This window comes from Nymphalis io, chromosome 2 (genome assembly GCF_905147045.1).
Source record: "Nymphalis io chromosome 2, ilAglIoxx1.1, whole genome shotgun sequence".
Lineage (NCBI taxonomy): Eukaryota > Metazoa > Arthropoda > Insecta > Lepidoptera > Nymphalidae > Nymphalis > Nymphalis io.
The window spans coordinates 1,218,795-1,487,853 of NC_065889.1; the positions used below are offsets into that span (position 1 = coordinate 1,218,795).

At 34.8% G+C, this 269,059-nt stretch overlaps 27 protein-coding genes across 48 annotated transcripts; 13 read left to right on the plus strand and 14 right to left on the minus strand.

Annotated features, from left to right (window-relative positions):
* Positions 1 to 225: 225 nt before the first annotated feature.
* Positions 226 to 15,348, minus strand: LOC126778248 (uncharacterized). Its single transcript, XM_050501739.1, has 7 exons — positions 15,032 to 15,348; positions 12,029 to 12,182; positions 9,797 to 9,882; positions 4,859 to 4,942; positions 3,692 to 3,819; positions 2,351 to 2,446; positions 226 to 1,204 (listed from the first exon to the last, which is right to left on the minus strand). Exons 2-7 carry the CDS (start codon positions 12,161 to 12,163, stop codon positions 708 to 710), a joined length of 1,026 nt encoding a protein of 341 aa, XP_050357696.1. The 5' UTR covers positions 12,164 to 12,182; positions 15,032 to 15,348; the 3' UTR covers positions 226 to 707.
* A 343-nt stretch (positions 15,349 to 15,691) lies between these two features.
* LOC126777932 (putative RNA polymerase II subunit B1 CTD phosphatase RPAP2) lies at positions 15,692 to 17,535 on the plus strand. The gene has a single exon (XM_050501251.1). It carries the CDS (start codon positions 15,733 to 15,735, stop codon positions 17,509 to 17,511), a length of 1,779 nt encoding a protein of 592 aa, XP_050357208.1. The 5' UTR covers positions 15,692 to 15,732; the 3' UTR covers positions 17,512 to 17,535.
* Positions 17,536 to 18,476: 941 nt separating this feature from the next.
* On the plus strand, positions 18,477 to 24,812 carry LOC126775147 (adenylate kinase 8-like). Its single transcript, XM_050496936.1, has 11 exons — positions 18,477 to 18,569; positions 18,787 to 18,922; positions 20,237 to 20,322; positions 20,395 to 20,500; positions 20,804 to 20,988; positions 21,303 to 21,516; positions 22,124 to 22,248; positions 22,821 to 22,912; positions 23,599 to 23,749; positions 24,365 to 24,452; positions 24,674 to 24,812. Exons 1-11 carry the CDS (start codon positions 18,477 to 18,479, stop codon positions 24,778 to 24,780), a joined length of 1,383 nt encoding a protein of 460 aa, XP_050352893.1. The 3' UTR covers positions 24,781 to 24,812.
* On the minus strand, positions 24,809 to 28,580 carry LOC126775138 (endoplasmic reticulum chaperone BiP). Its single transcript, XM_050496924.1, has 4 exons — positions 28,454 to 28,580; positions 27,791 to 27,933; positions 25,689 to 27,318; positions 24,809 to 25,574 (listed from the first exon to the last, which is right to left on the minus strand). Exons 2-4 carry the CDS (start codon positions 27,919 to 27,921, stop codon positions 25,356 to 25,358), a joined length of 1,980 nt encoding a protein of 659 aa, XP_050352881.1. The 5' UTR covers positions 27,922 to 27,933; positions 28,454 to 28,580; the 3' UTR covers positions 24,809 to 25,355.
* A 1,246-nt stretch (positions 28,581 to 29,826) lies between these two features.
* LOC126775155 (delta-aminolevulinic acid dehydratase) lies at positions 29,827 to 41,115 on the minus strand. Its single transcript, XM_050496948.1, has 9 exons — positions 40,973 to 41,115; positions 40,666 to 40,861; positions 39,530 to 39,677; positions 38,751 to 38,970; positions 37,161 to 37,249; positions 32,908 to 33,051; positions 32,340 to 32,456; positions 31,644 to 31,737; positions 29,827 to 30,060 (listed from the first exon to the last, which is right to left on the minus strand). The coding sequence occupies exons 2-9, from the start codon at positions 40,791 to 40,793 to the stop codon at positions 29,996 to 29,998; spliced, it is 1,005 nt and encodes a 334-aa protein (XP_050352905.1). The 5' UTR covers positions 40,794 to 40,861; positions 40,973 to 41,115; the 3' UTR covers positions 29,827 to 29,995.
* Positions 41,116 to 43,477: 2,362 nt separating this feature from the next.
* Positions 43,478 to 55,880, plus strand: LOC126775123 (histone-lysine N-methyltransferase EHMT1). Of its 2 annotated transcripts, XM_050496904.1 has the most exons (19): positions 43,478 to 44,686; positions 45,830 to 46,003; positions 46,635 to 46,718; positions 47,382 to 47,462; positions 47,577 to 47,704; positions 48,409 to 48,602; positions 48,762 to 48,967; positions 49,149 to 49,360; positions 49,993 to 50,163; positions 50,486 to 50,733; positions 52,145 to 52,308; positions 52,449 to 52,610; positions 52,697 to 52,760; positions 52,832 to 52,965; positions 53,281 to 53,425; positions 53,895 to 54,044; positions 54,262 to 54,495; positions 54,826 to 55,010; positions 55,618 to 55,880. In XM_050496904.1, the coding sequence occupies exons 1-19, from the start codon at positions 43,920 to 43,922 to the stop codon at positions 55,727 to 55,729; spliced, it is 3,615 nt and encodes a 1,204-aa protein (XP_050352861.1). In that variant the 5' UTR covers positions 43,478 to 43,919; the 3' UTR covers positions 55,730 to 55,880. The 2 variants fall into 2 exon arrangements, with proteins under 2 accessions (XP_050352861.1, XP_050352869.1); XM_050496912.1 differs by lacking the exon at positions 45,830 to 46,003.
* A 1,137-nt stretch (positions 55,881 to 57,017) lies between these two features.
* LOC126775276 (dual specificity protein kinase Ttk) lies at positions 57,018 to 61,422 on the plus strand. Its single transcript, XM_050497094.1, has 6 exons — positions 57,018 to 58,030; positions 58,185 to 58,330; positions 58,833 to 58,993; positions 59,142 to 59,344; positions 60,124 to 60,271; positions 60,370 to 61,422. Exons 1-6 carry the CDS (start codon positions 57,134 to 57,136, stop codon positions 60,564 to 60,566), a joined length of 1,752 nt encoding a protein of 583 aa, XP_050353051.1. The 5' UTR covers positions 57,018 to 57,133; the 3' UTR covers positions 60,567 to 61,422.
* Positions 61,423 to 61,539: 117 nt separating this feature from the next.
* On the minus strand, positions 61,540 to 85,716 carry LOC126775247 (spectrin alpha chain). Of its 5 annotated transcripts, none has more exons than XM_050497049.1 (46): positions 85,607 to 85,716; positions 81,043 to 81,137; positions 80,667 to 80,840; positions 80,268 to 80,534; positions 79,776 to 79,964; positions 79,311 to 79,499; positions 78,911 to 79,081; positions 78,658 to 78,825; positions 78,263 to 78,502; positions 78,002 to 78,190; positions 77,805 to 77,913; positions 77,503 to 77,682; positions 77,144 to 77,328; positions 76,812 to 76,964; positions 76,560 to 76,719; positions 76,273 to 76,478; positions 75,968 to 76,195; positions 75,756 to 75,890; positions 72,527 to 72,661; positions 72,117 to 72,242; positions 71,794 to 71,985; positions 71,408 to 71,597; positions 71,041 to 71,251; positions 70,753 to 70,870; positions 70,185 to 70,229; positions 69,023 to 69,171; positions 68,507 to 68,711; positions 68,197 to 68,342; positions 67,943 to 68,045; positions 67,674 to 67,823; positions 67,377 to 67,514; positions 67,178 to 67,295; positions 66,874 to 67,069; positions 66,469 to 66,786; positions 65,871 to 66,075; positions 65,459 to 65,663; positions 65,024 to 65,250; positions 64,829 to 64,942; positions 64,533 to 64,680; positions 64,268 to 64,382; positions 63,716 to 63,739; positions 63,050 to 63,162; positions 62,761 to 62,910; positions 62,263 to 62,433; positions 61,934 to 62,103; positions 61,540 to 61,750 (listed from the first exon to the last, which is right to left on the minus strand). In XM_050497049.1, the coding sequence occupies exons 2-46, from the start codon at positions 81,115 to 81,117 to the stop codon at positions 61,622 to 61,624; spliced, it is 7,329 nt and encodes a 2,442-aa protein (XP_050353006.1). In that variant the 5' UTR covers positions 81,118 to 81,137; positions 85,607 to 85,716; the 3' UTR covers positions 61,540 to 61,621. The 5 variants fall into 5 exon arrangements, with proteins under 5 accessions (XP_050353006.1, XP_050353014.1, XP_050353032.1 ...); XM_050497057.1 differs by lacking the exon at positions 85,607 to 85,716 and adding an exon at positions 85,077 to 85,093; XM_050497075.1 differs by lacking the exon at positions 70,185 to 70,229.
* Positions 85,717 to 86,333: 617 nt separating this feature from the next.
* LOC126777167 (protein vav) lies at positions 86,334 to 104,425 on the plus strand. 3 transcript variants are annotated; one of them, XM_050500120.1, is made up of 16 exons: positions 86,334 to 86,690; positions 87,984 to 88,159; positions 88,237 to 88,296; positions 88,372 to 88,549; positions 92,216 to 92,386; positions 92,546 to 92,761; positions 93,716 to 93,835; positions 94,819 to 94,935; positions 95,436 to 95,612; positions 96,806 to 97,008; positions 97,130 to 97,247; positions 97,335 to 97,477; positions 97,590 to 97,736; positions 98,550 to 98,699; positions 99,121 to 99,289; positions 99,830 to 104,425. In XM_050500120.1, exons 1-16 carry the CDS (start codon positions 86,472 to 86,474, stop codon positions 99,902 to 99,904), a joined length of 2,439 nt encoding a protein of 812 aa, XP_050356077.1. In that variant the 5' UTR covers positions 86,334 to 86,471; the 3' UTR covers positions 99,905 to 104,425. The 3 variants fall into 3 exon arrangements, with proteins under 3 accessions (XP_050356077.1, XP_050356086.1, XP_050356095.1); XM_050500129.1 differs by lacking the exon at positions 88,372 to 88,549 and adding an exon at positions 91,469 to 91,619; XM_050500138.1 differs by lacking the exon at positions 86,334 to 86,690 and adding an exon at positions 91,469 to 91,619 and having other exon boundaries at positions 87,983 to 88,159.
* Positions 104,426 to 104,511: 86 nt separating this feature from the next.
* LOC126777808 (sulfiredoxin-1) lies at positions 104,512 to 106,699 on the minus strand. Its single transcript, XM_050500946.1, has 3 exons — positions 106,541 to 106,699; positions 105,897 to 106,027; positions 104,512 to 104,951 (listed from the first exon to the last, which is right to left on the minus strand). The coding sequence occupies exons 1-3, from the start codon at positions 106,590 to 106,592 to the stop codon at positions 104,742 to 104,744; spliced, it is 393 nt and encodes a 130-aa protein (XP_050356903.1). The 5' UTR covers positions 106,593 to 106,699; the 3' UTR covers positions 104,512 to 104,741.
* Positions 106,700 to 107,712: 1,013 nt separating this feature from the next.
* LOC126777408 (homeobox protein extradenticle) lies at positions 107,713 to 113,765 on the minus strand. 4 transcript variants are annotated; one of them, XM_050500441.1, is made up of 9 exons: positions 113,303 to 113,765; positions 113,040 to 113,192; positions 111,923 to 112,101; positions 111,252 to 111,352; positions 110,923 to 111,073; positions 110,366 to 110,462; positions 109,962 to 110,027; positions 109,404 to 109,595; positions 107,713 to 109,179 (listed from the first exon to the last, which is right to left on the minus strand). In XM_050500441.1, exons 1-8 carry the CDS (start codon positions 113,559 to 113,561, stop codon positions 109,414 to 109,416), a joined length of 1,188 nt encoding a protein of 395 aa, XP_050356398.1. In that variant the 5' UTR covers positions 113,562 to 113,765; the 3' UTR covers positions 107,713 to 109,179; positions 109,404 to 109,413. The 4 variants fall into 4 exon arrangements, with proteins under 4 accessions (XP_050356398.1, XP_050356399.1, XP_050356400.1 ...); XM_050500442.1 differs by having other exon boundaries at positions 111,923 to 112,083; positions 113,303 to 113,763; XM_050500443.1 differs by lacking the exon at positions 109,962 to 110,027 and having other exon boundaries at positions 113,303 to 113,764.
* A 360-nt stretch (positions 113,766 to 114,125) lies between these two features.
* LOC126777191 (glycine--tRNA ligase) lies at positions 114,126 to 116,558 on the plus strand. Its single transcript, XM_050500163.1, has one exon. The coding sequence runs from the start codon at positions 114,234 to 114,236 to the stop codon at positions 116,433 to 116,435; it is 2,202 nt and encodes a 733-aa protein (XP_050356120.1). The 5' UTR covers positions 114,126 to 114,233; the 3' UTR covers positions 116,436 to 116,558.
* Positions 116,559 to 116,835: 277 nt separating this feature from the next.
* On the minus strand, positions 116,836 to 119,686 carry LOC126777535 (pre-mRNA-splicing factor 38B-like). 2 transcript variants are annotated; one of them, XM_050500586.1, is made up of 7 exons: positions 119,514 to 119,686; positions 119,318 to 119,446; positions 119,055 to 119,179; positions 118,761 to 118,896; positions 118,167 to 118,380; positions 117,382 to 117,552; positions 116,836 to 117,137 (listed from the first exon to the last, which is right to left on the minus strand). In XM_050500586.1, exons 1-7 carry the CDS (start codon positions 119,527 to 119,529, stop codon positions 116,924 to 116,926), a joined length of 1,005 nt encoding a protein of 334 aa, XP_050356543.1. In that variant the 5' UTR covers positions 119,530 to 119,686; the 3' UTR covers positions 116,836 to 116,923. The 2 variants fall into 2 exon arrangements, with proteins under 2 accessions (XP_050356543.1, XP_050356552.1); XM_050500595.1 differs by lacking the exon at positions 116,836 to 117,137 and having other exon boundaries at positions 118,163 to 118,380.
* A 1,433-nt stretch (positions 119,687 to 121,119) lies between these two features.
* Positions 121,120 to 122,988, minus strand: LOC126777814 (ubiquitin-like protein 5). Of its 2 annotated transcripts, none has more exons than XM_050500975.1 (3): positions 122,809 to 122,926; positions 122,535 to 122,715; positions 121,120 to 121,261 (listed from the first exon to the last, which is right to left on the minus strand). In XM_050500975.1, the coding sequence occupies exons 2-3, from the start codon at positions 122,710 to 122,712 to the stop codon at positions 121,218 to 121,220; spliced, it is 222 nt and encodes a 73-aa protein (XP_050356932.1). In that variant the 5' UTR covers positions 122,713 to 122,715; positions 122,809 to 122,926; the 3' UTR covers positions 121,120 to 121,217. The 2 variants fall into 2 exon arrangements, with proteins under 2 accessions (XP_050356932.1, XP_050356943.1); XM_050500986.1 differs by having other exon boundaries at positions 121,139 to 121,261; positions 122,842 to 122,988.
* A 425-nt stretch (positions 122,989 to 123,413) lies between these two features.
* On the plus strand, positions 123,414 to 137,218 carry LOC126777629 (surfeit locus protein 4 homolog). Its single transcript, XM_050500738.1, has 6 exons — positions 123,414 to 123,569; positions 124,479 to 124,640; positions 131,827 to 131,928; positions 134,722 to 134,952; positions 135,592 to 135,771; positions 136,017 to 137,218. The coding sequence occupies exons 1-6, from the start codon at positions 123,519 to 123,521 to the stop codon at positions 136,101 to 136,103; spliced, it is 813 nt and encodes a 270-aa protein (XP_050356695.1). The 5' UTR covers positions 123,414 to 123,518; the 3' UTR covers positions 136,104 to 137,218.
* On the minus strand, positions 136,975 to 139,515 carry LOC126777572 (iron-sulfur protein NUBPL). The gene is made up of 5 exons (XM_050500640.1): positions 139,320 to 139,515; positions 138,904 to 139,075; positions 138,658 to 138,823; positions 137,946 to 138,130; positions 136,975 to 137,775 (listed from the first exon to the last, which is right to left on the minus strand). Exons 1-5 carry the CDS (start codon positions 139,374 to 139,376, stop codon positions 137,402 to 137,404), a joined length of 954 nt encoding a protein of 317 aa, XP_050356597.1. The 5' UTR covers positions 139,377 to 139,515; the 3' UTR covers positions 136,975 to 137,401.
* Positions 139,516 to 139,750: 235 nt separating this feature from the next.
* Positions 139,751 to 143,045, plus strand: LOC126777445 (uncharacterized). Its single transcript, XM_050500456.1, has 8 exons — positions 139,751 to 140,003; positions 140,170 to 140,499; positions 140,641 to 140,805; positions 140,977 to 141,065; positions 141,561 to 141,680; positions 142,071 to 142,172; positions 142,351 to 142,420; positions 142,575 to 143,045. The coding sequence occupies exons 1-8, from the start codon at positions 139,881 to 139,883 to the stop codon at positions 142,749 to 142,751; spliced, it is 1,176 nt and encodes a 391-aa protein (XP_050356413.1). The 5' UTR covers positions 139,751 to 139,880; the 3' UTR covers positions 142,752 to 143,045.
* An 859-nt stretch (positions 143,046 to 143,904) lies between these two features.
* Positions 143,905 to 163,319, plus strand: LOC126777518 (uncharacterized). Of its 2 annotated transcripts, XM_050500552.1 has the most exons (7): positions 143,905 to 144,264; positions 147,226 to 147,678; positions 155,289 to 155,493; positions 155,761 to 155,883; positions 158,056 to 158,112; positions 158,859 to 159,225; positions 159,390 to 163,319. In XM_050500552.1, exons 2-7 carry the CDS (start codon positions 147,468 to 147,470, stop codon positions 159,474 to 159,476), a joined length of 1,050 nt encoding a protein of 349 aa, XP_050356509.1. In that variant the 5' UTR covers positions 143,905 to 144,264; positions 147,226 to 147,467; the 3' UTR covers positions 159,477 to 163,319. The 2 variants fall into 2 exon arrangements, with proteins under 2 accessions (XP_050356509.1, XP_050356519.1); XM_050500562.1 differs by lacking the exon at positions 158,056 to 158,112 and having other exon boundaries at positions 143,906 to 144,264.
* A 2,671-nt stretch (positions 163,320 to 165,990) lies between these two features.
* Positions 165,991 to 176,172, minus strand: LOC126777146 (nonsense-mediated mRNA decay factor SMG7-like). 2 transcript variants are annotated; one of them, XM_050500051.1, is made up of 18 exons: positions 176,000 to 176,172; positions 174,975 to 175,074; positions 174,680 to 174,805; positions 174,323 to 174,441; positions 173,385 to 173,616; positions 173,132 to 173,262; positions 172,402 to 172,551; positions 171,956 to 172,049; positions 170,722 to 170,908; positions 170,426 to 170,551; positions 169,593 to 169,737; positions 169,292 to 169,414; positions 169,094 to 169,230; positions 168,684 to 168,778; positions 168,485 to 168,604; positions 167,048 to 168,364; positions 166,806 to 166,886; positions 165,991 to 166,681 (listed from the first exon to the last, which is right to left on the minus strand). In XM_050500051.1, exons 1-18 carry the CDS (start codon positions 176,029 to 176,031, stop codon positions 166,595 to 166,597), a joined length of 3,402 nt encoding a protein of 1,133 aa, XP_050356008.1. In that variant the 5' UTR covers positions 176,032 to 176,172; the 3' UTR covers positions 165,991 to 166,594. The 2 variants fall into 2 exon arrangements, with proteins under 2 accessions (XP_050356008.1, XP_050355996.1); XM_050500039.1 differs by having other exon boundaries at positions 166,806 to 166,889.
* Positions 176,173 to 177,786: 1,614 nt separating this feature from the next.
* On the plus strand, positions 177,787 to 179,254 carry LOC126777784 (TD and POZ domain-containing protein 2-like). Its single transcript, XM_050500893.1, has 3 exons — positions 177,787 to 177,858; positions 177,989 to 178,039; positions 178,127 to 179,254. The coding sequence occupies exons 2-3, from the start codon at positions 178,019 to 178,021 to the stop codon at positions 179,108 to 179,110; spliced, it is 1,005 nt and encodes a 334-aa protein (XP_050356850.1). The 5' UTR covers positions 177,787 to 177,858; positions 177,989 to 178,018; the 3' UTR covers positions 179,111 to 179,254.
* Positions 179,214 to 184,308, minus strand: LOC126777692 (casein kinase II subunit beta). Its single transcript, XM_050500835.1, has 8 exons — positions 184,156 to 184,308; positions 183,843 to 183,918; positions 183,670 to 183,772; positions 183,329 to 183,428; positions 183,092 to 183,183; positions 181,215 to 181,404; positions 180,768 to 180,865; positions 179,214 to 179,405 (listed from the first exon to the last, which is right to left on the minus strand). The coding sequence occupies exons 2-8, from the start codon at positions 183,912 to 183,914 to the stop codon at positions 179,374 to 179,376; spliced, it is 687 nt and encodes a 228-aa protein (XP_050356792.1). The 5' UTR covers positions 183,915 to 183,918; positions 184,156 to 184,308; the 3' UTR covers positions 179,214 to 179,373.
* A 1,385-nt stretch (positions 184,309 to 185,693) lies between these two features.
* LOC126777492 (uncharacterized) lies at positions 185,694 to 188,073 on the minus strand. Its single transcript, XM_050500503.1, has 3 exons — positions 187,854 to 188,073; positions 187,279 to 187,442; positions 185,694 to 186,836 (listed from the first exon to the last, which is right to left on the minus strand). The coding sequence occupies exons 2-3, from the start codon at positions 187,426 to 187,428 to the stop codon at positions 185,844 to 185,846; spliced, it is 1,143 nt and encodes a 380-aa protein (XP_050356460.1). The 5' UTR covers positions 187,429 to 187,442; positions 187,854 to 188,073; the 3' UTR covers positions 185,694 to 185,843.
* Positions 188,074 to 190,187: 2,114 nt separating this feature from the next.
* On the plus strand, positions 190,188 to 208,532 carry LOC126777547 (uncharacterized). The gene is made up of 7 exons (XM_050500608.1): positions 190,188 to 190,406; positions 192,198 to 192,338; positions 193,905 to 193,986; positions 207,128 to 207,277; positions 207,507 to 207,636; positions 207,843 to 207,932; positions 208,230 to 208,532. The coding sequence occupies exons 1-7, from the start codon at positions 190,216 to 190,218 to the stop codon at positions 208,415 to 208,417; spliced, it is 972 nt and encodes a 323-aa protein (XP_050356565.1). The 5' UTR covers positions 190,188 to 190,215; the 3' UTR covers positions 208,418 to 208,532.
* A 4,201-nt stretch (positions 208,533 to 212,733) lies between these two features.
* Positions 212,734 to 213,482, minus strand: LOC126777813 (DNA-directed RNA polymerase II subunit RPB9). The gene has a single exon (XM_050500960.1). It carries the CDS (start codon positions 213,313 to 213,315, stop codon positions 212,941 to 212,943), a length of 375 nt encoding a protein of 124 aa, XP_050356917.1. The 5' UTR covers positions 213,316 to 213,482; the 3' UTR covers positions 212,734 to 212,940.
* Positions 213,483 to 214,229: 747 nt separating this feature from the next.
* Positions 214,230 to 216,757, plus strand: LOC126777799 (40S ribosomal protein S23). The gene is made up of 5 exons (XM_050500936.1): positions 214,230 to 214,361; positions 214,712 to 214,871; positions 215,389 to 215,587; positions 216,035 to 216,123; positions 216,674 to 216,757. Exons 1-4 carry the CDS (start codon positions 214,358 to 214,360, stop codon positions 216,101 to 216,103), a joined length of 432 nt encoding a protein of 143 aa, XP_050356893.1. The 5' UTR covers positions 214,230 to 214,357; the 3' UTR covers positions 216,104 to 216,123; positions 216,674 to 216,757.
* Positions 216,758 to 218,393: 1,636 nt separating this feature from the next.
* Positions 218,394 to 248,435, minus strand: LOC126777036 (receptor-mediated endocytosis protein 6 homolog). Of its 2 annotated transcripts, XM_050499879.1 has the most exons (32): positions 247,878 to 248,435; positions 246,771 to 246,994; positions 238,014 to 238,181; positions 235,967 to 236,179; positions 235,557 to 235,740; positions 234,493 to 234,681; positions 234,306 to 234,409; positions 233,479 to 233,601; positions 232,946 to 233,130; positions 232,554 to 232,665; positions 232,127 to 232,268; positions 231,903 to 232,009; positions 231,716 to 231,824; positions 231,497 to 231,620; positions 231,098 to 231,198; positions 229,906 to 229,989; positions 229,416 to 229,483; positions 229,159 to 229,297; positions 228,367 to 228,455; positions 227,750 to 227,920; positions 226,523 to 226,972; positions 226,285 to 226,418; positions 226,035 to 226,182; positions 225,803 to 225,914; positions 225,358 to 225,566; positions 225,145 to 225,284; positions 224,712 to 224,801; positions 224,528 to 224,642; positions 223,886 to 224,033; positions 223,533 to 223,646; positions 222,984 to 223,163; positions 218,394 to 222,309 (listed from the first exon to the last, which is right to left on the minus strand). In XM_050499879.1, exons 1-31 carry the CDS (start codon positions 248,172 to 248,174, stop codon positions 222,999 to 223,001), a joined length of 4,758 nt encoding a protein of 1,585 aa, XP_050355836.1. In that variant the 5' UTR covers positions 248,175 to 248,435; the 3' UTR covers positions 218,394 to 222,309; positions 222,984 to 222,998. The 2 variants fall into 2 exon arrangements, with proteins under 2 accessions (XP_050355836.1, XP_050355845.1); XM_050499888.1 differs by lacking the exons at positions 218,394 to 222,309; positions 222,984 to 223,163; positions 223,533 to 223,646; positions 223,886 to 224,033; positions 225,358 to 225,566.
* Positions 248,436 to 248,812: 377 nt separating this feature from the next.
* LOC126777207 (dual specificity mitogen-activated protein kinase kinase 7-like) lies at positions 248,813 to 264,212 on the plus strand. 7 transcript variants are annotated; one of them, XR_007670024.1, is made up of 17 exons: positions 248,813 to 249,066; positions 250,253 to 250,344; positions 251,281 to 251,424; positions 251,647 to 251,874; positions 252,276 to 252,455; positions 252,756 to 252,902; positions 253,148 to 253,224; positions 253,443 to 253,667; positions 254,006 to 254,104; positions 254,365 to 254,446; positions 254,870 to 254,970; positions 255,266 to 255,339; positions 255,609 to 255,690; positions 255,850 to 255,956; positions 257,172 to 257,255; positions 259,904 to 260,135; positions 260,562 to 260,585. XR_007670024.1 is itself a non-coding variant. In XM_050500188.1 (17 exons), exons 1-17 carry the CDS (start codon positions 248,931 to 248,933, stop codon positions 260,638 to 260,640), a joined length of 1,992 nt encoding a protein of 663 aa, XP_050356145.1. In that variant the 5' UTR covers positions 248,813 to 248,930; the 3' UTR covers positions 260,641 to 264,212. The 7 variants fall into 7 exon arrangements, 5 of the variants coding, with proteins under 5 accessions (XP_050356145.1, XP_050356153.1, XP_050356161.1 ...); XM_050500188.1 differs by lacking the exon at positions 257,172 to 257,255 and adding an exon at positions 256,335 to 256,361 and having other exon boundaries at positions 260,024 to 260,135; positions 260,562 to 264,212; XM_050500196.1 differs by lacking the exon at positions 257,172 to 257,255 and adding an exon at positions 256,335 to 256,361 and having other exon boundaries at positions 250,256 to 250,344; positions 260,024 to 260,135; positions 260,562 to 264,212.
* Positions 264,213 to 269,059: the final 4,847 nt, after the last annotated feature.

Here is a 269,059-nt window from a genome sequence, read left to right on the forward strand (position 1 = left end):
ACCAACCGTCTAAATTGAAAGCGCCCTAAATGTCTATCGTCTTCAAAAATATCCTATTGCGATACAAACTCAAAAAATTGTCCGAATCTCAGAAATAGTGTTCTCGTGTGATGTAACCGCGCCCGCCGTATGATGTGATTATTTGAAACAAAAATAGTTTTAAGATAGGTTAAGATATTATTTTATTATTCATTAAATGTTCTATTATGAATAAAAAATTACAAAAGTTGTTCATTGTGTTTAATTTAACCTCAAACAGGCGCAAGTTCCAATTTCAGACAAACATATAAAAATATATTTACATGGCATTTTTTAAACATTAATGAATTTATACAAATGAGTAAACCAACCAACGATAAAATAATATTTAACGAACAAATTAAATTGGACGTACGTAATAATAAAGAAATGGCATCCTAACTGAAGACATTAGCATTATATACTTTATTTTTTATTTATAGCTAAAAATCTTATATTTACTGTAACATACATTTATTGCTTTTTATTGCCATTATTTCATTTATTCGCGTTCACATTGAGCAATCCTAACAACGTTAACAATATGATTTGAAATCATTTTTGTTATAAACAAAACTTAAAATATATTTCTATCAACTGTAAAAATATAAAGCTGTACAATAAATTGTAAATATATATCTATGAGCCTCCATACAAAACTAATTATCGTACATTATAACAAATAAACGTCACTTTATTATCTGTTCCTGACTTTCACTTGGCGCTGCTTTCGCATTATGGCAACACGTTATCTGTGGACTGTCTTCTCTACTTTCGAATTCTACTTTCGTTTCTGAACAATCGTCATTACTCTCTGTTTCGTGAATCATAACCGTTGTGTTCTGACTAGATTTGCAACATTTTTCCTCTTTTTGCTCTTGTTTTTTACAACATCCGTGTTCGCTGCGCAAGAGTTGTGTGTCTTCGACACTCGGACTGTCCTCCTTTTCACTTCCACTATTATGGCATTGTCTTGTCCCAGCTAGTAATTTTTTCGCTCTTGCAACTTTTGATGGACACTTTTTGGCGCCATAATGGCATGTACTGTTACTACTTTCTCCTGCATCTTGTGATGTGCTGACTGGGAAATAATGCGATGGCTGTATGCATGTTCTCGTCTGACAAATGAACAAATCAGACTCTGAACTAACGGGTGAGTCTAAAAGCGGTGGAGTTGTGTTTTCAGCTGAAAAAAGAAATACAAATTAATTTAATATAAAATTGAATAATCACGTCATGAATAGTCACTAAGAAGCTTCTTTATGGGTTGATATATCGACAATATGGAAAGACGAAATATACTTGACATATGAAGTAAACGAAATGTGCAACGCAAAATAAAATTGAAATCGTGACGCCATTACCGAAACAATATAAGGACAGCAACATTTTATTGCAATTTCTCACGAGTACAAAAACTATGTGCAGAAAATTCTATAAAATAACTGACACTAATCTACACACGCCTGTACTACGTAATATTTATAAAACATGTAAAGGAACAGGTCATTAGGGAAGAGGATGAGAAACTGAAAATATAGCTAAAATAACAATCTACTGAACGGATGTAAAAAAATGTTGAGTAAGGTTACCAGACAACTATTGAGAAAACACTAACTTTATGATTAATCATTTAAATTACTTTATTATAACGTCAAATGTAATTTTATTCATTTTAATTGCAATGTTTTAATCACAATTATTCTTTATTGATTTATGAAATCTGGCAAACTTAGTCAAAATTAGAGAATTGTCATTTTGGATATCATGTACTTAGGACGGTAGGAGTCATGTCCTAGCGTGGTATCGGCCTGTTGTAGCTCCAGTGCGTCCAGCTGCTTGCACAGCTTGCCTTCGCACACTTCCCAGCTACACTTCTCAGTGTTGCAGCGGTCTGGGAGTAGGGATGGGATCGTAGCTTTTCATTTTAAACGAGGCATTCGTTGATTGTCCGGTAATTATTATCTCAAAAATATTTATTCTAACCTTGACGGTTAACGTAATTAGATTGAATTTTTGGATATATCTTCTCTTGAATATCGGATGAAACAAAATTGAATAATAATTTTTATTTCCTTTATAAAAATATCATTTTTGAGCTGATCCTTATAAAAGTTAGTTTTAGTTTCAGTTCCTATTTTTTTATTAAATGTGTTAGAAATTATTAGTAAAAACTACAAACATTTCCTTAAAGATTTATATTTATATATAAAAAAAATAAAGAAGGTTAGTTTTAGCAAAAGAAATGTGAATAATCAAATGCATGGCAAATGTTATTAGTAATTCAAGCTATTTGACATTAAAGGAGTATCGAAAAATAAGTATATTTTACCTGTGTCGTCACACTCCGGCGTACAAATAACCAACCGCTTGGTGCTGAAGCACTGCATCTGTAATCGAGTTAACTTCGTTCCGAAAAGGAAATACCCTGAAAATAAACAAAATATTTTTATAAATATTGTTTAGAGTATTTTTTATCTGATACGCATTAGGGATATACATTCGTGTATTTGTGTTATATTTTTTCTTTAGTACTTAAAGCTGAATTTTGTTGAAAAAACCTACAAAAGTAGATTGTTGAAAGCTTAAGTTTTACTCTATTTCGTAATGAATTTTAAATTTGGAATTGAGTTTTGAATGATATTTTTCTGTAGAATAAATTTTGTGTATATAATCTATAATAATAATTGAGGAGACGTTTTTTGTTAACTAAAAAATTACTAAACCTTTACATACAAATTATAACAAGGTTTTAGTATATAATATTATTATTTATGTTGATCCGCTTCACAGTTTTCCCGCGTTTGAATTTCATGCCCTTGTTATGTCGAACAATTGAAAGTACTTAAAAGTTTAATGTAAGAAAAATAATAGCATTATCATTAACTGTTTTTCATTAAACATTAGTTCCCAGAATTTTGATCCCTATTTGCCATACTATCGTCTAGTTTGATTATTGGCTTATATGACATAATTTTCATAATGATGCATTTGTACTATTAACTTATTTCATTAAAAAAGTACTCTTATAACTTGGACGCTGAAGGCGCTGGCCTTACAACAATGAACTTGCATCTTAGTTAATAACCGATACTGAAACTAATTTTGCATTCTTTTTTTTCTTTATTTTCTATCTACCCGCACCGTGTAAACGTTAACTAATTATGTTATTGTTTTCATGTAAGTGACTAATGTCATAATGAGAAATAAAGTCATTTAAACCAAAAACGAAAGTTCCAGATTTATTATACCTTGTAGTTCTCAATTATTAAAAATATTCGGTACGATCTAATAATAGCAGTCAAATCAGTTAAAAAAACTTCAAGACTGCTTAACTTATCTTGTCTAAATATTGAAGACCATATTTCTCAATACAATTCAGTCCGTTTATTCGTCAACAATTTTACTGTTCTGATCTTTTCTTGGGGGGTTTCTGGTGAAACAATTTGAAATAGCTACAATTTGATTCTCTACAATTAGTTCTTATAATTTTTATAATTGGGCACATAAGTGTACTGTGCACTAGGTATATTGAATTTAGATTTTGACTTTGGCTTAGTCAATTGTTAAATACCCGATATGAATAATCATGAAAGTTTCAGGTTTATGGCAGTCGCAATAACATTTAAGAATTCGTAAGACAAAAGCGACAGGTGACCAAGTCAAAGCTTACCGAGCATCATTCCGAAGACCACTGCTAAGAGGAGATGCACGTTGTAAATCATGACGGTGAGCATGAGCAGGTAACCGACCACGTTATGCAACACGAACACCGTCGTCTGGTGCGTGTTCACCAACGTTCTGAAAGCTCTGTACACTTAGTACCGCCTGGTAGAGACTTCTCAAAGTCTCCCCAAAGACTGTGAGACGTTTCACAATTATAGTCCGTAAAGACAAAATAAAACGCAGACCATGTGTTCATTTTAATCGAAGGTAAAATATATTATATATTCTTGATATATGCTTTAAATTGTACTTCAATATAAAAAAACCACGAGATTCCACAATAATACTCTAGAAAATCATTCGAAACATGCAGGTTTCCTCACGATGTTCTCTTTCAACGTCGAGCCCAGGATAAAGTATAAAAATAAATTAATTACAAGTGGATACTATGTGAATACTGATACTTGGCTTGATTTGAACATCGATCTTCGGTTACGATCCGTGTATTCTACCCACTGGGCCATTTTACTGGTGGTAGGGCTTTGTGCAAGCTCGTCTGGGTAGGTACCACCCACTCATCAGATATTCTACCGCAAAACAACAATACTTGATATTGTTGTGTTCCGGTTTGAAGGGTGAGTGAGCCAGTGTAATTACAGGCACAAGGGACATAAAATCTTAGTTCCCAAGGTTGGTGGCGCATTGGCTATAAGCGATGGTTGACATTTCTTACAATGCCAATGTCTAAGGGCGTTTGATGACCACTTACAATCAGGTGGCCCATATGCTCGTCCACCTTCCTATTCTATAAAAAAAAATCTCGGCTTTTTATCAGTATATTAACTATATATAAATGTTCTAACATTAAAAGATATCTTAGTTTTTATTAATATCATTAGTTCAGTTATCTCTCACACAGCTGACCTAGCGGCTGGTGTTATCATTGTCATGACTAAGCGCTTCCCAGTATTCGCGATTAAATTCCAGAATGGTTAAATGAATAAAATATTGTGTACGACCAAAAAGTAGAGTATGTAATGCTGTATAACTTTTGCAAATCTTCCGAATGTCGCTAGAGTTTTTTTTTTTTTTTTATTAATTCGGTATTGCGAAATATGTAAGAGACCAAAAAATAATTAAAACGATATTAGACAGCTAAGAAAATGAAGTATACCGGACACGAAATGACGCCCATCTACTGACTTGACCGGAACTGGTGTTGCGGCTAGTCGTTGGCTCCATGGCACTACCTGGATCACTACAAACAAAAAAATATTTTTAAGTAAATAATAATACTGTCAAAAATTGTAAAGTGAAATAATAACAATTATTATTAATTCCCATAAACGTAGCCTAACAATGCAAAATATATATAAATAAGAATTTTATAACAATTTACATTTATTTATTATTATAATTATATTAATATTAAATTACACACACTTCGTGCTCGTAATTTATTCGATTTGGAGCAGATATTAATTTTAAATAGATACTTATTTCTCAAATAAGTAAGTATTTACTTATTGTAAAATATGCCGTGTATCGTCAAATATTGAATCAAAAGTAATAGAAAACTAAATCAGGTTTATTATTTATTTTTTCAAGTAGCGTCATAGTTACAATGTGGTTTTCTAAATTCGTTCACAGATAAATTAAATAAATTAATATCTTGATATAGAACATCTCGCTAATTATTAAGAAAAATATATTTTAAAATGTCGATGGACGACAGTTTTAATTATTTATTAGTTTTCGTTAATTATAATTCTTACCATATCTGCCGGGAAGTCCCTTTTTTTAAGCTAATCGAATCAAAAATGATTGGAATTTGTTTAACAAATTATTACGTTAAATATTAAGCATTACTTAAACCTCATTTCATAAAGCTAATTAAACCTATTTACCCATTCACCGGTTGGTCAACGATACAAGGTCTCACACGTGGGTTAGAATTTAGAACGTTACCAGCTTAACGACTTCTCGAGGTCGACTTTACGACAAATTCGTAATAATTGTTATTATATGTAAATTATTTAGACTTATATATGTAATAATTCATTCAACGGCTTTATACGTTTCACATATTCGAAACGTCAATTTATCCGTTTTTATAGCGAACTAAGTGTCAATAGCGAAATGTTACGTAATTTTCTGTGTGCTGCCTATCGATGTAAATGCAGGTCCTCACGCTTGTCCTGACTATCATCGCCCCCATTTCTTTTTTTATAACGCAATGGAAACCTTCAGAAAGATACCCGGCTCCCTGCCGTCCTCCTCAGGACCGTCTGAAATAGGACACGTGAAGCCCCCACCTCACGCATTCACGGCCCCAGGTTTACGCCCAATTTTTTAAGCCCCGAGCGTCGGAGCTGTATCGCCCTCACTCCTAACCCAAGCTGTACGCTTAATTGAAGGGATAAATAGGAAAATTAGTAATTCCTTAAAGAATATTAATTGCTGTGCCATATATAAACTTTGGTGTGCAATTTTAACATTTATACATCTGTGTATTAAATGAATGTTACTCAAGTTTAGGGAAATATAAATATATCATTGTAATCACAATCTAAGTAAATAACTAAATCCAAAAATGTTGTCCTATGACGTCTATCTATACTCGTATCTACTTGTAGAACTTTGTGTAATTCTTATCACTACCTTACTGCTCATAATTGATTCAATTGCTTATCATAAATGTTGAATGTGGTTAATGGTTCCGGTTAAGGGGTAAATGACCTAAGAGCCCGCGTCACAGGGTCACAGATACATGGAAAATAACATATTTCAATCTTTGCCAATGTCTATGGACGATAGTCGCATCATCGGACGACTGCTCTAAATAAGACATAAAAAATTATCTTAATTAAATATTACAAATATGCCGTTAAACTAGCAGCCTATAAATTGGGTAAAAGCTTTTTTCCTATTGAGAATATTTGGTATTCATTTCACCACGCAGCTCCAATGCGGATTGGTTGATACGATTCGGGAAATTTATCCGACACGTGTCAGTTTCCTTCATCGCCGACCCCGAAATGATCAACACAAATTTAGCTCATGAAAAGTCAGTGTTACTAACTGGGGTTGAAGTTTGAATCATCAATTTTCTATTCAAATGAACGTACCCTAAGCAATGAACCATCTTGACCTGAAAATAAAATATTGTTATCGCTTAATATATTTGTAAATAACATTTAAATCACCAATTATTGCTTTAGATAGTTTAAAAAAACCGTGAGCAATTCATCATATCCGCAAGAGAAACCACGATAGAGGTATGTATCATAATAACACGTTTTAGCAATAAAATACATATGTTTTGATTATTTATATTATCTGACGCTGACAGCGAATACATTGACTGTTTATTGGAGATAAAATTTTATCTCAAATACGTTGCCGTTGCGAAGTATTTGCTTATTGAGTTTTAAGAAGATATTATATCGAGGATGTTAACAAATTACAGAACTTTCGATTAATAATAATTAAGTATCAATGAAATACGTACTTTAAAGTTATATTATAATACTACCGACTGCCTCGTTGGTCTACTGGCTTGATGAAAGGCCGCAGACCGGAGGTCCTGGGTTCAATTCCTAGTTCGGGCCAATAAAAAGTTATTGGGTTTTTGTCAGAATGATTTTCAGTAGCAGCCCGGAGTCTGGAAGTTGGAAGTGTGTACACTCACGTGCCTCGGAAATCACGTAAAGACATTGGTCCTGCGCCTGAACTCTTTCCGATCTTGTCGGGTTGCCGTCCCATCGGATTATGAGAGTTAGGGAATAGAGAGTGCACCTGTGTTTGTGCACACACTTGTGCATTATAATATTTCCAGGTAGTCGGCTAATCTCTCTTGAGATTGGCCGCCATGGCCAAAATCGGATTGGGGTACATTATATTACTATACTTTTCTTGGATAAAAAGTCATTTTGAGTCAGTCGAGTAAAGATTATTTCACAAATATCGTTTAGGATAAAGAACAGTCAAGGTCAGACATAATATTAAAAACAATTTGTATTTCAAAAATAAAATGTGTATAGAAAACTAATAACCTTATCAATTTCAATAAAAAAAAAAGATTGATATCGGTAGATAACTAATATATTTGGTTAGTTCTAGGAGTTGACAACTACATAAAATAATGGTAAAATATGATTGATGACATGTTGAACATTGACCTTAACTTATATTTATAGTTATTTATAGTATAGGAAGGCGGACGAGCACATGGGCCATCTGATGGTAAGTGGTCACCAAACGCCCTTAGACATTGGAATTGTAAGAAATGTCAACCATCGCTTAATAGCCAATGCGCCACCAACCTTGGAAACTAAGATTTTATGTCCCTTGTGCCTGTAATTACACTGGCTCACTCGCCCTTCAAACCGGAACACAACAATAACAAGTACTGCTGTTTTGCGGTAGAATATCTGATGAGTGGGTGGTACCTACCCAGACGAGCTTGTACAAAGCCCTACCACCAGTATATACTAGATAATATGCAGCAGGCGTTGTATTGCCTCTCTAAATTAATCCTAATCTTGGGTAACATATTCACTGTGCTCAAATGTATACGAATATTGTCATGACATCTGTTGAAAGGGAGTTTATGTATTAAATGATTGTTATATGATTTCCAAAAGTGAATAGTATAGAAATTTCTCCATGAAAAAATACATACATATATGTGCCAACTTTTATGGTAATGGGTCAAACAGCGTCGAGGTCTATTCATCTCAAAAATATATAACAACATCCATTTCTGCACGACTGCGCAAAAAAAGAGTGTAATGTTTTGATGGTTCATGTGTGTACGTATGTAAGTTTTTTATTACACCATAACTTTTCAATACCTTGATTTTGATGTATTTTTAGAAATCCTTACATCATTTAGCGTTAGACTGGCGATAAATTTATTTATTCAACGCGGTCGTGTTTTTTAATTAAAAAAAATTGTATGTTAGTAAATAAAAGGCACAGAACTCTTTTTTGAACTTTAATAGGCACATTCAATCAATCTTAGTCCACATAGTAACCTACATAGCAAGATACACAACCTTCAGAACTGGTACACCAGATAAAGCAATTTATCTCAATAAGAATATTTACTTGAGTGAATGCTTATTAAACGCAGAAACGGGACAATATTTTTATGTTTTTTATACATTTCAAATGGATGTTAGAAGGTACTTTATATTATATAATATTGAATTAAAAGTACTTTATATTATATAATATTGAATGAGTTAAAATGGATTTTTTTTATGTTTTGTATTTGAGCGAGCAGGGTAGAGCTTCAGAAATGTAATTTAGGTTGAAGAAGATACGATATGAAGGAGACAAGAGATTTACCAGTCAAGGTCAGGTGTTAACCCTTAACCAAAAAAAACATTAACATATCGTCCGTGTGATTATTATATCAATTGTTTCTCCTGCCGAATATCCTAATTTCAAAGACGGGGCGAATAAATAATTTATTACTCTCAGTAGCAGGCGAGAGTGGTAGTTCGCAGAATTTATGCAACCCTCTCAGAGAGCACATAAAAGGTCGTACGCTCTGGATTTGACGTTCCATCGGATTGTTAGAGTGAATTTATATTTGTAAACACATTTTTGCATTATAATATGACTTGCGTAGATGGCTACTCTCACTGCTCGCATGAGAAAGGTAGCCATGGTCGAAATTAGTCAGGATGACGTAATCATCAACATAATATTTACTGTTGATTTGTATCGCTGGTTTATGTGCCATGTTTTGAATTGATATAAACAAATAAATATCTAATACATATTTATCACGAGACTGCGCTTTCTTTTTTTGAGAAGCGTTTGATCAAAGCCTCGTTTAAATATTATAAGCTACCCATCGCGACATTACATGGGTGAAATAAAAAATATATTGCATTTATATTTGTTAATAAGAAAATATAAATTAAATTCATTACCTATTATAAAATCATCAAAAACAAAAATATATTTCTTTACAAGTGGGGTCTTAGAAGCACATTTTCATCGTCAGTTTTGCAAGTTAAATTAATTTTAAAACCACAACCTACAAAAATTTATATATACATATTTATATAGAGATATTTTATTACAATTTTCTTACCGTTCACATAGCAGATTACGTCTCTCGTCTGAACGATACGGGTACAGTTTCTTGTGAGCTTCCTTCTGAACTCCCGCCAAGTACACCTAAGGACAATATAATGAATATTTTCATAGATTTTCTTCGAAATGGCGATGTGAAAAATTGGAGAATGAATCGAAAACATATCGATGCTTGATCATCCTGAGCCCACCCGTGGCTTCAATAACTCAAATGACAAGGTAGCCTTTTTAAAATATATATAAAAATATCATTAAATATAGTTTTACTTATTGGAATTCAAAATCCTATAAATTACAATGGTAATATATTTTAACTCTATAATGTATTTAAGCTACAAATAAATGGAAAGGAAAGGGTGCAATGCTATTACAAAGTTCATATTGACAATTATTGATGATCACGAACAAAACCCTTTACAGTCCTAACAATAGTTTTGAAAATTGGCAAGTTATAAAAACACAATTTTAATTGATTAAAAAACATTTCTTTTCTAAATCAGTCTACTAAGTAATAAAGGATGTCACTGTTACATTAATAGAAACGTGGGCACAATGTTTAGCCTTTAACGCCAAAAAATGTCACTATAACAATTGCCAACTAAGCTTATGCCAAGAATTGCAGACGAGGATTTCGACGTCAACAAAATTACACATTTTTGATATTTAGCTTAAATAATTGAAATTAAACTACTAAAGTGATAGAATATTTATTTTGTACAGGTCCTAAGATTTACAGGCCTCTTTACTCCCTAAACTAATATTAATTCGATGGGACGGCAATTCCGATACGACTGGATAAGTCTAAGTCAAGACCAACGGTTGTATGTGCCCTCCAATACGCGGAAGTATAAACACTCCAAATTCAAATTTCCTTTTTTAATATAAAAACTATTACTTACGTACTTATTGATTGTCAAATTAAAAACTATTACCGATTCGGCAATAATAATACCTGTGACCTGACCTGAGAAGAACTCTCTAACTCTTTTTTGTGTCCGACTCGGGCTAAATCCTATTTGAACCAAGGACCTCGTGGTCTACGGCTTCATAAGTTAGACCAACGTCGAATCAATGTCATATATCTAATGCTCCGTATACAAATATAAGCTAACCAAAATAAACCGTTTCAAACGGTCTCAAGGCATAGATTCCTATAAACGATTCTTCTAATTTTACTGGACGAATTCTACTAAACGCTACCGATTCTATTTCGATCTAACTTCGACCGAACCGCAACTGAATCCTTGTGTTAATAGAACAGGAACTGATAAATAGCAACGATTACGTTTCGATTAGATTGCGATAAAGTGAAAATAGTTTGTTGACAATTTGTTAGTTGAATTGGCTCTCAGAACTAGCACGCCACGGCAAAGTCCACGGTAGACTTTCATAATATTAATTTTGTTCAAAGTATAATATTACATTTAAACAATAAACGTAAGTATAGTATATTTAATATATTTTGTAATTTACCTACGCTAAATACATGATTGATAGTTTTTATTCTAATTTGATTGAAATTTATTTGATTGAAATTTATTAGAGTCGAATATACTTTGAGTATTTACAATAACAACGACATTAAACGATTGATAGTATATATAAACGATCGATCATTAACTGTACTATGTACTAATATATAAATTTGTAGGGCAGTTTGTTTAATATTTTGTTTTAACTTATTAAACTCAGGATCTACCATTCTAATTTGAAAAAAATATTTCAACGTTAGATAACCCAATTATTGAAACACGTTATAGACTTCGATAGTCTAAGGAGTAGTAAGGATCGATACTTATAAAAAAAGTCGATACTTATAAAAAAAGTCGATCCTTACTTATAAACGTTGCTTAGCGACTGTTTAGTTAAACACTGATTCCTCATTCCTGCCTTTCTGTCATTATTGATTTGACTTTCGAATGAAGTCACGTTATTGTGCAATTAATCACCCGTTAAAACACGTGTATAAGATCGTTTAACATCATGCTAAGACTCACGGGAGCGAAGAAATGACGTTTAAAGCGGGTGAAACTACGCGGAGCAGATATTTTATTGATATTATATAAATGTTAATTATAATTCTAAAATATAATAATTACGGTTCTTTAAACAAAATGATAGAATTACAGTTGAGTACGAACTTATTTTAAAAAAGAAGAAAACATATAGATACTTTTTAGGGGTATTACGATTCTATGAAATTAAAAAACAATAATAAAGTCGTTCCTACCTTTGAGCCTTCAAAGAGTAAAGCAACGAAGAAAAGCACGATCCAAGTTATGGCGAAGGCCCATCGCGTGCTGATCGTGAGCCCGGCGAAGAGGAACTCGCCGAGATCGTAACCGAACCACATCCACATATGCATCTTGGCTTCTTCTCTTCACCTGCACGAAGACAAAACTTGTGAACTTGTTTATTTTTTAATAACCGTATCATTTATTTAATAGGTAAAGAAAATTCCGATACAGCAATCGATATGCACGGAACGATTATTTCTCTTTTCAACTACAGGAACCAAATTTTTTTTATCGATCTAATGCATTAAGAAATTTCACCACGATCATTGTCTTCAGCCAAATGACTAGAATCAATTCCCTTATTGTAAACATTAAGACACAATGGTCGTTTATATTTATAGAATATTAAATGTTAACATAACATTAGAAGACATAAGCACAAATATTTTATAGTGATATAAAAAATTGACAAAACTTAATGGTCATTTCGCTTTGCTTTGCTTTAAAATTATAAATTTTATAATACTAGAATTACTGTCGATAGAAATAATTCGCATTGCTGTGTTCTTGATTTATTTCAGGCTTCTACCAATAGTCAATATCCGTTCTTGATCGTCTTTTGGGTAGGTATCACAAAATAGAAAGTTTTAATACGTAATAATATATTTTTTATTTATAGAATAGGAAGGCGGACGAGCATATGAGCCACCTGATGGTAAGCGGTCACCAACGCCCATAGACATTGTCATTGTAAATGTCCATCGCTTACATAGCCAATACGCCACCAACCTTAGGAACTAAGATGTTATGTCCCTGGTGCCTGTAATTAGACTTGTCCACTCACCCTTCAAACCGAAACACAACAGTACCATGAACTGCTGTTTTGCGAATTTTGATGAGTGGATGGTACGGGGTACCTACCCAGACGAGCTCCCACATAGCCCTACCACCAGTAAAACCACCATAATAAGATACATCACCAGCATAGTGATAAGCTATATATGTATATGTCCTAAATATAGCTTTTTTTTAAATATAACATATTTAAAACAGTGAAGGAGTAATAAATAAAATTTTACGCTACATGTTTGACGCAAAATCAAAGAAAAATGATAATGACTTTAAAGTGTTATTGGAGTGTCATTTTATAACAATACTAAAGTCATTATAAAATCGACTTTATTTCATTAATATGTAATAAAATTGTAAATGATTTTACTGCTTCGATAACAATTAACGGCTGTAATGTACATCAAACATAACTAGCCGCATTTTTTAAAATTTTTATACAAATTTGATTAATCTAATGAGAATAGACAGGATTAATTGTAATTTATTTTTTATTAGGGACTACTCGGGACTTCGCCCGCGTGTCTGCGAGAAGCGCTTTAGGTATAAAAAAGTAACCTATATCATTTTTTGGAGTTAAACCTTGCTTTATTTCATATTTCATCGAATTCTTTTTAGTGGGTTACTTTGGCAAAAAACAAAACTGTCATAATTAAAAGGTATGCTATCGATAATATTAAGCGGATCAAGCATCAATAGTATACGAGACGCCAAGTGACCTTAAAGTCGCAACTCGCGTGGGATGAGCCAGGTCAGAGGGGAAAATAGGCAAATAACTATTCTTCCTTTGCTAGTATTCTTTTTACAAAAAAATTAGATTGATTTGAAAAGACAATACTGCTTGTTATGTTCTAATCTCTTGGAAAAAAAACAAAGCATCTGTAGAAATTGTCAAGTTAATTAATAAGTTTACTTCCTATTATTATGTAACTAGTACCTACCTACTTAGATAAGAAATATATTTTAAAATTAATGATTAACATACATCATTTGTTTTAATCTATATTTATCTATAATAATATTAAGCAAGATTAATAAACATCAATTTGTTACAATGTTTAACAAGTATCTTATCTGAAAGATGTTTATGTCTAATATATTTGCCTTATTATTATACATTTATTTATTTATTGCATCTTTATTTATAAGACAACACTATTTCATTGTCATTTTAGTTTTTTTTTTTAATTAGTAATTGAATTTTAAATATTACAAAATATAATAATTATATCAAGTTATGAATTGACCAAATGGTCTACACTACAGCTTAGATAAATATTATGTTTATAAGTGATAAAGCAAATGCTATTAAAACTTGATAACTATTAATTAAAAATACATTATAATAAAATTATTTTGACAGAGAAATTCACATATAAAACATATCAAATACACTTAATATTTCAGGCTCAAAACAATTGTGTGTAATGAAATGAATGTTATGAAACATAACCATATTTATCTAAGCATCTATTTCTCAACAATAAACCATGCAATTATTAAATCTATGTAATATGAATTTCCTTAATATTCCATAATATATTTTTTTAATAGAGATTTTTGTATATAGAGAAAAAAGAAAACTCTATAGGTATTGATGTGCTTTGATTTCGAAAAATTTTATATATACTACCTCACTGGTAAAGTGAAAAATTCTTACCATAGGCAGATAAATTTATCGATAATTGTATATAATATTTTAAATATATTTATTTATATACACTTACTTTAAAACTATTTTATTGCTAATACTGATAAAAAATATATATCAAATATTTAATTAAGACTTAACGAAAGTAATACTTGTTTCATAGAAATATTTTATTGATTCATTCAAAAATGTAATTTTATATTTAAATGTAATTGTGACAACATTGTGGTATATAGTGCAAGTTTATTTTAATAATAAAATATAAATTTCTTTGCTTTATTTTGCTTGTAAATTTTATTAATTAATTGTAAAAATGAAATTATTTCAATTTCTCTCTTTTCAATAACAGATTAATAAATAAATATTGAACAAAATTAGTTGTTTTTGTATGTATGTATTATTCTTTTGGTTGTTTTGAAACTGTGTTAATATGATACTTAAAAATAATTTATGAAATTATATGTTATATTTTAAAATAAAATTTAATACAACTCACCTATATAGATAACACTTTTAACCATCTGTACTCCATTTCTATTTACAAATTCATGCTTCTACCACTCGATAAATTCGTCGTTATCATATGACGATTTATCTAATAGTAATGTAAATAATATAATATAAATAACCCACTTTTTCTTTAAACTTTTTAATGAAAGGTTCAATGGTTAAACGTTAATCAGCTTAAATTAAGCGATGAGATAAAGCAACTTTAATTTGAAAAACGAAAGCGACAAAGTGCTTTTTTTCTTTTAATTAAAACACAATTGCTGACTACAAGCAACGAACTTCAAATATTTATCAATTTATTATGAGAAAGAGTCCAGTTCACTTATGTCACCTAGTCCATTGACATTTGACACTTGAAAGATTTTTACATTGACATTAGACATTGATTCCAACACAATTCCAATATAGTTAAATATTATATATTGCATATCCAGAAGTGTAACTGATTTTATAAAAACTTGAAGTTGTTCTTATTAAAAATAAAACCCCATATCATATAAATTGATGTAAATTAGTGTAAAAATTAGATGTGAAGTCAAAGAAAGAATAAATAATATTTTTAACTGACAACTTTTATCTGTTAATGTCTTGTCATGTCAATTCAATTGTCATTATGTCATATTATTTATGTCACTAGGTACTCATTGATTCGAAATACATTTTTGTGTTATAAACTTCGACGAAAAAATGGAAACACTAGAAAAAAGACCTTTAAAAAAACCAACTAAAATTGAAGAAATGACGAAAGAACAAATACGCCAAGCTATTATTAAGAAAAGACAATGTAACGCCAAAGCCCAATCTATAGTAGAAAGTCTATTAGAAAAATGTGTTGACGAGGACTTTTTTCTCAATAGTTTGTCTGACATCAATCAAAGCCACTTTGATGATGTGATCGAAGAACGATCTATATTGCATTTATGTGGTTATCCTCTTTGTCAGAGAACACTGTCTGAGAAAGACATACCAAAACAAAAATACCGCATATTGGTGAAAACCAATAAAGTATATGATATTACAGCAAGGAAAAGCTTTTGTAGTAATATTTGTTATAAATCAGCAATGCATGTTAAAAAACAAATGTTAACAAGTCCACTTTGGTTTAGAGACTACGAAGAAATACCCAAATTTTGCCTTTTACCTTTAAATGCAACAGGAAGCCTTGGACAAGAAATAGATTTAAGCTTAACAGAAAAGATTAATTTGAAATCTGAGCCACAAACCTTTACATCTATAAATGATTTCTCAAATGCTACCCTACATGAAATCAATGCTTTCCAAAATAAAAATAATAATAACAAAAATGTACAGGAGAATCCAAATGAAACAGATGTATTAAAAACTGATAGTGACATAACAAAACTTAATCAAAAAGTTCATAAATTAAATCTTAGCAATGAGTTTAACGAAGGCAATAGTAGAATAAAAGAAGACGATAAATTAAATATCAATAAAAACAATATAGCTACAGGCTCGAATTCTACAAAAAATAATGCATCAAATCCTTTAAATATAGTAGGTGAAATAATAGAGAAACCAGAAAAGAAAATTGATCCTATACTACTAAATTCGCCCGCTAATACTTCCAGTGCTCCGCCTAAAAACTTAAATATGTCCATGCAAAAACTGACACAACAGAAGAAACAACCTTCTATAAACATTATAATGATCGAAGTAGAAAAATGTTTGGCTGAATGGTTTACTTTAGACACATTAATATATCTTTTTGGTGAGGATAAGTTGAAACAACTGGTTGCAGACAAGGGGCAGTGCATCAAAGATTACTTAAACAACTACTCAAAAAGCATATTTTACAACTCAAATTCATATGATCAATATCAGATTTTGTGTCGAAAGCTTAATATGTTGGAATTAGAAGATAGACGATATGATGCACAGACATTGTCCAGGGAAACAAAACCATTACCAGATTACTCTATATTAAAAGAAGAAAGTAAGAAAATGCAATTGAAGGTAAAAGCATTTTTCGCTGGAGAGACAGTAATTCCAGAAGTTGGGAATGAGGAGTCAGATCTTACCAATGTAGATGAGAATACAACACAATTACCGTTAGTAGACAAAAATGCACAGAATGCATTACGTCGACGAATTGTATGCCATCATTTGAATAAGGTTTTACCAGATTTGCTTAAGTCTCTCGGACTGCTGACATTAACAATTAGTTCTGATATCCGATTACTTGTAAATACATTCAAATTAAAAGCCAATAACATTATGTTTAAACCAATACAGTGGACATTAATTGCTATTGTTTTCATTCGGTTGTTATCTATCAGAGATAAGAGATTAGAATATTTATTGGAGCAACCAACAGCATTCCGACACATGCAGCTTTTGCTATTGAGTTATAAACAAGATGGTGGCTACTTAGATAGACTAATTTCATGGCTCACGGATATTGACCGATTGTTAGATGTAAATGATACTCAACTTACCATTGAGTAATATATTAATTAATAAAATAATTTATTAAAAATGCTGTTTTTACTTTTAACTTTAATTTTTAAAAGAATAGACTGTTCTAATGAATACTGTGCACCAGACTTTCTGTCAGATGTAAGTCGTGATTGCAGACTCAGAACCATTTTTTCAATTAATTCATTATTTCTTACCCACACAGTATGTACATTGACTCAAAGACAATAATATAATATTAATCACAAGACAATGTTACATCAGCTATCACTATTTACTTACTAAGTTACTGCTATAATTATACATAATGACAGCCTGCACTAAAAATACAATAAGGAAAAAATATATATAAATATCAGAAAGGCCGTTGGTCCTGCACCTGAACTTGGACAGATCTGATTTATCAGTGTAATTAGTGAGTAATAGTCACTCCCGGTACAGATATAAATATTTAAATATTATTTCTAAACGTAAATCTCGCATTACCCTCAATTAGGTGAGAACCCACAGATACAGTCAATTTATTATTTTGCCCCTGTTAAGAATAGATATGGACACAAAACGCCTGATATAAATCCAATAGCACACCGTCGCTTCTGCGCCTGTCTGCTGACGTTCTAATTTCTTTCTGCTTTTGTAATTTCTTGTATACATGAAACAAATCATTTGATATTTCAGTTAAATTTGTAACTTAAGCACAGTGAATATAAATACATATTCTTAGGACAAATGTGTAGTTATGTGTAAACATTACCATAACCGTATTTAATTCGCAATCCTCATAACGCTACAGTTCGAGCTACAAAATACTAATCCTCTTTTAATCTTCCGTATATAAGTTCGGTCAAACGTCGTCTCACCAGTTGTAGCAGGCATTTATGCGATTTCTACTTGAAAAAAAAACAGTCCGTCACTGTATAAATGTCACATTTGCCGTTGCCTTTGAATTTTTACTTTATACCTATTACCTTCTCTGCAATTTTGGGTAATATAAAATGACTGAAACTGATGCAACCAAACGTCCTTTGGAAATGCCAGAAACATTTCTTCCTTATTTGGAAAAATACAGGATATATAAGCTTTTTAAGGTAAGTTTAGTAGTAATAGTGTAGAAAAGTTACGGTGCTATGGGTTGGATGCAACTTTTTCTAAATATAGTTTCAAATTTAATTTAAATTATTAGTTTAATATCAGGATATATAGTATATTAACAAGTGAAGTTAAATAAAATCTTTTTTTCCTTTTGGATATGTTTTGTGTATTTATTTTAATGTGCAATTGTTAATGATGTTTTATTTATTGAAGGATATGGTACAAGACTTGATAATAAATTTACCAAAAGACCACCTCAAGCACATGAAGGTGTTCCTCGGTCGTCATCTGCACAGTTCCAAAGACGTTGATAGAGTCATCTTACTTGTATCGCCAGAGCTTCATATCGGTACTTATAACGTTGATTGTTTTAATAAGAATTTCGAAATAGAAGAAAGAACGTCTTAGTGTCGTCATATAAACGACTACTAGTAAAACTGCTTGCTTATTGATCCATAAAGAATACCTATATATAATATATGTGTAAGCCTTTATTTTCACGTAAAACCCATAATTTATGCCAAGCCGGTTGGCGTGGTTGGTAGATACTTGCCTTTCACGCCGATGGTTGTGGGTTCGATTCCCACCCAGGACAGACATTTGTGTGCATGAACATATCTGTTTGTCCGGATTTTAGGTGTAATTATCTATATAAATATGTATTTACAATAGAAATGTAGTATATATAGTATATCTTTACTGGTGGTAGGGCTTTGTGCAAGCTCGTCTGGGTAGGTACCACCCACTCATCAGATATTCTACCGCAAAACAGCAATACTTGATATTGTTGTGTTCCGGTTTGAAGGGTGAGTGAGCCAGTGTAATTACAGGCACAAGGGACATAAAATCTTAGTTCCCAAGGTTGGTGGCGCATTGGCTATAAGCGATGGTTGACATTTCTTACAATGCCAATGTCTAAGAGCGTTTGGTGACCACTTACCATCAGGTGGCCCATATGCTCGTCCACCTTCCTATTCTATAAAAAAAAAAAAATATCAATTGTCTGGTTTCATAGCACAAGCTCTGCTTAATATGAGATCAGATGGCCGTATGTGAATAATGTCCCAGGATATTATTATTGTTATTATGTATCAAAATTCCTTAGAACGTAACTATAAAATGCGTAATAAAAAAAAATTAAGCAGTCAAATCTTATTTCATTATCTTATATTTATTATATTCTTGCATTATATTACCTTGATGTACCAATTAAAAAAAAAAGGATATTTTGCATAGGTACACATCATATTGTAGTATTCGTTCATTTCCATGTTAGATATAGGTAGATGCTCAAAATTGTATTATTATATGCTCATGCAATGTGATTGATTGGTGAAAGATATAGTAATCCAAACTAGTATAATATTATATGATCCGTGGTACAACGTACAATTAATGAGTTTCGTGCCGGTTCTTCTAGGCGGAATTTACATTATGCAAAGCTATAGTATTATTATTATATTTGATTTATAACTGTGAATATCCCAATGCTGGGCTAAGGCCTCTCCTTATTTTGAGGAGGTTTGGAGTTTATTCCACCACGCTGCTCCAATGCGGGTTGCTGGAAATAACCTGTGATGCATTTCTTATTTCATATTATGTGATTTTATTGAATAAAATTATTTGTCATTTCAAAACCTATATCGTTTTTCAATATTTATAGATATGAAAAGATTGGCAAGAGACATTATAAAAGATCTTGGATACTTCGTTATCACACGACGCTGCGTGATGGATCGCTACGAAAAGGTTTATTTCATCGATAAAATATAAATTAAAATAATATTTAGAATAATCGTTTGAACCTTGTCACGTTTTCAGCATGATAAGTACGTGCCTGGATGCATTTCTCCTGTTCTCTTGTCTGAAGTGACGAAAATGATGACTTCAAGGGATCCTGTTCCGCAGGCAGGGTGGCTTATGTTTGGTACAAGAATTTCTATATAATGAGCCAGTGTAAATACATGCACAAGGGACACAGCATCTTCTTTGATAAAAGATTTAACTGTTATCGGTTTTAGGTTTTGCGATGCAGGTTATTAGGTACCACCTATATAATGTTAAAAATTCCTCTATCAAGCCGATAATACAAAAATCAGGCGATAAATCTATAATCATATACGTGGAATTTAAAATATATTATTTACTTATTTTAATTTCTTTTTTGTTAATTTTTGCTTGAATTAGAATAGTATAATTTCGATTTGATGATTATTATTAACTTTCAAAGACCACCCCTGTACAATACAAGAAGCGCGCTGTTTACAACAAGACGGGATCCTCCCTACTGTAACTTTGGTCCTCACTCCACCGCCATCAGCAGCTTCTAAAGCAGTCGACGCTCGCACCCCTGCAAGATCCTTCTTCCAACAAGACTTTGAAGGGCTAAAGTTGGCTTACAACGCAACACTGAAGGTTTGTATGAAGTACTAATCGAGTTAATATTATATAATAATAATAGCTACAATAACGTCTAAGTAAGTAGTTCATTGTTAAGGATATTATAAAATAAAAAGACTAAATGTACTTATATTAATTTAATTATAATGCTATATCTTCTATATATGTATTTAATGCGTTTTAACTTATATCTCAAGGGCTTAGAATTTTGAGAGCATACGTACCTAGTTCTAATAGCCTTAATGCTTATTGCAATCTATTTAAGCTTATATCTTGCTATTCTGTACATAATAGTTACTAATGCTAAATTTGATTTACTTCCTTAATAGGAGGTTTACATCGAATCAGAAGATAGTGCAGAGAAGATAGTCACGAAATGTTCGAACGCTATCAGCGCGGCCACGGCCGGCGCGCAGGGGCCGGGGCGGGGGCTGCACGTGTGGGGCGCGCCGGGCGTGTACCGCGTCGTGCTCATAGGGCCGCGGGGCTCTGGACGGAAAATACAAGCAAGCGCAGCCGCTAAGCATTTCGATATTGTTTATTGTAAAAAAACTTTATTTTAAATTTCTAATATTAGTATTAAATAACAAATATAGTATTTTAACCGGAGGAGGCTTTTTGCAGACTCGTTTGAGTAGATACAACTCGTATTGGCGTGTTCCGATTGGAATAGAAAGTGAGCCAGTGTAATCACAGGCCCAAGAGACATAACATTTAAGATCCTTGGACGGCTGCGCATCGTCGGTGTTAGAAGAGAATTAAATTTCTCACCTACCCGCTGTTGTATGGAAACATTACCTATTGCTCGTCTGCCTCCCTAAAATAAATAAAAATGTATACATAACGTAATTAATATTTATCTAAGTTTACATATTTAAAAAATAAAAGCTGTAATAAGACCGTGTCTTCTTCTGAAGTACGGATTTGGTAAATTGTGTCCAGTCAAGTACCTAAGTATGTTCTAAATTTCTAAATAAGTTTCATTTTTATAATATTCAAATTAACTCAAATAAATATAAACTCAAATAAATAAATAGAGTAGGGATTCATCGAACGCTGTTTTTCTTTTATAATATATATTACCTAAATATTACAGCAGCATGACTTTAGTTTCATCAAGTAAGTACCTACATATATTGTATTCACATAGTGCACTTTGAAGAACTGTTCAAGCAAGCAGAATTAAGGAACGACGAAATTGGTGAAAAATTACGAAAGTTTGGTGTTAGCGTTCGCCTAAGGTCGGAAATAGTTAAACGCCGTGTAGCTCAAAAGGTAATATTAATGTATTTTCATGTGAAGTAGTTAAATACAAGTAATTCTTATGTTAGTTTCAGAGTGTGCTTAAAACAGAATGATAATTCAAATTAAAAAAGGGATTAAAAGTTGTTAGGAATATGTCAAAACTATAAAAAGTACTAAAAATTGTTTTATCCCGACATCGTTCATCAGATAGTATTGACAGTCCGCCTCAAGGCTGCGCGCGAGCAAGGTCTATGTCAGTTAACTGAGTGACGATTAATACGAGAATAGTATTAGGTGTATAAACAAAGTCTAAAGACAAATAAAAACAATAATACAAAAGAAAAATCTTGATGAGGAGGCCAGAGGTCATCCTACATATGCAGGTTACCTGGCGACGTGTTCCTTCACCGTCGAGCACTAGATGAACAATAAACATATATATAATACAAGGCGATTCGCGCTTGCCCAAGTTTCAACCCGCAAACTTCGGTTAAGGCTTTATTTAAGCCACATCTCAACTCTAAATTCCAAAGAGATATTATCTCCTTAAAAACCAATTCAATATTTCATACAGCCAGTGTATGATAACTTAACGTTTTTAGGATTGTATTGAACACGGCTGGATCTTAACCGGATATCCTGAAACCGGTGAAGATTTCGAACAGTTGGACCGAATGCCCACCCCTCCGAATCGGTATGATCGTTGATGAACATTTGTAAATGTAATATATTAGTTATACTTATTATAATGAATAATAATTGTTCTTTTATATTAATTATAGAAGGTTTATTAAATTTATTATTACTGTTTGTCAAGTGAACTAGACTTTATAAGAATGTTCTCCAGACTGATTTTGGCCACGGCGGCCAATCTCAAGAGAGATTAGCCAACTACGCAGGAGTTATTACAGTGCACAAGTGTGTGCACAAACACAGATGAACTCTATTTCAAAAAACGGCAATCCGACACGACCGGAAAGAATCTTTACTCTTTTAGCTTTCGCCTAAAGTTACTCTACTTAATGCTATCTGAAACGAATCAACTATAATTACTTTCAAAGTGAAAGTCTGTAAATTTCAACAATGAGATTGCATCCAATATTGACCGACAACTATACTTACCTACTTATTCTAAAACTTGTAGACGCCTTTCAAATACTTTACTCAATGTAGTTTTATTATTATATAAATGTAGTCTTAATATCACATATATTTTCACCTTTTCCAACATAACAATCTCGCTCGATAAATAAACACATTTTAAGGATTTTCTTATTATTATATGTTAATTCCGTTTTAGGAAATTAAACCATATGAAACGGAAACATTAAGGGAGGTAGTTATAATTTGCCGATCTAATAATAAGACTTATCCTAACAGCATTATATTTCTGAATACGGACTGGGATGTGTGTAAGAAACGCACATTGTCACGGGGAATGGACTGGTGCACGGGACAGCAGGCACCGCGAGGCTCCGGGCCGAGGGTGTTTGCTCTGCAGCCAGACCTTGAGAAGGTTTTGGATGCTGAGGTGAAATTTGCTGCCATTGTATCTTATTAGAAATTTATCTGTGTGTAATGATAAGTAGCTTATTCTTTTTATTTCTTATATACATACTTTATAATGTACCTCTTTGGACCACCTGATGATTATGTGGGTGGTGACATTGGCGCCGTAAAAAATTAACCGTTGCTTACATCGCCAATGCGCCACGTTCCTTGGGAACTAAGATACTATATTCCTTTTGCCTGAAGTCTCACTGGCTAACCCAACCTTCAAGCATCACTGGATCACAACAATACTGAAAATTACTACTTGTCATTATAATATTTGCTTAGGGCATAATATTTAAAAATACCTCCCAGCATATAAAACAGTATCACGCAATACATACGAGTAAGTAGGTACATATATATTTATTACGAACAATGTTATATATACAATTTACTACGATGTTTCTATTGTCTAGGTATCAGTAAAGGGAATGATTTAAAATGTGCTCAGTGAATTTACGAAGCTAGCTATATTTTGTAAAATAGCTGTTGTCAATGGCGACTGAATGATAATATGAAATGATACCGGAAACAATCCTGATATTATCGAGGAAACGCCTACTTTACTTATTAAGTTTTTTTAAATTTACAGTTAGACGCTTATTTTACGGAAAATCTGGCTGAACTCAGAGCCGCTGCCGGCATTACAGCTGTTGAAATAGATGGCAACAAATCAATTGGTAAATATACTTCCTACATTGTCATAACTTGCATTTAGAAAAATATCTTGAGAAGAATCATTTAAAATTAATTCTTATATTTCTCTTTAATTTATTATATTATAATTAGGAAATTATTAAGTGATTGCCTTCGCTGTGATAATATGTATGAGTGTTTTAACATAATTTTATTGGATTACTATTTTTTTAATTTAATTTGAATTTGTTTTTAACATTAACAGATCAAGTTCAAGTGAAAATGCAAGCAGCCATCATTTCAGCGCCTACTTTTAACATTGAATGTTGCTCACAGCTCCGAAACGTCCGCGCTGACGAGTTAGCTTATTGATTTTTTTGGAAAAAATAAAATACATATCTTCATAGAAATATTTTTTATTAATGTACTCCTTCCGTACTTCGACCGAAAATTATAACTACATAATTATAATATTATCTAATAATTAAGACCTAACAACTCGGCAGTCTCAAAACAATTACATTCAGGAATGAACAATCATCAAACATTGAGGTAGTCTCCGAGTGACCCGAGACTAAATATTCGTCGTGGTCTCAAGCGGTCGTGAAGAATGAACTAAAGATATACAGACTTCACGAGATTCGCGACTGATTTCTTTACAAATAAAAAATGCATCAATTTACACATTAACATACTATTCCAGTCATACACATGCGCGGCGACCAACTACTATTATCGAGCATTCGGCGAGGTCCAGACCTGCCGACCGCCGCACATCCCATGCACTCAACACACTAATAAATATACACAACACCGGCTAAAACACTTTGTATCCGTTTATCTTTACAGGTTATGTACACCATACACATTATTACAATGTACCTAATCTGTAGTGACCTTTACGGAGATCACATTTGGCTACGGTCACTAGTATTCAGTCTGTCATGTTACAACTCGTCCTTGAACTCGTCGTCTTCACCGCCTGCGCCCTGTGGTGGGACGCCGCCTTGCCCTTGGTAGAGTTTCGCTATGATGGGCTGGACAACATCTTCAAGAGACTTCTTTTGTTTTTTGTATTCTTCTGAATCAACGTCTTGGTTGTCTTCTAGCCATTTGATTGCAGCGTCGATAGCTTCCTCCATTTTAGATTTATCATCATCAGAGACCTATAACAAAAAAAAAAAGAAATTATACCTCTTTATTTCATTAAATTAGGATATAAATATGATTGTTTTGCATTTAAGTTATTTCAAAAATTTGCATAATAAAAAAATACCAACCTTGGCACCAAGTTTTTCTTTGTCCTGGAGTTGGTTTTTAATTGAGTATGCATAACTTTCAAGTTCGTTCCTGGACTCAACTCGCTCCTTCAACTTCTTGTCATCATCTGCAAACTTCTCTGCATCTTTGATCATCCTTTCAATATCTTCTGGTGTAAGTCTGTTTTGATCGTTAGTGATGACAATCTTTTCCCTGTTTCCTGTGCCTTTGTCTTCAGCGGATACTTGGAGTATACCATTAGCGTCAATCTCGAATGTGACTTCGATTTGTGGAATGCCTCTAGGTGCTGGTGGAATACCAGTCAAATCAAACTTTCCAAGCAAGTGGTTGTCCTTGGTCATTGGACGTTCACCCTCATAAACTTGGATGGTTACTGTGTGCTGGTTGTCGCTGGCGGTAGAGAAGATCTGGGACTTCTTTGTAGGAATGACAGTGTTACGTGGGATCAATTTAGTCATCACACCTCCAACAGTCTCTATACCCATGGTTAAAGGATTGACATCGAGAAGGACAATAGCATCTGTGTCTTGTTCACCACTGAGGACACCGGCTTGGACTGCCGCACCATAGGCAACGGCTTCATCGGGGTTGATACCTCGGGATGGCTCTTTGCCATTGAAGAACTCCTTGACAAGCTGTTGAACTTTAGGGATACGGGTAGAACCACCAACCAGTACAATTTCATCAACATCCTTCTTGTTCATATCAGCATCTTCCAATACCTTTTGTACAGGCTTAAGGGTGGATCTGAAGAGGTCCATGTTCAGCTCTTCGAACTTAGCTCTGGTAAGAGTTTCAGAGAAATCATCACCCTCGAAGAACGATTCAATTTCGATTTTGACTTGGTGACTGGAAGACAAAGCTCTCTTGGCCTTTTCAACTTCACGACGTAATTTCTGCACAGCACGGTTATCCTTTCTGATATCCTTACCCTTCTTCTTTTTGTACAGTTTAATGAAATGTTCCATAACTCTCTGGTCAAAGTCTTCACCACCCAAATGAGTGTCACCATTAGTAGCGACTACTTCAAATACACCATTGTCAATAGTAAGGAGAGACACATCAAAAGTACCACCACCCAAGTCAAAGACGAGGACATTCTTTTCACCTTCCTTTTTGTCAAGACCATAAGCAATAGCAGCAGCGGTAGGTTCGTTGATAATTCTCATGACATTAAGACCAGCGATAACTCCAGCATCTTTGGTGGCTTGACGCTGAGCGTCGTTGAAGTAGGCGGGGACGGTGACGACGGCGTGGGTAACCTTCTTACCGAGATAAGCTTCAGCAGTTTCCTTCATCTTTACAAGCACCATGGCGGAAACTTCTTCAGGGGCGAAGATCTTATCGCCTTGAGCGGTCTTTACTGAAACATGGGGCTTGCTATTCTTCTCTACAACCTTGAAGGGGAAGAACTTGACATCATGTTGAACAGTTGAATCACTCCATTCACGACCAATAAGACGTTTGGCATCAAAAACCGTGTTCTCTGGGTTGGTGGTGAGCTGATTTTTGGCAGCATCTCCAATAAGACGTTCACCCTCTGCAGTGAATGCTACATAGGATGGAGTGATTCGGTTACCCTGGTCATTTGCAATAATTTCTACTCGTCCATTTTTATATACACCAACACTGTGGACAAACAAACATACATCCTTAAGGTACAATATTCTAATATTTTTATCTAACATTTATTTATTTTTTAATATTTTAGACAAGTTTAGACTATGACTTTATATTCTAATCCTATCAAAACCATGGCTATTAAAAAGTAAAATTTTATATTTAAGAAAAAGTTCAAATGAGCCTTGTGTTTGCCTCTAGTGTAACTAAGCTAGCAACTGCTTTTTATAACATTTAATAGTAATATGCAGATCTTCCAATATGTTAAGCTTCTGAAAGCGACCATAGCCTTTCATATAATCAAAATATATTTCATTCAAATACCTAAATAACCACGGAGTTCGGAATGTATAAATAGAATTGTAATAATAATTAAACAAATTATTATTTATCTTTAGTCTCCTAATTTTAAAAAAATATGTAATCATCTATCTACCTATATCTTTAACTCGAAAAATTATGACTATTTAATTGAACTCACCATGAGTACGTGGTACCCAAGTCGATACCGATGACAGTACCGATGTCCTTATCTTTCTCCTTCTTCTCGTCGGCGCACACCGCCGCGAGCACACACGCCAAAGCTAGCAGACTCCACCGCATTTTCACCATGCAATGTTCAGACTGAAAGATATTTAAAAATGAAAATTTCTCGTATTGGAACGTTTAATCGTTTGTAGTTTACGAATAGACTTATTAGATGTGATCTATTTCGGTTGAGATCCAGAGTTCAATAATCTCGCCAAGGACACGTAATTTGACACTAGACGACACGTCATTGTTAAGGACGTGATGACGATTCGAAATAGGACAGCAGTTATTAGAAAGTGTCAATAGTTATAGGTATAACGGGTTCATCTTAACGGTACGTTCAGTATGTGGGCCACCGCGCCGGCCCACTAAACGTCCGAGTCGAGAATATTCCACGAATGCAAATCGGTATGAACAAAACGCGAATTTGTTTAATTTGACCAAAATTTTTTTTCGGTTTAATAAATGACTTACTATCAATATATATTTCTGTTTAAGATCTTAATAATGAATTGGAAACATACTTAAAAGTCAAACTAGATTCAACTTGAAAGTTAGTTATTTCATGGAAAATAAACTTAACATGAATCGAAACTCATATTTCTATAATTACCTTGAATAATACGAAGATTTGCAATGTAGATGTACTATTCACAGATACGTAAAATCACTCTTGAAAAGACACTTATTAAAATTTTAGTTGTACACAATGCGCTAAGCTGTTCTCTTTTCCAATGTTCGACAGAAACTGAATTTGTCCACGCCGCCGCCGTAATTATTTAGCGCTAGTGTAAATCGTGGGCTTATCCCATTGGCTAGCGGCGTGATGACGTATTTAAAGCTTACACGCGATTGGAACAAGTTTACCGATTTGTCGAAATTTGATTGGCCCACGTTAATCAGTGGCAGAGAAATTCTTACGTTGACGACTCGAAAAACTCGAAAGTACTCGAAAACACACGATCACCCTTTGGCGTAAGATTTAAAATGTTGCAATATAAGCCTATGCAACTTTTCGAAAAATTTCATATACAATGGATATTCTAATATCATTTCATACTCTATTCATATTTCATATTTTTTCAATAAAGAAACATCAACACAAACTATAAAAATAAACTACGATTTAATTATTTTTTTTTACTTCACAACTAGAATACGTAGAATGTTTCGGTTGAGATAGGTGAAGTCCGTAGACATATTAAAATTTAAGGTCCCAAATTATATTTGCAACTATGAACAAAGTTACCTTACTATCAGGACGGCCAATTTTCTTCCGTCCTGGATTAAAAATAAAAAAATAATAATGAATTTACCTTTATTATTTAGTATTCGATAGCGGAAATAATATTGTTAATCTAAATAAAAATATACTTTATTGAAGTAGGTACTTACAAGTATTGAATATGAAGCTAACCACCAGTTTAGTTTAGTTTAGATTCCATCGAAGAGGTCATATATATTATCCGGCCTAAAAATATTTAGATACCATACGAATTACGAATATAGTCACTGACACCACAGCCAACTCAAACTTTATTTTATAAGTTTCTAAAGCCTGTGATCTTGATTTGATTAATATTAATGTTTACAAGCAAATTCATTATTTCTAGAAATAGCTTTAAATCTCAGTTAATATTTTTACACCCTCAATTAAGATGATGCAATAAATTATAACTTGTACAATAAAAATATAAACGTCGAACATACAACCTCCTTTGTTGAAGTCGGCTAAGAAGGCAAAAGGAAGAGTATTGCAATAAATACGCACACTCCAAAAGATTATTCGCAAGGACGCTTACGCTTTCACCTCTTTTTATGTAAGAGGGGGCAAACAAGCAGGAGCCTTCACCTGATGGAAAATGACTACCACCGCCCATGGACATCTGCAATACCTCTCTGAATTGCTAATATCTGCCAAGTCTAATTAAAAAAGTATCTGATTTTTAGGTGATATAATTGTATAAAAAAGGTAAAGGAAACAAATAACATACGACTTTATTTTTATTAAAACCTTAATCAAATTTACAACAGTATATGTACTTATTAAACACCAAATCGTAACAATATATTATATAATTTACTAAATACATAGGCACCATATAATTTATACTACAGTCCACCCACTTATACTTAATTCGGTGACGTTGATATTTTATTGCTTCTTCGATATAAGGTTCAAGATGAGCGGAGCGAAGTAGGTGATGATGCAATCGGCACCTAAAATTAAAACAATTTAGTGAGAATAATTTAGTGAGAAGCCGAGATGGCCTAGTGGTAAGAACGCGTGAATCTTAACCGATGATCGTGGGTTCAAACCCGGGCAAGCACCACTGAATTTTCATGTGCTTAATTTGTGTTTATAATTCATCTCGTGCTTAATGGTGAAGGAAAACATTGTGAGGAAACCTGCATGTGTCTAATTTCATTGAAATTCTGCCACATGTGTATTCTACCAACCCGCATTGGAGCAGCGTGGTGGAATAAGCTCCAAACCTTCTCCTCAAAAGAGGAGAGGAGGCCTTAGCCCAGCAGTGGGACATTAACAGGCTGTTACTGTACTGTACTGAGAATAAGCCAAAATATACTTTATTCAAATAGACTTATACAAGTACTTTTGAATCGTAAAGCGACTAAATAGTATAAAAATTATTAAAATAAATGCATTTAGTCAGACATATATTCAGAAACAGAGTAAATATACTAATAAAATTATTAATATATTTACTGACTATCTAATAATCCCCGGCTTCGCACGGGTAGATATGAAGAGACATGTAATTTGTATAGGACTTGCGTAAAATCCGTTTTTAGTGTCTACGTCGAGGAAGCAGTAACTGTGACAAATTTCAAGTCAATACAATATATAATACCCAACTTTTTCATCATTTACATGAATCTTGTATTGAGTAGTAATCTTTTTGTTTAACATACGACTTCAATTAATTATTCGGAAAAGTGAAAAAAAAACTGCTATATAAATTTATCTGATTTTTTCGAATTTATTGATCGACCATAACTGACATATTAAAACAATATATATTATTATGATACATATTTACTGTTGTAAATATATTGAGACAAGTGTTAGTATTATTAGAATTACTTATTTATATAATATAATCTGTGGTTTAGAAGGCACAACCAATATAAATAATTAAGAATTGAATTGAATTGAAAGGCCCAATTTTTTTTTTTTAGATTAGTAATAACAAAGATGTTATTAATGAGTATTAAAATAACATCGTAAGCAAACATGTTGTACAAATAAAAACTATATAAATAACAGATTTAATGGATTTTTACCAATGCCTATATATGGGCAGACGTCACTACATACTATACACGACGACACCACATATTACTGGTGGTAGAGCTTTGTGCAAGCTCGTCTGGGTAGATACCACCCACTCATCAGATATTCTACCGCAAAATAACAGTACTTGGTATTGTTGTGTTCCGGTTTGAAGGGTGAGTGAGCCGGTGTAATTACAGGCACAAGGGACATAACATCTTAGTTTCCAAAGTTGGTGGCGCATTGATGATGAAAGCGATGGTTAACATTTCTTACAATGCCAATGTATATAGGCGTTAGTGAACACTTACCATCAGGTGGCCCATATGCTGGTCCGCCTTACTATTATATAAAAATAAACATGTGATCCATTACTTTCTAATCTCAACTAAAACAAAATATATTTATATTCAAAGTTTAAAATTCAGGCGGGACTTGAGAACAAATTACACATTTAAATTATGGGAATCATCATGGCTATGTAGTATTAGAAAATAGAATAACACACCAGCTCTTCGCATGCACGTGAGCGTCTCCATAAGGATGGTTTCCATCTCGCTGCTGTCTCCACTACGAGATATCATTGCGTACTCGCCAGATACCTTATATAAAAATAACAACATGATAAAGTCAAATATAAGATCTAGTTAAGTAAAAGATATAGGCCTAAGGCCTCCTCTCCCCTTTGAGAAGGCTTGAAGCCTATTCCAACAAGCTTTATTTAAGCACATGCAGGTTTCCTCACGATGTTTTCCTTTACCGCCAATCTCGAGTTTAAATACAAACACAAATTAAGCACATGAAAATTCAGTGGTACTTGCCGGCTTTGAACCCGCAATCATCAGTTAAGGTTCAAGCGTTCTAACCACTGGGCCATATCAGCTCTTAAATAGTTACCGACTGCAAAGTTCGACTCTTATCAAATGTAAATTAAAAAAAAAAGAAGCTCTTTGATTGTTATCTACAGTAAAAAACATATTAATTGAAATATTTGCAGTTGCATTGCTGGGACTATTATAATTTCTTTTTATTTCCTTGTATTTGTATTTATTTATTAATTGGTGTATCTCAGCTTTAATATCTAACTTGCCATTGCTTCCGAAATATAATATAATATAATATAATCAGAATACTGACTACTCATAGTCTAAGCCAGAACATGTAACACACATTATAATTATGTTATATGTACTTATTTATTTACCTGGTAAATAAATAGAGGATGATTCGGATATTTGTCCTTCGTTTGCCTGACGATGTCCAAGTACGGCAGTCCTGGTTTCACCATGAGGAAGTCGGCGCCTTCCGCTACGTCACGGGCCTGCGATAGAAATATTTAATTTAAATAATATACATGGCAGAATTATTTTGATGCGATAAAATTATGAAGTCTCACAGTGAAATGCCTTCATTTAGTTGTACATAATACACATTCAAATCACTTTTTACATTAACTTTAAACTAACTATGCACAACCGATTACAGGAGAACACACCATTCACAAACACAATTACAAAATATACAAATCAAAAATAGAATAAAAACAGATAATAAAAATATTTAAATAAAGAACAAAAAACAAAAACAGAAACATAAGGTAGTAACTAATTAAATTTTTAAACAAATTAACAGTTTATACTAAAAGAAACATCACATTTTTTCATGAACGATGATTCATACAAAATTCATAGATTTTATTATTTAAAGTGAATAATTGACACATATCAAAATAACCCTTGGAGGTATATGATATAATATGTTCGTAATAATACCGCAGCCCTGGCCGCCAGTCCAGCGCTGCCGGGAGGCAGCTGGTAACACTTGCGGTCGCCGGCCATAGGGCTGCTCTTCATCGTGTCACGGAACGGACCGTACATCGACGACGCGAACTTGCACGAGTATGACAACACTGATACCTGGAAAAAAATCGTAAAGTAACTTTTTGCTTTAAATATAACCTATTTTTTTGAAGTCGGTTAAAAAAGCGTAATGGTTTGCACACCGTCTAGTAATGTGAAAATAACTGGTTTGAATCTCACTCCTTCGGCTATTGTCGTTCCCACTAGGACAAACTTAGAGGGTAAATAGAAATATTAATAATATATACAATTAATTTTATTAATAACAATAGCGGAGCCATAAAATATCAAAATTTTAAAACAATAAAAAGAAAACTCAAATGGCACGGCTCCTAGTCTGTGCGGAAATAAATAAAAAAAATATAAATTGATGTGCCTTCCGGAAAACATACAGCATTGCTGTGAAGAAGCAGTCGTATACTTACTTTAATCTGTGGTCGATTACTACCTTAGACGACTTAGTTCACCTGAATGACACTAGGTGGCGCTAGTTTACCAGCCAGTGCGCGGGAACCGTAGCCATATTCTTACATAGCGTTGTGTACTTTCGCCAAAGGTGGTCGAAATAATTCTAAAGTAATTCAGTTGCAAATAACATTTCTATCTTATGAAGTTTTGTGAAAAATTAATTAACACATTGAATATTTTCGAACATTGAGTTGTTTTTTTTCTATTTGAAATTATGGATCGCGCCCCGAATAAAAACGGCGAAGTTAGTGATTCGCATGTGACTATTTCGGATGGTGTGTATACCGATAATAATCAGTGCCGCGAGGATGAGGATACCTCGAATTCAAGCAGTTCGAGCAACGAAGGTGAAAATGAGGGTACTCCCAGAAAGAAACGTCGGCTGGACTCCCAGAAAAATAGTGTCAATCTATTCAATAAAATGAGCGCTACGTTTGGTGAATCTTCCGCTTCCTACAAAAATGCAAAACGCTCACTACAGATCGTCTGTGGCAAGAGAGCGGAATGTGTGGAGATTAGACGTTCACGACTCATATCAGAAATACATAATAAAAGTATACAAACTGTTTTTCAAAATATTCCACCCAGCGAAGAATTTCTTTTTGACAAAGCAAAGCTACTGTCGCTTATTCAGTCCCTCGGAGGGCCACAATACTGGTTGTCACAAACTCAAACATTCAAGCCAAAAGACAGATCTTTTCTGAAAAGGACACTTAATGATCCCTCAACATCTAGAAGTTATAATCCCACGAGACCCAATTATCGAAGCTCAGATAAGAAACCACAAAATAAACAAACTTACAAATGGAAAGCTGACAACAAGCAAACTAAAAACATTACATTTCGTAACAGAGATAAGAAAATAGTCATTTTTCATCCGACACAATCATTCAGGGGGGGGTCACCTTGTACAATTCAAAGATTATTGACATACTTTGTAGGCAAACAAATTTATAATGATGACAATCACAGGATCCCGAATACCCGTGTTCAAAAAACCCCTCTTTGTTTGGCCTACAAAATCAATAATGGACCAGTATGAAACAAACACTTCTCCTGCCATGACTCAAGTAATTCTCAAACTCCTGAATCAGAATATTCTTCAAGAAGTCAGGGCAAAATCTCCGAGTTTCATCTCCAAACTTTTCTTGCGAAAGAAAAGCGATGGATTGATGCGCCCAATATTCGATCTCCGGGAACTGAACAAATATGTAAAAACGAAACATTTTCGTTTGATCTCTCATATAGATGTGCCGGACTTTTTCCAACCTGGAGACTGGATGACAAAGATCGACATTTCGCAGGCTTACTTTCATGTCCCTATGGCAAAATCTCACAGACCCTTTCTCAGAATCAGTTATCAAAACCGTATTTACGAGATGATGTGCCTGCCTTTCGGTCTAGCTTCTGCACCGCACCTTTTCTCTTCCATCACATGCTGGGTCGCGGAGACCCTGCGTTGCGTCAAAGGTTTGTCGAGTGCTAGTCTACCTAGACGACTTTCTTCTGGTGCATCAAAACCGAACCAAGTTGAGTCTTCAGGCTGCAGAAGCCGTAACACACTTGGAATTATTGGGTTGGAAAGTAAATTTCCCTTTTTTAAGTAAAAAACCCTTTTTTGGCAACGGATGCCTCAGATGCGGGTTGGGGTGCTTAACTGGACGGAAAAGTGATGTCAGTTAACTGGTCACACTACCAGAGAAAATGGCACAGCAACAAGAAAGAACTATTCGCCGTTTTCGCTGCTATCAAAATGAACTCAAAAACGCTAGTAAAGTCACATTTACTGATTCAATCCGACAACCGAACATTGGTAGCGTATATTCGAAAAGAAGGCGGAACCAAGTCTACTAGGCACTAGAGCAACCGCACGAGGTTCAGAATCTCTCAGAAGTTCTTATAGATGTGACAACATCGCAACCTCCTCCACAAGTGCAGACATTAGCTCTGAAAGTCTGGCAAATCGGGGGTGGGGCGAACAAATAAAAGACTGGTCTATAGAGGAAAAAGAAGTATTAAGAAAGAGTTGGCGACAATCAACCCTCACTACCTACTTTCCTGCTATAAGGAGATGGCTAGCTTGGTGCTCCAGCTCACAGGTGAACCCTAAAATTCCTCAGCCTACCGATATAGCTAGATTCCTAATACACCTTTTTCTAAAAGAAAATTTTAGCATACAGTACGATCCTAGTGCACAAATCAGCAGTTATGACATTTTATGGGCCCCACGTAGAACAACAAACATTCTCTGATTTCATTATCAAACATGTCCTTAAAGCGATTGGAACAGCTAAACCTAAAACTATAAAAAGCTCACTTACATGGGACCCTAGACTTGTCCTAAATTGGCTATCAACTAACCCCCCTAAAGACACCTTATTCGACTTGTCACGAAGGACGGCAACAGTTCTATTGCTATCCTCGAGACGGAGAATCCACGATCTGACCCTCTTAAAAATTTCTGCAGAGAGTTTCCAGGATAATGGAGATAGCATCCTCTTGATACCAGCCTTTGGATCTAAAACGGACACTCACAACTATCGTCAATCTGCTTGGAAATTCTATAAGCATGACGATCAAAACATATGCCCAGTCACATTAATTAGAGCACTCATTAAAAGAACACGTGTTAGGAGGTCAACTAGCAATAGCAGTTTAAATAACCTTTTTATCACTGTAAACGGTAATATTAAGGCAGCGTCCCAAGCTTTAATCGGGAATTGGGTGCGTACAGTTCTTCAGGACAGTGGCATTAGGGCTCCTCCGGGAAGCTGTAGGTCAGCGGTAGCTCCCTGGGGTGGTTAGATAACCAACCGATTGATGAGATATTGTCGCGTGGAAATTGGAAATCATCCAGCACATTCTTCAATCATTACTTTCGCATAATAGAAAATCCTAAAAATGATCATAACTCCTTTTTTTAAAACATTTACACCAAATTGATTTTCTATTAAAGTATATCCTTATATAATATACATTATAAAAAAAAAATAAATGAAGGAAAGTAATATATGGTTTTATATATCAATTTAATATTAAATGTCATCGCTATAATCTCGCGAAATTCTATAAAACTGTCTTAAGCCATGATAAGCAGTAAATAAGAACAATGTTATATTATATATTATAGTGTGTATCTTTCAAAAATTTAAAGACATTAAAATGATTGTTACATTTCAATTATTTATAATTTATTCATTTCATTACTTATTAATTTCATCATAGCGTTGTGCTTAAAATTATTCATATTTCACCAGCAGAGATAACAAACACGTCTTCAAAGCAATGCTGTATGTTTTCCGGAAGGCACATCAATATTACGGTTTTACATAAAAATAAAACCGGTATTATATGCCGAGAGGAAAACATACAGCATTGCAGAAAGTACTTCCTGGTGAAGACTATGAAAGAATATGGCTACAGTTCCCGCGCACTTGCTGGTAAACTAGCGCCACCTAGTGTCATTCAAGTGAACTAAGGTAGCAATCGACCACAGATTAAAATAAGTATACGACTGCTTCTTCACAGCGTAATATTAAGTAATTCTTAAAAAATAGGCATTGCTATTATTATTTCCCTTTAGTCCTGGCTGTAACATTTAATCTATCAATAATACATAGATTATAAAAATTAAATATAGAAGAATGAAATTAAAATTGTATATTAATATGTAAAAACTTTGCAATGATAATACAAACTTGATTTTGCAGCCTGTTCGCTATTAATGCATCTTTGATTGCCTTTATCCTGTTGTCCATCATATCCGATGGAGCGACAATGTCAGCTCCTGAAAGTAATTATAATAATAATACACTGGGACATTATTCACACACGGCCATGCTATCCCAAATTAAGTAGAGCTTCTGCTATGGAAACCAGACAACTGTTTACTACATATACTACTTTTCTTTTGTAAATACATACTTATATAGATAATTACACCCAGACTCAAGACAAACAGACACATTCATGCACAAAAATGTCTGTCCTGGGTGGGAATCGAACCCACAACCTTCGGCGTGAAAGGCAAGTATCTACCAACCACGCCAACCGGCTCTATATATATATATATATATATATATATATATATATATATATATATATATATATATATATATGTATATATAAAAATATATATATAATATATATATATATATATATATATATATATATATATATATATATATATATATATATATTTTATAGAATAGGAAGGCGGACGAGCATATGGGCCACCTGATGGTAAGTGGTCACCAACGCTCTTAGACATTGGCATTGTAAGAAATGTCAACCATCGCTTACATATCCAATGCGCCACCAACCTTGGGAACTAAGATTTTATGTCCCTTGTGCCTGTAATTACACTGACTCACTCACCCTTCAAACCGGAACACAACAATATAAAGTATTGCTGTTTTGCGGTAGAATATCTGATGTGTGGGTGGTACCTACCCAGACGAGCTTGCACAAAGCCCTACCACCAGTAAAAAGCCCTACCATTAGTATATATATATATAAATTTATTATTAAACTTCCATTAGAATCTTAAACAGATTGACCAATATTACTTTCTTGTATTATTCTTTTTATTATTGAAACAATATTTCAAAAAACTTTTTTAATATTATTTTTTATAGAATCAGTTGTTCATTCAATTATTATCAATAAATTCGTGCAGGTCACATAAATGTTATTATTATTGGAAATGATAAAAAAAAGAGTAATGTATGTGAAATAATAAAAATATAAATCATTTTTTTATAACTGTTTTAACACGATAACTTGTCTGAAAGTAAATGATAACCTTATCGGAGACAAAATTGCACTTTAGCATTTATCTCTCTCTACTCTCTAACTTTTAATAAAAAGTTATTTTGCTCTCTAAAACATACATGCATGAGCTTCTCACAACTATTTATTTATACTCAATGCCAAGCAAATACTCTGTCATTTTTTTATTATATTATATATGTATATAATAAAACACATAACACCATTTGAATATAAAAATTCCTTATATACAGAGATTGTCTATAAATTTAAAGTCCATCGAAAAGTTTAAGTATCAAATATATTATTTTTATATATAATGGGGAAATATCTCTTCTCTCGTTGACAATACATAGCAATTACGACCATGTACAGAAGGGTCGTCTATTACTTTTTTATACTTAACAATATCATATTATTTAAGTTTATTAAGTTATTGTAATCTGTACATTTATATTTAACTTGGAGCAAATATTTTATATTATATTACTTTATACTATATATTACAGTAATTTTACCAGCTTTAGCATATGCCAATGCCACTTCTGCAATCCTCTTTACCGAAGCAGCATGATCAATAGCACCTGCCTCTGTTAGCACACCACAGTGGCCGTGTGATGTGTATGGACAGAGACATACATCGCATGCTATCGTCAAGTTGGGGAATGCAGATTTGATCTTAGGCAGAGCCTTTACTACTGGGTTATTCACTGAGTCTGCACTTGATCCGGTAGCATCCTAAAATGATTATATATAAAAATAAATGATTCCCAGGTATGAATAATAATTAACAATAGCACATTAGTTTAGGTTACGTATTTAAAAAAAAAGCCAATATGGCCCAGTGGTAAGAACGCGTGAATCTTTACCGATGATCGTGGGTTCAAGCCTCGGGCAAGCACCACTGAATTTTCATGTGCTTAATTTGTGGTTATTATTCATCTCGTGCTTTACGGTGAAGGATAACATCATGAGGAAAGCGGCATGTGCCTAATTTCATGGCATTGGAGCAGCGTGGTGGAATAAGTTCCAAACCTTCTCCTCAAAAAGGAACTCTTCTCCTAAGGCCTCTGCCTTAGCCCAGCCGTGGAACATTCACAGGCTGTTACCTTAAATTACCTTACCTATGTAACTTTAATTATCTTGTAAGATATAAATATTATATACAAATAGAAAACTTGATATTTCTAAAACTTGCAGTACTTGTACATAAGTATAAGAAGTATTAATAAATTGTGTTAATAAATAATTAGTAGTGCAACTTATCGTTAGCGAACCTTAGGTTATTTTAAAATACCTTCGGCAATGTTTCAACGATTCCAAAAATCAGAATAGATGTCAATCCATTGTTAACTAACTCAGTAAGTGCTGGCATTAGTTTGTTGATTCCATATCTGAATACATTAGGCATACTCGACACAGCTTGCATTGCTTCATTGTTTTCCCTATATAATTAAATGTGCTATAGATAAGGTAATCATAAAAATGTGATTTTCAAGGTTAGTTTGTCAGTGCAGGTGAGAGTTTTAGCAATTAAATTGACTGAAAAACATTAAACAACGAATTGTAAGATACCATTTTAAAACATTTATATTTACTACTGAGGTATATTGTCAAAAATGGATATTACTCTTAAATAAAAACAATATTAATAAAAACTGTATCCTTAAATGCAACAAAAACGAAACTAACAAATTTAAAAACATTAAACAATTACCAAAATGATTGTTATTAAGTTTCACATTACGAGGTCACTCGTTACTATACCTCCCATGCTATACAGTTTCTCTTTCAATAAGAAAACATTATTGGTAATTATAAATTTAAATTTAATCATGCAAAAGTAACTCAATTTGATGCAAAGTTCCTGTGTAGGATTTAATAATCTTAGCAAATAGCATGTTTAAAAAATTTATTATCAAATTTAAAAATGTAATATGATTATAGTACAATATTTTTTATGTAATATCACATCTTATTATTGAACATTAAATTAATAATATATATTTGTGGTTTTAGTTGTGCCAAGGAAGAACAGATTACTTTGGAAATATCATGTAGCGTGCAATCAAAGTCTAAATCCAAGCTCTTCAAGGCAAAATTAAAAGTAGCATAGTCTCTCTTAATTATTGCAGAAAACAGCCAGAACTTAACTTGTACTTTATACTACCCATGACATATATATTTATTTAAATATTGCATGATATTTTTTATACATAAAATTATTTTGAAAAGTTTTAAATCAGGATAGAAGATAAAGATGGTATTATCTTATGAATTTGAATATATGAAGTACTAAGATGTTAAGAATAAATTGTAGAAAGAATTGGGATATATTATTTACTGCTATTGACACTTGCTGTTTTTATTATAAATTGCAGTTCAAGAAATATGATATTATCATATCTTATACTGGATGTATTTATTACTTACAGTAAGAAAACCGGATACATTATATTGTGTGGCTCTATACTTGTATTCGGTTCTTGTAGCTTCCGAAGGGTTGCGTTAAAGTAACCTCCCTGAAGGATATGCTCTGGACTCAAAAATAGAGGATTCATATTGAAAAGGTTGATTTCAATTGTATCACTGTTTTAAGTAATAACTTTATATAATTTATAGTCGATCTCTGAAAATATAAAAAACAAAGTTAAAGTAACGTAGACGTATATAAAAAAACACATAAATATAGTGCTTCTAGGGTTGTCCAATATGTATTTATAATTAAAAGTCAGTATACCTTATATGGTGAGTAGATATTAATAATATTTCAATATATTGACCACTTTGTATTGTAGATCAGATATAGTCTATATTGGATCGGATTGGAAGTCGTATTAAAAAAATTTAATAGATAATACACTTTGTATTACTATTGCTGAATATTAAATACCGAATGAAGTTCGAATTGTTATGTCAATTAAAATGACATTGACATCTTGCTGTTTTACGGTTTAGTGCAAAATAGCTAATGCAATAACATAACGTATTAGTGAAATATTTTATTTGCGCAAATTTAATGCACAAAAAAATTGCAATAACAATTATGTAGTCAATTCCATTTATATTCCTATATGTTACCCAATAATAATGAAGTAGGCTATAGCTAGTTTTTAGTTTTCAGTTATTCTATTAAAAAATCGATAGTAATAAAAATATACTCTTGTATAGGGCGTGTATTAAAATTTTATTCACATCTTAAGCCTGTACATTTTATAAAACATTACTATATACAAATATTATGACACACCTTTATTTATAAGTATATAATAAAACTTTCCCTTAAAAATATGTTTACCTCAATTATACTTATAGTAAGTAATAGAGTTTACTTCATGCATAAACAAACGAGACAGTTCTTAAATCCTTTTTTTTTTCATTTTAAAAATATAAATTTTTCTTTTTAAAAATCATTTATAAAATTTAAAAATTTAACAGCAAGTTTCGCATCATATACAAAACGAAATAAATATATGTCTTTTTATATAATAAATAAGTATCACAATTCTTTTACAATATATCACCATAAATAGTAAATTATTATACTTTGTAATTAAAATTGATTACAAATAAACATTTTGTTAAATATTTACCAATTGACTATTTATATTTTGTTGCTGGAAATATAATAATTTCTTTTTATTGCCAAATACTTCAAGCATCTGCTGGAAATCAACAACAGCAGCAGCTAAAAACCTAACAAAGCTAGTGGGCATTATGCCGCATTGCCTCCAATGTGGCCTGTATACCTGCTAACCCAGCAGCTATCGCCTATATAGCCTCACTAGCTCTTGCTGACCTCTCTTCCACTGCAAGTCTTCTTTCTTCTAATTGAAGAACCCAATCAGGAGCAGAAGTAACTTCACTTTCTAAAACACAAAATGAATTGTGATATAACATTTTTTTATAAATATGATGACAAATTTACAAAAAGCGAACAAATTAATTTGAAGATTTAGTCAATAATTACACAAATACACTCTCTCTCTCTCGTATAATCTCAACTGTGTGACAATGCGGAAGGTTTACAGTGATAATTACTAAAACCAAAAATATATATGTTTTTTATAAGGAAAAAATTACATTTTAAGAAATATTGCTTAATTTCTTTTGCTTTTAAGCTTGCTTATCTCAGTTTAATAGTCTCATATAGGATCTTCAAATTTTTCTTCTACTAAATTTCTGATACCACATTTGTTGTTATCAGGTAATATTAATTAGCAAATTTATTTTCTTGTGGCTTCTAGATGGTCACACTTATACTGTACTTTCTCCAAAACTTTTTGAGTATTTTTTGATATGTAATGTAAGTGAAACCAGTCTAGTAGTCCAGTCAACAGCCTGAAATATTAAAAACCAATATATTAAAAATCGATGTTATGATTATGCTAAATATGCCTCTTCTAGTTGTTACATAATTTACCGATGATTTAAAAAAGGTGGCAGGGTCGGGATGGATGCGGACTGCCCAAGATCGTGATGGTTGACGCTCTATGGGGGAGGCTTTCGTCCAGCAGTGGACGGCAAAAGGCAGAAAAAAAAGTTGTTACATGTATTCATCATATACAGCAGCTGTGCTTCAGTTGCTGTATCAGGGTTTGTTTAATAATATTGGCTATTATTATTAAATTATGAAGTTTCACACTTGACAGTTAAAACTTAAATCAAAACTACCTGCCAATAATCAAATCGGATTTCCTGAAAAACTTAGCGTGTAAAACGTCTTATAAACTATAACATTACTTATTGTATCGTGCTATTGTTCCCCGATATATTTATATTATTTAATCAAATGAATATAACATTTTATTGTTTTATGAATTGTTAATTTTATTTAAATGTGCAGCAATGCTAAAAATTCATTCATCAATTTGAATTTTAAAAATTGACAAAAACTATATAGCATAGTGTTCAGTTTCAGACTCATAGACTTTAGGAGCAGGAGAAAAATGATACATTGATATTGATATTACACTCCCTTTAATACATCCATACTTTGTAATTTACCTGCTTTAATTTTTTTTTGTAAATTGCTTGCAATAAAGGCTAAATAAATGAACAAAAATAAACACTGCTTAAATCGCTTCGAAATTAAAGAATATTTTACAAAAATTGATTATATTACTAAAATTGTATTTAGTGTATCTACGAATACAACTATTAATAATTAGCTTTTCTTTAGTTTTCATTCTGTTCTTTATCTTTAATCTGTATAAGTACATAAGATAAAAGTGACAGACGACAGGTACACAACAAGCCCAAAGTATCTGTATTTACTTATATTGTATATTGATATATTCTGACCTGTGGGCTGCGGATAAAATGAAATATTATCAATTATGTACTCCCTAAGTTTCATAGTTACTGTTAGAATTAAAATATATTTATAAAAACTTAACCTAGATACGTAAAAAAAGGACAATTTTCTGTTGTTATTAAAGTCGTCTTTTGCATTGTGACAATTTCACTTCGTCTTTTTTCTATTTTGTACATGATACATGTACAATTTCAATATTTATTTTACAAGAGTTGTTACATTATTTAAAAAAAAAAAACATGGTAACTTCAGTGTATCTTCTGCAAATGTATTTATGAACTTTCCATTTCACATTTCAAAAGCATAAAAGAACGTGTCGAGCAAGGACGCTTTAAAGTTGACTTGGTATAAAAGAAGTGACCTTGGCAACATGCACACTGACGACGAATCCCCCGTCATTAACCCAGAAGAGAGTAACGACACGTCGCTTGATAACGTTAGTGTAAGGCTTGATAAAATTGACACTGGAAAGAAATCCGAGAAAAAAAGTGACACAGAAGATCCGAAGCCGCGAATAGTTCTCACCTTTCGATCGGAAAAATCTGGTGCTAAAACTAGCAACATGAAAATAGTGTCAAACGAAGAAAAACATGATGAAATCTCCCCACGACGGTCTATTCGGACTAGAAACACGAAGAAAGAATCTGATGATGACAATGTAAGCCATTTAGATTCCGAAGATGAAGAGCTTATTGAAAGTTCTAATGCACCGAAACGATCAACCAGACGCCGCAGCAAAGAATTCACAGATGTTATTGCAAATGCTATTGCAAGAAAAGAGAAGTATTATAATGAATCATCATCTGCTCCCACTCAAAGGCTGTCCCGTAGAATAAAGCCAACAGCTAAAATATTAGCCAACGAAGAGTTACGAATGGGTTTAGAGTCACAAAACAATGCTCGCCTCGGAATTTCCACCGATAAATCTACAGAAGAAGGAGTAAGAACAAGACGGTCAGCCCAAGTAAAAAATGTTGATTTCACTTCAGAGAAAAGGTCTTCAAAAAGAAAACATCAAGAAGAAAGTGCAAATGAGAGTTCAGATAAAGAAAGTGATCATTCTTCCAAGAAACTAATACATTTATGTAACCTAGGTCTTAAAGTCAAGGATGATGAATCAAGTGAAGCAGAAAACAGGTAACTTAATCATTTATACAGATATTCTTGATAAATATCCCAGCCTGATGATAAATGGACATAAAATAGTAGAGCCTATGTATATACACTGCTTAATTGTATAACCAATTAAATTATAAAGTCCACTATTAATATTGTCAAAGAAGCATTAAAAAATTCCTAATATGAAAACATTACTTACATTCAATAAGTGTTATATAAAACTACATAAATGATAGATTGTGAAATAAGTTTTTAAAGTAACAGTAATAATTAACTAATACTATTAATATTGTTCTCTGATCAGTAATTCTTAATATTAAGTAGCGTTAAGAGAGACTCTTACAGCTGTTATTATTTATAAAATTAACTGTGTTCACTAAACCACAATAACTATCAGACCAACAATTTGATTTTCCAATAAGTTGATTCTTGATTGACTGCCTCGTTGGTCTAGTGGCTTGATGTAAGGCCGCAGACCTGGAGGTCCTGGGTTCAATTCCCAGATCGTGCCAATAAAAACTTATTGGGTTTTTCTGTCAGAAAATTCTCAGTAGTAGCCCAGAGTCTGGAAGTTGGATGTGTGAACACTCCCGAGCCTCGGAAAGCACGTAAAGTCATTGGTTCTGCGCCTGAACTCTTTCCGGTCTTGTCGGATTGCCGTCTCATTGGATTATGGGAATAGAGAGTACACTTGTGTTTGTGCACACACTTGTGCACTATAATGCCTCCTGCGTAGTTGGCTAATCGGATCGGACATTATTATTATTGATTCTTACTAAGACGAGACACTTATTAGGTTAATCTTTTAGAAAACATAATACAGATTAGAACATATTCATTGAATATATAAAACAATCATAAAATCTTATAATCTTTATAATACTGAATACAGAAATGCAAATAAAAACAATTACAAATAAACCTGTCTCTTATGGGTCTCCTGCATATCATCAATAAAACATAGTCGTAATACTAATAATAATAGTCATAATTTTTATTCATATTTAAACTGTATTCTGCTAGATCTAAAATCCCAAATGCCGTGATCCCTACTAAATATTATTAATAAATGATATAATCATATCATATTCATTGAAGTGTGAGCTAGAAGCCAATGCTATGTAGTTATTTGCTACATTATGGCTATGCGCTTGCTTTTAGAATAACAGAAAGTTCAGCAAATGAGGGGGCTGAAGATGATGAAGATGAAGAAATTGATGATGATACAGAAGTTATAAGCAAACTTCTAGAAGCAGATGAAGAGAGCGCCAGCGATGAAGACTTCTGTCCAGAGACATCTACAAAGAGAAGACGTTCAAGAAGAAACTGCTCACCGTACGCGCAGACAGTTGCTCAAATAGATGTTTTATACATTAGTCCTGTTGACCTTACAAAGATACACATGCTGGGTGCCGTGAAAGTCAATTTTAGATAATTTTTGTATTACTTTTTTATTTATATTGTTTTAGTTAATATATATGAGAGATAATTTAAGTATGGCCTGTTACCCCTTAATTAACTTTTAATGTTAGTATTTTTTTACTTCAACAATATCATATAGAAAATATAATGGAAAATAATTTATTGTAAATGCTAGAAAGTATTTGTATCTTGAGAAGGTTTGAAGATCACTTTGGTATTGAATTGAGATTTCATTAATATAATAAAAAGCTTAATAATATATTTTATTTAAATTACTTGGGAAAAACTGTGACTAATTTTTATAAGATAATTAATTGAAACCGTCCTGTACAATTGTGATCTAGATTTTTATTGATTTCTATTAGACTTCTTTTTCTTATGCTAATTTTTTTTCAGATTCTTATTTTAACCTTTCAGTTATGCCTTATTTATTTATCATTGCATGTTAATTAGATTATTTATAATTTATTTATTTTTTTGGACGTAATTACTTTTTTTTTTATATTAGTCACAGTAAATATTATATATTCGTTTTTGTTTCCAGTGCGCCCCTGCGGCGATCGTCCCGCAGAGCAAATTTAGGACTGTATTATTACGACACGTTTGCATTCGACGACGGAGGCGACAGGTATAAAAACAAATTACTTAATGCTTTATTTTAAGTGTATCATAATACAAAACTCGCATGTTCAGGAATCCACCATCACCATAAAAATCATGATATTTTTTCAATAAAATGGTTCGGTGGATGGTCACCAGTGCCCATAGACATTGGCATTGCAAGAAATATTGATCATTTCTTACATATCCAATGCGCTACCATCCCTGGGAACTAAGATGCTATGTTTCTCGTGCCTGTAATTACACTGACTCTCTTATCCTTCAAACAGGACCACATTCCGTATTGATGTTTAGTGGTAGAACATCTGAAGACTGGGTGGCATTTACTTATATAAATGTATATATATATATTTGTGTATGTATAGTGTATATCTATGTATATATAATGCACTTGCCCGAAGTGTGTCCGACATGTGTGGAAAAGATCACTAATTTGCTTTTACGTATATATTTTTTTCTTTCATTTGAGTGTGCAATAAAGATACTTATTATTACTTAACCAGCAGGCTTGCACAAAGCCATGGGGCACAAAATAAAACGTTAAATTAAAATAACTGGTTTTTTGTGTGTGTCATCATATTAATGTTTAGAATTCAAATTCATTTAAGGAATATTTTTATTATTAAAAGCTCAATAGATCCTCTATTATTATTATTTTTAACTATTTTAGTGACTACGAACCCAAACGTAAAAATACTCGATCTCACGGCGCTGACGAAGCACACTCTGAAGGGGAGACCGATGCAAAAATGTGAGATTTAATATTTTTTTTAAATGTCACTCACAAATATAATTTGTTACTCAATCGATTTTCCATATTTTTTTATCACTCTTTTAAAATGATTATAAATGAATTACACCACAGTGCCTCGGATGCCGCTGGTGCGGAAGAAAACACGGAGGCGGCGTGCCCGGCCGAGGCGTCCACCATCGTGGCCACGTGCCTGTGTGAAGAACCTAGCAACATATACGCCGCTCCCTCGGAATTAAAAGGTACAACAATCACTTCATCATATTCAAAAAGCCGTCTTTAACATCTTACTATTATTTTTAAACCGCCTTACAACAAGAAGGAGGTTTTAAGTGGTTATATATTTTTTGTGCACTATGTTATAGCTTCTTCGGTTTTATACTCAGTTCAGTACATTGCATGAAACCTTTTTTTTTATAGAATAGGAAGGCGGACGAACATATAGGCTACCTGATGGTAACTGGTCTCCAACGCCCATAGACATTGGCATTGTAAGATATGTCAACCATCGCTTACATAGCCAATGCGCCACCAACCTTGGGAACTAAGATTTTATGTCCCTTGTGCCTGTAATTACAGTGGCTCACTCGCCCTTCAAACCGGAACACAACAATATCAAGTACTGCTGTTTTGCGGTGGAATATCTGATGAGTGGGTGGTACCTACCCAGACGAGCTTGCACAAAGCCCTACTAATAATAACGCTGCCCCAACTAATAATAAAATAAATAATAAAAGCGAAAGTGAGTTGAGAGTTGCGTATATTAGGTTTTCACATTTGAAACACTCAACCGATCATCATGATCAATGTCAGATGTACAGAAAAGGGCGTAGTCCAACCTTACAATTCTAATATGACTCGCTCATCTAACCACATCACGTTGCCTGCAACTCAATACAATACACTTAATACTATGAGTTCATGAGCGGGTCGTGCCGGGCCGCAGAGCCCGTGTTCTGCCAGGCCGTGGAGCTGGTGGACGGCGTGCGCGTGGGCTGCTCGCACGCGCTGCCGCCCCGCGCGCCGCGCGCGCTCGCCCGCGCCGGCCTGCGCGCGCCCTACGTGCTCACGTGCCGCCTGCACGCCGCGCAGCTGCGCGCGCACATGTGCTGCCCCACCTGCGGACTGTTCTGCACGCAGGTGCGAATATTACCACCCTACTCGAATGGAAATATACCTTACTTTTATTTAGTCTGTCTTTTGTACACCGCATGCAGAAGTATTATAGGCGAATGCTCATGTGTCGTGTTCGTGATATTTAGTGGAAAACGATAAATTAATATAGGGAATATTTTTCAGGGGATATTCTTCCAATGTTCCAAGAACCACCTCTTTCATTTAGAGTGTGGTATACAAGGCGGGGACTCCAAGCAGAAGCCCGGGTGTCCCCATTGCGGGGTGCACTCGTACCGCTGGCAGCCCGTCAACCGCGAGTACGCGCGCGTGCGGGTCGACATGCACTGCAGCAACAAGCGCGTGTTCCTGCCCGACCAGCGGGAGCAGTGGTGAGGCACGACGCACGCATCGATACGAACTCTTTATAAATAATTCTCCTCTCGCAAAAAAAAGATTTCATATTTTTTTTTATGATGAACTAATTTTTGCCTAATAGAAAGGTTAATTTAATTTTTGACAGATTACAGGAATGAAAATAAATATGTGATGTCATTTGTCTATTGTTTTCAGCACGCCAGCTTTTCTAGGCTTTTCGTCCGTCGACCCTTCACAGTTAGATGAAGTTCCGCCGATTCCAGAGGAGTTACTATCTTCGACGCCCTTAGATATTAAAAAGCTTTTCGAAAGGGACACCGAGGAGGAGCTGACCGACTGTTCGATGCAGGCGTTATACGAGGCGATTATAAACGGGGAGCCCGTCGATCAGCTAATACCGAAAATCAGTAAGTCTTACATTAATTATGAGGCTTTATTTGGACACACCCTAAGCGTGTCGGTGACCTAAAAGCCAGATCTTATCTTAAAAACGCTGATTCGCCTACGAACTGAAGAGCTAATTTGAATATAATAGACATGGGCGTTTTTGATTTTTAACGCAAACTGATATTTATGCGATTTCAAATTTACAAATCGATTTCAAAATCCGATTTTAGATATCCGATTTCGGTAACGTCTAAACTTACCAAATCGCTTGTGCTCAGGCAAATATAGTCTTTAAGTACTTAATAGTAAGGTCGATGATTGTGTAATTGAAATCCGAATCGCAAAATTCGCGCTATCTTTTTTATTCCAATTGGTTAGAAAGAGAAAAAGCAAATTTCATAGTATGTAACAATCAGTTTGCGTTTGGATACCATACACAATTCGTTTGGTGATATCCAGTGATTTTATTTGTCGATTCGAAATATTTGTGGTATCGATCTATAGATCGTTGGCGTTTGGTTCGGCTAGGTCGATTATTGAAATCGGATTTTTGGTTTGTGAAATTGATACGAATCGATTTGTGTTTGAAACCGGATTTTGAATTCGTTTTGATATATCAGACGAATGCCTAGAATATAAATGTCATTTGCAGTTCGCGGCGATCACCTGAACCAGCCGCTGGCCGAGTTCGAGGGCGGCACGTGTGCGCACGCGGCGGCGGCCCGCGGGCGACTGAGCGCGCTGTGCGTGCTGCAGTACGCCGGCGCCGCGCTCGACGTGGCGGACGGCGCCGCGCGCACGCCGCTCATGCGCGCCATACTCGGTCAGCACGGTGACGTAGCCTTACCGAGATATATGTCACTTCACGGTGACGTCACATTTCGATAAAATGAGCACACTATTATACTTATACTAATACCATAACTGCGAAAGTAAAAGACGGCTTACGCTTTCACGGCTGAATCCCAAGTTAATACTTAGGTTTTTTGTACACTAACACCAGCCTACCCCCAACACGCGGGCCAAAGCGTGGGCGAAAACCAGTGAATTATATAAAAAAAATTATATTTTAAAACAATACCTTATTTCTTTGGATATATATATTGAAGGTTTAATTAATTTCGTTTATATTATTTTCGATACAGCATTATTAGACAAGGAGTCAATAGAAGAAGCAGAACATGAGATCCACGACGAAGAAATTAATGATAGTAAGGAGATTAAGCCGGAACAAAATGAAGAAGTCGACGCCGAAGTAAAAAAAGACATAGAAGATGAGAAAACTGATGTGAAGGAAGAAGATAACAACGAGGACCCGAACAAGCCGACTGAAGAAGATCTTTTTAAAGTTATTAAGTATTTGATTGCAGCGGGCTGTGATGTTAATAAACAGGTAGCTATTCAGACATTTTTTATAGAACAGGAAGGCGGAGGAGCATATGGGCCACCTGATGGTAAGTGGTCACCAACGCCCATAGACATTGGCATTGTAAATGTTAACCATCGCTTACATCACCAATGCGCCACCGACCTTGGGAACTAAGATTTTATGTCCCTTGTGCCTGTAATTACAGTGGCTCACTCACCCTTCAAACTTGAACACAACAATACGTAGTAAATAAGTTTTGCTGTAGAATATCTGATGAGTGGGTGGCACCTACCCAGACGAGCTTGCACAAAGCTCTACCACCAGTAAAAGTTATCTTGTCTCTAAATGATTGTTATTGAAATGTTTCAATACATTATAGTTCGTGCCACTTCATTATCATCATGATATTTATTATTTTTACTGGACACAATAAACATCTTGCTGGCAATTCCAAACATTCAACATTTTTCATTCATTAAAATGGACTATACAACCTCAAATGACTTTGTTTAATGCAGAGTAGTAAGGCTTTGTACAGGCCGGTCTGGGTGGGTACCACCCACTTATTAGATATTCTACTGCTAAACAGCAATACTTAGTATTGTTGCGTTTCGGTTTAAAGGGTGAGTGAGTCAGTGTAACTACAGGCACAAGGGACATATCATCTTCGTTTCCAAGGTTGGTGGCGCATTGGCGATGTGAGGAATGGTTATTATTTCTTACATCGCTAATGTCTATAGCGGTGGTGACCACTTACTGTCAGGTGGCCCATTTGCTCGTCCGCCTGCCTATAACATAAAAAAATAATTAAAATAATAATATAGTAAAGTTAGGGTTACATACTATTGTTTATATGTTGTAAAAACATGACTCCTAGAAATTTTCTAGATAAAAAAAAAAACAAATTTTTTTTCGAAATAAAAAATAGCTGTACTTAACGTACACAAATGAAATGTTATATATGAACGAAATGTAGTAGAATATGAGCACTATGTGGTTCAAATCTTAAGAAAAGGTTTTTTACTTGTTGTTAGAAAATAAACAACATGTACGCTCCTTCCTACCGCCCGACTCAATTCATTAGTGCAAAGGGCTTATATTTATACCAACTACGCGTAATTAGTGATGCGATTTCTGCTGTATGAATGGGATATGATCGCGATAAAATAAAATTGCAGCGAAAAGAAAGTGATCGTTTATTAATATATTAAACTTTTATGAATTATCTTGTGTACTACTGTACCTCCCATGTGTTAATATTCAAGATAGTCACTCGCACGGAGCAAGCGAGGCGCTACTGTGCGCCGGTGGGGCGGGGGCTAAATTCCTATTTGACCTGGAGTAGTATAGACTTGAATAAATAGTTGGAGAAATCTCGAAAATATCTGAGTAAGATATTCGTTGAGAGGTTTCTATATATTCGTGTCGCGTCCAGGGCCCGGAAGGCATGACGGCGCTGCACATGGCGGCGCAGCACGGCGGCGCGCCCGTGTGTCGCGAGCTGCTGCGCGCGGGCGGCGCCGCCGTCGACGCGCGCGACCACGGCGGGTGGACGCCGCTCGTGCGCGCCGCCGAGAACAAGCACCCCGACGTCGTCAGGTGGGCCGCTCCGCGAGCGTGTGTACTGTGATATACGAGTCCACAAATAAACGTAGACGAAGACCGCACCGACCGAGGGCTCCAGTCTCTGGAGCTCCGTTAAAATATTGCAAAATCACAATTCGAGTCGTATTCTACAGAATGCTGCTGGAGAGCGGCGCGGACGCGGCGGCCGGCGACGGCGAGGGCAACCTGCCCGTGCACTGGTGCGCGCTGGCCGGCGACGCGCGCTCGCTGGCGCTGCTGCTGCGAGCCGCGCCCGCCGCGCGGGACGCGCCCAACGCGCACACCGACACGCCGCTGTCAGTGACACGCGCGTAGCCGCACACGCGATTATCTGCTCTATTAATTATGTATTATGATCTTTATTACGTTTTTATTTGCTTAGGCACGTGGCGGCGAGGGAGGGTCACTACGCCTGCGTGGTCGTCCTCCTCGCTCATGGAGCTAGGGTTCGTATTTTCAATTGACGTTTCGTTTCACTTTTTTACCATTTTGTATTAGTAATTAATGAACCTTTCAGACGGATCAGGAAAACTCCGCGGGTGAACTACCGGTCGACGTCTGCAGCGGTCCGAGCCACAACGCCATCTTGCTCAACATGCAGATGACGATGGCCGTCAAGGATAAGATACCGCGAACTCGCATCCTTTCCAGGTTAAATAATTCTATGAGTAAACAAAACGTTTTTCATATTTAAATTATTTTGTAAGATCTATAGTCGAAATAATCACCAATATACAAAAAACAAAATACCAGCTCAGTGAAGTGAGGGAAAATAATCTAATCCTATCTTTTTTAATAGAAATCTTGATCTCACCACCGGATAGCCCATTCGGACGTCATCACACACATGAACTTGACGTTCTTGTATTAAAAAGTTCTTAGATTAAATATATAATAGCTTCAATTTCTTCCGATACAAATCACTTTAATATAATGTTAATATATAACAAAGAGCTTTTCACACAGCGACATATCAAACGGTCGTGAACCGTATCCCGTGCCGTGCGTGAACGAGGTGGACGACGCAACCCTGCCCGACGACTTCACGTACGTGTCGCAGCACGTGATGCCGGAGCACGTGCCCCTCGACGACAGCATAGAGACCATGCAGGTAACAATATATAAAGAATTATCTAATATATAATATTAATAATAAATAATATTATAGTATTTTAACCCGAATTTATTTATGGTGGCAAGGCAGTTTACACGTGCCTGATAATAAGTGGTCACCACCACATCACATTGGCACTGTAGTTATATTAATTATTCCTCACTCCGTTAATGTCGCCTTCGCATTCGCTGCGCCGTCGCCATCGCCAACCATGAGACCTAATATCTATCCCTCGTGATTGTAGTGGTTCGCTATCACTCGCTCTAAAATGTAACATTCAGTTTTAGATCAATAGACGAGGAAATGGTACCTATCCAGGTGAGCTCGCACAAAAGTATCACCTGTAACAGTTTTTCTATTGTTATTTAAATGTCTAATACCGCATCAAAATATTATACTAGTCCAGTCAACATAAAAATCAGAAATAGTGAATTGCCTAGACCGTACTAATCCTATCACCCCGCAGGGCTGCACGTGCAAGCAGTGCGGCGCGGAGTGCGCGTGCTGCGTGCTGGGCGTGCGCGGCTGGTACCGCGCCGGCCGCCTGCCCGCCGCCTTCCCGCACCACGACCCGCCCATGCTGTTCGAGTGCAACCAGACCTGCGCCTGCGACGCGGTAATATGCGAAACTAGATTTTGTAGAAAAAATATACTACTATAAAATAATAATACGTCTGGAATATATTCCTTCGAGGAATTAATGAGATCCGAGAGGTAGCAGACGTTAAACGAAACTGAAATACGCACCCACAAATGATCAAATAATCGAGTATTGACTTTAATAAAGGTGTGTTATGTATTTTCTTTTTGTTGATTATTTATTCTGCATTTAGAAACATTGTCCGAACCGCGTCGTGGGCCGCATCGAGAGCGCCGGCTCGCTGGCGACGCCCGTGGAGGTGTACCGCACGGTCCGCTGCGGGTGGGGCCTGCGCACACTGCGGCGGGTGCCGCGCGGCGCGCTCGTGGCGCTCTACCGCGGGGAGCTGCTGCCGCATGAGCGCGCCGACTCGCGGCCCGACGACCAGTACATGTTCGCCCTGGACCTCAAGCCGGATCTCCTGGAGGTAGTGACTAGGGTTAACGAGTTCACAGATTCTTTATGAAAATAGCGGTATTGCACAACTATTCCATAAATCGTAAAGGCTCCACCAGCCAAAAAATCTAAAGTGCCATGGCCCTCATGTCTGTAATGGCAGAGTTCCACTCATCTTTAATATAAGAATGCTGTATATTTGAATGTAGAGAATGAGAGAGAGTTGAGTAGAGTATTTTTGTTGGAAATGTTTAGTGCTAGAGAAACTGATCACACTTATAATAACTCTATATTTTATATTGTAGATAGAGAAGTCAAACTAAATTAATTTTGTAATGAAACATTTGTAATAATTTAACAGCAATGCAGTGACCAGACTCAGCTCTGTGTGGACGCGGCGAGGTTCGGTAGCGCCGCCCGCTTTATGAACCACAGCTGTCGACCCAGCGTGGCGCCCGTGCGAGTGTTTAGTTCCATTCGGGATCTGCGTCTGCCGCACGTAGCTCTTTTTGCTCTACGAGATCTGCCCGCCGGACACCCGCTTACGTAAGAACCAACATAACTAATAAAATAACTTAGCTAAATAGTAATGAAACTCTTTCTAGAATAAACTGTTATGTTGATAAAGGAACTGCATGGAAATGTCCCACTGCTGGGCTAAGTCCTCCTCTCCTTTTGGGGATTAGTAGGTTGATAAAGGAGTACTAAATACAGTACAGTACAGTAACAGCCTGTGAATGTCCCACTGCTGGGCTAAAGACCTCCTCTCCCTTTTTTGAGGAGAAGGTTTGGAGCTTATTCCACCACGCTGCTCCAATGCGGGTTGGTGGAAATAATAATTAGAAATTAATTATCTTCCAATTACATTTTAGTTTATTTGCCAAGACAACCTAGCTAATACAATATAGATTTAAAAAAAATTAATCATTCCTTTTTATGCTTTAACATTTTGGTAGTTTTATGACAATCAGTATGTGTAATGCTTCCATATTGATTAATGTCAGACTTAACAATTAAGAAAAAGATCATAAGAAGACTTGGCATGTGTCAAATAAAATTCTGCCATATGATTATCCACTCGTAGCTAAGCAGCTTTAAACTTTTCTTTTAAGACGAGTACTGACGTTTATGTATATATTTTTTAAATTTTCAGATTTGATTATGGTGATAAATTCTGGTCAGTAAAGTCAAAATGGATGAAGTGTGAGTGTGAGGCTGTCGACTGCAGATACCCAACAAAGACCACCGAAGAAACCGAGTCATAAACTATTTGTAATTATCTATAACAATATTGATAAATTAATAATTATTTTATATAAATCATTATAATTGTATATTATTGTATTATAATATCAATATAATGTAGTAAGCATAACTTTATATATAAGACACAAAAATATGAAATTATTTCTTTAACCTGTGTTTATAATTTAATATACTTATCGAAATCAATAAACCTACATATTAAAATTAAAAAAAAAAAACAAAATAAATCATATATTAAGTAGCGAAGTAGGACTTTAATTAACTGGACTAGATCGATTTATCGACGATCTGAACTTGAATCGTTATCGATATGAAACATGAACAAATAATATATCAAAATACACCCTACATATCATATCTACCTACCTATTTCCTTTCTAGTATATGTTATCAACAACAAATTACTTAAGTCAGTATCGATACGAAAACGTCATTGACGCTTTAAATAATAGGTAAATTACATAAAAACAGCTTACATAAAACAGTAATTAACTAGAATAATAAATTATAATGAAGTTACGCTTAAAAGCTTTTAGCATTTACATAGCAGCATAATCGACAGTGATTATATAGCTTGTCATTGAATAGATGACAGAAAAAATCTGCATATCGGATCCAATTTCCGAGACGTTAAAAAACAAAGTACCAAACCATTCTTGTGCCGTGCACGATTGTGTGTTTGCCAAAACCCTACAGGGTTACATACAGCCACTCAGACTTAGGAAAATGCAATCAGATTAATGATTAACGATTACGACTACAATATGTAATCCATCAACCCTGATCACTTTACAACGAAAGTAATGAAAAATGTAAAGTGAGTGAGTCAAGTAAGTGCCTCAGATCACCCCGCGCGCCCTCTTCCGAATCAATCAAAGTTACTAACTTGGTGTAAACTCGTCTGAATAACACCCATTTATCACATATTGTACCGCGAAATAGCAATACTTATTATTGTTGTATTCCGATTCGAAGGGTGAGAGAGCCAGTATAATCTCAAAGTCGACTATTTATTATTAACAAATTGATTAAATAAAAAAAATATTATCTTTTTCTTAATTTATCTTACATCAAACGGATCGATTTGAGGTTATATTAGAACAGACACACGTTGTATTTTATAACGGGTTAATACAGAGTAATTGATTACTAACTACTTTACTAGACTATAACAGATTATTATCTTTTTTTTTTGGCTGACAACATTAATGAACTGGGCTGTATACTTTAGATATTTGCCTACTTTATTTTATGAATTTTAATGTCAAAATAATTATTTTTAAAAGTTTTACTTTTAACGGAACCTACCTATCTTGTGTTCAAAATAAAAAGTGAATTATATAGCATTGTAAAGTGTAACCCTATGGATTTTTTTGCCTAATGTGTTGAGTTCCATTAAAACCATGAACGGTAATTCTGAATCCACATCTAATAGCATCAAATTTGCGCCGATGCCTATGTCGGCGTTACTCGCTAATTTGATGCCTTTACAACAAAATTCGGATAGTCCTGACTCTAGTTTCACAACAGACGAGAGTGATGTATCCTCGAACGAAGTTTCATTGAAAACTCCTCTTAAAAACAAAACAATAATGTCGTCAACTCCACAGTATAAAACTACAAAAGATTTTCAAAGTAATGCATCCGAAAAGAAAAACATTATAAACGACCATAACAAAGAGAATGCTAACGAAAACGATATTAAGCAATTACATAATTATCATTCTAAGGACAGTATTTTACCTAGTGGTCAGAAATTGGCTAAAGCGTCTTCCGCTTATCCAAATTCAGAAGCAAAAAAACGGAATGTACTCATGCAACATGACTGTAATGTAAAGGTGCCACAGGTACAAAGTAAACTTAATTCAGCTCATAAGAAGACTCCAGATATTAAAGTGCCGAATAGTTGTCAGAAAACGAAAACAGCGACGCCTAAAATTAAATCTGGAATAAGGAAATTCACACCTGGTTCATCAAGACACAATCAAAAGAAAACACCTCAGCAAACCATAATTCAGAACAGAGATAAAGTGCGATGTGAATTGTTTAGACATAATCAACAGAAGGATGAACAGCTACCACCACCCCGAGAGCCTGGACCAGTTCCTATTGTTGTGCCAGTACCAGAAACCCCAATCAATAGAAAACCAATGCCCGCTTCATATGCAGCAACACCATCTTACCCACAGGGCATAGTGGGGAACAATTCAAAGATTTTGTTCAAAACAACATGCATTAAAGATAAAAAATATATGTTCATTAAAAAATTGGGTACCGGGGGATCCAGCGAAGTTTATAAGGTTTATTTTCATAAATATTTCTTAGCTTTTCAACAAAACTATTAATGTTAAAACTAGTATAGCTCAATTAAAAAATAATGCTGTCAGCAAATGCCACATAACCATATATTTCTATCTTTTTAAAAAAGTGTATTAAATTCAGTTGTTATTATAGGTACTAGAAGTAGGAACGTCCTGTGAGTTTGCAGTGAAGTGTGTGTACCTGGCCACAGACCATGACCTCGCTCAAGGCTACATCAATGAAGTGAGGCTGCTGCGAGAACTACAAAATTCTGATCGAGTTATTCGTCTATACGACTAGTTAGTGCTGCCTTTTATTTTTTTTAAAGTAGTAAAAAGAATCATTTTTTTTAATAATTATGTTATTGTCGTATAAGTCGAGATGGCTCAGTGGTAAGAACGCGTGAATCTTAACCAATGAACGTGGGTTCAAACCCGGGCAAGCACCTCTGAATTTACATGTGCTTAATTTCTGTTTATAATTCATCTCGTGCTTTTCGGTGAAGGAAAACATCTTGAGGAAACCTGCATGTGTCTAATTTCATCGAAATTCTGCCACATGTGTATTCTACCAACCCGCACTGGAGCAGCGTGGTGGAATAAGCTCCAAACCTTCTTCTCAAAAAAGGGAGAGGAGGCCTTAGCCCAGCAGTGGGACATTTACAGGCTGTTACTGTACTGTTACATAACAATACACAACATAATTTTACATAACACTCACTTGGTACAGTTAAAGTGTTGATTTATATGATTATAGTTACTGTAATTAAAGTAAACCAATATTAAAAATTTTGCTTTACAGTGAATATGATCGTCAGAATCAATTCCTACGCATGGTGCTAGAGGTGGGCGAGACAGATCTGTCGTCGTTTCTTCGCGCACGTGGTGCTGGTCTGCCTCCCGCGCTTGTGCTACATTATTGGGAAGAAATGCTACACGCTGTTCATTACATACATGAGCATGGTATGAATTACAATTTTTTTGCTAATTAATAGTATTCAATTGAAATTTAATAGTATAAAAATGTTTAGTTTTTGGATGAAAGATTACTTATTTTATACATAATATAAATTCATAGTTTATGCCTCTCATTATAATATTTTATCTTCAGGAGTTATCCATGCAGATTTGAAACCAGCAAACTTCTTATTAGTTTGCGGGCGACTGAAGCTGATCGACTTCGGCATAGCGTCAGCAATAAGTGGTGACGCTACTAGCGTGGTGCGCGCGCAAGCTGCAGGCACCTACTCCTATATAAGCCCTGAAGCCCTTATGGGCGGTGCTGGCGGTTATGGCGGCAGCGCAAATATCAAAGTATGTTCTTGGTTATCCTTACTATTATTATAAATGCGAAAGTGAGTTTATTTGTTACGTTTTCATGACTTAACTACTCAACCTATCATCATAAAATTTTGCATACACATTCTCAGGGTACAAAGGACAAAGACGCAACGAGCAACGCATATAACGCAAGCGAAAACTAATAGTTAAATATAATAATACTTATAACCATTCCTACAGTAATCGTGACAGCTGACAGTGAATGCCCCACTGCTGGGCTAATGTCTCCTCTCATTTTTTGAGGAGGATGATTGGAGCACATTCTACTAATGCGGGTTGGTGCAATACACATGTGGCAGAATTTCAGTGAAATTTGACACATGCAGGTTTCCTCACGATGTTTTCCTTCACCGTTAAGCACGAGATGAATTATAAACACAAATTAAACACATGAAAATTCGGTGGTGTTTTCCCGGATTTGAACCCACGATCATCGGTTAAGATTCACGCGTGTTAGAACGCGTTGTCACTGTTGTCATGATGGTGACAAATATTTTACTCTATTATTTAGTAATTTTTCTACTAATATGCAAAAATATTTATATGGGATATTGAGATTTAAAATTAACGGCCTTACTTAGAGACATTGTTTAGCGGGTGATTAGTTAAACAATGCTGTCTTCTTCTTTCGAATGTCAAATCAATAATGTCAGAAAGAGCAAAATCAAAGTTTAACTGAACATATGCTAAGCAACGTTAGTTCTAAGGTAGTTTATTTTTAAAATAAAATAACATTCTCTTAATATTTTCAGATATCATTTCGCTCTGATGTTTGGTCATTGGGGTGCATCTTATACAGCATGGTGTATGGGCGTACGCCATTTAGTCACATCCCCAACTTAGCCAAGTTGGCCGCCATCCTTGATCCCAACCATCGGATTGACTATCCAGCCGCAGATCGTTAGTATCATTGTAACTTCTATTTTTATAATTTGTAGTAAATTTTGTATGTATATTTTTTAAGAAAGTTAATAAACCCATAATTTTATTTTTGTCAGATCTACCTTCATCTCTGGTCGCAACATTAAAATGGTGTCTAACATACAACGCTCGTTCGAGGCCGTCGGTGCGGGAGTTGCTCGCTGTAAAGCATTTGCAGCCGCCACGCGCATCGTTACCACAACCATTATTAGACAAACTAAAGCAATATGTGTCTGCTGATGAGTTCAGACTCTTGCAGCAGGCACAATTATAAACTTTATTAATGAACATTAGTGTGAAAGAAGCTATTCACTTTAAAACAACTGGCATTTTTATGGTCCGTTTTAAAATAAATTAATGATGTACATAGGTGTTAGAAGCTAGCTTGGTACTAGCAAAGGTGTGTATAATAGTCACTGTATATTTTTTGTAAATATAAAGTAAATAATATTTACTGATGTCTGCATCGCGTAGCATTTCTCTAGTTTCTTTAATGAAAATAGTCTTTAATAACAGTTTTTTTAGCTTATTTAAATTTATAGTCATATTAATAAATTATAATTTTATGAGTGAGACATTAACTCAAAATAATAAGACTTCTGTAACATTTAAATTAGGAACAAGTTCTAGAACTAACTGCAGACAATGTAGTGTGTATGTACATAGATAAAATAAGAATCTTTTATTTATTTTGGGGGGATTAAATATGTTTATTAGAATTTTTATGTGAATACAAAAAATAAATAAAAATGTTAGCGTACCTTGACAAAACACACAGTAAATAATGAAATTTAAGCTTACAATATTATACTTAGCTTGCAAAACTATGTACCGAAATGCAATTATAACCATTGATTAATAATAAATGCTAGACAATCACTAAAAAGATGCGAGTTTTTATTAGAAAACCGTCAAGGGAGCTTCGTATTCCTCTGCTATTCAGAGGAAAGGAATTCATACCCATACTGTAACTCAATACCAGATGGTAGCACTGTTTCACTACACAGCTGTGTAGACACAGTTAGGATATTTATATTAAACGAGCGAGACAAGCTTTGTTATGAAAGCCTCGCGTGTTCTTCAAACCAACAAAAGCGCAACAGCTAACAGATTCTAATAAATTCTGCACATGAGAAATGTTTAAAAACATCAGTCTGACTTTTGGAATTTTAAAAAGCGAATACAATGTGCAAGCTTGTCACAAACGCGGTACCCAACCGCGCAGTTTCAAAGATAAGGAATTGTTAAATTAAAAACATTTTTTTTTGCTTTTTAATAAGTTATAATAATGATAGGCACAACTGCGCGGAAGGGAAAAACAGCGCTGTTTTAGTTCTGGAAGAGCGTGCGCGTGAAGTCAATGTAATCGAGTGCATTGGGAATGGGGCGCTCGGTCTTCGAATCCACGTAGGGCTTCATACGCGCAACGCAATAGTCTGCCATCTCCTTGGTAAGGTTCTGTCGATAAAAGTAAATATAGTAAATAAAATAACATATTATAAATTTTTAATCTATTTTGCTTTTCAAGTTTCAATTAGAGTTGAACTTCAAAGTAGTTACTATACATATCACAGTTAATCTAATAATAATGTAAGTAGTAATTAATTTGTTAGTAGTACTACTACTTTTGCGAATACTTACAGCATATAGTTCGTCCTTCGTGACGTATGCGCGATCCTGGTGTGCAGTGATGGCACGGAATGCATTCTCGATCTCTTCGGAGGACTGCACGTTCTCAGTCTCCTTACTGATCATGAATGCCATGTACTCTTGCAGCGACACTTGTCCGTCGCGGTTCGGATCCACGACATCTATACGCATAAATTATATTAATAGAAAATATATTCTTTAAAAAAAAGGCAATAATGATGATAAGAATCATGACAAATATTTATAAATCTAGGAGTTCTTTAACAATATAGAATCAAGATATTCTGATTCAGATATTTATAATAAGTTAGTAAACTCACTGAGTATAGCCTCAAACTCTGGGTCGGGCTGGCCTTCCTCAACCATAGGCAGGTCGTAGCCGAGCGCGCGCAGACACGACTTGAACTCGTGGTGGTTGAGACGCCCGGAGCGATCCTTGTCGAAGTGTTTGAACATCATAGAGAACTCCTTGAGAGCGTCCTCGCTCACGCCTGTGAAAAGAAACCGTTTACACTTGCAGTTAGACAATCATTTTCATTTGTAGTGGCAGATATGCATGCAGATTGTGTTTAGCAAAAGTGTTTTAATATAAAAAGGTAACTAACTCTCTTAGGATTTTTTCTTTGTGCACAGAATAGAATATATATAAATAATAGTAGTCAGCTAATACGGCAAAAAATGTTTACTTATTAGCGTCGTTTTATTCGATTTCATAAGAATATTGAAGCCATATGTAGATTAGTAAATGGATTATTATTAATTTGTATACGCGTTTCCAATATTTAAAAAATGATTTTTAAATATTGGAGCTCACTTACCAGAGTGGTTCCTGGCTTGAATCTGTTGCTCAAGGTTGTGCTGCATGCGCATGGACAGCTGGTCGAGCTGATCCCACTGTTGCGCCAGACCCACCGTACTGTGTTCCGTGTATCGGTTGTCCAAAATGAGATGTTCTTCGAGCGCCGCTCCTAAAAAACACGTAATTATCATAATTTTTTTTTAATATAAATACAATAATATTTGAGCATAATATATTAAGCACCATATGATCAACTGATTTCTACGGAAATAAAGTAAGTATTAGCATAGCTTAGCATTATTGTTTACCGAGTTCTTCCAAACGACGCAAGTCGCTACGTCGGGCACGCACTTCTGTTGCACGTTGACGCAACGCTGCCAGTTGCGCCTCCAGGGATCCGGTACCCTCCATCATAGATGTGCTGCATGTGCATGAAGAAAAAAAAATTAAATATATTCATTAGCAACGCGATGCTTTGATGGTATAAATTATGTGATGAAAAATCAATGTCTTTTATACAATCTGATTCAAGTGATTAGTAACGAAATATTAATTTACAACAATAAAAACAAAACGAAAAGAACACTTAATACAAACAAGAATAAAATCGATGAATAAAAAAAAAGTTTTTAATAAATCAAAACAATACTTTTTTTTAATTAGTAGAAAAAAAGATAAAATCGAAAAACTAATTGTTAGGTTTTTAATATTTACAGAATCGTCTTTAAGTTTTTATTAAAAGCCAATTATTATATATTGCTAAAAACATCGATGTACGAAATGCGTACAGAAATAAATAGTTTGGCCAAAAAGTTACATAGCATTATAATAATTATTTATAATTAAAAAGGAATGTATAATTTAATATATATTTATGATAATGTGAAGCTTAATAGAAACAATTTCGATTTGACCAAACAAGTAAAGCAAATTGTCATTTTAGTGAAACTACACGCATCATTCAGATACGTTACCCGTCCCAGCCTAGCAGCCGGTACCTGCGCACCAATCTCACATTGTATACATTGAATACATAAACAATACTAAAATATAATAAAAGAAAAACATGAAAACTCCTTAGTCAAATAGACACCAAGTTACGTATAAAATTTATGACACAAACAATGTAAAAGTAAAAAATAATTTAGCGACAGTTTAAAACTTAATGATGTCTTTGTTGACTTGTTTATTTTTTAAAAACCATGTTGTAATTGATGAACCATGGTTGGCTTTATTCATTGTAATTTCAGCAGACAGCTGTGACAGATACAAAACTTAACTTTAGCTTATTATTTTAACCACAAAAGAAGTAAAGACAATTAAACAACTTTCACGTTGAATTGACGCGATAACAATGGTTATCTTGAATAATGTATGATATACATTATAGATTCGTCAAACAATGGCATTTGAATGTCAGCAATGTTGTTATCAGAACTTTGAAAGGAAAGTAAATCTACGGTTTAACCGTAACTTTACGTTGAACTAATTGTGTCACTTATCATAATAATAATTTAAATACATACCGAGTCTCAGTCAGCCATTGATGGAAGGCGTTGGCGTGTTTAGCGAATTCTTTGCGCAGTTTGTCGTTCTCCTCTTGACGTTGAGCCTCCTTCGTGAGCTCCACATCGCGTTCCGCTGAAAACGATAAAAATAATATCTAGTCAGTTAAGTGTTTCTTCAATTGCATCAAATCAAATTGTACCAATATACATTGAATTCGATTTTCTAAGTGTGTATAAGTAGCAGTAGTAAGTAAATAGTTATGGCTTAGTTTTTTTTTATTACCTATAATCTTGCGCAGGTTACGCCAGGTCTCCTCGAGCGCCTCCATTGTGAACCAGGTGTAAGGGTTCGCGCCCACGTTGAACGACTTAATTTGCGCGTCTAGCTCTGCCAGCGCCTCAAAGTCACTTTGCGCTGAAGATAGCGACGCCTATTCAAACATAAATAAATATTTTTTTAATCAATCAAAAAAAGTAATTAATAATTTTTTTAGTGTCATACATTAATGGCAAATATTCTTAAACAACAAACGTTAATCTTTAAAATTTTCATTCATTATTTTTGTGATATTTTCTCACCTGGAATTGTGCATGTGCATCGCGCAGTGCTCTTATTTCTTCGATAGAATTGCAACGAACGGGATCAGTGAGATCTTCCTCTGCGTTCTCAAACCACGAGTTGAATGCTGATGCCTTAAGTAAAATAAAAATTATTAAGTCAACACAGTCATAAAGTTCATAGCTCAAAAATTATATAATCATAAGAGTGTCTACCTTCTTCGCAAACGTGAGATACAGTTCTTCGATTTGTCGGAACTGGTCCTGTAGTTGAAGCAGGCGCTGTTTGCGCGCGGCCGAGTCGGCGAGCAGGCGCTGCCAACGCGCAATGACGTCACCGTGACGGCGCGAAATAGCCGCACTTTGTTCGTGGCCGGCGGCTACAAGCTGCTCCTTCAGAGCTGTTATATTCTGGATACCCTCATGTTCAAACGCGGCAAGTCCTGACGATATAAGACGTGTTTGTAGTATATTGTTACTTATACATACAACTAAACCAATAAAACCAAGTCAAGACCATTTAAAGTATAACAACTTGTAGGAACATTGCAAAACCTTTGTACGATTGATGACTAGCCTTTTTTGCAGTTAATATATATACTAAAAAAAAGTAGCACGTAGTTCTGCAAATATTTCTAAGTTTTTACAAACCTGCATCGAATGTATCCTGCTTGGTGAGCAGGGTCTGCACGGTGGAAAGGTCGCGTCCGAACTCATCAGAGCGGACGTGGGTCTCTTTATCCGCTATCCAGGACTCTACCACGTCCGCCTTCCACAGCAGCTGCAGGTACGCAGAGTTGTCCACGAGCGCGGCCTTGCGACGGGCCGCAAGAGAAGTCAACTTCTCCAGTTTCGACTGAGATAAAGCAATTGTTATAAGTTTTACGCTTACACAAATAAAATAGTCAATGTCATAGTTTCGTTGTAACATTACATCAACTAAATGTTATAATAATGTTTAAAATCATAAATAATAAAAGGTCTTATTTATGACAGCGTCAAATGTTTTATATGATCAGTAAAACACATGCTGTGTGTCATGTAGTTCTGTTTCTAGAAGTACCTGCAGTTGGTCCAGCCGGTGCGCCAACGCCTCCGAGTGCAGGTTCCCGGCGGCCAGCAGTCGCTCTCCCTCCGCCGTCAACTCGCGCACGCGCTCTCCGCGCGACGCCAGCTCCGCCTCCAGAGCCTCGTGCTTCTTCAGCAGCCCTTGCACTGCCGCCATGCTATCACCGCACTCGCTCACTACCACCAGCTGTTGCTTTTCGCTGCGTCGTAAATTATTCACAGTTATAAGAGCAATAGATTTAGTTATATAAGTAAATCATTTACAAAGTAAATAATAAAATGAAATACATATATTAAACTGCGTTGTTGGTATAGTGGCTAGCTTATAAGCCTGCATCTCTTAAGTTAAAACCTCGGGCAGGACGAATAATAAATAGTTATGTCCTGTACAGTTGGTTAATTTCACTTGAGAATGGCAGTCGTGGTGGAATTGGCCAAAAAGACATATCTTTACAAAATATGGTTTTTCCTCTCAATTTCAGTCTCGTTTTTAGATAATAATATTTACACTTATTACTAATACGGTAGGTACTTTAATTAATGTCGGAATAAAAAATAATCAATTGCTATTTATACAATGATTAAGTAATCACCTGATCCACGCCTCTTCTTCGTCCAGTTTGGCCAGGAACTGCTGGTACGCAAGTGACTGCTGCAGTTTGGCTCCTCGTTCGGCCGCCAGCGCTTGCAGGGCATCCCAGGCCTGTGCGAGCGCACGCAGCCGCTGCTCAATCTCGGCCACGCCCACATTGCTCACGTCCTTCAACTTCTCGCCAGCCTCCTGCACAGCCTGGACCGCGGGCTCATGGCTCGCGAGCTCGGCCTCTAGTCGCTTGTGCTTCTTGAGTAGGTTTTGTACGCCGGTCAAGTCACGACCGTAGTCATCCGATGCAACGAGGAGTTTCTTCTCCCTTTATTAAAAAAAAGTGCAATGATATTAAAATTATTTACAACGTCGATTTAGATAAACATGTATGTAAGTCGGAGGGCTCGCTCACTTGATCCAGGACTCCTCGTCGGCGATGTCGCGGAAGAACTGGTGCAGCGTGTTGGCCTCGTGCAGGCGCGCGCGGCGGTGCGCGGCGAGCGCCCGCACGCGCTCGAAGCGCTCGTTGATGGCGGCGCGGCGCGAGCCGATGCCGGCGCTGTCGAACTGCCCCGACGACACCAGCGCGTCGGCCTGCGCGTTCATGTCTGAGGGGCCAAAGAGAACAATATACCTGCGTACCTTATATACTGATCGGTCTACAAATTTTTAGCTTTAAAAGTTAATTAAAAGCTTGAAGTTTTTAAAATACATACCGTTGATTCGATCTTCGTGAGCTTGTATGTCGGCTTCGACGAGTTGATGTTTTTTCATAAGATTTTGCACAGATGCCAAATCCTTGCCAGAATCTTCAGACGTCAAAAGACTTTCAACCTATAAACAAAAAATAGTTATCCATTGTGAAGTAAATTCGTAAAAATTTTAATTGTTGTATTGAGTATATATTTTTTTCACCTCTCCGAGCCAAAAATCGAGGTCCTTAACGGCGGCGATGTATGTGCGTTGTTTGTTAGCCTCCTTTAGCTTGAGCGACTTCTCTGTCGTTTTTTGAGTCAGGAACTCCCATTGATCTGCGATAGACGCGAGGCGAGCCTGCGAGCGGGTAATTTAATGTAATTTACTCCAATGAAAAAATTCAACGATTGATTATCGAATATTGTTACCGTCATTTTACACTATAAACAAAATTATTTATATTGATATAGTATTTTTTACTATAACTTGTTTTATATGTTACAATTTGTACTTTACCTGCACCGCGTCCTCGCTGCCGCTACATTGTCCGCGCTGCACGAGGTTCCCTCCCATCGCCAGCACAGACTGAATGCGCTCTGCGTTAGCAGCCAACTCTGCCTCGAACGCCTGGTGCTTTTGATGTTTGGACTGGATGTTCGCTGGGTCCTAACACATGACACATATTATATTTTTAGTTTAAGTCATTATGTCCCTTGTATCCATTACGGTTATATTTCAGTCATACTCGTACATGTGCTATATGGAATGATTAGTTGTTTTATTACCTTATAGCTTTCCTCGGTAGCGAGCTGCAACTTTTCTGCAATCCAATTCTCCATTTCATCGGCGTCGCGTGAAAATTGTTGCAGAGTTTGTTCATCGCCCAACCTAAGGTAAGTGTGTTTATTTCATATTCAAGAATAACAAACAGTGAAATTTATTCTTAACATATATTTTTACAAAGATATTGATGCCAACTAAGTTCTGACAACGTTTTCAAATCAATAATAGATTTTTTTATTAATAATTGCATTAGTACCTTGATCGTTTCTCGATGAGCGCCTCTTTCAGGTGTCGCCAGCGGTCCAGCACTTGCTTACGTTTCTTGTCGATAGGGTCTGCCGCATAGTGATCAGAAGCGATCAGTTGATCGGCGAGGGTTTGAAGTTGAGCTATCTTTTCCTCCTAAAAATAAAAGATCAATAAACTGAAGAGACCTTCAACGAAGTACATTATCGCAGTAAATCCACAGACCATATGAATTATTCTAATAATAATGAATAATTTTTTAACTCCTGACTAATGTATTAAAACTTTTCGGTATACATTTCGATAGGAAGCGAGCTTACATGCGCATTAATGGCCTTGTCGAAGTCCTCGTGCTTCTTGATGAGCTGCTCGACGTTGTCGGCGGCGTCGGGCGCGTCGGCGGCGGGCGGCGGCGCCAGGAACGCCTCGCGCGCGCCCATCCACGCCTCCGCCTGCTCGCAGTCGCGGTAGAACAGCTGCAGCTCCAGGTTCTGGTCCAGCTTCATGCGTCGCGCGACCCACGCCCTGTGGTAGAAAAATTGGCTATATTAGTCATTATAATATTAAAGATAGTAACAGTGGACCGTTCAACTTTTCTGATAGTCCGCTGCTAACTCAGATGTACGATTAGATGATTTACAGTATCGTACCGACCGACCTGGCGACAGATGCAGCTCTGTCGAAATGACCAAAATATAAAACGAAAAAATATTATAATTGAAGTGTAGTGTTATATAAAATAGAAGCTGAACAGAATATAAGATTTAGTCAAATGTTTTGTTTAGACGTGATTTTTGCTTGTCGTTATTACTCGTCGTTAATGATATCGGACTTACCTCTCGAGATCTTGGCGAGCATCGGCCATAGCGTTGAGCTTGTCTTGTATGTCGACGCTGGCGTAGTGTCCGCCCTGCAGCAGCTGCTGTCCGAACAGCTCCAAGGCCTGGAACGTGCCGGCGCGCGCGTCCATCTCGGTGCGGTGCTCCTATTACCAAAGTATTATATGTATTCCGTTTACGATATATTAGAGTTTAGTATAGAATTAGTGTTATAAATTATGTTGTGAATAAGAATTTGGGTAGTTCATAAAAAGTAAACAATAACTTGATGGCAAAAAAACATTATCAGCTCACAATAAAATATAGCCACGAAAATCAATTTAAAAGAAAAAAAATAGTGTGATTTCCTTTTGTTATTTTTGTTAGGTAAAATAATTTACCAGAAAAAAAATAAAACATCACTGCGCTTGTTTTTTAAAACTAAACATTGTACTGTTTGAAGCAAAGATACAACACAGTGCGACAGAATTATATAATAGATCAATTAAAAATATAACAAAAGTTTATTTCATTAATAATTATTTTATGATTAATAAAATTTAAATTATCTACATCTTGTTTAAATTAGTGGAAGATAAATTATTATTTTCGATATTATTGTCCGAGTTGGACATTGACTGCTAATTCTTAGTATTATTATAAGTATATACTTGTTAGAAGAAACTTTAGAAGATAAGCTCGGATCGTAGATACGAATATTTTAAATAGTATAAGCTTGTGTCACACTAACGAGAAGCACACTTTCACTACTCTTTACAATTTCGTAGTTGCAACAAATATTTTCTAACTATTCCAGCGTATTCCAGTTTAATCCGATGTCTCAGTTTAAATAATGTCATTAATTTATTTGGAAATATTAACATCTTAAATATAATTCGACTTGGCTGAGATTTTATAGGTTAATTAAATAGGATAACTGTATATATGTAAATTTTGTTTTTGAACTAATTGATAAATCACATTAGTTCCATAAATTCATACAATATCTTTATGACATACTTTATTGAATATATTATATTAATTTTATTTTAAAATTATATTCGTTTATATATATTGAACAATATTTGCATTAGTTGACAACAATTTATAATGTTAGTGTGACAGAACTCAAGTGAACACCGCACAGAAGTGTCGTAGGCACACATGCGTGCAATCTAACCTGCGGCAGTATGCCGTATCGCGCATCTATCTCCAATCGCTGGGTCTAGAAACACACCTTCTCTTAACCATATGTATATAATACACCATATATCATAATTTAATTCACACAATTTTATACCTTTATTACTGGTTAATCTATAAAATTGATTTGTGAATTTTAATTCGAAGACATTATATAATATTACACTTAAGCAAAATTTAAGTAACCAACCCGACTAGTTACTGATATAAATTGCTTTTTATATCTTAAGTTGTCACTAAAGTTAACCTTTCCCGATATAATAACAAATACAGTAAAGAACACAATGGCTTTACTCGCGGCTGTTTAGTTAAACACTGATTTCTCTCTTTCTGTCATTATTGATTTGACATTCGAAAGAAAAAGCATTGTTTAACTAATCACCCGCTGAGCAACATATTTAACTAAGGTCGTATTTTTATTTTACAACATACTGATTTGTCTGCTGACGTAGCACAATCGCTTTAACGCCAATTTATCAGTGTGCTAGTTTTAAAGTTTGACTTCATCAAAAAGTTGACTACATAAAGACATATATGACACGAACCTGGTGTCGTTCAAGGAGAGCCTCGGCGCCTGTGACGTCATTGGCAAGTTCTTCCGAGCTCACGAGTGCCATCATGGAGTTAATCCATGCCATCAGGTCACGATAATCAGACAAGAATCTGAAAAGAAAATTAATATTATGAATTGTTAGCACATTAGAAATTCTATTCCTGTTTCCATGTTTTAAATAACACACATTATTAAATGTTAAGATATAAATGACATCATCATACATTTGTAGAAACAATATTATGATATAAAGTACACAAGTCGTGATCATCGAACGTACCTCTGCAAGTCATACGAGTCGAGTAACTTCTCCTTGCGCGCGTTGGCGCGGGCCTGCAGCTGGTGCCAGGCCTCGTTGATTTCGCGCTGCTTGCTGTACGTGGCGTCGGCTGAGTCCCCGTGCGTCGCCATTAACCGATTGGCGGTGTCGTCCAGCTGACGAATCTTGTCTCCCAGTGCCGCCAGGTCACGTTCCAGGCCCTCGTGCTTACCTGTGCGTCACGGTAATTATTATTATCATTTGTACAATAACACATTGTATAATGGAGTTGCCATGATGCCACAGTTATAACTGATAACTTGTTAAAATATTGAGTAATCGAGTTATCTTTGTATACTATGCGGTAGAAAGAGAGGGGTGCACTAACGCTGCAGCGTCTGCACGGAGCGCAGGTCGCGGCCGAGGTCGTCGGTGGCGAGTGCCTGCTCCTTCTCCGCGATCCAGTCCTTGGTCTCGTCGACGTCCCGGTGGAAGCGCTGCACCTCGTGCGCCGAGCCCAGCTGCGCCGCGCGCTCCGCCGTCAGCTGTTGCAGCGACGACCACTTCGAGTTCAGCTCCTGTGGGGACATCGTATTACATATTATGTATTAGCATAGATTTTTCAGATGGTTTTTTGTTAATTATGAGATAATAAAATAATAATCATTTGAAGCACAATGATTTGTTAAAAAAAATAACATAACTTCAATTTATCATTTTAACTGTTTCCTTAGTTACAGCATATACTAGTATGTAAATTATTATAGATCTCACCTGCATCTGGGTCTTGATCTTGAGTGCGGCCTCGGTTTGTCCGACCGTCATGAGCTGCACGGCGATCTCATTCATCTCTGCGAGGCGCACCTCGTTGGCGCGCAGGTCGTTCTGGAAGTCATCGAACTTCTTCTGCATAACCTCCACCTGTTCGAGGTCTTCGCCAACGTCTTGCACTTGCGCGTGCATCTCCTAATAACGAAAAAAATTTGTAAAAGATGATGTACTTACAATATATATTTTATTACTTTTGATACAATTCAGCCCGCAATTATTATTAGTTATATTCCACGCGTCATCTTGATTTTTAGTAACTTTTTCACCTTGTCCTTGATCCATGTTGCGAGCTCCGCCGCTTCTCTCACTAGCACGTACGCCTTTACTGTCTCGTTGAGTTTGTTCTGGCGCTCGCGGGCCAACGCCAGCAGGTTGTCATACTGCGCCTCGATCTAAATAACGTTATATTGCAATTAAATATATTTATTAAATAAGTAAATAAAATACAATTACTAAACATTTATTACAATAAATATACAATTTTGTATCTGTTTGTTTTACCTTTTTTAAAACTAATAAAATATAATTTACGTACAGCCCGGCTCAGCTTAGCACGGGATAAGGGTCTACACAAAAATGTTTATATTGTAGACAATCATTCATTTTCTTTTATTAAAATACTTATATATTTTTATGAGAGAGAGGACGAAAATATATTATTTAGATTTTTATTAACCTGAGTCTGCCTGGCAGCGATAGAGCTGGAGTCAACGAGGTTCTGTTGCGAAGACGAGAGGCCGGCGTCGATTTTCTTAACGTAGGCCGCCGGCACGAAGCCCTGACGGTCGTTGACCTCCACTTTCCACCAATCCTTAAATGCAGAAGAAATTGTTAAATAAAGAAAGAATTGTTAAATAACAAGTCATTTAAATACGGTTTTACTTTATAACTAAAAATTCAACATCTTATATAGTATGCTAATTTAAAAAATCACTATTGGTAAATTGTTTAATAATAATGTTTTAAATCCGAGCTATATTTGAAGAGTATGCAAGTTAAATATAAATAAAAAACTATTCTGTTAAAGTGAATTCACAACGAAACATGATATTATTTAAAAAGATTTAAAATATATCTGCTTTATATCGAAACGGTTGAACTATTGTTATGTCAGATATTGATATGAAACATCGACGTCAAGATTTATAACATTAACGCACGAGTATGTTGGTTTTCAACATTTCAAAAGTGAGATACGTAGTGACTCCTTACGGTATAGCATTGCAGCGCAAAGCCGCGATCATCTCGTGTTCTAACCGCAATTGTAATTGTATTCTTATAACAAAACCGCTATTCGTTTCAAAACCGTCTAATATGTAAGTTATGTTATCTGACGAATAAAATTGAGATCATAAAAACTTTTAAACTTGGAACATCTAGTCACGTATTGAAGATGTAATTTCTAACATTTTTATCTTAAATTTATAATAATTTTCTATCCTTCAAATTTAAAATAGATCAGATGTAATATTTATTCAATAATCCTCGGAACATAAGTTTACATTACAAATCATCACATTCAAATAAGGTGACCGGACCGCTATTTTACATAAGATTGGTTTCTTTTAAATTCAAGAATCTATTATTTTGGGCAAAATAATAATTTTAAATAAAATTTTACATAACCTCTTTCGCTTACTGTTTGAAAAAAGACAAACTGAAATAAATATTAAACTATATTTTTTAATTTTCTTTATTTAAGCGTTAATTATTTTTCAGTTGAAATGTGTAGAAAATATCTCTAATAATGAATTTTAAATTGTTTTTACATTAAACTAGACGTATTTTAATAACAACTTACGTGCGCTAAATGTTTTTCCTTTCTTCTATTATGTATAAATACGTCTTCCAGCAACGCGACACACAACCAACTTAGTACTATCATACTGTACGCTAAATATCACTATCGTATCACAGATCGAGTCGACTGTAGATGAAAGTTAAATCAGAAGTTCACATACTTCAAATGTTCGCAAATAAACTTTATATATATTATTCGTTGCATTTTGATATTCCTTATAAAATCAAGTAAATGAAATTCTAATAAGTTGCTTTTAAAAACGTTACGTATATTTGTAAAACTTTTAATATGAATGTATATTTTGTTGCAATATTAAATTGCGCAAATATTATTTGGAGCCATGCGTGATGTTATATAATAGCGGCCAGTTCGAGGCGGACACGCGACGGAACTAAAGCAGATCGTAATTTGTGAATCAAGTACGTAACGCAGTTACACTCGATAGATGCTATATTTTCTTAAAAGATCCAATCACCGTGAATGTTTACATCGGCTGAACGCTCACAACTTTACCTATTCACGAGACGACGCAGAGACAATCGAGCTCAATCAATTTCAATTTAATATAAACGAGTTATATTCTGCCAATAATATCTTATATGTCAATGTAATGTTACAGTATATATAAATAGGTGAGCGTTAATTTTAGACATAATTTTACATTTTTTCCGGCAGATATTACGATATTTAGAGCACTACATTGTTTTGTCAAAAGCTTCGGTGTGCAAATCTTCAACTCAATCGTTGGATTTGAACAGGTTTTATATTTATTGTTATATTTTATATTTATTTTATTTTGTACAAGATTTGATTCAAACATAAACACAACAAAAAGCTCTACCACCAGTATTTTACTGGTGGTAGAGCTTGCAAGCTCGTCTGGGTAGGTACCACCCACTCATCAGATATTCTACTGCAAAACAGCAGTACTTGGTATTTTTGTGTTCCGGTCTGAAGGGTGAGTGAGCCAGTGTAATTACAAGCACAAGGGACATAACATTTTAGTTCCTAAGGTTGGTGGCGCATTGGTGGTGTAAGCGATGGTTAACATTTACAATGCCAATGTCTATGGGCGTTGGTGACCACTTACCATCAGGTGACCTATATGCTCGTCCGCCTTCCTATTTTATAAAAAAAACAGCAACGGATTGCGTTAAATAATAACATATAAGTACATTCAATCTCGTTATACTCTACCACCGCACCGAACTATATTCGAACCCACAATTTTGGTGTGATTGAGAAACAAACATCGAAACACAATCTTTCGCGTATATTTCGCGTTTTGTGTATTTTACTTAATAGCATATATATTCGATATAAACAGCACACAAATCAAAGATTTATTAGTGACCATATAACAGCGTTTTGAAACACGGATATATTACAAGTGTAATCAAACGACAGTATCTAAAGTGTTTATAGCATCCATGATTATGAAGAACGTGAAAAAAAAAATACTTTTTACATATCAGGACAAATAATTTAATATTTAATTAATTTATTCACGATTCTCACTAAATTGAGTTTTTAACGTACGACGTAATCGTGAGTAACATAAATACTGTAATAATGTTGTGATAATTTATCTGATAACACCAGGAACATTCACACTTTAAAAACATTCAGCTACTTAAATGTTTACTGATATCGTTTTACGATAAGCATACATTAAGCATTTCTGGTACAATGCGTTATTGTATATTAATTATAATTTTTTATTAACTTCTCGACTTCTTAGATTACACGATTACGTAATTGCATAATTATTCAATTCAATCATAATCATCAGTGTAATTACAGACGCAAGGGACATAACATCTTAGTTCCCAAGGTTGGTGGCGCATTGGCGATGTAAGCGATGGTTAACATTTCTTATAATGCCAATGTCTATGGGCGTTGGTGACCACTTAACGTCAATTGTCTCATTGCTTGTTTTGCTTAAAGATATTTCTAGAAGTTTTGTTACACAATTAGTTGATGGAAGAGATGAATGCGTTTACGCAGTTCGTACATGACAAAACGTTTAACAACATTTGTAGGTTCCGAAAAATGGCGATATGTACGAAAAGTGTTCGTGACCACAACCCGTCACACGTCTCACCTTGTTGTTGGAGTTGAGCAGCGTGAGCACGTCGCCGCGCTTCATGGACACCTCGCGCGGAGACTTCTCCGCGTAGTCGTACAGCGCCACCACGCACTCCTTGCCGGACACGTCCACCACCGGCGACTCCTGTTGCTGAGCGTACACAACCAAAGTATGTTACTCACTTGTGTCTCAATACAGAGTCGACTCACTATAGAGTAGCAACTTACCCGACACGAGTTGGCCTGCTCCCGCAACGCCTTGATGGTGTTCCCGAAGGCCTCGAGATCGGAGAGCAGAGCCTCGTGCTTCTTGAGCAGAGCCTCCGACGAGTCCTCGTCCTTGCCGTAGTCCTGCGTGTTCGCCATCGGCTCCTTCTCGCGCATCCACGACTCCGCCTCGTTGGCGTCGGCGAAGTACTGCTGCGCTTGGAGCGAGTCCTCGAGGTCTTGCTTCCGCTACGAAGTGAGCAATACACATTAGAACGAGCGCGCACGGCGGGGAGAGCTCGGAGGGCGTGCGGGGCGGCGCAGACCTGCAGCGCCTTCTCCTGCAGCTGCGTCCAGGTGGTGTGCAGCGCGTGCAGGCGCGCGGCGATGTCTGCGGCGGCGAAGTGCCCCGCGTCGCGCAGCGCCGCGCCCGCCGCGCGCACGGCCTCCACGCGCGCCTCGTGCTGCGCCATCTCGCCCATCACCGCCTGGTGCTTCTTCATCAGGTTCTGCACGCCGATCAGGTCGCGACCTGCCGACCGGTGCATTCGTTAGTAGCGATCGAACCCGGGCAGACGGCGGAGAGACTCGACTCTCCGATCGAAGTGGGTACCTCTGTTGGTCGAGGCGATTATCGGTTCCTTTTCGCGGATCCAGGCGGCCTCGTCGTCGAGGTCCCGGAAGAGCTGCTGCGCCTGCAGTGAATCGAGCAGACGCCGCTTGCGTACCGCCATTGGCTTATCGAGTGCGGCGTAACGGGCCACTAGCGCGTCCTTAGTGGGAAAACAAGAATAGATAGAATGACCCAATGTCCTGTCTAAATGTTATTATTATACGTGACACATTGGATGTCTTTAATGTTTACCCGCTTGGCTTTAATGTTGTCGGCGTCGAAGTGTCCTTTCTCGATGAACTGTTCGGCCTGCGCGCGCAGCGCTTCAATGCGCTCCGCGTGCGAGCTCACGTCTGCCTCCAATAGCGCATGCTTCTTTTGCAGATTCTGCACGCTTGTCAAATCCTAAAGAATAACATATTTAACGATGATTAAACTTCATTTCTGAAATAACGATTTTATAAATTAACTATCATTAAATAAATTAATATGAAAATTGATATTTAGCACGAGCTTCGACATAAGTTTAATTTTCTCAAATATTTTCTATACAACTATATTCAAGGGTTTAGTATTGAACTTACTTTTCCGTAGTCCTCACTGAGCAGTTGCCCCTCGACCTCTGAGAGCCACAGCTCGATGTCCTCGGAGGCTCGGTTGAACTGCTGCTGCGCGGCCGCCTCTTGCAGCTTGCTGCCCTTCGTCTCCGACGCCTGCACGAGTCTCTCCCATATCGTACCCAACTCATCAACTCGTGCCTCGATTTGAGCTGTGACAATTTTTTTTTATTATATAATTATAAAGAAACTGACATTCCGTCATGGCACCTCATGTGTAAATTCACTCATTTATAAATAAGTGAAGTGTGGGACGAAACAGTTACTAAGAAAACAAAAAAAAGAAAATTAAGTATTTGGTTATTACGACCGTGTGTAATACTGACGTTTAGCGAAATGTTCCTGTTCAAGCAGCTTGCTGCCGAGTGCGTTGATCTCCTCCACGCGCGGTTTGTTGGCTTGCAGCTCCTGCTCGAAGTTCTGGTGCTTCTGCACCTTGCCATTGAGGTTTGTGGGGTCGAGGTACGAGTCGTCGGTGGCGAACTTCAGTTTCTCGTTGATCCAACCTAACAATATAGAACTTTACAATAAGGCTTTGTTTGGTTTCTCTGGTAATCATACTGGCACATTCAAAATAATTTTATTACAAATTATGATCGATAAATGAGACATTGTGATTGAAATGTACCCTTGGTTTCATCGCAGTCCCTCTCAAACTGTTGGTATTTGTAGGCGTCCTCTAGCAGTGCACGACGCTGATTAGATTTTTCTAGAAGTGCAGCCCGACGTTCGAGAAGCTGATTTAAAATGATTAATATTATTAAATTTATAACAATATTGGCTACTCAGTGTACATTTTACGTAATTTAAAAGATTAAACCTCACCATCTCTCTACGTTGTGCCACATCGTCAGCAGCGTAGTGCTGACCTTCGATGAGTTTAGTCGCGAACTCGTCCAGAGCCTTAATCTTTTCTTCCTGCGCCGCTAAAGATTTCTCGAAATCCTCGTGTTTCTTGAGTAGAGCTTCCACTGAGTCGAGAGAATCACCGACATCCTCATTGGCGAGGAATGCCTAAACCACAAAAAAAAATTTGGTTAAAAAATATAAAAATGACACGATAACAGATAACGGAACTGTCAGTACCTCCTGCTTGTGCATCCAGGCGTCGGCCTGCTCCGTGTCGCGGTAGAACAGCTGCAGGTCCATGCACTGCAGGTACAGCACGCGGCGCTGCTCCCACAGCGCGTGCAGCGCGGCGCGGTCGCGGTGCAGCGTGTCCAGCGCCACCTGCACGTCGGCGGCGCCGCGGTGGCCGCCCTCCACCAGCGCCTGCCCGCTGCTCACGCACGCGTTCATCACGTCCTCGCGCGCGTCCATCTCGCCCTAAGGACCGCGCTCTCGTTAGCTGACGAGGCCTCGAAACTTAGGCTTTCGGAAGCGCATTATTTTTAACATTCAGTTGGAGTATTAAAAAATTATACTTTAAGCATATATGTGTTTTGGAATAATCTTAAGCTGCATATTTAAATCGAAGTAACCTTGTGCTCCTGGTGTCTCTCGAGCAGCGCCTCCGCTCCGGGCACGTCCTTGGCGAGGTCGTCGGCCGCGATGAGCGCGCGGATGTCGCTCATCCACGAGATGAGGTCGCGGTAGTCGGCCAGGAAACGGTGCAGGGCGTGCGACGACTCCAGTTCCGTGCGACGTTCCTATACAATATGACATCATATATTTATTATATCTATTATAATACACTTCATTCATATTTGAAGAAATAATATCAATATTTATTACCTGAGCTTTCTGTACAAGTCGCTGCCAAGCCTGGGCGATCTCATCGCGTTTGGAATGTATGGCGGGTGCGTGGTCGGCGTGTATGGCGGCCAGGCGCGCAGCCTCACCGTCGAGTGTGGCAACTTTGTCCTCTAATGCAGCCAAGTCCCGTTCCACACCTTCGTGTTTGCGCTGACAAAAGATATAAATTGTAACATTTGTTATAGTACTGTTAAAAAAACAAACAATCAAACAAATACAAAGTGTGAAAAAACTTAACAAAACTTGAAAGTGATTTATACAGGGTATTATTAAGTTCAATATAATCTCATTTAATCTTTTTTAAACAATCAAGCGTGTTGCAATAAATTACAGTACCCGTTTTTATTGGTTATGTAACATACCAACAACAAATACCAACCTGCAGAGTCTGCACTGTAGCCAAATCTCGACCGTAATCGTCTGATCCCAGCACTACGTCCTTCTCCGAGATCCAGGCGATGGTCTCGTCTGCATCGCGATTGAAGCGCTGTATCTCGTGCGCGCCGAACAGTCGCTCCTGACGCATCAGCGCCATTTGACGAAGACGCTGCCACGCCTCATTCAATTCCTATGATAATCATTAACATGTTTTAGCAGAATTCACAAAATATATTTCATATACATCATAGAATACCATAAAAAAAAGTAACAATACTTGATTTCACGAATTACTAACAGTTCCATTATCCTTTCCACTTAAGCATGAAATTTGTGTCAAAAGTACTTGTGACTATAGTCCAAGGGCTTCAGAAAAAACCTTGTTTTGTATACCATTGAGCATTCAACTATTGAACCTCCAAAATAATTATGGTATATGATTATATATTATACTAATTGAACTTACATCTTTCCTCTTGACAATGGTCTCCCTTTCAGGATGTCCCTCTAGCACAAGCCGCTCCGCGAGCTGATTGACCTCAGTGACGCGGTACTCTTGCGCCGCCATGTCCTTTTGGAACTCGTCAAACTTTCGCTGCAGCACTTCGACGTGCTCCAGGTCTGAACCGAACTCGTCCGCACATACGAAGGTTTCCTAAATACGACAAAAGTTGGATTACAATACATAGCCCCTCCGATAGCTTAAAAGTTGAATAAATTTTGTTTATGTGAAATATTGAGTATATCGAGTATACTCAATGCTTAGCAAAACATTTAAAATGTAATAGAAAGGCAATATATATTAAATTATTGATTCATTGCTAAATTAAGACGACCAATAAAAGTTAAAAAAGCTGAACAATTTTCTGTAGCACAGAAGTTGTGATATGGAGAGTAATTTGTTGTAGGATCGAGGGGGGCGGGTGTCGTGCTTCATATATACAGGCTAATGGATTACCTTGTCATGAATCCAGAACATAACTTCGTCGCAATGACGCAGGAACTGCACCAACACGAGCGCCTGCTGCAGCTTCATGCCTTTCTCGGCGAGACGAGACAGCAGAAGCTCCCACAAACGGTGCAACTCATCGAGCCGTTTGCGAATGGTCTCAGATGCAAAATGACCAGCAGATATCATCTCACTGCCGGTGTTGTCCAGAACTACTATGGCGTTAGAGTGCGCGGCAACCTCCGCCTCGAATGCTTGATGCTTTTGTATCTTGGCCTAAATGAAAAATAAATATAACAAATTATTATTTTTATTTATATATGCTAGATGAATTATTTACCAACCAGACATAATATATGTTAATTATTTTCATATTAGAACAATAAACCCTTTATGCAGATATCTTACCTGCAAGTTGGTAGGATCTTTGTAGCTTTCATCACTAGCAGCTTGCAATTTCTCCTGGATCCACGATTCAAGCTCGTCGGCATCGCGCTTGAAGTACTGGAACCGGCGCGAGTCCTCCAACTTCTCGCGCTTCGCTCGAGCCTCTTGTTTGAAATCTTCATAACGATTGAGCACCTGTTTTGGATTAAAGAAAATCGTTTTATAAACACAACACAATAGTTGGATATTTATTTACTTAAACAATATATATGATTACATTTTGTGTGGATTTTTCACTTCCACACTTAAAATTTACATTAATTATTTTTAAATTATTGTAAAAAATCTTAAGATTAATCAATTATGAACTGTAGATTAAAGAGTGTTGTCAAATAACCTGCTCACGACGCTCTTGAATATCCTCTGCTGTCTCTAGGATTTTCACCTCCTTAGGAGGTGGAATCTGCTCCATGTTGGTAGTTATTCAATTATCTGAAAGAAAATACTGTTTTACAAACAACAATGTAAGTTAAAAACTCTAATTCTTTAAGATAAAGGTATCCTGCATGTTGTATATAAATTATAACCATTAAAAAACAAAATTTCAATATTAACCAGATATATAAAAAAATATATATATTTAAACAAGCCACTGATAAAAAAATCGTCCAACAATTCTCATTAATAAAACGATTCCGTCATATATATAGTTATACGAATTGATTAATTGAAATCATTTTAATTATGAACAACTGAAAACGTGCTGTATTCAAAAAATGGAGCAACAAATTGACGCAATTTCGTCGACAAGTCCGCAGAGATAGACTATTTCGACATGTAGACATCTAACTGAACACACGCACTGATTGAATGTAATGCGTCTAGTGGGCGTGGTTTCTTTAAATTAAATGTTACAGACATATAGAGGCCTAATAACAATTTATTCAAGTACATTACTATTTGAAAACTACAATATTATAAAAATTATTTCGTTCTTTGAAAAATCTTTTATATAGACGATTATCAATTCGAAACTCCGGAGCAACAATTATATTAAAAGAATATAAGACATATTTATTTATTAATCCTATTCTTAACTAGGTCAATAAAGCGTGTATATATAATATAATGTGATCAAAATGGCCTCGTGGAATAGTCTAATTCATGACCTAGTATTTATACTAAAAACTTTAATGTTTGTTGTGTTGCAGTGTACACACTTCCAAGTCCACGACTCCGGGTTGATACTGAAGATTTTTCGATAGAAAAACCAAATTAATCTATTTATTGGCCCGACGCAGAATTTAAATCCAGGACTTAAGGATCTGTGGCCTTATACCTAGCCACGAGACCAACAAGGCAGTACACTCTGGTGACTCGGAAAGCACGTAAAGCCGTTCTTCCTGCGACTGAACTCTTTCCGTTCGTGTCGGATTTGCCGTAAGATCGGATTGTAAGAGTATGAGACTAGAGAGTGCACCTTTGCTTTTGCGTACAACATAATATATCCTGCGCAGTAGTCTAGACAAGCCTACTGCGCCGACTACCCTTGAGATTAGCCCCGTGGCCAAAATCGGTCAGGATGTCACTACAATTTATAAAAATATTAAAAGGATTTTACATTCTCATAAAATACATTTTAAAAATAAAAAAAAATAGTATTGTTTCAGTGTCCGTTTGTATTATTTAATTACATTTAATGACATAAAACAATTTTAATGTAGTTTTAATAGATTGTACATGAAACTAGCTTGGAAGGAAAATGTTTCTTTTATCATAATGTGTAACTTATACTATTTCTTTCTTCACCATTAGTAGTTATCACAATTGTGTATTATTTTTATCTATTAAGTAATTTTATCCTTAAATATTTCTCATACATTTTTACTTTTTGAATATCTTACTGGTGGTAGGGCTTTGTGCAAGCTACCCAGACGAGCTTGCAAAATGTATGTAGTTTTATTATTATTTTGTCGTAAAAACTACTCATCCTACTCAACTGGTGGAAGAGCTTTGTGCAAGCTCGCCTGGGTAGGTACCACCCACTCATCAGATATTCTACCGCAAAACAGCAGTACTTGATATTGTTGTGTTCCGGTTTGAAGGGTGAGTGAGCCAGTGTAATTTCAGGCACAAGGGACATAAAATCTTAGTTCCCAAGGTTGGTAGCGCATTGGCTATAAGTGATGGTTGACATTTCTTACAATGCCAATGTCTAAGGGCGTTTGGTGACCACTTACCATCAGGTGGCCCATATGCTCGTCCACCTTCCTACTCTATAAAAAAAAAAAAAATCTAAGTAAAAAAGTTAATTAGTGAAAAGCCTACGGTCAGACATCACTTGACATAACTGCATGATTACATCACATGGCCTTGTGACTCATCACAGCGTAATTCATCGCTGAGTATGATAAAATGACCTTTTGTAACATAAAGCATGCTACCATTACCATTGTATCATGTAACATAGTAATAGTACCCAAAATTTGGCAAGTTCATAATATATATTGTTTGGCTATAATCATACACTTTTTAAAAAGATGAACTTCTGAGTTTCTTGATGATTCTTCTCGGTAAAATTAATATTCCAAACAGGTGGTGGTGTAATTCAAAGGCACTAAGGACATAAAAGTCAATCTGAATTAAAATAATTTAATTTGATACAATTCATTTCAATATACCTAAAATATATATCTATTAAAATATTTATATTTTATCATAACAGATAAAAATTATCAAACATTCACACTGCATGAACCGGATAGTATTTAATTAAACCAATAATGTATACCTGACTTTACTACCAATAGGGTTACTGGTAACAGGGCTGACCTCAATGTCTATATATAGCTAGAGAATGAGTTAAACTGGTGTTTTTTTAATTCCATATAATGTCATTTATTTTATTTATTAATTTTACATACATATTTACTAATGAAATATATTTTACTTTTTAATGTTGTATTAAAATATCATAATAAAAAAAAAACATTTGATAAGTTTTCGAGTTATATGCCATATTATATAAGACTAACACATTATATTTGAAATTGACTGTCTCGTTGGTCTAGTGGCTTGATATAAGGCCGCAGACATGGAGGTTCTGGGTTCAATTCCCAGGTCGGGCCAATAAAAAGTTATTGGGTTTTTCTGTCAGAAAATTCTCACTAGCAGCCCGGAGTCTGGAAGTTGGAAGTGTGTACACTCCCGTGACTCGGAAAGCACGTAAAGGCGTTGGTCCTGCGCCTGAACTCTTTCCGGTCGTGTCGGATTGCCGTCCCATCGGATTATGAAAGTTAGGGAATAGAGAGTGCACCTGCGTTCGCACACACACTTGTGCACTATAATATCCCTGCGTAGTTGGCTAATCTCTCTTGAGATTGGCCGCCGTGGCCAAAATTGGTCTGGAGGACATTATTATTATTATTAAATTTGAAATTAATAAAAAAGAGAATTAATCATTGTTTATATTCAGATATGGCCCAGATGAAACGGAGAAACCGAGATTTCCCAGTGGTAAGAATGCATGATTCTTAACCGATGAGTGTAGGTTCAAACCCGAGCAAGCACCACTGAATTTTCAGTTGCTTAATTTGTGATTATAATTCATCCCATTCTATACGGTGAAGGAAAACATCGTGAGGAAACCTGCATGTGACTCATTTTACTGAAATTCTGCCACATGTGTATTCCACCAACCGGCATTGGAGCAGCATGATGGAATAACCTCCATACCTTCTCCTCAAAAATTGAGAGGAGGCCTTAGCCCAGCAGTGGGACATTCACAGGCTGTTACTGATATATTCAGACAGGATATGTAAAAATAATTGAAGTAAGATAACAAACCTACACAAGTAGTTATATCTTCGATTTGTGGAAGGTATAAAGATTTATTTTAAAAATAGAATTTACAAGTAAGCCTCATCTACTTAGACAGACCTGCAAAAAAGACCTACTTATTATAGATGACTATTTCAAAATGGTCCTAAACTCAATAAAATAAATGGCAATCAATAAAATGGACAGCTAATTTCATTTCATACAATCATTTTTTTTTTAATTAACTATTTATATATTTTTAAAGCCAGAGTAAAAGAAGTTATTATATCCACTTCATTATATCTTTCAAGTGCTCATTGAGTTGGCTATGTGATGTAGGTCACATTCAGTAAATGTACTTACACTTCAATTAAGATACTTATTCATATTTATTATACAGATTACTGTTAATCTTTGAAAAAAATTATGAATACCATGATTTTAAAGACAAAACAAACTATTTATATTAATTTAAACTTATTAGTCATTAGGAAAATACTCAACATATTGGTTGAAAAAATAATTTTATATACAAAAACTTAATTATTAATCTTCCTATTAATAAGTAATAAGTCTATTACTGTAATTAAGGTTAATTAAATTATTTTATACCTCTTTTACTTAGTGCTGGTATGATGTGAATGGGGCCTTAAAAATCAATAAAATAGACAGCAATGCAGTATGTTAAAGTTATTGATATTCACAACACTCACAAAAAAGAAAAGACTGTTAAGGTATAAATCGTAATTGCAGCTTTTCGCTACGGTGTTCTAGATTCCACAGACGGCACGCATCGACGATCGGGGTCCGGTCTTTCGATATAACTATGTACATACACCTATACACTTCCTTATTATATACAATGACGTAATGTTCCAAAATAAACCTAATAAGGATAACGGTATGGACTATAAATATATATCCGTTGTAGAAATAGATTTAAGTATTATCAGTACAAATACCCAATGTAAGTAATCTGAGCTTCAATAAAGTTCAAATATTCGAATATAGAGAAAGATTAAGGAGTATGGAATTAGCCGATACATGGGTGTGTCAGATAAGAAAAAAAAATCATTGAAAATATAAATTAAAATAGATTAAAGCGTAAAAACAAATATGTATAATTATACTTGAGGACTTACCTACTATTGAAATGATACACATAAACTGATTATTGATACTTTTTTAACACTTCAATGGGTTTTCTAAAGAAAAATCGTTCGTTCGACATGCAGGTCGCGTCACTTCACCTACATAAATGTTGCTATTAAAAAAATAGCTGACAATTTGCTGATTTATGTTAAGGTGCTGTCACACGATTAATAAAAGCATGCTTTTTAGCAACTTACATTTTTAGCTATGATTGCTATAAGATAAACTTACAATAAAGTGTAACCATATTTATTACCAACAAAACAAATCACTTACATCCGTACCTGAGGTGCAATGTTCAAAAAGTATTCATCTGATTATATCTGAGTATTATAAACTCGAAATGATTATAAATATATATGATATTTTTATGGTAATATCACGTTTTCACACAAATACTTCTTAATCAATTACCTTTTTTTAATAATAGTATGCTACAATTTATTAAAAGTAATTATGTTCTACCTTCTCTTTATTCTATACCTTAAAATATTCCAAAGCAAGTATGACTATAATTAACTATAAGCTTGTTTTTTATATTATACCATTTCAATGTTCTTATGTTTATGCCTTCTACTTTAAAATAAACAAACTTTATAATATTTTAAAATGTTAAAATAGGACATAGATGACCTTTACGAGTTCATCATATTTCAGTTGTGGGAGTTTTTTATTATATCCACACTGTAAGTCAGTTGTCAGAGATACTTCTTCTGTTATGGCTGTCGCTATGTTTGTTGTATCAATTTGTATGTCAATTATTAATTAACCCTTGTTAATAATGGCCTGTTGATTATTAAAAAGCAGAGCTTGGTGTGACTACTATCGATGTACAGTATAGTGTACGCGTGAATAATGGCTGCCGGCGGCGAAGATCTGTGGCGCGAGTGCGCGTCCTGGCTTACAAGATGTGGCTTATTACGGCCCGATCATAAGTCAAATTGGGACTCGAGTTCCATACACGATCTGGCATATACTTTACGAGATGGTGTACTTCTATGTAATCTTTTAAACGTACTGCATCCTGGATGTGTCGATATGAAAGACGTCAATCAGCGCCCACAGATGGCCCAGGTATTTAAAACATAGCTACGCGACCTTCGCTCTAATTAACACTAAACCGTTATTTTTTTAGTGAAATGATATTTGATTATGATTTCTACACAATCAAAACGTAAATTTTGAATAAAAGGAATAAAATCAATACTTTATTTTCTAGTTATTATCTAGTTGAAATTTAAATATTATTAAATACGACAGGTCAAAAAACTGTTGACACAGCTCTAGAATAATAAAGAGGATGTTCTTTGATAGAGATGTTTTATCAATAAATGCTGTTACACATATACTCATTTACATTAATTATGCATGCTTTGATGAATGGCAAGCGGCCCATTGAGGACTATATCAAATGTATTAAAGCTATGCTAAGTGGTATATATCTCTATCTATATAAGAACTAAAGACTGAATTGATCAGTGCATACATTTATATTTTAAAATTCCTACATTACATTGTCTTGAATACCACATAACATTTTATCATGTATATCAACTTTATTTAGTAATTGCTTTTAATTTAACAAGAAGGTAATTTAACAAGAACATTTGTCTTTGGTTACCCTTTTAATTAATTAGATAAATAGATGATGGTTGTTTTAAATACACACATATATAGTATATATTATATGCTATATATGTATCTATAGTGGTGTATTTGAACTAATCTAACATGACCTCTTATATAATATATAAGTATATAAATTTACTTTTTTGTACTACTATGTAAAGATGTTTATGATGATGTTCTTGCTTTATAATAGAGTATTACAATTATTTTAACTAATGTTTTTCACATTATATTAAAAAGGTCTAAATTAATAATAAAATAAAAACAATATAAAACATTTTTTATTAAAAACAATATTAATCTAATTAGTCTTCACTTATCTAATATAATTATAACGAGTTTCAATTCATATAAAGATTTTTAGTAACTAGTTATGATATAAATTTAAATTTGCAAAAAATAAATTTTGTACTAACTTGACTACAAAATCATCTATTACATCCTAGCCTATACCTATAAATCATTGTTATGACAAAATGAATTATACTGTTTCTTATACACTTATGGATAAAATAGTTTTGTCAGTGATTACTGGAAAAAAAAGCAAGTGAATTATAGTAGTCTCTTTTTCAATAATAAAATGTTCAAAAACGGTTAAAGCTTAGTGAATTAAGATAATTTATATAATAATACTCTGCTTTCCTCGAGGCGTGCAATCTCCAATGTTGAGATATAAACTGATAAGAATATCGGCTAACATAATAAAAATTACAAAACAGATTCTCCATTTGTCCGCAGTTCCTTTGCATGCGAAATATAAAAGTATTTTTACGAACATGCCATGAAGTGTTTGAACTCAGAGAGACAGACTTGTTTGACCCGTCTATGCTATTCGATTTGTCCAACTTTCATAGAGTTTTGTGTACACTTGCGAAGCTTAGTCAGTGCCCAAAGGCAATAGCAAGAAATGTTCAGTAAGTATATTCATGGTTTTCTTTTACTGTATTACAATTTTTACTTACATCTATTTCATTTGGAATGATCTTTACAGACCATTTTCCGCTAGGAGGACACAATCCGAAGAGGATATTTACAGAGATCTACAGGCTGTGTAAGTAGTTGTTATTTATTCAGTACAAAAGATATTAGTGAAGTATTTCTTTTCAAACATATGCAATTGTAATAGCGCAAACCAAGCAACGGATTTACCGCCTCCCTACGAAGTGGTATCATACGAAGAACACTCGAATGCTATGGAGGTACCGTGGATACAGTTCACGATACCGAGCGTCACGTGCGAGGATCGAGTGGAGGAGATATACGAGGACCTCTGCTATGTCAAGTTCACCTCCGACATGCCTGAGGTGGCGTTTGATTGTCATTGACGCTTATCTTTATGTCTGATCGTTCACAAGTCATATTTACAACCTGACCACCTGCTCCTAATTTATTATTATTATATAATTGTAAAAATAATAATAGCAGCGCATCGAAACTGATGGTTTAATGGACTTAGAATATTGAACTATCTTTCAAAGTCGATTTATATTGGGATAAAACATATATTAATAAAATATTCGAAAATATTTTTGTCATGTGAACGCATTACAAATGTAATTTTTGACTGCAAATTTTATTTTTTTGTGAAGATACGATCTTTATCATAAAGTACTTTGTACGTTCGGTGCTTCTTGGGATGTCACTTATGATTGGACGTTATCTATACCCCTACTTTAAGATATCGTCATATAGACACAATCCACTCTCTTTAACTTCCATGTAGATGTATACGACTTTTGAATGATGGTTTTTTATTCCACTGCGTGTTACATTTATTTATTGTTCATGTAGCGTATATAGAAAAATGGCAATAATTTACGTAAAATATAGCTCTACGTAAGATTAGATTAGATCATTATCGCATGCTTTTTAGATGAGTTTATTTTTTTTTCAGCCGACTTTAAAAAGGAGGTTATCATTTCAGACTTAAGTTTTTTTTTTTTTAATATTTAAATTGTTTTATTTGAGAATAAGCGCTCTCAGACAGACTCAACACAACAATGAAAACGTTTGGAATATAATTATCGATTTATTTTTAATGTTTTTAAATTTTATTTTTAAATTAATGTAATGATTTCTTATCAGCGTCAGTCATATTATTGCTTCATTATACCAAGGCTATAGTATTTCATTTAATAGATTCCTTTCCAATACGTTTTAAATTAAGTTTAAAATAAATATGTTGAATCTTATGAAATGCGATATGCCTCGTGTAACGTAAACTTCTTTCATTTTGGTTCCTTACGAAGCGTATTACAAGGTTCTATTCAAATTATCAAATTACTTGGAAAATAACGTTTTAACAACTATGTTATATTATACAATTGCGTCTATTACAGCTAATAAATTGTAAATGATTTGTATACAATATACAGCTGTTACGTTCGAGAAATAAAAATAATTACCAAAGTTATTTTATGCTTTGTATGGAACCATGTGTAATATCCGTTACAAATAGATCGAACGAAAGCGTACGAGTGTTGAATAGTTTGCGAGCGAACGCTGTAAGTAACGCGCGAACGGAACTTATATTCAGATAAAATTCTGTTAACCCAAATTTTTTCATTACCGAATCTCGGATGATAGCGACTCACAATAGAAAGTAACTTAACAAAATTATACGTTTTTTAACTCCTCAAATCGTTGTGATGAACTTATTAAAAAATATAACAAAAAAAAAATTAAAAGATGATAATAGGCGATCAAATGGATACAATAACCGTATTACTATTGCTGGCCAACAGCTTGAACACCTGTGAATGAGAAGGTTGGAAGGTTATTGTAACGTCCCGCGGGTTATGTATACGCAATACACATTTATCAGCATCGAGTTTTTTCGCTTATTCGATAGCGTTGACGTTAAACTACGGTTTGTACGAAATTAACATAACACTTAACATGAACTCTATCAGAAACTCAGTGACAGCCTGTGAATGTCCCACTGCTGGGCTAAGGCTTCCTCTCCTTTTTTGAGTGTAAACATCCATCTCTAGTTTCTTTTATATCAAAACTCTTTCCTATCTCAATTCTCTAAATTTGTACAACTCTATCGAATAAGAAAAAAAAAAAACACGCACACGGACACACGGAATGTCATTTGGCAAATGCAGGGGGCCAATTCTACTAAAAAATTGACGATTTATCGCAATTGAATCGAAACGAAATCGTTGCCATTTAACCTTTTTCCTACTCTACTAACACAACGATCCAGTTACGGTATTTGTACCGAACAAATTAGTAGGATTGGCCCCCCAGGTTGCCTTACGATGTTTACCTTAACCATAAGGCATTATATAAATAAACTTAAATTCTTAGAGTCGTTCTTCGGTTAAGATGTACCTAATCTATCAACTAGGGAGATTTAATGGAAGTATGTCATATTATATTTTTTAATGTGATGAATAACTTGAGACACAAACCTCATCTAAAATCGAGATAGAGAAACCTCTTTTTAATTGTGACAATATAATTTTGATTAATTTATACTCGGTGCCAGCGTGATGGATGAATAAAATTAGTCGCTAATATTATTTCCGGTAATCTAAAATATGAGACATACTTGAAATATTTATTCAGTTTTTGTCTCTCTAACTCAACACCACCCTTCCGAATTGTCCATTATTTCTATTATATTATAATTTAATAATAAGATACAGCATCATCTATAAGAATGAAAATAATAATAATACAGTATTACAAAAAGAGTTCCAGATACCTACCTGTTTTGAAAACTTTGGTATTGACAAAAATATGTATTAAATATTTTATTTTACTTAATTAATACACATTCGTGTGGACAGTCGCTCCGGGTCCCACTTGGCACAGAGGTTGTCCATTGCCATACAGCGCGGAAATGCAGCCTGCATTATGGGCAGCTTTGCGTCGGATGGGAATCGGGGCGGGACTATCTTAAATTTGACTAAAACAATAAAAAAAAAGGAAAAAGACATTGACATTAATCATCAAATAATATTCGTGTGGATTGTAAACCCTTTAGTATTATTGTGTTTTTCCAATCGAGATTTAATTAAAGTACTCGCTATGAATGAATCTATCACTCGTAGGACACATATATAAAGTGATTGAGCGTAAACATTCATGTCTAGATCCTTTAATATCATTACATAATATCAAAGCTCTTCCCTATCTCAATTCTCTTCATTATGTACAAATTCGTCGCTCTCGTTCGATCTGACTCGGTTGTAACTGGGACGCGTGCGCAGCGGCGGCGCGAGTGCGAGCCGCGAGGTGGGGGAATACGCGAGCTACTGCGCGCGCATCCACGACGAGGAGATCTACCACGACCTCTGTGCGGTCAAGGGACCAGCGCGCGAACCGCCCGCCGCCCCGCACCATCCGATCGCTTTCAGCGCAGTACGCGATTTTTTTTTGTTTTTTTTTTTATTTGGCAATGGAATAATGAGTTTATGGCATATCTATTTACGTATTATATGTTGTAAATTCGATACTGGCAACTAAGACTACGCATCTCATTTAACTTATTGTTTTAAAATCGACCAGATTTACTATTCATTTATTTCAACTCATAACATCACTCAGGTCTTATATAAAATTGTATGACTAATTATTTTATTATATTTTACACAAATAAAAAATGACTTTCGTACATCGTCTCGGGGGTATTATTATAATATCCGACGTGATTGGTCGTTTCTACGTCGAGCTCTCACTGGCGGTCCCATTTTCATGCCTCACTTGGAATTTTAAGTGAACGAGTAAAAGTTCCATATTACGTTCCGATCGTCGTTTGAATTATTCATACACTCATTACTTCCGATGCCATTTGATTTTTTGCCGCCATGTAGTTAGTTGTCTATAATGTTGATTGCAGAGAATGGTTAACGCTATTTATATTTAAATGCTTGTCGAACGCTTTTATCAATTCGTAGACATTTTTTTTTTCTTCTTTTAATTATATTTATGTAATTTTATTTTTTTAATATTTCCAGCTAGCGACGTCGTCGCACAGCCTAGAAAAGAGAGACTATGTTATTAGAGAACTGGTCGACACGGAGTGCAATTACGTGGACGTGCTTAGTAAAATAATTAAATACTTCCTGAGGCCGTTGACGCCTTATTTGAAACCCCAGGATATGCAAGTCATATTTTTTGGTGTCAAGGTACGTTATTTATATGATATTAAAACCCACTATGTTTGATAAGCATAGAGGACTGTGATAATTCTATATTTAGGTATATATATAGAGTGTAAAATATTGCTCGTTTCGTTGTAGTATTTTGCCTTACATACTTATAGGTCTAAATGTTAATTTTTTTAGGATTTACACGACATTCACTCAGGATTATTGAGACAGTTACGTCTCGCGACAGAGAATTGTGTGCCGGGGAACGGCGCCCCGAGACTGGCGGACGTGTTCCTAGCGTGGAGGGAGAGATTGCTCCTGTACGGGGATTACTGTTCCAATCTCACAAATGCCCAAGACACGCTCAAGGCACTCGACGCGAGAGACTCTACGTTCAGCAAACAACTCGCAGTAATTATATTATTTTATTAAAGCTGAATAAGAGATCGTTTGCTTATTTATAATAATAAGTCGATTGGTTGGCGTGTCTCGTTGAAACTGCATATGTTAGTATTTGCGGATTATTTCTCGATCGTGATTAACATTTGTTTAAACATATCTTAGCCGTGGTCTGAGTATTTTTATTCGTTTCGTGCGTGTTTACACCTTACCTTTACATCGTTCCCATACCTTCAAGGTTTCGTAGTGGGCCGTTTAGCTTGAAGAGTTCCTATTTGTTCTTAGTTATTTATTTCAATTATAAAATGATAAGATCTAATTGAAATATAATGATCATATTTTTTTTAATTAATAATAAATATATATATACTATTTTATCATGTAATATTTTGTAAACAGTATAATAATAATGGTAGTCTTTTACAGTAAGTATTCACTAGTGTCCCCCTCGGCGTATAAGGCAGTTAGCAGGTGTTAGGTAGGTATTATAAGCAACAATATAAGCAATCTCTATGTTTCTATTTGAAACTTTGGCAATTAAAATATTAATAGATTAATATTACTGGGAAACATTGTAGTTTGTCTGACCGCGCAGTGAAGAGAAGATAGCTCGCTTAGAAATATTCGTTATTTATACACGATATTTAATATAATAAATTCCTTACGCATAAAATATTTCAATAGCATCCGACCAGTTCTTCTACCGCCCAATTCCGTCTTCTTTTTGTTCTTGTACTGGAGAATATCACTACTTTGTATTGTTGTGTGATGGTTCGTAGGGTGAGAGTCAGAGATGGTTGGGTGAGAAGTGAGGTGTGAGGGGGAAATAGTGTTTCAGAGAAAGCCTGATGAGTATATGGGTGGAGTTGACCACTTACCTTCATAAAAAAAAATTGGTGTCATGTTCACATCAACGAAACTTTTAATGTATAATGGTTGTTTTCTCTAAAATCTATTTAATTCTAGAAATGTCAAAAAGAGCACAGCGACGGTCGCATCCAGCTTCGAGACATCCTGTCAGTGCCGATGCAGAGAGTGCTCAAGTACCACCTGCTGTTGGACAAACTCGTACATGAAACACAACCGGTAATGTAGCTTTTTTTATAAAATATAATTAATTTATTATTTAACAAATTAAAAAATATTCAGATATAATTAATAAATAAATCTAAGTGCTCGTTAAAAATAGTTTTTGGAGAAAGATGCTCGATTTTAATTTCAAGTTTCAACGCAACACAGATTGATAATAATAATTGTGAACACTAACCAACCACAATATGAATCTGGTTTATTTTAAAAGACCAAATACGCGATATTTTATCGTTTCTTTACCTAGAGGTTGTTTTCCGTAACGCTCGTAGGGTTAAAATATTGAGGATTCAAAAACGCTTATTGTCGAATTCACTTGAATCAAATGCATTTGATTTGATATAAATAATACGATCATAAAGTTTTACAGGCCAAAGTTAAAAAGACCGTTTAAAAGGAATAATCAACAATTACTTTAAATGAATAATATCTAATTACAAAAACGAAAGATAGCGTATGAGAGTAATTGTATGTCCGCAGCATTTAAGCTTCGCGCCACAAACAAAACCCGAGCATTTGTGAAAGGGATCACGCGTTTTTTTTTTCTTTAAATTTATTACGTCATAAGAAATTGTAGCATTATGTGTTAAGATAGATTATAAATTGATATTTGTATGTGATTGGTGAAAAGAGTACCGAGTTTCTTGGCAGCAGTTGCATAATTTAAATCCGTGGTGTGCAGGTTTCCCGCGTTGTTTTTCTCATAGCCAAGAAACAGATGAATTATAAACACATATTAAGCGCGTAAAAAAGGCGGTGGCCTGGATTTTAAGCTGCAATACAATTCGGCTTTTGGCGTCGAAAAATTCAAGCTGCTTCAAATTTCTGAGCCCGAAATTAAATCAATATTTATAAAAAGTTTATGTAATTCCTAACAATAATAAAAAAAATAATAAGAATTCATTTGTTTTAATTATATATAACTTTCGTCGCTCGATTTCTTCTTGGCGATTTTTTTTAAATTCCGATATATATGTTAGAACCATGAAGAGTTCCGTGGCTTGGAGCGCGCTAAGGAGGCGATGGTGGACGTGGCGCAGTACATCAACGAGGTGAAGAGAGACAGCGAAGTGCTGACGCTGCTGTCTAAGGTTCAGGTAACTACGACGGCCACTAAACGTACCGAAAGTGTTCGCTATATTTATTGTTTATCAAATAAAATAGCTTTGTGTGCAGCCTCCTAGCCTAGCAAAATACGCAGTACAAATTATAGTGCAAAAGTTCTACTCGCCTTCCTTTATTCTCGTAATGGAATACGACTGTAATCCGACACGACCGGACAGAGTTCAGGCGCAGGACGAACTGCCGGAACAGATAGAGTCCAGGGCTCCGAGATCTAGAGCCTTGTATAAAAACTTCAAGGCAGAAAATCTATTAGATATTTTCTAATTGATAATTCCGTCCGAGTGCTATTATTCACTAATAAATTACTTCACCCCCAAATGCTCGAGTGAGCAGCGAGAGACATATTAGATGTCATGGTTGACAAAGAATGAATCTTTTATTCTATTTCATCCATTAGTATCGTAAAGGGTGGGGAGTGGCATTGTTGTTGGGTTACATTCGAGCACTACAGTGACACGCGCGGTGGTCCCAGGAGAGCATCATCGACTGGGAGGCGGGCGCGCTGGGCGCGGGCGGCGCGGGGCTGGCGGCGTACGGGCGCCTGCTGCTGGACGGCGAGCTCAAGGTCAAGGCGCACGAGGACCAGAAGCTGCGCTCGCGATACGTCTTCGTGTTCGACAAGCTCATGCTGCTCTGCAAGCCCGTCAAGGTGATCTACCCGACAGTAAATATCGACACACACTACTAACATAGCTTTGCGTGCAGCCTGCTAGTGCATCGGGTAGCGGGTAGTCCGAGGTAGTCGTAGAGGACGTACATGCGGGAACGGGCTTCGAAACCATGGATCGACTTGGACGTTTACGTACTGAGTCTCGTAACAGAGTGTAAGCGCATATCGAGTATTTAGAAATACTGCTAAGACGTGAATTAAAAAAAAACTTTACTTCTTAAACTTAAAAACGAACTTATTTATAAAAAAAAGTAACTTATCCACTTATTTAAAGTTTCTTTTAAACTTCCTCCAACTTTTTTTTAATTTTCGTTTAAAAATGTTAAAATAATATATCCCTTACTTAAATTAATAAATTAATTAATAATAATAATATATATTGTTAAAAACGTAAATTATTAAATGCTTAACATCAGGCAAGTCAACGGTCAAACGCTGGCCTATTAACAGTAAAAAAAAAATTATGGTTATTACATGATTTAAACTAATTTTGTTTTTTCGATCCGAAACACCTGATAATTTCAATAACCTTTTTTTCTTACTATGCACGCGACTCGACAGAACAATAATATTATTTAATTATTTATATATTGTTAAAAACGTAAATAATTTTCTATTAATAGTACCAAAACTTTAATAATTACGAATACTTCTAAATACTAGTTTTTGGAAATGGTTTTTACATGTACACGTACTCGCACTCGGAAGACTCAGTACGTAATTTACCTAGTACGTCTCATCTAGAGATGAGGCTCAGACTAGAGTCTAAGGTGAGGTAGTGAGTTACTAATGAATGAGTTTGTTTTTAACAGATCAAAATATATGACTGCACGCATGTACATAAGTACTCGAATAAGGTTACACAGCATGATGCGACCGAAAATTTATTAAATTGTCAAGAAATATTTAGTAAATCATAGTCTGTCTATGTAGTATTTTAGTTTCAAACCAATGTTGTTGTCTTTTTTAAATCAAAGGAAATTCTATCAATAATCTGTAAACGACATGTTATTCGTTATATCGATGTTAGAAAGCATGATCGTAGACTTTACATTTTAAAAGTTAATTTTTGAAATGCAAGAATCTGTAGTGACGTTCAATGCGAGTATAAGTAATGCACAAGAGTGTCGAGGGCGGAGTGCGCGAGGTAGTTGACGAGGGTGTGTCGGCAGGACAACCAGTACTCGTACCGCACGGGCATCCGGCTGGCGGAGTACCGCGTGGAGGAGGGCGGCGGGCGGCGCGCGCTGCGGGGCGACGCGCGCTGGACGGCGCACTTCTACCTCGTGCGCCGCTCCAAGGACTCCACCTTCACGCTGTACGCGCGCACCGACGACTGCCGCCGGAAGTGGCTCAAGGCCATCAAGGACGCCATGTACGTCGTGCTCGTTCACGAAAACATCATGACTGAGCGAGAGAAGCACAAAACATAGCTATTCTTTATCTTACTCGTTTTCAACGTGAGTTCTTGAATGTCCTCGTTCCTCCCTACACAGAGACAACTTGGAGCCCCCTGGATGTCGAAGCACGAACCACAAATTCGTCCTGCACACGTTCCAGAAGCCCGCGACGTGTCATCACTGTTCGAAATTTCTCAAGGGCAGAATATTCCAGGTTCGTTGTGACCATTGTCACAAGTCGGAATCGTAACGTCATGTTATTCAAGCGATAACGATATTTAACCCTCGCGCCCGGCGGCAGGGCTACCTGTGCTCGGTGTGCAACGCGTGCGCGCACAAGGACTGCATCGCGCTGTCGGGGCGCTGCGGGGGCGGGCTGGCGCCGGCGCCGCCGCTGCCGCCGCACGCGCACCAGCCCGACACCGCGCTGCACTACTACATGTGGTACGTTAATACGTTAATAGACAACGGAACGTATTCGTTGCACTCACCAGATATAAGTCGTCTGCAGAGTGATGGAATACAAAGTTGTAACCGTGGAGTGTCCGTGGCGCAGGTACGTGGGCGAGATGGGTCGCGAGACGGCGACGGCGCGGCTGGAGCGGCGCGTGGACGGCACGTTCCTGCTGCGCGTGCGGCCGCGCGCCGTGCAGAGCGCGCCGCCGCCCTCGCACAACGACACGCACTACGCGCTCTCGCTCAAGTACGGCCCGCGGCGCCGCGACACCACCCGCGTGCGATTGTTATTGTAGGCGATAATATCGATCGTCGTGCAAAAGATTTAAGGAGATCACGTGACATATCAAATGCCGCTGTCATTTCTCAACTTTACCTTTTTTTTATAGAATAGGAAGGCGGACGAGCATATGGGCCACCTGATGGTAAGTGGTCACCGACGCCCACAGACATTGGCATTGTAAGAAATGTTACCCATCGCTTACATAGCCAATGCGCCACCAACCTTGGGAACTAAGGTTTTATGTCCCTTGTGCCTGTAATTACACTGGCTCACTCACCCTTTAAACCGGAACACAACAATAACAAGTACTGCTGTTTTGCGGTAGAATATCTGATGAGTGGGTGGCACCTACCCAGACGAGCTTGCACAGAGCCCTACCACCAGTACCTTGTAGTAATGTCGATCCGATTTGTTCATCTGAAGCGGATAAAATAAACAAATCTTTGATTTACGTATTCCAAGCGATTTTTAACAGCTTCTCTATATTACACGCTACAACTTTAAAAACACCTTACAACCTATATCCACTTTAATTTTACTTCTTAAATTCCGATAACAACTTCGCCGACATTCGAATTCATTTTAAATATCATATTATAAAAGATCTCGAACAACGACATTGATTTAATTCAACGTCAATATCATTTATTTGTCTTTACTCCTCTTGTTGTTCGAACAGACTATGTTAGGTTACAGGTCGCGCACGCATACACAACCTTCATGGTAATGTAAACAAATATTAATATAATTTTTCACATTTTATTGAACAATAAACAGAACGGACAACACCGTGAAACACATGCGAGTGTGCCGCAAGCCCATCGACCAGGTGCCGCACTACTTCCTCTCCGAGTCGCGGTTCTTCCGCAGCATCGTTGAACTGATCTCCTACTACGAAAAGACCAGCCTCTCTGAGAATTTTGTTGGGTAAGACATACACTTATTATTGTTACAAATACCATTTGAAAAGTTGTCTAAATTAAATACATGTTTGAATGAGAAATATTTTCTTTGCTTGTTGTGTTTCATGTCTTAACTACTAATCATTATAATTATCATTTATCTACACGTTATTAGAATTATAGAAAATCCTTACTAATGTTATAAATGCTAAAGAAAGATTATTTGATAATTTGTTTGTTACGCTTTTATATATTAACTACTCAAACCGATAATTATGAAATTTTGCAAACGCGTTGTCAGAGGACAGAAAAGGACATAGGGCGCACATCCCCTCTCCCTCACGTGCGAGCAGAAACTAGTAGCAACAGAAATTGCATAATTATATAGTACTTTAATTAGTCGACTCCATTAAATATTTAATACGAAATCTATTTTGTGTTTGTAGGCTAAACTCCAACCTACGATGGCCATTCCGGCGAGTAGTGGCAACGGTCATCCATGATTTTCGTCCGCTGGAGGCGTCGCAACTGGCGCTGCGACCCGGGGCCAAGGTGCTCGTGCTCAGCAAGGAGGGGGACAGTCGGGGGTGGTGGAAAGGTCGCACGCTCGACAAGGTGAGATGAGTTTTTTGTCGTTTCTCATGGTAAAATCTGCTTTTCAAACCAGTGGTAAATTTATTTTATTTAATGTAGATTTAACCTTTTAAAATGACGATTCAAAAGTGCGTGTAAGATTCTACTTGAGTAAGATATATTATTATATTTTGTTATAAATTTTCAGTAAGTAAATAAATAAAAGATAGAGCCATATCTAAAATGACAAGTAATCACAATTCTGATGAAGGTATTTTGATTATAAATGTTATTAATTTCCTTTTTTGGCAGAAATTTATTTTTCAATCGGGCAACATCAAAATAAATAACCCGAAACTTTACCAGGGGTTACCCGATATCACTCTTGCTTAGACATTTACTGTGGCATATCTTACTTTAGGAGTTATCTGTTATTGTTATTATTTATTTGCTTTGTCTCTTAATGCCTTTTTTTTAACTTTACTTCTATTATGTTATATAAAAATACAGCGATACTAAGCAATGCAATGTGAAATAACCTGCGAGTACTAACCATACTAACACTGAGCATTGAAATTCCAGGGCGACAACAGATCCGGCTACTTCCCCAAGGAGTGCGTGCGCGAGGAGCCCGAGTGCATCGGCGCGCTGGACTGATGTCAGCTGTGCGTCGCCGAGCGCGAGCGGCCCGCGCCCTCCGCGCCGCCCGCGCCCTGCGACCTCGACGAGCACGACCACGGCGACCTCGTGTGAGCGGCGCCACCGCTGCTTGCAACTTTACCAGTTCTATATTAAACAGAGATCCCAGTTACGGAGAGGCAAAATTCTACATAATCATTATATCACTTAGCGAATGAACAGCACTACGAAATAATTTCCAACATAACAGCTGACAGGATATTTCACAGGAAACTAAAAATTATATTCGACTTCGACTAATTTTGCAAAGTCGACATCTATACGTAGAGGCGTATAGTAAATTAATTTATTGTCTAGATAAATTAATTATGATAATATATTCAAAGTAAACTTAAGGTGAAGTGCGAATCTGTGCTGATTATAAAATTTACGAAGTACGAATCGAACAAAACTATGTATGGAATAAGTGTTACTTGTTGTGCTAATATGATAAAATGTGCTTTAAATACTCGTGCTTTACTATATAGAATTCTATTTCAAATGTACAAGGGACGATTGTCCTTTAATTTATAAAGAAATCTATTAAACATTGCACGTGCAATACAAGAAATTTTATGTAAGAATTGCACGGTGGAGTTTAAGTCTGTATCAAATATATCTTAGCAAGCGACATGTTTGCCGGGGATATATGTTATTGTTGATGTTCTAGAAGCGAGTCAAATGTATATTTATTTTTGTGAACTATGTAAGTTATTTTTTCAAGTCATAGATAATACTTAGATAGATATAAAAAAATGTTACAATCATATCTCGTCAATGCAATTTCAATGCACCTTTCATTGCTTAAGAGTACGAATTCTCTAACTTATCTACTGTAGTTAAATGTTAAAGTCGGAGTACTATGGAATTGTATGTCTAAAATTTATAAAATATAATATTTGACGTATTAGAAAATATACAAAGTGAGTTTACTTGATATGCATAGTTTATGTTTAAACAACATACTATGATACAATCTACTTATTATATGATATAATCATATAGAAATTAAATATGTGTATTGCAAATATATAATATATATGCATAAGTAAATTTACTATCTTAATATTTTCAAGCATTAGCGATTTGATTAATCGCGTATTGGTACGAAAGTGAAGCGTAAAATGAATGCTAGGCTCAAAAGCATATTGGAACTAAACTATTTAATATTAAGAAGAAAAGACTCATTATGTTATTAACAACCATATCATATTTTTTCAGGCCCATTAGAACTAGTTTTTATTCTGGTACGAACATATTAGTCGCAATAATAACAAATAATGCGTCCTATAGCGCAAAATCATTAATTCAAGTATAGAAAACTATCAATAGTTAAATACAAAATTATAAAAATATCTATAAAAAATATCGGTTTACAGTGTACCGCAACAAAACATTTGGTATGAAATCCCAAAGATTGGTTTATAGATCGATCTATTGGTAGAGAGCTCTCTTCTATACGTTTTATTTTTGAAATGACATTATTTTTAACAATTTTTAAACACTTTTTAATTTTCTCTTTGTTAACAGAAATTTAAAATATAATTCTCTCATTGCTCAAAATGATATCTGACATTGAAACACAATATCAAAACAAGATATAACTGCCATTTTATTTTTAAATCATTCTACTTGAACAAATTCATTTTGTATATGATAGTAGTTTTAGTTTTTTAAGACTATTTTTTAATTGAATGGTACCAATAATATTTTATTTAAATTGTTATAAAGTGAGAATGAGTGCCAAACTGTAAAAAGTGAAACATACATTTTATTACACATTCAATTATATAAATATAGTTATATATCTATACGTAAAAAACTAAATTAAAATTGCTATCAATATAACTCCTATTTATTTTAAACTGTCGTTTAAGAAATATATATATATTTTTTACTTTACGATATTTTAGAGAGGTCGCCCATTACAGTATTTTAGCTATACATTCCAAGACAATTAAAAAATAAATATAAAATAATATAAATCCAATTAAATATTTACTGATAATATTCATCTCCTTATATGATATTTGTATTCTTATTGATGAGTTGAGAATGCATTTAACATTGCATAACATATATGAACAAATACAATTTATAAAATATTTGACATAGTCATGACACTTTATTAAGTTAAGCTTTTTTTAAAGATCGCTCGATAATTTTATCAAAGGTGTACTAAGATTATGTTAAAAGTGGCAGTACATTACATTAGGACTTTGCAGTTATAGCTCAGATGTATGTATCGTATTTATTTTAATTAGTCTTCATTGACAGAGTAATCCAAGTATGAATGTCAATCTTTCTTATTTGCAATTTTACCTGCTTATATATTAACAATAAATAAACAGATAAAATAGTAAATAATGTGTTATACAGTTAATTAATATGAATGAAAGTAATAAATGAGCTTACTTTGGAAATATTGTAATATACATACTCATATTATATGTTCGCCTAAGTTCAGCGTAAAATTTGATTTTTATAAATTTAAATAAAATTAAAAGCGCTACTTGATAAAAGTTAATTGGCAATATTTGTAGTATCAAAAAAGAAACATATTTTTTTGGAATTAACTTAAGTTATGTGAAAAAAAAATATATAATTATATACACTTGCAAATGCAATTCTTCTAAATACCACAAACAACTATTTTAGTGTAAACAAACCATTATAATTGACCCACCAATGTCTTATATATTTAAGTTTAATGTTGAACCCAGTTACGATTAAAGAATAATATAATTTAACAATAGCATTTATAATATTATATTGTAAATATTATATGTATAATCAAATGTAAATGGAAATTGCTAAAACCACACTGCTTTGAATGATTCCACGTGAATATTGTTAATAATGATAAGAGTAATACTTACTTTTAGATTAAATGTTTCCAAATGAGACAAAGATCTTGTCTTCGTGTATCAAATATTCTGACTAGTTAGGTAACATTAATGGATTATTTATAACTTTTTGACTAACTTTAATAATGCATAATAAATATTATCTATTTGTGCATTACGAAAGTTAGGAAAGAATATAAAATCTAGTCCGTCTAATATTACTCACTCACTAAGTTACTATAACTATTAAAATATAGGAGAGAATGAAAATTCTATTAAAAAATGCAGTACTTTATAATGAAATAATAAATGAGTAATAATTTGATGTTCTTCTGACTTAGAAATGAAAATCATATTAATAAAATTAAAAAAAAAACATATGTACCTATTAATCAAAACTTGCATCGTGCGAATATTTTATATCTGATAAAATATGAAGCATATATGCATAAACTTGTGTATGTATTCGTGAAGAATTATGTAAATAATAAAAAAATATTATTAATAAATGGACGTGATATCGGATATGTGGTACAGAGTTTGTTATGAAGCGAAATGATATTGGTATAGTCGTAGAAAATATAATGTTGTGTCTATGTATAGATGTATATTTTTAATACACGACTCTTGGTTATTTATCCGGATAGCATGATTTTGTGTAAAAATATAAAATAGTTCAGGATTTTAATTTGCTTTTTATTCAAAACTTTAATATTGAAAATATAATACATTTTATATGTGATTTCAAGCACGTAAAATGTAAGATTTAGTATAATAGAGAATAGACAAATTATGTATACTTTTCTTATAATGGCAATATCTATGATTACCACAATCATCATTTCAATAATTCACCCGCCTGTCTTCCTGTTAATGTGTTATATATAAAATATAAATGCAAAATCAAAATAAACAGTATATTATTATTATATCGTGCCAAATTATAAAAAAAATAATCACTCATGATCTCTTGAATGTGCTAATATAATTTGATAACTATATACTGAATATCAAATTCCATGTACAATTATAGCTTTTGAATACTTATTATATTAAATTAATCTATTTTCCTGTATAATGTATTGTAGTAAATCTTATAATGTACCTAACGTAGATCGTTTTTATGTTTCTATAAAATAAATTAGACTATTCCAAGAGTCTATTTTAAAGTTTACAAATATTTACAATATAAAAATGAAGTTATATAGATGGCAATGGAACAGACTAGGAAAATGTATACTTAAAAATTAATTGTACAAAAATGTTCGTAAATGGTATTTAGAATGACTGTGTGAATTTTAAACAGTCATAGATCACATCGCCGTAATGCAAAACGGTTTATTAGCATTATTTACTATTGTTTGATATTCATGAATTTGAAAGGGTTATTTATAATAATTTTAATTATAATTAAATATATTTGTCTCTCTTCGTACGGACGCAATGCTTGAAATAATTGTTGGTGCTAACATTATTTTGTGTTCAGTACGCTTTTTATTTAGTAGACGAGCCGCACCCGTGAAGCTGCTGTAGTGTAAATGTATTTTGATATTATTTATGTTCACGTTTGTAAATATATTATGTATACAGAAATCGCATATCTCATTGTTCTGTAGTTAAATAAGGTGCCACAATAAATACAAAGTTGGAGAATTTAGAGACTTTCATTTTATATTCCTTTCTAGAAATAAAACAATATTATATATACTTTAAAATAATACTTTATTTTAATCAAATATATCATTGTTTTGTGTTATATATAAAATATAAATCGCTTAATATCTAAGCATATGATTATACAAAATAAATAAAATGTAGTTTTATATTATTTGGTTATTTATTTATTTGTAACCAATTGTTTCTACTTTACAATTAATGTACCCCTTACAACCATCCCCTCACTCTAAAATCAATTCCGTGTTTACCTCATATGTGTTGGATTATTCAGTATTTCTAAGGCAATATCAATGTCACTTAAGCTCCGGTGTACTGCTACCTAAATAGTTTCGTAAGTCTGTGAGTGTAGATTTAACGATCTTAGCTGGTATGGTGGATCGGTTCAGTCTATTGTACGCCGCAAAACGATGGCACCCTCCAAAACTGTAGTAGTAGTCGCCACCCTCTCTGCCCTTAATCCAGAGAACGTCTATTGGAGGAACTACGCCCTGCAATTCGTCTTTCTGTAATGAAATTATTTTGAATAAAATAAAGGATATTTCAATTAAAAGTTTCAAGTAGATTGTTTTTATGAATTGTAAGCCGAGATGGGCCAGTGGTAAGAATGCGTGAATCTTAACTGATGATCCTGGGTTCAAACCCGGGCAAGCACCACTGAATTTTCATGTGCTTAATTTGTGGTTATAATTCATCTCGTGCTTGACGGTAAAGGAAAACACCGTGAGGAAACCTGTATGTGTCTAATTTCACTGAAATTAGGTCACATTTATATTCCACCAACCCGCATTGGAAGCTCCAAACCTTTTCTCAAAAAGGGAGAGGAGGCCTTAGCCCAGCAGTGGGACATGCACAGGCTGTTACTGTACTGTATGAATTGTAATAAAAAATATACATTTTGAAAATAAGCTTCACTAACAACTTCAACTAGGCGTGGATAGCGAAATCCGAATAAATATCTCATATATAAAAATCCGAAAAAACGAAAGAACACATACATGTAATACTTGAGCGCCGCTCAGTCATTATATTCTAATTTCAAATATTTATCTCTTTACGGTTAAAGGCCTGTGGCGAAAAATTACTTAAAAATATGAACCAGTTTATTAAAATTCTACATTTTTTCTTAATTTTGAAATGGTCCACATAATGGTAAATCGTAACGGCCATGATAGAAACTGATATGTTAAGTCCCCACCTATACCCCCCTCTTGTGTCTTTAATTACACTGGTTCAGTGACCCTTCTAAGCGGAATACTGTAATGCAAAATTATTGGTGTTTGTCGTTAGAATAAAGGATGTATAAGGCAAGGGTACTTGCCCAGATGGGCTCGCGCATTGTCCTAACGTTGAACTCTGACGTATGTTTTATGTAAAAAATCGAGTAAAATCAATAAGCTTTTAGATTTCATCATAAAATTCTATGTATAGGTACCTAACTAAACACTTACCTGAATAGTGTCCATAAGAGATTGCACCTTTGCTTCGTCTAACTCAGGAATAAAAGGTCTGATTATAACAGACATTGGCACATCGTGAACGTCCTCTTTATATGCACTGTGTATACTTGTCATTCTCACTACTGAAAAGGTTAATAAATATGAAGTATTTTTATTAATCATTATAGTTTACAAATTTATTTCCGTATAGAATACGTTCTTACGGTGCTTTCACGTGGTTAATTTATGTATAAATTTAATGGATGTGATGGAATTAGATCAAACTAAACCTCGCCGTGACACGAGAGTTGCACTTTGCCCAGCTGTGGGACATTTACGAGTTCTTACAGTATTAGAATTTATTACTAACCATACTGATCTCAGCCAATATATAATTCAAATATATTGTGACAAACATTATCATTCGCATTTTATTTATTCGTGTAATTATTATTTTGTTTATTTTCCGATTCCTATAATTTATTTATACACAAAATAAGTTCCAGTTTAAAAGATTTGTAGCATAAACGAGACTAGTCATTGAAGGCGCTAAAAAATATTGTAAATATTATGCAATTATAATAATTCCCGTGAAATTGTTCTTGCCCTTGTGAGTTCCATATAAGTTGTAAATAATACGAAGTTTTTCTACTTACGATTCTTGTTTACGGCTACTGTATTAGTTAAGGTTGACAGAAACCTTAACATACTTAACTCAAATGCACACAAGTGTCCGGCTCGACTCGTGTGGCAAAACTGATGACTTCATTGTGAATGTAATAGTGACTAACACGATACGGTTTTAGCGGCAAATTCATAATGTATAAAAAACAATTGATTAACTTATCCTTTAGTATTCTAGGTCACATGCACACGCTCGAGGGTGCTGAATAAAACATGTCAATGATAGAATGCCGTACATCAAGCACTAAATATGGACCTTTTTTTTAACGCTGGAAATACGCATTACTCGTTTCCCCCACGGGAATGGTACGTATATGGGGCTCGCCAATGTCTAAAGCGCCGAGTGCACCTCGAACATCAGAATACCCACTAAAAAACCAGCGGTACCCTTACCGTCTTAACAAAAGGGTCACGGGATCGTTTGCGCATGCTACCGTGACGATCACTGAATATGGACCTAATCAACAATATTTTTAGATTAAATAGGACTATTTACATTTAAACAGAAACTGAATGAGCTCCACACCTTTCCTTAAAACGGAGAAGAGGCCTTAGGCCAGCAGTGGGACATAAGAGACGGTTGACTACTACATTATCAAATTACTACATGCGATAATTTGGAATTTTTAAGCAGACGAGCTAAGAGAACTAAATCAGTAGTCAAATATTTAATTAAATTTAAATAGTTCAATAAATATATAAATTTTAGAATATATTTTGTAGTGGTTTTATGGATAAAAAAGATATGGCAGGCTAGAATATTGACATTGACCCATTGCATTGATATTGACCATAATGATATGATTTCAAGGTGGATGGCTTCTTTGCAGTTATAATTTTATCTACATCTTGAGATCTCATATTTTATAAATTTAGGTCACATACGTACATACATACAATACAATATATATTTTAACCCTTGTCAGACTTTGAAGTCATTTTCACTCCCACTAAAATAAATGCACTCACTGAACTACAAATTTCTTTTACAGTACTAATTTAGGTATAGAAAAAACAATTATGAGAAAATTAAACAGATCTTAAACAGTTTTGTGCTTAGATTGGTTTATATTTCGACGAACTGATATAACCTGACGGGTATATTTGGTGGGACAGGAGGCAATATAAAAATAAAAGTCACACATTAACTACACAAAAATGTAATTTAATCAATCTGATGGTCGCAATAACATTGAACTCGTCGTCGTATACATGTGTCCACGCCGCTGGCTCTTATCGTATCACTACATCTATCGAAATCTCATTAAAATCTATTACGAAAATCGTATAAATATTTTCCAATAGTTACATCGTAAGGACGAAGCAGCGGCGTGCTGCAGTTAGTGTTCCACTGACATAACTCCAATTAAATTTATCTTTTTTCGTATACTGTTTCAGATATCTTGATTTAGAACACATAGACTTATTTCTACAATTTTATAACCGAACTATTTCTAAGTGGAACAATCGATTTAATTACACTCGTATAATATATTATCTGCACGCTTCGTTGATAAAGAACGACGAAATAAAATAATAATAGAAACCATTAACATTAACTTATACACTAAATTAAAAAAAAAAAAAAAAAATTAGTGCTAGCAACATCGTTAGCACCGCATAAAAAATACAATATATATCGTTCTGATATTCACACCACTCGAATAGCAATGATAAAATAATACATGATTCTGTGTAAATGGATATAATTTGTATCTGCTGATATATCTTCGCGTGTGTCGGTTTCCAGTAGCGATACTCCGTGTGCGCCGACTATAAATCCTCTAATAAAATATTAAAATTGCACACTATACCGGCACGGCTGAAGAAAACCGACCGACCGTACTACTCACTACTAAAAAGCAAGTTTTTAAAAGAAACATAATTATGTAAGGAATTTCGTTCGTTCACACTCCGTCTTAGATACATAACTTTACAAATCCTCATGTATTGCGAATTAACAAAGTATTACCTTAAATCGCTGATGTTGGTTTCGAAGCAACTGATTATGATCGTAATTATGAATTTTAAGCACTAGTTTTGTATCTGAGCCGAATAATGAACAAGTGTATATAAATAGTATAATTTGTAAAAAGTAATGCTTCGTTTCGCTATCGTGTGCACAGTGAGTTTTACGTCGCCCGACCCTCAGTCTCGCCTACGTCACGAACTACGAACACGAACCAGCAAATACCTGAACACTTACAGATAAACATTACACTACATTGACTTACAACTATCGTATATTTATATTCACCGCAGTGAGGATTATTTAGTGAACTTATGAAAGAGATCCCTCCACTCGCTGTCGTGGTTAATACTGCCAAATAATTACTTTAGAAACCACTGGGCCAAACGAAAATAATACTTTTGAGAGCTGCCTTTACGAATTACATTAAAAATATATTAAATAAATACTGGACAATAAAATAGTTAAAAATGTAAATAATACGATAAAAATTATACATTTTCAATAAAATAATCGCATATATTCTATGAACGGTGTGGGATTAGTATACAACGTCCTACGAGCTAGGGGCGCGGCGTTGCCGCTCTGTGCCGCGTTATAGTAATGGCAATTTTGTGGAAGCTGCACGATTATACGTTGCACCTGGAACAAAATATATTTGTTAAACGGAACTGCAGCAGAAATTATGTTAATTCGTTTTGAGAAACAAAATCTCTTACGTCCGTCACTGTGCTATTAAAATCAAAGGAACACTAAAAACTTAACAATCTTATAATTACGCGCATTATGACGTGACATGACAATGCTTTGTAAACTCATTTCATATAACACGAGGATCGCATCAAGTACCGTTACGAGGTGCGTACCCGAGTCCGCCTAGGGCGACAAGTCCTGGTGCATGGGGTCGTAGGCCATGGACGCGTCGTAGGGCGGCTGCGGCTGGTCGTACGGCGGCGCCGGCAGCGAGTAGCCCATGGAGTCCTGCGTGGGCGCCGGAGACATCATGGGCGTGGCCGTGCCCGACGCCGCCCCCATCGAGTAGGGGGACGCCCCCGCCGCTGCGGAACAAACATCGCTCTGTAGTGTCGGCCCGGGGGACGCCAGGTCGAGAATGCACTAGCGCCTCTTTAACTATTTATTGTTGTCCCCGTATTTTAACTATCATTAGTTATTATAATTTATGACAATTAAAAATAAAAAAAAAAAACAATTATAAATAACGTTACTTTACTTTTAATCCAATACATTTTCATTCAATAATTTAGTCATTTAGGGGTCGATATCCAATTCTATCCCAGCATTCATACAGAGGGACAACGGGTGTGATTTAGAATATTTAAAAGCAAAGAAATTGTAACCAATAATTCAGCTGGAGCGTAATGCTTATCTAGAACGTAGAGTAGAGGGCAATGCAATCTGTTTACTGTTGTACGAGGCGAGGCCGGCCGGAGAGCGCGCATCGCGCCTGCCCGCGCCCGCCCAAGACAGGTCTGTGTGCGGAAACCACGCGTACAACAAACGCTTTACTACACACACCACATGCGGAGCGGCCTACCGCCGGCTATACTGAGCTGCTATGTCTCCTGTGCTGGACAATGTCAATCATTGTCTTTTCATAACAATGAGAAGAATTGTCAATTAGATATTTGATGGAATTCTCGGTACCACCATATATGACTTGTGACCGTTTCGTCGGTTTGACATTAAACCAAATGTTATTAAAATTATAGAATTGCAAGATAAAATCTGTCAAGAGATATTTGATTTCTAATAACTCAATTAGCAAATAATTCCTCGGAGAGGTTTTACGGTATGCGTGTTTATTTACCGGCGGCTTTCTTGGCGGCGTAGAGGTTCGCCTCCTCTTGTGCCTTGCCGATGTTCTTCTTGTAGCGAATGCGCTTGTTGCCAAACCAATTAGATACCTGTAAATTGTACAATCAATTTTATATTTAGTATTTCTATTTTCTATTATTTCTTTCCTGGTATTAATTGATTAATTTAATTATAAAAGATAAAAATGGAATACATAATGTGTAGAATAGTATTATGATGATATCCAGAAGCATTACACCATAACAGACATACAAAATAAATGGAGGGCGCAAGTGTAACATAACTGCTGTCGTGAGCCGGCTCACCCACATCGCGAGGCGCCCGCAACTGACCGACCCTCCCTCCGTGCGTCACCGCGACTATACCTGCGACACGGTGATGCAGCAGCGCCGCGCCAGCTCCGCCTTGACCTCCTCGCTGGGGTAGGGGTTGGCGAGGTGCGAGTAGAAGTAGTCGTTGAGCAGGTCGAGCGCGCGCTTGCTGAAGTTGCGTCGCTTGCGGCGCGCGTCGAGGAAGCTGCGGGCAGGGGGAGCGTTACCGCGGCAGTACCTGGGACACAGTGATGCCGCACTTGCGCGCCAGCTCCTCCTTGGCCTCCTCGCTCGGGTAGGGGTTGGACAGGTGTGAGTAGAAATATTCATTCAGGATCTCGGACGCCTGCTTGCTGAAGTTTCGCCGTTTTCGGCGAGCGTCCAGGAAACTGCAAGCGATCACACATTTTCATTTTTGTCTGAGGCCGAGGTTGAGCTGGACTCTTGATATTTAAACGTAATTTCGAAGGCGGCATTATTATTAGCCAATCGGTTTGATGAAGGTTATTAGGACATTAATATACAATAAAATGTTTTATTTACACTAAGAAAAACAAATATACACACCGTGAACGTAGAATCATAACAGCCTCACAAGTGGACTGCTTCAATTGCATCTGGATGGAGCTGAACTTCTTATGTATGATCTGTACCATGCGCTCTATCTCCTGTTACATCAAAAATATATTTACAAATATAATTTGAGAAAAAGAATATTCATTGAATATTGAACATAAAAGATTGTACTAATTTTTTTAGTATTTATTATAAATGGAAGAGAATGAAAATTATTTAATCAAAAAATATGGAGTGTCTCTAAAGTGTACAATAGGATTTAGAAGGATAGAATTTTGAAGTGACTGTTTTAATACCTACATAATTTTATTTTATTTTTTATATCCTAGGACATTTTTCCACACACGGCCATCTGCTCCCAAATTAAGCTTGTACAGAGCTTGTGCTATGGAAACCAGACAACCGATATACTACATATACTATTTTTCTTTTGTAAATACATACTTATATAGATAATTACAAGCAGACTCAGGACAAACAGATATGTTCATGCACACAAATACCTGTCCTGGGTGGGAATCGAACCCACAACCTTCGGCGTGAAAGGCAAGCATCCACCAACCACGCCAACCGGCTCGTCAAATATACTAGATTAGATTTTCTACAACGACTAATAATACACTGGATTACATTTTCTACAACGACTAATTATGTGCGCTAACCTTAGGCGTAATGGGACGCGTACGACTCTGCTCTCGAAGGAGGTTCATGACATGAGTAGTGAACTCGTTGCAAGCATTCTCGTACTTATCAAGCTCCTGGTGGTAGATTTGACGGATCTGCGCCAGCTTCGCACGGTAGTCGGAATGCTCGATCGCGTTATCTGCTTGGGCCACAGTGCCTTAAGTTGCAGCAAAAGGGACAGAAAGAGAACATGCAAATCTGACCCAATGCCTTGTTAGTTTTTGATCATTAAATCAAGGCAGAGAATGCAGTTTAACTACACAATTCTACTTTAAAGACATTTTTTTTTTCTTATAAGGTTTTGGTTATAGTGTAAGGTGCACTACCTTTTTCTGTTTATGCTTAAATGTCTAGATAAATATTTATTTGCAGTAAATATGGAAGCACCAAAATTATTTAAATTATTTGCATAAGTTACATTATATTATGAAGGAATATTTGAGAATTAATCTGTCTATACTACAATCATACACACTTTACTGGTGGTAGAGCTTTGTGCAAGCTCGTCTGGGTAGGTACCACCCACTCATCAGATATTCTACCGCAAAACAGCAGTACTTGTTATTGTTGTGTTCCGGTTTGAAGGATGAGTGAGCCAGTGTAATTACAGGCACAAGGGACATAAAATCTTAGTTCCCAAGGTTGGTGGTGCATTGGCTATGTAAGCGATGGTTGACATTTCTTACAATGCCAATGTCTAAGGGCGTTTGGTGACCACTTACCATCAGGTGGCCCATATGCTCGTCCGCCTTACTATAATATAATAAAAATTAAAAAAAAATCATACAAATACAATAAAATGTATCTGTACAAGATATTTAAGTACATCTCTATGCTATATAATTTGATATCAAATATCTAAATAATGTAAACAATCAAAATTATCTCACTATTGATATATAATTTATTTATTTATTTATTTATTGGAAATAAAATAATAAATAAATTTATTGGAAATAAATAAATAAATATAATGTATGGGAATAACTAAAATAAGTACTGTACAAATATTAACAACCCTTTATACCAAAACATACGATATTACCTTCACCAGATTACTGTATATTATAGTCAAAAGTATGAATTCATAATCACCCCATTCTCCTGCAGCAGCTGAAGCTGATGCTGCTGCACCAGCCCCACCACCCTTTTCTGGACCTGCAACTCCCTCGGCAATCAGCATGTTATCTAGACGCATCAGTTGAGGGTCTGGAGGCTCCTCCTCTTGGGTATTCCGGAGTGACAGAACTATATGACAAAAAAATGTGTTAAAGAAATACTATCTATTTGATTTATATACGTGCTCCATGAATTTGACATCTATAATATTTTACCCGGAAATAATGTTTACAATTTACCTGTTTTTTCTTTAATTTCACATAAAACTGAAAAAAGCGCAGGCTTCATTCTGTGACAATTAAGCGTGTGTTTCCGTGCTTGTGCCTCATCCAAACTCTGATCGGTGATGTTCATTATTTGTTGCAAGATTTCACCAATATCTTGCTTACGCGCTTCACCATCACCCGTAGCAGGAGCCCCATCACCTCCGGGAAGACCATAGCCTTGAGGTCCCATGAGACCACCGCTATGCGCCATCATTCTGTTCGGATCGTCCATTTTCTAACACTCAATACATAAATTCACTTAAAACTTACACTACATACGTATACTTGTTTGTACGTGGTATAATGCCTGTTTCACAAAATAAAAACAATTCAAAAACTACTTTCAAGCTCTGCTTGGGAAGCCTTGGCTTCTCCCTCCTTTCTTCAGGCAGTAATAAAATGGCCGACTTCTTTGTGCTGTCAAGACTAAAATATTTGCAAAAGAAAACAAATAATTAAACTATTTCCCTCACGCTTCATCTCGTAATCATATAAGCCGTGATTTAAGGAACGAAAGAGATAGTAAGTAAAATGTTACCAACTAAGTTGTATGACCTATATAATATATTACTTTTTTTTAATCGATCGGTATGAGAATTTGTTTTCAATATTCTTTATCGTATAACTTCAATAAAACTCGACGAACAATATTTTTCTCCATTCTCTTCTACAAGGAATTATTGTCATATTTTGAAACAAAAAATATTGTATGAGCTTTGACAGATAAATGTAGATAACATTGGTTTCAAGTTTATGACGTTGTCAGTTATGAGCATATGCCAATGTCAATTTCCAACTTGATTTCGTGGATTTCGTCAGCTCATTAGGTAGGTACCACGCGAGCATCTTTTTTACACCGGGTACCAGATGTATTAATTCAAAGATAACATTAATACTCATTTAAATGAGACACATCTTACCGTTAGTTTATAAGTGTAGTATTATTAGTAAACATCTGCCAGTCCTACTTAACCACCTTAAACTTACACACAATCTTCCGCATTGGGGAAGCAATAAGGTTCATCGGAAGATCAAAATACCAAATCCATACAAAGATCTCATCATGGCTGATCCGAAAATTGAAGAAATTCTTGCTCCGCTTCGCGCCCATGTAAAGGAACAAGGTGATTTAGTGAGAAAACTAAAGGAAGAGAAAGCCCCAGAGATCGATATTAAAAAAGCTGTTGCTGAGTTAAAATCACGAAAGAAGGTTCTAGAAGACAAGGAATTAAGCTTAACGCCAGCCGAAGAATTATTCGACAGGGCAAAAATGGAGGACTTAATTAAAAGAAGATTTTTCTATGATCAGTCTTTTGCTATCTATGGTGGAATAACTGGCCAATTTGACTTCGGACCAATGGGATGCGCACTTAAAAGCAATATGATTCAACTCTGGAGAAAGTACTTCATTCTCCAAGAGCAAATGTTAGAGGTTGACTGCTCAATATTAACTCCTGAACCTGTACTTAAAGCCTCTGGACATGTTGAAAGATTTGCAGATCTAATGACTAAGGATGTGAAATCTGGTGAGTGCTTTAGATTGGATCACCTTATTAAAGCACACTTAGAAAAAATTAAAAGTGAGAAGAATACAAAAGCTGAGCTGAAATCTGAAATAGAAGATATTTTAGTAAAACTTGATGGTATGAATGCTGATGAAATGTCTGCTTTGATGAAAAGGTTTGACATGAAATCACCTATCAGTGGCAATGATTTGACTCCACCTATTGAATTTAACCTTATGTTCAACACACAGATTGGTCCCTCTGGACTAGTTAAAGGTTTTCTTAGACCAGAAACAGCACAAGGTATTTTTGTCAACTTCAAACGTCTCCTAGAATTCAATCTAGGCCGCCTACCATTTGCCGCAGCACAGATTGGAAATTCTTTCAGAAATGAAATCTCACCAAGATCTGGACTCCTAAGAGTTAGAGAGTTCACAATGTGTGAAATAGAACACTTTTGTGATTCAAAAGATCATCCTAAATTTGAATCAATTAAAGATACTCAAATGCTACTATATTCTGCTGATAATCAGGAGCAGGGCAAAGCAGCTGAAATTTTATCCATAGGTGAGGCTGTATCCAAGGGCATTGTCAATAATGAAACACTGGGATACTTCATGGCAAGAATTCACTTATACATGTTAGCAGTTGGTATTGACCCTAAGAAGCTCAGATTCAGACAGCACATGGGTAATGAAATGGCTCATTATGCTTGTGATTGCTGGGATGCGGAATGCTTGTCAAGTTATGGATGGATTGAATGTGTTGGCTGTGCAGACAGGTCGGCCTATGACCTCACCCAGCATACTAAAGCAACCGGTATTAGGTTAGCTGCAGAGAAAAAACTACCTGCACCAAAACAAATAGAAATTGTGCAAGCAGTCCCAAATAAAGCTACAATCGGAAAGGAATTTAAAAAAGATGCTAAACTCATAAATGATGCTCTAGCAGCAATGGAGACTGTTGCCTTGGAACAACTACAATCTGAATTGGAATCTAATGGAGAGTACACACTGACCACTACCAAGGGTGACTTTAAGCTTACTCCAAACCTTGTAAGTGTTAAAAAGAGTCAAAAAACTGTGCATGTGGAAGAAATCATTCCAAGTGTAATCGAACCCTCATTTGGTATTGGAAGAATTTTGTATTGTATTCTTGAGCATAACTTCAAGATGAGGGAGGGTGACGAGCAAAGAACCTATTTCTCCTTACCTGCAGCTGTAGCACCAATGAAATGTGCTGTTCTACCTTTGAGTGGCAATGTTGAGTTCCAACCATTTGTTAAAGAGTTATCGCAAGAATTAACTAATGTGGATGTTTCTCATAAAGTTGATGACTCATCTGGTTCAATTGGTAGAAGATATGCCAGAACAGATGAACTTGGGGTCCCTTATGCTATCACTGTAGATTTTGATACTATGAAAGAACCACATACAGTTACATTGAGAGAACGAGACAGCATGGGCCAAGTCAGATTACCATTAGTTGATGTACCAGCTGTTGTTAGAGATCTGGCAAATAGTAAAATATCTTGGGCTAATATAGAAGATAAGTATCCCAAATTTGAACAACAAGAAAATGTGAAAGGCGCTGTGGCGTAAAACATGACGACACTTCATGTTGGCTCAGCTGCTTTTTTTTAAATATAATGTATTTGATATATAGTGTATTTATTGTCGCTAGTTCTAAGCTTGAATTGCAGAAATAAAATTACTTTATATTTATGTAATTTTTTTTATCAATCAGTACTTTTTCAATACATATTTTTGTTTAAGAAACTTAAAATTAGGTACCCTTTTTCCACTTTTCTCTTCATTATTTGTGTAATAGACGATGAAGTATGTTGTAATAATAAGTTGACTCTGAGTAGAGTGATTTGGGGTTTTGGTTAAACAATATACAACATTAGCATGATAAAAATATGATTAAAATTCATGTTATATAATAATAGATAACATGCTATATATCAAAGAAGTAAGTCCAATTACAATGAAACTACACTTAACATTATTACTAAATTTAATTAATTGTCAAATACACAAATTGTAAACAATTAAATAGGTGTTTTATATAATATTAATTCATAATATTATCTATAACGTCGATCTCTAGAGCGAGATCTCTGACGATGTCGGTCACGTGATTTGTCTTGGTAACGGTCTCTGGAACGTGATCGTTCGCGATGGCGATCACGATTGTGGTCACGTTCACGATCGCGCTTGTCTCGGTCGCGCTCCCGGTCGCGGTCCCTGTCCCGTTCTCTCTCCCTCTCATCGCGCCGGGGAGGTCTGTCTTTAGCATGTCTGAAATAACAAACAATAATTAATAATGATATCCTTTATATTTCATATGTTTTACAGCTATGTATATAGGTGCTAGGTGTTTAATTTTAAATATTGAAACAAATAAAGAGTTTAAGGCATTGAAAGTTTAGGGAAGGGAAAAAGATTAATCTATTTTGAAGGGAAGATTTATAGAAGTTCAATGCGGATGACAAGATACCTCTATAAAAGAAAATTTAATCTCAACTAGATAAAGTAAATTTACCTGTCCCCCTCTCCATAATCACGTCTATCGCGATCATCATGTTCACGGCGATCAGAATCCATTCGTCCCGTGTTGTAATTTGTATTGGCATTGTTACTGCTGTTGCTGTTGCCGCTGCGATAGTTGGCAGCAGGCTTTGCAGCGTTGCTCTGTCTGTTGTGCTCTGCTAATCTTTGTCAGAAATATAATATTTAGATCAAAAATTTACACAACATTTCGGTCTATAATTTTAGTATTGATTGCTTATAATTTCGCCACTCGCCTATAGTGAAAGCATTCAACAAATATAAATTGCTTGTTCATAACACATATAAATTGTTATCATAAGGACAGCGCAAGCATAGATTAAAATTAGTTTTATTTATTAATCAATATATTTTGTTTTATATCAAATTATGTGATGTGAAAAGCATGAGTTTTCACCATAGGACGATTAACAGAACGTGGAACAGATTTAAATTGATGTAGTCATAAAATAAGTTATGTCTCTTGTTATTATAATATTATTGTCAGTTGTTAGGTTACCAATGTAAGCATAACAAAAAACAAAGACAATATAAATAGACAATAATATTTTAATATTATTTAACTCCCTGAAACAATAAAGCAAAAATTAGTTATTGTGAAAACTTTTTTTATAATATGTAAAATAAACTAGTTTTTATACATTAGTAACAGCATTAATTGATTAATTGATTATTAACAATAAAATTGGTAGTTTAATATTTTTATTTTCTATTCAAAGATGATGCAGTGTCAATGTCAAGTATCATTTAAATACCTACTTCTGCTCAATTTGCTTCTGAATAGGCACAGGTATTCTTGGAAACAGTGTGCTGAACCAGTCTAATTTGATGAGCATTTGTCGTACAATGGCACCCATGGTTGTGGAGCCTCCACCACCGGCACGTGGGTCCACTTCTTCTTCATCATCTAAGTAGTCTGCATACCAGTCAAAGAGGTCTGCTGGAGGCTGAGTATACCGAATATACATAAATCCTGATGACAATAACAACAGTTGAAGTGACAGGATTTACATTAAAATTATATATATGAAAATATGTATAGGATAGAGATTTAATAAGAATTACTTTTGTATGATGTATTAAAACACCTGGGACCTTAAGAATAAATGATTATTAAGCTGCAACTGGTTAAAGTCCTTAGGTACTTTTTTTAATTCATTTAATACCTACTAACAGAAATAGTGGGACTGCATTTTATTAAAACTTATCATTGGAATAGATCATGAACATGGTTCAGGCAGGCAGTTTGGACACTAAGCACTACACCAATATCAATGATGTACAATTAAATTCATAGGCATGGTCAAACAACATTAGTAGTGACAATTAAATGTTTTTTCTCATCATACCTACCAAGTGCTCTGATGTATGGAGAATCGGTGTGTTGCAGCAAGCCATTAACCTGTTTTCGTGTCAGCCTCAGAGTATATAGCTTGTACAGCAAGCAAAATGCAGTCGACACAATGCCACCCGCACCAACACCTCTAACCTATAATAAATAGCAAATAATTATAACTATATTTTTTTTAGCTAAAATTGCTACGTTTTCCAGAAGTTACTGATAAATAATTGAAGTTTGTCTATATTAAATTAATTTTTAAAAGAATAGTTTTTTCAAGTTAATCACTGATTTAATAACATACTCACGCCGCCACACATGCCAGTTTGTCCCGCCGTCTTGCGACTTCCGCGCTCCCACGGCTCCAAATGCTTTACTTGATAGTAGATCTCATCAACAACTTCATGATATGTCTTCAACTTGAACAGATGCACTGGAGACAATACCGTACTTTAATTTAATGTCTAACATAATTACAATAACCACGGCGATGTAAAAGGAAAGAAAGGATGTAAATTCAGGAAATGATTGTGATCCATACTCCTTGGTGTTGTTTTGTTTGCTTACCTACCTTTGAAGTAGCTAGAACCTTGAATATTCGCTAATATTAAAGGGTTCAGATTCATAGTTTGTTCATTACCCCATATTGGTAATACGTTATGCTGCTTGCTTGTCTTTACAGGTTTCTGTTGATTGTATTCTGAAAATACAAAATGATAAAAAAAAATTGTCGTCTAACACTAACGAAAGTTCAAGACAAAACATACCTTCGACTTCAGACATTTTAACAATAACTAAATAACTAATACTTATCGTATAAAATAAGAAGAAAACTATGTTATTATTGAAAGCGCTATGGAAAGCTTTATATTGTTTTGCCTCCAAAAGAATCCAACCAAGTTACGTTTAACGTGCAACAAATAGCTATCATGACGTGCATAGTGAATGACGATTTATTATCAGTGTTACCATATTTTTACCAAAAAAATTGCTATTCTACTCAAAACCTACCATTCCATCAATAAATATACATAATAACTCATAAAATATTATGTATGCAACTCATTCTTTGTTATTTTAAATATGATTAATTAATGATCTAATCACGAACTAACGAGTGATCGCCATTTATCCCGATTTGTGATGAACCCATGTAAATGATCAGTCCATCGTATGGGCGTCCTTCCATGTGGTCTGGTGCCTACCTTGCCTTGAACGACAAGGCTTGTATAAATGTAAATATGCGTTTTTTAATCAGCGCCGAAATAAATATCATAGTATTATTATAAGGATTTTTTTGTTTGATTACAATCTAAACAAAATTTATTTAGTAAGATAAGCCATTATGTTAATACAGATTGTTGTATGTTAATATTATAAATTTAATATTTTTCATAAAATTCAAAATAGATTCTATATTTAAAAATTGATCATAGCTAATGAAAAATTTCAGCCTTATCTTATTCAACTTATTCCTTCGACTTATTGTAAAGTCTATAAAGTAAAGGAGGTAATACACTTGCCTGAAAAATGGAGCAGGCGCCTGGATTCAAGTCGTACCATATTTTGCATGCCTATCACGTTCTACTGTTTTTAGTTTTCGCAATAGATAGTCGAAGTGAAATCAATAATATCATATGACATATCTATGTGGCTAAATTATGGAGAAAATAAATATTATCGTATTCTCTTACAAAACTGTTTTGTCATAACACTTTCGTAACATGATGATGAAAATCATTAAAGAAAACAAAAACAACGAAAAACGTGCACTACCGGCAATTGGTTATCTACTGATAATTATTGGTATGCTCGCTATGTTTTGCTTGGTTCTGCAATCAGTTAACATATGCATATAAAAGAAACTGGCACGTACCTTGCATGCAACCTAACAAGCTGCAGGCGTGTGTATTTCCGCATTTAAATTATAAAAAATAATCGTATCGATATTTGTTCACCTACGTTTTTTCAATTTTCTCAGGCTAAACTTTATAGTAAAAAATCAAACTCTGTATTAGGAACATATGAACAAAACAAATGACTGCACATACATTGGAGGCATTGTATTAAGGGGCTTTGATTTCTACAATGAACTGTCATCTACTTCAAAATGTGTGCTATTTCTACAGCAGACGTTGCGTTTGCATCTACTAGAAGTTCAGTGACCCATAATATTTATATTATTAGGCATAACATTCCGAGGGCAGTCAATTCGTTAGAAGTTAGGATTGCTGCACGCAAATAGTACATTAAAGCTGTTGAGAGCTAAAAGGTTTTTAATAAATCTAATATAATACAAAATTGAGCTGAAAGCACATGAAACTTAGAAATATTTAAACAAAAGAAATTATACTTATATATAACTATAATGTAGGTAGTGAGAGACAATTATTTAAACCATATTATTTTTTATTTACATATACTTATCAATACATCAATGTTACTTATAAAGAACCTTACAACTATTTATGTTACTGATAATATAATTCCAAATTCATGCCATCGTGTATTTCATCTGAAAATTGTGCTCAGAAAATTAAAGTCAGCTTTTTATATATAATTAATAGTTTATAAAGAAAAATCTGTTGAAATGTTACTTTGATGGATGGATACTGTTGCATGTTAATAATTATGATTTTTCAGTTGTTTGTTAGTATTTCACCCTTTTGGGGTAATAGTAATGGTGGTCCTGTTATGATTAGTCATGGTTTAGCATTACTGATCATTTAAAATTAAATGAAAAATATTTATTATAACATTCTATTTATGGATATGTAAGTTTTCTATATTGTTTTGACACAAAAAAGGCTTGACTTAACCCAGAATTTCCAGAGATTACATTTTCAACACCAAAAAATAATCACTCCCAATAAGCCCCAATGGTTAAGAACTACTGTGTAAGCGTTGCTAATATTATAAATGTGAAAGTGAGTTGATTTGTTTGTAGCTTTCACCTCTTTAACTACAAACATCATGAACTTTTGCGTACACATTATTCAGGGTATAGAAAACAAAAAAAAGTACTAACCACCTCCTCCATTATAAAATAAAACAGCATTCCCTAAAAATTGTAGATATTGCAGACAAAAACTAATATCTAACACATAAGAATATTACAAAGTATGTTTAAGCCGAGATGGCCCAGTGATAAGAAAGCATGAATCTCAACCAATGATCGCGGGTTCAAACCCAGGCAAGCACCACTGAATTTTCATATGCTTAATCTATGATTATAATTCATCTCAAGCTTTACGGTGAAGGAAAACATCGTAAGGAAACCTGCATGTGTCTAATTTCACTGAAATTCTGCCACATATGTAGGAATAAGCTCAAAACCTTCTCCTCAAAAAAGGAGCGGAGGCCTTAGCCCAGCAGTGGGACATTCACATACTGTTACTGTGTATGTTTAAGTCTATAAAAAATATATATATATTTAGCTTAACTGATAGATTCTTAACCACTGGCATTGTTTTTAACATTCTAAAATATGTCAGTTAATAAAAAAAGGTTTCACTGTAACAATAACAAAAGATTGAGACTGCATGAATTGTTATGGGAGATAAGTAGGTAGCATCTTAATAATTATTGTTTATTTGAATGTCGTAAAATTGCATAGATAAAATATTCTATAGGATCATATTATTTATTTTTCGTTTTCACTTATGTTTCACAATGCATCACTTCCACCAGTATAAAAGTTAGCCTTTAAAATGATAAGTTTTAAAAATTTACATTTAATAAATTATAAAAATAGCATAGCATATAATCATAAAAAATAAAAAGGATACAATCTGAGAGTTTAATGTGGTCCTTGAAAACTGTATACCACTTCTTCAACACAATTTTATCATATCTGGTGCCCGTTTGTGCCGCTATAAGTTTTTTCAAATCGCCTACGGTGTCATCGGGGTTACATTTCACTCTTACTTTTTTGCCTAGACGATCGTTACATGTAACTTCCAACATTTTCTAAAATAAATTTAGGTTATATATATTCAATGCACAATAATATTGTATTTAGGCAATCGTAATGGTTTTAATAAATAAGATATATGATTTTACATATTGAATTATATAAAAAGAACAAATACTAACTTTATAACTGTTTTCAACTATTTATTGTTTTCTTCTTTAATGATTCGATAATAAATAAACTGAACGCCAATGTCACTTCCAAAAAGCTTAAAACTTTATAGTTTATACTTACTTAGTAGGTAGGTACCTACATAGGTATTTCAAATATGAAAACCATAGACCATATTAATAAAGAGGGCAAATGGTGGCTGAAAGTATTAAAATGGGTTGGATTATAGTAAAACCAAAAAAAATGATAAAACAACTATTTCCTCGTATGTCAAAAGCAAAAAAATCAAGCAAAAAAGGAATTCTCTAGTAAATTAATGAGTAAATAATAATTGCTATATAAAAAAAACACAAATTTATCAATGTCATTGTCAATGTGACACAAGTTACGGGATACAGCTTCTTAAATAAAAACATCCGCCTAAAGTTACTTTTTAAATAAAATTTAATATCAAGTTAAGAAATAATACCTTCTTTATTCAATATAAGCTCATTTTTAATTATATATTAAGTAAAACGTTAAAGTTACGTAAATCACTTTGATTTATAAATTTATTGTAAATAATGTTGCTTACACGAACAGGAAGTGTATCCAACTGTCCACACGTCATTCGAAGATCGACGACGAGTACAATACAACGACAGTGAAATTTCTTATTGATGATAGTGTAGTGATTTTGTGGTGAAAAATGCAAATTCCTAATGAATATGTTTCAACTGCTGAGGATGTAGCAGATCAGGTAAATTAATTTTTAGAAATATTTTGTATTCATCGTTTCAATTTAAACTTAAAAATAAATATATACATGTACTTTAGATAGGTTTTGTCACGTCACCGGACTTATACTCTTGTTGGCAAGGCATGTAGTAATAATTATAATTGCTTCTTTTAAAAATAAGAATTCTTCGTATTACTAAAAGATTCATTATAGAGATATACTCTAAGTTTTTCTTCAAGAGTCAATTGTAAGTTTTGAAATCATGGTAATCCTTTAATCAATCACATTAACAAAAATTAAATGAATAAATGTTTCTAAAATTAATACAATTTAAGTTAAGATTATGTTATAAGAAACATATGTACTCACTATTTCACTTAAAATAGATTTTGTATATTTTAAATATAAATATGTATGGTTGGAGCTGATATAGATATTTTGCCATTTACATTTTTCTATTTAATAATTTAAAAAATAGGGCATAGACGCAAACTATGTTCATATTTTCCTTTCACTTTTGTTTTCACTTATATAATTACACTAAGACATTTTCTGGATATTAACAAAATCCTATATGTACTGTGTTTAGTAATTTGAAATATCAAATTACTAAACACAGTACTAACTACTGTCTTTTGTTTGAAGTTAATTTTATATATAAATTTATAACTGATTGTTACATCTTTTCTCTCTTAATAAAAATAAAAGCCATTTAAAAAAGATACATAATTATTATGATAAAATTACTTTTAATTAAAAGTGTTAGTATAACGTGAAACAATTTAGATTACTAAATCAAATCTTGTGTAAATAAATTAAAGTTATTCTACTCCTAAAATAGTCAATGCATTTACTGATAACAAATTCAATTCTATTGTTTAACATATGGTGTGTTCTGTTTATTATTTAATCATCAATATTTTTATACAGGTGATTAGAAAAGGCAAGAATGTGCTGCCGACAGTTGCGAGATTATGTCTCATATCAACATTTCTGGAAGATGGTCTCAGAATGTGGTTCCAGTGGTCCGAACAGAGAGATTACATGGACATGTCCTGGAACTGTGGAAAGTTCCTTGCTACAATATTTGTGGTGAGTTTGTTATAGAATTTTTATATCTTATAATAAGCCTATTTAAAAAAACAAGATTTTATAAAACTGATATATTCTACTGTTTCATTTTAAATAAAATATTAGATGAATTTGAAGTAAGTTACTACTGGTTCAGAATGTAGTGTCTACTGGTTCAGATTACACCGAGAACAACCATCAAGAAACTCATTAGTTAATCTTTTCTACCAATTAAAGTGCATCTCTATCTTTCATATAAGTAGATAATTCAGAATATTGTTACATGATACATTTTATAAGATTAGTTATAAATTTATTACAATACTATTATAAACACAGAATTGTTTTATTAGTTTTTCTCTACATTCATACTGATTATATGGAAGTAGAAAATTCACATCAATGCTTATATTTAACACAATGATATAAGTAATTATGATAATGCAGATGGACAGAAAATCGAGTTTAAATGTTTCAGGCTTAATAGCATATTGTGAAAAGTGTACTTAAACTTTTTATGGAATATTGTTAAATTTCATTTATATCAACAAAAGGTATTTATAAGAATTGTTATTTTAGGTTGTGTATTTACATTATCCAAGCACTTGTGTTACTTGTTTCGGAGCATCTCAGCTTAGAAATGTGCAATTAGTAAACATGACAAGTACAAGACAGCTGATATTGATACCTATTGCATGATTTGTATATATTTTGTTTTTTTTTTTCATAGTAAGTATTTGACACATTACTTTGACATTCGCTACAGAAACTGCCTTCGTTTTACAAAAAGTGCTTTCTGGTCTATTTATAGTCTTGCATGAGACAAACATTTGGGTAGACTCCTTTCGGGTAGTTTTTACGTAGTAGGAGTACTTGCAGTTGTATCCACAATATGTTTATGTACAAAATATAGATAACAATTTAAAAAAAAAATGGACTACGCAAAGTCAAATGAATCTTCCCAACAATACAGAGACAAGGTTTTTGTTACAATGATCTAATTCAGATATTTTTACCTTTGGCTAATAATAATTTGACTCTTATGTTAACAATTATTCATAGATATCAACACAAAGCGAAAGTAATTAGTAATACAGAAAGTAATTAGATATTAATTTTTAATTTAATTGGAGAAAAAGAGTAACCATTAAGCTTAGTGTCTATATTTCTCAATACGATCTAAACAGAACAGGTGTGAGCTATACAGTCACTTTAATCCTGTAATATATGATTTTATAATATTAATATAATTCAATTAAAATCAAAACAAAATTTTAACTATATTCTTCATCTACATTTTAAAATAACAAGTAAGCGATGTTTAATTGTATATATTTTGTAATATAACTGTTTATATAATCATTTACTATGATTTTATTATAAGACTGATTTATTAATTAATTGTATGTAGTTGATATGTTACCACTAGTCTTCTTTATTCGAATTACATTAAGTAATTAAATATTCTTCTAACTTATTCAATAGATTAACATATTATAAAAACTATCGTAACCACTTTTAACAAATAACGAGTTAAAGTATATTTCCTTACCTCAGGAAAACGTTTGAAGTAACTTATTAAATAAGCTTGCTATTATTACAATCGAGGTTTAGGTTGGATATATAAAACGATGCTCGCACGTAATTGCTTGTACTTGCAATATTTTTGCCGTCATAATAATTATCTTCATGATATGCCTAATGATGTTGTACCTAGGATAATATCGCAATTGAATATTTGTTTAGTAGTTGTTGCATAAATCTGGAACATGGTAACAAATAAACATTTATATATTGTTGACGAGCTGGTTGGCGTGGTTGGTAGAACACTTGCCTTTCACGCCGAAGGTTGTGGGTTCGATTCCCACCCAGGACAGACATTTGTGTGCATGAACATGTCTGTTTGTCCTGAGTCTGGGTGTAATTATCTATATAAGTATGTATTTACAAAAGAAAAAGTAGTATATGTAGTATATCAGTTGTCTGGTTTCCATAGCACAAGCTTTATACAAGCTTAATTTGGGATCAGATGGCCGTGTGTGAAAAATGTCCCAGGATATTATAGATAGATAGATAGATAGATAGTCTTTATTTGGATCACACCACACGTAGAAAAAAATAAATAAAAAATAAACTAACTTGCAAAAACATTTACAAAAATATTTACAAAAATATTTACAAAAATATTTACAAAAATATTATAAAAATATTATTATTATATTATTATTATTATTATTTTTACATTAAAATTAAACGCAGAGTCGTGTTATAAAATTTACGATATATTGCATAATAAATATACATTGAAATTTGTCGTGTATTGTTTAAGTATTTATTTATAAATAACAAACAATAAAAATAACTTTATCTTAAAAATGACTCAATATTATAAAAATTATATAACTACCGTGTCGCGGTTTAGCTACCTATCACCAGTTTTCGAAACGCTTACTTTATATTAGGCACTTAAATAATTTGACTACTCAGGATGACTTTCATTTTATTTTATAGAATAGGTAGGCGGACGAGCATATGGGCCACCTGATGGTAAGTGGTCACCAACACCCATAAACATTGGCTTTGTAAGAAATTTTAACCATCGCTTACAACCCTGGGAACTAAGATGTTATGTCCCTCGTGCCTGTAATTACACTGGCTCACTCACCCTTCAAACCGGAACACAACAATACCAAGTACTGCTGTTTTACGGTAGAATATCTAATGAGTGGGTGGTACCTACTCAAACGAGTTTGCACAAAGCCCTACCGCCAGTAAAAAAATTTCAGTAAAAGGTTTCTTCCGCGGTTAATCCCGGATTTTTACTACATACATGTACTGTCCAAAGCGTCATCTCGTATTTATTATTAAATATCTTAATTATTAATGTGAAGGGTATAAAGAAATCTTTTATATTAAAAATCTATAACAGATATATTATAAAATCTAATAAATGATTTGAATTCCTCACCTACTGACCTATTTTATCACTAGCCTGAGTTCACAAATTGCCTTATCTGTGTATTTACACTTTACACAGTTATTCTGTATCAAACAATTCTGCTAATTTATGACGGCTTCTATCAGGCCCGGACTTAGAAATCAATGGCCCATAGACACTTTGACATTTGAGGACCCCCCATTCTGGAGCGGTTAGAGTAAAATTGTATTATTTATAGCTGGACAGGGCTCCTCGGCACCGTCACGGTAGCATGCGAAAACGATCACGTGGCGCTCCTCGTTAAGACGGAAAGGGTGCCGATGGTTTTTTAGTGGGTATTCCGATGTTTGAGGCGCACTCTGCGCCTTGGACACCGGCGAGTCCCACATACCCCCCCCACTGTTCCTGTGGGGGAAACGCGTAACGCGTTTTTCCAGCGTTAAAAAAAAGGCTCCTCGTCAGAGCCCCTAAGCCGGTGCCGTAGACATAAATCGGGGATTGGCTACCATACGTTGCTGATTCTATTCCTCACAAAAATAAATTTCATATGAATCGTAACTGGGGTCTGGGAGTCAATTTTACTTTAGAAAGGTTACGATACTATTCCGATCCAACTTTGCCTGAAACGCAACTAGATCGTTCTGTTGGTAGAAACGGTTAAACGACAACGATTACGTTTCGATTCGTTTGTATGAACATATCTGAAAAGAATAATAATAGTAATACAATTACCATTAAAAAATATTTTCAGAAGTTTTGTTTATACGTGTTAATCATTTAATTTGAGTAAGATTGATGTCACAAATATTTGTAACTTGAGTATTTTAAAAAAAAAGTGAAACCGAAGTTACAAAATTTCTCATGAATTTATCTTGCACCATTGTTTTCACAACGTGTTACTGAAGTAGGCTTTATTCAATCGCAAATGTGATCACACTATTCAAGTTGCTTACAAAATAACTTAACTTTAAATTTGTTATTATATGAATAATATTTCTTTAAATAAATTTCACTAGTTTTGACTCTGGGTTTCCATGAACATAACCAAGAAGAAGCAGTACTGTTTACGGTCCCGACAAGGGAACCCCACTGCCTACCCAAATAAAACAATCTATAATTATTAAAGCGAAAATAAAGATTCTTTTAATTAGTTAATACCCAAATTAACTTAGAAAATATTCTGTTCTTTTACGCGCCTGAGTAATATCCTGGTTATCTTGTGGTAAAAACCCCGTGTCACTTTTATGCCCGTAAACTGATCCCTATGCAAAAAAAAATCATGTCGGTCGGTTTTTCGATCAACAGTTGACCCGACCTTTGCTGCGTGAAAGAATGAGAAATCCACAAAACGTACTTTCATGTATACATGTATATTGTAATGTTGTTTATTATTTAAATACATTTTTAAATAATTTTACCCAAAATTACCGTTTCTAAAATAGAAAATTAAATATGAACAGTCATCGCGCTTACTTACAAATAAATTAAACCAAAAGTAACCAGCGATAGGCACTACAAAACATAATTAATATTATATACTTTGTGAGACCTAGAGTAGAGGTCTCTTAAACTCGCCTACTCAACTGATCTAGAAAGAAGTGAAAGTTTACTGTCCTTTCGATTAAAGAAGTGGGCCACGTCTGGTTGGCACCTTAACGAAACTTAACATTGCAACAATATATATATATATAATCTATATTATTATATAAAACTTGTAATTTTTTTTTTTTTTATAGAATAGGAAGGCGGGACGAGCATATGGGCCACCTGATGGTAAGTGGTCACCAACGCTCTTAGACATTAGCATTGTAAGAAATGTCAACCATCGCTTACATATCCAATGCGCCACCAACCTTGGGAACTAAGATTTTATGTCCCTTGTGCCTGTAATTACACTGGCTCACTCACCCTTCAAACCGGAACACAACAATATCAAGTATTGCTGTTTTGCGGTAGAATATCTGATGAGTGGGTGGTACCTACCCAGACGAGCTTGCACAAAGCCCTACCACCAGTGAATATTATTATATAAAATGCTGCAGCGTTTGCGTCTTCCGAATCGGTCAGAGCAGAGTATTTACGCTTTTTCTTGCTGTGTTTTAACAATACGCCGACTACAAAAAATGTTCTAAAGATATTATGACGTATGAAGATGGTGACGATGACATGTTGATTTCGTATTATCAGTTTACTAATTAGTGCTATATTTATAAGAATTAACGATACGGAACAGTTCTTTAAATTTTATAAACTGATAAATTTGTTAATAAAAATTATAGTCTGACCAGTTTTACTGGTAGGGCTTTATGCAAGCTTATTTGGGTAGGGTGGGTACTCATCAGATATTCTACCGAACAACAACGTTACTTGATATTGTTGTGTTCCGGTTTGAAGTGTGAGTGAGCCAGTGTAATTACAGACACATGGGACGTAACACCTTGGTTCCCAGGGTTGTAAGCGATGGTTACAATGCCAATGCCCATGTGCTCGTCCGCCTTCTTATTCTATGAAATAAAATAAAAGTCATCCTGAGTAATCAAATTATTTAAGTACCTGATATATAATATGTAGATGATAAAAAAGCGAGAAGTGAGTATTCGTTAAGTTTCACACAGGATACATGATATAATTTAATTGTATTTAATTAACATATCTACGTAAACTGGTTAAAACTTTACATTTAATTGAATTGCAACGCTTCGATAAAAAGTTGTTTATTAGAGCCTACTCAAATATGGTATAATCTGTTTTTAATTTTACTTTGTTATTTGAACTTTGAAGAATTATAAATCTAATTGTGCTTCGCGGATGATTATTTAATCAATGCCGTGTCTTTTTTTCCATGACAGAGAGAACGAAATCAGTATTTAACTATACAGCAGCTAAGCAACGTTTATAATTACGGCTATTAGTTATAAAAATTTTTTTTATGTGAAATTTATGTGATACGTAGCCAAAAAAATGTAAATCTGCGTGTCATTCGGTCGTCTAGTTATCCTTGACCTATACTAGCCAGCAGTTATCGAGCGAGGTAAAACGTGTCGTAAGTGATGATTGTCTTTTTGCATAACTATGTATTTTTTTTTTATATGCTACAGTCAAAACTCTTAACCAGTCAAAAGTACTTGTAACTATCGATATCAGACAAAAGCGCCTTTGACCGTAGGCTCTCGACAATAGCAATTCTCACTTAACATTTAACGTTGTTTTATGTGATGAAAATTTGTTTATTTTTTATTGCTCTTTTAATTTCGGAACTGCTGTTTTGTAAAAGTTATTGTCATAACCATACCTAATTTTGCTTGACGATAAGGTAGTCCGAAGTAGATTGATAATAATCAGATAACTTTTTACCTGACTGCCGAAAGAAGGAGTGCAATGTTTTGCAAGGGTTTATGTATGTACATGCCTATGTAACGCGTGTGGTTAAAAATACCCATTTTTTAAAGAAAAAACAATTTTCTAATCACATATCTAGAGTTAAGTATCTTTCTGATGAAATAAACTTACTCTTAGTTTTAATATCTATGAATAGTATGAAATTTCACTGGTGGTAGGGCTTTGTGCAAGCTCGTCTGGGTAGGTACCACCCACTCATCGGATATTCTACCGCAAAACAGCAATACTTGATATTGTTGTGTTTCGGTTTGAAGGGTGAGTGAGCCAGTGTAATTACAGGCACAAGGGACATAAAATCTTAGTTCCCAAGGTTGGTGGCGCATTGGCTATGTAAGCGATGGTTGACATTTCTTACAATGCCAATGTCTAAGAGCGTTGGTGACCACTTACCATCAGGTGGCCCATATGCTCGTCCGCCTTCCTATTCTATAAAAAAAAAAAAAAACAATGCCAATGTCTAAGGGCGTTTGGTGACTACTTACCATCAGGTGGCCCATATGCTCGTCCACCTTCCTATTCTATAAAAAAGAAATAAATGTTTTCTTACGAATCAGTAGTCATTGGTAGATATACATATTTATATGTTTTTTTTTTGTTAATGAGCAAGAGCGATTTATGTGGTTTTTATATTTGCCAATTATTAATTCCAACTGTTTATGTAATATTTCTTAATGCGATGGTGACACATGGCATATAACATCAGTAAGTCTGATTGCTTGTCTGCCTTCCTATTAAGTCCGTGAAACGTGAAAGTTTCTATCTTTGGAAGTTTGTATTCAATCACATAAAAATGGCTTGTAATAAATGAAGATGAAATTTGAATAATGTATATTGCTAATTGATGTAAGTCATGTTAAATTCTGTTTTCAGATAGTAAACTTATTGGGACAGCTGGGCGGTTGCGTTATGGTGCTGGGCAGGTTAAAGGTCGACATTGCGTGTGGGATGCTCTTCTTCATCGTCGTTTTACAGGTGAGGATAGTCGTAGACAAATCGAAAGTCAGTCCGAATCGTAACAAACACACGAACACGTTTTGTGTAAGGTTCGCAGATTTCCAAAACGGCTAAAGAAAATAGTAGTCTTAAAGATAATGCTATATAGATTTAAAAAAAGCGCATAAGAAATGACATTCCGTAAGATATCTTATAATAATAAATGATAATTCTTGAATTTATATATAATATTTTGTATATCTCAGAAACGGCTCTAATGTCCATTTTGTCATATTGATTTTGTGTCTGTCTTTACTCCTACCACAATAACTTAGATAAGTTCATGGTTGAAAGTATTTTGAGTTGAGTCCGTTAGTTATGTGTTTTCCTGTTGTTTCAGATATGTTTGTTCACTTATGTCATAAATTATATTTGCGTAAATACGATTGCATTATGATGCTGGTATTTCGAAGAGCCGGTTAGTCCCTAAAAACAAATTGAATACGTAGCTCTTTTATATCTTTTAACGAGAAGCTATTTAAGTATATTGTATTGTTCAAACTTGGCACACTGTCAATTAATTGTTTAATTATTACTTAAATTCGTAAGTAAATATAAGAACATAGCCAAATGCGCATCAAGTCGACACGCTTTTGAAAAATACAATGACTTGATCTAATTGTATCGTTAGTAAATATTTAAAATTATCTGAGTTTTTCGCGCCAATTTATCTTTTTTTAATGTTAAGTTGGTTGCTGGGTAATGGGCTATCTGGTGGTAAGTGGTCACTGCCACTCATAGACATAGGCACTGTATGAAATATTAACCAACCCTTATATCGTCAATACGCCACTAATTTTATTTTATTAAGTTATGTTTTTTCGTCAGATAATAGACTTATTATGAATTATTAGTTATAATTGAATGAATTTCTAAATCATTAGTTTATCCGATATCTGCGCTTCTGATAACTTCTTACATAATAAAGTTCGTATCACGTTTATTTTTTATCGATTAATTTACAACATAAGTCTCACATCGGAAGCACGTAGATAAATATAATAAGTAAATGACTTTCATAGCACGATAAACTTATCAATTTGTTGTGAAAGAAATTACAATATGCCTATGAATATTAGCCAACTATTTTAGCTTTATGAAGAGGCATTAAAAGAACTTAAAGGTCTAATAATTCTTAATAAATGTAACAAATTTATGCGTTGTAAGTTTATTATAAATAAAAAAAACTTTTTTTTAATTACTATTAAAGTGATATAGTTTGTTACATAAAAAAATATATATTAGGAACGTTTCTTTTTTTGTTTTGTTTGCTATTCCTTTACTTAACGGTTAAGCAAAACAATAGCAATGTCGCTTGTCAAAGTCCTCTCAAAGGAGAAGTTTGATATTTTGAACCAGTTATCATCAATTAAGTTCCATGTGTCCGTATTTCCTGAAAGTTTACTACAATGTTGGTGTCTTCAAATCCAGAGTAAACAGGTTTCTTATAAGCAAGCGTGCTACATCTTAGACCGTGACGATGCTTAACATCAGGCAAGTCAACGGTCAAACGCTGGCCTATTAATTGTAAAAAAAAAACGTGTTTAATCAACTGGGCCATCTCGTTTCTTACTATGATTTTGTATAAGGAACTCTATTTTTATTATTTTTCTTATGTAAGAGTAGACAGGCCAAATAGGTCACTCGATTGCAAGTGTAAACCCCCGATTTATTATTCCTTACCGTACAAATACATTTGTACGGTATGGAATAATAAATATTTACTTGCCACGGGCCGCCAATCATAAGACCTAAGGTATTGTCCATGTAACTACACTAGCTCACCCTTAAGACCGGAACAAGGAAATAAAAAGTATTAATATAAAAATAGACCATAAAGTCATTGATAAGTGATCAGTACCTACCCTGGCGGATAAATTCCGTAATCATTTGCATAGGTACTTAAACAAGTCCCAGGCTACTTCAGTATCAATTATTATTATGATCGGTTCAGTGCCTCGCTGACGTTACAAAATAACAATAAGATAGGTTTGTATCGCATTCATAATATTAGAATAGTTTTTGGCCATTAACCTCAGAAATAACAAACGAGCAAAGGGCCCATATACCAGGATTTTTATACGCCGCGATGTAAGACTTTTTATTATTGTATTGATCTAATCATTAACCTCTATCATTATGAAACAATAAAGCAGAGTGAGCATCGCGTTCAGCGCTTTTAAATATATTTTTTTATTATTATAAAATATAATTTTTCGCCTTTCGATTTGCACTGCTGTATTGCATATCGTATACATGCACTACAAACAGTTCTTGATGAATATAATATATTTATTGATAATGCAACACTATTTTAATCTTATACTTATATCCACTTACAAAGTTGCGATTACAACTTCGCCGACATTTAAAACACCATTTATAAGCGTACTCATAACGAATTTGGTAAAACTCCGTAAAAGTTTAAATAATCTTTAATTTTTATTTGTATTTTTGATTTAATTATTTGTGAAGACTTGATTGGTATATGATTTTCAATGTGATAAATATTTTTGTATATGTTATAACTATTTGTCTTCCTAAGATTAAATAAATAAAAGAATATCATATTTTATTTAAGATCTCGACCAATGATGTCAATCAATTCAATTAAATGTCAAATTTGTTGATTCGTCTTTACTCCTCCTGTGGTCTGAATAGGCTATATTTATTTAAATTACAACTAGTATTCTAGTATATATTCTATGTCCAATTTTAGTTACGAACTGTTTAGGCCATCCAAAATATAATAAAGTTATGAATTCTTTTCAGACATTCGCCTACAGCATACTGTGGGACATGCAGTTCTTGCTGCGTAACTTAGCGCTTATTGGAGCTCTCCTGCTCGTGCTGGCTGAGGCGCGAGCGGAAGGCCGCAGTCTCTTCGCTGGAGTCCCCTCGCTGGGAGAGAACAAGCCGAAGACCTACCTGCAACTCGCCGGTCGTATACTTCTAGCCTTCATGTTTATAACTTTGCTACGATTTGAAGTATCATTCCTACAGGTACGATATGACGGTTATATATAATTTGTACATATGTATTAATATTATAAAACTGAAGAGTTGTTTGTTTGAATGCGCTAATCTCTGGGCTTGCTGATCAGAATTTATTTTTGACCATATATATATTTATTGAGATAGTTTATAGATTTTATAACATCGCGTTACGATATAATATATAAAATATAATAATAAGTTTAAAAATATATATATATATTACCTTGTAAAATCAAAGTTAGTTATGCAAATTTAATCTTGTTGTTCGGTTCATTCAAGTGTAATATAGGTTAGATCAGTCCAGTGGGTGAAGTTGTCTCATTTACATTATATATAGAATAAATTATCCATCAATGAAATAAGTTATTCATAAGCTCGTTTTTTGAAAAAAACCCATATGCTGTAACCTTTTCGGTTATAGCATATGGGTTTTTTTAATATAAACAGTGAACAAAAAATTGAGACTGTACTGAGATCCTATAAGTGATCCACTGCTAGGCACAGGCTTACTGCCTAGTTACAGAACACACTGCGAGTTTCCACTGAGAGATAAGAATCTGCGATCTTCGATTAAGAGCGAAATTCGATTGTGGAGAATTTAGTAAATGACGCAAGTAATTCAATTATCATCTCTTTCATGTCCAGATCGTCCAGGACCTCCTCGGCAGCATCCTCATGATCCTGGTGACAGTGGGCTACCGCACCAAGCTTTCGGCTTTGATGCTGGTGTTAGTACTTACTGTGCTCAACCTTTACCACAACGCCTGGTGGGCCGTGCCAACTTACAAGCCTTTAAGAGACTTCTTGAAATATGACTTCTTCCAGGTAAATATTTTTTATATATCGAATACAAAGTGCTTGTCAATGTTTGATGATTTTGAGGCGAAATTATTTGGTTAAAATTCACCTGTTCTAACCACCCATCTTCTCTTATAGTAATGTACTTAAAACTAATAATGCATATTTTTAACATAATTATATGATGTTAATTTGTCTTAAGACCTTTATAAGATTAATGAAATCATTTAAAACCTTTCAAATATATAATTTATTAAAATCATTATTTTCAGACGCTATCAGTGATCGGCGGTCTCCTGATGATAGTGTACCTCGGGCCCGGAGGCGTCAGTATGGACGAGCACAAGAAGAAGTGGTAGAAGTGACTCGGACCTAGTCCGTTGTGCACAGACTCTTGATATTATTCAATTAAGATTGTTGACGGTGCGTTGAATATATTGTCATGGTGTTTGTATGTAAATATGCAAGTTCCAACATGTGTCGACTATTTCATCACCAGGGGGCATTGAGGAGCTCGATTATATTGTTTTTATAAATTAAAAAAAAAAACGACATTTAGCATGTGTAATTTTTTGCGAATTAAATAATCTTTATGACATAGCAAAAACTTAAAATGGACAGTACATTTTATATCCAACTCTCATATAAACTCTATATGCATTCTTAATGTTCATATAAAATTTTATTATATCAATGTAAAAATTGTGAGTTTTTTTTTAAATCCATTATGTATTGTCTAGCTTACAAAACACTTTGAGTAAGTTAAAAATTGACTGCTCTATAAGCAAATTCAAGCCCATTTCTAGAATACAAAAATGAATAAAAATATTATTAAATTTTATACATTAAGTATTCACATAATTCTTTATAAGTAACCACTATGGACTTTTCAATAATAGATTATAGTATCGAAGATTGTATCTTAAATTTATACATTGTGCACAATTTTTATTATTCTTAAAACCATGTTGTTCTCTTTGATGTATGTCGTTTGGTTATTAATTATATTAATTGGTTGTTAAAATCCATATAAACGTTTTTTGTATAGTTATTATTGTTATTACATTCATTGATAAAATTATGTAAGTCATAATATGAATAAAGTATGGACACAAATTAGCTAAACTTCATGTAGAATCAAATACATCTATTTCATTCCGAATTAATTATCTGACAAATATGTAAATAATATTTGTACTTATCGACTGATGACTTGTAAATTAAAAGAAATTTAATTAAAACATAAAATTTACTTTTAATGTAGCCTGTATCTGCTGTTGTGACAAGTCTTTAGACGCGACTTTACAGTAATTAATCAAATAGCACTTTATTCTTCCTTGTAAACTTAATTTCTACAAAAGTATATTTAAAAAGACAAAAATATTTTTATAGTATTTTTTATTTATTTTTAATGTACGCTCGTGAAGAATAGTCGAATTCATAAATGAAATGTTTTGAATAAATATGACATAATTACACCTTCAACCTTTTTTTTTCGTAACCTATTTCTGTGCGACTATATAAATGTTACGTTTTGCCATATTATATATTATTATTGTGTAAGTAAGACAACATTTTTTTATAACAGATTTATTTGTGAAATGTTTAAATATAATAAACATAATTCAACAACTACGTGTAAATATTTTGTGTGGGTCTACTGCTCGGTCGCCTCAGCTTCCGCCTTATCTTTATTCGAAATATATTTAAAGACTGTGTTTGCTAGCTGTCTATACTTCTCTGCATGTGTGCTGTCTGGAAGTGCATATATGGCTGGTTTCCCACTGTTAATGCATTCAGACATATTTGAATCCACTTCAAAGCTCTGAATAATCTTAAGTCCCATCTGATCAGCTGTCTGCTTAGTTTCATTACCAAATATAAAGTTTTTCGTACCACATTTATGACAGATTGCATGTGACATATTTTCGACCAGTCCAATAATGGGGACTTTGAGTTTTTCAAACATGTTAACACCTCTCTTAGTAACTTGTAAAGCTGCAGATTGAGGTGTTGTCACAACAATTGCTCCTAAAGAAACAAGAAATCTATTAGACAGAATAAATATTATCTTTTGCTTCAATTATTGTATAACAAATTTATAAGAAAAAATATTAAGAGAACTAAAAATAATTTAAATGAACAAATTTTCAAGACACAGTTAATGTAAAAACTACACTAAAAACTCTTCAATCTCTTACCATCGATGGGCAGATTCTGTGCAAGTGACAGATGAGTGTCTCCGGTACCAGGAGGTGTGTCTACTATGAGGCAGTCTAGCGGGCCCCATGCTACATTCCGCGTAAGTCGCTCCAATGCCTGCATCACCATAAGGCCACGCCATACTACAGCATTCTCACCAGAGACCAACAAGCCCATTGACATGCTGTAGATTAACATCATAATGTGAATTGCCACAGTAGTTATTATGGTGAATATAGGCAGTTGAAATTTAGATAATATCTAATGTACAAGTATTATTTTATACACATACATACATAATTTAATATAAATATCTCATTCAAACAAAGGTTATTTCAAATAGATCTTGGTCAATACCTAAGGTATCTCTTGTAATATGAAAAGTCCAACATTGTTTTTAAAATAAAAAATATATATTTGAATAAAATGCATAACTGCTTAAAAAGTGACATTCATGGGCTGTTGAATATTATATCATGAATACCTGATTGAATATTCAAGTAATTATTTATTTTTAAATATGAGGAAAAGAATTTGCAATTTTTTTTAATAGAAACATACAATAAGATATTGTACTTATTAATTTATCTTAATGTTAATTTAAATTTCAGATTAAACAATTTTTAGAATATTTACGTTGTATAGAGTAGTTATGCAATGCAATGAAAACAAATTCTCTAGAAGCACACTTTAAAAAGAACACATATATACCACTTAACACCATAGTTGACATGGGGTTCAATTAGATTGTCATCATTCAGCATGGGCTCCCCGCTGATGTTCATCATTAGAGGAACTGATGGACCAAACACATCAGCGTCTAAGAGTCCTATCTCCTTGTCAGGTTCTATCACTTTCATAGCACATGCGAGATTCACTGTAATATGATAAAACAAATATTTGTTAATGTATGAAACAGCCAAATACATAATGTCCACATTCAAACATAGAACATACCAGCGGTAGTTGTCTTTCCAACGCCTCCTTTTCCAGATGCAACTAATATTATACTTTTAACTTTATGTAAGGGCTTCTTTTCAGGCAAGCCTCGAGCCATGACTTTAGCCCTGTGCTCGTTAACATCACTCTTAGTATGTTGTAGTTTTACCATGGTACAACATGATGCTGACTAGAAGAAGAAATATAAAACAATAACTCTAAGCATTTTTAAGTTTTACTAATTTATATATATCACAAATTCAATTATAAAACCTTATTATTTTGAAGTACTTTATAACTTCATTTATATTTTCACATAAAATTATACAACTTAATTTTTAATTACGTAAGTATCTATATAATAAAATTCGTAAACGAAAATATCAACTCCTTATTTTTCAAATTTTTTGTATTAGAAAACTACTACATATTACCTTTATATTTGAAACAAGCAGTCCATATACTCTTGGTAAGATTTTTTGAATGCTCATTTTTTATTTAATTTCAAAATTTATTGTATTTACAAATATCTTCAAGAAGTTGTTTATAATTATCTTACAGAAAGAATAAACGTCTATAAGACTACCATGTATTTATTTCAAAACGTCAAACACCCTTACCTAGACCATGATAGTAGTCTAATGACTTATGACATTGATAACGAAGATTATTATAATTTGCAGTACAGACAGCAATAACTTTGCTAACTTTATCTGAATATATAGAATTTTTAGAAATTCTTATAAAAAATCGTTGTAATCACTGTTATTTCTTCTGTTTTTTATTAAAACGAGCTTCATCGTTTTTTGTTTAAATATTTTGAGTATAAACTTTTTAAGCTTTTGTAGTATTTCATAAAGCTAACCTTAGTAAAAAATACTAAACGCAAATGTCATATGCGGTGTGAGTGTTAAGCTATGTTTCTCTATTGCGAAAAATTTCGAATTTATTTGTCGAATATCTGAATATAGCAGATAAAAATATTAAATGTGAAAATGGCTATCTGTTTACGTACATTTTCTCATAAAATACTACCGATAAATGGAATAGTTACTACCAAAAATCATTCCAATCGATTCTCTCGGAAAATTCCAGTGCGAACACAGTTTCTGGAAGATGTGAGTATTTTCCTCATAACTTATTTGTATAGCTATATGTTCTATAGTTATAGATAATCAATTACTTATATTATAACCGTAACCATATAATACTATTTACAGATATCGTGCTTGACCTCGAGTCAATTATAGTTAAATAATATGATACTATTGAATATTTTTTCAGTTCCTTAGTAAAAGACGCATATCTAGCTGCCGGGTTGCACCAAAGTGTACGACGGAAAGTAACTTTGATGACGTTTGTGCTCAAGAAGTTACCAATGCCGATAGTTACCTAACCCAAAACTTGAACGAAAAATCAAAACCAACATTCATAGACAACAAAGACGCAAATGCAGCTATCGATAATATAGAAAATTATTTCAATTACTGCACAGATGGAATGAAAACTTTAAGTTTGACGAGTGATGATTATGTAGAACAGAAAAAATCATATAATTTAAATCAAATGCCATCAATAAGTATGAATGATGTTGACTTCTCAAAATGTAATGAGGTACATATATTTATTAGAAATTTTTATTTGCTCTTTCTCTCATTCACATTCAAAACAATAATCAATATCGCTCTTTAAATTGAAAACAATAATCAAACTAAAGTAAGAAAAATAACATTTCAAAATATATATATATTTCAGGACATAGAGCCAACATGCTTATCTGACTTTGAACGTGATGCTATTGCATACTGCAGTGGATCCTCTATTTCTGCACAAATGTCACCATCTAGTACTGAAACTAGTGATCAGGAAAAACCAAATGAAGAGCAGTTAATGAAAATATTTCATACTTTGTCAAATACTGTAAGTATGTTGTGCATGTACTAATAGGATAGAAACTAATAACTATAATAAATAAATTTAAGAACAGTCAACATAAATTATTATACTTTATATTTTAGAGATAAAGTTATTATTTGTGTAAATAGAAACTGGTTAAATGGTACTTTTTTTATAGAAATTATTTTTTTTCAGATGCCAAGTTTATTTGTCAAGCCATTGGACTACTCAATTTATCATCCAAATTTAATTTTTGTTAATAACATTAGAGGTGTGACTACTGTGTAAGTTCATTAATGATATACTACTTTTTGTGTTGATAGGACTTTAACATAATTTAGTAAAACTTGCTTATATTCACTGCACTGTCCCATCTGTATTGTATGTCATATTTAATGTCAAACTTCAGGCTGATGAAATTCAGTTCAAAATTACTTATAAATATTTTTTACCAACAACAAGTTACAAACATGTAACTTATCATTAGATCACATTAAGTGAAGTTAGCTACAAAATATTTTTACTTAGCATTCTCAAGAACTTCTTAATAAAAGCTATGTTGACTAGATAATTTAATGTGTGAACAAACTTGTTTTGTTTTGATTTACTACTGGCGATGAAGGTAGTGTCCCTCATGCATCGCCTCTTCCATTATGCTCCCATCCAACAGTAACAGTTCATTAATCCTATGACATTGGCAAATTTTATTCTACATTAGGTTAAAGAATAAAGTAAACCTTGTAATTTCAATATTAACAAAAGCATGTTGCTGATTTCAGAGGCTTATTCCACTATGTCAAGCAAATAGCCCTTTTGCGGACAGTGGCACACATCAAATTTGCTTATGTGAACTTTGAAATTTTGAAGATTACACCTCATCCAGAAGATTCCTCTATTAGGTAAGTTATGTAATATTTAACTTCTATAAACGTTATGTAAGTTAAAAAAAATCAAATATTTATTACAGGCCAGTAAGATCCTTCTTCCGTGTTTAAAATTTTTGAAATTATCTTAATTTTTAGATTTTTATCTTTACATTCACACTTATAGAATAGAAAATTTATTCTTTGTAGAAGATACCTTAACAGAGATCTACATTAGATTTAACAGTTAAGGAAATAATATATCTATGATAAGAGATGAACTGAATATGGTAGAAGGTGATTTGTACCAAAACAATGTCATTTACTTATTGAGATTATTACACCATACTCCTATTAGATGCTTTTACGTAGTGATACATCTTTAAAGGATCATGGAACATAAATAAAATAATTCGTTAATTGCAGGATGAGATGGAGAATCAGAGGTATTTCCGGTCTTAAAGTATTCTTTATGTTCTGGAAATACAAGCTGTGGAACTTGAAGCAGGTTTTCCAAGATCAGGAGCTGTGAGTATATTGGTCACTAATATAGTATAACCATAAAACAGATAATAAAATTAAAAACCAATGCCTTTAACTTAGCATGACAATATTTTATCTTGACTTATACATGGTTATATTTTATTCTATCTCTACTTAAAAAAAGTATGGTTGCATGTTTAAAATATCTTTATTTGTTTTGCAGGTGGTATGATGGTTTTTCAACATTTTATGTTGGTTCTGATGGTCTCATTCAGAAACATGTAGCAGATAAGGTAAAGAAATTGTAATTTATATTATATACATGTAATTGATTACTTTTTTAATGATTATAAACTTGTAATAATATTGCATTAACTATTAAATAGCTTTAGAAAGTATAAATGAGTTGTTGTACTTTTAGTGTTGTTGAAAGAAATTGTTTTACAGGTGATGCCTGACCAAGATTCAATAGTAGACGATGAAGAAAAAGCACCAATCGCTGCAAAAATAGCTCTACTTATTGGCCTTCTTCCTCGCAACTATCTCTCTGATGTGACACCATACTTTACATCATCATCAGGCACCTCTGATTGCACTTCACAACCATTTAAAGTTTTAGAATAATAATTAATATTATTAAATAAAGATTGTTTGATAATTAATCTGCAAAACCACAATTGTTAAAGTTTTTAGAGCTGGGATAAAATATATAGTTTATATTTATTGCTGTTGAAATGAATTTTTGGACATTATTCTGCAGAACAGCTTCTGCCAACTGCATATAAAAAAATTATAGTAATTTCTAAAATTATGATTTGCAGTATTAACTGTAAACTTAAACGATGTTTTAAAATTAGTAAATGCCTTTTAGCTTAATTAGATGTTATGTTTTTAAATACAATAAATAAATTACATTGTTATAATGTTTCTATAATTTTAGAAGATATGCATTTTACCTTTAGTTGTTACAAATATTAATTGATTAGAAAAAAAACTTCATAACTGAAGATTTGTCTTAAGCTCTTACAAATTTGTTGGATGAAATTGTTATTAATATATATTAGACATGCGAACAGTATTATAATACATAGTGAAAATGCCTAGGTAAATATAATATAGTATGTTGAGCGTAGGATCGGGGGTAGGCCACTATTCAGTGCCAACTGCCGTGCTTTAACAAATTACTGGTTAAAGTAAAAAATAATCAAAATAATTTTCATTGTATGAAAAAGATCAAATTCTACTGCTCTATAGATCTTATGGTAAAATGAAAGATTTTTAGACTAAACTATATCAGTGCAATAAAAACATTATCTTGTACAACAATAATAATTGTATTATGAATTCACTTAAATAAGACACAGTTGGTAATATAATAAATGTGCACTTATAATAACACATGTCTTGATTCGTCTAAAATCGTTCATAAGCCTATGACAGAAATATTTAATTTATTTAAAAGTTCTAGTATAACAGTCAATAAACAAACGTACACCATCAACATATATTTACTAATATTTAAAAATATATATATATGTTTTTAAATAATTATAAAAGTGGTTATTTTTAAGGTGGTGGTAATTATAAGGGTCAAATAGAAAACCAGATTTTTATTCATATGTAACACCGTATAATTAAAATTATAGTAGAATAGTTATAGTAAGTAGTCATATTTTCGTAATAATGTAATAATTAAATTGAGAATATAAAAATAATTTTTTTTTGTAGTTGGCAACATCTTTGTTACAAAACGAAATAAGCGGTGTCAATTTCAATTTTCATTCGAGTTCGAATCTTAGAATCCTCAGTCTCATAACTCATTCCTTACGAACGACGAATCGAAAAAAGGAATGGATATCATGCTTTCGTGTAATCGCTAATCTGTGTTCTTTTGTAGTTTTCTTTCAAGAGAGTATTGTTGTCAAATTTTCATTGATCTGCGAAAAATCATGAAGCAGTAATAAAAGAATCGCCGTTGACCTGAAAAGTGAAATAGTCTTATGTTTTTATAGATCAGGTTACAGATCTAACGACATAAATTTTATATGAAAACCCTCGAACAATAGAATAAAAGAATTAAAACTTCGAATTATAACAAGTGTTGAGTGTTGTTATTGTTCTTGATGTCATGACTACGGTGAGTTTATCATTTATTTCAATAGTTATTATGAATGGTGGGGTCATTGTTCTCGACAAATCGTCAGAGATCACAAATTGATTTTATTAAAATTTAACTGTTACAGAGATTGCATGGCACATAAGTCGTGTAGTAATACGTGGAATTTTGCCAAATCGGTCATCAGTGGCATAACTAATGTTTAATTCTTTAAACATTAATAATTCGTTGCAGCTGTTCACTAACATAATCCAAATTTTTAAATAAAATTATTTAAAATTAGATTATTAAGTAAATTTTATCCATCTGTTAAGAAGAATATTACAGTAGTATTGTTAATATAACCTTCAAAGCTTATTTAGACTCTGTTCCCCAAGACAATTTATATTTACAATTAACTACTCCTAACTTATATAAATATAGTGTAGGTAGAAATCTCATTTCTAAATGATGGCTTTCATGCTTTACATAAGGCTGCTTTAAAGTTACAATTTTTTTTTTGTGAACATGAATCATCAATGATAATTATGAGCACCGGCTCTAACAAAGAAATTGGGTAATTTTTATACTGAAGTTAAAAGATTTCATCAACTAAAAGGCAAATATATTATACTATCAAGAATATATTCAAGAAGTCTACTGATTAATTTATTTTCAATTAATCAATGCAAGAAATATAAAAATTATTTGATATATATTTTCTTGATGAGAAGATATACTTCACATTCATCTATATTGAAAAGTTATGATCTGTGTGATATTCTTCATGCTATATTTCAGGACATAGCAATACAAAGCATTAATGACTAGCAATTGAGAGGTATTTAGTTCAGTATCAAGCATAAGTAGTAGCCCTGTGATCTCTCCCTTGCTTCATTTATGTCATTATTTGAAAGACGAGGACATAGCAATGTTTAACTATTCACCCTCTAGCCATGTTTATAAGTATAATTACTTAGAAGAAATCTCAAAATGACATTATTATTTTACAGTCAGTTAAGTTTGCCACTGAGTGATAAGTTATTTTACTCTATTAAATTATAAATTTGTTGTAATGCAAATTATCTAAAAAGGATGATAACCATTTTAATTGAGTATAATTTTGTTGAAGTTATGTAGAAAAAAAATCATTCTTTTATTGATAACATTAAAACATTAGGTAATTTACAGTTATTGTTTAAAAACATGTTTTAAATCAGTAATAAAGTTATATTTTTAATCAGTTATAATTCAAATATAAGCTAAATTGAAATTTTGCTTTACGTGAAATTAGCTACAATACATATGTTCATATATATGTTCAATATATATGTATATATGAACATATATATAAACATCAGTGCCATCATTTAATTGTTATTTGGTTGTTTATATTGTTAAATAAATAAATTAAAAAAATGTAGTACTTACTAATTTAATGTAAACTCTGTATATAATTGAATTTTAAAAGGTTTTTAAAGAGAACCTTATTCAATGATTAAGACTGGAACCATTGATTTAACCACTGCAGACCATCTATATTTAACTGTTATGTTTTATCTGATAAATAGATTAAGGCAGATAGTTAAAAAGGATGTTGAAGATCCTTTGTGGCTATAATAAAATAGGTTTTTAACTGGAAAAGAGAAATACAAATTATTGCTGTCATCATACTTTGTTGTCTTAAATTATAACTTTAATTGTTTTCTAAAACTCTGTTATTTTTATTGCTGTTTATTGTATCTTGGCATTATATGTAAATCTTGAAAGGGTATTTTCAATCCTACAGAATGTCTAACAACAAATAAACAAATTTGGCTCGTTATCTGTCTCATAATTGTAGTTTACTATATGAATATTTCACAATAGGTAATTGAGCAAGTGTTACTACAAGCACAATATATAACATCTTTGTCTTCAAGGCTTGAGGCATATTGGTAATATAAGGAATGGTCAATATTTCTTACAATGCCAATGTCTATTTGAAGTTGTGACCATTTACGATCAGGTTATTATGCAAAAAAAGTTAAAAATAATATGAAAGTGTATGGACAATCAGCATATGACAGCAACAATGCTAGTGCTTTTTCAGGGTAGAGCGAGATTATGTTTCGAAGCTCCTTGTTTCCTCGCCATATTCCGCGATTATTAGAACCTTGGCCCTGCACACATGCATGCCTGAATCATGTATCCGTATATCATAAAAGTCAACTCGTAAGACTCCAACTATTGTTACTCCAGTCATGCCGCACTTGGGATATCAAAATATGTCTGCAATATTTTATTTTTCGCTTGTATTTGCCACTGGGCTTAATGCGACTGCATCTTTCTTGCTTCCCCAGAGCTGATGCTGCTCCTATTACAGATGTTACCTACACGACATACATTGGTAAAATAAATAATAAAAATCGAGCATAGTCATAAATATGAATTTTTTATTAAACAAGATTTGTGTCCCACAGAGCCTAACAAAGGCATAGCTTTATGAATTTCCGGTGACGATATCCGCGACGTGCACTTAATATTTGTACATTCCTCATGAAATACAAACAACAACACAATCAATATACTTACAAAAGTGCAACACTTCTTGATATGAATGTTCTATAAATCTCATTATTGAATCATATTAACAATAATCTGCTGCTGTTCTAATGTATTTATCATTTCCAACATTTTGTTTTAATAATACTGAGAAAAATTGAGTATAATACAAACAATTTGTAAAGGTTTTTCTATTATTATATATAATTGTTTCTTAAGCGTCTGGCAGTGAATTTAATCATGAATCATATTTTTGTAATTATGCTCAATCGTTTTTATTTTATAAATGTATCTCTTACTTTTATGTTACTTATAATTATTTAACAAGGTACACGATATTAACTTTAATTTAATTCCTGCATAAAACTCATAATAAGGAACTAACTAGTTAGATATACAAAATCAAATTGTAAATTTTGGCCAATATGTATAATTGTAGTATATTTTTATTTGTTACAGGTGCTTCCAAAGTGATAAAGGATATCGTTGTGTAAATTACGCCATAGAGAACTTATACCGATTACTCTGATGACCTAGTGAACGCTGTGCCAACCTTAAATACAAATAATACGCGCCATTCAGACATGCTCTTCGATACAGTGCTTAATAAATGAATCGCGTATGTCTATTAAACCAAACTATAAGTGCTATGTGATGAATTATCAATTAGTGAATATGTTAGTGTTATGATGTAAGTGACGATGTCGAAGGTGCTATCAGCTCTCGGTGGGGCTTTGCCCGACGAGAGACCGTTGCTGTCCCTACAGATAGTGGATAGTTTGGCCAAATGCCCCGCTGGCTATTGGCCCGTCAGCCGCACATACGACGAGGACGCCGATGCAGGTCTGCTGCGTCAATCCGGTCTTTTTGGCAAGAAACCGAGCCACTACATTTGTTTGTCAAAGACTGAGGGTGAGTTTCCCACTATTATGTGATTTATTGCATTATGACGACATGTTCTGTTGATAACGCTTTAAATGTTTTATCTTTTATTTATTTTTTTAATATAAAATAGGTAGTCGGACGGGTTAATGGGCCACCTGATGGTCAAAGATCACCGCCACTCAAAGGTACTGGCAATGAAAGAAATAACAATGCCTTACATTATCAATGCGCCACCAACCTTGGGAACTAAGGTGTAATGTCCCTTACATCTGTAATAGTTACTTTAAACCGGAACACAACAATACCAAGTATTGCTGTTTGACGGTAGAATATCTAACAAGCGGGTGGTATACGGGTATACCACATACAAATTAATTTTAATGAGTAATTTGTAGGTCGAATTTAATTGTAACGTTTCTCTATGTACGTGTAGTAATATTTCTCTTTTGCAATGTGTACTAAGTTGCACGCGTCTAATTGGTTAAGACAAAAGTCTCGTCATTATTTATCTTTCAACAACTATATATGAATACAAGATGCGTACAGTATGGTGCGCTGTTCGTCATTCATTATTATAGACATGTCGAAAGGCCCTTTTCATTCCTGTCGACCTATATTATTATCAGTTACTAAAATAAACTCTTTGCTTCAAACTTTGTGAACGCAGTAATCGTGCCAGCATAATAAAAATGTATGTAGTTTTATTATTATTTTGTCGTAAAAACTACTCATCCTACTCAACTGGTGGTAGAGCTTTGTGCAAGCTCGCCTGGGTAGGTACTACCCACTCATCAGATATTCTACCGCAAAACAGCAGTACTTGGTATTGTTATGTTCCGGTTTGAAGGGTGAGTGAGCCAGTATAATTACAGGCACAATGGACATAACATCTTAGTTTCCAAGGTTGGTGGCGCATTGGTGATGAAAGCGATGGTTAACATTTCTTACAATGCCAATGTCTATGGGCGTTGGTGACCACTTACCATCAGGTGGCCCATACGCTCGTCCGCTTTCCTATTCTATAGAAAAATCTAGTTGAATAGTTTCAATAAGCTACACTTATATGATATGAATATATGTTTTATTGGGATTTCTCTTGGTTTATATATATAAAGATTAAATTAAAATATTTTTAATCATTTGCATTTAGGCTTAAACATTTAACCAATAGACAAAAGATCTATATGTGTATTCTAGATCTACTTTAAACTATTTAGATTTTGCAAGTAGACTAACGCGAACCTGTTTTCATTTTCATTTAGTATCGTTCACTCCAGTGTCCAAGGTTGAAATATAATAACAAGTGCACAAAGATCGTGCAGACGATCAATAAGCTGACGGGAAATCTTTATTGTAGGGCTCATATCCGTTAATGCTAAGTCGACAGTCGACATTATTATACGTACCCACGTAAAATTCGCCCATTATAAGAGAACATTATAACTTTTAAACGCCGAGAGTAACAGTATTTTGTCATCGTATACAATATTCAGGATCTATGTTTCTATTAACATTTCTAGTAATAATGTTGTTTTAGTATTAGTATTAATATACAGACAGGACATTAAACTTTTTTTTTGTAATAATTGTACTAGTGAATGGGTCATTTCAGAATCAATGGCAACCGCCACCCATAGACATTGGCTCTGTAAGAAATATTATCGTCATCATAACATCCCTTTTTGTGTCATTTGTGACTAGTTAAGCTTCTATTATTCATAATGTACATTGCGTTTATAGATATTTAATGCAAACTACATGCGACATCTGATTATTTTATTTAATCACAGTAATTGAAATATTAGTTTTATGAAATATTTTTATAATATTGTGTATGAACACTTTGTTTATGACTTTCTGAAAACTTTTAAGTTAATCGGTTTCAATTCTAGTCTTTTAAGTAGGGACTGAATTATTCAGCGCTACTTGATTTATTATAAACAATTGATATGACAAAGTGTTGACATAGGATGTTACTTGGGTATATCCAATAATGTATGTAAAAACTAGATAGTAATGTAATAGGAAAATCCGTGATAAAAATAAATTGAATGTGGTTTTAAAATGACTCATGACATCGAAATAAATTATTAGTTGGTGCTAACATGCCTATTTACAAAGGTACGAGATGGAATATCCATAAGAAGCGTTTATTGATAAATACTGACCTTTATAATGATCATAATACTATATACATACATAATAACTCAGATAGTGGTTGATTAATATCATCGCCCTTTAAAGTATCATCAAGTATCATTAATAAATCACTTCTGTAGTATTCAAAATTATTATATCTATTTTAATACCGGATGCTTGTAAAATGGTAGCAAATAATTTCTTCAATTTTTTCCTTCGTTCTTCATCGAACGTAGCGACACATATAAAGGACACATATGAAGTCCCGTTAACGGCTTAAGTAATTTAATAAAACATAGATATGCCAAAGCGCGTTTAGGATAAAAGTTACCAATTATCCTTTGGTGGAAACGCAGCTTAATACTTCGTTCGGAGGTAAATATGCATCAAATATACTTTAATGCTCGTTATTTCGGATAAGTGGGAAGCTCGACAGTTGACACGACCCTAACGCGGGTGAGATAAGTTCCGTCATCATAATAACGTCCTCTTTAGTTGGTATGTCTGTCAACATTGATCCGATTTAACGAGGGACGAACCGAAGATTATATCATTAATCGTACTGTATAGTCTATTCCAATACCATTAGCAGTACAGACAAATAAACAATTAATAGGTCATCGATGCTCGAAATTTAACAGTATCTGTGGTAGTACAGTACAGTAACAGCCTACAGTACAGTAATGTCCCACTGCTGGGCTAAGGCCTCCTCTCCCTTTTTGAGGAGAAGGTTGGGAGCTTATTCCACCACGCTGCTCCAATGCGGGTTGGTGGAATACACATGTGGCAGAATTTCAGTGACACATGCAGGTTTCCTCACGATGTTTTCCTTCACAGTCAAGTACGAGATGAATTATAACCACAAATTAAGCACATTAAAATTCAGTGGTGCTTGCCCGGGTTTGAACCCATCGATCATCGGTTAAGATTCACGCGTTCTTACCACTGGGTCATCTCGGTTTTTTCTATCTGTGGTAATAATTATTTAATCGTAAAAAAATGGCGCTTGGAACGTCGTCGTTGATGTTGCTATCGGTACTCGGCAAGTAAGATTAAAGTGTATAATTTATTTATTTATTTATTTGGATCTCCAACAGTTGTACATAACACACATTCAAAACACTTTTTACACCAACTTAAAACTAACTATGCACAACCGATAACAGGAGAACACACCATTCACAAACACAATTACAAAATATACAAATCAAAAATAAAATAAAAACCGAAAATAGAAATATTTAAATAAAGAACAAAAACAGAAACAGAAACAATTTTTTTTTATATAGAATAGGAAAGCGGACGAGCATATGGGCCACCTGATGGTAAGTGATCACCAACGCCCATAGACATTGGCATTGTAAGAAATGTTAATCATCGCTTACATCACCAATACGGCACCAACCTTGGGAACTAAGATGTCATGTCCCTTGTGCCTGTAATTACACTGGCTCACTCACCAAACCGGAACAGAAGATAGTAACTAATTAAATTTTTAAACAAATTAACAGTTTATAGTAAAAGAAACATCACATTATTTCATGAACGTTGAGAGCCCGTTACAACCAATGTCCAGTGTTACTGTGTTTTTTACACAATAATTATATTCTCGCGATATTGGAGCATTCTGTCCAAGTTTCGTTCGAGTGCGGTTAATTTTAAAGAAGTCCGTTCTCTGGGTGCGAGGATGTCTTCTAGGAACATTAATATTAACTTTACTCAACAATCATGTTTAGCAAATCGCATGGAATATTTAAAACAATCAGAATTAAGTTCAATCTTTACTCTTTCGCCATTGGAACGGGCTATATGTCGTTGAGCTGCTCCTTAGTGTGGGCCAGACTAATAAAATTAAGTGTCTTTATTAATGAAGTTAAGTGTCCGACTGTTTTTATTACTCATATTCGTCTAATTGTATATAGAATAGCATCGCCAACTACGAAGTACTTCTTTTTCAGTATAGAGCTGACGTTACGTAAATTCTTTGTAGGAATAATTATCTAGTTAATCGATAAGCTTAAATGGTGATTATTATTTTGTTAGACAATTGTTTTGTAGACAACAATGATCGATTATTACTTTTAAAACGTAACCATTTTATAATTGTAGATAAAAAAATAATGAAAATGAAAGCGAATTTTATATTTATATGTGTGGGTTGAATATTAATTAAGTCTTTTGGCAGATAGTTTTGACGCTGCGTCGTCGAGATGGCCCAGTGGTCAGAACGCGTGAATCTTAACCGATGATCGTGGCTTCAAACCCGGGCAAGCACCACTAAATTTTCATGTGCTTAATTTGTGTTTATAATTCATCTCGTGTTTGACGGTAAAGGAAAACATCGTGAGGAAACCTGCATGTGTCTAATTTCATTGAAATTATTCCAGTAGTAGAATACACTTCTACCAACCCGCATTGGAGCAGCGTGGTGGAATAAGCTCCAAATCTTCTCCTCAAAAGGGAGAGGAGGCTTTAGCCCAACAGTGGGACATTAACAGGCTGTTACTGTACTGTATATAAAATTATATTTCCATAATAGTGAAAAAATTCGCGTGTCGATAAGGATTTTATTTACACTTGAATGGATAATACGTATTAGTTTAAATCGCTAATATTTTTTTAGTATCCCTCCTTGTATAAGGTGTCTAATAAATATCCATTACACTTAGGGTATTTTCCCCTATGTAATCCGATATTGGAGTTTTTTTTAAATGTTTTATTTTAAGGTTGTCTGGTTAGAAGGAAATACAATTAATTTTTATCATATTATCCTATACTCTTTATATATTTTATAATTATACGGTTTCATGTCCAAATAAACCATATCTAAATTAAATTGGTACGACGTCAATCACTTGGTGGTAGGATTATGTGGATGGCCGTCTGGATAGAATCCTTATTCATCTATTATAACGTTTAACAGCAAAAGTAATTATTATTGTGAGTGAGCGTGTGAGCCAGTGTAACCAAAGGAACAAGGGAAATGTTACTTCCCAAAGTCGGTGGTGCATTGGCGTTGTAAGTCATATTTCTTACAGCGCCATCAGGTGGCCCCCATTTGCCTGTCCGCCTACATTATTAATAAAAAACCCTATTTTTTCTTTTCTTAACATATGAATAAATAAAAGCTAAACGTAAATGTCTCAATCCTCCTCTTAATGAAATGGTTAGAAGCTGATTCCATCACTGCGCTACTCCAGTGTGGTCGGATAAATATCAGAAATCGTCGAAGAAATTAGGTCATCACAATGTTTTCTTTAAAAACCGAACAAGACATATAAGCAAATGGAAACCTACTAGTCTTGTGTGGATTTAAGCGTTTACAGCGTTATTGATATCGGTTATAGACGTGTTCTATCCATGGAGCGAATTTAATTCAAATCCAATTCAAAATTATTTACTAAATATAGATTGATTGTCAAATTAACAACAAACAACCGGTTCGGAAAAGAAAATACCGTGATTTGATGAAATCGACAGAATAATGTTTAGAAATTTAAAGTAAAATAAGGAAATATTCAGAAGGCGAGCGTTTCACTTCCAAGGTGTGCTATCAACTATAAACTCACTAGTTGTATAATAATCTTTTGCACACAATAATGTATTACTTTAGATTTAGCTTAAGCCATTATGTTAATTAGCCAATATGTTTATTACTATGGATTTAGCTTAGTTCAGAGATTCTGTACAACAGAATTAACATTAATTAATCACCAGCTTTTTTGTCTTTAAGAACAAGCCGAAGAAATTTTGTTATAACATTTATATAGAACTTACTTATAAACTTTGCGCAGCGTGCGATTTGTTTAACAATGCTGCTTATTTCGAATATCAAAGTAATAATGACGGAAATAGCGAAATCAGCCTATAGTTGTTTGTTTTTAAATGGTCAGCATTGTAAAAGAAGAACAAACAGTCCAAAGAAACTAAATTTCAAATATCGAATATCATAACTTCTATACTAATGCTTAGAAGTATTGTCTTCGTCACTAGTTGTGTTGTAGCGTAGTGTAGTGCGTTTTCATGGTCTTTGAACTCCTCTCACTAATAGCACCGTTAATAATGAAAGTGAATGACGCAATAAAAGGCGGGAACTTTCATTAAGGAGCCGAAGGTTGAACGACTCCTGCTTAGATGGTCGGTTAAATTGACCTTATTTTTATCATCAGAACTTCGCTCACAAATTATTTATGAATTATTCTTTACTTTTAATAAAAAACTCTCTTCTATCTTCAATATACCTAAGGTTGTATTAGATTTAGTTTGTTCGGTTTTTACCTCTTTAAAACATATTTTACTTTATCCGTGGCATCGGCTTATTTGATAAAAAATCTGATCAAATTTTTGTGATAGGAATCAAATTATATTCAAGATAATTAAAATACGCGTCAATAATTTAATTTCGCCATGCAACGCCTCGCATATCATCTGCTCTATTACAATGCCTCGATGTCATTACAATGACGTCGAAGATCTATTTAAAGCGGGTGCTCTGAAAATATTTCTTTAATACAATCCGATATGTGTACTGATTATATAGCTAAATTTATTGCAATATTGGGATAAGTGTAAATTAAAAAAAAATATGTAAATCCGGCCGCTGAGAGAATGCGTCACGCATCACTGATACACTTCAAAAAAGACCTAACCTTGTTACACAGCGTGGTTAATTTAAATAAATAAATATTTAAAAAACAACAACTTATTCATGAAAAGTAATTTGGCGCATAATAGTATCATTTATTGAAAGGTAACAATATACCATTTTGAATGTTAGTATTAGTAGGGCAAATAAACGATACGAGTCAGCCAATACTTGATGATTTTTAAAATTCGTCTGTAAATAATTTACTGCTCGGCAAAATACAGAAATTGTGCGATTGCTCGCACAATTTCTTGCTCAAATTTCTTTCTGTTCTTCTTTCAGCCTTGCGGTTGTCGTCGATTTAGTATTATTTCATTTTTATAATTAATGCTAAATAAATTATTCGAAGGAACTATACAAACGTACGTACGTATAACTGGTGGTAGAGTTTTGTGCAAGCTCGTCTGGATAGGTACCACCCACTCATCAGATATTCTACCGCAAAACAGCAGTACTTGGTTTGAAGGGTGAGTGAGCCAGTGTAATTAAAGGCACAAGGACATAACATCTTAGTTCCCAAGGTTGGTGGCGCATTGGCTATGTAAGCAATGGTTGACATTTCTTACAATGCCAATGTCTAAGGGCGGTGACCACTTACCATTAGGTGGCCACATGCTCGTCCGCCTTCCTATTCAAAAAAATGCGACATATTATTATATTTAATCACGATATAACCCTGTCTCGGATATTGGTAACATGATATATCAACATGATTATGTCAAGCCGTATAGTAGGATTACATTATCGTTTACTAACATTATGTCGAAGTACAATAATGAAAGGAGTTAACCGAAATGAGTGTACACAATGTTACCGGTAAATGGTTATAAAACCTAAACAATACAATTCCCAGGAGTGCCGGGGTACGTGATGGACGGGGTCCTGGTGCTGGGTGAGCGGGAGGCGATTCCCGCGGGATACAGTGTGGCGGGACGCGCGGGCAAGCGGCGACTGTGCACGCATGTATCGAGACAGGCTCCAGCCGCGACCCCGCTCGTTACCGACGTCATCGTCTGCTCGAAGATGCGGGCCGCGCCGCAGGGGTTCTTGCTGGCTGGGTGAGTTCAAAGGTTGACAATTCTTGACAAATTTGTGATATGATGGCATTTGTTTTCAAGCAATTTCATTGGTTCGGTGTACAGGTTATCGAAGTTAAATAACAAAATCTTATAAAAAGATGAACTTAAAGTTACATTGAATTCAACCTAGGAAAGAACCTCTTACAGAAAAAAATATAATTAAAAATATTTGTCTGTATTAAGATTTGAATTCTTAAAAAAAAATCACTAAGTGATTGTAAGTCAACGTTCGCGTGTATTTTCTAGTGAGATTAACGGCAAGGTGGTATGCTACAAAGTGAGCGGCGGTAGCTTAGAGACGTCGCCCACGCACCATCCCAACGACTACGAGAACGTTGTCACCAATCTCACGCCTGAAGCAGCCAGGAGGTGAGTCGAAACAATTTGTAAACATTTCGATCAACTCGTATTCATAAGGAATGAGATAAACGTCTCAAGTACTACTTGAACTCTAGAGTCTCTTGATTGTTATTATTAATTCCGAGATAAGACGGTAACAACGTATGAGAATGTATTAGGTACTTGAATAAGTTTGTTCTGTTTCCTAAGAGATGGCATTACTAGTACTACGTACATGTAATTACAGACGGTAACACATGTGCGCGGAAGTACTGTATAATTCACTTCAGTATATATTGGCTCACCATATTGTATTTTTTTTAATTTTAAATATGTCTAGTTTTGCGCCTAATAAAGTGTATTCGCGGGAAATTTTACTGCACTATTTTTTTCAAAATAAATCTGCCACTAAAGCACACTAAATTCCTGTTGATACTTACGGTGGCAATGCTTCAATTTTGCACTTGAGGATAAAGAACGGCTTGGCCCACCAAAAAAGTTTGAAGACCAAGAATTGAAGGAAATGCTTGATCGAGATCCATGTCAAGCACTAGCTGAACTTGGAAAATCATTACACGTAGATAAGTCAACAGTTTCGAGAGGTGTAAAGGCGTTAGGAATGATACAGAAGCAAGAACATTGGGTCCTGTATGAGTTATATATGTATATATATTTAATTACAAAAAAAGTACGTTTTGGATCAAATTATCACGAAACGAAATTTTTTGCTTAGTTTTTTGTAAGTCTGAATTATAATATTAACAAATCTTCCGCCTTCTCCTCTGACACGAGTATTTTCTTATACTCACTTGTTTCCAGTAGATTCGAAACTTGATTCTCTTTATGTAGGTACTTTAAGTTTTGCTGAAGAATTAACTTTTACTTCATTTTCATTGAATGAATGATCTCATACCTCCTTTTCAAAATAAATAACACTATTTATCTACACAAATGTTGCTTTTGTGTATATTATTTCTGTAGTCTGTGAGGAATCACAGGATGATATGCACTTGCAACATTAAACACCAGCCAAGAAGCAACGCCACGATGAAATCGGAAATGACGCATGTGATGCATTGTACATGAGGACGAGCACAATACATTTTATTTGCTCTTGACGCATGTACGGTAGATTAAGTGTGGCGCACACACAGAGAGCTGATAAACTAGAGTAACTGAAAGAATATGTTCCGAGGTTGCAGGTAATGCGGGGGTTCTTCAGGGATCTATTTTTGGTCCATTTCTCTTCCTTATTTATATGAGTGATTTGTTTTATACTTTATGTAACAAACATGAGATAGTATTGTTTGCTGACAATGAAACTTTTAAATTATTAAATAAAAAGGCGCCAATCTATGATTGAAGATGTAAACAATGCTCTCTCTGAAATACTACATTGGTTTGGTTTTAATAACTTACTGTTAAATAATAAAAAGAATTGTATTAAAAAACAAATTGTCGCTTCACAATAAACATAAGAGTACATAGTGTGTGTTCGTATGTGTAGTATGTTCGTTATTACACGAGTTGTTATCAGACATTTCGATAGTCATATTATTTGTATATGATACTCCAATAGCAGAATGAGTAGAGAGATAAACAAACTTTAGATTGACATATTGAGTGTGATTTAAAACACACTCAGTTACAACACTAGGTAACTTTACTACTTACGAGAATGTCTACTTCAAAGTTATTTCCATGTCTCCAAATATAATTTAAAAAGTCGAGATGGCCTAGTGGTTAGAATGCGAGAATCTTAACCGATGATCGTGGGTTCAAACCCGGGTAAGCACCACTGAATTTTCATCTGCTTAATTTGTGATTATAATTCATCTCGCGCTTGACGGTGAAGGAAAACATCGTGGAGAAACCTGCATGTGCCTAATTTCATTGAAATTATGTCACATGTGTATTCTACCAACCCGCATTGGAGCAACTGGTGGAAAAGGTGGAATAAGCTCTAAACCTTCTCCTCAAAAAGGGAGAGGAGGCCTTAGCCTAGCAGTGGGACATTGACAGGCTGTTGCTGTACTGTGAATATTATTTCGCTGACGTGACTAAGATTATTTTAAATATCGACCAATAAGACATGATCCGTCAACTCGAACTCAAAGTCGTTTATTTATCTTTACTCCTGCTACTGGAACAGACTTTTCTAAGCTTTGTTGATTTGTTTTTAATAATTGTCGTTATTTTCAGTTCGTTGTCCGTAACACTGTACAAACAGTTGAAAATGCGGTGGAGAGGCTGTATGGGGTATTTGAGATTAATGGACGAGCATGTTGTCTTTGTAGTCAATAGTCCAATCATTTCTATACATGTTATAAATATAATATGTCTCATACACATTGTAAATATTGCATCGAGAATTATTGTTGTTGTTATGTCGTTGTGTTGTAATGTTGTAATGGAATACGAATAGTGAAATCATTTCTATTGGGGCTGAGAATCACCCTTCAACAGGCCTTTCGCTTGACATCTCAACGACTCAAGTGTCCATTTTAGTTTTTGCTAGGAATACGCGAAATCATTAAAAAGTACTAAATTGTCGATGGTTTCTGCCTAATATCTCTGATTAGAGCGTCTATGCCGGATAAATAATCATCATTTACATGAATATAGTGGATAATTAAATAAACAAGACAAATAGTAACAATAATACAGTTTTTAACCAGATTCAATTTAAAATATCCATGAGCAGATACTATAGTCGTTAATCAAATTTCCATGACATAATTAATATCGTTAACGGCATCAATTTATACTAAAACGAAAACAACACGGTGATTAAATTCGTTTAAATATTGTATTCAATATCGAACGCTATTTGTGTTTGAAAATATTTCAATTTAAATTTTCCGAGGAAAGAAAAGATTTTATTCTATAGATTGAATTTAAAAGTCAAGATCACTGAACTGTGACTGCACTTCATTCTGTGTGTATGACACATGAACATGGTCTAATTGAATGTAATAATCATTATTCTTCCTTCGTACTTTCAGATTGCGGCCGGTCCCAGAACGGCCTCCGAAGCTGTCGCCTCTCGTATCGGAACTCAACAATCTCAACCTTAAGTCCCCTTCAGGGTACCCGCGCATCGAGGAATTCACTTCCGACCATGACTACGAAGCCCTGAGCCCCTCCTACAACGTGAAGCCCGCGAGACCGGCACCCCGGCCGCCGTCGACAAAGTCCCCGGTCCCGCACGGCAGCCCGGGGCCCACCTCCCCCGCCGCGCTCCACAAGAAAAAGGGGCCCGCGCCCTTGCCCAAGGTCCTCAACTACCAGACTCTGGGCGGATACAACGGCATGGAAGGAGTTCCTTTTGTTCTAAACCCCAAGCTGAGAGGGTTGCCGAGTGATGCCTTGGTGAGTTATGTTTTAGGTATTTTCAGTTTTCAATATACTAGACCTAGAAATCATAACCAAAACTATGATACTTATATTTAAAAACGGTGTTGTAATATTAAAAACATATTACTGTAATATATTCTAGGAAGTCTGCTTGATAAAAATAATCCTTCTCGTTTCAGGCGCAGTTGCCAATGATCAAACAGCGCACTAGCTTCGACCTGGACCGCGACTATTCCTACAACTTCTCGGTGGAGCGACAGACGTGATCCCGCTCAACCGCGCACTCTGTAATAGACTGTTTAACGAAATATTATAACGAAAATTGCATGAAGATTCGAGATGTCAAGCATTATTGATAAACTATGGCTGAAGTAACATTATATGTTAATATATTACAAGCGGAGTGTACAATTGTATACTCGTGTATGTTACCGACGATAATTCCTCGTTAAAAAATTCACATTTTATATATATGACAATTATCAAGTATTGATTAAAAGTAATGGAATCAATATGTAGGTAATTAATATGGAACAAGCATAATTAAGCATAAGAAAATGTAATTATCACTAACTTAAAATAATGAATCGAAACCCATGTTTTATTTATATATATGTATATATATAAAAATAAAAACTTTAATTTAGAGCCTGTAGAAACACAATTATATTTAGTTTATTATATTGAAAGATATACAAATAAATATAAATAAGGTTTTATATAAAATAATTGCCAATTAATAAAATAAATTGGCAGCGTATGATTCTGCTATAGTCGAGCGAAGTAATTTCTTTTAACGTGACAAATAAAAAGCAATCTATAACATATCTTAATTAGGATTCAAAGTGTTGTGAACAAGGAGATTGTAGCGAGGCCTTGACAGCACCATCTGGTGTTTAAGACTGAAGTAATTATTAACGAGGGATCAAGCCGATCTAAGTGTGGATTCAGAGATTAGTTTTATTATAAATAGCGGTGACTAATTATTTCATGAAATATACAAATGGAAAAAACTTAGTTATTCGACTGATTTTTTAAAAGTCATGGCAGTAAGTCAGAAGTTAAAAAATCCAGCATCGAATTATGAAATAAAGGCAATATTTGAATAATAAATAATGACATTGAATAAACCAAAAATGAAACGAATGAGATTTTTCAGTGATAAACTGAAAATGGTTTGATAATATATATTAATGGAAGTTTTAGGCATGGTATTATGTATCTGTACTTATAGATGTATCAATTCCTAACGCACCCGTCTCCATATAATGATGTCATATGACCATTAGAAAGGCATTTTGTATTTGGTTTTTATTCTAGGATATTTTTTTTTTGTAGAATAGGAAGGCGGACGCGCATATGGGCCACCTGATGGTAAGTGGTCACCAACGCCCATAGACATTGCCTTTGTAAGACATGTTAACCATAGCTTACATAGCCAATGCGCCATCAACCTTGGGAACTAAGATGTTATGTCCCTTGTGCCTGTAATTACACTGGCTCACTCACCCTTCAAACCGGAACACAACAATACCAAGTACTGCTGTTTTGCGGTAGAATATTTGATGAGTGGGTGGTACCTACCCAGACGAGCTTGCACAAGCCCTACCACCAGTAAAGATACAACGACGATGTCGATATATCAGAGATGTGCTTCTTATAAGCACAATTTAAAATAATATGCAAATATGTCTAATCAATTTCAAAATAAAAATATTAATAAACATAATTACAATTAGTCAATTGATTCCATTGCATTGCAGATATCCCATATTTAATATAAGCGCTGTTTGTTGATGGTTTATACAAATGGAATTTTATGTATTTTATTTATGTGGTACGAAAATTATGTCTACCCCTGTGCCCGTCACGCGAGCTTACAAAGCTTATAGTCGTTTTCAGTAGCAGGAGAATTATAGATAAATAAAACCAGTTAAATAAAATATATAGCCGAGATGGCCCAATGGTGGTGGAATCTTAACCGATGGTCGTGGGTTCAAACCCGGGCAAGCACCACTGAATTTTCATGTGCTTAATTTTTGGTTATAATTCATCTCGTGCTTAACGGTGAAGGAAAACATCGTGAGGAAACCTACATTTGTATTCCACCAACCCGCATTGGAGCAGCATTGTGGAATAAGCTCCAAACCTCCTCAAAAAGGGAGAGGAGGCCTTAGCCCAGCAGTGGGACATTCACAGGCTGTTACTGTAAAAGCAGTTTGATCTTGAATTCTTTGGTAGAGATCTAAATGAATAAATTATCTTTGGTATAAGCGAATCGTATGGTATATGTAAATCAAAGGTTTTCTTATTTTTAATAATCCTGCTATTTGAATATAGTATACTGTAGCGCCCAGCCTTACTGTGAAGTGATAGTCCAATTTGAAGATGCGAAAAACACCAAGTAAAACAGTTCTAAGCTGCCAGTGAGGATTGTAATATTTAGGATACGTCTAACGATTTAACGACGATGAATTTATCATAACTTTTTGAGCTCTCACCTCCACTTGCTTAATACGTATATAACGTGTGAAAACTCCAAAAACTATTACATCAAATAATTATTACAACACTAAAATTAAAAAACTAAAAATATTTATAGTTTTTGCAACTAACTACTATTTACTTTGTATATTTTACGCTTACTAAAGTAGTAAGTATTGAGTCCAATACAAGTTGTTTCTTGGTTAATCACAAATTGTTATTAACTTTCAATGATTTTTCATTGTTCCATTAGGTGCGCTGTAAGAAGTAATATATTTATATCATTATGTAAGCTATCGCTATTATTGGTTAAGGAATATTATTTTTATTAGATTAATATCTAAGCGTTAATTTTAATAATTCATTGACGTGCAAATTTCTTTTTGTTGAATTTTATATATTTTGAACATTTTTAAATTTAAACATTTCATAAAAGTTTTTTTGTAATGTTAGGACGTAAAATGAATTTATATCGTGCCAAATATACAAAATAAAAAAATAGTATAATTTTTTTAAATCAGGTTACCAAAGCGACGCGTTATGTCGTTTAGCTGAAATTGTAATACTCTATGAGAAGAATAGTGCTTAGTCTAGTCTGGAAAAAGTCCTGACTTTCTGTTTCTTGTATTATATATCTTGGATACTCTAAGATAACGACGTTTTTCTCAAAGCAATTACTTATTAAAAATACTAACATAAGGGTTGTGATCTCCATTACCCAAATCGTTTTTTATCATTTTGATATGCCAATTTTTTATATAATTACATATCTTTCAACGTTATTTTTAAATATTTAATTTTTATCATTAAGTCCAAACACAATTGGAAGATGAACTAATACTTTAAGTTAGGTTTAATACGAATAAGTTGATATTACACAATAAAAAAACTGAATAAAATCTCTTTATGCAAGGGATGTTAGCATTAAAATATTGTGGATTCATATTTCATACGTCCTACGTCTCGAGTATGTTATGTAACGTTGCTTTAAGTGAGATTTCACGAGTTAGTTAAAACTGATCGAGGGTTTGGAGTATTTGATGCACTGTTGCGGCGTGTGAGGCTCGCTTTCGTTTATTATATCCAAATCAATTTCGATTGTTATTTCGTTTTGTTTTCATGCGATTGACGTTGCCAGGTTGTTACTATTCACATAAAGTGGGTAATTAGTTATATATATATTTATGTAAAACTTATGTATATAAAATAGATATGTGGACTGTGATTAATGAACTGTGTTCGTTGTCTAAAATAGAGGACTACGTATAACATACATTTATAATAAATATATGAATTACTAAAGGCTTAAGAGTTCTTGAGCTCGTATTTCGGAAGAATTTGCACGTTCAAATTAGTTTTTTTTTGCTAACGTCGCTTTTTAGTTTTAATTACGAATACAATGATCACAGTCTGTTTTATATAGTATGTTTGAAAATAGCCAATTTACACTGTTAATTTTAATTTTATGCCTATGATATATTTTTTAAACAATACTAATTAGCTATATTGTAAATATCATGTTTTTGATATGATTAGGTTATTAAATACGCTTTTTATAACTAGAAAATGTATTTCAATTTCGTTTAGAATATAATGAAGAACATAAATATAAATTATTGACTCTGTGCCATGTTTTATTTATACAATCAACAGCAAATCGTTGTCCACTGCTGAACATAGGCCTCTCCCAAGGTGCGCCAAAGCTCCCTGTCCTCCGCCTTCCGCATCCAGTTGGTGCCCGCCACCTTCTTAGAGTCCGTTCACACAGACCGGCTCGAAGAGGAGAGCAGATTTTTATCACGTTGGAAACAGTGTTTTGAGTGATTGTAGTAAAGTTTATTTTTGCATTTGCACCTTTTTTGTCATTAAAAATGCCTGAACGCGCTTCGTGTGAAGTAATAAAAGGAGCCGACCGGCTCCGCTTGCGTGCTCTTTCTCGCTCGCACCCGCTTTCAGATCTCTTCCAGCCGGTCGATGTGAAATAGTTGGCGGCTCCGCTCCGGCCAATTCCAAGCGTATACGACCCGGTCTGTGTGAAAAGAAAAAAGCAGGCCGATGCTCTCCGAGCCGGTCTGTGTGAACGGACCCTTAAGGTCGTCGGTCCACCTGGCTGGAGGGCGCCCTACGCTGCGCTTGCCGATTCGCGGTCTCCACTCTAGGACTCGTCTGCTCCAACGGCCATCGGTCCTACGACATACGTGACCAGCCCACTGCCACTTCAGCCTGCTAATTTTGCAAGCTATGTCGGTGACTCCGGTTCTTTTCCGGATAATCTCATTTCTGATCTTATCCTTCAAAGATACTCCGAGCATAGCTCGCTCCATAGCGCGCTGAGCGACTTTGAATTTGTGGACTAGTCCCACAGTTAGTGTCCACGTTTCGGCACCGTATGTCATGGCAGGTAAGACGCATTGGTTGAAGACTTTCGTCTTCAAACATTGCGGTATAGACGACTTGAGGACTTGACGAAGGTTGCCAAATGCTGCCCATCCCAAGCGAATTCTTCGATCGGCTTCCTTCTCGAAGTTGTTCCTACCGACTTGTATTATCTGTCCTAGGTAGGTATATTCACTAACAACTTCGAGAGGTTTCCCCTCGACGTATATCGGTCCCGGCACGACATGCCTATTGAACATGACCTTGGTCTTGTCCAAGTTTATACCGAGACCGACACACCGGGAAGACTCGCTTAGGCTACGCAGCATTTCGGTGAGTTGTTCCAGCGACTCTGCTATGATGGCGATATCGTCGGCAAATCGAAGGTGTGAGATGTACTCGCCGTTTACATTGACTCCATACCCAGTCCAATCCAGCGTCTTGAAAACGTCTTCCAACGCGTTGGTGAACAGTTTCGGGGATATTACATCCCCCTGTCTCACCCCTCTGCGCAGTTGGATCGCCTTCGTCTTACAGCCCTGGATGTGGACAGTCATTGTAGCGGCGTTGTACAGACATCTCAGAACCTTGATATACCTCTAATCGATATGACATCTCTGCAATGAGTCGAGCACTGCCCAGGTTTCGATGGAGTCGAAGGCTTTCTCGTAGTCCACAAATGCCACACACAGCGGCTGATTGTACTCTTCGGTCTTCTGCACAATCTGCCGAACAGTATGGATGTGGACCACGGTGCTGTAGCCTGATCGAAAGCCGGCTTGCTCTGGGGGCTGGAACACGTCAAGTCGTTTGGCGAGACGGTTCGTGACGACTCTTGAGAACAGCTTATACACTTGACTCAGGAGGGAGATTGGTCTGTAGTTTTTCAAGAGGGTTTTATCACCTTTCTTGAAAAACTGTACCACCTCACTCCTGCTCCACGTTTCCGGGGTCTTGCCATGTTGGATGACGAAATTAAAGAGGCTTGCTAGCTCTTTCAGGACCGGAGTCCCGCCTGCCTTAAGCAACTCTGTTGTGATTCCGTCATCTCCCGGAGCTTTGTTGTTTTTAAGCTGTTCTAGAGCCGCCCTAATCTCGCCTTGGTCAACGACCGGGAGCTCCTCGGAGTAATGGCGCGTAAGAGGGGCGCGCTGGTCATCAATACTGATTCCCACGGGTTTATCCGATCTTGAAGAGAACAACTGCCCATAAAACCTCTCTACTTCTCCGACAATCTCAGGCCTAGAGGTAACGACCCCACCGTTTTAAGTTTTCTCAGACGCGGCCTCCCAAACTTGCGAGCGAACACTTTCGATCCCCGATTTTGCTCAATCGCAGCCTTGATGGCACGGGTATTGGAGCGTCGGAGATCGCGTCGCGTCAGCGTTTTTATTGTTCGGTTTAAGGCCTTATCTGACAAAAACGATGGTAGTTCTCGTCGTTTTCTCATGAGCTCGAGTGTCTCAGCAGAGAGTTTTGGTGCGTTGTCTCTTCTCTGTGGCGGAAAACACTTGCGGGATGTGTTTTGCAGTATTTTGACCAGCGTGTCGGTTCTCTCATCAATGCTGCTTATGGTTTCCAACGCGGTGAATTGATTTTGAAGTTCCATTTGGAACTTTTCGGAGCCTTGAGCAGCTTGGAGCATGGTAGGTCGGAGAGTAGACCTCATCATTCTCGATCTTTCGGCTTTTAAGTTGATATTTAGAGTGCCTCGAACCAAGCGGTGATCACTTCCGGTATTAAACCTGTTGATCACTGAAACATCTCTAAATATGTGCCTTTTATTCGAAATGATAAAGTCTATCTCGTTCCTTGTCACGTTATCGGGGCTTCGCCAGGTCCACCTCCTTTGTACTTATACACCTTATTTATACGCACGCACTTAATGTATAGATCCTTGTGAAAATAATACAAATATCATAACAAAAATAACTTTATTACAAAATATCCCACCCACAATGGATATACTGATTTCCACTTAGCACAAAGATACTATTTATTTAGAAACTAGTAAATATATGATCAAACAACTCTAGAGACTGAATTTCCATCGAAATATTAAAACCGATGACAATGAATTATTGTAAAAGAAAATATACTACTAAATAAATTTTTATTTACAAAAACATTGCTATAATATTTTTTGGTTAACGAATGATCGATAATGTTGTAAAGATCAATATTCACTAGTAATAAAAAGTAACCTAACACTTGCAGCCTAAATAGGATAATTATACCTTTTTTGATTTGGCGACACGCATGGGCAGTCTTTGATATATACTTTTTTGTAAAAGTTACCGTGTTTTTTTTACAAGTAATAGAATTTTTTGTATATGACCTTATAATACTTCGTCTTTTATTGAAACTTAACAAGTGATAATATTGTACAAAGTCACAATTAATTTTATGTCCAGATATAATTTATACATCAGTCTAGCGTAAAAAAAAATATTTTATTTGTTATGTATGAATGTATTTAAATTTCAATATAAATGATTCCTGAACACAGGTCCCACGTGCGCGGTCAGTGCGGCGCGGGGGGCTGCTTCAGCTGCTTCTGTTGCTCCAGCAGGCGCTCCAGGGGAGACGGGCCCGGACCCGACCATAGAGACTGAAAATATGTATAATATTAAATGTAATAATTTTAAATAGTTCAATCGCACAAATAACATTCTATACAATGAAAACTTATAAAAGGCTCTCTAGGTAATAATTAGGACAAATAGGGTTCCGACCTGCTGCGGGCGGCGCGCCGCCCACGTGCCGGCGTCGGGCGCGCCGCTGAACAGCGAGTATGTGCTCGCCTCGCCTGCGCTCTGCTAACACACGAAACAGAGCTTACAATTAATTATCAGGAGCAGTACATTTACAAATAAAAACGGAATAATTGAAACATTGGAAAAGGAGCAAATTTTAAAACATTACGTCTTTAAATATAAAATAAATCATTTGATATATGTTATATATATAAACTTACTTCGATATCGTCCAAATTTTTCGTAGCAGGGCCTTCGTTGCCGTAGGTTTCGGTGTAATTAAGATTTCTTTGTTGCATTTCCAAAACATTGGTCCCAAAGTTGAGCCCGACGTCCAAGTCTTTACTCCCTTTACTTTGGAAGTTTTGTTTATCCATCATATTCATCTGCAACGGTTGGTATCCGAGCTTTTTGAACTGAGGATACATTGAGGAGTCGTAACTCACCGATGTATTGTACGGAGCGAAACTATTCAAATTTGAATTAAAATTTGGAGTTGTAACCAGATTTTGGAGAGTTTGAATTTGAGGTTGACCGATGGCTGATTGGACATAAGTGGGAGACAAATTTTCAGGCTTACTCTGCACATTCTGACTTAAATTCTGTCCCATGTTCGGCAAGTTTTGGGTCAAATTCTGACCTTGTATCTGACTATACGGCAAATTTGTGTAAGGGTTTGTCATATTCGACGGTAAAGAAGAATAGAAATTCATTGGCGGTGTGGAAAAATTCTGAGGATTGAAATTAGGCTGATTTTCTGGTTTCCACCACGATATTGGCTGTTGGAAGTTTTCATTTTGTGGCGTTGCCCAATTCGGTCGGGAGGTTTGCGCGTTAAACGGTGAGTTATTTCTAGGACTATCGTCTCTAAATTTGTTATCATTATACTGATTCTCTTGCGCGTTTTGCCAGTAACGGTATTGGTTAGCGAATCTTGGCGGTAAATCGCTCAAGAAGTTCTTTTTGTCTCCTCCTGTAATCGGATATCCTTGGTTGCCAAACTTGTGACCATCTTGAAAAAGCTCCTGTCGAGAACTCTGCTTTTGTAGCGCAGCCGTTCTGACGTCTATTTCTTTTGGATTTACCACCGGGAGCCTTATTCCTTGGTTGTTAACGACGGGTGCCTGGTAGTTAGGATTATAGATAATGCCTGCACTTTGAATACCATATGCATTTTTCTGGAATGTCATCCGAGGACCGTCATTGTAACTTTGAGCAGACGGATTTGGCCAACTGGTAGCCTGATCTCTCTTCGGTTGAAAGTTTTGTGAATTTTGACTGCTAACTTGATTGATTTTAGATTCTTTCTTTTCGTCTTTCTCAAGTTTCTTAGGTTCCGGATCTGGGTTCTGTAAATGTGGATATCCGGCGGATTTGTCTTTTAACGATAGGATACCGCCAGTTTTCCTACCGATCGGTATATTGGCGAGGGACTTTATTGGTTTCGGTTGAATCATTTTCGGTTTATCGTCCTTGCTGGGGTTGTCATTGCCCTCGCCAACCGAATCCGGCGTTGGCGGTGGCGTTATAAATTTGACCTGGAACAAAATGTATTTAGAAGTATTGACATCTTTATCTTATGAAAACTCCATATTTAATCTTTAAAGAAGTACAGTATAGTAAGTAGTAGTAAAGAAGTAACAGAATACAATCGTCACCTGTTTGTTAGTTTCCTCCTGTTTCCTCATAATCGCTGCCATCGCGATGTTGACGCGTGACTTTCGAACCTCCTTCTTATTCTCCTCACTTTTACTCGCTTCGTCGCTGCATTCAACTTCCTGCAAAAATGACTATAATTTTAGTTCAGTGCCGTTTTCAAAGCGTCGCCAGAGGCAAGGCGGGGACACAGGCGAGTACCGGCGGCGGCTCGTCGTGCGCGGCGAGCGCTCGCTCCTCCCGCGCGCGCTCCAGCGAGCCCTGCGGCTTCAGGATGCCGACGCGCTTCTCGCGGACTGGGGAGTAATGTCTCTGGTTAATGTCGACCTCTAGATCATTTACACCATGCGATGTTAAAAAATATCCATTAAGCACAACATGCTGTAATGCGAGGATTGACTCTTTTTTTATATATGTAAATTGTTTTCGTCCTCGATTTGACCGAATCCAAAAGACATACTAAAAACAAAATACAATCAGGTATATACCTGACTGTATTTTGTTTGTTTTTACACGAGTACCAAAAGTAATAGGGGATAGACAGATCAAAAGGAAAAAGATCAATCCCGTGTGCGTACTCCGCAGGGAGTGCGGTAACGGCGCGGAGTCACCTTTCTCCCTGAAGTCTGCCTCGGAGATGATGACGGGCACGGGCGGGGACGGCGCCGCGGCCAGCGCCGACACCGTCTGCTGCAGCAGCGCGGGCGACGCCCCCAGCGCCTCCACGCGCTGCGAGCCGTCCGGGTCGCTGCGGGGGAGGCACGTTAGCGGGGGGCGTGTGCGCGGAGGGTGCGGGCGGCGCTACTCACGTGCGGCTCGCCAGGCGGCGCGGGTGCAGCGCGGCCAGCGCGCGCGCGAGGCGCAGCACGCGCCGCGCCCGCGCGCCGCGCTCGCGCTCCTCCGACGCCTGCAGCGCGCCCGCCGCCCACGACCTGCCGCAGAAGGTTCTATTAGGAACTTAATTGGGACTACATTAAATTTCCGAGGGTGCATTATCCTTTGGCCGAGCATCGAGTTTGGCAAATCGTTGTCGTATCGGCATATTATAGAGATTTCGCAAAGAAAGCAAAGTTATAACAGATTATTTACAAAAACGTCTGCCCCGCTTACCCGGTCTCGTCGTCTTGAGGATCGACGTCTGGTACCGTGGACGCGTCCCAATTCGACTGATTGCTGAATTTGAGTTCTTTAAACGATTCCTCCAGAGGTAGGAATCCGTTCAGCTCCTCGTCCTCCGGTAAAGGTATCGAGTCATCTAGAACATTACGTTATTATTATAATTTTTTTTCATACATCAATTTAATAATCATAATTTAATACAGTATAACATAGAAGAAATGCACTTCTAGCATTCAGAAGACTTCCCTTTGGGACATTAAACAGTCCCTATAATATACAATATATCCCTATAATATAACATATATATATATATATATATATATATATGTTTAATTCAATCAGTAATATATAATCAGTCTTGTTTGGAGTTTTTTTTTAATATGAGTTGAAATTATTTACACATTTTGATATAATCTTTATTATCACAATATAATATGTCACATACGATGTAATTCCTCCTCTTGGACCTAATTAGTACATAAATCTCCTACTTCGCTACTAAGTGTTACCATCACAGTTGGTTAGTGGAGGTGGGCGCAGTACTTTGTACATAAACCAGGAGCTGACTGCAATCCGCGACCGTACTCGATACAATAAGATTGCCGACAAAACGGACAAACATTTAGTATTCACTTTGATAATTTTGTTTCAGTCCGGCTAACAGACTGTAAGATCATTACTAAAGTCGATAAAAAATCGATAAGTATTGTAATAACTACATTTAGCTATCTAAAAATATACTTTAATAATATAAAACAAATTCCAATAAATTATAAAGGATTATCATAAGTTTTCATAATAAAGTATTAGTGTGGCGTACGCACATGTGTCGTGCGTGTGCGCGTGGTGCGCGAGGCACGTGGCTTGGTGCGCGAGCGCGGCCCACAGCGCCGGCCCCCACCCCTCCGCCACCTCCTTGCGCGAACTCGCCCACTGCAGCCACACCTTCACTGCGGACGCATACTTAATACACGAAGAAATGTTCTACGTTCGATTGAATTTAAAAATTATCGTATCGGGAACAGAAAGTTATTGCTTTACTGAGAGGAAATAATTAATTTATAAAGAATCTGTGTTATACACAACGGTGACGCCCGTGTCGGGTAAGACGTAGACGTACGTGCAGGTAGCGGTCGCTGGGAGGGCTCGTCGCTGGCGCAGGCCGGCAGCAGCAGCGCCAGCACCACGGCCTCGGCGAGGGACGCGGCCAGCTTCGCCGCGGTGGCCTCCCCCTCGCTGAGCGCGCTCAGTTCCACCGCGAAGTCCTCGGTGGTGGACTGCACAAGCCATATCAGCACACACGCCATCTGTGAACGCATTTTGCTCGTTAATATCATTAGCCGAGATCAGATTAACAATGTTACCAGGAGCTGGTTGATATGATAGTAAAAGAAGACTATAGAATTACAATTAATAACTCAATTAATTCTATAATATAAACCAACAAAATGTCCTGTACATATTATATAGTATTTGTTCTATTACTGTTATAATTCTATGTAGGCTTTCAAATTATGTCCGATTTAATTTATCTCTCATTTTCTTTGACAATATTACAGCAAAAGATCCGCCATGAAACTCAATCGTAGACTCTATTTTAGTGTACATTTATATTAAGAAAAACCCAACAAAAAATTTCAATCAGGAAAATTTTATCTTACTTGTATCTTATGACGATATTTTTTCCTCTTATAATTACTTATATACGCTTTCAAGCGCCTAAAAGAGTATATTTGTTTGAACTTTATAAGTGGATTGGCATTTGGCTCTTTCAGTTGTTGTTTAGTGGTCTCCTGAAGTGTATTAACAGTAACAGCCTGTAAATGTCCCACTGCTGGGCTAAGGCCACCTCTCCCTTTTTGAGGAGAAGGTTTGGAGCTTATTCCACCACGCTGCTCCATTGCGGGTTGGTGGAATACACATGTGGCACAATTTCGATGAAATTAGACACATGCACGAGATGAATTATAAACAGAAATTAAGCACATGAAAATTCAGAGGTGCTTGCCCGGGTTTGAACCCACTTTCATCAGTTAAGATTCACGAGTTCTTACCACTGGGCCATCTCGACTGTATTAACAGTTTTGCTAATTTTATTGTAACAATAAATAACTTACTAGTGTCTTACTGATATGCTTTGAGGTCGATAATGCTTTGTACGGTATTACTTATGCCGTTCTCAGTATAAATTGGAAGAAATTAAATACATATAACAAAAACATAACATTAATATACATGCAACACTACATTACAGCTGACGTACAAAGTCTATGCAGTTTTATCTCCAATACGATATATAACACATATCAGCAGATAGATTGCAGCAGCCCATGTAATATTATTCGTTTATTTACCTTTATTAATGTCATCGAGTCGAAGCTGTCTGTAGCTATTAACGGTGACAGCGAGGTGCTCAGAACGGTCACTAACTCCGCCGCTGTTTCTAATCTAAAAATAATATCTTTTTAAGTACATAAATCATTGTTAAATACATTCGCTGAGATATTATCAATGTTACAATGTGTTTTGGGCAGTATTCATTTACCCCGAGCGGGCAACCCGCGTTAAACATTACTGATCCATGACCCAAGCAAATCGTTGCGTAACACATAGTCTATAATCTTATACCTCTGTTAGGTAACTGCCCAGGCGCGCACGGGTAGACTAAGGGTGTACATAAAACGTTTATATAGTATTACATATATATACCTTTAGATATTTTAACAGACGGGCCTGCACAAAGATCTTTTTTTTTATAGAATAGGAAGGCGGGTGTATGTATGTATGTTTCAAGACTTACTGCTCCACGCTGTGCAGGTAGTGCACGGCGCGCACGAGCTCGTTGACGTAGGAGTGCGCGTCCAGCCGCTCGGGCACGTCGGGCGCGCTCGGCCTGCCGCACTCCACGCCCGGCAGCACGGGCAGCGCGGCTGACTCTCTCACGTCGCGGCTGTTGGGCGGATTACAAGAATGTCATGGAAAATATAATAATAATAATATAATAATATTTGGGGATATTTTTCACACACGGCCATCTGATGCCAAATTAAGCTTATACAGAGCTTGTACTATGGAAATCAGACAACTGATATAATACATATACTATTTTTCTTTTGTAAATACATACTTAAATAGATATTTACATCCAGACTCAGGACAAACAGACATGTTCATGCACACAAATATCTGTCCTGGGTGGGAATCGAACCCACAACCTTCGGCGTGAAAGGCAAGCATCCACCAACCAGCGATTTTAGTTAGCTTGCTCGATAGACCACAACTGGCAACTTAATGGCAATCGAAACGATATTTTAGGCGGGTGCAATAATATATTCTAATTCATCTAAGCTACTTGTAAATCTAATAATGCAGTTTTAGTTTTAAATTTGTTTGATACTGCAATTAATTAAGCCGGGCACGGACAGTCAGCTCTTCAAAGGACGCGACTGTATATTTTGATGACGTGTAAAATTTCCTTCTCCTCGACAATAATGTTCATTAAGCAGTATGCTATGCTGTCGGCGCGGTACCTGGCGGCGGCCGCCAGCGTGCGCGCGAGGTTGGCGGGGGCGGGCGGGAAGGGTGCGCGCACGAGCAGCGAGCGCACGTGCCAGTACACCGCCGCCAGCCGCCGCCCACGACGCCACGACACCAGCGCCAGCTGCGCCGACGATGCGGAAACATTACGAGTTTTACATACGACAATAGACATGGTTACCGATAACATTACATTTTTATAAATAATTACATAAAGCAGCCGCTGCAAGAAACAAAAGCTCGTACCTGATTGTACGGCTGCCCCGAGTGCACGGATACTGCGAGCGCATGCCTGTAGAAGGTATGCGCGACACGTAGCTGCTGTCGGTACCGCGCCAGGTCCCCCAGGTGCACGAGGCAGTGCTGGCACGCGTACCGCGCCGCCGCCGCGCCCCCCGCGCCCCCCGCGTCCGCCGCCGCGCCCGCTCCCACGCTCGCCTCCCAGCCCTCCACCGCGCCCAACAGGGACGCCCGACGTCTGTAGGCGTCACGGGTGGTATTTATATTTCAAAAAATGAATGATAACAATATGTATTTTGAATTTGAAAATAAAGTAAAGAATAAATTTCAGGGTTCGATTTTTTTTTTATAGAATAGGAAGGTGGACGATCATATGGGCCACATGATGGTAAGTGGTCACCAAACGCCCTTAGATATTGGCATTGTAAGAAATGTCAACCATCGCTTACATCACCAATGCGCCACCAACCTTGGGAACTAAGATTTTATGTCCCTTGTGCTTGTAATTACACTGGCTCACTCACCCTTCAAACCGGAACACAACAATATCAAGTATTGCTGTTTTGCGGTAGAATATCTGATGAGTGGGTGGTACCTACCCAGACGAGCTTGCACAAAGTCCTACCACCAGTAATCTATAAGATTTATAAATGAAACAATTCCAGGTGTCTCAATCATACCACACATATCTATATATTTATATTTGTAAAGTTTATGTACATTTTTTAAAGCATATTAGTGTGAGGAGTGTGAGATGTGGCAGTTAAAGGTTATATGTAGAAGCCGTACAGATAACTAAAACAGTATTAATAGTATGTCTTACAAATACATTATATTAAATAAAAATACTTTCAACATTTTTTAGATTATTGCCATGAGGTTTCGTCATGCTAAGTCTCATTTGCATCTTTAGTACTATTTATATTTAAATGAAAATTTCTCACCTAAATGGAAGGTCTAGCTTGAAAGTGGTGCAGATCTGATGTAACAAGCAAAGGTAAAACCCTGCCGCCGCTTGAAGCACCCATGATAGCATTGATTGAGCTTCACTTCTGAGTGCATTCTGTTGATAGGATGTTACAGGATATTAACAAATAATATTAATGGAAATGTATTTTGAAGACTAATGAGCATGACAAAATACTAGTGTCCATAGATACTTGATTAAATAGTCTCTGTATGGAAGATTTATCGAAAACTCAATGGATACTAAAATATATTTTATCCAATTACTTTTAACAACAGATCAACACAAGAAAATTTTCTATTATGTAAGTTAAGAAGGCTTCCAAATTGAATACCTTTCTGTCTTTAGAAATTGCCTGCAACGCTTCAATTTGCTGTTTGAAACCAACATTCCAAAGATCCTGTTCTACTTTCTTTTCAAGTGCATAATCTAAGTCCAGCTCGAGAACCTTTTGATAAACCTGCAATAATACAAATTAATCTCAAAACATTTTTATTAGGTAAATTATTAGGTATTAGGTTTTAAACATTTTACTTAGGAACTAGTAGAGCTTTAATGAATTTTCAATTTTTTATGTAGTTATAAATACAGTTGTGTAAAGTCCCGAAACTATAATAATTAAAATTAACCTTTTGCAACTGCTGTTGCGTTGTCCAGAGAGTCTTATCTTGCAGCATTGAGGTACCACTGTTAAATTTTAAAATTTTCTGTTTCAACTCTTCTGCCTCCCTGTAAGTGTTATTATTTTTATTTAAACTCTCTTTTCAGACATCAATGGTGATTTACTAATACCTTATAGACTAATAGAGATATTTAAAATAAAAAGTTTTTTAAGACATGTTCGGTGGAAATTTCTCCCTTATTTTTTTTTATTATAAGTTAAAATTAAACCAAACAGGATTTTAATGTTAATTAAAGTACAAGATTTATGACTTATTAATTCTAGATTTATTTTTATAACTATAACATACATTGGGTAGAAAACATGCATATTTTATTTCAAATTAAAAAATAACAATTATTTTTGAAAGATGTTTTATTTTTGATGATTAAAGACACAAATTAAGCATTTGTGAAATGTGTTGTTGTGAATGATCCATTCATTCAACTGGCTTACTTAAGTTCATATACAAGTTTTCTATTTACTGGGCAAATTTGGCTCTTTGAGCAGATACTAACTGATTTTGTGCAGCAAAGCTAATATATGAAATTTTAATGTAATTTATAATCTGTACACACATGTTTTAATTGAGCTGACAGTATAATGATCTTAATATTAAATGAAGGTATTTGATGTGCAAACTGTTGATTGTTTTTATATAATAGATGTGAGTTTGTGTTCATAGCTATATAATAATGATAAAAAGGAACTTTTATGACAGCGAATTATTTAAGAATTGATGACTATTTTTTTTAATGTATATAAAAATATCTATTACAAGTGTTACACAATGCAGTGTTAAGCCTTTAAATGCATAGATATTTTTAAGGTGGTCAATACCATATTGACGTTTGAGAATAATAAAAAATCAGTTAAATGTACTTTATTTCCATTTTTTTTTCTTTTCAGGTTAAGATATTACGAAATATGTTTCAGCGACAAATATGTATTATGAGAAAAAATAAAAGATATTGTTGTAAAACAAAAACCAACCTTAACATTTGTACGGCAGCGTTTAGGACCATTTTTAAAGAGGCTTAGAGCCTCGATAATTGTCATAGCATTAGTAAAAAATCTTGGAAATTAATTAATATAAAGGGAAAAGAAAAGTTCTAAACACAAATTATATCCATTCGGACAAATAAAATAACGTTGTCATGTCAATGTCAAAATCGTCGATTATCATTTGCAAATTTCATCATCAGACGCCAGACGTCATTGTGATTATATTCTTTTTACAATATCTCTTTGACGAGGCATAAATTCTATACCATGCAGCCTCATCTTAATTTTATTTGTCAGTATAAAATTAATAATCATCCAATATGGTATATATTGTTATGTTGTTGATATATGTTATTTTTAATATAGTTAATGATAAAGCGTTTCACTAGACTACATCACAAGGGATATAACAATTTGCCATCATCAAAGACGATGGCACATTGGTGATATAGAGAATGGTTAATATTTCTTACAGCACCAATATCCATCCACCAACTTATCCCTTTTTATTAAAGGTTTGGTTTTATCAAAAACATTTCACACGATTTTAATTCACTTGCTTAACCGTAATATTTTATTGATGGTCAATATATGGTATTTAATAAAATATTACGATTAAATAAATTAATGTACTTTAATACTACCGCGCCTTAGATTTTTTAGATGGTTGCATGCATACACACGCTTATTTATACTTACATACTATCCCAAAGTCGTAAAAATATTCCTATAAATGTCGAACCATCTTATTAATTACTATAAGCTGACTTTTGGAAATAAAGTACTTAAACGGCTAGACTGAATTTTATTTTTTTGAGATAATTCCAGAGTACATAACTATTAGTGGCTAGAACTCATGTGGCAGTAATTATTTATAGTTATAATAATGTCGTAAAAAACTTTAAGAATCGTGTCTCATGTCTGTTACCATGGAAGCGCTGCATTGTCAATTGACTGCGCTTTCAATTTTTTTAAAAACTATCTTACTATATTATTTACTCATGTCTGCTTCTAACATTAAAAATCCTTCTGAAAACGACGAAAGTCGAAGAGGCAAACATTGGTAATGGGCAGGCCCATTTTCTCCTTTGGGTACTCTGGGCAAGTATTATCGCATAACCCGTTTTATCAAGACCAGCAACTGTAGTTACGAAACAAACTTTGACAGTTGGTGCACTCGTGTTTGCTGTTCAATTTTTGCTTATTTTTAAAATAGAAAACGATTCTAATCCAGTGAAAAGATTGAGAAATAATCCATATATTATATTGAAAATTATACAATGGTGCATTGTCGTATTATTTCAAGTAAAAGCGATAACGTTAAGAAGAAGGGAAGAAAATTGCTAGCATGTCGTTTCACGCGCAAGTACGACGATTTTGTCTTTATATATAGTTTCTCAGTGATGTTTATTTATGCTATATAATGTATAACGGAACACTATGTCGCATTAAAATCCTGAAGATAGGATAAGATAAAATAGGATTTTTTCGAATTTTTATCATTCATCACCTATAATTATTTATCAAGTAAGTGCTGATAATGAGATATTGACTCGTCGACAAGTAAACAAATAAATACACTCCGTATTTATAACATACAGTGCTTCGTTATTTATAAATATATTATTTTAATTATTTTTTTTCTCCTATTTGAAATTTTCTAATGACAACATTACTTAACAATAACGTAGGTAGTAGTTTTGCGCCGACGTCGTCGTCAGGCAAACCGCCCGCCGCAGGCGTCAAGTTGACTTGTTATTGTTATTGAATATTGATTGGGTTGGGCTATCAACTATCAAGGACCAAAGAAAATAAAAGCAACAAGTCTAAGTATTCTAATAGTTTTGGTGAAAAAATTATAGGCAGCATTTAGTTATTACCAATTATATTATAAAAAAAATTAACGAATCAAAATATAAATAAGAAAAATAGTTTCTGTATTAGTAGTAAGGACTTCAATATTTATTACTGTTTTAGTCTGAAATTAAGGAAAACAAAATCATTAAAATGAAGGATTCGGATGCACCGGTACGTATTTTTATTAAATTGATTACATGAATCATGATTAATAGATAGTGCTTAGTATGATTCATTGTCTCCATTTTAAAATTTCAGGATACTGACGTAATATTCGGACATAGAGTCTGCCAGACAGCCAACGCAAAATGGCTATGTATCGATCATATTTATCAAAAGCTTCATCGACCAAATTTATATGACATCGGCGGCACCTATGCAGAAGATGTTGCAGATTACTGGTTCATATACAGGACTGAAATGATAGCTGATATTCATCTATTACACCTTTTCATTAACAATCGCACTGTAGGTTCCTTCGATGTGTCTGTCAGCAGTAGCAATGATTTATCATTTAAGAAGAAGTATAACCAGGCATTTCTCACATCAACTCTCAAAACATATAAATTCGATAATCGTAAAGAAATGTCACAAAACTATATTACAACCTATGATTTCTCTGTAATAGATGTTGAAATGTTGATGAATATGAAATTTTACATAGCAGTATCATTTGAACATAAATTATCACCCCAGAGCATATCTGATAGAATATCAACAATCTATGATTTTAAGCCTATGTTAAGTGATCCAGTAGGATCAGATTTTGTTATAGAATGTGCAGATGGTGCTAAATTCAACGTTCACAAAATTCTACTGAGCACCAACAGTGAGGTGTTTAGGGCAATGCTTAAAGAGAACACAGCAGAGAGCCAAAATAGTTATTTGAAAATGGTTGACGTGGGTAAAGAGGACCTCCAGTATATTTTGGAATTTATTTATACAGGCAGTATAGAAGATTTAGACAATGCCAACTTTTTTAACCTCTTGACATTGAGTGAAAAGTATAATCTCACCGGCTTAAAAGAATTATCTGAGCATGTTCTTGCTGGTCAACTCACAATAGATAATTGTATAGAAACTTTGGCTGTTGCAGATTTTCATAATTCTGAAGGCTTAAAATTGACAGCATTAAAATTCATAAAGCGTAATAAAGTTGCTATCCACAGTGAGATGTTTCAAGAGCTCAACAATGCTGAATTAATTAAAGAACTATGTCAGTTCCTTGTACCTTGTTTATAAATACTGTATTCATTATATTTTATGTCTCTGTTATTTATTTTTATTAATATTGTTTTATGTGATATTATGTTATGCAATGTATATAAAAAATATAGAAAATGTATACATATAACTTAAAATAAACTTTATTGAATTTAAAACAATTTTTTAATTAAACTATTAAATATTCATAAATATTTGTTTTGCATTAAGCATATTTATTCTGCACCACTATCCTTGCCATCCATCAGCATGAGGGTTGCGGCACATCGGTAGGCTTACAATCATTTTGGAATGTTACTCGTAGTCTTCGGTTCTGCAGCAAACAAATATAAAAATGAAAATCATTAAAATTTTCAAATATACCATGTTAATAAACAGTAATTTATTCAAACTTTTCATTTTCCTTTATTCGTTTTTATTAGGTGTACTTCTAGATATTTAATATTGCTTTGCTTGTTCTTTTTATATTTTTGTGAATAAAAAACGTAAAACGAAGTTACATAGATTAGAAGTTCACATTAATTAATGTATTTTAGTAAAAAAAAAGTATTTAGGTTAAAAAAAGATAGCTTAAATCAACATTTTATAAACAAAACATTTACTCGACGTTTATTTAATCCATATGAACATATATTGCTTTCACAGGTTTTTAATTACAAAAAATTATTAGCCGTCTACTGTAATTGAGGTTAGGATGACGTTTTATCTACACACAGTTATTATGTATTGTTAATATTTGTACAAGGCAATACAAACTGCAAAATATTCATCATATAGCTTTAGCAAGAGGAAAGACAAATGGTTCACATGCAGGATAAGCAAGAAAAAGGCCAAAAGTTGTCATAATATTTATTTATAATTACTGGTAATCCATACAATAACCAAAAAGGTCCTCACGAATGAAACGCGCTAATTTTTAAAACGACCTATGTTCTGAAACTTAAATGGATATAAAAATAAAAACTTACATAGAACTATTATAGTTGAAACTTTATAAATATAAGATGTTATTATTATTGGCTTTGTGGATATTGCCATTGATTACAACTTTAACAGATACATCATGGAAATAACTGATTACAAACACATACTTTCACGCTAATCTAAATGATGGTAGAGCTAGTGAACAGTGAACTACACTGATGTATATAGCCACATATAAACTATCCTGCTATCTCATAGTGATTTCTACATGTTAGCAATGGAAAATGGAGTCTGCAAGAACGGATCATAATGCAGTTTGCGAATCCGAGTGTTTAACGAGATGTTACACGAAAACTTTCGAAACAATAACATTCTGATAACCGTCACTATTTTGTATAAAACATTTTATCCCACATTTCATTGTCCTTTGTATAAATTGTTTTGATACAGATTCCCCCAGCCATTTAATAACACGCAAGTGTAAGAGTAACAAGAACCATTAATTTGGTTAATTATAACAAACTTTCAGCTTCACTAACATAAAGCAAAATGTTAATGTATGGTTAAACAATATGTATACAGCCAGGTTTAAAGGTTCACGAATATTGTTTGAATGAAGCTTCTGCTGGCAATAGTTTAGTAACGTGTTTGCCCAATGGTCACGAGTCTTCGGCTTTGCTTGCACAGCAAAGGAGAAATCTGTATCAAAAGGAAGCGCAGGGACGCTGCGTGGCGCGGCCCTAACGTTTACCGTTGTTGTACGTGAGAGTCCGGATTGGGGGTTTGAAGTTTGCTGCCGCCTGTTGCTGAATCTGGTAGGCGAGCGGATGAATCTTAAATCCGTAAAGCCTGTCAACAAAATATTTATACAACATCTTACTATATTTTTTTTTTAAATGAAATAACATCAATATGTTATCAGATCCCTAATGAACAGTTTTACAAATAAAATAAAGTATTTTCATTCTCATTTGTAAATATTTTTTATTAAATAACAAAAACTTTACCAGAAGCAGAATATGAAATCAAGAGTTACTTGAGTTTCAATCTATAAAATTATATTTCAACATGTAATAACCTTTCATATATATATATATATATATATTAGTATTTTTACCATATTTTATTTGTAGTAAAAAAAACTAAGTAAATACATTTAAAAGTGAGGACATTTAATATTTGTATTAAGTGCACATACCGAGGCACAAATTGTGAAGCTGGACGTTTGGCTCGGTGCTCAGGGTGGACCATGAACAGCATATGTGGGAACCCTGTGCCAAAGAAAGCACCGTCGGTGTGATGGTGTCGTGACGACTTCGGCGTGTAGACGTCCATACAGCGTGGACAGTAAAGTTTTACCATTGCCTCGCCAGGGACATCTGAAAGACCTTATAAAAAAAAAGGATTGGTCAATGATTAGTCATATAAGCAGTTTTCCCAAATGCTATACTTTCTAGCACTACATTACCCGATTACAGCCACCTTTCCTACAGCTGCCTTAACCTACTACAATATGCACAATTTATATTGGCCGGCATTCAGTTATTATGGTGGTAAAGCTTTGTGCAACCTTGTCTAGGTGGGTACCACCCACTCATCAGATATTCTACTGCAAAACAGCAGTACTTGGTATTGTTGTGTACCGGTTTGAAGGGTGAGTGAGCCAGTGTAATTCTGTAATTACTGATAAATGTTATGTCCCTTGTGCCTGTGCACAAGGGACATAACATCTTAGTTCCCAAGGTTGGTGGCACTTTGGTGATGTAAGCGATGGTTAGCATTTCTTACAATGCTAATGTCTATGGGCGTTGGTGACCACTTACCATCAGGTGGCCCATATGCTCGCCCGCATTCCTATTCTATAAAAAAAAAGTTATGCTAGGCTGAAATGTTTGTGCATGTAAAACAAATAATATAATAACACTCAAGTGATATAAGGCGTAGACTGGAAAGCAGCCTAGCTGAGACTACGACCTTTTCACCAAATAATGAAATATGATATTGTTCATTTTTTTTTTGTTTTTGTACCTTAATTTTTTTTGTTCTTGTTTCTTTTAGGTGAATAAAGTTATTTATTATTATTATTATTATTGTAAACTAAAATTACGATTGTTTAGTACATCAATCAATAAGTAATTTATGTAATCATACTATAAATTGTGAAACTATTGTAAGAAAATATTTATCTGTAATTAAAATTAAATATTTCATTAATAAGTTTTTAAGTATCACCTAATTATATAATGAACATGCTTGTACACCAATAAGATGGACAAACGTTTAACAAACAGTTTGGAGCATTTACTTTAATTATTAGATGGTTTATACATTATATTGTAAAATTACAGATCTGTGCAGTATTTGCGTTTTAAGATGTCTATTCTATTATCAGAGACATTTTTACTATATGTTAAAATTTTAATAAATAATATAAATTCATAATGTCCTTGGTCTTTAATTAAGAAGTTTTTAATTTGTATGCTAGTAAGCAGTAGCATATAAAATAATGGTTGAATATGAATAAAATACCTATTTCTTTTTTTGCATGTAAAAACGACAATAGGAACTTCTACAATATGAATGTTTCACAGTTTTTGACACATCGGGAATGTGTAAGTAGAAGATTTTGTCATGTTGATTTTATTTTCTTTAGACTTGTTATCAAAATAAACAATAATATATTTAAGTAAATATTTTCTATTTACACAGCTCACTATCTGATTTACATAAAACTCGCTTAAAAAAGTTATAAATGTAATAAATATAAGTACATTCATTTTTAATGTAATTTAGTCCTGAACAATATTTTATTTACTTAACCTACATCCTGCATCTTATATTTCTGAATTAATGAAATGAATGAATAAAAAAAAACCAATGAATTTGTTTTTTATACTTGTAACATCACATTAACATTTTTAGTTGTCGACCTAAAAAGCTTCCAAGTTTTAAAATAATAATATAAATGTTCATTAATCAAACACCACACACTGAGGCAGTTTAGACTTTCTTTTATTTAAGCAAATGCACTTAGTATTTAAGCTTATATAGTTTTTTTAAATGAAATTAACTTACCAATGGGAAGCATGGTTTGACATTCACAATATACACGTGGACAGTGGCCAAAGTCACCCTGTTCAAATTTTTCTAGCATTTGACCAATTCCTCTGTAACAAATAAGTTTTATTTGTAAGAGCACTTTACTCAACTATAACATCAAAGCGTGAATAAAACAGTATTTTGGCAATTGGCAAACAGAGTTATGAGAAAACTATTCTGAATTAAGATAAATAATTATTTCAACAATGTTACCGGTTCGTTAAAATGTATCGAGCATGTATTAAGCCATAAAGTATTTCAGCCGCCTGCTCCACTAAGTCCGACTGGTTTGGATTCTCATCAAGGTCATCATCTAAAATTTGAAAAAAAACATGATTAAATGAATATATATATTGATAAAGTGAGAAGGCTAGGTTTCTGTGGTTAGTCTTATAAATTATTTTTTATAAATACATTCATGTTCTTAACAAAATCCTGCAACTTGCAAAAAAGACCACAAACCAAGCAATTGTTGTAAAATTTTAAGGAAAATATGTAAAGACTTTTTTATAATATAAACATGTAACATAACCCTATAAACTAAGTATATTTACCAGGTTCCAAATCTAAAATCATGTCTAAGGCCGGTCTGTAGTGAGGCACTTGCTCATTGAGTCCAGTCAAGTTAAATTTATCGTTTATATAGTCTTCATCCACCTAAAAATTATAAATCGAATCAATATAACGAGTCATACAATATAAGTAACACAAACTGTGTGCTACTTACTTCGCAAAAGAATTCATTTCCCCGTAAACCGCAGAACCATGAAATCCATGATACCTCCTCCGAGCTGCTCATTTTTCTAAAAAATAAAGTAAACTGATATTTCATGAACAAAACTATGCTATAAAAATCACAACGCCTGATAGTCAACACAGTCTGGTTAAATTTAATGACATTCCTATATTTCTTTGCCTATTTTATGAAATTCCACGCCGTTTACATGTCAATTTGAACAAGGAACAAAAAATTACACAAAACTTTTGATTTAAACTATCAACTGTAGTATAAATGACGATTTAATCATCATAAACCTCACCTTTTGGTGCCTTGATTAGCCACGCTTGACGGGACGATACAGTACCTTGGGATGAGGGAGAAATTTTAATTTGTTGTGTGTGTAGGTGTGTCTTGTCTATGGTCAAAGTCCGCAAAAGTAAATACGCGTTCTTTAATATGGTCATTTGTCAGTGGTTATTTTATTAGTAAAATCATAGAAACAGTTATAGTAATCAAATTGTCATAGGCTAGGTAACCGTAATATGATTTTTATAGAGCGTTAACTGAGTATCATATGACAATCAACAACAAGATATCGAAGACTTTTTTGAAACATTAGCCTTACAAAGGAAAGGAATATAAATATTTTTCGGTGATTCAATATATTTTTTAAGTTAGAAAAAAATATACACTTATAAGTATTACCAATATTTTGACTTAGTTTGCACTCTTAGCTTTATAACCATAGATAACTAACCATATACCGTAATTCAAAAATGTTAGATTGTTTCATGTTTATCCGTATGGTCCATCTGACGAAAGAATCTTTTGGACCTATCTATTCTTATATTTCTTAAAGATTAATGTAAACTTATTAGAATGATCATGGATTTTTCTATTACCTAGCACGCTTAAATCTCAATAATGTGATAGTATTGTTTCAGTTCACTATTTATTATGTTATCATTAAAAGATAAATTATGATTAAAAATAACTTTTATTACGCGTATAGTACGCGACGCAATAATTTAGGAGTAAAACATTTCGTTCTTTTAATTTTCTGTCAAGTCAAGATAACTAAGTTGAATTTGATGAAATTAATTTAAGCACACATTATAAATAAGGCACTGATAACGATCAGATTCGGTTGTACTGCAAAATTATACACATTTTGCTTATCAGGCTTTTGCAAGCAATATTGATTCGTCATTTTACAAGAATAAATTAAAAAAGTGTTGGCAAATCACGCAATTAAACTGGTTATAAGTAAGTGTAAAAACATAATCAGACGACATCAGAAACTGAATTTAAGATATGCTACGAGGCGTTTAATGTTTTTTATTTTAGTGATTATAATATAATAAAATTAAAGGAATCGATATTCCTTTCTACTATTCCAAACTAAATATTTTATTCTTTTGGAAAAAAAATGTAATCAGTACAAGGAATAATCATTGTTTTCGCTGTAAATTAAATCCTAAGCACATTTAATGCAAATAACAAAGTTAAGAATGAATAAATGTTTTATAAGAAAGACAGAAATGTATTTACAATAAATTTCATACATGTAAATGAGTACATCGCCAATGCGCCACTAACCTTGGGAACTAAGATGTTATGTCCCTTGTGCCTGTAATTACAGCTGGCTCACTCACCCTTTAAACTGAAACACAACTATACCAAGAACTGCTGTTTTGTGTAGAACATCTGCTGAGCTTGCACAAAGCCCTACCATCAGTTAATGGTAATAATTGGTGGTTAAAATGTATAAAAATAATAATTTGTGTACATAGCAATGTGATCAGGGCACTAACTAGTTATACATAAAATAATGTCACAAAGGTAAAATAAAAATAGTTTAGAAATAGGTTTCCATTTTATTTTACAACATTTATGGATGATGACATAGTTTACGTAATTAGTTTCTTATTAACAATAAATAAAATATAAAAACAATATTAATAAAACATCAATTAATTCAAATGTTATGAGTATTCTATAACTTATTTATATTAGTTGTTTACATATGTTATACAACTTTTTCGTTAGATTCACATCATTTAAATTCTTCCAGCCTTCAGTTTCAAGTACTTCTGGATTGTTTTTAATAAATAGAGTAACAATTTTTTGCATATTTTCTAGTTTGTACTTATCTGTAAGTACAAATATATCTATTGCATTTTTAACAGTTAATTTTTGAAACAGCTCATATTGCATTAATGGAATAAGGTTTCCTAGCTTATATCTGTTAGCTACATCTTGAAGCTTAAAAAGAGTTTCATCTAAAATTGATTTATCTGTTATTGAATAGAGGTATTCCAGCAAAACTTCAATTTCATCATCATTCATATCAACAACAGTGGAGTTTGATTCTGAATTCTTGATAATATCTCTTAATACATTGCTGTGAGTTGCTAGAAGTACTTTGTGTACATCATACTTATTTCCACTCTTAGATTCTAGAATGAAATCTGTATTTTCTTGCCTTTGAAACATACCAGATGAGCAATGTCTAAACTTTATTTTTCTTAGGATCTCTTTATCAACTGGACATTTTGGTTTAAGTTCAATTTCGATTGGAATACTAAGAGTTTTGTGAAGGTTATCAACAACTTCTTTTGAAAAGCAAAATGATTTTATGTAATGATTCTTATCAATTTGTGAAGATCTAAATGTTTTTGAAGTCATTTTATTTGGCAATAATAAATATTTCGAAAATGATGTCACATCTTTCATCTGGATACATGTCTCGATGTCACTAATATTGATTTTGAATGTACCTGTGTTTCGATGGCAGACAAAAATATTCAAAAGGTAATTTCCACCAGGGCATACAGTTGTTGTGCAGTAAAACCACAAATTAGGTTTTTGCTTACTATATGTTCCACCTATGTCATATTGGTCACTGTGATGCAACTTATAATCCAAATTGAACACACAAAGTTTTCTTGCTTTTAGTGTTGGACATTGATTGAGTGCTGTCACAGCATCTCTATGAAACTGAAAATGAAAATTCACAATAATTTTAATACTTTATATTATTTCTTGAATACCTTGAGCAATGCACAAATAAGTTACAAAAATTTGCATTGCAATTATGCAAGGTCGAACAAAAAATACTTTAAATATAATTTGTTTGTGAAATTTTTAAATTATGTAAGTTGGGAAGTTGAAGTGGTTATAACACCTACACCACTGAATTCTCATGTTAAGCACATGAAATGATTTGAGTGTATAATTCATTTCGTGTGTGGCAATTAAGGAAAACATGATCCAAATTGGAGCAGCAGGATTGAATAAGCTTCTAATCTTCTCGTCTAATGGAGAAGAGGTCACACCTCAGAAGTGGGTCAACTAAAGGCTTTTGCTTAAATTTTGTAAGAATTTTAATTCAATTTTCATACAATATTACTTAGTTTTTATAAGCATATAATTACTATACCTCAACATTAATGTTATTATCTAAATCATCTTTATCAACAAAATGATCATCATTTGCATTATCAATGAATTCATCCTCAGAATTATAATCATGGTTTGGTTCCTCTTCATCACTATCATTCATGTAAGCAAATAGGTCTTCCTCCAGCATTTTTATTATTTTACCTGCATAAGAAAATTTATTTTGGTAATAATATGCACCGAGATATTCTACTCCTCTTTCATAGAAAAATAATGTGTTAAATAAAAAAATGTCAATGAGTCATTACTGTAATAATTATTGCATCATCATGGTTGTATATAATGCCAACAAATAAGAAAATAGTCATTATAAAAATAAATAAATTTTATTAGAGAATTTTTAGTATTGATTGTTGTAATTTATTGTTTTTGTTTTAAATAAAAATAAGTTTATAATTTTCATCAATACAAAAACAACTAAGAAATTGAATAAATTACATACAGACACAAAAAACAGATTACCTAGTAAAATAATTAATAATTATTTGATACAATAATTGCTGTAAAAATATTATAATAAAAAGAAAAGAATAACAATAAATACCGACTACGTACTGTTTTAAGAATATCCAGTTCGATGTCGTTAAAGTATATTGTATTGATGAGTATTTTTGTTTCAAGCTTTAGATTTTTTTCTCGGGATACCTGTTCTGTTTGCTATTTCCTTCAAATAAATATTTCACTGATCACTTGACAAAAGCTCAGCCATAACACAGCCAAAAGACAATGTATAATCTTAATCAGTTCGCTTATCAATCGATTCAGCAATCAAGTCAACTCATTCAGCATTGCCAGGTCCCCATGTCAATTTTTTCCTTAATGTCATGCAAATCTCCCTGATAAAGTGGTATATAAAAACAATAGTTAGAGTATTAGTTTTCAATTTTTTATTTAAATGTATATATAATTAAATATTATTATTATTATATAGCAATAGATTATCACTTAAAAATCATATCTCCTAATTTACATCTCTTTTAAAATATACATACGCCTTAATTTACCCTGTAAAAAAATGTTAATTGATTTTTTATTTTTACAAGTATATTTTTATAAGTATATAGCGTATTATGAAGAATTATTTTTTGCTAGGAAAGTTTTCATTAGGTGTCTACTGAGCAAAAGTAAAAGTAGTAGTAAGACTTTGAATAAAAGTGTTCTGTGCTACTGAGTGGCAGTCCTACTTGCAACAGGCGCATGTATTTGTACAACGCTTACGCACAATGCCACAGAACACTTACTCACTTTTGCTCAACGCTGTCACGCACTTGTGGAATTTCTAGCCGCACAATGTTTCTGCTCCTGCATCTAGGATCTTTAGTTGTTTATAAGCTCGGACCTAAATACTTTTATTTTAGTATGATAAAAGTTACGTCAGTTTTAGAGCAGTTACCTTTGATTTAATGCACCATAAATTTATATTAAGCTGTTTAATTTTTTGATCTCGTGTAACATTGAGGGGTAACCTAAAGTTGTCGGAGTTGAATCGTCGAACACCAAACTAGCTTTAACTGTTCTAAAATTAGCACATTGGTAAAAACACTTTTAAGCTGAGGTTAATTTAATAAGAAATAGAGTACGTATACCTTTATAAATTAGTATAATTGACCCGAGGAACCGTTACAGAAGTTCAATTTTGTATGTCAATTATGAAGAATGACGTAAAATCTAACTGCACGACGAATTTCACAAGTTTCTTTAGCCTATAGGAACATAGTTCTATGCCCTAAGTATACTGTCCTCCTTACGTTTGTTAAATCAAAAAAGGGCGAAGAAAAGGCGAGGTTCAGAATGAGTAAATGAGTGTCCTGGATTTTACTTCGTCTTATAAGCAAATTACCTTAAATAAAAAAAAAACGAGAACTTTAACATGTGTAGGTTTCATGGCGATGTTCTTAATCTTAGCCTATAAGAGAGCAAGATGATTGATAAAATTAAATAATACATACAAAAGTACATAAAAACGCAGTGGAACTTGACTTGATGTGTTTGACCTAAGCCGGTGTAACTTTTGGCTAAATGGTTCCACTGGATCATCCGGGCTTATCGTTTTTGTTCTCGTATCCTCAAAATGATTTTCTATGGCTTTAAAAAAACCGTTTCTTTTTTCGCGTACATTAAATTTTAAATAATTTATTTTCTTTACTTTTTATCCCCACTTTTTGTAATACGAATGAACTTCGTTTATTTTATAACTCAAAAGTGACTGTTACATAAATAATATAATACATTGGTAATTTATGTATATAAAGAAGTTATATTATTTTTAATACAATTGGGTAAATTCAATGTTCTATTTACTTCTGACCTAACTGTCTGAGAAATTGAGAATGTCAACGTTTAGTTGCAGAGAGGAATCGCACGTTTAAACTGCGCATGTGCAGTTCAATCTCCGCTAAGCACAGTTTGTTCTCGTGTCCACTGAAAATAGGTACCTACCTGTAATTTACAAAAAAATGACACGAGGCCATCCACTTTCAGAAGAGGGGAGGGGAGGATATAGTTTATATTATAAACCTCCTTACTTGAATCAAATTATAAATCTTTTCTTTTCTAAATTGGTAAATTACTATTAATTGTATATTGATTAATTAAAACCTAAGGGTAAACAATTAAAAATAAATTAAATAAGTACCTATATGACAATGTAGAGAATGGGATGCGTTTTAACCAAAAGATAAATAACTAAAAAATGTGTAGGCCATTATACATATTTTCGTTTAATGAAATATTTATTTACGCTTGGTTTCTCGTAAGACGATATTTTTAATTACATGAAAGGTTTCATTAAAAGTTTTTGTTTTGTGAACGTAATTTCATCTCACGCCCGGCGCTATGCAGCATTTTCAAGGCCGCGTCTATCAGTACTACAGTTGGCTGCAAGCAGCCGAGCGCGTTGCGCGATGTTATCCGCGCTATGACGGCACCCCGCGACCGACGTGCCGACGACAATGTCGAATTATTACCTCTAAAATCAATGCTAGTGAATAATAATTACAGGGAAGATGAAGCTTATTACCCTCCCTCGCCGGTATTTAATAATAATCCTTCCAGCTCGAATTTGTACGATTATACGCTCCTGTCAAAGCGTACACCGGCATCAAAACGGTAAGTTGCCTTTCAATCAATGTTTTGCAAAAGTGGTTCTTTATGTTTTGAAATAGAATTTGTAATAAAAACCTGAAATTATATTTTAGTAAACATTGACGAGTAGTTACATCCTAAGTAAATTATTATTTAGGACTATTGTCCTTTGTTACCTCCTATTTGTTAAATATTTCAGAGATTCTTTAAAAAAATCTTGTGGTTTTTGATAAGTATGCGAAATAGGCAAATATCACTGAATGAAACAGACGTAAGTAATAATATTAAATATGTAAATAATTGTAATTATGTTGTATAGCTGCTGTACGAAGACTTCGTTTTATATTATAATGTTGTGTTTAACAATACATTTAAAAATAATTACAAAAAATCTACCTTTAGTATTAACCTTTTCGGTAGTAAAAATTAAATGGAATGATATAAAAGTTGAGTAAGGCAGGACGTTCAGTGATGATTCCACCATAGTAAATTGACAAATTAATCGCTAAATTTATTTTACCGCCGGTGGTAACATACTCTTTCGCATCTATTAAATAAGCCATGTATTTTAATGATAATACTATTGAATTCATATATTAAGCCGCTAGAAAATCAACTAATCCTAACTCCACGCTTTTTTATTATCTATATTTGACACAATATTGTTATTTGCCTTATTTATAAATGCTTGCGCATATGTATGCTTGGCCAAAACCGAAGATCTTTGAGCCTAAAAGGCTTGGTCGACAGAACTAACCCGTATTTTGTGTACTGTGCAAACTCAGCATAATTTGTAATTAGCACCAATCTTCGTTAAACATTTATGACAGGTTGCAAGCAGATTCAAATGACACCCATCTCGCCAAATGAAACAAGTCATGGTGTGAAGCCAACTAAGGCGCGCAAACTAGTTTATGCCAGTCTTTAGAAAAGGCCTTCATAACTGAATGTGTACACAAAATTTCGTGTCTGAACTGTTGATATTTGAGTAGTGCCCTCGCACAATTTATAAAATAAAGTAAGCATTACTTCCGGTTGCGACTGAAGTAGAATTAAAAGACATATTTTTTAAAATTATGTTGCTAAAGTAAAATAAAAATGTACCTATTAATAATAATAATAAATAATAATAATGTCCTCCAGACCGATTTCGGCCACGGCGGCCAATCTCAGGAGAGATCAGCCAATTACGCAGGAGATATTATAGTGCAAAGTGTGTGCGCAAACACAGGTGCACTCTCTATTCCCTAAGTCTCATAATCCGATGGGACGGCAATCCGACACGACCGGAAAGAGTTCAGGCGCAGGACCAACGGCTTTACGGCTTTACGTGCTACGAGGCACGGGAGTGTACACACTTCCAACTTCCATACTCCGGGCTGCTACTGAGAATTTTCTGACAGAAAAACCCAATAACTTTTTATTGGCCCGACCTGGGAATTGAACCCAGGACCTCCGGGTCTGCCTTATATCAAGCCACTAGACCACCACCACGAGGCAGTCACCTATTAATAACAATGTACCTATATTCGAAAATCATGAAATAAAGGTGGCTCACGTCGGTTAAGGTTAATATTTAAATATGTTGTATAGTTAGTGCATAAAAAGTAAATATTTAAAAAATAAAAATATTTTTTTACTCAGAATCGTATTTAAAATTGCTGTTGATTTTATGTTTTTTTACGTGCTTGTGTAAGAGTTTGCATTGCACCTGCGGTTTTGGCGACGTTTAGGCGAGGTTTTTAGCTTGAAGTCACTATTCTGTTCTGTGAGTTAATTTATTTGCTTCATTAACCGTTTTCTTTTTCTTCGTAGTCTACTCCGTTCATCGCAGCCTGCGCCCACGCCACTGCTGACGCTTTGCGGGGCTCCGCCTCCGTCTCGAAAACGCGAAGAGCTCACCGCACTCGCCAATCTGAGAAAGAAAGTCGCTCCTGCACTCTTACACCATGCCAGGTATCCCTTATTTATTATTTAATTAAATATTTTACCACGCGACACGCTTAATAATTTCGTCACGTACTTTTGTAAAAATAAAATAAATGTATTTCATATATACTTAGATCGTTAATAATTTTTATATATATATACAACTTAAAATTTTCATTGTCATTTTAATAATTTTATTTAAAGAAACACAACCATAAATGTTTTTTTAATGTTCTTTATAAAATTAATTAAAATGTTATTTAATGATTGCTTTTGTTTGTTGTTCACTATTTCAGTAAGCGAAACGAATTTGTTTCCCTGAACACCTTTTATAAATTCGTTGTAATAATGTTTCCGTGACAATTTTTATTATTATTAGTTTGCCATCCTTTTGGCTTAAAAGAAAAATCAATTTTGATACATAAGCAATATTAGTGTAAAATTAATTTTTTAGCAAAAAATCAAGGAAAATAGTCTATTTTTAGTATAGCTATTTATTGTATCCTTTTCTAAGAAAACTTATAATTTACGCAAATATGAAAGAACAATGTTTTTTTTAATTCGACTAGAACTTAATTAAGTTCATTACTTTAAATCCAAGTCAAATCCAAGTCAAGTCAAATCCATTAATTAAGTCGAGATGGCCCAGTGGTAAGAACGCGTGAATCCTAACCGATGAACGTGGGTTTAAAACTGGGCAAGCAACCTCTGAATTTTCATGTGCTTAATTTCTGTTTATAATTCATCTCGTGCTTTTAGGTGAAGGAAAACATTGTGAGGAAACCTGCATGTGTCTAATTTCATCGAAATTCTGCCACATGGGTATTCCATCAAACTGCATTGGAGCAGCGTGGTGGAATAAGCTCCAAACCTTCTCCTCGAAAAAGGGAGAAGAGGCCTTAGCCCAGCAGTGGGATATGTACAGGCTGTTACTGTTACTTCAAATCAATTGATCAAAAACAGATATCCACCCGGAGTATAACGCGTGAATTCATTCCAGTATAGGAATTGGTAACGCACCTATGTTTACACACATACTTGTGCACTATAATCTTAGGTCTTGCGCAGCTGGTTAGTTTCTCTACATAATGTCCGAAATCGTTCGGGAGGTTTCATTATAATATTTCATCAATATATTTTGTCATACAATGTGCAAATTGTAATTATATAAACGTAAAATATAGTGACTATGTGAAAATCGCGTGCAAAGAAACTGGTGTTTACTTCTATCAAATCTTTAAGCTACGAACACGCAGGTCTCCCTTACTAGAGGTCAAATGGGGCAACCAATGTTCCATTTCCGGTCAAGCTAATTTAGCACGCATACAACTTTCCGCTTCGGTTAATAGGCATTTTACGTAAACAAAATGGAGTCAAAACAGCTATAAAATATTTAAGACGTGTTAAAGTGATTTGCTAATTAGTAAAACATGTAATAAAAAATTTTGTTCCCCTACAATGGGTTTGTAAAATAGAATAAATAACTATCCGGTTTATTCATATTTCTTATTGGTTGATATCGCCCATAATTGTTAAAACATTAGAGATTAGTTATTATATCAAGAATTCTCTTAAGTTATAGTTAATTTTCAGAAAACCTTGGAAAAACCATGAGCCGACCAAAGAAGACCGTGAACCTGAACAGCTAGACAACAGACAGAAACTATTGCAAAGGGTAAGTAATAACAATAATATATATATAGTAGAAACGACAGAATAAAGTCAGAAATACATACAAGTATGTTATGATATTTTTTGTGCTACAGGCAAAGTACTATCAATTTTATCTATGTCTATTTCAATGCCATAAGGAGTAGAGGTAAACAAACAATTTTCTATATTAATAAAAACAGTTCTTGATTAATATTTACATTATTTACCGGTGGTAGAACTTTATGCAAGCTCGTCTGGGGGTGTTAGATGTTTAATACAGGTTTTTGCACTTTTGCAGAGTCCAAAATCCAAGCGTTTCAACTGCAAATAAACAAAGATATAGATAATTTCGAATAAGAGACGAATATTTGCGCCGTTTGTTCGCTTCAGCTTTTTCAGCTATATCCTTTAAAAACAATTTTTTTTTAACTAAATTATTACGATGTCAAGTAAAAATCAAGACTGCCTCCCAAAAAACAAGGAAGGAACTCTAAAGATTTTAACGTTACCATATTTATATAATATATCCATGTTCAGGCATTTAAAAATTATGGCGTAATAAAGAAACTCACATACATACAAGTAAAGTGAAAACATTAGGCACCTTTTTTTGGCAGTCATATAAAAGTGTATTTCTTTTTTTTTATTAATAAATAGAAAAAGAGAGAGGTGAAGCTAAATTCCATACCTGTGGCAGTTTAACTCATCCTTAATTATTTAAATTGTGTTAAATACTCATCCCCGGAAGTTTATTATATTAAAAAGGAATATGTCAAAACTATAAATAGTACTAAAATTTGTCTTATCCCGATATCTTTCATCAGATAGTATAACCAGTCCACCTCAAGGCTGCGTGCGAGTAATGTCTATGTCATATATATATATAATACATAAATAAAGATTTGTAATATAAGACTTAAGATTAATTTCCATAGACAATCAATAAATGTGTCAGAACTTGTTCCGAAACCTCCTAGGTTTGATACTTTTACCGAGTAAGAGAAAATAATATAATAGGCTACATCGATAAAAAACATTACTTGATTATGCAATTTGTAAATTAAATATTTTTTTATATCATCAATTGTTTTGTTGTTAATAGTTGATATTTTGTTTATCTCTCTAAATTAGGGTGATTGTAGTATTATTTAATTTAATAGCCAATTCGCAGTGATGGTTGGTGCTATACCTGAATATAATAATGTGTTATACAAATTGTTCGTACATCGTTATTCTCGTATTGATAATGAGCGCACAGTCTCGCTTCAGTTATTCCAGGCAACAAGGTCCTTGGTAATCGAAGGTTCCGGAAATAGGGTGCGCCCTTGACCTTATAGGAAACGCGACCGCTTTAACCTTGGATATCTCCAACCTACTTATATAAAAACTATTTACAATCTTATTATGCTATCAATTTCGAATTCATAATACAATTTCTATATTAAAATACAGCCCGTGTAACTAAACACGTTGACACATGTGACAGAAGTCAAACCTTTTTTCGTCAGAAACGTTGTGGTAGGAATATGTCAAAACTATAAAAACTACTAAAGAATGTCTATGCTCTCATCTTGAAAATCTTGAAAAACAGCGAAATGGCCTAGTGATTAGAACGCATGAATCTTAACCGATGATTGTGGGTTCAAACCCGGGCAAGCATCTCAGAATTTTCATGTGCTTAATTTGTGCTTTCAAATAAAAACATTTCATTCACAATAAGAACTGAATATAATTAAATTCGAATGTTATTAACATTATTAATACTGTGTCGTTTTTATAAAATACAAATTTATGTTTATAATTCATCTCGTGCTTGACGGTAAAGATAAACATCGTGAGGAAACCAGTAAAAAAACTCTGCAGTTCAAATAAATGGCAGTGGGATTAATACTTTTTAATTCTTTATCACTATAAAAAAAACTAATTACATTCACCTAATTCTTAGGTAAATTGGACATATAAATTATGGAGTTTTATTCTAAAACTGCATTGCATTGCCGTATTTAATAACTTGTGTATTCGAAGAAATTATGGAATAAGAGAGTATGAGGCCTTCAGACTTTCGAAATTGTTATCTCTCAACAGTGCAAGCGATTTTCAACCTTAATTGAAAAAGGCGACTCTTAGAAAAAACAAAAGAATCGCGATGAAATTTGCTCTTCTTTTAGAAATAAATTCGCTCGAAACTCACCAATATGATTAAAATGCGATCTTTGCCCTTTGGATCCTTTAATCGTTCAAGCGATTTTCAACCCAAAATACTAGCAATTTATGTCGGATAAATAAAATTATCTGGCAATAAAGATAACAGTTGATGTTAAAATAGCTTCTAAAAGCCCAAAATTGAGGATAGATATTAAATTTAAGAGTACTAATTTTAATTTTGTCTTCGTTTAGATATACGCACAGCTTTGATTTCTTATTTATATTTTAAAGGTTTGAAAATTGCAGTCGAATTATTCAAAATACAAAGTACATCGTTAGTAAATTTAATGAAATAATTTAAAAGCCTTCAGTTTAAATATTTATTCATTTGAGATGATGTGAAATTCTTAATAGTCATTTAAATATAACACTTTTTTTACAGATAGCAAATTATACTAGCGGTCCCGCGGTGGTCGAAATTCGTTTCATTATTTTATTTTTTCATTAACATAAAAAAAAATTTTTTTCTTCTCTGCTTAAAGTATTAAATTGTAGTTGAAAGAATCGGTCGGTCTATATGACAATAAAACAAGTAAATCGAATGAAATTTCAAAAAAATGTTTGACAACGACCGGTAGACTATATGTTTGGCATTGGCATTATGAACGTAAACTATGAATGTTTTATTTTATGAAATATAATGTATATCTAACACAAATATACATAAATTTTAGCTTCTGCACTCCTTATCCATATAAACTTTAACCAGGCCAACGCTCACATCCCTTCGTGCGCGCAATGTGCTTAAAAACGGTTACAAAGTTTTTCTTTATGTATTAATAAATAAAAAATGCATGCTATATAAGTATAAGTACAAAAAAAAATTTGTTATCAAATTCTGTTACTATTATTCTTTTATAATATGACATATTATTATAAAGAGATCTTATATTATTATGTGGTATCATATATCATTATGAAATGTTATTATAGACAAACTATGATGAAAATTTGTTATGCACTTTATGCCTTGCACATTAGCTGAATAATTCCACTGGGCGCAACACAAAGTATTAATACTTTGGAGGTAGAGTAACCAGTAAATACCTGCCCAGACGTACTTGTAAAAAAGCCTCACCTCACCCCTATTAACACGAGTAAGTTAAACATTTGCCATTTATACTGCGATTATGGAACTATTGATAATGAAATTACACTTGTAGAGGTAAAGCGACGTTAGTTAAGCAAACGTTAATGATTCTGCCCTTTAAAAGTCTAACCGCAAATTGAGGTTAAATTTGCATAACTGCTTTTAACACAAGGATTCGGTGATAAACAACAAACTCACGCCTTTCATTACGGGATCTGTTCAATGTATTTAAATATTTTTTGTGACCCGTAGAAACAGTATTACTTTATTTATTTTTTTAACTTTTACTCATGTTTCTTCATATCAATAGCTAATAAAATTTTAGTTCAAAACTAATCGATTTGGTCCCGTTAATTAACGCCCTCCGTTGCTGCGATTTTAACTTAGAGCGCTTCAAATGTGTAAATAAAGATGAATACTAAATTTCTCACATCTGCCTCTGGGGCTGATGGTCAACATCATCTTGAAAAAGAAGAAAATCGATTAGGCAGTTATGATCAGGGCATTATCGCAAGACTTAGTCGTGAAAATGTAAAAACAAACTTCAATCAATTGATGATGGCGTGCATCAGAATGACTGTACAACGTGACAGATCAGTTTTAAAATACTACCAGCATTTAGTACCTATTTAGTACTATTTAGTACCTTTGTTCAAATATTTGGTACCAAATTCATTAACAATTTACATTTTTAAAGCTGGTCTGTCGCTTTGTTTAGTCATTCTGATGCACGCTGATAATGCATGATCGCAGAGGCGGTCATTAATGTTTCTTATGGCCCTATTATCGCATCTAGTGTTCGGCCAGTGATCGTACTTCGACTATAATCATTATTGGAAATGCGAAAATATACGAACCGTGTAATATATGAATTTACATGCTTGGATCATTTTTTTTTCCGCTTATATTTCCAATTTTTTTATTGATAACACTAAAGCTCGGTTATAGCATTTGCTTTTTTTTCATTGATTTACTTTGCATAATAATAGCATTTTATGTCCATATACTTATTATCATTAAATATTTTTAAACATATTACTATTTTCAACCGATTTTTAAAAGGCTTATATTTGGTTAACGTATTTAACCGACCATATAATAAATAAATGTTCTAAATGTAGAACAGTTTGTGAAAACTTGGATAAACAAAGCGGAGCCGTAGTCAGTACAGATGGTACGATTGCGGCGTAGTCGTGTTTAAGAATATTTCAAAGAGATGTCTTTGAAGAGAAATGCTTTGTGGGGCTTTTGTAATGAGAACTACTCGTAAGTTTCTTTGATATTTGATTTACGATTCAATTTAATTGGTATATTATATATTAAGTCAACCTAAGTATTCGTAAATAAATCTTACAATTAGAATACACACATATATTATAGAAACAGGTTATATAAAAAAATACTTTAATATATGTATTTGCTTATTTGGTATGGAGAAAATAAATAAATAACTAAACTTTTGTAAATACATATATGTTACTCAAATGTTTTAATACAAAGTAAAAGTTTTAATCTGTTTCAAAGATAAAGAATGGAAAGACAGATTCTCTCCACACTGCTGTAAAATTGCTACGGTGTTCTACAAAACTTGTAGCATGTCCGTAGCGGAAACGGAGACATCGCAAGTCGCGACCCTGTAGCAAGCCATAGCAAGTCTCTGCGTAATACGAATACGTTTATTATATAAAGTAAATATTATATAAAATGGGTTATATGTCAATTTACGTTTAAAAAAACATTGGATATATATTTATATATATAATATGTAGATTAGATTGCATTGTTACCAGAAAAATATGATGTTTGCAAGGTTTCAGTTGCGAGATTTAGAATTCGTACCAGCAATGAGTTGTTATGTTCTTAATTTGTGTTTACATTTCGTCTCGTGCTCGGTGGTGAAGAAACACATCGAAAGAAACTGGCATGTGCTTAGACACACAACTTAAGTTTCGAACCTTTTTAAAAAGGAATGCCTCTTGAGGAATTGTCATGCTTCAATGCAACCCGCATCTCAGCATTTTATTCGACACGTGCAGGTTTCTCACGATGCTTTCCTGCAACATCAAGCAAGAGATGAATAAAAAATCAGTGCTGCTTGCCCGAGTTCGTTCCGACTGAGCGATTGCGGCCATCATTCAAAATGGTGTTTATTAAATCCATGAAAATACATAAACTGCCATTCTCGTTTAAAAAAGAGTACATTCAGAAACTACTTGCCAACATTTCAATACTGGCACTTTGTTAGTACTTGCTTGTGAAAGAAATTAAAACGTGATTAAAAGGCTTCACATAACGGCACGCTGATATTCTCCAGGTTCTATTTAGTTAGCTAATTAGTAACGAACTTACTCATTCAATCTAAGAGTTAAAACACGTGATTTCTACTTAAAAACGAAAGATGAAGTACATATTACGTATCAGAACATCATTACGTATTTCGCGTCTGTTTTACATAATAGTCTGCTAGGTCTGAGGTTTTCTTTTAAACATATAATTGTTAATATTCATTAAGATTTTATTTTAACAATATTTTGATACTTATTTTATTAATTCATCTTTCAAATCTCCACAGACATATTATAACCTTTATATTATTTAATTGAGTTTAATGAGCCTACATGTGAAATTTCGATACATAAACAATTTTGAAACATTAAAATAATAAATATTATTATTCTACGTTTTAAGTTCTAAGATGACTAAACAAAATTTGCATATCTAAGGCTTTGACTGCATTGCGGTACCGTAGATAAGTCAGAACTTTAGGCATTAGGGATGCTTTTATGCTTAGGGATATTAGCGAAACCGATTTTAAGCATTTGAGTTTATAAAACATTATAGTTTCTTTATTTTTTTTATATTATATTTCGTAATAAGGTAACAATTATAATATTTATTTTATCTGACTGTTTGTATTTATTATTACTACATGTAAAGATTTGCATAAAGTGGGTTTTGTGGTATCACGATAGAAAATAAGAAGAAAAAAATGTATGTAGTATTAAATTGATATTATTACGATAAAGAGTTGAATGTCTCGTCGATCAAGTAACTAATTATAAGGCTGCAGATTCCTAGGTCAAAGGTTCCAACCCCGGGTCGGCTATTAAAAGTTATTCTGTTGACAAATTCTCAGTCACAGTCTGGAAATTGACAGTATTATATTCGTGCCTTGTAAAGCCGTTTATTCTGGGTTGAACTCTTTCCGGTCGTGTCTTGCCGTCCCATCGTGTTATGAAAGGGACCAGAGAGGGGACTTGTGTCTGGCCACATACTTGTTCACTATAATATGACCCCTCAGTTGACTATAGTCTCTTGAGAATGGCCATATGTTATGACAGAAAATTGGTCAAAATGATCATCTTAAGTAAGTTCAATTATAAATTATAATCAACATGTTTCTCTCTATGCCCTACACATGTGTATCATTTTATTAAAATAACGAATGTGAAAAGAACAAAATGTATTTTACTTTTGCGTAATCTCTTATTTTATTAAATAGAGTGGTATAGCAGATACGAGATAAGTTATTAAAAGTGCAGGGTAGCAAGCTCACAATATGTTATTAAAACTTATAATACCAAGAGCTCGTATAACTTTGCATGTTATGACGATATTAGTTTCACGATCGCTCAAACGTTCTTAAATATTTTAAAGCACATTCATTTTGTGAAGGTACTTGTAATAATGTCTTATTATATTATGGTGCTGCCACGCTTAAATTATAAAATGTTTTAAACGTTATTGAACTAACACTATGACATTTTCAAACATATGTTAGATTTTGTTACGATTTGTTACGGTTCGGTCTACATTTAGTTTTCTATATTATTAGAGTTCGATAATAAGTTAAATTATATAAGAATTTATATAGGTACATACATATCTTGGTAACACTTATTTTACCCGACGAAGCTTATATGATTTCAACAGGCAATGTATGTATGTATGTCTGTATCTAAACTACCTTTCCTAATTTGACAGATGAGGTATCATCAGAAGCGTCTTGATCGCCCGCTACTTATAGGCTATGTCAAAAAAAAAGGTTTACAATCACTAGGCTATGTGATGTCTCACTAAATTGAATATGGCGCTCTCGATAGAGGATACAAAGTATTAAAATAATTATTTTAATTAAATTATAATACTTGTAATTACGAGGTATAGTAGCTTTTTATAATTTATTTAGTACATAATATTTTACAATTGCGTGTAACTAACTTACAGACCACCGGCGATAGCTCTGTACTGTAGAAGTACATTTTATTCAAGTGCATTAAAATTGTTTTATTATTTGCTTACAAGTTTTATCAATAATAATGAAACTAAATGATATCGTAAACTTTAGTGGAAAATATCCACAAGTATTATATATAAGCATTATATTGAAAACATTTTATGCCATGCAAGTACTCTTTATTAAATTCAATAGATATTCAATGTTATTGTCTCGACGAACGCAGTATAAAATTAGCATATTCGTTCGAAAAAAATGTACTTTGGATGCAAATGTCGGTCGGTACTTTAGTGTTATATACTCGTGGTTAGAACGGCATTGCGCTCATTAAAGTTATTTATCGGATAAACGGTGTCGGCACGCAAAGCCACGGTGCTCGGATTATCATGATACAATATATAATACTATTATGTATCCAATTACATAATAGTATTATATATACAATGTCGCCTCTAAGCTCGAGATTCTTAAGGAAGTTCAGGACTACTACGGTAAATTATATACATCAGTAGCGCCTCGTCCTTAACCCGACCCTGGGGATCCTAGAGCCTCTTTAGCCCCCTTCACAGAAGAGTTGCCAGAAGTAAGCCAAGACGAAATCGTGATGGCTTTGGGGCAGCTTAAAAATGAAAAAGCCCCCGGGGAAGATGGAATTACGACGGAGCTACTAAAGGCAGCTGGAAAACCTTTACTAGCGCAGTTCCAACGAATATTTAATTCTGTCATATTCTCGGGGAGAACTCCAAAGTCATGGAGCAAGAGTGTTGTCGTAATGTTCTTCACAAATGGAGACAAAACCTTTTTGAAGAACTACAGACCTATTTCCATATGACATATAGCCATGTCTATAAGCTGTTTTCAAGGGTCATCACGAATCGTCTCGCGCGTAGACTTGACGAGTTTCAGCCCCCGGAACAGGCCGGATTTCGAAGAGGGTACGGAACCATAGACCACATGTACACAGTGCGGCAGAAGACCGAAAAGTATAATCAGCCCCTGTGCTTAGCATTTGTAGACTATGAGAAGGCTTTTGACTCTATTGAGACCTGATCTGTTCTGGAGTCCTTACAACGGTGCCAAATCGATTGGCGATACATCCAAGTGCTGAAAGGCCTGCATGACGCTGCTGTTATGACCGTCAAAGTACAGAATCAGCGGTCGGTCTCTTGCATCGATTACTATTATTATTACCTTTCGCACTTGAGATTTGCAGACGATATCGTCGTCGTGGCAGAAACCGTGCAGGACATGCAATATATGCTGAGCAGCCTGGCTGATTCTTCTGCTCGAATTGGTCTCCGGATGAACTTGGAGAAAACCAAGATAATGTTCAATGAACACGTCTGTCTTAAGGGAATTCCTGTCGAAGTTGTTCAGGAGTATGTGTACCTTGGGCAAACTTTGCAGTTGGGTCGAAACAACTTCGAAGGGGAAGCACGAAGAAGAGTACAGCTAGGCTGGGCAGTGTATAGAAAACTCGGTCAAGTCTTTTCGTCACGAATACCGCAATGCTTGAAGACAAAAGTCTTCAACGAGTACGTCTTACCGGTTATGACCTACGGAGCCGAGACGTGGACACTGACAGTGTGTTTGGTCCACCATTTTAAGGTCGCTCAGCGAGCTATGGAGAGGGCTATGCTCGGAGTTTCTCTGAAGGATCGAATCCCAAATGTGGTGATCCGACAGAGAACCAAGGTTATCGACATAGCCCAAAGGATTAGTAAGCTGAAGTGCCCAAAGGATTAGTAAGCAGTGGGCTGGACACATATGTCGCAGAACCGACAACGGTTAGAGTAAACGCGTTCTGGAGTGGAGACCACGCCTTGGCAAACGTAGCGTAGGACGCCCTCCAGCTAGGTGGAGTGACGATATACGCAAAGTGGCTGGCAGCGGTTGGAGATTAAGAGTTGAAAATCCAGCTCAGTGGCGTGCCATTGGAGAGACCTATGTCCAGCAGTGGACGCGAAAAGGATGATGATGATGATGATGATGAACCAATTACATATTATTACTTTTTAATTTCACATCTTTGCTACCTTAACTAAGATAAGAAAAACTTTTTTCACGAAACAAGTATTGCAATAGAGAATAATGCCTAAATAATAACAAAAAAAAAAAACAAAAAAGATGTAGCAATCCTGTTACTATTCTAAATTTAAATTATTTTTTGCATTTTTTTTGTGACCATTCATGTTAAAGCTATTGTCATTGTTAATTTCAATGTAGTTAACACCTTAAATGAAGTAAAACTTAGTCTTTTTCTTATGATTGTATGTTTTATACTATATCAAAGTAAATACTTTGTTGATATTCTAGAAAAAATTAAATATAACCTATTTGATGCATTATGTTATAGTTCTATACATTTTAATTTCAACATAACTTTTTTTAACTATATTTTTTTTGGATGATGCCCAATGTAATAAAAATATTGCCTTATAAAATACAAACTCTTTCTTACGTAAATCACAAAATTATGAGGCTGGCACACCAGGAGGCATTGTATGCCAAAAGTTATTTTTAGAAAACTTCGCAAAATTAAACGGAGGACTGCACAATCGTAAAATTTGGCACGGCTCCAATCCGATCGGTTCACTTGCAACTTTATTGATTTAAAGCCGTAACTTTTAAATTGCACATCACTAACTTTCTCAAATCTTATATATAACTTTACTATGATCTAAACGATCCTTTTATCTACCCTATAAATTGTATTTTTATTACTCATTTAACATAACGATTTAGTTTAAAGAAGTGACCTAATAATAATATTTTTTAAATTTTTTATTTTTTACTGAAGATCATATATGTATTACGGGTTTTCACTACACATGGGTCAGAATTTCATCCGACATGTCGTGTATGTTCCTCCACGACGTTTTCATTCGCCACCGATTGTGGACAAGCGAAAAAAAACTAATTAATCACTTGTAAAAATCAGTAGTGTTTTCCTGATTTCGAACCCGTTATCTACCCGCATTTGATAAGTGAGTGGTACTTACCCAGACGGGTTTGCACGCTTTTGTTAACTCTGGATTTAAAGACACCAATGTTGTACCTATCAGGAAATACAGACTCAGGCAAAGCATTCCACAGTTTCGCAGTGCGAATGATGAATGTGGATTCAAATTGCTTCGTACGTAGGCGGAGAATTTCCATTTTGTACCTATGGCGCTTTGGTCGCGTTTGCCTTGTCGTTCGGTAGTAAAAGGGGGTGGAAGGAATTAGTTCGTGTAATTCCTGCGCACATTCTCCGAAATGTATCCGATAGAAGACTGAAAGTGATGCAACCACAAGTAGATGTTCGAAACTTTGGCGTCTAGACTCGACCAATGTGTCGTCTCCTATCAGCCTCCTGGCCTACCTCTCAATCAACTCTAGAGCCCGAGTGGTGCTTAGCAGAGCCGTTCCAAAGGTGAGAGCAGTACTCCATACAAGACCTCACTTGTGCTTTGTATAAGTTAAGCAGTTGTTCTGGAGTAAAGTTCCGTCTCACCTTGGAGATGATACCAAGCTTTCGGGCGGCTATTTGGGCTTTGAATTCAATAAAAGAGCCGAAATTTAGAGTCGACGTGATAGTAACGCCAAGAAGGTCAAGGTGGTCAGTTATAGGTACGGACACATTTCGGAAAGAGGGAGGTAGCTGAAATTCCCTCTTTTTGGCGGAAAACAAACATGCCTGCGTTTTGGTTGCATTGAACATGACCAAATTGGTATCACCCCAATCGGACACTGCCCTAAGGGTCACGCTCAGGCGCTCAACCATGGCCTCTCTCTGAGCCTGCATTTGGGCCTCACTAGCTCGCGCGTTGGACTTGTAGCTCTCGACAACTGTGCAATCATCTGCGTACCCATGGATACCGGGCATCAGCAGATCATTGATGTACAGCAGAAATAGTGTAGCCGAGAGCACTGACCACCGGGGAACACCGGCATTTAAAGCCATTTGAACCGACGAGTAGCCATCAACCACCACTCGTAACGATCGGTTCCTCAGGAAATCTGAAATTCACGCACAAAGACTAGCTAGCTGGGCAAGGCAGTTCCCCATGGGAGGGGGGGAACTGGGTTATGTGACTGACTGAGCGGTGTCCCGGTCCGCACCACAATGGTGGCACATCGCCGTTGATTCGCATCTTACGAATCTTATTTTCCAAAATAATTACCGATCATTACCTGCGTAAGTCGGAAGGTGACTCGTCGCTTTCGTCTCATCCAGGCTTCGAAGGCTGGCAGGATCGCTCCGACGACGCGTTTGAGCGCGTACCGTTCTTCGCAAAGACGGTCGTGCCACGTCGCAAGAGCCCTATAATGCTCCCCCCGTTGCAACGCCTCGAGCGCACTCGGAGGGGCCACGCTATCACTGTTCTGAGGGAGAATGCGGGTTTGTTGATAGACCCTCGAAGGGCGGAAAGTGCGCTAGGACGGTTGCCACCTCGTAAGATATCGTGCGATATCCCCGCACTATGCGGATGGCCACTCTCGGCTGCGAACTTTGGATCTTAGTCCTGCAGCGGCGGACGCCCGATAGCCTGTGAGACCAAACGGGTGCCCGTCCCCGTAGAGGGCCATCGATCGCCCGACACCAGTATAGAGACGGCACGGGTTTGCTCCCAGCCCAAGTAAATTTTGAATTGTCTATATTCAATTGAATTCAGTATATTAAATATGTATTATGTATGTATATACATTATGTGGTGATTTATTGTATTAAATCACATTATAGTAAAAAACAAATAAAAGAAAACTGTAATTGACTGTAATTATTTACTCGCTTTACTGTAGCACTTAGCTCGTTTTTTTTGTTAAAAGAACGATAATCTTGGTCCAATATATCGCGTCTTGATATATTGGACCAAGATAATCGTTCAATCATCTTTACCTACCCCTGTTAATGACGTTTGATGTATGGTAAAGTGATTTTTATGATCTCTTTCAGGAACGGATGGAACTTTAATGGATTTTCCTTTAAAGGATTTTAAGATTTTATATTATTTCATTCTTATAGGTATATATAAATTTTAAAAGTAGTGTATAAAATTGAGATAAAGTAACAGTAAATGTCCGACTGCTGGGCTAAAGGTATTTCATCACGCTGCTCTTAACATTCTTTCATACATGTGACAAATATTCACCCAATGCATGCAGGTTTCTTTACGAAGTTTTCCTTCACCACCGAGCACGAGATGAATTATAAACATAACTCAAATACAAATGATAATTGTGCAGTGTTTGACCTTCGGTTACCAATTTAACAAAAAGAATCATCGCTAAAGTATTTGGTATTGGACTATATCAGCTCCCGAAGTGACAGATTCGAATCTTAGTATTATTATAACTGGAAACACATTGATTCGTACCGACTGCTTCATTCGTATGCCCATGAAATAGTACTAATAATAATTAAAAAACTTTATTTAATTTTAAATTAATTTCAATTTCCAGAATATATAAATTAAAATATTATATTAATTTACTGATGAACTTGAATATCCGTTTTTACTAGATTCGGACAAATATTCAACAAATACTTACACTTTTTCTCCAATAAATAATATTTAAAATCATTATGTACATAGTCTTGTAACAGCTTTATACGTGTAAGATATTTTAACAATCTTTTAATTTCAGATACTTTTATCCAAACCGGTAAGCATGGTAGTCCAATGGAGTGAAGTGCGCACCGCTTGGCAGGACAGTGATTTTATCACAGAATGCTTATGTTGGCACAATGTGTATCGTCAAAGGCACGGCGCTCCTCAGCTTTACATGGCACCTGAGGTAAATAGAAATTTCAGGACCAGTAACTTTATTAATACTCTTGTAACTTGACGATATAAAAAGCCAGCTGAATATAGTACATATATTTTATTTCAAAAGTTATCACTTCTGCCTTTTCATTCCAGAAAACTAATCTCTATTTATTGCGTGGATATTTTCTGTGCTCCTGATTTATTCGTTAATAACTCATCAAGAATTTCGTTTGAATTATCATTATTTGATATTCTAGTTGTGCGATTACGCCCAAGCTTGGGCCAACCATTTGGCGCACACCAACAAATTCCGTTATAGAAACGATCGAGACGTTGGACAGAATCTCTATCAGCGGCCCGTAAGCGACATTCAGCCTGACGTGACCGGTGAGACATTATTTTAATATACAATTAGACGCTGAACAATAACAAAATTATATATCGTAAAAGAGTGATTATAAGTAATAATGGCTTAAGAACTTTTTTTCCAATTATTGGTAATTTTACATGATAATTAGATGAGGATATTTTAACAAGTACTCTCGTAAACTAGTTACAAATAGTTTATTTTAAATTGGTAATACAATTTTCAGGTCAAGAGGTATCATCCTACTGGTATGCAGCAGTTCGTCAGTACCACTTTTTTAAGGATACCGACATCCTTCATGCAAATGTTAATGCAGGTAAATAGTATTATAAGTAATCATATACAATATTTAATCATATTTAAACTTCAATTTTAACACTAATATCTTGTAAAAGGTGGAAGGTGAATCTCCAATGTTTCTTCTCAAAAGTAGGGAATGCGTTAGACCAATAGTGGGTTACCATTTATAGGCTATTAAATACAATTTTGCTTTTATAATATTACATACGTAAATATATGATAGTTTCGTTACCTAAGCCAAAAGTATGACAAACTTCGTTATTTTTATGGAAAGGATTTCAAAAGAGAAAATTAATATTATTATTATCTTCAGGTCACTTCACACAGATGGTTTGGGTGGCTACGCGGTTCTTTGGAGTGGGTAAAGCTAGGTCTCGGGCAGGCAAGGTAATAGTAGTAGCCAATTACTCTCCTCCGGGGAACATGTCGGGACAGTTTGAGACGAACGTTTTGCCGCCGCTCCCGGACAATTTTCCGGACATACCTCAACCAGAACACTGACGACAGATTTCCATACGTGGCAGACGGCTCAAAATCGACGCCACGTTTAGGAAATAAAACATAATATCCGAGCAATTTATATGATTCACGAGCAAAAAAACAAATATTGGTTAGAACTTAAAACAGGGCGTATATCTATACTTTATAACTTTTCTTAAATCATTGAGAATTTTTAAATACTTTCTTAAAACAGTCAGTAAAATATTCTTTTCATTTAAATATATATTATAATCTTTTCGAAACTTTGATTACATTTACATACTACAACTCAATAAGTATAAAATAAAATACGAAATTCTGTAATAATCCGGTCTATAAAGATTGCTTTAGGCCTATAAATTAAACCTTTTTGGTAATCATAATCAATTGTATGAACAAAACCCTAGAAGATCAAGGCTTCAAATTCAAATTTTACGAATTAAAAGCTCCCTTACATGGTAAAAAGAGAGACTTTTGATAAACTTATGTAAAAGTTAATGTACTACTTTTATAAATGAGTTTATGAATTTGACATAGAAAACCTTGCAGTAGAATGCGTAGTTTGTGATTAGATATAGAAATAACGGTTGTTTTGCCTGAGCTTATACTTATCTGATAACGTTAAAGCTTGCCTAATAAAACGCACATATAGGTATGTAATACATAGTACATCCTGCCATTTACCATTTTTCAAAATTAAATATAGATTATACGTTTATAATTTTAATTAGGCATTATAATTACAATCTTTTGAAGTTTATATCACGTGCAACGGATAGGTTACAATAATTATTACGATTAGTAATACATACATATTTATACGAAGCTCTTTATTTTATTTTAAATAATATTAAAAGCAGTAACGAACACTAAAAAGCCAGTTAAAGCGTGTTTCTATATTAAATAATGAGGGAGAAAGAGGACAGCCATTTTAACCATTAAAAATCATTCGAAATTGACCTCACTCATGGAAGATAAAGTACTTTTGGGCATAGAGATGTAATCTAGAAATTACAAGGTCAAAATCTTTTGGGCAAGATAGGAAAATGGAAGGGACTTTACAAAACGCTCTCGCCTAAATGTTTTCCAAATGTTACAGTTTGGAAGTTACACTTATTAAAAGTTTTCGATTGTCAGTAGCCGTATCGGCATTGGGGTAGAGTGAAAGGTGTAGACGTTTTAGGGGCCTGGTGGTACGGGTAGTACGGTGCGCTAAGATGCTTATGACAAAATTCAAAGGTCTGTAGGGCTGGGACTGCTATAGTCAGGGTCTGATGAAAGATGAAGAGTGATGATTGCATGGGTTAAGGCTCTAATAATCGCGTTTATATGGTTTCAAACTAAGAGGCGCCGACAGAAAATTTCGCTATACCGTGACAAAGTCCGGTGCTGCTCGGTAAAAATATGAACGATTAAAAATAGTACGTGACGCTTAACCGTAATCCTGTACCTGTAATTATAATAGCTAACTAAGAGTCATCAGCTATGTTATACCGCCATTACGAACTTATCTTCCATCCATTTTTTTATTTTATGTTATACTAACTGTTTAAACTATATGCACTACTTGATCCACTCTTCCCATGGCCATGTACTAATTTCGGATACTTTACGCTTTTTACGCATGATTGTAGTCGCGAGTTTAGGCATATCTATGAGCTTTCGACTTTTTATGTATATTAAATAATAATAGGTTTTAAATATTTTAAATTACTTAGCATTTATAAATTATATAATAATTAGTATATTATTAATACTGATAAAATATTTCGACTTTTAAGTACCTAATTAGCTCAATTAGATGTTTTAGGAAAACCTTAATGTAAATTACCGGGTTGTGGGTACATAATTCGCTCTTCCCTGTTATTTGTAATCCCGGGCTTCCTCAACTGTTATCGTAGTTTTCCTGTACACTTGTTACGTTTACAATGCAATATTAAATGAGCTTTATATCTATAATCTTCTTAATGTCCTTAACAAAACTCTTTTCATTATGACAACAATAAATTTCATATGACTATAATACCTAGGCTGCACTGAAAGCGATTATGCGAAACTCTAAATTTTCAGAATATTATAAACATAGCCTAAGATAGCTGTAAAGTCTGTAGAAGAGGTATATTGGAACTTCAATACGGAATATTGGTTGAAAATTTTTAGTTACTGAATTTCATGAATTATAATGACATATTTTGTATTCATATACATAATGAAAAGAGTTTTTAGCATAAATATAATAGGTTTGTAATGTAAATAGACAATAAGTACTTTTTGTTGGTGTTACATAAATAGCTATGTAATAAGTTACCTTCATTCTCAAGTTTTTTTTAAAGAATTTACGGTCATGAAAAATATGGTAAAAAAATTGTCACAACCAATGTAGTAATTGATATGTAGTATAATAGTGGTAATTGTCTAATCGGAACTAGAAATAGATATTACAACAATAACCATTACAAACATCTTCTAAAAACAAACACACTACATATTTACATCGAGGCTGTTATAAAAACAGCTTCACGGAAACTCGGAGTTCTGAACAAGGTGCGGCGCTTTTTCACGCCACAACAACTGTGCCTGCTGTACAAAACACAGGTACGGTCTTGCGTGGAATATTGCTCGCACCTTTGGGATGGCTCCGCTAAGTACCTACTTGAGGCCTTGGACCGGTTGCAGCGACGTGCCGTACGCATTATTGGCGACGTAAAGGTCACAAACACCCTTGAACCTTTACAATTGCGTCGTGAGATAGCAGCACTGAGCGCTTTCTATCGACTGTATCACGGCGAGTGCTTTGAGGAATTATTCTCTCTAATTCCTGCCTCCCCCTTCCTTCTTAAGTCCACGCGAGCTGGTTCTCGATGTCACCGCCTAACTCCTCCTCTTACAACCCGGGTTCAACCCTTCAAACGAGGCGTGAAGAGGCATCTTGCGGGCCGGCAAGGCGAAGGCGGCTAGTGCAGAACGTTTTTCCCGTCTGTACTGGCCGTCGTCGCGTTTGGACTCTACTACCACTTACCATCAGGTGGAGTAGAGTCATTTGCCCTCCCGGCGAATATAAAAAATAAAATAAAAAATATCTATCTACTTAATTGATAAAAGAGATAGATTATAATTTAATATAATTATGGCAAAGTAGACTCAAAGAGAGAATCAAAATTCAGCTTATGTTTTAAGCAATTCTGCTGAAAGTGCAATTATAATAAGTTTCTGCAAAAGTATATATTATGTAGTCTATAGATTAAACAAAATAGTATGTAAACAGGCTCAGTTATTCAAACATCGAAATATAATATAAGAATAAATATAGACAAATTGTTGCTTAGTAAATTATAAGAATAAAATTATTGTATTTTGTTTAATTAAGCATAGCATTATAACAGTATGTAACTTTTTCGCCCCACTTTCAAAACAATGAATATAAAGAATAGGTTATTTTTCCTTACTTGCAATAATATAGCTAGACTCATCCTTACTAGAATTTCACTATAAATATAAATTAGAGCTTCTAGATAGCTAAAAATAATTAGACTTGCTTGTAATTAATGATATAATAAATAAAAGACCCTTATGTTACAATATTATATTGTTAAATCAAAATAATGGCAATATTCTTTTGCAATAGAATTATGATTATTATTTTAATACATTTTATTACTGTAAAAAACAATTTCACAATATTTTTTTTTAACTTTGTTACAGATTAAATATAAGAGCATGAGTTTTTATATTTCACTTTAAAGCTATAATTTGAGTGTGTCAGAGGTATGAAAATTATTATTCAACACAAATTATATGTATTTTATCATCAAGCTCAAAGTGAAAAAAAAAACAACTTTAAATGTTAACTTAGAATTTTGTAGCTTTAAGTGTTGCATTTTTGTAAATTTCAATTTTTATAATTATGATATTGACATAACTTTTAACATTGCATTTAGTTCGAAGACCTGACTTATCTTTTTTTTTCTTTAATTTTATTTAAAAGTAATAATAATGAAACAATATAGCAGGATGCAATACATTATTTGTCAAATCATCCAAGAGCAATTGTTTTTAAAGTATTCTGTAGTTATTTATGGCAACAGTTATTAGATCAGGCTTATATATTATGATTTTTTTTTAATATAGAGATAGTGTTGTGATTTTGGAAGAATGTCACTAGAAGTAAACTTAACATAGAAATTGGTTGTTATATAGACATATGAAACCAGAGAGAAATATTGTGTCATTTGTAGCGATGTTCAATTTTATTATTAATTAATATACGGCTGTGAATTGTTAATTGTTATACTTAGATATGTGGCTTGGCAATATTTTAGTTAAATAAAACTATCAAATCAAATTGTGGTCTTTTATTTCAAAAATACTCCTATATTACCAAATTGCTGCATTTGTAGTACAGAAAGTTCAAAATCTTTTTATTCTAAAACATATCACATAGGACATATATTTGATGCTGTACACTTTATATATGGATAAGTATAATTTATCAAGATATCTTAATATGTATGATTACTCTGATTTATTAAACAAGGAAATGGCATTTACTCAGTCCATCTATGTTTACAACTGGTACATACATAGTAGAGCCTCATTTCTTCTTCAGCTCGTCTCGTTTGTCCTTGGAAGAAGACTGCTTCTCTGTGATTGCATTTTGGACACATATGGTCCTTAGTACGGGGTAGAGTGGGATCGCTCACTACGTCAGGATTTATATGCGTCAGTTCGTCTACTTCGTGCATAATTTTGTTTACGTATACGCAATTTGAGTCCGCTAATTGTTTATAATCGCAATTTCTGCAAGCATACATGAGAACTTTGTTGTTTTTATCTTCCCGCGGGTAAAGCATGTTGTTGCATTCTTGGCAGAACTGAATACCAACATAGCCCGGTCCACCATCCTTTCTACCGATATTCATTTCTAAATTATGTGTTTTGTTTCTGCGGAATTTAGAATTTATTAATATTTTAGTATTAATTCACTTAACATAACTTTCGCGAAAATTCACCGGTATAAATAAAGCTTAGGGTATTCAAATTCCACACAAAACATAGACTCCGATTCCGTGTGACAAGTTATTAATTGTCATCGTGAAAATTGACATTTGACTTTACAGAGTATATAACCACAACGTTTGATTGACATTTAAATGTGTATACACTACACAGTAGATAGGTTCAAACTCCGAATAATGAACTAAAAATTGTTCTGTAAAAATGCGAAATACGATTTTAATTTATATATTTATTAAAATTAACTTAATTTATTTTATTTTAGATTAGTGACTGTTTTAAATACATATTTGAGAACAAATTATTGAAATAGAACTAGAACTACATTAATCTCTTTAAAACATTTACACATAAAATAAGAATTAAATAACAAAATTTCACGACTACATGAAATAAAGCATTACTCATTTGGAATTTACATAATTATTGACAAGAGTATGAATTTTTTTCCAAAAGTTAAGAAAAGTAAATATAATATTGAATAAGAAATTTGTTTTAATATTTTATTCAATAACTTATTTATCAAGTTAATAATTGTTGCTTCAAAATATAATGGTACATTTTTGTAAATTTTAGTGATGACAAAAATTAGTTTAATTTTTAATCTTCAGATGGAAAGTTGCTAAAGCAGCACTATTGACACAGTATCCCGAGCTTACATTATGCTTTTATGTTAATTTTATACTTTTGTAAGCAAGAAGTGCAGTTTATTTTTTTACTTTTAATTGAGTATTTTAGATTTTATGTAGATTTATTTGTCAGAGAATAATATAACTGTAGTCTGTAAGTTCATACAAAACAACAGCTTATATTATTATTATAGACGTCATACAACTGGCAACATTTAATTTTTTTTCTGCGTTTGGCAGTCTTGTTGATTTGGAGGCATTGGTTGGCCAGATATTATTTCTTTTCCGATCCGTAGCCGATTGGTGTCGTGCTATCCTTATGGGTAAGGAGTAGTTTTGTGTCAAATAATTAAAGTTCTTGAGTTACTTTTGTAACATCTCGTGCTTGATAAGTGTAGATTTATTCCCAGCTATGTGAAAGTGATGAAATGCAAAAAATTCTTTGAAAAACCCAAATTATACTGTGTCATATCTCCATGCATAGGTGTCGGCCATGGCGCAGACATGTTTTTCTCGTGGTGTATAAATAAATCCTTTTCCATCTCCCTTAGGCGATGATGGTTATAAGGTACAATAAAACTTTTGCAATTCATAACATCCTGTACATAGTGTAGTGTATCGATTTCAGTGTTCTGTATAAACATAAGTGTTATCCGGTGATTTAAAATTTCAGGTAAGCCCCGTGGTATACGCACGGCGCGTAAGCACGTGAACCATCGCCGTGAGCAGCGATGGGCAGACAAGGAATACAAAAAAGCCCACATGGGCACGAGATGGAAGGCTAACCCTTTCGGTGGTGCATCTCACGCTAAGGGCATCGTCCTGGAGAAAGTGTAAGTATAAAGTACGTTTCAGTTTCACTCGTAATGTGCATGAAATTTGTGTTCGTTGGAAGATTGTTACATGGAAAGTGTGCAGTATAGTGCAAAGAATGTTAATGAAGTGTATAAGCAATCAGTGCGTGTGTACGTGCAAGAAAGTGTGTCGGGCGTCGGCGGAGCAGTCTTCTGGGAATTGGTCACTTAGCGTTGTGTCCGCGCGCGGTTTTATTCCTGTGAATGTGTTAGTGCTACAATCACAGGATAATACTGCGAGCGGCTGCATCGCATCTCATCGATCATACAGTTTCGAAGCTCGGCGCTACATGTGGGTCAATGAACTTCATGTGGGGAAGCAAGCATGTGTTTACGCAGCATATTTAATACCGTTATTTTATTTTGAAAATTTACGTGGTTTGTTTACCACCAGCTTTATTTACACAGACATACTAGCGGTATGCTACCGTAATACATATATGCATAACCTAAGTTTTTATTTTTAGTTGTCGTGACTTTAATTAAAATTTCACAGTGGCGTAGAAGCTAAGCAACCTAACTCTGCCATCCGGAAGTGTGTGCGTGTTCAGCTTATCAAAAACGGCAAGAAGGTGACCGCGTTCGTCCCTCGTGACGGTTGTTTGAACCACATTGAGGAGAACGATGAAGTGCTAGTAGCAGGATTCGGTCGTAAGGGTCACGCCGTTGGTGACATTCCCGGAGTTAGGTTTAAGGTTAGTTTTCAGTTTCCTATGGTGTATTAATTCATGTGTAATAAACACGTCAACTTGTGTATCATGATATTTATTGAGAATCCTGCAACAATGTTTAATACATAAGTTGTTTTTTTTATATTTTGATCTTTATTTATTAAGTGATAATCAAGCCATAATCACTTAATGCTAACTGTTGCATTTATGTAATGATCTATATGGCCCAAATGTTGCTTAAACAATTATTTATAAAAGAGTGCAGTGTGAGTGCAGTAAATAAAAGATTTAATACAAATTAATGTGAAAATTTGCTTGATAATAATTTATTAGCTTAAATTCTTTAAGCCAATCTATCTGTGTGACATGATGACGCTTTTAGAATTTAAAGATATGTATAGTGTCTCGGAGAGATACTCTGATAAGCAAGTTCTTCATTGACTTAAATATTTATGTTAATTTAATATTTAGGTGGTGAAGGTGGCCAACGTTTCACTCCTAGCGCTGTACAAAGAAAAGAAGGAAAGACCTCGGTCATAAATCTACTTCATTGTGATAAGGTAAATATTTAGATAAAAAAAATAATTGTATAAATATTCTTAATAAAGCTTATTAGTTTATTGTATTATGGCATTTTCTTAGTCAAATTTCATGTTTGTTCAGCATTATAATGACTAAAAAGGTAACTAAAGTCAATAAATAAAAACTCCACTGTGCTAAACTCGGTTTACTTCATAGTACTCATTTGCAATATTTGCAATTGCAAGAAACAGTTTTGAATACAAATTATAACTTATTCTTTTATACAGCATAATATACTGATTTTATAAATATTGCATCCAAATCACATCAAATGCATTTATATATTCAAGTAAATTTTACAAGTGTTTTGAATTGTCATTGTTTTGTTAATCTCATTCAGACCTCAGTTATATATAGATGTATATATGTATCATTGTAAGTATTTTCTAAAAATGAAATGATGTAAATACAATTTATTTGCTACTGCTGAATGCCGTGACGTTACACTCTAACTGATTATATCCTATGATTATATTCTTAAATAGTAGAAGTTGTATCGAGATAAAATGATCTTTTCTCTTGTTTCAGTGCTGCTGGGTAGTGGTGTTGCTCATAAGTGTAAATTTACAAAAATGCAAAAATCAAGTACACAATAAAGTTGTGTATGCCAAACTTGTTTTTTATTTTAACCAAACTTCTTAAGACTCAATTTCATATTTATAAATAAGTACAATAATTATTTTTTTTAAAAGTATCGGATTTAAAGTTTTGTGTTTAATCTTGGCGCGATCTAAATGGGACGCGACCATTTAGAACTGAGAAGTGCGGTCCCGAACGCGGCAGCGGCAACAACGGCAAACCCCTCGGTACTCGCGAGACGTTCTCGTTTTTTAGTGGATTTTTGGTCTTTATTTGCTACTGGTATTTGAGTGATAAGATTACTTTAGAATAACGAATGAAGAAGTAGAGATTAAAAAATTTTAAAAATATCAATACTTAATAAAATAATGCTGTTGAACAGTTACGTACGCACACCAACATAAATATCTATTTAAGTGAATAAGTAGAATTTTTTTGTAGAAGTTCATTCATTGCCGTCCAAGCAAATTTGTATGTTTTGTACCGCCTTGCCGCCATACTTCAGCAAGCAGACGTTCGCTCTCTTTCTCTATTTGCATTTAATTCTTGGTTAGATTTTTGCCCGATTGGAGGCGAGGCGCTGAAACTTTTTTAATGTAAGACGCTTAGTATTCTTTAATGAGAATTTGTTCTATAAATATAGTGTCTTGTCTTAGTAACTATCTTAGTAGTTTTTTTTTTTAAATTGACAACGGTTACATAATTTATTTTTAGTGGCTTCATACTTAATTTCGCATTTTCGATATTTGAATTGGGAGATAACATCATACAGTAACATAGTTTTATCTTGATTAAAACATTTGATTAATTTCCTTATGTGTAATTTCAGTATTATGAAGTTAGTCTTAATTTGGATTTCTTTGCAACTCACAAATTAAGCGTAGGTAATAAACGACGTGATGATTTATGTACCAACTTAATACTGTATTAGTATAATAAATCTACTACAAAATAATAAATGAACTTAACTTAGTACATCATGAAATAATTATTAAATAATTAAAATGCAGCCATTATGTAGTTTTATTAAAATATAATAATAATGAAATAGTTGGGAAACTCTTGAGACGCCTATGGGCGTCCACTTTTTTAATTTATAGAAATCTGACTTGTAGACAAATATAGTATAAGTTGGATTTAAATCTGTTCCAGTCATTTAATTACCGGCAATAGTTTCTTTGATATGAGCCGGTCGCTCTTGATATTGATAAATGTCAATTGAGAAATACTAATTTTGTTTTATTTATGTAATATAAATAGCTTCATTCCCAAACATGTTGATGAAAAAGCCTACATTAGTATTAATCATAAATATCAATACAAACAGTAATTAAGGTAAGATTTACGTTTAAAATAACCTTTTGAAAAAACTTCATTGGTTAATGTTCCATTTATGTACAATGTAGTTAAGATTGTTGTTAACATAACTTGTTTGCTTCTCATAAAATTTAAATAAATGAATAACAAACTATTTAATTCATGCAATTGTAATGTTCTGAAACGAATAATATACTACTATACTAATGTGTTGTCTCCAGCACAAAGCGTCTGCAAAATTGATGCTCGGCCAGTTGGTGTCAATTTCAGTTGCAAGATTTAATTAGTTAAAATATATATCAAAAATACTATTCGATGAGGAAGGAAAGGAAATAAAACGAGACTTATTTATTGCTAAATATATTTAATTACTCTGATTACATATTAACTGCTTTTAAAAATATGTTAGCTATACACTTGCTGTCTAATTTATATTCTAGGCAAGATAAATAGTGAATAAATATGAGTTAGTACTAGATAGAAATACGGTTGCTAGTATATTTTTTACACTTTTATCATAAATTGACTAAACACCATTTTGCAATAAGCACAGATTCTGGCATACACTTGGCTAAATTCAGTTTACAAGTTCATACAGTAGCATAGGGTTGAAGTTAGTGAACTGAATATAGGCATATGTAAAGCCAGCCTAAGTTATAAACTAAATACAATAAATCGTAAACATGAATTTAACACTAATATATTAGCAGCAAAAGTATCACACAGCATTCATTATATATGTTAATATAATTTAAAAATAAGTGCTCTTTCGATTCAATTTAGTTATTCGACGCAACTGCTTCACAATTTAAATATTTATGTTAATGACATTATTTACTTTACATAATTATCATTAAAAAGATTAAATTTATTAATTAATAATTTTAAGAAAGGAAGGAGAAATAATAAAGAGGCATTTTAGTGAAATATATAACCAAAATGCGGTTGATAATTAATATTGAACAATATTTTATTAAGAAATCTTTAAAGACAATTTATTATAATAACTTTCATAATAGAAAGCAACGATGACAACGTAAAGGCACAGTTTATAAGATGAAGCCCTAATTTACTAGTATCTAACATTATACACCAGCCCGCACTGGAGCTGCGTGGTGGAATAAGCTCCAAACCTTCTCCTCAAAAAAGAAGAGGAGGCCTTTAGCCCAGCAGTGGGACATTCACAGGCTGTTACGGTTACGTCGTCGCGTGCAGACGCCGTTGTCAGTTTGATACAAGAGGTAGCCGTCAGTGTCCTTTGATTGCCAACCAATATTATAAATAACCAAAATATCGTCGAGATTTAGTGTTTTTATTGTAGTTTTTAAATTAAAAAAAAAGCTAAATCAATAAGAATAGATACATCTAATTATGAAATATGAGCTTTTAATTACAAGTAATACAATGAATTAATATAATTTATGTTTATCGTGAGTGCGAACGAAACTAGTGCCGTTAAATCTATGTCTACACGTTGACTACTCACATACATTTATTTGTAAAACCGTTTTTGTTGCTTGCGTTTTAAGTCCAAGATAGGATTTAATCTAAATTATATTGAGACTTCGTTGTTCGGACGTAACGACTTTAAAACAAAATTAATTGTAACATTATTATTAATTGAGATATTATGCTCGCATACACAAATCAACTTTCAAACACAAAACAATAAAAAAAAATTTATTCCTCTTAGTGCTATTTTTTTCCTGAGTAGAACTTTAATGTTACACATTTAATTATATATTTAATCTGGAAACATCAGATGTCATTAGTGCTGAAGAACTTACGTATTTACATAAAAAACTTTCGTTAAAAATAACTACATCGAAAACTTTTACAAAACTCAAAAATAGTACATATCATATTTTCAGCCGTCACTACACAAGACCCATCCAAAAATACATTCCCTCGAGTATTTACCTAATAGTCAAACCTAGAATCACAGACGATGTTGAAAGGCCCTAAATGTTAAGACGAATTCATTACATAATTTAAAGATATTTTTGAATACCAGACTTAAGCACAGAACTACACACAATATACTAATCACGTATATTAAATTTTCTTTAAAAATACGAAATGAGTTTTAAAACTCGGTATTTGTAAAGTATAAAAAGCGCCCTCTGGCAAGACGACACTGACTTACACAGATTACACTAGATATATAGCAAACAGACCTGGGCAAAATGCAATCTGATTAATGATTAACGATGACAATCATCAATCACGATTGCAGCATAACGAAAGTAGTCACAATGGGTGGGTTAAATAAGTGCCCCAGAGCATCCCAGCACGTCATCTTCGGAGTCAATCAAATTTAATCTGTAATTGTGATTTATGCTATTTTAATCGTTAATCTGATTATAATTTGCCCAAGTCTGATAATAAGTATGTACCGATCATATGAATGAAGAATTATAAGTTCAGAGGTTACATTGTTCAGTTTATAAAATAAACAAATCTTAATATTCTCAGTTTCAATGCGAAGAAGGAAATACTTTTTTAGGAATAATGTTATTTTTAATCGATAATATCGTTATATGATAACTTCAAATTATACCGTAGTCGTATACCGTAGTTTAAGAAACCGAGTTTATGGGAAATTTACATAGTGCCAACTAATTTACATAGTAAGATAAATATGATATAATGATATATATATATAATAATATATTATATAATAACGGCTTAAAAGTTACATGTTAGATAAATACACGAGTTTTCAAGCCTATATAATTTCTAAAGGTCCTATAAAAATAAGTAAATACATGTAAGAACATGAGCAAAGTATATAAAATAAATAAAATTTTTAATAATATCAACTTACGAACGACAGTTAATTAACTTACACATATTTTGGGATAATTTTTATATATCAAACATGAGAAAATATATAATTTACATATATATAGAATACTTGGGAGGAATGACACTTATCGGTATATTTCTAGTTTGAAAAAAGGGTTTGAGAAGGACATTCTCCTTTTAATTAAAAAATATTGTGTAATGCAGTACACGCGGAAGTAAAAGATCATAATTCCAATAGATATTTCATTTTAAATGAGGCTCGAGCCAAACTCTTTATTATATTTCACATAGCATGGGGCGACGACATTTGATAATTTTAATTAGAACTAAGAAACAGAAAAATCACACTTAGAAGACCTAAATATAATACAGACATATTAATTGTTGCGTGAATTGGAATGGTTGTGTTTTTAAGACTGGCTGGTTCTATAGTTTGAATAAAAATAGACGAAGACGAAATTATGGAAAAAGGTACTGTTTTTTTTCCTTATAAATTATCTTGATTATATATTTAATATCGTTCTTTTTCATTCGAAGTAATAATTACAGACATTTCTAGAAATTTCAACCGTTAACATCATATTCCAACCGTTAACGCTATCAAATACCCATGCTATATAAAAAAGATTATAAAGGCAAAGATTTATTTTTCTTGAATGTAAGCAATGTGTTGTGTCAAGCTCAAGTTCACTAAATATAGATAAAAAAAATATAAGTAACCAGCATTGAGTGCTTGATATATAGTATGTACGATGATTAAATGCAAAAATTTAAAAACATTCGGATTACAGTTTAGTTGTTACATTTTTAATATTACCTATTAAAAATGGATAGATTTCTTGCTACAAATTATTGAATTGCATTTTCAAAAAAGCGAAATTAGCAAAATATTGTTTTATACAATGTCGTGTAAATGTTGGTTACTTTCTCAACAATTGCAAACAGTTCCAAACACTTATTGCCAACTATTAAAGTTGCAACCATCAATTCAGAACAGCTTATCAATGGGACACAAGTAGCCTCGGGATGATTATTTGTATAATATATTAAGAATGTTGATACTATTCTTAGTATTTTACTTTGTTAATAGTCTTTTTCAACAAGAAATTGTACAAAGTATTATTGGTATTGTAATTACTATAACATTAAAGTATACATTTTTAGTTTATATGTAACGAGACTTAAGAGCATCGAGGTAACGCTCAGAGATTCGAACTGAAATTCGGATCGAAAGCAAAATTTAATTTTAAAGGTTTTTAATTTTTAATATTTTGTACAAGTTCCATTGAAAAATACATAATATTATTATTATACACATGATATATTTCAATAAGAATGATTAAGTAGCAGATGTTTTTAGATTATTATATATTTATTAAAACTTTTATTTAAATTGTGTTTCTACGGTTACCGCGTGAGACGCCGCGGTGCAATACCATTTCGAGGATTCGCGCTGATTTCTGAAAATTAATATAACTTTTAATTTTTATAACGAGGAAAAATTACAACTTAACAGAAGGTACACAAAAACATGAAATAGCAAAATATAGTCTTTAAATATAGTTTCATTTATGTATACTTGTTTATTAAGGATGCGCAGGACCATCACCGACTATTTGATAATATGATACAAAATCAAAGTTTCACACTAAATATAATTTTTAGTCAAACATTTATTGTATAGATTGAAATCGAAAGGTTCAATGTCAATCTAGATTGAGAGAAAGAAATATTTTTATTGTCACACACTACGTAACTATGTTTAGTTATATATATATATAACTGAAATTTTAATTATAATTATATAATTATAATTAAAATTTCACGTATAATATATGTTTTCTTTTTTCGAATTTTTAATTAGTTATGAAATCGAAAGAGAAAGAAATATTTTTATTGTCACACACTACGTAACTATGTTTAGTTATATATATATATATAACTGAAATTTTAATTATAATTATATAATTATAATTAAAATTTCACGTATAATATATGTTTTCTTTTTTCGAATTTTTAATTAGTTATGACGGAACTTGAACACTATAGTGCTCGCATCATGGTAAGGGTGGTGACCACGTTTTATCTGGTGAGCTGTTTGCCTTTTTATATGTCGTACTATATATGTACGTACCAGCGCCCGCTCGGGCTAGGAGTCGGGAGCGGAGGGGGCGGGGGCGGGGTAGTCCATGGTCTTGATGTAGGCGACGGCGGCGCAGAACTGCGTCCACCAGTACAGCGCCTCGCCCGTCAGGACTGATCCGCCCAGCGCGTTCACCAGCTCCAGCGTCGACAGCAGCGATGGCGGGTTCACCTGGGTTAAGGTTATAATGTAATGCTGGATTTTTATATGTTTGAATGGGCTAGTTTCACGCATTTTTTTGGGTTTGATAATGCTCTCTGTGTTAGACACCACTTTTATAAGCGGTTTAGCCTTACGACCATTAGGGTCGTAAGCAGTGGAGCTGTAACTACAAAGATCAGCTAATCTGAAAATTTTTATGTAAACATAGATAACCATCATCTACGTGTAGCGTTTACATATTACATATTAAGCAGAGTCTCTGCGAACGTAGTGCTCATGAAAGTACTTTTGTATAATTTTAATATAAGTATTGTCAGTCACGATTGTAACATATAAATTAGTTACGCGCGAAGTACTGATATAAAGAGCGTCGCGCACCTTGATGATGACCAGCACGAGAGCGGGCGTGATGTCGTCCGCCGCGGGGGGCGTGCCGTCCGTCAGCGCCAGCGTGGCCGCTAGCGAGCGCACGCAGCGGAGCACGCACGACACCTGCCGGCACGGATCGATTATATACTGCTACGATAAGTATGAGTATATAAATGTGAAGCACGAGGAGGGAGTAAGATATATATAACTCATATGAAACAAAGCCATATTTACATTTTTCTGTCTACTGACAATAATGTAACATTCAAAAAGAATTCGACCCGTCGATAGCGTCGTCCAACAAGAAAATATCAAATTAAAAGCATTGGGATGAACGAGGCCGTGTAGGTTAGCAGCCGCACCTTGTCGCGGGGCGCGCGGTAGACGGGCAGGTGCCGCAGCTGCAGCTGCGCGTGCGCGAAGGGCGCGGCCCACGCGTGGCGCGCCGCCAGCCCCACGCGCGCGCCGCTCGCGCTGGCGCCCAGGCGGCGGATGTGCTCGCTCAGCACTCTGGCCCAAGGGAGGCGAAAAACTTTATACTAACAACTCAGTTATGAAAACACTTTGATTAAATTACTAAAATAATATTATTTGTAGTCGGTAGTCGGTATTTTCTTCAACGAAACCAGTGAGAGTAACATAAGAAAGGATATATTTCATTTTTTCAATTAATTGAAAGATTTTTTTTTTTCACATACTCCGTAATAAACATGATGGCAATTAAAATTTCTCGTTTAATGTAAAACAAAGGCTTTCACATAGGTTATCACATATAGGTTTCACATGGGCATTTCCTATTAACTCGGAAATTACGCATAATCAAAAAACCACTGATTATACAATGAATACCAGACCATAAATATGTAGATTAATAAACGAAAATAAAAATAAAATTTAATTATCCATAATATGAACCAGAACCAAAAGAAAAAGATCCATTTTTCTTAGGTTCTAAGCTACGTAATAATTTAATTGTTATTAACTAATATTAAAGGAATACTGACTGATCTCGTGCGATATCTCCGTCTCCGTTAGGAAAGAGTACGTGCAGGTACAGTCGCGAGAACACGGCTCGTTCCACTGTTATTTCAGCACTCTCCAGGATCGTCGACGTCGCTCCTGAAATATTGTATTTTTTAATTGAAATCTCCTAATGAATTCATTGCTTGTCATTCACGTTAGGTTTACCTTCCCACGAGGGATCCGATTTGACCTCAGCGGTGATCGTCTTGATGCTGGCCGTCAGTCTCGTCGCTCGTTCGTCCATCAGTTCGCCACCTGGATCCGCAATTGCAGATTTATTTTAGGTCAAATAAATAATGAATGTTAACCTTAGACTTACGAATTTCACGCGATATGTAATATAATAACATCTCTGCTTTATTATGCGTTACAGAGATCTTGATTAATATATCTACTTTGAGTTCCAAAGTTCCGATAGCAACTTTGCCGAAATTCATAACAAAATTTTTCATTTCATAATAAATCCTATAGTTTATTTTTAAACTCGACCGATGATGTCATTTCAATTCAAGGTCAAAGTTGGGTATTTATTTTACTCATCCAACCATCGGAATCTGCTCAGTAGTAGTAAAAAAGTACGAAAACATCGTGCAATCACCGTTGAGCAGGGCGTGCGCGTGCGAGTGGTGCGCGGCCAGGCGGCGCAGGGCGGGCCCGCGCTCCAGCTGCTCCAGCACGCGCGCCGCCGCCGCCGCGCGCGCGCAGCACGAGCACTCCCAGCGCACCAGCTTGATTTGACTGCGGACAAAGGCAGCCCGTGAGGCGTATCGGTCGGCGGGGTCCGCACGCGACAGCTCGGGAGGGTACCGACTCGTGCAGGTCGTGCAGCGCGTGCGCCAGCGCGGCGCGGCAGGAGGCGAGGTAGGCGGCGTAGGGGCGGCGCGCGGCGAGGTCGGCGCGCAGCGCGGCGGCGAGGCGGGCGGCGCGCGCCCCGGCCGCCGCCAGCGCGCGCGCCGCCGCCGCCGCCTCCGCGCCGCCGCCCGCGCGCACCCACTCCGCCAGCGACGCGCTCGTGCAGCGCTGCCGCGGGACAGTAACACACGTGTACAGCGTGCTAAACGTACATTTCGCATTATTCCAGCCTCCTGGAAGCCGAGTCCGGAATGATACGATACCGTTCGATTATATTCGACTTTGATATCTCTTAAAGATCCAATATTGTATGCGACTATTTTCAATCTGAACGTTCGAATAAATCTGACAGTCGTTAAAATATATGCTCAGATGTGTTACTGTGTATACCAATATTAACTCACGTTTGGCACATATTCGACAGAATGAAAGTCCGTGCTGGAGAGCACGACGCGCAGGCGCCGCTTCATACTGTTGAACACCTCCGGATCGTTCAGATCTACTACGCCTTCGCTCCTAGAAAATAAAACTGATTTCAGTGTGAATATCACTACAAATTTTACACAGCCCTTATATAAAGGTTTACGAAGAAAGATCGACGGGAAACTGAGTAAAAATATTTCTATATCGTCGTACCGGTCGGCGTCGTGCGCGTGCGCGTCGCTGAGCTCGTGGCGCGAGGGCCGGCGCGGCGCGCAGTCGCCCACGCGCCGGTACCTGGCCAGAATCTCCTCCGAGCTCTCGCCCTCCCCCAACACCTCCTCCTCCTCGGACACCTTTATGTCTGTAACGAGGTATATCTGTGCTTACTGATCTCAGAGCTTTCGTGCGTTTCATTAATCATATCAGTGAATGTAAGTGTTAAATATATAAGATATGACGTTACCTCCTTGATGGTGCGATCTGCCCTTGTGACGGAACATCTTGATCTTGTGGAAGAGGTTGCCACCAGAGCGCTTCACGTTATTCTTCAACTCGTCCAAGTTACCGACTAGTCCATCTTCACCCACTATGCGCCTTCTATGGAGCAATCATTTATTTACATTGTAATCGGTATAAACGGTTTTATTACAACTTTGATTCTTATTCAGTACAACTTAAGGAATATTTTCTTTGTAACTCACCGCTGCGACTTCTCCGCTGTGGCGTCAAAGCTGATGCTCTTCGGTATGGCGCCAGTGGACGCCGTCTTCGCCAGTGGAGGACTTATCCGGCGCTCCGTCACATTTTCCGAGTTCACGTCCTGGCTCGAGCTCTTGTCGGACGCGGTCGTCTCCCCGCTGTTCACGGAGAGTGTACTGAGCGATATGTTATTCGGATCTCGCTTCTTGTCCATCCTGGACGAACTTATATTCACTATACTCGTACGTAGCTCCGACTTCACTATCCTGGATGTTATGTTGTTGACGAGGTTGCTAGTGGATATCGTGGCGGAATTCATTCGAGTCATGAGGTCGGATATCGCGGATCGAGATTCTGCTTCCGGTCGGTCGGTCTCGACGCCGCTGTCAAACCGTCTGTCGTATTGCGACACGGAGAGAGCATTGAACGAGCTCTCGCTTGAGTTTAGTGATCTATAAACAGATAAATTGAATGTAAGACATATGTAGGACATGTAAATATGCCTGTAAATGTCCCACTGCTGGGCTAAGGCCTCCTCTTCCCTTTTTGAGGAGAAGGTATATATAAATATATATAAATATGTCAGTAAGAATAAGTTATTTATTAAGAATTTTTTTTATATTTTTATTTAGCCTATATTTATACGGTCTACTGGAATATTGTTGCTTATTTCAAATTGTTTTTGAAATAACCGAGTATAGATAATTTAAAGTTTTTTTTTTAAATTACACAAGTTTAAAAAAAAGAAGACGATGAGTGGTCTCCTATGTTCATAGAAACTGGCATTGCAATAAGTATAAAATACTCTCTCTCAAACGACTCTAATGTTTTGTCTCTTGTACTTGTTCTTCACACAAGTAACACAATGCAAAGTATTTACAATCATGATAAAATAACTCATGAGTTTTTCCAGAAAAGTAATAATAATAATAATATCCTGGGACATTAATCATCACACACGGCTATCTTATACCAAAGTAAGCAGAGCTTGTGCTATGGAAACCAGACAACTGATATACTACATATACTACTTTTCTTTTGTAAATACATACTTATATAGATAATTACACCCAGACTCAGCACAAACAGACATGTTCATGCACACAAATGTTTGTCCTGGGTGGGAATCGAACCCACAACCTTCGGCATGAAAGGCAAGTATCTACCAACCACGCCAACCGGCTCGCCAAAAGGGTATATACACCTAAAGATTATTTAGGCAGGATTACCTGTCCATAAGATCATTGTCGTCGTAGGCTTTGGACGATGAAGGCATGTACTTAGTGGGGAAGCTATCATCCACCCACTGGCTGGTGGCATCGGAGCCTCCGCCGGATATAGTGTTGGGGACTTCGCTGCCAACCGTTCCCTCCGCCGTTGATTCGGAAGGAATATTCGTACTAAAAAAATAAACTTGTGAAAAGTGTATTCAAGTATTTAGATTTTAATAACTCAATTTGTCTACGCGACCGGATATTTACGAGCACTTTAAAAACAAACTACAAAGAAATATTTATTAAAAAAATAAGTATATGATATATTTCAATAGCTTTATATAAATTATTCCGTAACGGAGCTGTAGTAATTGTTTATTAAAATAAATAAATTTGTAAATATGTCCACGTAGAGACCCAAAATATTTTTGTAAATGTTGCCAGTCTCTATTAATGTGAATGCATTTGGTAGATTTCTACGAATATATTTTAAATGAAAACAGTTTGAAATAACCAGATACATTGATAATATAAATCAAAATAATGCAATAAATGATGTTTCACATAATATTCAAAAATAAAGTGAATTCGAGTGAAGTTTGGTGATAGACTAAATTCAGCTACGAGCGTACGTGTGCTGCGGCACGTAGTCGAAGATGTCGCTGGGCAGCGCCGCCGCCGTGCTCGGGCTCTCGGGCGCCGACGCGTAGCAAGTCATCACCTGCATCCAAATATACACTATAACAGTAACAGCCTGTTAATGTCCCACTGCTGGCCTAAGGCCTCCTCTCCCTTTTGAGGAGAAGTCTTGGAGTTTATTCCACAACGCTGCTCCAATGCAGATTGATAGAATACATATGTGGCAGAATTTCGATGAAATTAGACACATGCAGGTTTCCTCAGGATGTTTTCCTTCACCGTCAAGCTCATGTGCTTAATTTGTGTTTATAATTCATCTCGTGAATTATAAACACAAATTAAGCACATGAAAATTCAGTGGTGCTTGCTCGGACTTGAACCCACGATCATCGATTAAGATTCACGCGTTCTAACCACTAGGCTATCTCGGCATTTTCTGGCTTCGGCATTGGCTATATTTCGCACTATATATTTTACTAGACTACCCTACTTCACATCACAAAACATCCACACTTGTTTGCACTGTACTGATATTAATAGGTTATTGTAAAACTCACCGTATTACTACATAAGCCTATTCAATTTAATTTTTATACGAATTGTTTTGTAATTTTCTCTGTAAGTGATTTAAATGTACAACTTTTGAGAAAATAAATGTCTCTAACCGTTTTTGAAATTAAATGTTTCAATATTTGGTATTTTTTCGTGTCGATTACAAATTATCAATATTATTTTTAATAAAAAATGTCAAATTGAATGAATGAAAGATACAGCGGGATCCGTACCGGGTACCCGTTGACGAGGATGCTCCTGCGGTTCTCGATGGGGTACTGCGCGTGGTGCGGGCGGTGCGCGTGGTGCGCCAGCAGGTCCAGCTCCCCGCCGCGGCACAGGGCGGCCGTGGCGCTCAGGTAGCCGCCGCTTCTGTATTTTGATAAACAGACTTGTTACATGTATGTTTGTTATATATATACGATAGTATTTAATCTAATGAAAATTTTATACTAAATAAAGTGTTATTATAAAATGGTGTCGTATTCACCTGTTTGGAAGATTCGACCGCGATGTGTGGCGAGGGCTGCCTACGTCAGCTTGTTTCGCATTACCATTCTAAGATAATATAAATAAATCATTTAAATTTTATAAATGAACGAATAATTGGAACAAACAGTTTTTGAATATAATCCTACAATATTTTTCAATATATAATATAAATGTTTTATGAGTGTATATAAAAAACGAACACGTATTACCGACGTCATCGGGAAATTCAGTGAGCCTTGAGATTTAGCAAGTCGTATATCAAGTTTTATTTAACTATGATTAATCTCGCTTTAATTTAAACTTTAGTTAAGGCTTAAGATATTCGTGTCCTATCAACTGGTCCACTTCGAATGTATCCAAAGTGCCATAAATCAGTACTTTCTTAGACAACGAATTCATGATAGTGCTTTACTGGGAAGGTATTTGATAGATTTAGTAGATATTTGAATAGCTGGAGGCGAGTGAGTATGCAGGTCGTCCGCGCGTACCGGTCGCGCGTCGTGCTGCGAGGCGCGGCGCGGCCACGACGTGTCGGAGCGCGCCGCCACCGACACGCAGTCGTCCGTGTCCACCTGCACGCACACGCCTCGCTTATGGTACATATTCAATTATTAAAAATAATGGTGGTAGAGCTTTGTGCGAGCTCGTCCGTGAGGGTAGGTCCCACCCCCTCATCGGATATTCTCCCGCAAAACCGCAGTACTCGGTATTGTTGTGTTCCGGTTTGAAGGGCGAGTGAGCCGGTGTAATTACAGGCACAGGGGCCATAATATCTTAGTTCCCGAGGTTGGTGGCGCATTGGTGATGTAAGCGATGGTTAACATTTCTTACAATGCCAATGTCTATGGGCGTCGGTGACCACTTACCATCAGGTGGCCCAAATGCTCGTCCGCTTTCCTATTCTATAAAGAAAAAAAAAGCAAAACAAATATAAACGACTCCTGATGAATGTAGGCCCAATCATTTTATGCGCTCGTTTCAATTCAAAGCATTTTTATTAACCCCCCAGAAACCGCCCGCTTAGATATTTTGAAGTCGTGTACCTTTGTTTTTAATATTACAGAATCTGTGACTTGAATTCTACTTTTCGATTTTACATATAAACTTTTGTATATTTGGTTGTCACACGGCCGTAACAGCCTGTGAATGTCCCACTGCTGGGCTAAAGGCATCCTCTCCCTTTTTTGAGAAGGTTTGGAGCTTATTTCACCACGCTGCTCCAGTGCAGGTTGGTGGAATACACATGTGGCAGAATTTCATTGAAATTAGACACATGCAGGTTTCCTCACGATGTTTTCCTTCACAGTAAAGCACGAGATGAATTATAATCACAAATTAAGCACATGAAAATTCAGTGGTGCTGGCCGGGTGTGAACCCACGATCATCGGTTAAGATTCACGCGTTCTTACCACTGGGCCATCTCGGCTTTTTTCACACACACACACACGCACGCACGCACGCACGCACGCACGCACGCACGCACGCACGCACGCACGCACGCACGCACACACACACACACACACACACACACACACACACACACACACACACACTTATGTCACAGGTCATCATTAGTTAATATAGTACGACCTACATGGGTAGCGTCACAGACAGAGTATGTAAGGTATCATTGTAAATAATAATTTCACTAGTCTGTGTATCGGAGCCAGCGTTCTCACCTCGGTGTTCCGGTCGCTGTCTGAAGCGAGCATGTCCATACTCCAGGCGGACTCACTGGCCGTCTCCGACACGTCCGGTGCGATGGTATTATTCGCATTACCTGTTTACAATATATTATAAACATACTTAATTACTTAACGAAAGCTCAATTTTGCTTGCTTTATTTATAACAATATATGTTGTATGTAAGTATTTTTTATAGATATGACTATTATTGAAAAATGAATCTAATTGCAATAGCCACTGTCGCCGTTGCAATGGGACAGGCGGCGGGTACACGGCTTGTGTCTGCGTGTACGCAGCAGGCTCTTGCCTCCTCTTGGCTCCCTGCTGATCACAGGCTGAGGCTTGGAACTTAAACACGAGACTGAGGCCGTCCTATTGTCAACATAACTGACCTTGTCCAGCGGCCGCCTGCGTCTGCTCGCACGAGTCGCCGATGGTCTCCGAGTCCGACGCGAGCACGTCGGTGCTCCACGTGTCCGACATTATGCTAATCGTCTCGTCCCCTTCGAGAAGTTTCTGTACAAAACGCGTACGGTAAATTAAATAATTTATCTTTATTACGATGGTATATTTATAATATATTATCGAAAGTTAAAAATTTGTAAGCCCACCTTAATTTCGAATTTGCAGAATTTATCTTCAATATCATTTCGCGTCTGTTTGAGTAGTTTCGCCTGAGCGGCGCTGGTCGCCTGACTCACGGGAGTATTTGGTTGAATACTATGAACAAATAAATATAATAAATATTATGTACAGTGTTTATTTTACATGTAATAGCAGAAAGGTCTGAGTGTATACCGTCTTGGCTGGGCGTCACCCGCAGCATCTCCGTCAGTTACTTGCGACGAAGGTGTTTCCCTGCCTGATATATTCGGGCTACCGCGTCCACTTACGTTGGCTGACACCTGAGAAATGACGATGGTTTTTTTTTTATTTCATAAATTTTTGAACTGAGCCATCAATAAAACTCTTCTTTGGAAACGGACTACATCTGTGTCAAGTGTACAATTAATATGTCTCACCATGTCCGACAGGTTGTCGTTCTGGTCCTCAGTCTCCAACTCCAGGCTGGAGGTGACGCTGTGGTTGGACGCGGCCTCCGACACCGCCTCCAGGTTGTCCGATGTGTTCCCGAGCGACACTTCGTCGTGCGACACCGAGAACCTTGCGCACATAGCAAAATTGATAAACCAAAACTATATGCAACATCAAATATTAAAGTTTTAGATAAAATAAAATTAGAATCAATACAAGGGTATTAACATCAGATTGGTGGATAAACATATGCGGGTTTTGTTCGATATTTTTCTTCACCGCTGGTAAATTAACCCGATTTTATGGCAAAATCTTAGGTAATGATTTCGCGTTCCATCTCAAGTGGATACCCATGTCGGGTTTTAACGAGACGTCAACAACGACTGCAAGCGAGTGCTAGATGGCGATAAGCACCTGGTCCGTTTCTGCACGGGCGCGACGACTCCGGTGGGTGCGAGTGGTCCTCCCACCTCTGTGTCACCCTCGCAGTAGTAGCACTCCAGTACCTTGGACTCCGGCTCCAGACCTGATAGCAAACCAATATCGATTCATAAAATGATTCTTTTAGAAATTATATTATATATATTACAAATCACAAATTATAAATTTATGTAAAATATTGAGGATTTTTATATTTTTAGTTACTTAAAATTAAACAATCATAGTTTGTTGTTTTTGTTTTAATTGTTTTTTTTTTGTTTACAATTTAGATTTACTGAAGATCTTTGTCTTTATCGACAAAATCTAATTTGTAAAATGTATTGTTCTGTAAATCTCCATACATTGTAACACTGGCACCAACTCACCGACATAGTCCTGCTCGTCAACATTGGCCAACTTAATGACCAGCACCTCGGGCTCATCGCGCTCGGCCACCCTCTCGTCCGAGGAGATGGAGCGCGGCAGACGAGGCTTGCTCACCTTGCTCAGGATACCCCGCTTGCTGTGCCCGTTTTCTGACAGTGTGTCCTTCGTGTCAGTTGGTGAAGATCTGGGAGAATAGAAATCAATCATTGTTAATTATAAATAAATACATAATATCTGTCTAAATACAGTACAGTACAGTAACAGCCTGTGAATGTCCCACTGCTGGGCTTAGGCCTCCTCTCCCTTGTTGAGGAGAAGGTTTAGAGCTCATTCCACCACGCTGCTCCAATGCGGGTTGGTAGAATACACAAGTGACATAATTTCAATGAAATTAGACACATGCAGGTTTCCTCACGATGTTTTCCTTCACCGTCAAGCACGAGATGAATTATAATTAGAAATTAAGCACATGAAAATTCAGTGGTGCTTGCCCAATATAAATATATATAGTTTTAGTAAAAGAGATGATTACCTGAGCGTGGAGAAATCAGGCATCTTCCTCAGCAGGTCGTGCAGCCTCGCGCGGTAGTTGGGTTCGTCGGCCGCCAGTCGCGCCGTCAGCCTCGCCTGGCCCTCTTCCGTCTCCACAGGCTCACTGCACAAATATAATTCGTTCCATATTATACTGTTATAGTCAATAGTTACTCATTGTCAATTTTCCTTGGCTTTTATTCTTCCATACGAGTCATTGAGAATTCATCTAACCAATCGATCCTTTGCTATCAACTTGTGAGAACTCAAATAAGAATATTATTAATGTTAAATGTAATTTTAAGAGCCCTATTTTTATTGTCGCATGTGGCGGGAAATAATTATTTAAAATCGTTTCAATACGTTTGTTTTACAAGAAAATATTATATAATAAAATACTATTTATATTCAGAAATACAAGTGATTTTGATTATAAATAAAACGGTCTTCAAAACAATATTGAATAAATATTTTTTCATACTTTTTAACATATCTAGTAATAAAATTAAAAACTACACATTTCTTTCGCGTTTTTCTTAAATATAATAAAAAAATCTACGTGAATGTGATAATATCAATACATATAATATAATGGTCTCTGATGATCTCCGAGTCCATAGTCGGCAGTGGGTCGACAGTGATATAATGTTTACAGTGACAATAAATATATGGCAGAGGTGACCTTTCGTAAACAGAGGGCACATTTTGCGTTTATGTACAATAATACTATCACATAAATATTTAAAAAGGAACTTAGTACTCGTGAAAGATACATCGGTAGAAAAAGTCGGTCAAGACCCGTTCCCGTAGGCGGCCATGCGGCATTACCTGAACCCGGATTCGTCAGCGTTATGTGAACTGTCGGCGTTTTCGTCGGGGCCGGTCTGGGTGTTGTTGTTCAGTTTAGATGATATTCTTTTGAGGAACGTTATCTGTAACGATATTAAAGTGACACGTGCATTTATTGGGCGACAGCGCGATAAATGTAAAAAGGAAATGCGAATCGAACGCCCACCAGCAGCTGCGCGTCGGGCGCGGTGTAGAGCGCGGCGGGCGGCGGCGGCGGCGCGGCCGTGCGCGGCGCGGCGCGCGCGGGCGCGGGCGGCGGCGGCGGCGCGCTGCCCTCGCCGCCCACGCCGTCCACCAGCGACCACACGCACGAGCGCTCGAACCGCATGTACAGGTCGCGCACCTTCGGCTCCACCTGCCCGCACGACGGACATCAGTACGAGCGCGACACGAAACTGTTCCGTGGGGCTCGCGTGCTTACTGAACGTATGCACACCAATTAAAAGACGCTCCGATGCTCCTACCACTCCTACTATTGACAAAATTAGTTTACGGACACACGAAATATTCCATCACCTATACTTTCACTATCACTATTTTTTTAAATGTATAGGCTGGCGCTTGACTGTTATCACATATAATTATAATTATTATTATATGTGATAACAGTGTTTTGTTTAAAAATTATTTATTTGTGCCACTAGCGTTCGAGACGTCGGGATGTTGGGGGTCGGATGTCCTTAGTTTAATAAGGGAAATTGCTGTCGCCTTAGAGAGAGAGGATTCGACAGTCGCTCCGGGTCCCACTTGGCACAAAGGTTGTCCATTGCCATACAGCGCGGAAATGCGGCCTACATTATGGGCAGCTTTGCGTCGGGTGGGAATCGGGGCGGGACTATTTTAAATTTGACTAAAATAATAAAAATTAATAATGTAAATTTATTTTATATATTATTACTATAAATATAATTATCACTAGATCAGGATGTAAAATCAGATTATATATATATACTAATTCTCTTCTAATTAATGGATCTTGTTAATTTATTATCTGTGACAGATCCAATATAATATAAGTTTTTAATAATATTGATTATTTACAATTAATATTTTTAATTAACGATAAAATATTTATAATAACAATATCAGGCCTTTATTAATTAATGAGTTTTTATTGTGTTTAAGTATTTATTCATCTTTTACATAATTAGTAATTTTCTTTTAATGTTTTTGAATACATATCACTAACATATATATTTCTTAGTATGTTTGCGCTGAGCGATCACTCACCTCCTGGTACCTGGCCAGACAGAGCATCTGAATGATCTGCGCGACCTGTATGAGGTTGAAGCGCGCGATGTACGACACGGGCACCTCGATGACGCCGTGCGCCTCAGGGTTCACGATCGCGGGGCAGATGAAGTTGCTCAGAACCAGCTCCGTGCAGATGGCGTGGATCTCGCGATCGGTTGTTCTGCGGACGTAGCAAAGGGGAGGATTATTTATATATCCTGAATATTGTTGGTAAGTAACAGCCATATTGATCCCACATCTTGACGGTTTTTCTCTTCTTGAGAAGGTTTGGAATTAAAACTGCTAAACATTTTCAGAGAAAATATAAGCCGGTAATTTTCTTAAGAGTGTAGGAATATCTTATTTTATAGCATTGTTAAAAAATATTTTAACTAAGCGACTAATACCTTGTACTTTGTTTCAGAAAATGAACGATCTGCTGTACAACCCACGCGATGGTCGCGGGGAAGTTGGCCCAGTGCTCCTTCAGCGATACGATGAACTTGTTGGTGAGGTTGTACAAGGACTGCACAGTCCATTTCCGGTAGCGAGCCACTTTAGCGTTGTATTCACTGCTGTTGGTCTGACCGAACTTCTTGATACGATCGGGGGTCGAGAACCTACGACAAAACACAAACATAATATATTAGAACTACAGAGCACTATAGACGATTGTTTTTTTTTTTTTTATAGAATAGGAAGGCGGACGAGCATATGGGCCACCTGATGGTAAGTGGTCACCAAACGCCCTTAGACAATGGCATTGTAAGAAATGTCAACCATCGCTTACATAGCCAATGCGCCACCAACCTTGGGAACTAAGATGTTATATCCCTTGTGCCTGTAATTACACTGGCTCACTCACCCTTCAAACCGGAACACAAATATAAAATAAATACTATATTATAAAATAACAACGGCAAAGATTAAACGCAAACTGTCATCCATCAATCGTTTTATCAAAAACATATTCAGTTGTGATGGCAGTTCAAATGCAATTAGCACTTAACAATGTGGTCAATAGCCTATTACCGGACGAAATAAAAGTCACTAATTAATTCAGACGTACACATATAATTCACGACACAATACAGTCAGGAGAACACTAACAAACATATAAAGTGAATCACGGTAATCAGAATAGAAAGAATATTCGGAATCGCGTTAACTATAATTTAACATAGACGAGAAAACAATTATATTAAGGGCGATCGAAGTATGTCACTTGTGGAGGGTAATGCCAGTAAAACATCACTGCCCGCTGCGACGATCGTGGACGGCGCGTAGGCACAAGCCATCTGTACTTTTTAACAACGCTTAACCGTCCACTCGGGTTTGCGTCGTAATTAATATTAATTGTTATAAATATCCGTAATCCGTAACAGCCTGTGAATGTCCCACTGCTGGGCTAAAGGCCTCCTCTCCTCTTTTTCAGTGAAATTAGACACATGCAGGTTTCCTCACGATGTTTTCCTTCACCGTAAGAGCACGAGATGAATTATAATCACAAATTATACATGAAAATTCAGTGGTGCTTGCCCGGGATATATATATATATATATATAGATATGTATATATACATATTATATTATTGAATGTATTTGTGTTCTCCACACATACTTTACTTATAATTACATAAAATATGACAATACGTAAATATTCGTATCGCTAAAAGAGTGATCTCTCCTAGATCATATCATCATTAGCTTTAAGACTTTCTCCTTTTATTTGAGGTGGGCGCAGTCCGGACAAAAACCGGACTTAGTAGATTCACACGGCCAGCTATCGTTGTCTTTTACACCAACTATCCTCAGGAATGTTTTTGCTACCGATTAATTTCCCGCTACATTACGTCTAGATGAGACCCTCACATGCTTGATTAAACAATACACTAAGCAAATTGACTTTTAGGTACCTGGAGTACTGTGGTGTGCGTAATGAATGAGAGTGATTATAAACCAGTAACAAAATAAATTTGTAGGAAGCGAAGAGTACACTTTGGAAAGGGTCATCGAAAGTTTTGTGCTTGTTCAATGATTCGGTCTCTCAATGCTCGGTCCATATACCGATAGGTGTGTAGGACCATGGGTTGAAGGTTACGACACCTACATGTTCATGACGTCCGATGAACCGATTTCGACCACGGCGGCCAACTGGTGGCTCTCTCACAGGTGCACTCTCTAATTCCTAACTCTCATAATCCGATGGGACGGCAATCCGACTTGACTGGAAAGAGTTCTGGCGCAGGGCCAACGGCCTTACGAGTTTTCCGAGGCACGGGAGTGTACAAGCTTCCATTTTCCAGACTTCGGGCTGCTACTGAGAATTCTCGACAGAAAAACCCAATAACATTTTATTCGCCCTTGGATCCTTGTTGGTCTAGTGGCTAGAGATATAAGGCCGTAGACCCCGAGGTCTTGGGTTCATAAAGACCTATAAATATTAATACTTTACCTCTCCATGGCTTTATCCGGATCGATGTCCAGAAAGAACTCGTCCTCGTGCAGCACCGCCATCACGGGCGCATGTAACGCTTGCACCAGGAACTGTCGAGCTGGTGAATGGTTGTCCCGAAACACCGCGTACAGGGATGTGAACGCGCTTTTGCTTGTACGAAACAATCTGTCATAAGAAATATTAGTATTTAATTATTATGTTTATTTGAAACAGCACAAGTTTACATATACACAAAACGTATAATGCGATAAATATAAAACTGCTTCGTATGCTTACAAAAATATATTTCATTTAAATATACTTGCATAAGCACTTTCGAATTGTCATTTAACAATATACATTATATTATATATTCTGAAAATAGATCCTAGTGAGAAGAACAGTCTCGAAACTCAGTAGTTACTCATTTTCATCAATCATTTATCCCGTAAAAAACCAACATAAATACTGAATCCAAGCATTAAAAATATTAAAATGTATAATTTATGCTAATCCCCCGTATCTCACAAATGAGCAAACATTCCTTAAGCTATAATGCTTAAGCTAGACCATTGGGTTTCTGATATATATGCTACTGGCTACCGGCTTCACACGGTTAGAATATAGTTTTATATATACCTGTTATATCGTTATACATATAACTCTAAAAACTTCCAGCCGGTATGATTATCACCGACTTATTTGACAATCATCGTCATATTTCAACCAATTGACACAAAACTTTAATGAATAACCTTCCTCGTGATCGTAATCATATGGTTCATTAGTGACAACCGTATGAAAATCCGTTCGTACGTTTTTGTGTTTATCGCGTTCAAACAGACAGACGCGGCGGGGTACTTTGTTTTATAATATATAGTGATTATGTGTATAATATTACGTAGCGTTATTAATTAATTATTATTAGCGCTAAGCCGAGATGGCCCAGTGGTAAGAACGCGTGAATCTTAACCGATGATCGTGGGTTCAAACCCGGGCGAGCACCACTGAATTTTCATGTGCTTAATTTGGCTGTAGTATAGTGTTATTTAAGTACATATATTCAAGGAACAAAAATATAATACAAGAGTATGCAATCTTGGTTTATAGTAAAAAATATGTTAAGCACGTTTTATTACTTGTGCGAACGTTTAAGATAACTCGTCGAACGTGTTACAGGGAGATAATTTCAAGAAACATTATACACTCACTTGATCTAGTAACATTAACGCGAATACATTTATTAATACATAGCGGTTCGTTCATGCTTTCATAAATTACTTCCCAGTGAAAGTGATAACTTTCGATTTCATATATCATTTGTTTAATGATAATAACGAATGTAATTTTCGTGTGAATTTCTATATGAACACTTCGTTCATTCGCCTTTTAAGAAAAACGCCAATTCTGCTAATAAATAGTCACTTTATCCCAATCGAATCGAAGCGTCATCGTTGCCGTTTATCCGTTTTTCTATACTTTACTGGTGGTAGGGCTTTGTGCAAACTCGTCTGGGTAGGTACCACCCACTCATCAGATATTCTACCGCAAAACAGCAATACTTGATATTGTTGTGTTCCGGTTTGAAGGGTGAGTGAGCCAGTGTAATTACAGGCACAAGGGACATAAAATCTTAATTCCCAAGGTTGGTGGCGCATTGGATATGTAAGCGATGGTTGACATTTCTTACAATGCCAATGTCTAAGAGCGTTGGTGACCACTTACCATCAGGTGGCCCATATGCTCGTCCGCCTTCCTATTCTATAAAAAAAAAAAAAAAAAACTTTAATTTAAAAATGATCGACTATTGGTATAAAAGTTAACAATTAAGTTTGGTGTTGACATATCGGTATATGTTAGCATCATATCGGTTCGGTTCCGATCCGAATAAATATAGAATAGTCAGTTGGATTTGAAATCGGGAACATATTTTTTTTTTTATAGAATAGGAAGATGGACGAGCATATGGGCCACCTGATGGTAAGTGGTCACCAAATGCCCTTAGACATTGGCATTGTAAGAAATGTCAACCATCGCTTATAGCCAATGCGCCACCAACCTTGGGAACTAAGATTTTATGTCTCTTGTGCCTGTAATTACACTGGCTCACTCACCCTTCAAACCGGAACACAACAATATCAAGTATTTCTGTTTTGCGGTAGAATATCTGATGAGTAGGTGGTACCTACCCAGACGAGCTTGCACAAAGCTCTACCACCAGTAAAATAATAATCGTAGTTGTTAAAGATTAGTAGAATTGGTCCCACGGAACATTTAAATATTTTATAAAATGTTGTTTTAAATACTTGTGTTCGCCCAGTGATCGAAATTTGACGATAGATATTATTGAAATTTAGATAATGTTTTCCTATGTATATGAATTTGCATGTTTCGACTTTTTTTTTCTAAACTAATGTCCATTTCCAATAACTACCAAACAAAAAGGAAATCGGTTGACAAAAACAGGAGTAAAAGTTACTGAAGTTTTTTTTGTAATCCTTTATTAAATTCTTCTGAACACTGTATATTGCTAAATTATTTTTTTTTGTTCTACCTACGATTCAAATTTATTATAAGTTCATAATGTTGGTATCTTATGTAAATACACAATAAAGATAAATAGCAATAGAAACGGTGGCGGAAAATTTCAAACACTAGCAAATTTATACACGAGGTATTAGAGTGTAAACAGATGCCCTTCCAATCCCCTCACCCCTCGACGTCAATCAGAAGCGATTAGTCGTTTATGTAACAGTGAAACTGTACAGACAGTTAAACTACAGGCACGAGGGATATAAGATCTTAGTTCCCAAGGTCGGTGACGCATTGACGAAATATTTCTTACAGCGCTAATGTCAATGGGCGGTGGAGACAAGGTCCACCTTTTTTTTATCGCTGGAAAAACGCATTACGCGTTTCCCCCACGGGAACAGTGGGGGGTATGTGGGACTCGCCGGTGTCCAAGGCGCCGAGTGCGCCCCGAACATCGGAATACCCACTAAAAAACCAGCGGTACCCTTTCCGTCTTAACGAGGAGCGCCACGGGATCGCTTTCGCATGCTACCGTGGCGAGACAAGGTCCACCTACTTATATTAAAAAAAAAAACACATATTTCCGAAACATGAGATGTCACCATCAACTTTCTAACACGACTCGATTCCTGCGAATTTCTCGACAGAAAAATCCTTAAATGATTTATCAACCCAAACCGGGATTCGAACCTTATCATATTCGACCCTATTATCTGCGTAGAAGTTACTAGGTCAACGACATAGGCATATAGAATTAGATTGAAGTTGAAACATCTGTTTTAGAACAAGGACGAGTGTTTCAGTTTCGTAGGTCGACTATGCAATATGTTATTACGTATCAATAAAATATATCCTTGAAAATACATCTTCATTATCACCGAAGTCGCTGTTTATTTATTAATGGCCAGCTCCTGTATTTAACAAATCGTAATTGGTATTTGCGTTAGTTGTATATTTGCTTACAACAACGAAGCATCATTTATTGTTTAATAATATCTCCAAAGTCTACCATCGATTAGACCACGATTTCGACTTGAACACTGAAGTTGCCAAACATATGAAACAGAAGGTGTGCCAGGATAGCAAAAGAAGTGTTATGTGGTTATGAACAATATTTATTAAACAGGAAGAGTAAGCACCCTGCTCAAGTTGAACAATAACTATGATCGTTCTGATGATTTTAATGTTGGTAGTTGTAAAAAATCATATCACAAAATTAAATAACATTGAAACAAAATTTATAATCAAGTTGATTGAACTTACAATCAATATTATGTTATTCTAAATTATATACGCGTTGGTCGTAGCGTTGAGTTTAACACATAGCTGTTTTGTTTTATCTTGCACGAACGTCTTGGATATTAAGGTCTTTCTTTTTTAGTTCAAGAAATAACAGTGATAACAACACAACAATAGATAAAATTATTGACAGATCATGAATGTCTTAATGGTGTAAGAACATACTCTTACGTAAATAACTCAATATATTATTAATAAAATAGTTTGTTAATTTTATAATTAATTAAGGCTGTACAAGGCAGATTCGATCGTGTTACAGTAGCTGATATTACAGTTATTTATAAAATGATGTCCTCTTGACAGATTTGGCCCACCGCGGCCATTATCAAGGGAGACTAAACAATTGCGCCAGACGAACTTTAGAGCACAAATGTGTGCGCAAACATTGCATTCTCGTAAGATGGCACATTCGACGCGACCGAAAAGAGTTCAGGCGCAGGTTCGACAGCTTTACGTGCATCCTGAGTTACGGAAGTATACACACTTATGACTACCAGACTAGCATAGAATGTTTCGGCAGAAAAACCCAACAAGTCTTTATTGGCTCTATCCGGGAATGGACCGATAAGCTAGCTAACCAACGATTCAGTATTTTTTTATAAAATGTAATCATTAATCGTAATCAATAAATAGTTATAACGTACATTTAAATTAACGATTATTTCAGAAAAAGCAAGGTTTACCCGCATTGGCAAAACGCGTTGTGGACGAATTGCATGATAGTGTATTTGCCCCAATGGTTCATACGTGATTTTTTAAGAACCATAACAGACATTTCGCGATGTGTTTTACAGTATCACGACGAGTTGTGAGCTGTTTTTTCGGTCAAAGGGCGTTTTCGTATCTCCAAATCTACCTACATTTTCTTACATCTGGGTCCGTGCGCATTTACGTCACTGCACGGTAGGGAGGGTCGCTTGATGAAGCGGAACCGAGTGTGTGTTAACAGCAAAATTGTCAACACAGTTTTTATTATCGTTTACCGTGGCTATCATTAAATACAAAATATCTACATTTGATCGTAAAATATATTCGTATTCCTATTACGGAATTTCGTTTTAAGTGAGGTAGATGTGGAAAATTGTTTGGAAATACAATTTTATTTGCCGGTTGGCGTGACTGGTAGATACTTGCCTTTCACTTCGAAGGTTGTGGATTCGATTCCCACCCAGGACAGACATTCGTGTGCATGAACATGTCTGTTTGTCTTGAGTCTGGGTGTAATTATCTATAAGTATGTATTTACAAAAGAAAAGTAGTATATCAGTTGTCTGGTTTTCATAGTACAAGCTCTGCTTAGTTTGGGATCAGATGACCGTGTGTGAATAATGTCTCAGGATATTATTATTACATTAAATAGGAAAAGTTACCGTACAGTCAATACAGTTAGTCATTAAGTCCAAAAACTATTTAGAAGGCAACCAGAACCGAAAATTAAACATGCGAAAGAAACTCGGCGTCTTTTATAAAAACATATAAATTTGTCATCACGATTGTTTACATATTTTATCATATATCTTTAACGAGAAAGTGTGTTTGTTTATTTGTTACGATTACACGTTTCAACTACTCAACCTATCATTGTGAAATTTTGCATACACGTTGTCAGGGATACAGAAAAGGTTATACAGCCTAGAGGCGAGCGTTCCACGAGTGGAGCAAAGCACGGGAGAGGCCGCGGATGCGTTATATCAACACGATCCCGCAGCCTCTCCGATCCGTGCTGAGGACGGCCATCGCAGTGGTTTTAGTGGGTAAGAACCCCACATAACCCGGTTCCACCCTCATAGAATACCCGCGTAACTTTCTGAAGGTTTACACTGCGAGAAAAAAAAAAGCGGCGAGCGTTACATTCAACCATACATTACTCATTACCGGCGGCATAAATACATTTGTTAACAGCATGATTGTAAAAGTGACACAGTGATAATGACGTCATACTTTGCAATGGACAGTTTCACCTGTTGATCATCGTCGGCTCTGACGTCATCCGTTTAATCTCCTCTGTAATGGAGGTCGTTAAGATGTCTTTATTGAATTTATTTGCAATCTAAAGCCAGTAAGATTTGCGTCAGTGATATTCATTTTTATTTATTAATATTGAATTGTATAGTAATAAAAAAATACTTTGTTGCTTGCCCCAACACCCGAACTAATCGAAATTTACATTTTTGAATTTATGTTTACATAATCTATACAAATAATTTATTTTAACTTAAAAAGGCCCGTTGTAAAGGTTATAAATCCCAAATAGCTTGAGACGAGCTTGTACAGAGCTTTGTGCAAGCTCGTCTGGGTAGGTACCACCCACTCATCAGATATTCTACCGCAAAACAGCAGTACTTAGTATTGTTGTACTTGGTATTGTTGTGTTTCGGTTTGAAGGGTGAGTGAGCCAGTGTAATTACAGGCACAAGGGACATAACATCTTAGTTCCCAAGGTTGGTGGCGCATTGGTGATGTAAGCGATGGTTAACATTTCTTACATTGCCAATGTCTAAGGGCGTTTGGTGACCACTTACCATCAGGTGGCCCATATGCTCGTCCGCCTTCCTATAGTATAAAAAAAAAAAAAATTATATGAACATATTGTTTTTACAGCTCTTTGAGGTATTTTTATAAACTTAGTTATTATAATAGTATTACATATTAATAGAATGTTTTAACAATTTTCAGAATTTTAGAAATACCCACACAGAATAAAAAGTGTTATCTTCTTTTAATGTTGTTGGGCTTTATCTATACTATTATATTAAATGACCAATTTTTGTATAAATTTATTTCGTGTAACTCGGAAACGGCTCTTAACGATTTGACCAAAACTTTGTATTCTTCAAAAAACGCAACTTAACACAAAAAAGGAAAAAATTATAACTAATCATTATGGGATGGGAGCCGATCAAAGCTCAGTCGCCATGGTACTACAAAACGAACGCGAGTAAAATCGCGAAACACACCTATTAAAATATAATAAGTTAAGTTAAGTTAAAGTAAAGTCGAGATGGCCCAGCGGTAAGAACGCGTGAATCTTAACCGATGATCGTGGGTTCAAACCTGGGCAAGCACCACTGAATTTTCATGTGCTTAATTTGTGATTATAATTCATCTCGTGCCTTACGGTGAAGGAAAACATCGTGAGGAAACCTGCATGTGTCTAATTTCACTGAAATTCTGCCACTTGTGTATTCCACCAACCCGCATTGGAGCAGCGTGGTGGAATAAGCTCCAAACCTTCTCCTCAAAATGAGGAGAGGAGGCCTTTAGCCCAGCAGTGGGACATTCACAGGCTGTTTCGGTTTCGGAAGTTAAAGTAAAATAATACTATGACGGATTGCATATTTAAATGTTAAAGTACTGCCACGAATGGTTCATACCCCCTTTTATAAACCCTTTTTTTTGCGATTTGTGTATAATTTTTTATCAAAATATGTTACTTTAATTTTTTATTTTTTGTTATATTTCTTCATTAATTTATTTGTATACGTATTTTTTTGCTTATGCGATGTCTTTTAAAATGTTAAGTTGGAGTGAGCGAAGCTGAATTTGTTAAATTGCATGATGAGTTAGCCTATAATTGCGATGCATAGTGTTAATAAGTGTCATTATTTGGAATTGTTATTTTTTGGGACAGACTTGTATAAAAATTGTTCACACTTTGTTGGCTTCCTATAAAATAAAATAAAAATAAATAATTGCAAATGTGTGTGTACATAGATGTTGAGTAACCAATCACGATGGCGGTAATCCTAATGAAATGTGATAAATAAGTGGAGTATCTTCACTTTAATTTGACGAATATTAAACAATTTTAATTTCCGCCTGGGGGAAACCGAAATAAATGTCTGGGTAACTATCACCCACTCATCAAATATTCTACCGCTAAACAGGCATACTTAGTATTGTTGCGTTCCGGTTTAAAGGGCGAGTGAGCCAGTGTACAGGTACAAGGGACATTTTCGTTCCTAAAGTTGGTGGCGCATTGGCGATGTAAGGAATGGTTAATATTTCTTGCATCGTCATTGGCTATGGTGGTGACAACTTATCATCACGTGGCCCATTTGCCCGTCCACTACTATTAACATATGCAAAGATGTTACATACATTAGATAAATGCAAATCTAATTTTAAACAACTTTACAGTGATATTATCAGTAACTACGTATTTATTTATGTAATAAATATTTTCTATTTCCGTTGAATGAAATACTCGTATCTGATAGCTGTTATAATAGAGGAAAGTTGATATCACATCCTGGACAATTATATAATGTGCTATCTATACAAATAAATAAGAGCCGTGTAGGTCCAGTGGCTAGAACACGTGAATTTCAACCGAATAGTACGGGTTCATGCACCACTCCGCTACAAGTGTATTCATCGACATCCATTGCATCAACGTGATGTAATAAGCTTTAGAGCTCCTTTTGAGAAGGCCTAAGCCTGCAGAGAGAGCAACTGCAGTAGGACATTCAAAGGCTGTTACTACTACTATTTATTTTAAAATACACACAAATTTTAAAAAGCTATTGTAGCTGGTTGTATAAAAAAGAAACAGTTTGTAGCTCGTGAGTGTCGAGACTGACCTGTCGAACTATTCGCCTTACCGGAGACACAGGTATTGTATTACTTGTAACTGCTTATTGAAGCACGATTTATATAAATATAATTGTATTTAATTGACATACCTATTTCAATAAATTGATGAAAAAATGTCACTACTGAGTTTATTTATTCTTCTCGGCAGAATCGAAACTTTGGTAACTTCAAATTAAAATTATATTTTTTAATTTTTTTATCAAATGAATGTGTAATAGTTTTTTCGGTTTCATTTATGGTTCATTGGTTCACCAAAATTTAAAAAAATACTATTTAATACACCTACTCATTAACATATTATAATACTGTGTAAATATTTTTTTTAGTTTATATAAATTATGAACTTACTTTCTTGGATCGCTTGAAGGAGCAAGTTGATGTTTGATCAAGGATCGTAAGACTGCCAAGAGCCTAGCCCTGTCTGCTGGCGAACGACAGCTGCCATATAGTCCAGCTACTAGAGATGAAGGGAGACTCGGTGGCATATGATTCTCTCCAAGCATGAGACATAGAGCCATGAGATTTGGTGTGTCCCGGAGCCATCCCAGGAGTTCCCCTAAGGCTTGTACCTCCTGTATTATGATTTAAATTTACTTTTGTATAATGAATACATAATGATTAATGTTTACTTTTATTCCCTTAAGTTTTTAATTCATATGCTAATACTTGTGGGTCAATTGAATTTTAAGCCAGTTCTAACCATTAAGCTGAAATTTAAAGAGGCAGCCAGTTTGACATTTACTTGCTATCACTTACAACTTATTTTATTGGCAATGTGAATTGATAGTTAACTTCATATACCAATATTATTTTTAATTAAAAAAAGCCAAGATGGCCTAGTGGTTAGAACGCGTGAATCTTAACCGATGATTGTGGATTCAAATCCGGGCAAGCACCACTGAATTTTCATGTGCTTAATTTTTGTTGTTTTTTTTGTGCTTAGTTTGTAATTCATCTCGTGCTTGATGGTGAAGGAAAACATTGTGACGAAACCTGCATGTGTCTAATTCCATTGAAATTCTGCCACATGTGTATTCTACCAACCTGCATTGGAGCATCGTGGTGGAATAAACTCCAAGCTTTCTCCTAGCAGAGGAGGTCTTAGCCCAGCAATGGGATATTAACAGGCTGTTAATGTACTGTACAAATATTATTTATGATTTTTTTTATTGTTATTTTAAATAAAAAAAATATTATACAATTATTTTTTTTTACAATGTAGTATGGATTTATAGTTAAAACTAAAAATATATAATCATTTTAAATAACAACAAACAAAATGAAGCATAACATAATGTAATTTCATATCAACAAAAGGGGTGGATTTATGTAACTGAAGATCAATCATATATAAAAACAATTATTTTATAGTTTTAAAATGCAAATAATTTATTTTATGTTTATGTTATTGGCAATAATATATAGAAATAGTAGAATGTTATAATAAAGAAATACCTTATATTTTAAAACTTTGTGCGCATCTATAAATGTTGTGCCCTCAAGCAGACTTGCCCGCTGACAGGCTGCAATGGATTCAGCCTCACATCTTGATGTTACCAAATTTGTTAGATTTTGGCGTTGTTGTGAACATATCCAAGCAGCTTGGAGTAATTCCAAAACAGTTTTTTCCAACTCCTCATTGAGATTATGGAGCAGCTGCCTCTCCGAGTTTATAAAGATCTTTTCTCTACGAAGTTGGTTCGCCAATTCCGCGATGTTCATACAGCCTTCCGACGATGACTGCATCATCATGCTTTTGATTACAAACTTAGCAACAGTACATTTTATTTTGAACACCTTATTTTTATCTCATTGTAGCCGAAGAAAATATGATTATTTTATTGCTTACAACTGTTATTATATTTGTGTTATGATTTTTATTTTAACTGCATCACATTCCACATTTCCAAAGAAAAAAAAACTGATTATATTTATAACTTTTAATGTTTCGTTGGCGTTTTGAACTAAATATTTTACACAATAATGTAGGTATTGAATACTTAGCGAAAGACAATACGAGAGTCGAGAAACGAATTAAAAATCAAGTTGAATGAAAATTGAAAGGTAATTTCGTTCATGAACAGCGTTGTAATTTATAAGTAGCAACACTTGAAATAAATGCATTTTTTTTAACAAATATTAAATATCAATTTATTATGTAACTAATTTATCACTTACTAAGTTAATACTAAATAAAGAAGAATTAACATTAATACATTTAATTAGATTATATATATATAAATATCATTAAGAAAGTAACAAAAAGTGATAATTTTAAAATCAGGATTTTATTACTTATCTGTGAGAATGAATGACAATTTGACTGAATGATATACCTAAGATATGAAGATAATAAAAGACTGAATGCAAGATAGACTGATAGAGTTTGATGGAAAAAAGAAATCTTTGGACTGCAGCTTTTTGACTTTAATTTTTGTGTAAATAATTATAATAGATGTTTAGCAATAAGTGTTTAGATGTGATTAGTGAATAATTTTAGTCATAATAATGTCAAATATTGAAGGTAGACTAAAAGGTTTGCAAGAGCGCTTTGAAAATGAATTGCGTATTCGAAGAGAGGGTCTCCACAATCAAGGTGGACTTGGGGCTCCTAAGACTGGGAATACACGAAGACCTAGACCCCGTAAGTTTTTAATATATATACAAAAATATAATCGATGTTTGCCTTTTAATGTAATTTTGATATTATTAGTGCCAACTGTCTATAATCAAAACATTGTTTTGCTTAGTTTTACACAGTAATCACCTACGAAAAGGTTATACTAGATGTTGTTAAATTTTTCTACCCTAATCTCTTAAAATATTCATACGCATATTTAGTATTATATTTTAGCGTTAAATATATAATATGTCAAGAATTCTATTGGGATAACATTCACATATCAATATTTAGGAAATCACACAGTTTTATCTTATTAATTATGAGTAAAAGTAATAAATTTTATAATTCAATAACACTACAAATGTTTTAAATAAAAGCTAATTAATTATATGTGTAATTGTTACTGCAGTTTGATTCTTAGCTTATTTACCTTCTTTTTGCACTCTCTTTATGTTTATTCTTTATTAAAAATGATTATGTCAGTTGCTTTTCGTCTTCTATTTTATAACAGTAAATAAAAATGATTGAATTCTGCAAGAAGTATTATTAAATTAAAGGCGAGCTTAAGACATTTTTGAATCAGCTGTATTTGCAAGAATGCTTAAAATAATATGAACCTGTGTAATTTAAATATAGGTTAATTGGTTTTACCTAACATTTGTAGAAGAGCACAAATCACTCACCATTCCGATATATTCTCTACAGACTATGTCATCATATCTGGCAGCATTATTGGCAATACAAATGTCATTACTTTGTATGCTATATTTTAGAGACAGAAAGAAGCATTGCCTAGTCTTGCAATAATAAATGCTGTTACAATACAGGCTAAAATATTAGGAAAAGGATTTTATATTAGCTTGTTTTAAATAAAAATCTTAACTTAATATCTTAAAAAGTGAGATTGAATTATGCGATTGTCTTAAGAATTCATTGACAGACACTGGATTTAGCTACATAAAAGTGGAGTATTCTTATCAAAAAGGAAAATTATCTTTTTGAGTGCTGGTTAATGTTTATTTGCTACTGTATTTTATTTGGGTTTGCTTTCAATCTATCATTTTATGAAGTGTATTTCTATCAGAGGTCTAATGTTATACTCCTAATAGGATCAAATAGTTTATTTTTTATAAATTATTAACGAGAAATGTTTATTTCTTATTACTGAATGTTAAGTAAGATAATTATTTTTGGTCTTATTTTGCAGCAGCAATGTTTTCCTCGAGAGAAATACCACCATTCCCACCAAGATCTCCACAAGCTACGGATACTGAACACAGAATGCGAGAAGTATACAAGGTAGAGTAGTTGTAGCAAAGGTCCATTATCAATAGTGGATTTACCAGCAGGCTAAGTAGGCTTGAGCCTAGAGCGGCAGATTTGTGTGGTGGCAAATTTTGGAAATATTTTTTTTTATTTAACAAAGATTTATAGCTACTTATACAGAATGAAAAAAAATTGTGCGATTGAATTCTGATGTCTTGTAGAAACAAGTCTTCAAGATGTCTTATCGCAGCTTTTAAACATAAACATATAAACATTTTTTGTGCAATGTGCTAAAAATATATATATAGGATATACCTGAAAAATGTGTAAATCCACCACTTTCCATCTTTTTTCAGTATTTCTTTTGCTAGTTATTATTGTCATAATCGATCACGATGAACATAAATACAGTGTCTGATACCAACTGGGGAGGGTCATTTGTATTGCCTATTTCATTCCAAGAAAACGTAAAGATAAACAAACCTTAGATTTATGTATTTCATATTATTTATTTGCGAATAGCTCTGCTGTGTTATGCACTACAAATAGTACTTTATAATACAAAACTATTCCATTTAACTACTCATATCTACTTTAATTTTACTTCGAATTTTTTAACAGTACCTTTGCCAACATTTAAAACACAATTGTTTTGCAAATCCATAATGCATAGCATAGATTATTCAAGAACTCAACCAATGACATTGTGTCGATTCAATGTCAAAGTTGTTTATTTGTCTTTACACCTTTCATTTGGTTAATCTATTTAGATTTAAAATATATACAATAGAATCTAATAATACATATTTGGTATTTATGTGATTTGTAAAAGGTTGTAGATAATAATCTCTCTAAAAAAGATTTCTTATGAATGAAATCATATAAGGATTTCATTTCATCTACAGTAGTTCTCGTTTTATAATTTATACTTTAACTTGATGGATAAGTATGTAAATTTTTGATAAATAGGTGAGTGGGAAGCTGAACGTGGATGGCGTTGAATATAGGTCTCACATAGATGACCTTCAACAACTCGGCGAATTGGGCAGTGGGACCTGTGGTCATGTGGTTAAGATGTTGCACAGGTCTTCGGGAGCTGTAATTGCTGTTAAGGTAATAATAATAATAATAATAATACATATTAATAAATATTGTACAAAATTGTTCTTAGAAAAGATAGTTTATGATTGAGTTTAAATACAAATTAAATAATTTATAATTTGTTTCATACAAACTATTATAAAAAAAATGTACTTGTGTTTTAAATTCACCTTAATAGTAACACATTCTTAGATTTTAAGTTTTTTTTTTAAATGGGTTAATTTTGTGTTTCAGCAAATGCGTCGTTCCGGCAATTCAGAGGAAACGAAACGTATTCTAATGGATTTGGACGTGGTGGTCAGATCACACGACTGTCCTTACATAGTTCGGTGTCTCGGTTGCTTCGTGACCGACGCAGATGTATGGATATGTATGGAGTTGATGGCGTCTTGCTTTGACAAGTTGTTGAAGAGGCTTGGAGCGCCTATACCTGAAGCAATACTCGGAAAAGTCACCGTGGCGGTATGTAATTTAGCTTGAAATATTAAATAACTTTAAATTAAATTAATTTCAAGACACGGCTAGCCGTTTAGTATTTTATTATTTCTGCCTATGCGAAATTTAAAAACATTTCTATATTTTCAATTACTTTTTAAATCTATATTTACAGAAAAAAAAATGTATAAGGGATAATATAACTGAGATGTTCAAATTTCTAGAATATGTGACTCTTAACAGCAGATTGCGAGTTCAAGTCAGGGCAAGCACCACTCATGTCTTGTGCTTAATTTGTGTTTATAAAAAATCACGTGCTGGGCGATGTAGTAAAAAAAAATACAATTTAAACATATTGATTCTCAATGCAGAGAGACTGCAGAGTCGTAGTTATCAGTAATAAATATATCACGTTATGAATATTTCAGACGGTAAACGCGCTATCGTACCTGAAGGACACGCACGGCGTGATCCACCGCGACGTGAAGCCGAGCAACATCCTGCTGGACGAGCGCGGGAACGTCAAGCTGTGCGACTTCGGTATCAGCGGCCGCCTCGTGGACTCCAAGGCGAAGACGCGCAGTGCGGGCTGCGCGGCCTACATGGCTGTCAGTTGATAAGTCATACACGCTATACTGCGTAGAATTCTATCTAAATCCTAGTTCAAGGATGTCATTACCGGCGGTTTTTTGGTGTGGATTTATGATTTCAAATGGATATTTTAATAGAACGAACCCTAGAGACTCTACTTTAATATCTCTAAGCCTCGTTAGATAGACCACTCTAATCGGGGAAATCTAATTTAGTTATTATAATATAATGAAATAGTTCAGAAAATAAAATTCCATTTCTAGTAAGACTGAACTGACGTGGCAATGGCTCTATAATTGTATTGTATGTTCTCACAGCCAGAGCGGATAGACCCGCCGGACCCGAGCCGGCCGGACTACGACATCCGCGCGGACGTGTGGTCGCTCGGTATCTCGCTGGTGGAGCTCGCCACAGGGGTCTTCCCCTACAGGGATTGTCAGAACGACTTCGAAGTACTCACTAGGGTGAGTACTTGTGAGTGACACTCTTTGACATTTGTTCAACAACAAGGAGAGTGCGCTTTTATATTCAATCATAACTACGCAAATATTATTTAGGTGAAATTGTGGAAAGCGATACAGTATTTATATTTCATTTTTTATTTATTGATTTCCATTCATACTTGTTTCAGAGAAAATTTACTAAACTAATAAAAAAAAATTGTCAATCGTCTAGTACTTGTAAACCAAATTTAGTTTTATTGTTTTAGGTAATAGCAGATGACCCACCACAGTTACCAGAGGATACTGAATTCACTCCCGAGTTCAAATCTTTTGTATCCCAATGGTAAGATTTGATCATTATTAATGAAATACTTATAATAATAATTCAAAAATGAAAGTGCGAAAATAGTGATTTTTTTGTGGTTTTATTATGCATTATTTTATTAAATTAATATTCGTATTAAATTTTTGGTAACGAATTATAAATGATTGCGACGAGATAATAATTCGCTAATACTATTTTATATTTCTTACGTCTATATTAATCAATGTCGTTTTCAGCCTAACGAAAAACTACCGTCAGCGGCCGAAGTACGTGAAGCTGCTCGAGCACCCGTTCGTGGTGAAGTCGGCGCGCAACTCGGTGTCGGTGGGCGCGTGGTACGCGTCGCTGTCGACGCCCACGCCCACGCGCACGCTGGAGGCGCCGCCCACGCCGCAGCCCACGCGCAACTACGTCACCGCCTCGCACTGGACGCCCGACCAGGCCACGCCCACTCCTGCGCGGTGAGCAGACCCTATTAACGATTTAATTACATTTATATATGTATATTTGTGTTTGTTTATTAATCTTTCACTTATTTACTATTTAATCGAACATTATAAAATTTTGCACATTTAGCAATTTTGCACTTTGTAAGGGTACAGAAGCCTGTACTTAATAAGCGGGCGTAGATGTAAGTGAAAACTACTATCAAATTATAAACTTTAAATCTACGTTAAGTTTTATCAAAATATTATTAATTTCTATTTTTTTTATGCAAAAAAATTGTCAATATAATGATAAACTCTTAATTAAAGTCGTAGGCCGGTAAGAAATGTAATGTTATATTGTTGGTCCGTAGAGCTTGGTGGGCGACTACGGCGAACCCGGGAGGAAGCAGTTCGCAGCCCGCGAGCCTCGAAGCTGACCTGTCGAACTATTCGCCTTACCCGAGACGCAGGTATTATATTAATTGTAACATAGTGAAGCACTATTAAGATAATTATATTTGGATTGAATTTGATTAACATATTATATATTTAATGAATTTGCTAGAAATGAGTAATTAATATCGGTGGTGACATTAAATTTGATTTAACCAGAAAACGACAACAGGATAGTGTTTGTAAGAACTTGCTACTTGAATAGAGTATGTGTTGATTTTGTACTCATATATTTGTGACTGCGAGAGTATATGAGTGCCCCCCCCCCCCTCCGCAGGACGATCGACGCGTGCGCGTCCCCCCCGCCCGCGCCCGCGCGCCGCGTGTCGGCCGACACCCGCTGGCGCGCCTCGCCCGCCGTGCGTACCAACCGTTTAGCTAATTTTAAACTCATCAAAATTCAGTGCTTTAAATTAAATTCCACATGTTCCACTGTTTGTATATTTCAGATGGAATCTGTGGTTCCACATGATATAATAATAATAATAATAATATCCTTGGACATTTTTCACACACGGCCATCTGATCCCAAATTAAGCTCGTACAGAGTTTGTACTATGGAAACCAGACAACTGATATACTACATATACTACTTTTCTTTTGTAAATACATATTTATATAGATAATATGTAATGTCCCAGTAGATACTAAAGATAAATCTTGTAGATCATGTGTTTTTTTTAACTCGAGGAATAATACTATACGTTTATTTTATAACTAATTATGAATACTCAAATTTTGTAACAATTTTAAATGATTTTATCATAACGTTTTCCATACAGAGTTCGGGTAACACGAGCCCTATAGTATTACAAAGGTTCTATCACCAAAGTCAACAACGGAAGTCGAGAGTGGACTTGCATTCGACACCGAGACATCGGAGGTGAGAGATATTTACTTTTATACATTATTTTACAACGTAATGGCTTTGTGCGGACCATGTGTGGCAGTGCATTTACGATGTCAGCCGTAATAGTTTACACTTTTAAAAGTGCCAGTATCGAATATATTAGTACTATAGTGATAATATTATGTTCCAAATAATGCAATGCGATTTTCATAATTATTTCTACAATACAGAACGTCGTATAAAATGGAGAATTATTCTTAAATCAATAAGCTAACGTAATACTTCTATATTATTATTTTATAGAATGAAAATGATGTTTTTGTTCCAGCCTCAGTCGCGAGCACAGCACGGGTCGCTCGCCCGAGCCGCCGCCGCGGACCAGACATCTGCTTACGCATGAAGGTACCACCGTTACATATGTTACCACTATAAATTACAGTCAGAGTCACAACGATTCAAAGACACCGTTGTATGACTGCCATAAGCAATTAATATTGCTGTATAGATAACAACAAAATGGTTGCTTAGGATAGTATCCTATATTAGCTGCTTTGCTTGTTTTTTAAATTGTTAAACGTTATTGTTACGTTCGAGTTTTTTTTTAACATATTCGGTAGCGTTGACGTTAATTGCGATTTGTGTGGGATTCAAATTTGATTTAAATTTTGCAGCTAACGGTACCATGGAACTCGAGCCGCCGCCGCTCCACGACCGGTTACACCCGCCCTCGCCCTTACTGCTGAGCAATGATCGGTGAGGAACGCATCGATATAATTAATTTAGCTGTTAAACACGTTTGTAGAACTGTCGTTGTGAGTGAAGTTGACCGGTGTGAAGTTAGCTCTGTGAATCGTTCTCGCCCGTGTGAAGCGTCATGGCATGCGTCAGTGTTCATATATCGCTTTGCCTCAGGTTGTCGGAGGGCCGCAGCCAGAGCCTGACGCGCGCGGAGCTCCGCAACGGGTACCGCGCCGACGCGCCGCCCGCCGCGCCCTCCAAGCTGCTGCACGACGACCAGGGTGAGTGCGCGCCACCGACACATACGTATACACTATTTTACTCTAAATTAATTCACGTGTAGAAGAAAAAATTACTCATCTGTATATCCAAAGTGTTCTTCGTTTAATATGAGGTATAGGTATGAATCTTTGTTCCACTAGGCCCTAGGCAGTTTGAATACTAGCTAGTTAACGTGTTACGAAAACGTTCCTATTCTTATACAAATATACTGTAATTAATTAATCGACACAAACACATACGAAATTTATAATTTATGAAATTAATATTATATATAAAATAATATATCCAAGTGTCCTACGACACTAGTGAACCAATGTATGAGTTCAAATGGACATGTACAGGGAGCCATTGACTCATTTACGTGTTTGTTTATCCAGCCATGCGGAGCTACGTCACCAATAAAAGTAATATATTATAATTACGCTTTTTTTTATATAATCATTGTTTAGAAAAAAAAATTATAAATGCATACAATGCATGCATATTACAGATGTTACTTAAGTAGTTTCATTTAATATGAAATAAATAGAATAGTTCCCGCTGAATGATGGAATGATTGTTTTTAAATATCATCAACGGAATTACTGCATATTAAAAAAAAAAAAAACATTTTTAATTTTATCACGTTTGATGATCATTAATATTCCTTATTTAATATTAGAATATCACGCAAGATATACACATTGATCATATTTGTAACACACAAACATAACTTATGTAATGTTACAATTTTTCTCCTAAAATAACAATTACTTACTTTTAACATCATTATATTACTTCATACCATATTTCCTCTTTTTTTTAAGTGAAACATTTTGGTGAAATTTTAAGGGCGATTTTAAATGCAACGTTTTAATACGTAACGTTTAAAATTAAACTCAGGGATAATGGAGACACGCACGCTCTTATATCAATTCAAGTGAAACGACAGTCTGATCAACAAAAACGTTTAAAGTAACGTTATTTCTGTAACTATGATGCTGATCCTATTGTAACATATTATCTTAAACTAATCTATGTGATATTAGTCAAAATATTTCTATTTTTCATGTATGTAGTTAAAAGAGATTGCGAAAAATTATAGATTCGGTATCATTAAATAAATAACGTTTCTTAGTAGTAACGTTGTCTCGCAAAACGTCGGACAAATTATATATTTTTAATTTGTTTATATGTTCTTTTACATGTTTTGTGTATATTTTTTTTGAGGGCAGCCAGCCTATAGAGACGTGTAACTAATTGGTGTAACGAAATGCTGCGCTTGCCACTCTACGCCATTTTGTTTATGGGAAATGATTGTATGTACCAAATATATATGTACACTCAGATATTTATTCAAAATTTTCGTTATAAATGTTGTGGCTCTTGTTTGAATGTTAGTTTAAAATTGTACAAATCGGATTTTTTTTTTTTAAATACGTCGAATAAAAAAAAAGTACAGATAATATATATACATATATTTCTTTTAATATAAATACTTTGTTATTATTATTTTTTATTCATCACACATAACCATGGTTATCTCCGATCGCTTTGAATATATATATATTTCAGACATACCATATAATATAAGTGTACATAAACTAAATATATAAACTAGTTCCCATACAATCAATTCGCCATTGCCATCATCACATAACTGTTTCACGGTATCCTATCATTGTGTTTTATGTTAATAGGGCTAGGATACAGATGAAATGATCGCTTAGTGCTTCGCGGTTACGCTTACGCCATATTAAACAATTACAATATGGCTGACTTTTACATTAATAATATATCAAATGTACACACAAAGGTTGGCGGACTGCTAAGAGATTTTTTTTTTTATAAAAAATAATACGCTATTTATGTTTTAATACTAAATAAACCGTATTTTTTTATATATATCATTTTTATTAAATGTTCCGGTTTCGCTTGCTATGTTTAGCGAGGATTGCGCGACATGTTGGTGACCTGACTGACCTGATGACGGGAATATAATATTTCCGAAATTATTTGGTGGTAGGGCTTTGTGCAAGCCCGCCTGGATAGATACCACTCACTGAACATATTCTACAGCTAAACAGTAACTTAGTATTGTCGTGTTCCGGTTTGAAGGGTGAGTGAGCCAGTGTAACTATAAGCACAAGGGATATAACATCTTAGTTCCCAAGGTTGGTAGCGATTACATTGACGATTTAAGGAATTGTTAATATTTCTTACAGTGTCATTGTCTATGGGCGGTTGTGACCACTTTCTGTACGGTCGCCCATTTTCCAGTGTTCCTACCATTTTTTTTATAAAAAAACCGTGTCGCGCGTTCGTCGATAAACAATGTAGAGCTGGAATATTTAACGATAATGCTATTTATGTAATGTAATATTCGGTGAATATTTAGTAAAAGAGGCTAGTAATGTAAGCTAACTAACACCGCTTAAGATACTTATCGCTAAATAAATGTATCGTTTCTTATCCGTGATCTCCCGAACATCGCGACGGACGGGTAACATTTGCTCGCATTTATTACGTCATATGCTGTGTTGCCATTCCCTTGCGGTGGATCGAATAATTTCTGCTATCTGAGAACTATGTTCTTTTAAAATATCTGTGTAAATTGTTGTTATTTTGTGGTGCATGAGTATTTGAATTTATAGCTGTCAGAAGTGTAGTTCGACCTGTAGTACAATGTGTAGTCTATTCCAAACACACGAGGGGTATAGACAAATAAACAATTTTGACGTTTGACGTCTTATCTGTATTGGTCGAGATCTTGAATAATCTATGGTATACATTATGGTAGTCAAAAAAATGTTGGAATTGAAATTAAAGTGGATTTAAGTTTGTTAATAATGTTTTTATGAAACACATTAAGATATATTACTTATTGTTTGTATAATGGCTATTAGCAAATCGTACGGAATATGCAAGTGTTTCTTTATCTCAAATCCTGTGATTGGAATTGGCTGTAGAAAGTATTAAAATGTTAGATTCAAATACTCTTGACCTCATCTCCTGTGCTTTGCCGCTGTCACGCCCCACATCGCCTGCCATCTGCTCTATCACATGCCTCGCCACACTAAACACGACCTTAACACCTAGCTAATAACGCCCGCTATTGTACAGCAAGGGATGCTTCGGGTTACGCTTACTCTATCTTACTATGTGGACGTTTAGAAATCGCTCGATCCGTTCTTTTACGTTTACATTCAATACGGAAATCAATTTCTTCTTGAGTATAATTTTATTTAATGTAACTTTCTCGGATACTGGTACTTAAATATTAAACCTTTGCTTTAATATATAAAAAAAACTTTGAATTTTTTTTACACACATCTTTAGCGTCGGTTTGTCTGTAATTTGAGATAGTCGAGAGTAAACGAACGGGTCGAAAATGTAACGTCCTAAAGACCCAAGTGTAATAGCGCGGTGTGGGTATACGTTGGCATCATTTTCATGACCCGGATCACGGCTTCGCTCATCGCTCAGTAACAGTAGCCAGGCATTTGGTACGGCACCGGGAGCTCTTTGGTTCGACTTAAAATATTATACACGTATATTAATATAAAATAAATTGCTATTCATGTTAGCGTTACTTGATTATATAAAAAAACTAATGTGATTCCGTTTTTCATAATTCAAATAATTTGTAGTTTTAGGGTTTACCTTATAAAAGGATGAAAAGGTTAATTGATTATAATAAGAAGTTAATGTATTCATAAATTACAATAGGTATCAACAGGATTTAATATATGTAAAGTTAAAAAAACAAACTAACTTTATTCTCACTTATTTATTTTATCTAATAATAAAGTAAAAAAGAGCTGTAAGCTTGTAACTGTTATATTTTTGGTTAATAAATGCTTTTTAAAAGAAGAATTTTTTTAACTTTTGAATATCTTTCTTTTTGAAATATCAACATTTAATCATTTAAAAGTAAAAAACCAACGACGTTACTAAAACTGAATAGCAAAAGTCGAAAAGGACCAAAGAGGTCTCTAGCAAAGAGTGGGCAGCGGGCGTGCGTGTGGGCGCGTGGGCGCGTGGGCGCGTGGGCTGGGATAGCGCGTATAGCGGTGCGCTGACGTAGGCTGGCTGCACTCGCTCGCGGGGCTGGTGAAGCGCCGCCTCAGCGGGTACGTCAAGTGGCATCACGTTGCAGCGCGCCGCGAGCCCGTGCACGCCGCCGTCGCGCACCACAAGTGAGTACCGGACTGATATGACATATAATATAACATGTTCAAAGCGAACTGTAGTACTAAGATTAGTGCAATATACTTATTGTGTAAGCGGCCCTGTGTAGTTACAGGCACAAGAGATATGACTTTTTCGATCACGTTGCCGGCTCATTGACTGTAAAGACCAGATAACTTTTCTTACCATCCACCACTTATGTGGCCCATTTGCTAATTAGACCCCATTTTTAAAAATGGGCATTTTGTAAATATTTAATAATCATAGAAGATAAGTAGCTAAAACTATTTTAGTAACAAAAACCTATTTTTTTTTAATATCTATAATTGTCATTGTAACCTTTTTCGAGATTGAAACTTGTGAACAGTTGTGAGACGAAAACTTGAAATTACATATGAATTGATCGTTAATATTATTGTGAACGTGGCATGCAGATGGAGCACCAGCGAGAGTTGGAGCGTGCCCGCCTCCCCCCTGCCGCCGCGCGCGCCCCCGCCGCGCCCCGCAGACTAGCGGGCACCGCTCCCCCCTCCCCCGCCGCCGCCTCACCGCCCGATACATGCCCTTCCGACGTTATTAGATTATATATATATGTACCAGTTTAATGTACAAGTTTATTTATGATTGTACAATAGAATTTTTTCAAATTTATCATTTTCTATGGTGGGTAACAAATATTATATTTTATTTTATTTGAACACTACGAAGGCTGGGTGAGTGATTCGACGCAGAGATGAAATATTGTACAAAATTATACTTTTTCATTTTTATATTTGAGTTTCGAATAGAAAAATATGTAATGAAAGTTTTAATGAAATACAAACTTTATTTGTGATATTGCTTTATCGTATCTAAATGGCGATAAGATTGTATTAAAAGTATGATGGGCTCCCGGGAAGAAAATGAACCAATTATAATTTTAATTTATCATAATTGTTATAATTATACAGTTATCAACACTGCGAGACATAAATTCGTATTCCAAGGGTGTCGCAACAAAAGTGATTCGGTCATTCGACTATGTTATATGCATTCGTTGCAATGTCTGTTTATGTTTATACAGTTGCCAATTAAAACTGTACCCCCACTCCCTATTTTACATTGGTATTATACCAGAAACCCAATAACCCTAACCCAACTGAATCGGACGAACGATTCGTGAACGCATAAAATACGAACGAGAAGAAGCACTATTTCTTTATATAATCTGTGTATTTTTGTGTTAAACGCGTTTTTAAATTATAAATGAAAAAAAAATGCCTTAAACGTAAAAAAACGAAAGCAAAGTAACGCTTTTCTTCCAAATCAGGTATATATTTAGATGTAAAATAAAGTTAACATTGTTATAAATATAGATGCAACTGATTTTGTTACAATTAATACGAAACTGTACTTAAAACACCCCATTCCAAAAGAATTTAATTTATAAAAAAAAAACAAACACAAGAATATCAATTGATAACTTGCAAATAGTCAATTACGATATGAACTTGAGAAAAAGCAGTTATTTTGAAATCACAGAATAGATTATCAACACATGGCCTGTATAATATTATTAACTATGACAAAAATATTTTTATATATTTTTCTGTTCAAACTTAAATACCAATATAAAAATGTTGCAGAAATAAATATTGAGGATATTGTACAAATGAGTTGCATGAAACATTGAACTCGAAATAGAAGTAGCGCAGTAGTAACACCAAAAAGTACGTTCAAGTCATATGAATTGTGTATATATTATATATAAGGTTTGCGAATAAATATAATTGTTATCGAAGCGAGATTTTTAGGTAAAATTTGTGTATATTTAACGAAATCGTGTATTTTGCGCTTTATACGATTTTAATAGGGTACGGTTTGGTGTGTACGATAGTTTTAGTTGTGACCGCTTCGTTCCGTGGCCGCGGTCGGTGACGTGTTTGTTTATCTAGGTTTAATGGTGGAGACAATAATGTTTGCTTTAACTTTTTAAATATAAATTCAAATGACAAGTGTGTAGACGTTCAGAGTGTAATCGTTGATTCGAAATGGATACATTTGAAATATTCTCTAGACAAAAGTGGATATAATAAAGGCGTTCGTTTAACTCGTTATGTAACTGTTCTATTTAAACAGATTCATATTAAATTTTTTTTTATCGTTTTAAAAGTTTAATTAAACGGTTCAATTACTAGTATCACTTCCGGTTCGGAATCAAGATCTTCTGAGAATCGACAAGTATAAGCTTTATAGACTTTTCAAAATAGATATTTTACATAACATTGTCAGAGATATTTGTGTATCTATAGAATGTGTCGGGATGTGTTAATCATCTCGTCAATTTATCTAACTTTAAACTTACTATGATTCGACAAACGAAGATTGGGAATGCCTTCTCAACGTTTAAGTAAATTCCATTATGATTACTTAAAAAACTTTTTTTTTCCGCTGATGTGTGTTTGCTGCTGACCCTACTGACCGTAATACTGTTGTTATGCACAGTTTTTACAATTATCTAATGGGCTTGACATATTTGCGAGAAAGAGATAGCAATATTTAAGTGATATTGTTTAACAATTCATACAGAATGTTGATAGTACGTCATACATCATGTAAATAATATGTTTTGTATGTAATCAATAAAAAATAAAAGTACGGTTACCATTGTAATGACATTTCATATTCAATCTTCGATTGTCGTTAGTGCGATTGATAATAATAAGACACCGGCCGTGGCAAATAATGGCAGGTTCACACTTACTTGTCTTGTCGCGATTCATCAGTAGATACTGCTTATTAGACACATATGTTTTATATAACGTGCACACAACGATGACGTAATGTGTTCCAGGTATACCCTCGTTCTTACACGTCACGTAAGTATAGTGTGAATCTGCCCTAATTCCTATTCGATAACGAGATGGTTGAAATAAAAAAACAATCAATGTAAATATCGTGTATTATATTGATAAGTAACGTACGACATATTTAAGCGCAGTTTTATTTTATAGACGTTTAATAGAATTTTATATATAAGTTCTCTTAGTAAATAGCACAATGTATATTTACAGCTTCGTTCTGTTTCGTATATTAGTTTGTACACGCAATTTTTACCAAATATATAATAAATATTTTATTTCAGATTTTCTATTGATACGAATAACGTCCTTACCATAGAGAAAAATTGTCTGTTATAGGTTTTGTTTTTCATAAATGCTTATATTTTTTATTTTCCTTATTTCTAGTGATATATTTATAAAAAAAAAAACATTGATACAATTTTCATTTTCTCTATGGTAAGATGTAATAATGAAATAAACAGATCATAAATAAAAGAAATATAACTGAATGTTCCAATTATATTCTTTTTTAAATTGCTTTAGTAAAATATAAAGAATATATATGATGGAGTTACGAACATTTTCACTGGCTCGCTTTTAACTTGGAAATTATTTGATTCTTTATTATTTTTATGAACCGATTCCAAATATAAAATAAAAATATACATCAAATATGAGGTTAATTGCTATAGATAAAAAAATATATTTTAAACAAAGAATGTCAGGAATACATTTATAACAGAGTCAATGCTTTACGTTTTTTTTAGTTTTTTTTTTTATTACCAGTGAGATTTTTGTTGAAGTCATCAAAATTCCACTACACGCAAAATAATGAACTCATTTAAATTAGTTTAGTACTTACTTGTCGCGAGCTTCGATATCAGCTATAATACCTGATAAAGATATAATTAAAAAAAATAATTAAACAGGTAGAATAATTAAAAAGCCAAATAACAAAATATTTGAAAGTCTGCTGTGTTTATTCGGTTTGTTTTATTTTAATCTGTTTAAATATATATTTTTACTATTATGACAAATGTACATGGTATAAATAGAAGAAAAAAAAATCTAAGCTTGCGATGATTAGAACGTGTTCGAAATTTAATTTACGTAATTGAAAGCGAATATGAAATTATATTTAACTATAATTATGTTGATCGAGAGGCAGTCGCTTGTTGCGTAGTGTGAATTACACCACACAGACCACCCCCCCTCCCCCCTAGTCCGCGCGCTCTCGTGACGGGACTAAAATTAAATATATTTAATAAAGCGACGATTTGTTTTCCTTTGTAATTATTGCGATTATTATGTTAATGTGTATTGTAATAAATGCGGATCAAGTTGTATAATTTGTTTTATTTTCTAATGTAACGTTCAATTTACTCTGTACATATATATGTGGTTTTATTATAACTTACCCTTATTCCATTTATTTGAGATTAGCCCACTGTGTGCATTGAAAGGAATTGGAAGACTTATAATAAACTGCTAGCCTGGCGCGGTGGGACGGATGAATGAGGAGCTCCCGTGCTTGATTTACAGAAATGTTTGACAAAAATGCCCTTATACAGCTTCTTCAACACCTCTAGGTTAAGATGGCTCGACTGTCGGAACCACAAAGCTTCTATTTATATTATAAATGCTCGATAAGTTCGAAATTTATATTTTAACTTTATAAAAAATCGTGCTAGTGATATAAATATACCATTAAAAAAAATCAAATTTTAGTATTCGTTTATTGTCTGAATGTAAATTATTGAATAAGATGAGTGTGGAGAAGTCTGCTTGCAAAGCAATTACGTCACCAGATTGTAGCTCGGGTAATATGTTATCTATGCGACCATGTTTGTTTGTAACGTTAAATATTCAAGTTCTAAATGAGTATCACAGATATAGTGTTTTGGTTTTTGAAAATAAGTGTTGCATTTATAATAGAAAAAAGTGGCTAACGAACAAATTGAAGCGTATAAGTCTCATATAAATTCATTGATTAATAATTATTTACTTTATGTAATTATTAAGTGTAACTTTGAAGATGAAGAACCTGCCACAAACCTATATCGACATTATCCGATACATGTACTATAATTCGGAATCAACAGTAAGGACCGCCGTTGGCGGCACACACCCTTTGTCAGCAACAGCTTGTGTCCACCAAGGTTCGGCCCTGAGTCCTTTTCTGTTCAATGTAGTGCTTGACGTTGTCACAGCGAAAGCCCATGAGCCGTCTCCCTGGCTCATGATATGTGCTGATGATATTGCACTGGTAGATACTGATAGATGTAGGACAAGCAGGTATTGGAGCAAAAGGTGAACCAGTGGAAGGGTGTGCTAGTGAGGGGCGGTCTGATGCTAAATGTTCCGAAGACCGAGTATATGCCCTGTGGTAGTACGGACCCCGAACCCATAAAGATAGGCGGAGAATCCGTTATCAAGACGGAAAAGTTTAAATACCTCAGGTCCGTACTTCGACACGAGTCTGGTACAATCGACCACGACGTCAGAGCTCGAATAAACGCAGCCTGAGCCAAATGGCGGGAAGTCACCGGAGTAATCTGTGATCGCAGGATACCGGTGAAATAAAAGGGCCTTGTGTACAAGTGCATCATCCGACCAGTCTTATTGTACGACAGCGAGACGTGGCCAGCTCTCGCGAGACACGTTCAGCAACTTCACGTCGCGGATATGAAGATGTTGCGGTGGATGTGTGGCGTTACGCGACTAGATCGCATTCGTAACGAGCACATCCGTGGTAGCCTTGGCGTTTGCGATGTAGCGGATAAGTTGCAGGAAAGCCGTCTGCGTTGGTTTGGCCACATTAGCCGCAGACCACCAGACTATGTCGGGAACCGATGCCTAGACTTTGTTATCGAAGGCCCTAGATCCCGCGGCAGGTCCTAGAAGCGCTGGCTCGATGTTGTGAGGGACGATATGAGAGAGCACGATCTCACTAAGGAGGACGCTTTAGATCGGGCAAAGTGGAGGCATAGATGCAGGAAAGCGGGCCCTGGCGTTACTAGGCCGGGAAAACGCTAGGCAGAAGAAGAAGAAGAATTATTAAGTGTAATCTTACAATAAAATTCAAGTTTGTAGACAATTTAGGATGCACAATATCCCCCTCACTACAGTATTTATAATAATACAATGGACGCATGTAGCATAAATACATAGTCGATTTTGGTAGTTCCTGATCGAATTCCACTTATCATTAAGCTTTTTGTTTAATTACAGAAAAATGTATTATCTACTAATAAAATTATTTATTGAATTTATTTTACTTATTTAATAACATTACATTATAACTTTATCCTAATATTATTAATGTGGAAGTTAATTTGCTTAGTTGTTTGTTACGATTCTTACTTCTTAACTACTCACTCTTCTCATACACATAGACAAGGGTAGAGAAAAGGACATAGGATATATATACCTTCAAACTAATAGGAATTTTTTTGTATATCTAGCTGAACACATAGCCGGTATTTACCCGTATTGGAATAACTATGTCTGTTTCATACAGTTTGTCATGCTTAATAAAGCTTATGGTTACTGATTCGCTCAACTCACTTTCGTTAAGGTCGTACCGTGAAGTTACATAGCCTGTAACCTTCCTCAATGAAACATGAATTTAAAACATGACGATTCTTGATATTGGCTGAACAATACAAAGAGTTTTTTTTTACTTCTATGACTGTATTGCTATAATATAAACAAAGTATATAATATTTAAAATCAACGTGATTTCGTGAAACGTAATTGAATTTGTAGTGAACTTTAGGTCCCATGTTCGAAGGAAGTGAATCCCATTTATTAATAAAAGTTATAAAATAACAGCATGTAAGTATCTCACTACTGGCGTAAAACCTCCTCTCCCTTTGAGGAGGAGGATAACCTCCTATATATAGATATAAATCTATAGTACTTTATTCTACCACGTTCCTCTACATGCAGGTTTCCTCACGCTGTTTGTTTACAAGAAACATAAGTATTATTAGTAAACACATATTAAGCACTTAAAAAACTAATGTACGATTTAATAAATAATATATATATTTATGTGTTCGACGAAATAGCTAATAGGTATTGTGTTTATTTTGTCATTAAACATAGACAGTTGGAATGAAATTATAGAATAAAAAACAAAGTTGAAAAAAAAGTCATTTCGTTAAAATAAAATAACTTTAATGATAATCTTTGTACAATTTTTCAATTTTTGTGTTTACTAATTAACAAGCTATTAAAAACTACGGAAATGATGTGGCATTTTAATATAACAAAATTACAAAAAAAAACAATGATTTATACATAGTTAAATAAATAAATATTTTATTTTAAATTAGTAACATTAGACGGTAACGTCGGTTATATAACTAACATAAGTGCTCTTATTTAAAAAATGATTTTTAATTTCTGTTGGTACTAAACGAAACCAGCACGCATCACGAACAGCCGAATAATTAAATGTTCTACGTGCAAAAAAAAGGACGCCTTTCGTTGTCAACACTTGAACATTCGTCCGTTTAACTCTTATTTACTTTTAAATATTTTTTTTAATTTGAAAAACAATGCTGTGTCTTATTTCGAATATCAAATAAGCGGTGACAGAAAATCAGTGTTTAACTAAGCACCCTCTTTACTACGTTAATAAGTAAGGCTGCTAGTCTAGTATAGCTAGTATACATGGCAACATATACAGTACACGCAAAACTTAAATGCGTCTTGAGTGAAGTTAGCTTTGAATTTTGTGTAAGCTGGAAAGGATACATCTTTTTCAACTATTATTAATTTTAATTTTTACTTATTAACAAATGGTATTCATGAACCCAAAATCCTACGGGCAACATAATATTTTTCAAATATAAACAAATTTTCTAAACATCGAAGACGAGCGCATTACTATTTGCTGATTTTCAGTGACGCATAAATTGTACATCAACTATATGTACAAGTATTTCCTTGTATTGCAGTTTGGTAACGACATAGCAAGTTTACAAAAAAAAACAAAATTGTTTATCAAACATAGTGTTGCTATTTACAAAAAATATATATATATTCTTTGGCATTTTATAATTAGGCGTCAAGAGTTGTGTTGACATCGATTTTTTAAAATTATCATAAATAAAACTCACTTAATTACATCGATAGAGATTTTTTTAAATAACTTATAGTTACTATCAAGTACTATGTACGAAAAAAATGTCTGAATTATATTTTAGAATCCTTCGTGTCAGTTTTTAGTCCACAATAATTTAAACTGATAAAAAATGTAATAGCAGCAATAATGTTTTTTTTTTACAAGTTGAATTACTATTTCCGTTTCCTCTCTGTTTTAGACATAAAATAAAATGGACTGAGTAATGAGCATTTTTTGCTGAGATATATAATAAATAGAGAAATATAATTTAATGTTACCAAAGAGAATTAAATAAATAACTATCTTTCACTTACAGAATAATAAAAAAAAATAACAGTTGACATTAGTACTTGAACATAGGTTGATATAGTGTTCGCTATTTTAACGACAAAACCAGAGATACCAGATGGGTGCTGAAATATAAATAATACAATGATATAAAAGACGACAATAATTAACCTGTATATAATAAAATAACCTCTAAAATTCTTAAGTTTCAAAAAATGCTGTATCTCAAAGTCCATTTCAAACTTAGCTATATTTATAATATAATGCTTCAACTATAATTAACATGTTGTTTAAGAAAATTGGTTAAACAATGCTGTGTCCTCTTATTTCGAATGTCAAATCAACAGTGGCGTAAGGAGAGTTATCAATTGAACATCCAATAATATAACTGTTAGTATATAAGTTAACAAAAAACTATAAAAATCGGTAACATTGATTAAAAAATAACTTAATTAAAATAACAACCAATTTTAACAGCCTCCAATTGTTTTGCTTCAATACTTCAATGATTTCGGTCAATTAATTTTTCATTTCCAATAATAAATTATACTTAAAGTCAATCTATTTATCTGACTAGCAAACATCAGTCATATATGTATATGAGTTCGTTTGTTTTTTTTTTTCAAAATATAACAAATAAGCATTAGCGGCTTCGATTAATAAACGTTTTTTTTAAATAAATTAAATA

Coding starts and splice junctions, on each gene's coding strand:
- LOC126777146 (XM_050500039.1), bottom strand. CDS start 176,031: ATGGTCCTAAACGCTGCCGTACAAATGTTAAG. Junction 173,263..173,384: donor CGGGGCAGCCGTACAATCAG/GTACGAGCTTTT, acceptor TCGTCGGCGCAG/CTGGCGCTGGTGTCGTGGCG. Junction 168,605..168,683: donor CGCACGACGAGCCGCCGCCG/GTACTCGCCTGT, acceptor TCATTTTTGCAG/GAAGTTGAATGCAGCGACGA.
- LOC126775247 (XM_050497049.1), bottom strand. CDS start 81,117: ATGGAGCAGATTCCACCTCCTAAGGAGGTGAAAATCCTAGAGACAGCA. Junction 78,503..78,657: donor AGAGACACCAGGAGCACAAG/GTTACTTCGATT, acceptor CGCGGTCCTTAG/GGCGAGATGGACGCGCGCGA. Junction 62,104..62,262: donor AGAGTTTGAGGCTATACTCA/GTGAGTTTACTA, acceptor TTATGCGTATAG/ATGTCGTGGATCCGAACCGC.
- LOC126777572 (XM_050500640.1), bottom strand. CDS start 139,376: ATGAGCATTCAAAAAATCTTACCAAGAGTATATGGACTGCTTGTTTCA. Junction 139,076..139,319: donor TGCTTGTTTCAAATATAAAG/GTAATATGTAGT, acceptor TTCTTCTTCTAG/TCAGCATCATGTTGTACCAT. Junction 138,824..138,903: donor TGGAAAGACAACTACCGCTG/GTATGTTCTATG, acceptor ATCATATTACAG/TGAATCTCGCATGTGCTATG.
- LOC126777808 (XM_050500946.1), bottom strand. CDS start 106,592: ATGTTAAGGTTTCTGTCAACCTTAACTAATACAGTAGCCGTAAACAAG. Junction 106,028..106,540: donor AGTAGCCGTAAACAAGAATC/GTAAGTAGAAAA, acceptor TAACCTTTTCAG/TAGTGAGAATGACAAGTATA. Junction 104,952..105,896: donor CTCTTATGGACACTATTCAG/GTAAGTGTTTAG, acceptor ATTTCATTACAG/AAAGACGAATTGCAGGGCGT.
- LOC126777191 (XM_050500163.1), top strand. CDS start 114,234: ATGAGACACATCTTACCGTTAGTTTATAAGTGTAGTATTATTAGTAAA.
- LOC126775276 (XM_050497094.1), top strand. CDS start 57,134: ATGAACGGTAATTCTGAATCCACATCTAATAGCATCAAATTTGCGCCG. Junction 58,031..58,184: donor GATCCAGCGAAGTTTATAAG/GTTTATTTTCAT, acceptor TTGTTATTATAG/GTACTAGAAGTAGGAACGTC. Junction 58,994..59,141: donor TCATTACATACATGAGCATG/GTATGAATTACA, acceptor TTTTATCTTCAG/GAGTTATCCATGCAGATTTG.
- LOC126777784 (XM_050500893.1), top strand. CDS start 178,019: ATGAAGGATTCGGATGCACCG. Junction 178,040..178,126: donor TGAAGGATTCGGATGCACCG/GTACGTATTTTT, acceptor TTAAAATTTCAG/GATACTGACGTAATATTCGG.
- LOC126777408 (XM_050500441.1), bottom strand. CDS start 113,561: ATGGACGATCCGAACAGAATGATGGCGCATAGCGGTGGTCTCATGGGA. Junction 110,028..110,365: donor CGCCGCCAAGAAAGCCGCCG/GTAAATAAACAC, acceptor TTCCGCACACAG/ACCTGTCTTGGGCGGGCGCG. Junction 109,596..109,961: donor CGGCCTCGCCTCGTACAACA/GTAAACAGATTG, acceptor TTTGTTCCGCAG/CGGCGGGGGCGTCCCCCTAC.
- LOC126777518 (XM_050500552.1), top strand. CDS start 147,468: ATGTCGAAGGTGCTATCAGCTCTCGGTGGGGCTTTGCCCGACGAGAGA. Junction 155,494..155,760: donor CAGGGGTTCTTGCTGGCTGG/GTGAGTTCAAAG, acceptor TGTATTTTCTAG/TGAGATTAACGGCAAGGTGG. Junction 155,884..158,055: donor ACGCCTGAAGCAGCCAGGAG/GTGAGTCGAAAC, acceptor CGTTATTTTCAG/TTCGTTGTCCGTAACACTGT.
- LOC126777629 (XM_050500738.1), top strand. CDS start 123,519: ATGCAAATTCCTAATGAATATGTTTCAACTGCTGAGGATGTAGCAGAT. Junction 123,570..124,478: donor CTGAGGATGTAGCAGATCAG/GTAAATTAATTT, acceptor ATTTTTATACAG/GTGATTAGAAAAGGCAAGAA. Junction 131,929..134,721: donor TCTTCATCGTCGTTTTACAG/GTGAGGATAGTC, acceptor AATTCTTTTCAG/ACATTCGCCTACAGCATACT.
- LOC126777535 (XM_050500586.1), bottom strand. Junction 119,180..119,317: donor AGGTTCTAGCTACTTCAAAG/GTAGGTAAGCAA, acceptor TATTGTCTCCAG/TGCATCTGTTCAAGTTGAAG. Junction 118,897..119,054: donor AAACTGGCATGTGTGGCGGC/GTGAGTATGTTA, acceptor TATTTATTATAG/GTTAGAGGTGTTGGTGCGGG.
- LOC126777207 (XM_050500188.1), top strand. CDS start 248,931: ATGTCAAATATTGAAGGTAGACTAAAAGGTTTGCAAGAGCGCTTTGAA. Junction 253,668..254,005: donor GCCACGCCCACTCCTGCGCG/GTGAGCAGACCC, acceptor GTTGGTCCGTAG/AGCTTGGTGGGCGACTACGG. Junction 255,340..255,608: donor ACATCTGCTTACGCATGAAG/GTACCACCGTTA, acceptor TAAATTTTGCAG/CTAACGGTACCATGGAACTC.
- LOC126777547 (XM_050500608.1), top strand. CDS start 190,216: ATGACGGCACCCCGCGACCGACGTGCCGACGACAATGTCGAATTATTA. Junction 193,987..207,127: donor GACAGAAACTATTGCAAAGG/GTAAGTAATAAC, acceptor TTTTAATTTCAG/ATACTTTTATCCAAACCGGT. Junction 207,933..208,229: donor TCATGCAAATGTTAATGCAG/GTAAATAGTATT, acceptor TATTATCTTCAG/GTCACTTCACACAGATGGTT.
- LOC126777932 (XM_050501251.1), top strand. CDS start 15,733: ATGGAAACACTAGAAAAAAGACCTTTAAAAAAACCAACTAAAATTGAA.
- LOC126777036 (XM_050499879.1), bottom strand. CDS start 248,174: ATGATGATGCAGTCATCGTCGGAAGGCTGTATGAACATCGCGGAATTG. Junction 234,410..234,492: donor CGCCCGACGCGCAGCTGCTG/GTGGGCGTTCGA, acceptor ATATCGTTACAG/ATAACGTTCCTCAAAAGAAT. Junction 229,298..229,415: donor CGGTCGAATCTTCCAAACAG/GTGAATACGACA, acceptor ATCAAAATACAG/AAGCGGCGGCTACCTGAGCG.
- LOC126777492 (XM_050500503.1), bottom strand. CDS start 187,428: ATGCTGGAGGAAGACCTATTTGCTTACATGAATGATAGTGATGAAGAG. Junction 186,837..187,278: donor ATAATAACATTAATGTTGAG/GTATAGTAATTA, acceptor TTTCATTTTCAG/TTTCATAGAGATGCTGTGAC.
- LOC126777445 (XM_050500456.1), top strand. CDS start 139,881: ATGGCTATCTGTTTACGTACATTTTCTCATAAAATACTACCGATAAAT. Junction 140,004..140,169: donor GAACACAGTTTCTGGAAGAT/GTGAGTATTTTC, acceptor ATATTTTTTCAG/TTCCTTAGTAAAAGACGCAT. Junction 142,421..142,574: donor AGAAACATGTAGCAGATAAG/GTAAAGAAATTG, acceptor ATTGTTTTACAG/GTGATGCCTGACCAAGATTC.
- LOC126775155 (XM_050496948.1), bottom strand. CDS start 40,793: ATGAATCCTCTATTTTTGAGTCCAGAGCATATCCTTCAGGGAGGTTAC. Junction 39,678..40,665: donor ATGTATCCGGTTTTCTTACT/GTAAGTAATAAA, acceptor TTAATTATATAG/GGAAAACAATGAAGCAATGC. Junction 33,052..37,160: donor CGAACAGGCTGCAAAATCAA/GTTTGTATTATC, acceptor ATTTTTTTCCAG/GTATCAGTGTTGTCATACTC.
- LOC126777799 (XM_050500936.1), top strand. Junction 214,872..215,388: donor GGCATCGTCCTGGAGAAAGT/GTAAGTATAAAG, acceptor AAAATTTCACAG/TGGCGTAGAAGCTAAGCAAC. Junction 215,588..216,034: donor TTCCCGGAGTTAGGTTTAAG/GTTAGTTTTCAG, acceptor TTTAATATTTAG/GTGGTGAAGGTGGCCAACGT.
- LOC126775138 (XM_050496924.1), bottom strand. CDS start 27,921: ATGGTGAAAATGCGGTGGAGTCTGCTAGCTTTGGCGTGTGTGCTCGCG. Junction 27,319..27,790: donor TTGGGTACCACGTACTCATG/GTGAGTTCAATT, acceptor GTTTGTCCACAG/TGTTGGTGTATATAAAAATG. Junction 25,575..25,688: donor AAGAAAAACTTGGTGCCAAG/GTTGGTATTTTT, acceptor TTTTTGTTATAG/GTCTCTGATGATGATAAATC.
- LOC126777813 (XM_050500960.1), bottom strand. CDS start 213,315: ATGAATATCGGTAGAAAGGATGGTGGACCGGGCTATGTTGGTATTCAG.
- LOC126777814 (XM_050500975.1), bottom strand. CDS start 122,712: ATGTTGGAAGTTACATGTAACGATCGTCTAGGCAAAAAAGTAAGAGTG. Junction 121,262..122,534: donor CCACATTAAACTCTCAGATT/GTATCCTTTTTA, acceptor CACAATTTTCAG/ATGAAATACACGATGGCATG.
- LOC126775147 (XM_050496936.1), top strand. CDS start 18,477: ATGACTGAAACTGATGCAACCAAACGTCCTTTGGAAATGCCAGAAACA. Junction 18,570..18,786: donor GGATATATAAGCTTTTTAAG/GTAAGTTTAGTA, acceptor TATTTATTGAAG/GATATGGTACAAGACTTGAT. Junction 20,323..20,394: donor TGATGGATCGCTACGAAAAG/GTTTATTTCATC, acceptor TCACGTTTTCAG/CATGATAAGTACGTGCCTGG.
- LOC126778248 (XM_050501739.1), bottom strand. CDS start 12,163: ATGCATATGTGGATGTGGTTCGGTTACGATCTCGGCGAGTTCCTCTTC. Junction 4,943..9,796: donor CGTAATCTGCTATGTGAACG/GTAAGAAAATTG, acceptor TTTTGTTTGTAG/TGATCCAGGTAGTGCCATGG. Junction 3,820..4,858: donor TGGGCGTCATTTCGTGTCCG/GTATACTTCATT, acceptor CAGAGCTTTCAG/AACGTTGGTGAACACGCACC.
- LOC126777692 (XM_050500835.1), bottom strand. CDS start 183,914: ATGAGCAGCTCGGAGGAGGTATCATGGATTTCATGGTTCTGCGGTTTA. Junction 181,405..183,091: donor TCAAACCATGCTTCCCATTG/GTAAGTTAATTT, acceptor TTTTTTTATAAG/GTCTTTCAGATGTCCCTGGC. Junction 180,866..181,214: donor GCTTCACAATTTGTGCCTCG/GTATGTGCACTT, acceptor TTTTGTTGACAG/GCTTTACGGATTTAAGATTC.
- LOC126777167 (XM_050500120.1), top strand. CDS start 86,472: ATGGCTGCCGGCGGCGAAGATCTGTGGCGCGAGTGCGCGTCCTGGCTT. Junction 86,691..87,983: donor AGCGCCCACAGATGGCCCAG/GTATTTAAAACA, acceptor ATTTGTCCGCAG/TTCCTTTGCATGCGAAATAT. Junction 88,297..88,371: donor TACAGAGATCTACAGGCTGT/GTAAGTAGTTGT, acceptor CAATTGTAATAG/CGCAAACCAAGCAACGGATT.
- LOC126775123 (XM_050496904.1), top strand. CDS start 43,920: ATGCACACTGACGACGAATCCCCCGTCATTAACCCAGAAGAGAGTAAC. Junction 47,705..48,408: donor CGCTCCCTCGGAATTAAAAG/GTACAACAATCA, acceptor GCCGGGCCGCAG/AGCCCGTGTTCTGCCAGGCC. Junction 50,164..50,485: donor GCTCATGCGCGCCATACTCG/GTCAGCACGGTG, acceptor TTTTCGATACAG/CATTATTAGACAAGGAGTCA.